This window comes from Armigeres subalbatus, chromosome 1 (genome assembly GCF_024139115.2).
Source record: "Armigeres subalbatus isolate Guangzhou_Male chromosome 1, GZ_Asu_2, whole genome shotgun sequence".
In the NCBI taxonomy this organism is placed as follows: domain Eukaryota; kingdom Metazoa; phylum Arthropoda; class Insecta; order Diptera; family Culicidae; genus Armigeres; species Armigeres subalbatus.
The window spans coordinates 259,667,747-259,924,948 of record NC_085139.1 but is presented as its reverse complement, the minus strand read 5'-3'; the positions used below and the strand labels follow the sequence as shown (position 1 = coordinate 259,924,948).

The window sequence follows — 257,202 nt, the reverse complement described above, 5'->3', positions numbered from 1 at the left end:
ACAGGTAAATGAGTAAGGACATTCATTAGGCGGGCGCTGAGACGTCACAATCCGCCTACCATTCTATAAATGCTCGATTCATGGTGTCCTGCAGAGGAGTTCAGTGTAGTGTAGATAACCGTTCACAATCACTATGTTTGACGAGATGTTTTTCTTGATAGTGGTGATAATGTTTTCCAGTCAATTCAGTATTTCCGAAGCTCGGTTGCACCACATCAATGATATTTGCGAAGATTTTCCGCTGGAAAAAGTGAATGGTGTAATCAAAGAGTTTTTCAAGGTAATTCATTCGGTGGATCAATGTGGATTCAAAGTAAAATCACTTCATAATCAAGTATCGAGCAATATGAATGAAACTAAATTTATAATGTGGAACCTATTGAACAGTGTATTGTCGCTTTCTCTGTTGCATGCTAGTCGATCAACATTTTTCTAGAATTCTCACACATTAAAGGAATTCAAACCCGCTGAATAATTTATCTTTGACCCATCTTGACAATAGAGATAAAAAACAATATGGCGCAACCAACGTGACCAAGCTTACTCGCAAACATTCGAGGAAACCTTGCTGAAGTAGTTTTTTTAAGAACACGCGAGGCCTAGAAGCCTTTATGAACGTCTAAAGATTTCATTCTTAGAAAAACCGTAAAACCGCTGAACCGAAAGCTTACTTGTTTGTACAACTACAGGAGAGAGAGTGGTGTAATAAAGCATCGATTGTTTCGGGTGGGTTTCGATTTCCATTCCGGGTGGTAGTTGTTAAGGCAGTTGTTTCATAAGTTGTGTAGACGAGCAATTTGTCATCAATTTGAAAAAGGGGACACACTACTAGTGTAACATTTGTAGCTAGCTATTTCGTGTAAAATTTAAGTTTGCATCTCTGCAAATCGAGAGCGCAAAGTCTTTGTCTACAAAGTCCTTAAACCACAAAGCGTAACTAATGTGTTCCCCAATGTTGGGTCAGTTGATAGCAAATGTAAGTTACAGTAAATCACATAAGCCATTACCGAACTAATCAGATGCAAAAAACCATCAAACCAAGCATCACGCGTCTCCATCGCACAGTGAACGGGGCACCAATGCATTGCAATGCAACCAAGCCAGAGTCCACCAATCGGGCAGCATGTTTATGCTTTTGGGAAAAGTGGTAGGTAAAAACGGTAATTGTCTAAAAGCATTTTCATTCAATCTCGGTGCGTTGAATAAATGTTTGAAAGCGAGATAGCAAAAATTAAATTTTCAAATTATCAAGGATGACCAAAATTCACCCGCGATCATACCTACTTTTAAATTATATCAAGTGATAAAAACTCGCCAGCGATTAAGACTACGTTCAGATTGTGAGCTATATCACTTGATATAGAGCATCTTGATATCAGTGTTTGTACATCTAGTTTTCACTGGAAATAATGCATATGGCATCTCATGTCAAGATTCGCTATATCAAGTGATATAGCTCATAATCTGAACGTACTATAAGAATCGTTTGAAAATCGTATCTTGATTTTAAACTCTTTTTTCTTACTACCATGAAACCATAATATACCAAATAGAAGATTTAACGGGACTGTTGACAATTAGCTGATATTAGTAAAGATTAATGTTTGAATGAAAATTCTGTGTTTATTATCTGTTCGAGTAGAAGTGCATACCATGCCACATTCAAACTCGACACGAATATTTCAACGCCACCTGTATGTGGTATTACAACTGACAGCATTTTGTTCATCGAGTGTGGCTTTCTGCAGTGAAAGTTTGGTTGGCACCTCACCTTCCGGACAACCCCATTGCTATTGAATCGATGAAGTATAAAAGCACGACGGACATGATTGATCTTCCCTTTTTTCTCGTCATCTACCCACCATCGCTGTTGGACACCATTAGCCGAGCATCGAACCAAGTGAAATTATTATACCCACTTCAATTTGAATTTAATGTTGAAATTTATTAATAAAGTGAAGTTAAGTTGAATTAAACTAAGTGAAATAAAGTGATTAAATAAAGTTTAAAGTTAAAAAAAGCAATAAAACTACTTACCTGTAATTGTGTGCCGCCATTGCTGAGTACCTGAAAGAGAAGAAATCGTGCCCATTCGAGTCCCCGTTGTGGTGTGTGAACGGAACAAATTGAGCACAGAATCACGTTTCACCTACGAACCTACTTTTTAATCCACTGAGTTAACATCTGGTCCTTCGAACCGGATTGGTCGTCGAACTCCGGCCATTCTGGAAAAAATCTCCATTGCTTCGGGTGGATCCACGTGGGTGCAGCCATACGGTGGGACTTATCAGGCTTCATTAAAGGCTCGCTATAGCCTTCAATAAGACCCTGTCCACGTTCACACATCACGGAATCCCTGGTGGACATTCCATCTCAACTGGACTTAAGATAGGGCTAGCTATAGCCGTTGGCAAGCTCGCCATTGTGCGTCACGAGAATTTAGACGACAACTGTCTGCAGAATAGACTTCGTACAAGGCTAGCTATAGCCTTAAATAAGGTAATTAGCGTTCCATAGTAAGTTCCGTTTCCTGTTTGAGCTACGCGGTCTTCTGCTTTGTAGACCCTGCATACTACAGTGCTTTTCAACGAATCGTGGAGTACGGTGACCTACCTGGTTCCAGTTTCCGTTAAGCATGTCACTCGAGCGACGTATCAAGGGACTAAAAACGAAGCAGAAAAGCATTCTTTCGTCGTTTGGCCTGATCAAAACGTATGTAGAAAAGTTCGATGAAGGAAAAGATGCCATTGAAATTCCAGCCCGATTGGAAAATCTCAACGCGCTTTGGAAGGACTACAAGGGGGTTCAAGAGGAGCTCGAATCTATCGATGAAACCATCGAAGAGCAGTTTAAGGAAAGGGCAGAATTTGAGACGGCTTACTACCGGGTCAAGGGATTTCTTCTCTCAGTGAGTAAAGCACATACAGCACCCATCGCGTCAACCTCCTCCAACTCAAGCGCGCAATTCAATGCTACATCGTCCCACGTGCGATTGCCTGACGTCAAGCTACCAGTGTTTACTGGAAGCTTAGACAACTGGTTAAATTTCCATGACTTATTTGTTTCACTGGTACATGCTTCGCTCGAATTATCCAACATTAAAAATTTTATTACTTGCGTTCGTCCTTGGCTGGAGACGCATTGAAACTTGTTCAAACTATACCTATCAGTGCGAACAACTACCCAGTGGCATGGAAGCTATTGGAAGATCACTTTCAAAATCCTGCACGGCTAAAGCAAACTTATTTGGATGCTCTTTTTGAGTTTGCAATACTAAAGCGAGAATCTGCCACTGAATTACACTCGCTAGTTGAAAAATTTGAAGCGAATGTGAAAGTTTTGGCCCAGCTCGGAGAGAGAACCGAGTTCTGGGACTTGATTCTAATTCGCATGTTAAGCTCCCGTCTCGATCCGACCACTCGTAGGGATTGGGAAGAGTATTCCTCTACGAAAAATGGTATTACCTTCAAGGAGCTCACTTCTTTCATACAGCGAAGGGTTACTGTGCTTCAAACGATCCAGGGAAGGGCTGTAGACACGCCAGCATCATCCTATCAGTCGAAGAAACCAGTATCACGTCCGGTATCCAGTCACGGGGCCAGCCAAATGATCATCAGTCGAAAGTGTTCATTATGTTCCAGCCATCATCCGTTGTACATGTGTCCAGTATTTTCAAAACTCGAGGTAGGGGAGAAAGAAAAGGAAATCCGGAGGCTGCAGCTCTGTCGGAATTGTCTTCGGTCAGGACATCACGCAAGAGACTGTACTTCCTCCACATCTTGTCGTAAATGTCGAGGCCGGCATCACACACAACTTTGTGCCGGGGAAAAGCAGTTGCTGTGAACTCCAGAACTGTAGAACCATCTTCTTCGACAACGTTAAAACTGAAATTCTACACGAACAACCCAAAACGTCCGCCTCCGCCACTATCAACGATCCGATTAGCTATGCAAGCTCTGAGCAAGCCTGTAGGTGCGTACTTCTAGCCACAGCTGTCGTCAAACTAGTTGATGACAATGGCACAGTTCATATCGCAAGAGCACTCCTTGACTCGGGGAGCGAATGCTGCTTCATGACGGAGTCGTTCTCACAACTCGTCAGAGCACACCGTAGAAAGATATCAGTTCCGATTTCGGGTATTGGTCAATCGTCCACGCAAGCTCGGTATAAGATCTCCGCTTCGGTATGCTCACGGGTCAGCGATTTCAGCACGTTTGCAGAATTCTTGGTACTTCCAAAGGTCACTATTGATCTGCCATCTGCAACAATTGAAACTTCTACTTGGGAAATTCCTTCCGGTATTTTGCTTGCCGATCCACAGTTTCACGAAGCGAATCCGATCGATATAATCATCGGCGCGGAAGTATTCTTCGATCTATTTAGAGTGCCCGGCCGAATTCAACTTGGAGAGTCGTTACCAACCCTGGTAAACTCCGTCCTCGGTTGGATCGTTTCGGGAAAAACTTCGTCCAGCACTCCGAAGACTCCAGTAATCTCCAACTTAGCCACGATCACAGATGTACATCAAATGCTAGAGAAGTTTTGGACTCTTGAGGAGGACCATGCCGCTCCAAACCATTCCGTAGATGAAGCTCATTGCGAGGAATATTTTCGAAGAATATTTCCGCCGAGGTGATTTTGACACAATGTGCGGTCTGCTATCGAATACTGATTGGATCGAAGTGACGCGAAGTACTGACGTGGACTCTGCTGTTTCTGCATTCAACACTATTTTGCGCAATTGCATTGCCCAGACTGTCCCACTCATCCGACCTCCTAAGAAACCAGCTTGGGACAACTCGCGGCTTCGTGCATTACGACGTCGTCGTTTCAAGATGCTGCAGCAGTACTGTCGTCAAAGATGTTATTTCTCGAAACAACAATTTGATGAAGCGAGTCGCATATATCGCGGATATAACCGTTTTCTGTACAAACAGTATGTGAGGCGGAAACAGGACGATCTTCGCAGAAATCCGAAAAAATTTGGTCTTTTGTCAATTCTAAACGACAGGAAAATGGTCTCCCTACATCGATGTATCTAGGTGACGGCTTGGCAAACAATATGGATGAAAAGTGCGCGCTATTCGCAGAGCAGTTCTCTAGCGTTTTTACGAATAATATTCTTACCGCCGAGGAAACGAACGCAGCAATCCATACAGTGCCACGTGATTTGATTGATCTAGACATTTTCCAAGTGACTCCACTGATGATCAAGTTGGCGCTTAAAAGCTTAAGTTGTCGTTTTGTCCAGGACCTGATGGTATCCCATCGTGCATATTCAAGAAATGTGGGCCCGTACTAGCGGAACCTCTACTGTACATTTTCAACCAATCTTTGCAACAGCAAAAGTTCCCGACTGTTTGGAAAACGTCTCATATGCGGCCAGTTTTCAAAAAAGGTGACAAGTCAAATGTTGCTAACTATCGTGGGATTACTTCACTCTCAGCTGGTTCAAAATGCTTGGAAACAATTGTGAATGATGTTATGTTTGGATCGTGTCGCACTTACATAAGTAAAGCACAACACGGCTTTTATCCTAGGCGATCTGTGGAAAGTAACCTTTGTGACTTTACATCAACCTGCATCAGTGCCATGGACAGTGGCGCACAAGTAGACGCAATATACACCGATATCAAGGCTGCATTTGACACAGTGCATCATGGAATCCTGTTGGCTAAACTACGTCGTCTCAGGTTTACGGAAAGAGTTTGCAATTGGCTACAGTCGTATCTTAAAGATAGATGTCTATGCGTAAAAATTGGTGCAACCGAATCACTTTCTTTTACGCCTGGCTCTGGAGTGCCACAAGGAAGCAATTTAGGACCTCTACTGTTTACGTTATTCTTTAACGATGTTAGTATTCTCCTGGCCGACGGTGGTTTACTAATTTACGCTGACGATTTGAAAATCTTCCTCATCGTACGAAGTGACGCAGATTGTGGGGAACTTCAAAAGCTTTTGGATATCTTCGCACGTTGGTGTCTCATGAACTACCTTCAAGTTTGCGTTTCCAAATGTTGCGTTATCTCATATCGTCGACGGAAGTCTCCGATATTATATGATTACAGCATAAATGGTCAACAAATTGAACGTGTGGATAAACTGAAGGATCTTGGAGTGTTGTTGGACTACCAACTAACATTTAAGCTGCATTACTCTTATGTAGTAGAAAAAGCCAATCGTCAACTAGGATTCATCCTCAAGATTGCTAAAGAGTTTAACGACCCAATATGCCTGCGCGCCCTATACTGTTCTTTGGTCAGATCCATTTTGGAATTTGCGTCGGTGGTGTGGTCTCCTTATGAAACATTATGGATCACGAGAATAGAAGCGGTACAAAGAAAATTTGTTCGACATGCATTGAGGAATCTGCCGTGGCGTGACCCGTTAAATTTGCCTCCTTATGAACACCGTTGTGCCTTACTAGGAATTGAACCACTACATGTACGTCGTAAAACTAACCGGGCAGTTTATGGCGCCAAATTAATACATAGTGATGTCGACTGCCCTGCTCTGCTGGAACGTGTTCGTTTTATGCCCCTGAACGTATCCTTCGATCGAGGCAACTGATACAACTATCAGCTAGGAACACTATTTATGGAGCTAATGACCCAATCAACTCTATTTGCAGAGCATTTCGAGAAGCATATTCTTTATTTGACTTTAATTTATCTACGGAAGCATTTCGACAACGTTTGCGTACATCACGTATATTCAATTAATTGTTTAGTATAATTTAATTAAGTATAATACATTAAGACCATGATGTCAGATGGATACAACAATAAATAAATAAATAAATAAATCAAGCACTGTTAAACGCAATTCGGAGGGACGATATATCGTTAGATTGCCTTTGAAAGAAAAGGTGATCAACCAACTCGGCGACAACCGCAATACTGCAATTCGCCGATTTCGAATGCTAGAAACTCGTCTCAGGCGCAACTGCACCATGGCAAACCAATATTGTACATCTATGGACTAGTATCTAAACTTGGGACACATGCGGTTTGTTCAAGATTACCAATCGCCACCACCACTTTGTTATCACATGCCCCACCATGCTGTAATCCGTGAGGACAGCGCCACGACAAAACTACGAGTAGTTTTTGATGCGTCGTGCAAATCGCTCAATGGACTTTCACTGAACGATGCATCAATGGTGGGCCCCACTGTCCAGCAGGAAATTCGATCGATAATCATGCGTTCGAGAATACACAAGGTGATGATCATTGCTGACATCGAACAGATGTATCGTCAAGTACTCGTGGACGAACGAGATACACCTCTGCAACGAATTGTGTGGAGATCATCACCGGAGCACCCTCTGGGTACCTACGAATTACTAACCGTAACCTACGGCACAGCAAGTGCGCAGTTTCTTGCCACTCGGGTTCTCCAACAGTTGGCTGATGACGAACAGCAACAACACCCAACAGCAGCTGCAACTCTACGTAAGGATTTTTACGTAGACGATCTTTACTCGGGAGCAAACAGCATCGACGAAGCAATTGAGCTCCGGCAGCAACTTGAAGCACTACTTCTCAAGGGTGGATTTCAGCTTCGAAAATGGGCATCGAATGAAGAAGCAGTGTTGGACGGTGTACCTTTGGAGAATCGCGCTCTTCAAACATCATTCGACCTTGACCGTGACCAATCCATAAAGTCACTGGGTCTTCTCTGGGAACCGGCCCTAGACCAACTTAAATACAAAATCAAGCTACCACAGGAATCGCCTGACGCTCCACTCACGAAACGCTCCGCTCTTTCACAAATCGCTCGACTTTTTGACCCCCTTGGTTTGTTGGGCCCAGTTGTGGTCACTGCAAAGTTATTCATGCAAGCACTATGGATGCTGAAGAACGATAACGGAAAGGTTTTCGATTGGGACCAAGAACTGCCTTCATCCATGCGAGACACTTGGCTCTCATATTGCACTCAACTACCACTGCTTAACAATCTTCGAATTGATCGGTTTGCCCTTGCGACGAGTGCTGCTTCCGTCCAATACCACTTTTTCTCTGACGCTTCAAAGCATGCGTATGGTGCGTGCTGCTACCTCCGATCAACTGACACATCTGGTGCAATTAAAGTTACCCTCCTGACTGCCAAATCAAGAGTTGCTCCATTAAAACAGCAGAGTATCCCTAGACTCGAGCTATGTGGAGCCCTTCTTGCATCCGAATTGTATCAAAAGGTAACAGCAGCTCTTGAAATAACTGGCGAGACATTTTTCTGGGTCGACTCGACGACGGTTATCAGCTGGCTTCAAGCTACTCCGTCATCGTGGGCCACCTTTGTTGCCAATCGGGTCTCTAAGATCCAACTTACCACGCAAAATTGTTCCTGGCAACATGTCGCCGGGCAGGAAAATCCAGCGGACTGTCTGTCTCGTGGAATTCCAGCAGAAACCATCCTCAACAACAAACTCTGGTGGCAAGGACCAAACTGGCTCCAACTTGATCAACAATCTTGGCCAAGCGAATCACCGAATCAAACTTCTGATGGCGAAATTCTCATGGAAGCAAGGAAACAAAGCTCAACGGCATGTCCGGTGTCTACGGAACCATCATTCGTCGATATTCTCGTGGGAAACTTTTCAAATTTGAACCGGCTTCTGAACGTAGTCGCCTACTGCCAGCGATTCATTCGGCATTGCCGACGGCAACCTAGTATCAACGCGGATCCATCCTACATCACCACTGAAGAACGACATACTGCTGAAATCACTATAATTCGACTAATTCAACAATCCTATCCTGAAGAATGGAAGCAGCTCAATCTAAAAAGATCCGTGTCACCTAGGTCCCGCCTAAGATGGTTCAATCCATTCATCTCACCTGAGCAGGTCATACGAATTGGTGGACGGTTGAATCAAGCACCTCAGCCTTTCGACAGCAAGCATCAGCTTCTCCTACCAGCGACACATCCTTTCTCGAAGCTCCTAGTCCGCTCGTGTCACGAAAAAAACTGCACGCGGCACCTCAGTTGCTCATCACAATCATCCGTCTGCGATACTGGATCACAGGGGCCAGGAGCCTGGCCAGATCCATCACACGTAATTGTGTCACCTGTGTACGAGCTCGTCCAAAACTGTTGGAACAGTTTATGGCCGACCTACCAGCATCCCGTGTCACTGCAACGCGACCGTTCACGGTAACCGGTATTGACTACTGGGGACCTATCACTCTGCAACCCATACACCGCCGTGCAGCCCCGAGAAAAGCCTATATGTCGCGGTCTTCGTATGCTTTTCCACTCGCGCCGTGCATCTGGAATTAGTGATCGACTTAAGTACGGCAAAATTCATCCAAGCACTAAGGCGCTTCGTCTCTCGCCGCGGCTTATGTAGCGACATCCACAGCGACAACGGTAGAAATTTCATTGGTGCGGCAAATGAACTCCGACAACTGATTCGCAGCAAGGAATACAAACAATCCATGGCAACGGAATGTAGTGAGAATGGGATCCGATGGCACTTCAACCCAACCCACCGAAAGCATCTAACTTCGGCGGCCTATGGGAGGCTGCGATTCGATCAGCCCAGAAGCATTTCAATCGCGTTTTGAGAAATCACACACTGCCGCACGACGAGATGGAAACATTACTGACGCAGATTGAGAGCTGCCTTAACTCTCGCCCTATAACACCCTTAAGCGACGATTCGACCGACTTCGAAGTCCTAACGCCCGGACACTTTCTTATTGGATCTCCACTTAAGGCTGTTCCACAAATAGACTCTACTGAAATTCCCTTTAATCGGCTCCGACTCTGGCAGCAGACCCAGAAGATGTTTCAGCTGATCTGGAAACGTTGGCACGCTGAATATCTTTCCACTTTGCAACCTCGCACGAAATGGTTCAAACCCCCGATCGAAATCAAAATAAACCAGCTGGTGCTTCTTCGGGATGATAATTCTGTTAGCCGTAGGAAGGGAACCCCCTCACAAAGAATAACAACTAGAGTTCCCTCTCTACACCACGGCAGGCTACTGACTGATACTTCTGCCAGTAGCTGCAGTTCTCTTTATTCAACAATAGGTATCTACAATACATCCATAACAATATTCCTTAATCTACCCAAGAGCAACTACAACCAACTGGCGCCTACCTCCTATCCATCTTCGATCTACAGCGAAGCGTCGCACACTACCTGATATTCCAACACTCCTCCTTAGTGTGCACGCCTCGCAACTCTCCTAGCTCCTTCCGCTCCACCGAGCCTCCCGTCCAGAGCTCCTCCTCGCCGAACAATTCCTCTCCTGGCCCAATCCGTTGCCCGTACAAATGGCCTCTATCCGACGTTTGCACAGCACCCTGTTGACCAGCTCCTGAATGTTCCGACGCTCCTCCTGGACGCTGACCAACCAGCATCCTACCGAACGTTCCAACCTCCTGATGAATGCCGTCCGCCGTTACCCAAGACTTACGTGGCTGATCCATGATCCCACTGCGCCACGCGACTTATGCGGCCGATCCATGATCCCACTGCGATAACGTCGACGGCCATAACATCCCACTAAGATGGAGAACGGGAATCGTTCCTGGGCCCATAACCTGTTGGCCATAGGAAGGGAACCCCCTCACAAAGAATAACAACTAGAGTTCCCTCTCTACACCACGGCAGGCTACTGACTGATACTTCTGCCAGTAGCTGCAGTTCTCTTTATTCAACAATAGGTATCTACAATACATCCATAACAATATTCCTTAATCTACCCAAGAGCAACTACAACCAACTGGCGCCTACCTCCTATCCATCTTCGATCTACAGCGAAGCGTCGCACACTACCTGATATTCCAACAAATTCTCCTCCAATGAACTGGCCAACCGCACGAATCATCGATCTGCATCCTGGGGCCGACGGGATTATCCGAGTTGTCACGGTGCAGTCGCCTACTGGTCGATTTATTCGTCCGGTGAATAAAATCTGCTTGCTGCCGATTCCTCCCACGCAAACCACCAACACGGAGAATGAAAGTGAGTAGCAGCAGCAAAGAATAACCGCAAAGTAGAAACCTCTCAGCAGAAAATCATGCCCAATCTGACGTCGTCATCTTTATGTCCAAAAATCCACAATCCTGGTCAACCTCGACAGTTCCAGTCCGGAGCACCTAAAAAGAAAGATTAAATGGTCCTTTGTTAGAAAGGACAAGGTAAGAACCTGTCCTATAAAATGAAATTTTCCCGTAACCCGCTACCGGGTCTTATTTTTCGTTCCATATGCTTTGCTGAGTTGTGCTGATTGTCAACATTGAGGCAGTGGTTGCTTTGACGTTCACGTCATCGTTTCATCGATTCCATCGAAAGGGAAAACTGTCAAATCCAGCGTATCATTCGAAAGGAGCCAAAATTGAATCAGCCGAACTCATGGTGTGAATACAAGCAAGAATCGTTTGCTGAAATGCTATTTCTGAGGGGCCAGCATGTTCGAGTAGAAGTGCATACCATGCCACATTCAAACTCGACACGAATATTTCAACGCCACCTGTATGTGGTATTACAACTGACAGCATTTTGTTCATCGAGTGTGGCTTTCTGCAGTGAAAGTTTGGTTGGCACCTCACCTTCCGGACAACCCCATTGCTATTGAATCGATGAAGTATAAAAGCACGACGGACATGATTGATCTTCCCTTTTTTCTCGTCATCTACCCACCATCGCTGTTGGACACCATTAGCCGAGCATCGAACCAAGTGAAATTATTATACCCACTTCAATTTGAATTTAATGTTGAAATTTATTAATAAAGTGAAGTTAAGTTGAATTAAACTAAGTGAAATAAAGTGATTAAATAAAGTTAAGAGTTAAAAAAGCAATAAAACTACTTACCTGTAATTGTGTGCCGCCATTGCTGAGTACCTGAAAGAGAAGAAATCGTGCCCATTCGAGTCCCCGTTGTGGTGTGTGAACGGAACAAATTGAGCACAGAATCACGTTTCACCTACGAACCTACTTTTTAATCCACTGAGTTAACATTATCGTTTGAGTACAAAATTTGAGAAGTTTTCGCCGACGACCACCCGCCTACTGGTTTTACGTGAAAAGTTTTCATAGAAAATGGCAATTATTATCGTTTGATAATGATTCAGCACAATACTGGTTTGAGACATTTTTCACATCGTCTTCCTTTGTACAACAAAGCTTTGCGCTTTGCCTTAGGTGGTTCATCACCAGTCCAATATCTGCTGCCGAATGCGAGCAGCTTCCGTTCGAATATTTCAAACCGGCTGACAGCGTTTCCTTAGTGCTTAGAGAAAAGAATCTAAAACCTATTTAAATCTCTAACAAAACTTGACCCACCCGCTATAGCGATACATATCAAGCTTACTTACGACCCTCCATCTTAAATTCAGAGGTTTTTTACCATGAATTCATTTCTAACAAATACCCTAAACAAAATTAACATGTGGCGGAACAGTTGGAATAGTCGGTGTTTCGCCCAGGGTGGGACGACCCTACGTGGTGATTAACTTTCTAGTCGACTCCGGACGGCGGGATATCTCTCTATCTCGATGTGTTCTGGTCATATTTTGTTCAGGTTACTCCTGACGGAATCCAATTTTCAACGTACTCGCGTTTTCAAAGGCACACCATTCGATACGGAAGCAACGCACAACTGTCATGTTTATTTTTTCACGCATGCTGCGACGCAGCAAAGCTGAAATAATAAAAATGACAGTGTGCGTTGCGTTCCGTATCGAATGGTGTGCACTTGAAAACGCGAGTACTTTGGAAATTGGATTCCGTCAGGAGTGACCTTCAGGACTTTCTTTCCCTATGTCGATTTATTCAAAATTCTAGGCTACTAGACCAAAAACACAACAAAAACAAGGATTGACATTTGTTTTGTTGTCTTTTTCCATTTCAGTTTTCCTCCCATTCCTCGATCTCTCCTTATCGCGGTGGTCCCTACAATATTGGGATGTGGAGAGGCTATGTGTATTTGTTTTTTTCCTTCCACCAACTTGCCCCGTTTTCTAGGCGGAGGCATATGACTTGATGATGTTCCCCAATGATTCTGCTAGAATCCGGGTAAAAATGAGTTCCTTTTTTCTGAGACATTCACACTCTGTTGGATCCCAGGTTATTCTGGCATCAAAGACAATTAGAAGACTGATCGCCTGGTCGGCCTTGACAGAGATGCTCCTCGGGAGGATGTATCCGTTCCATCTATAGATGTTGTTAGATAGAGCAAGGGGAGAACCCATGGTAGCTGGAACCTTTGCTGTTTCTCAACTAGAGATACTGCACTCCCATAAAGCCATCCACATCACTTTGGCCTGATATGTATTAACAACTCCAAATACCGTAAGAACCCTCTCCGAATTACGAATTGGTCACACCTTTTTCTTCTTCTTCTTCTTCTTCTTCTTATTGACATTACATCCCCCACTGGGATATTGCCGCCTCGCTGCTTAGTATTCATTCAGCACTTCCATAGTTATTAACCGCGAGGTTTCTAAGCCAAGTTACCATTTTTGCATTCGTATATCATGAGGCTAACACGACGATGCTCTTATGCCCAGAGAAGTCGAGACAATTTCCAAACCGAAAATTGTCTAGACTGGCACACTGCCCTTCTACGCATAGTTGTCCCATGTTAGTTTTTGTGGATTTTGACTTTTCACCACAGAGCAGTCTATTTTGATGTATACTTTTAGAAAACTCTAACAGATTTCGAACTTTGTTCGGAAAATAATTGAAAACAACATCAAGTCTATTTGTCCCATTGCTTAATTTCTACGCATAATTGTCTCGCGGTGATTAAATTCATCGTTATGGCGGATTCTGTTATTTTATGAAGCAACACGCATTGAAATAGCATTTTCTGTTTAGATCTTGCAATCTTAGCCTGTTGCACTGGTTTTTTTTTTTTTTTTTACAAGGGAGAATGCATTTACACACTAACCCAGTACACGTGCATTGTAGTTGCCAAACTACCACACGGAAGTGTACTGGAGTGTCGGACTCGACCATACCGGTAATACCGACTAAACTCCCTTGGGCTCCACCATCGTTTCCCCCAGGAACTACCTCGCAGTACTACTTCTGGGGGGACGGCACTACTAAGCGTACTCGCTCATTATCGCTCACACAGGCACTCGTCCCACGCGAGACTGACTTGGGTGCTCGCACACCATTCACTCCATTTGAGTTTTACTTGGATGCTCTCCCGGACGCTCCGCTGCCATGCTTCGAGGTGTCGATAGCGGTAACTGCCTGGGCCTACAGATATTGCGCTACGACACTCCTGCCTCAGCACGAGCAGATCAGTCACACCACTGCCGAAGCAGACCACGCGCTACCCTGCCGAAGCAGGTTTAATGAGGACAATTTGTACAATACTCATTCTAAGCGACATAATCACTTCAACCACGTGACAGGTTCACTTCCATAGATAAAGCATGTGGAGACGTAAGTCAATCGCAGTAGTCATTCACGAAATCATGCATTGAACGGGGCTGATATGCGTAGAAACCATAAAACAAGTGCTCTATTTCTCGGCATAACTGTCCTGCCAAACTATTTTCATGATCGTTGTCGCTAATTCTATTTGTGAGTGAAAAATAAGAATGATTACAATAAAATTAAGGCTTCTGAATGGTTCTGTGATGTAATAATCTTATATTGCATTATGGTTATACGCCAGCAATGAAAAATAGTGTTCAATTTAAAATGCCATTTTCTCATTTGTCGTTTTTTAAATTTGGTACAAGAATGCGTAGAACGGCAGCACAGGGAATCGAACTCAGTCAACCTCAACAACAAAAAAGATAACAATTGTAGAGCATTCGTACCCAAAAAGACCTTAGAATCTACCAGTTAAACGCACCGATTCTTAAATCTAGTCTTTATTCCTTCGGGGTACAATTAGGACTGAATTCATATTCATATTAGTTTCGTCTCACAGCTTCATCGATCTAATTTATATTGTATATGTATATGTTTATAGCACACTACAAAATAGGGTTCAAAATTCAATTCCAATATATCGTTTACACAATTTTGTTGCTAACTTTTCATCATTTTGCATTATCTCTACATAAAAATTCGGTTTTATGCTATCACAGCTTAGAAGCTGTAGAAATATTTGACAATCTAACTAATTTGTTATCATAACCAAAAAACGTCACAGTTAATAACTGTGGAAATGCTTAAGTGAACACTTAGGGACGATTCAAATATGACGTCCACTACTTTTTGAGATTTCTAGACCCCCCCTCCCCCCTCTGTCACGCTTTTTTGTATACCTAGTATATGCAGTGTCACAAAAGCTTAGACCCCCTCCCCCCCTAAAACCTGTGACATCATTGTTGAACGACCCCTTAGCTGCGAGGCGGCTCTGTCCCAGTGTGGGGATGTAATGCCAATAAGAAGAAGAAGGTCTTGTGGGGCACGGTATACAGACAACAACGTAGACTCGTAAGAAAAATTTCTCTTCAAGAGTGACGCATTTTTTATCGAAAATAATTTGATTTTTCGGGTTTGAAATTTAATTTACTTTTAGATTGGCAACATGAAAGTCTAATTATTTCGATTAAAAACATGTGTAGATATTAGAGTGGGGCGTCATGGTCATTTTTTCAAATCAATGGTTTTTCGAAACCATTCTGGGTCCAGAACAACTGTGCAGAATTTGGGACCGATTGGTTGCTTCCTCGCTTTCCGCATCGCGTTTGAAGTTTGTATGGAAATTAGTATGGCAGAACGTATATTTTTGTATTTCTACTACTAGAGGCTTCAGTTCATCGTAAACCAAGTGACATATAAGTATAACCTAAAGGATGCCGAAAAACTTTGCTGAAGAAGGCACGTTGCTGAAACGTCAACGAAAAAAGTTATAACGCTTCGAAGATTGAGTGCTCAAACCATATGCAAAAAATCATTTATTCTGCCAGCACTGCCGAACTACGTGGAGCAATAATTTAACTGAGTGTTATTTCAAAATTACTTATTTTATAGGACTTTGGAGCTAATGGGAAATGTTCGGAATGATTTCACAAAGTAAAAATTCCGACTAGAAAGAAAATGAGTTTTGCCCTCTGACAATTACAGGTTGTCCGCTAGTGCTGGCAGAAACATTGATTTCTTGCATATGGTTTAAACAATCAATTTTCAGAACGTAATAAATTTTTTTTTGTAGACCTTCCAGCTGCGTACCTTCCTCGGCAAATTCTTTAGGCATCTTCCAGGCGATATGCTAACGTATAGAGTCACGTGATTGATGATAAACTGAAGCCGCTAAGAGCAAAAATACTAACCTTTCCGTCCCCAACGTCTGCTTTTAAGGACTTTCAAAAATCTAAACTGCTGTATTTAGCTTTTCTTGACCGATTCTTTCGCAACAAGTTGCATTCCATCCGGATGGATCCCAATTTTTTATTTATACTAGTTTCGAGGCTATCCACAGTACGGTTCCAGAATTATTCCAGATTCCGTTGGGGTCAGTTACCCCCGGAATAAGTGGTCATTTACAATTTTAAGTCAAAACAGGTCGTGCGACACCTCAAACTTCATGATTTCACAAAGCAATGATGCGAATGATATTTTTGGGGTTCCTGGCCCACTCGGACTCAATCTGGCCACATCGGTCACAATCCGGGGACCAACGGAATGCCCATTTTCTAAATTGATTCAAAATAGGTCGTGCGACACCTCAAACTTCATGATTTTCCAAGCAATGATGGGAATGATATTTTTAGGGTTCCTGACCCACTTGGATTCAATCTGGTCACATCGGTCACAATCCGGGGACCTACGGGATGGCCATTTTCTAAATTAATTTAAAATAGGTCATGTGACACCTCAAAATTCATGGTTTTACAAAGCAATGATGGGAATGATACAAGGGCTTAGCCAGAGTGGGCAGGTTGGGGCAAAACAACTCGAAAAGTTTCGGGCGCAAGAATTCTCCTTGAAATCCTTCTAGAAGCTCCCCTGGGAACTTCTAAATTCCTCCGGAAAGTAATCCACAAGTTCCTCTGAAAATCGTTCGAAAATCTTTCTCATGTAATTGCAATTTCTTCTTATCTAGAAACCCCTCACTAAATTAGTATTTTAAAAATCATGAAGAAATTCCTTGAAGATTTATTTCGTTTTCCAATTTTTCCTTCTAGACATTTCTTTGGCTATTCTTCCAGAAAAATCTCCTGCATTTATATCCCAAGTAACATTTTAAGTTTTATAACGCTCTTTAAGACCATAATTTACTCTACAAGAGTGTTATAAAACCAATATAAAACCAAAATGTTACTAGGGATACATTCGGGAGTTCCTTCAAGAATACAAACGGAGTTTCCTTCCAAAATTCCACTAGAAGTTTCTATAGAAATTTATGACGGAAATCCTCCGGTTTCGCTCCACAATTTCACTTGTAAATCTATAAGAAATTCCTTCGGAAATTCTTCTAGGAACTTCTCCGGGCATTCATCCAGGATTATTATTATTTATTCAGACTAAGGCCGAAGTGGCCTGTGCGGTATATAAGAGTCTTCTCCATTCGGCTCGGTCCATGGCTACACGTCGCCAACCACGCAGTCTACGGAGGGTCCGCAAGTCATCTTCCACCTGATCGATCCACCTTGCCCGCTGCGCACCTCCCCTTCTTGTGCCCGTCGGATCGTTGTCGAGAACCATTTTCACCGGGTTATTGTCCGACATTCTGGCTACGTGCCCGGCCCACCGCAGTCGTCCGATTTTCGCGGTGTGAACGATGGATGGTTCTCCCAAAAGCTGATGCAACTCGTGGTTCATTCGCCTCCTCCACGTACCGTCCGCCATCTGCACCCCACCATAGATGGTACGCAGCACTTTCCTTTCGAAAACTCCGAGTGCGCGTTGGTCCTCCACGAACATCGTCCAGGTCTCGTGTCCGTAGAGGACTACCGGTCTAATGAGCGTTTTGTAGATTGTCAGTTTGGTACGGCGGCGAACTATATTCGATCGGAGCGTCTTGCGGAGTCCAAAGTATGTACGTTTTCCAGCCACTATGCGTCTCCGAATTTCTCTGCTGGTATCATTTTCGGCAGTCACCAGAGAGCCCAAATACACAAATTCTTCTACCACCTCTATTTCGTCACCACCGATGCAAACTCGCGGTGGGTGGCTCACATTGGCTTCTCTTGAACCTCTTCCTATCATGTACTTCGTCTTCCACGTGTTGATGACAAGTCCGATCCGCTTGGCTTCCCTCTTCAGTCTGATGTAGGCTTCCTCCATCTTCTCAAAGTTACGTGCCATAATATTTATGTCATATGCCAAATTGCTGGACGGACTGATTGAAAATTGTACCACTCGTGTTAATCCCTGTTCTTCGTATTACCCATTCCAAAGCGATGTTGAATAGCAGACACGAAAGACCATCACCTTGCCGTAACCCTGTGTGGAACCGTTGTATTCGCGGCATTTCTGCAGTACTTGGCGAATGTCGAACACCTGGTCCGTAGTGGAGCGTTCGCCCATAAAACCCGCCTAGTACTGCCCCACGAACTCCCTTACAATTGTTGCTAGTCGGCGGCATAAAATTTGGGAGAGTACCTTGTAGGCGGCGTTAAGCAATGTGATTGCGCAGTAGTTGCTAAAATCCAACTTAACGCCCTTTTTGTAGATGGAACACACGACACCTTCCATCCACTCCTGCGGCAAAACTTCATCCTCCAAAATCTTGGTAATGACCCAGTGCAGCGCTCTAGCCAGTGCCTCACCACCGTGTTTAAATAGCTCTCCTGGTAGTTGGTCAACCACAGGGGCTTTGTTGTTCTTCAGCGGTCCAATCGCCTCCTGGATTTCCTGGAGATAAAATTATGTACTGCGCGCGTTCTCCCAGGTCCGTCACCATACCGCCATCTTCGTTTGCCACATCGCCATTCAGGTGCTCTTCGTAGTGCTGCCGCCACCTTTAGATCACCTCAGGCTCGTTCGTAAGAAGGTTCCCGTTTATGTCCTTACACATATCAGGCTGTGACACGTGGCCCTTACTGTCGTGTCCTCAATTTCACGAGCGAACTTTCTTCCACGAAAATCGTTTACTGAATGACTCCTCTGCTTTGTGCACAACCTCATTTCCGCTATGGACTTTGCGTTTCCATGTTGCGTTCGAGTGTGCGTTTTTCATTGTTGTTTTCCCTTCAGAAACTTTTTATACACTCAGGTAACGAAGCTAACAGAATAACAAAGAGGCGCAATTTCAAAATTGAAACAGCGCGTTTGCTGTCAGATTGGTGGTTCCAATCGGGTACAAGGTTTTAAAAGATAGGAGTATTGCGCCACTTCTATATGCAGGCACTTTAAACGTAGGCTGATATTGCAGGCTCGTTCAAGTAGACTGATGCTACGTCGTACGCTCGTTACAATCCAGTCATTTTGTTTCCTAAACTTTGTTATTATTTATTCTAGTTATAAGTTCAGGTTTGCGGAGCAGATTACAATAATCATTCCCTTGATGTTTACTATCCAGGACAATTATTTTATATGTATACCGCCTCATTTACTACATTCTTTCCCATCTCCACTGTAAACCACAATGTCTAGATTTTATTTCCTATCTATATGACACAGTAAAGAGTCTCGCACAAGGGATACGTTTTATCGGATCAAACTATTTTTGTTTCCGTTTTGTTTTGGGAAAGAAAAGAAAAATCAACCTGCTGTTAATAACCGCCTGCATACTATAGATAGTGGAATATATAGATGAGCGAAGATAAATCCTCTGTCTCCAAACGAACTGTTAAACGTGTCTCAAAACGAGCATGACGTCACGATTTCAATGGAAATGTTAAGGGCTGTGACGTCATATGCGCCGACTCAGCCATGCTTTCGCTCATCTATAGATTCTACTATAGATAGTGGAATATATAGATGAGCGAAGATAAATCCACTGTCTCCAAACGAACTGTCAAACGTGTCTCCAAACGAGCATGACGTCACGATTTCAATGGAAACGTTAAGGGCTGTGACGTCATATGCGCGTGTGCACGGGCAAAAAAATCGACTCAGCCATGCTTTCGCTCATCTATAGATTCTACTATCTATAGATTCTACTATCTATACTGCATACCGTGCTTATTTAGGGTGTTTTAATAGAAGTTGGCAAAATAAAACTGAATAATAACCCGTTTTAGTACAACGTGTATGATGACATTTTATTTCACCCATTTCGCCGATGAAACTATCAATGCTTATTCTACACAGGTTCGGTTATGCTTGCCTTTTGTTCGTGTTAGTGCCCAAATACAATTACCGATTCCGACACTTAACGAACACGTTTATGCTTTATTGCCCGAACCTGTATAACATACAAACCGAGACAAACATTGACTGCTGGTGAATAAGCACATTCTTCAACTTATGACGTCAGAACTTTCATGTTTACAAGAGTGAAATAGCCAAGGGTTCTTTCACAAATTACGTATTATGAATTCTGACAACATGTTAAAGCTGAACAGAAACAATACAACCCGTCCGTCTTCTCATGCAGCAACCCAACGATAAAATCGCAGCGTTGAAACCACCTAGATTTGAAGGAGCCTTTATGATATTGCTTTTTGCATTGAAACTTTTCGTTTCGTCACTAAAATCATTTACACCTGTCTTCAGCGACTGCTTCCGCGATAGAGCATTTGCACATTTTATTCACTCATACATCTATATTACTGTCAAAATGTGCATTTGACAATTAAATTTTCAGCTAAAAGCTCTATTTTTTGACACCGGAGCACTCACACAACCAATCGACATCAGTTGTCAAAAAATCAGGAGTACCAACTTGACGACTATCTCCTTGTCGCCAAGTCTGGCGCTGAGTGCTCGGCGCGGAAACCCAAAGGTGGGAATAAAATTTTGGGGCTTATGCGCAATAATATAATAAAGTGTTTTATTATTATTAAATATTATTTATTCACTTTCACCAACACCTTTCTAAGGTTTTTTTTTATCCTTACCTAGTTAACAAATCATTGGTCACTTCTTTTATCCTTACCTAGTTAACAAATCATTGACACTTTAAACGTCAAACTATTCTTACTGTTTACTACTTTCTTTCGTGTTTTCCCCGTTGTCTCCATAGTTTCAATTTTTGGGTTTTCTCCGGTTTCAATTTACGATTTAGTGAAATAAGCGATATACAAAATTATCGTTGAATCTAGTAGGCCTTTTCATCAAGTTCTGTTACGAAGTGGTCGCGAATTGGCATCATAAAGTTCTTCATCGTGTGCTGGGCTTTCCGTTTCTTCCGCAGCTGGGGCCTCAGCAGAAGTTGTTTCCATTACCGGATCCTTTTTAACTTCCTGAATATTTCTAGCATATTGTACTCCTGTGCTGCTTATTACCACTACCTTTGGCCCTTCTCTAGCAATTACACGGAAGCGTTCCGACGAGAAAGTCGAATCGGTTTTACTTCGCTTTTGACGAGCCAGCAGAACCACATCCCCAACTTTGATGTTCGATTCTTTGGCACCCCGAACTGAATCAGCATATGTCTTACTGGACAGCTTTGTTGCAGCATCCCGGTCACGAACCTCATCTCGATCCAGCTCCTTGGTCAACGAACTGCTCCATAAACTGGGGAACGTTCCACGATGCTTCCAACCGACCATTAATTCGAACGGTGTCACTGCAAGCCTAGAGTGAGGAACCAGTGTGTTGTGCCGGTGAACAAACTCTTGGAGAGCGTGTCGCCAGTTCCTTCCATCCAGTTTTGATGCCGACAGTGCCTTAATTATCCCCTGGTTCTGTCTTTCGACTGCCCCATTGGACTGAGGACTTAAGGGGATCGACTTTCGTACATCAATCCCTTTGCTTTTCCAAAATTCGATAAATGCTGCGCTCTGGAATGGGGGACCATTATCACTCTGCAAGATGATAGGCAATCCCCAAGTCTGGAAAACCTCGCATAATGCAGCATTTGTACTCTCAGCATCCATGGCCTTCATCTCTACCACATGAAGGTACCGAGAATACACGTCGATCACAACCAAGAACTCTCCTGTACCAAAATGTGGAACCGACAAGAAGTCAATTTGAAGGCTCTCCCAAGGTCCTTCCGGGAGTTCTCTTGACACTAGCGGCACAGGCGGATTTCGTTTGGACAGTAACGCGCACGTTTCACAATTCTTGATGAAAAGCGAGACTTCCGCTGACATCTTTGGCCACCAAAAAAATTGGCGCATTATGCGTTTCATAGCCACCTCACCAATGTGTCCTCCATGGGCAGATTCCAAGGCTTTCCTGCGAAGAGTTCGAGGCAACACCGCACGTTCGTCCTTAAACACTAAAAATCCAAGGCAATGTAATGTTTTTTTATGGGCTTCGTAAGCTCGAATTTCAGGCGTCCATTTTCTTTTATTTAGCGCTTCCCGGACTGATTGCAATTCTTCGTCGCTTTCTGACATAGATTCAATTTCACTCCAAGTAAGTTCCATGGATCCTGAATCCAGTGCATACAGGAAATGTTTCTCGTTATCATCATCAAACGGTATGCACTCCTGCGTTTCTGGAATCAGTCTGGACAATGCATCGGCTACATTTTCATTTCCCGGTATGCGTTGAACGGTGAAGTCATAGGGTTGTAACCTCAAGGCCCAACTCTCAGCCCGTATCACTGCTCTTCTTCCCAAACGATGATTGGTATGGAAAATATACTGATTAGCCTCAGCATCAGTTCGAATCACGAAGGATGTTGTCAGCAGATAATAGTTAAACCGCTCAACGCCCCACACAAGAGCAAGCGCTTCTTTCTGCGTTTGCGGATAACGTTGCTCTGTTGGCGAAAGCACTTTAGACGCGCAGGCAATGATTCGTGGTTGCCCATCTTCATTGTACTGTGCTAACACTGCTCCGAGGCCGGTTGGTGATGCATCCACAAAGAGTTCGATGCGATCCGCTGGGTTGTAGTATCCAAGACGCTTTATTGTTTTCAGTGCTTCCTTTTTCAGGTATTCAAATTCTCGCTCCTCGTTTTCGGTCCAATAGTCGGAAACTGCCAATGCTCGTAAATGCTCCGTTTTAGTAGCACGGTGTACGATGAATTTATCCACAAACGTGATCAATCCGAGACAGCTGTTGACTTCTGAAGACCTAATTGGAGTCCTGAATTCCCTGATCGCTGAAATTTTTCCTTCCTCCACCATCCAACCTTGTGGCGTTAATGTAAAGCCTAAAACCCTACAATCTGGCTTCCAAAACGCACTTACTTTTGTTCAACATCACGTTGTGATTCGCCAAGCACGCGAGGACGGAGGCCAAATTCTCGTCGTGCTCTTCTTTCGTTGACCCGAAAACCAAAATGTCATCCTGGTAATTCCTGCATCCTTTGCATCCTCCCAGCACCTTCCGCTGCAATGTCTCCTGGAACACATCAGGCGCGTTACAGAGACCGAAAGGGAGTCGCACACACCGGTACATCCCGAACTCTGTGAAGAAGTTCGTCAGATGTCTTGATTCTTCATGCAGCTCGATGTGGAAGAATGCGTTAGTAATATCGATAGTGGAGAACCAAGCTGCACCATCTAGCTCTGCCAAAATCTGCTCCAACGTCGGCATGGCGAACGGAGTCCGATAAATGTATTTATTAGGTCCTCTTAAATCAATAACTAACCTGATATCTTCCTTCCCTTTAGGTACTACCAACATGGAAGAGCAGAAGGAAGCATCCATCCCATCTACTACTGGTTCTATGATGTCAGCTTTAATCAGTTCCTGTATCCTTTTTTCCACAAGAGGCTTCACAGCGAATGGAATATTAAAAAAGATATTCCGACAGGGCGGTCTCGACTTATCATAATGGATCTTCACCGGAGGAACGTTGAACTTGGGAAAAACATCGTCAGTAGTTACTACTGCAATTTCTCCAGCAAATGGAGATTCTTGCCAATCAAGTTCCTGGTTTCGTACGGGCACGTTGAGTCCGAGCATTAGAACGCTGTACCTCGACGCGGTTGTTCTACTCAAAAGAGCACGTACCTCGTTGACCACATAAAATTTCTCCAAAAGTACTGACCTGTCATCTGAGATGTATAAATATGCCAGAAATGTCGCTGTTACCTTGATAGATTCAGAGGACGCGTAGGCCTTCAACGGTCTATCCGAATCGTGGTTCACTTCAAACACCCCGGTTCTGTACTTGGGATCTGAAATCAACCTATGGAATAATTCCTCGGTGAATGTGTTGACCTGGGCCCCAGAGTCGATCAGAAATGGACACCGTAGTCCAGCCACCTTTGCGAATATGATTTCCTCGTTTGCCGACTTGTATATAGACTGATCAAGTGGTTTTGACAATGAACGGTCCCAGCTAGTGAAACAAAAGTATCAAACCATCAAATACCATTCCATAAAAAAATGTGTATTCGATACTTACAATATTAATGCTTTGAGCAAAAAAATCGTCCTTTTTTGGTTCAATTTCCAAAACTGTCCTCCGAGAGGATTCATATTTTGTTCCAGAAAATGGTTCATTGGAATCAGTGAGCTTGGTTGTTCGGACTGTTTTAACCGAGATAGGAGTACTCGGATAAAGTTGACGACATGGTTGTGTGTTATTTTCTATGTCGTTGCATACACGGGATACCTGTGCAATAATACAACCACAAAATATGTGTTAAACATTTTCTTAAGCTTGTTTATTCTGATAAAAATTGTATATAACAAAGAACACGAACGGTACAACAGATTCAAATTAAATTTCTCATTCAGTTCTTTTTTTTTTTAACTCAACGTTACTTTTACAAGTTCTTTCCAAACTATCTTTAATAATATCATTTATTGATTAAATATTTAATATTTCGTTTTAGGTAATTACACTCATCTTTACTCAAGCTTGTCTTCTTTCCCCGCACTTACCGTATCTATGCCAACATCATCACCCTCAAGTTTTTCCACGGCGGCGATTTTAGCGGAAACACCATCCAAACTTTCAGGAGCTGGACGTTTGAAGCTACTCGACTTACAAGCGCGTTGAATATGTCCCGCCACTCCGCATTTGTTGCATATTTTGTGACTCACTGGGCAGTTGTTTGCAGTATGGTAAACGCTATAGCAGCGCCAGCATCTTTCCCCGTTTTGAGAAGGAATGTAAGATTGGACCCGACTATTTGAATATGGCAGCCTACCTCTAGGAGCACGCCAGTTGGCTCGTCGCGCCGGATATCCACGACTGTTCATGCCTCCACGAGTAAAACGATTTGGGTCCCAATTGTACGTTGTTTGGACCGGTGCGATCAAAGCCGGCGATGCTTTTTCAGACTGCTTACCGCGTTTTTGTAGTACGTACTCCTCATTGAGCCGTATTGCTTCGAGTTCACGAACCTTGTCAACGAGATCGGTGAATTTTCCCTTGCGGCTCAGCAACTTTAAAGCCGTAGTCCGCACGTCCCTGCTAATAGCGTGCTCTGCAACTGTGGCCACTATTTCTTCGAACTCCTTATCATCGTCATATTCGCATAACCGAGCTGTTGAACCTACTCTCAAGATGAAGTTAAGATCAGACTCATCGTGCTTCTGTAGCATCAATGACAGCCGACGCCTCATCAACATCACATCGGATCCAGAACCAAAGTAGGTCTTTAGACGATGCAAAGCGTTAGAGAAGGGTTCGGCGTCAGGATCTGGTGCGTCGCAAGCACTCTTCGTATTGCGGAATATTTCAAGCAGTCGTGGTCCTGCCTTCACTTTAAACACTGTATACATGGTCACTTCATCCTCGATACCAGCCAGTTTCATCGAATCAATAAGCAAATCTTTCCATTCTTCAAATGTTTGTCGGTGTATCTGTTCGTCGGCCGCTGCCTTGCACTCCGGTACGTTGATCGACGCTACAGATAACTGGTTCATGGAACATAGGAATCTTGACTCTTCCAAACTGCGAGACGCATTGGGATTGAACGCCATGTGCCGAGTGCTGCTGAATCCAGTCTGTGCATCGAAGTTTGATTGCTGGCTATCCGGATTGCTACCTGTATCCCTTGTAAGGCCAGCTCGAAGCGCTTCAATTTCCTTACGAGATTTTTCGAGTTCGCCTGCCATCTTCTCTCTTATCGCTCTTTCTTCGGTCAGCTGTTTTGCTAACGCTGCCGATAGTTCGTCTTCCACTTCTTCCTCTATATACTTCGGTGCTCGCACATATTTTCCTAGAATCAAACAGAGAACAATTTTCTTACACTTACGAGCCACAACCTGGAGTCTTACGCGCTCCATCTTTATATTAATCGTTTTAATAAAGTGCCAGTTTTAATTGCATCTAGTATCCAATGAGAGAAATAAATAATCTAAAATTAAACGGATGAGTCTTAGGTTTCCTAATGTAACTTTTTTCGTTTGCAGTAAAGACTTACCGTTATAGATTTTTCACATCTAAGATTCGGGAATCAGAACCTCTGTTATTTATTTATTTTTTTTGTTTCAGAGTCCTGAGGCTGGCATCCCCTTTTTTTGCCTTAGGCCAACTAACTATACATATTTTTAGGACCCGAGACTTGCACGATCTGTTTTCCATTTTTTTTATTGCGGATATCGTTTGTTCTACATAATTGTTTGCCACAGAGACCTGAGACTTGCACGCTCTGTTTTTATTTTATTATTTCATTTTCTTTTTTTTTTTTTTTGCGTATGTGGTTTATTCTACAAATTGTTAGCTACTAGACCTGAGACTTGCACGCTCTGTTTTTTTCGGATATAGTTTGTTCTACATATTGTTAGCTACAGAGACCTGAGACTCGCACGCTCTGTTTTCATTTTTTTTTTCTTTCCATTGCGGGTACAGCTCTCGTTTTATATACACTGCCAAAAATATCTATATAAGATATAAGTGTCGCCGTTATAGATTTTTGCAATAGCTCCACCCTAATATAATCGATATAGAACCACACATAAATTAAATAATTGCTAATTCGAGACCACACATAAAGTTTATTTGGATATATATTTTATAAGTAGTTCGCTTGAAGAATGGTTATGTGTGCGCTGATATACATCATAAGTAAAATCTATGGATTTTTGCCAATAAATATGTGTGGATTTTTAGTAGTGTACTGTTAGCTACAGAGACCTGAGACTTGCACGCTCCGTTTATATTTTACTTATTATTTTTTTTTTTTTTTCAAATAACACTGATCTACATTATTCGCACTTTGTAGAATCCTGCTCACTACACAGTATTTCCTTCCATTACTCACCTGCCGATTGCGCCATGTCGTGTCCTCAATTTCACGAGCGAACTTTCTTCCACGAAAATCGTTTACTGAATGACTCCTCTGCTTTGTGCACAACCTCATTTCCGCTATGGACTTTGCGTTTCCATGTTGCGTTCGAGTGTGCGTTTTTCATTGTTGTTTTCCCTTCAGAAACTTTTTATACACTCAGGTAACGAAGCTAACAGAATAACAAAGAGGCGCAATTTCAAAATTGAAACAGCGCGTTTGCTGTCAGATTGGTGGTTCCAATCGGGTACAAGGTTTTAAAAGATAGGAGTATTGCGCCACTTCTATATGCAGGCACTTTAAACGTAGGCTGATATTGCAGGCTCGTTCAAGTAGACTGATGCTACGTCGTACGCTCGTTACAATCCAGTCATTTTGTTTCCTAAACTTTGTTATTATTTATTCTAGTTATAAGTTCAGGTTTGCGGAGCAGATTACAATAATCATTCCCTTGATGTTTACTATCCAGGACAATTATTTTATATGTATACCGCCTCATTTACTACACTTACGTGAACGGTTCAACTTCTCGTAGAACTTTTGTGTGTTATCAGCGCGGTATAGTTGCTCCGTCTCTTCACGGTCTCGATCTTCCTGCTGGCGCTTTTTCCTCCAAATAATCGAGTTTTGTCTGTTCCGCCCCCGTTTGTATCGTGCCTCGTTCGCTGTCGTGCTGTGTTGCAGCAAACTCGCCCAAATTGCATTCTTCTCCTCAACTAACTGCTCACATTCGCCGTCATACCAGTCGTTTCTCTGATCCGGGGCCACTGTGCGTAGTGTGGTGCTTCCAATGGCGGATCGAATATCTCTCCAGCAATCTTCAAAAGACACTGCGCCTAGCTGCTCTACCGCTGGGAGTGTCACTTCCAGCTGCTGCGCGTAGTCTTGGGCTAGTCTACCGTCTTGTAGCCGCCCAATATTAAGTTGCGGCGTCCGATTTCAACGCGTGTTGTATTGAAATTTGGTGTTGTCATTATAGTATGCCATGCAAAAAGACAGAGAAAAGTATGAAGTGACAGATGCGGTAGTTCATAAGTTGAACCAGAAAAAGGAAAGCTTTCTCTGGAATAGCAAAAAACCGTCGAGAGTTTTGAGCGCAGTCATACTGCAACGAGGTAGTGGTCAGATTCAATATTCGCACTGCGGTAATTGCGTACGTTCGTGATGTCGGAGAAGAATTTACCGTCGATTGGAACGTGGTCAATTTGGTTTTCCGTTTCTTGGTTAGGTGATCTCCATGTGGCTTTATGCTATGCATCGTAGGCCATTGTCGTTCGATGCGGTATGCAGACTATCCGGTCCGATGACCGGTTTATACATTTCCTCCCTTCCTACCTGAGCGTTCATGTCACCGATGACGATTTTGACGTCCCGCAGTGTCTGCTCCAGCTGTGCATAGAACGATTCTTTCTCGTCTCCGGGTCTCCCTTCACGTTGATGATTCTATAGTTGAAGAAACGGCCTTTTATCCTCAGTTTATACATCCTTGCGTTGATTGGCTGCCACGCTATCACACGTTGGCGCATCTTGTCCAGCACTGTGAAGCTGGTTCCCAGTTCGTTGGCGATGCCACAGCTTTGATAAAAGGTAGCCGCTTTCCACACTTTCTGTCCTGTCCAGCAAATCTCCTGCAGCGCCACGACGTCGAAGATCCGGGATTTAATTCATCGTAGATCATCCTGTAGCAACCTGCGAAGCCTAGCAACTTGCAGTTCCATGTTCCAAGCTTCCAATCGTGATACTCTATTCGTCGCCTAGGTATTTGCCGATTATATCGAGTCGTATTATCTCTTACATTGCTCGTAATTATTGATATTGGACCTGCGCAAACCTCCTGTCTTGTCGGAGGGCCGTCGTGTCAGGTCTGTTATGTGTCCCACCTAACACCAGGACTTGCGCTTGTGCGTTTTGTGCGGCACACCATCGTCGCTTTGGCGGAGCCTACTTGCGGATACATGTAGCTTTTTTTAAAGAAGTTTAACACTGTCTAACCCCACCACATCCTAGACAAGCCGCACAACTCGCAGATGGCCTGGAGAAGTATCGTCAAGTCCTTGGACATAGTCCCTGCTGCCCCCAATTTCGATGGTTTTGAAGCAATATTTGCTTTGTATAGTAAACAGCAAGTGCCGTTTCACTGCCGCACAGATTCACATTTTTCGCAACTAACTTTCATTTCTATTGATTTTAAGTAAATTCTCTCAAAAGAAGTATGACCCAGAACCCTTCCTCCAACTTCAATGTGTGTTGATATTAGCATTTCATCATTGATCAACCATTATTAATATTGTCTGCCTGAATAATAAATTTTTGCTACATTTTTAGAATGTTTCACAGGTTTCAATTTTCTCGATGTTCTCTGATTGGTCGTTCTGCATTGAACAAGCCGCAGTATTCGGCGAGTCCCTCTGTTACACTACTTACGATTACTTAGAAAACGGTGAGTGTAATCAAAATCAGTGAAATAGTCAAAATAGTTTAATATATTCGTTCTTTAATCAAGGCAGCTAAGGATAATCAAAGCATCCGCATTGACGGTCTTCTGATTACCGGGATTCGAGAGGCCAGGTCCTTAATCACGGATCTTTTAATCGATAGGCGAACCTTTGAAAAACTGTCTATGGTAATCGTGAACGGGGATCAAGAAGCAACAGCTCTGAAACGTGTTTCGAAGTTTTTTCATCGATCCATTTCGTTGGACATCAATCACAAAGGTGAACTGGTCTGCTGCATTTTAGACAACGAAAACAATTATAAATGTAATACTGTTACCGAATTGCAAAACTGTGACCTCCTGATGGATATACCCCAGAGTAACAAGAGAAAAGAGAAACAAGCGCTAAGGGTTAGTATGAAGAAATATTCGTATCAATCAGTTTACCTTACCCGTCGTCGAATTTTAGGTAACCAGATTTCGTCTGGATCCGGCGAAACGACCCGCTGGAAGTTACAACTTTGACAACGCCTTGGTTCGGCTGGTAGACAAACCACTGGTACAGAAAATGGCCAGCATGCTCAACCTGATCCCAAAGCCCGTCGGAGATTACGCCAGCTCTGGAAACCGGCTAGCCAATGGGACATTCACCGGTGCTCTCGGTGAAATCGAGTACGGTAGATCGGACCTTGCCAACTCCAGGATAATCTCTCACTTGAGGGGAGCCACCAATATTCGATTTCTGCACCCAATCACCATTACCTCTTTCAAGTTCATAGTGCCGAAAAATTATTACAAACACCCAAAAAGAGAAGTTCGTATAATTGCTCTACCTGTTGAGTTCGTTGTAGCTTACGTATGTTCCCTGTTATGGATCCCATTGGGATTCATCCTATTCGAATACTGGGGTGCCAAGGTGTTCCCCAATGAGCACAACTCAAGAACCTCGTGGATGACAGCCGTATTTGTTACCTATTCAGCGATGACAAACATCTCCATTGCTATTCGGAACATTTCCTCTCAGCGAATCTACTGGATGAGCTTCATTTGGTTCCAGTTGATCACCTACAGCGTCTTCCAGGGCAATATGATCAATGAAGTCAATCGAGCCGCCAACAATCGAGATATACAAACTGTTCAAGAGCTCCTGGAATCAACCCTCGACCTCCGTCTGCATTCCTCGATGGCAACATACTTCAGTTTCGACGAAAGAACAATAATCAAGTACAACCTCACGAAGCGCATCCAATGGGTCGACGATCAACCTGACAAGGAGTTGTCGGACCTTGTCGCCGAAAGGTCTTTCGCGGCACTGTATTTCGTCGATCTGATCGAAGATATCGTTCCGCAGTTCTACGACAAACGTACCGGCGAAGATCTGCTGTACGTCATTCCGGAAACGGTGTACGAGTTCTATTGTGCTATGACCGTTCCGGTTGGGTCGCCCTATGTGGAACCGTTCAACTACATTTCGATGCAGTTCGTCGAAAGCGGACTGATCGCGTACGCTTTGGTACAATTGAGCGTGGAGGCACGGCTGGCCTACGTACGACGGTACAGAAATCGAAATTTCGCTCCGCCGGCTTTAAGGCTCCCCCAGACCTAAGTGATTTTATCGCCGCGACGGCGACAACTAGTCGCCGCGATTCTATCGTTGGGTCGCTGCAGGCAATGTTCCAGGCGCGCTTCCATACCAACGGCGACAGAATCGCTGTCGCCAAGCGCTAGAATCGCGTCGCGACTGTCGCATCGCGTGTGTTTGGGGGAACCTTTACAGCAGAGAACCATCGATTTGGCGGCACTGAAGGATATTTTCATATCGGTGGCCGGATTGTTTGGTTTGTCGATTTTTGTGTTTTGTATAGAATTATGCATTAATCGACTACTGATTAAATTGAAACGCATGAAAACATGTATGTCCTCAGTTTTAAGACGGGGATAACACAGACAAACAGACATAACACTCGTCAAATTTCCATCGTTCACTGATTTACTGGTCAATTCAAATAATCATTAGTTTGCCAATCGATCACTCGTGGCGCGCGCATCGTTTTTGCTCTAGTTTGACGTTTCCTCACTACCGCCATCTGGTTCCTGATTTGCCCAACTAACTGAAATCAATAGATGTAGTTAGTGTTTGAACGACGATGAATTTGATGAGTAAATGTTCAATGTTTGTCTGTGGTGATAATATAATTGTACTAAAATCCAAAACAAGCGAACCAAAGTTTTGCAATCGTTCCCATAAATGAATTACCTGTATTACTTAAGATCGGACAATAATAATAAAAAAAAACATTAATAAGCATTTAGTAGCAATGCCTACCGAAATGACAATCATGTGAAAAATGGCGAACTAAGGATGGTTTGGATCAGATAACTAATTTTGTAGATAGAAAGGCAAACAATTGAACAACCAAGTTCAATTTTTAATCACATGAAAAAAGTGAAATAAAAGAATTTTTCGATGACAATTCAAGACTTACTGCATTCATATATCAAAATACACTGAGCATCTATAGTGGGAGAAAGGCAAAGCCACTCTTCACCCAACCAGCGACTGTTAAATTTTCTAACAATTCTGTATAAGAACCTACCAAATTGGATTGTATTAGACCTGTATATGTAGATTCTTATACAAAAAAAACTCAAAGGTGCAGCCCAATCGGGTTGTACGCAAAGGTGACGTAGGCTATACGAAATGGATGGTATTTGTCATCATATTTTGTGCAGGGGGGGAGTAAGCCTGTCATCCACGAACAAATCAAGCCTACCTAAGATGTATTATCCGGGCCTCGCCGCTTGGGAAAGGCGGGCCGCCCTGGGCCACCCCGCTTGGCAAGTGTAACATTTTTCGAACTGGAATCTTGTAGGATATTGGTTAACCTACACTACTGCTGACTAACGAAAAAAATGTGGGATTGTTTATTTACATTTGCTTCATACTACATGCAGAGGAGGCGCGATGCACCGCATATTACCCCCCTGATTTTGTGTCTCTTTATTAACATTGATATTTCACTCTTTCGAAAATCTCAGTATTAACTCTTTCTTACTCAGCCATGTGTTGTGACATTGCACTTTCTTCTTACACTTTCCACTTACACACTTCCTTCTTCTACACTTTCTCAAAATGTTCGCTTTTTTATCGAATGATAGGGACTCTATCCAACGCACTGAAACACTTCCTAGCACTGATTGGAATTTGAAGATAAAGTTTCCAATGATTATCAGGTGGTATAAGAAATTGATGTCTGTGCTAGGAAAGTGTATGGTGGGGTTAGTGCTTATTCATAGTTACTCGATTGCATACCCAGCACATAATGGACACAATACCAGCTGTCAGATGCAAATTTTATACCATTTTTGATCGATCAGTCATGGATGGAATCGTAAAGCCGAATAGCAGTTTCCAGTTAGATGGACTTTCAGTCTAAAACTAAGGAAAAGGATTAATACGACTCATCAGCCGCACCGCCGCTGAAGCTATAATCTGGCTTTCAGTGGAAGACATCGGAACCCCAGAAGTCACCATCATCAGAAATGTCAAAATAGAAAAATGAAAATAAGCCGAATCGGGAGCGGCGCGCAACCAAACGCAAATAATATATTTATTTGTAACGTTCGGTTTCCACCTGCGGAGGCATACGTGTATCGTTTTCTATGGTCCCGGTGGAAAAGTGATAGGAAGTTGAAGAATTGATTGCAAACAGTCCTTTTCAGGACCAAAACTATTTATCCAGGAAGAGGTATTGACCGTTGGGAAAAATCTTCACTCAGTCAAACAGGCTATTCGGCTTAAGTTTTCGAATTTTCTCCGTTGCCAGTAAATGTTCCTTATTTTCAATAATGCGCCTTTTCGAGCACTAACAGCAGCTAAACAAAATTTTCCACTAAAGTGGCGCCTTCAACGCAGGGTGGCCAGTGGATTTTTAATTTCAAATTCCCGGTTATTTCCCGGTTTTCTCCCGGTATTTTGGAAAATTTCCCGATACAAAAAATATATATAACTATTAGAAAAAAATCAAAATCCCACGAATTTATAAATATTAAAAATAGAAAAGAATTTCCACATAAACAATTAAGGCTCCCCCAGACCTAAGCGATTTCATCGTCGCGACGGCGACAGCTTAGGGCCGATGTCCACATAGCTTTTTTATTTTCATGCTGCGTGCACGCCGCGTCCACATAAGGTACCCAGCATCAAATGTAGTCGTGCACACGTTTACGTGTGCATTACTCCATTTGATGTACCTTGCGTGAACGCGGCGTGCACGCAGCGTAAAAAACCGCTACGTGGACATCGGCCCTTAGTCACCGCGATTCTATCGTTGGGTCGCTGCAGGCAATGTTCCATTTAGGCTTCCATACCAATGGCGACAGAATAGCAGTCGCCAAGCGATAGAATCGCGTTGCGATTGTCTCGTCGCGTGTATTTAGGGGATACTTTATGTACTGCAACTCCAAATTTAATGTAGAAGAGTGATTTTTGTTGGCTAAATAATACTATTTTTTTAGCTTTATTAGTTCGGTTGAATTTTTCATGCAAAATGTTATCATTTCAATCATTTGTCAGAAAAAAAAAATCTCAGCAAGACGGCTTTTAAGACTAACAAATAAGCACTTTATTTTTCACATATATAAGATTAACACATATGCTATGCATATGCTATGCATATGCTATGCATATGCGAAGCATTAAGCAACGAAGAACACAAATCATGCAAACGGTTGATTGAATCTACATAATTTGGTTTAAATCGTGCATGAGTTCTAAGTTTTAAGTTTTTTAAATTATCATGGTTGGAAATTTTATACATAATTGAATTATAGATAATGCAGTAACAAATTTTAAATACAATTATATTTAACAATTTTTGACGTAAACTACGTCTAAGGGGAAGGCTCTGATACAGGGTGTAAAATGAAAATTTCCAAATTGAGGACCGTCACGAAATCATGTAAGATTTGTAACGTAACATTAATAGGTCCTTCATCTTTCAATGGATTTTAAAGATTGATATATCAATCGATTCGCAAACTCTCCACCAATTTGCCACTAGTATTGAAACTTTTGATTATCAACGCTAAACTTTTGAAAATTTTAGTTCTTCCATGCATCATGCATCCCCTATACAGCGTGTTTCAATCCTTGGTAATTGCCTACTTTTAGGGTATTATCAATTATTGCAGAGCTTCCCAAACCTTTGAGTTTGCGACCCACCTATCAAAATTCTATATGTCTCGCGACCCACCTATGAAAAAATGCATTTTACCAAGTAGTATTAAGCATTAATTGAATCAGAATGTCATCTGTTTCGGCATCTTCCACATAAAAAATATTCACGTTACCTTACATGAACAAATGCAAAAAATGACGAACATGATATTGTTCGTCAAAAAGTTAGCGTTTGTATTTTACTTCATTAAGAGGACAGCTTTTAGGCATAAATGTATAAAATAGCGTGGTGATGGATATTTAAAATAAAATGCGGTTTGAAATAATGTTCCTTATAAAATGATCAAACGGTTCAGCATTCAAGCTGCAATTATAATTTGTTCTGCGCGACCCACCAACAATCTGCTCGTGACCCCCCTGGGGGTCGGGACCCACAGTTTGGGAAACCATGAATTATTGAACTGGGATGTATGAATGGGGTGGTCCAGCTGCTAGACAGTGGAGTCCCTACTCTCTCACAGAGGGGGAGGAGCTGCAAAAACTGGGTAGTAGTGTCGGTGGGACGGTTCCTTCTCTTCTATATAAAGCGGAATGATTTGTTAAGTTTACTGTATTTGGTTTTAACGTAGTTTACGTCGAGCGGTCGTGTCTTGTATACAACCCCAAGATTTTTTTTTTGAATTTTTAGTATTTTAAGTAGAATTATATAAACTTTTTCAAAAAGCAACAAAGCTTAGATATTGTTTGATTGCTTTGGGAAACTTGTCATGCATACTTCTAATAATTATTCAAATTTATATTTATTTGAGTCCATCAATACGCTATCAGAAACAGGGCCTTTCAAAACTGAATTTGCTATACAACTTGTGAACATATTTTAATCCAAAACTTATATCTCATTGTAAAATTTCTGGAAGGGATTGTAAACAAGAAAAAGGTGAGAAGGTGCAGAAAAAATACGGTTTTTACGACAAATTTTAAAGCATCTCCTCTGTATCGCATTTATTCAAACCATTCGACAATTTGGTAATAAACCTTATTTTCTAAGAACATGTGCACAATGTTCTATTAATCGATTAAATCCATATTAAATCTATTAAATCCATATTCTTGTTAACGTTTGAAAGTATAGTTCGTCCGTAAACAAGAATACGGATGAAATTTAAAAAAAACTTCTTTACCGAACCTAAACCTCATATGATGTAACAAATAAATATAATGTGTAACTGTGAATCAAATTTCCATCATCACAACTCTTTGGTGCATCTTGAGGATGGTGAAAGACAAATTTGATTTTTTTTTGTTTAACACAAGAGTATTGTTGAAAACGAAGGTGTTTTCTCAGCTTTTTAATAGCTTTGAAAATGTTTCAATATTTGAAATAAAAGAGGAGGAATACAAAATATATTTTTGCAATTCCTGATCATAACACCAGGTTTACAGTTGACGTTTGAGTGATAAAACGGCCTACTTTTCCATACCAATGACATGGATGCTTTAATGAACATTATGCCACTCAAATGGGTTGCATAAAATCCATCATAGCACTCATTTGGGTGCTATAATGGAAAACCAGCATTAAAACAAGAGTTACATGACCACATACAGCTATTGGCTTGGGTGAGTGATCAAATAGTGTATTCTTTGTGTCACGTAATAAATGAAATAATTTTATGGGCATGACAGCCAATAAAGCAGGTTTATCTATCGCTTTATCACAGACCGCATCGTGCTTTCGTGCTGTGCGGTTCTTTCTCTCTTTGCGGAAGGAAGTTTTTAATACTACCCGAAGCTATTTTAATTTCAACGATGCTTCTTAGCGCTATTTGTACCCACTGATCCCGTTACGATCTTTGCAAGGACCCGTGCCTTCGTTTTACGTTGGACCCGTTTGCGGAAGTAAAAATTCCGACAAGCGGTGGTAATCCTGCAGGGACACCGTTCTGGGAAAAACCTCTTAGAAGGTCACGTCTCCACGCTCAGCCATGAGCATTAATAAAAACAAGAGGAAGGAGTCTCTGAATTCTCCACTTCCTTCGAAGAAACAAGGTTTGAAGACCGTCCTGCCAAAACGCGGGAAAATAGAAGGAAGCTGGAGAATTCAGATATTCCTTCTAACTCTAATATCGGAAATAATTCTTCTCCAATCGAACTGAGCAATCAGTTCGATTTGATTAATGATGAAATTGAGCAAATCGAATATACCTCTAGCCCAGGTGATTCGATTCATGCGAAAAAGCAAAGGATTCCGCCAATTGTGGTATCTGTTGCCGAGTTTTCTGGCTTCCGGAATGAGATTTTGAGTAACCTTCAGGGGATCAAGGTTTCATTTCAGATTGCTAGGAAGGGTGACTGCCGCGTTTTGCCGGGATCCCTTGACGATCGCAAACGTCTTCTTCAGTATTTAACTGAGAAGCGCCATAAATTCTTCACATACGACGACAAAACTGAGCGATTGTTCAAAGTCGTCTTGAAAGGTCTCCCCAGTGATGACAAATCACTGGATGAGATTAAAATTGAAATTTCTCAATTACTTGGATTTTCACCAGTCCAAGTAATTATGATGAAAAAGAAATCCCGCTCTGGTACTTCCCAGAGGGGTGTTTCTCAAGAATTTTATTTGGATCACTTTAACAAAAGTGAACTAAATAATATGTAAAGTTTGGAAAAGGCCTGTATTATGTCCCATGTCCGTGTTACATGGGAACATTTCCGCAGGCCTGGGGGAAATTTCCAAAACCCCACCCAGTGCCGTAAGTGCCAAAAGTGGGGTCATGGAACCAAACATTGTCACATGGATGCTAAATGCATGATTTATGGTGGAACCTCTCACTCCAAGGACGCATGTCCTGTGAGAGAAGATTCTAATAAATTTAAATGTGCAAATTGTGGGGGCAATCATAAATCCAATTTCTGGGAATGCCCTTCACGCAAAAAAGTTTTGAATTCCCGTGCAAAATTGATGACGGGAAATTCCAATCGGATCCCAGATTCGAAGGGTAGAAATTTTTCAAACGCTCAAATTTCGAAACCAGTTACCGGTCGAGCAATTCATACCCACCACAATTCACAAACAAATTTTGCCGCTCGTCAACGGGTAGCAAGCACTTCAGTAAATTCCAATTTTTCGAATGTACCTACGTATGCAAACATCGCTGCTGGTAGACAAAATTTCTCTTCTCAAAATGAGGTTTATACCCATGTCCCAACGGAAAATAATGGTCATGTTGCCGATTCAGGTAACATGACTGCTTCCAATTTTGATTTTTTAACTGAACAATTGCATCACATGATTGATGCAATGTTCAAAGCAAATACCATACCAGAAGCTGTTCAGGTTGGTATAAAGTACACACAAAAAAATGTTATCGGACTCCGTTTTAGGATCTAAATAATTTTGTGAAAGTTCTAAATTGGAATGCCCGCTCTCTAAAGGGTAAGGAAGATGAATTATTCAACTTCCTAACAGTTCATAATGTGCATATTGCCATTATAACAGAAACTTATTTAAAGCCCGGACTCTCCATTAAAAGAGATCCAAATTATTTTATCTACAGAAATGATCGTCTTGACAGCGCCTGTGGTGGGGTCGCCATTGTTATTAATAGACGTATCAAACATAAATTATTTTCTTCGTTTGAAACCAAAGTTTATGAAACCTTGGGAGTTTCTGTTGAAACAAATTTTGGTCAATTTTCCTTCATTGCAGCCTATTTGCCTTTTCAATGCAATGGGCAGCAAAAGAATTTGTTGAAAGCTGATCTTCAAATTCTGACTCGCAACAAATCAAAATTCTTCGTAATTGGTGACTTCAATGCCAAACACCGTTCATGGAATAATGCTCAAAGCAATTCCAACGGCAAAATTTTATTTGAAGATTGTTCTGCGGGATATTATACTATTCAATATCCCAATGGCCCTACTTGTTTTTCTTCCAGTCGAAATCCTTCTACAATTGATTTAGTTTCAACGGATTCAAGTCAGCTGTGTGGCCAATTGGTAACTCATGCTGACTTTGACTCTGATCACCTTCCTGTGACATTTGAAATCTCACAAGAAGCCATTTATAATCCAATCAGCTCTACTTTTAATTATCATAGAGCTGATTGGGATTTATATAAAACATATATCGATAGGAATTTTGATGCTAATATTCCTTTGGATACCAAAAGTGATATTGACAATGCGCTCGTATCTTTGACAAATTTAATTGTCGAAGCCAGAGGCATTGCAATTCCTAAATGTGAAATTAAATTCAACTCCATTATTATTGACGACGATCTTCAGCTACTGATCCGTCTTAAACATGTGAGGCGAAGGCAATACCAAAGAACTCGCGATCCCGCGTTGAAAGTTATTTGGCGAGATTTGCAAAATGAAATTAAAAAACGTTTCGCTATTCTGAGAAATTCCAACTTTGAGAATAATGTCTCGAAGTTGGATCCCAGTTCGAAACCCTTTTGGAAATTAACGAAAATTCTTAAAAAACCTCAAAAGCCAATTCCAGCGCTTAAAGAGGGAAATAAAATGTTATTAGCAAATGTCGAAAAGGCTCAAAAACTTGCTCAGCAGTTCGAGAGTGCCCATAATTTTAGTCTAGGTCTCACTAGTCCAATTGAGGATCAGGTTACACGGAGCTTCGAAGACATTCTCAACCAAGATAATGTTTTTGACCCTTCGTTGGGAACTAATTTGGATGAAGTGAGATCTATTACTAGAAAATTTAAAAATATGAAAGCCCCGGGTGATGATGGTATTTTCTACATACTTACCAAAAACTTTCTGAGAGCTCTTTATCCTTTTTGGTTAATTTATTTAACAAATGTTTCCAATTGGCATATTTCCCAGATAAATGAAAAAAAAAAACGCCAAAGTTGTTCCAATTTTGAAGCCGGACAAAAATCCAGCTGAGGCTTCTAGTTATCGCCCAATCAGTTTGCTTTCTTCAATAAGCAAACTGTTTGAAAAGATTATTTTAAATAGAATGATGGTTCATATTAATGACAATTCTATTTTTGCTGATGAGCAATTTGGTTTTCGCCATGGGCATTCAACCACTCATCAGTTATTAAGAGTTACGAACTTAATTCGGCTCAACAAATCTGAAGGATATTCGACTGGAGTTGCTCTTCTTGATATAGAGAAAGCATTTGACAGTGTTTGGCATGAAGGTTTGATTGTAAAATTGATGAATTTTAATTTTCCTCTGTACATTATTAAGCTGATCCAAAATTATTTATCAGATCGCTCACTGCAGGTAAACTATCAGAATTCTAAATCTGATAGATTACCTGTAAGAGCTGGTGTTCCCCAAGGCAGCATACTGGGGCCCATTTTGTATAACATTTTTACTTCTGACTTACCTGATTTACCACCAGGGTGTCAAAAGATGACACAGGTCTCTCAGCCAAAGGGCGTAGCCTTCGTGTCATTTGTAGTAGATTGCAAAAAAGTTTGGATATTTTCTCCACTACTTGCAAAAACGGAAAATTTCTCCGAATGCTTCCAAAACTCAGCTTATAATTTTCCCACATAAGCCGAGAGCTTCTTATTTGAAACCTTCTAGCAGACATATTGTCACTATGAATGGGGTTCCAATTAATTGGTCTAGCGAAGCTAAATATTTAGGACTTCTGCTAGATCAAAAATTAACTTTTAAAAATCACATTGAAGGCCTTCAAGCCAAATGTAACAAATATATTAAGTGTCTATATCCACTTATAAACAGAAAATCAAAACTTTGTCTTAAGAACAAACTTTTGATTTACAAACAAATTTTTAGACCTGCCATGTTGTATGCTGTGCCAATATGGACTAGTTGCTGCAATACCAGAAAGAAGGCACTCCAGAGGATTCAAAATAAAATTTTGAAAATGATTCTGAAGTTGCCTCCGTGCTATAGTACCAATGAACTTCATAGAATTTCTAATATTGAGACATTGCAACAAATGTCCAACAAAATAATTTCCAATTTTAGACAAAAATCGTTGCAATCTTCGATTAACTCCTTGTACCTTTAGTATAAAATAGGTTAAGATTAGCTTAAGTTGTAAACATTGTAATTCCTACATGGTTCAATTCAACCAGAGGAATAATTCTAACTGCCAGAGGCAATTGAAATGTATTAATAATAACTAAAAATATGACATAGCAAATAAGGATGATAGTGTTAAGAAAACACGGAACACCTAGTCTAAGAGATGAATGCATGTATTAGATAATTAGCAAATAAAATTGCTTGTGCTTGTGCTTGATTGACTGCTCGTAGTTGCTACTCCATTATGACCAGATCAGCTGTTCTTGCACAGGGAACCAACAGATGTTTGCTTGGGACTAGCACACATCTTCAATGTACAAGTACTGGTGATCTCATTTGTTAGGTCATACTGGCGCCTGCCACGTCAGAATGCAAGTCAATGTAGGGAAGGGTGAGGAAATGATGATGCAATCACTCGCCCACTGCAAGCCGAATATACCTCTGCACTTGCCACGAGTTCATGCGGAATTTGTCGGAATTTTTGGGTTAGGTTCGAGAGGCAGAGGTCCGTCTTGGTTAACGAGCTGCCAATGTGATAGATAGGAGAAAGCAACTGATGGAATTTCTAATTGGATGTAGGAAACTAGCAGATTACTGTTAGAATACTCAAGTTGAAGTTATATGAATAGTAATGGAAACGGTATGGAATCCATTTCCAGTTCTAGCGATTGCTAGAACATGAGAAATATAGAGAAAGATACAAAGTAGGAGAATGGAACGGACATGGGATTGAACCCACGACCTCCTGCGTATGAGGCAGAAGCAGTAGCCATATGACTACCAAGCCCGCTTTATTAGATAATTAGCAAATAAAATTAGTTAAAAAAAAAAAAAAAAAATCTATCGTTTTATGGTCTGTTGAACAAACAATGGGGCAAGATAATATGGAATCTGTTTGTTTTCTGCAGCAACACGACTTTTTGGTAAGATTGGTCATGTTAAGTAAATAAAATTGTACCATTGTGGTACAGATTTACCATATTGGAGCCCATTTTTCGTCATTGCAAAAAAAAATAGCGTGTGCAACTCGTTGCAAAACTTGATTTTTTTTTCAGCACTCGTAGTATTTATCCAACTCGGCAAGCTTCGTTGGATAAACGTACAACTCGTGCTGAAAAAATCATCTTTTTTGCAACTAGTTGCACAAACTACTATATTGGAACAAATTGGAGAATCTAAAAGAAATCGATAATTAAAAATTAAGGAAAATTCATATCAGATTTAATTAAAAAAAATCGATGCAATCAAAGTTGATTAGGTTTAAGTAACCTGGAGTGGTAATTAATTACTATGTCTGAAACTCAAATTTGTTGGGGATTGATCCTTGATTGAATGGGGTATCTAGGATCTATAAATTTATAAATGCATGACCTACTTTAGAAATGTGTATGAGTTTACAGTTGTGAACTTTGGAATATAATGGAATGAGTCTACCAATTCTCTCATGATGTTTGAGATTACTGCACTATTTTTTACAAAGAGACAAATGCAGATTTGAACATTTTCCCGGTGGTTATTAAATTTCCCGCATATTTCCCCACATTTTCCCGGTGATTTTCAATTCCCTGTTTTTTCCCGGTTCTCTCGGTTTTCCCGGTTCGCTGGTCAGCCTGCTTCAACGACTTGGCTGTTTCGAGCTAGATTCTTTGGTTTTGTTACAGTTAAAGACTGGATTGATTTTTTTTCGGGTCACCATTTTAAGCAAAGGAGTTTGGTCCGAGATGAATTTTCTTCAAAATGCAAAACTTTATCGTTTGGCGATGACTGAAAGTTGCTCTTCGGTAGCAGAATCACAACCGAACAAGCATTTTAAGCTGAATAAGCAAGTTTTTTGGCTGAAGAAGCCGATTTTCAACGAAATAAGCGTTTTTTCAGCTCCCAATGTTTGTTCGGAAGCGCGTTTCGGAGGGAGATGATGCAATAAATTTGCTTGAATGGAGCCACATTTTTGTGCCTGACTCGAGAACGAATCAAGTAATTGGAAATTTTACTCTCTCTTTTGCTCACTTTTTCTCTCTCTCCCTCTCACTCTTTCTCTCTCTACCTCTCACTCTTTCTCTTTCTTCCTCGAACTCTGTCTCTCTCTCCCTCTCACTATTTCTCTCTCTCTCTCCCTCTCACTCATTCTCTATCACTTTCTCGCTCTTCTCTCTCACTCTCTTCCGCTCTTCTCTCTCACTCTCTTGCTTTTCTCTCACTCTTTCTCTCTCTCGCCCTTTCTCACTCTTTCTCTCTAATCTCTCACTCTTTCTCTCTCACTCTCTCACTCTTTCTCTCTCTCTCTCACTCTTTCTCTTTCTCACTCTTTCACTCTTTCTGTCTCTCACTCTATCTCTCTCTCACTCATTCTCTCGCTATCTCTCGTCCTCACCCATACTTTTCCCTACAACATTTGGTTGCACATTGCATAAAGGAGCAAATTCATTCATCGTCACATTTATTTTGTGCGACGCACATTGTTGAAAAAGGTTCTAACAGCTCAACACACGCACACTCACGGATTTTTCGAAACAAACTTCATTGGTGGTGGTTTCGAAGCTTTGAAAAAGATGTCTTCTCTACATAACGATCCGTACTGCACTGTTTGGTTTTATTACGGCCATGGCGTTCATGACTTGCTCAATATGGCTGCTTTGAAACCAATATAACATAAGACTGAAAACTAGGAACATCATATCAAATTCAATCGGTACCTCCATAACGTCAACAAAATGATTTCTTCTATTCCTCCTTGAGCATGTTTACGAAATCGGTCAATAACAATTGGTACGCATATTAGCGAACTGGTTTTATGTGTCTTTCGCAACTTCCCTTGTTTCACAACGAGTTTGTTTGTGGGAGGATCTTTAGAAGTGCGCAGTGGAGTATAATTTGATTATTTTCCTTTATCCGGTCGATGTACTGGTAGGTTTTATATAATAATAATTTTCAGCAGTATATATTTATTACTAAAATTTAGAAGATTCTGATTGCTTGAGATGAAATTCAAAACATTTGAAGCTGCCATCGATCATATCACCGTTGAAAAGGTTCAACGGGAGAAGATAGTTTCTTTGCCACCAGCTCTGGTGCTGCGACGAAAGTTCCGCCGATGATGAACTAGTATTGGATGGAGATATTCGTGCTCCTGACCCAGTTGAAATTTACTCATCGTGTGAAGACCTAAGTGGAGTATTATCGGATATTGATGCGAGCATAGTAGAAGGATGCAACGTTGTTTTCATATAGCCAACTAGTCAGGGTTTTGAGATACAGATTGATGTTTTATGCAGAAGAAGTTTGAATGCTCACTAGCGCCACCTCGTACAAAAATTAAGAATTATTTGCATTAGTTCTTGACCCGCCAAGGTACTCTGAACAACTTTGCTGAAGACTCCATGTAGCTAACTAATCAGGTTCTTGAGATACAGATTGATGTTTTATGCAGAAGAAATTTGGATGCTCACTAGCGCCACCTCATGCCAAAATTCAGTATCATTTGGATCAGTTGTTGAACCGCCAAGATACTCTGAACAACTTTGCTGAAGACTCCATATAGCTAACTAGTCAGGTTCTTGAGATACAGAGATACAGCTGTTTGGACGTTCACTACTCATTACTTGATTTTTGTATGAAAAAGTTCAGTTTTCTATGGATGCCTACGCCACCTAGTGAGTCAGTTCCGATTTAAATTGTTCCCCATATGAAAGATATTAGTTCATAAAACAATATTGACGAAGACATGTATAGCTTTTGAGCCAAAACTTGCTAACAGATATGAAAAATGTAACTGATCTATAAATAGATCACTGGGCGTTAATGGTTTAAGTTCAAACAAAGTTAATTGCCTATATTCCGCGGATTAAACCATCCGACATCTTCTGTAACATATTGAGAGGGCGAATTAGTAGTCCATATCTCTATAACCGGCTCAACTTCAACACTAGCCCGGTTACTGTTCGTCGTCGGAGGGTTTTCGATCCTCCATTCAGATCCAGGAACTACACGCAGCACGAGCCTACCAGCAAGTTCATGAATGGATTTAACAGACTACAAGATGTAATTTCTACAAACATGACAACAGAAGTAATTCGTGATAGATTAAGATTATTTTTAAGAGGACAATTGTATATGTGACAATAATTATGTGTATAATAATGTATAAGTAGGGTAACGGGCTTACAGCCTATAGTCCAATAAATGAAATAAATCAAATGAACACTAATTTACAATGTTGTGAAAACTCATATATGTACATAATGTGGATTTGACAAACGTATTGGAGGTAACCACTTTCCCTTCGATGGGACTCGAACCCACGGCCCTCAGTATATTATTAAACTTGACTTAGACTAGAAGTTTGGAGCCAAAACATTAAATAATTTTCCGTTGACGTTTTAGCAGTACCTCCTCTACTTTAGTAGGGTTACTGCTCCTTCACTTGTTTCTTATTGTTGTGATTTTTTTCAGCAGTAAGCACGTATGTTAGTAAAAAGAAGCATCGAAATTGGTGCTGTATTTATTTGTTTGAAAAAAGGGACAGTTTCCCATAGAATAGTACATTTGGCCCAAGTCTGAAAACTGTATTATTAATAAGAAAATTATTTTGAGCTTTTTAGTGGAATGTCTTCACTTGTCATAAGACAAGTTTATACAATCCCATTGAATTCACTTAATTGTGTCTTGACAGATACGTATTTCGACCTCAACAGTAAGGCCGTCTTCAGTGTCTCATACTTGACTCGACTTTTTTTCAAAACTTTAAATACTGTCGTCAATAAGAAATCTATGAATGCTTGCGGGCCCTCCTTAGCCGTGCGGTAAGACGCGCGGCTACAAAGCAAGACCATGCTGAGGGTGGCTGGGTTCGATTCCCGGTGCCGGTCTAGGCAATTTTCGGATTGGAAATTGTCTCGACTTCCTTGGGCATAAAAGTATCTTCACATTTAGCACTGAAAATGAATTTTTCATCCCTCCCTCTTCTCTTTCTTAAGAGGAAGGGTCGTTTGGCCGAAACCCATTCTGCCGAAAGCCATTTGGCCGAATGCCACTAGGCCGAACAAACAATTAGACCGAAAGTCATTTGGCCGAAAGGGTCATTTGGTCGAAAGAGTCATTTGGCCGGAAGGGTCGTTTGTCCGAAAAGGTCGTTTGGCCGAATGGGTAATTTAGCCGAATAGGGCATTAAGCCGAATAGTTCATTTTAAAAGTGAGCAATTCGGAATGAGAAGAGAGACGTCTCACTTCTCACTCTTTATTTTTCTCTTCTCACAGTAAAAAGTGAGAATCGCGAAATGAGTAGTGAGACGTCTCACTACTTACTTCGCACTACTAACTTTTCACAGTGAGACGCGAGAAATGAGGAGCGAAAAGTGAGACGTCTGAGAAGTTCTCGCTGTAAAAAGTGAGTAGTGAGACGTTTCACAACTCACTTCGCGCTTCTCACTTTTTACAGCGAGAAGTAAGAAATGAGGAGTGAAAAGTGAGACGTCTCACTTCACACTCTTCATTTTTCTCTTCTCACGGTGAAAAGTGAGTAGATAAAAGTGGGTAGTGAGATGTCTCTTTTTACAGTTAGAAGAGAAAAATGAAGAGTGAGAAGTGAGAAGTGGAACGTTTCTCTTCTCATTCCTAATTCCTCACTTTTCAAATGAACTACTCGGCTAAATGATCTATTCGGCCGAATGTCCCATTTGGCCAAATAACCCTTTCGGCCAAACGACCCTTTCGGCCTTATGACCCTTTTGGCCTAATGACCCTTTCGGTCAAATGACCCTCTCGGCTAAATGACCAAATAATCCATTCGGCTAAATGACTCATTCGGACAAACGACCCATACGGCCAAATGACTTTCGGCCTAATGGTCTGTTCGGCCAAATGGTATATTCGGTCAAACAACTTTGGGCAGAATGGAGTACGGCCAAATGGATATACTGCTTATGATCGCACATCAGTCCCATCTTTGCTGTATTTTCTATATGGGATAAATATGCGATTTTGAACTCGATGAGTACACAGTTCCTCAACTGCCGTAATCTGGAAAGTGACGTAATCGCCATTTTACAACATGCATGTTTTCCATTTTTCTGTTAAAGAGCTCGATGAGTAGCACTCGTTAACACCATTTTTGGAAAATGGCGTATACGTCACTTTTTCAGATTACAGCTGTCAATTTGTGCAGCTGAATATTTCTTACATCCATCGTGTTGACCTTAGGATCAACACTGATAGAAGATATTTAGGCTGGTATCCGATGTGTGTGTAAGTATCCGCAACTGTTGATGTTCGACATTTTGTGATGAATGCAAAATCATTTCGCGACAGGATCCACAAAAAATGCTATAAACTGTGAGAAGGTGACGAGCTATCCGAAAACACGACTATCGCGCACGAGAAACGGTTACCCTTTTGAGGCAAATTTGAGTATGTCCGCTACTGCCAACGCGCAATACTCCCTTACTCATCGGATCTAAAGCAAATACACATACGGTAAGTAAGATCATTAATAATCAGGTATTTTTGCCCTTCTCGTATACTAAGTATACGTAAAGGCTATATGTTCGCTCCAAAAATGAACTTTTTTTAGGAGGCCCGGAGACCCCTAGTGTTATATACCAATCAACTCAGCTCGACGAATTGAGGTGATGTCTGTGTGTGTGTGTGTGCTTGTGTGTGCGTGTGTGTGTGTGTTTTTTTTTTTTTTTACAAGGGTTAAAGGCCATCAAAAATCTGCGCGACAGACACCTCGAGCATCCACACTATGCTCGAAGGCGAACAGGGATGGGCTCCTCCCGACCTGCTAAAAATGTGCCTCCCGGATAAACCGGGTCCCTTATCTTCCTTGCCTCAATCCCCCCGGGACCACGGGATGCTGCGACTACTTCGGGGGGGGCTGTGCTCATGCACTTCTTCTAAAATTCCGGCCCCTAGCTTAGGCTAGTTCGCCGACTGGCTGGCTAATCCACTGCTCCACTGCAACGAAGTCTCGATCCCTCGACGGTCATGCACCGAACTTCCTGACTCGAATCCTCCTGGCTCCCCCCGGCGTCGAGGGTGGTCCACCAGTTCCGGTGAAGGAAACTTCCGCACTGGTGGTGCCCCGACTACCGGCGGCTATCGCAGGGGACGCTTTCACGCATTTTCTCGACATCGTCCTCGGGTGCCCTACGTATCCAAATCGCTTTCTTCTTCTTTCTTCTGCAGGTTGGCTGTTCGAGTGCCGAGGTCGGTCCGACGATTCCGGTTGGCAGAAAACTTCCGGTTCACCGGCGCCGCGACGACCCGAAGCCAAACACTGCTCACTGCGCTGAATACTCCCCAGAATTGGCACTTATTCGCTGATCTCGCCTCCATCTACGCTGCAGCTCCGACAGTATTTGCGTCACGACTCTGCTTACCGAATTCCACGTGTTTTCCTCGTGACACATTTGCTCTGCGATATTATCCGCCCTTGAGACAGGCATTTCTCTACGAATTTCCGCAAACCGCGGACAATAGAACACCACGTGCTCCGGCGTCTCTTCAACATTCTCACATTCTGGACATAGCGGGGAATTGGTGTGTCCGAACCGATGTAAATACTTTCGAAAGGAACCCCATACCGCAGTATCGATGACGAGACACTAACTAGCAGACGCCTCGTGCTGCTTCGTGGGCCGCCAACGTTTGGCATGATCCACGCATAGACTTTTTCCCTTGGTTCGTGTCGTACACCAGGACTCTGCTCTCAAAGTAGCTCTTCAGGATGCGGCAAAGATATTCAGGAACCCGCATTCTATGCAGCGCAGCGGCAATGGCTTCAAAGCTGGCACTGTTGAACGCGTTCTTTACGTCTATCGTAACCACTGCGCAGTATCGATCTCCTCTTCGCTTCTGTTTAGATGCTTTGTCAGCACTCTCGAGCACAGTGCGAATTGCATCCACTGTCGATACTCCTTTGCGGAATCCAAACTGCATGTTGGACAGTCCACGCTCACCCTCCATACACTTCGTCAGTCTGTTTAGGATGATCCTCTCCAGAAGTTTCCCAACTGTGTCTATCAGGCAAATAGGCCTGTACGAGGCCGTATGTCCCGGCGGCTTTCCTGGTTCAGCAATACCAGCTTCTGGGTCTTCCACATTTCTGGAAAGTTACCCTTGTCTAGGCACTTCTGGAGTACCGTTCTGAACATATCCGGATATGCCAAAATTGCAGCTTTCAGGGCCACGTTTGGTATTCCATCTGGACCGGGTGCTTTCTTCATTTTCAGGCGCTTCGCAGCATCTGCCAGCTCATCATTGGACACTTGCCGACCCTCGGAAATTGCTTCTTCTTCTCCGTACGGTATCGGTGGCCACGTAGTCGGATTATGTTTCGCAAAGAGCCCCGCCACGATTTCCTTCAGCATGTATGGGCACGTCTCAGCTGGCGTCGACGGGCCTTTAATCTTCGCCATCACAATCCGGTACGCGTCATCCCAGGGATTGGCATCTGCTTCTCGATGTAGCTCTTTGTACCAATCTCACTTGCCGTTTCAATGCGGTTCTAGCTTCCCGGAACGCCGCCTTGCGCTCCTCTCCCTTTGGTTCCGTTCTCGCTCTCTGTGCCCGCCTCCAGGATCTGAGACATGCAGCACATAGCACACTGAGCCCTCGTTCCACCAGTAAGCTGGACGCCGATTGCTCCTAGGCTCCAGTTTTCGCGGCATTGCGGCATCACAAGCCGTTACCATCCTTCTTACCAGTTCGGCCGCATCGTCGTTCTCGAAACTGTTGGCCGGTCGAAGTGCCTCTATAAAGAGGTCCTTGTCGAAGGCTTTCGTCTTCAACTTCTGCTCAGCGGTCACTCTTCTCTGTGTTGTCGCATGGTTTCGTTGCCCAATACAATAGCGAATCGCCTGGTGATCGCTATGGGTGTACTCTTCGCTAACTCTCCAGTTCATGTTCGCCATCAACGAAGGACTGCAGAACGTGACGTCGATAATAGACTCCCTCCCGTCTCTCCGAAATGTGCTTACGGAGCCTTCATTGCACAGTCGTACATCTAGCTTCGCCAGTGCTTCCAGGAGAATATACCCTCTCTTATTGGTGACTCTGCTGCCCCACTCCACAGCCCAGGCATTGAAATCACCCCCCATAATTACCGGCCTTCGTCCGATCAGGTTGTCGGTTAACCGCTCTAGCATCTGGCTAAACTGCTCCACTGTCCATCTTGGAGGCGCATAGCAACTGCATACGTAAACGCTGCTGATTTTGACGATCACGAATCCCTCACATGAACTCTCTACCACTTCTTGGATAGGAAATCTGCCCATAACTTGTATTGCAGCCATTCCCGTTCTATCAGCCACCCAGTTTCCGTTATCAGGAGGAACTCTATACGGCTCTGCAATTATCGCTACGTCACACATTGTTTCTGTTGTTGACTGTCATAACAGTTGCTGTGCGGTATCGCAGTGATTCAGATTAATCTGAATTATGTCCACTACTGATGACCTGCGATCGCCTTCTGATATACAGGGCATTTGTAGCCACCCGTTTGATGGTCATTTCCGTCCTCTATAGTGTGCAAAGCATGCGCTTGGGTCTTTGCGTGCAGTCTTTCGCAAAATGATCTGTTTCTCCGCATTTCCTACAATTATTGGATCTGTCCGGCCTTTATAAGCTCCTGTCGGTGTCTGAAGCCCAAACATGTGAAGCATCTCTCCGTTTGTTCATGCACTGGCGGGGCGGCTTTCAATGAGCATTTTGACCATCCAACAGTCAGTTTGCCTACCTCCTGAGCTTTGTTAGCAGCGGTTACCGGTAGACAAATCATCGCTGTTTGTGTGCCTCCGTATGCTTTCCTAATTCGGATTGTCATTTGCACCTCATCCAGATTACACTGTGACTTTAGTGCATCCTTGAGCTCCTCTTCCGACGTGATCTCATCTAGATCCCTGCACATTATTACCATCTCTGGAGTCAGGGATTTAACTTCCGCCTCTGCGCCCAGCGATTTTGCAATACGCTCTTGCATAACCGAGCTATCAACCGTAGGGTCCTTCTTTAGCTCGAAGAGCATCTCTCCGGTTTGAGTGCGCCTGGTCCTTACTACGTTCTCGCCTAAGTCCCTCAGCTCCGGATCTTCTCTAACCTTCTTCAGGAGCGCTGCATACGTCGTAGCGTCTTTGGCCTTGACGAGTACGGCTTGTCCCTTAGACGGTTTCTGACGCAACGGAGGCTTTCCTTTCTTGTACTGCTCCATTTTTCTCGCCTCTTTTCGCTTCAACTGTCTATTTCTTTTCTCCTTCTGGCCTACTACGGTACTCCACCCTTCTCCCTGTGAAGTAGCGTCTGTTCCTTCGACTGCGTCCTCCCGCGTTTGCCGCTTTAGTCCGCCTGGCCTCCCGTCTCCAGGCGAGGTTCTGGCCCTTTTGGGAGTCATGGAGGCTGATGTACTCCCCACTCCTGCCAGTTTCTCTTTCCCTTGCTTTTTGGAGTACAACGGAACTGTGCCGATATGGCCCTGTTCTGGCGGAGCTAAGACAGCAGGAGCCTTAGTCAGCGCTAATGCGCACTCCGCTTCGTCGGCCCTCAGCGCTGCTGCATCGAATTCAATCGCTGCCGATACTAGCGCCTTCCGGATCTTGTGAACCATGTCCTTAATCTCCTTATGGACGTTGTTCCTCCCATCCACGAAAGTGTGGAGCTCTTCTACCAATTTCTTCGCTGCCACTATTTTCGGCTTTTGTGAGGGCTTGTTTAACTCACTTTGCCCAGGCCGCTGCTGCTGTTGTTGCTGTAGCACTATTGTCGCTGGTGGCGGTGATCTCACCAACCCACTACTGGCGAACTGGTTCGCCGCTCCTGCATCTGCTTCTGTGTTGTATGTCGAATTACTCATTCTGTAGGGTCCCCCCTCCAAACCGTTATCTCCACCCGTCGTACGTAGTCGCTTATGATCCATGGATTGTCTTTGCGTGTGTGTGTGTGTGTGTGTGTGTGTGTGTGTGTGTGTGTGTGTGTGTGTGTGTTTTTTTTTTTTTTTATAGAGGGATGAAGGCAAATCTGCTTACAGACACCTGAAATTATCACTCAGGGAGTGGGGTTGGCGCGGTCAGCAGAAGGCCGGCCCGCCGAACCCACTAAACCCACCCAAGTAACAGAAGGTTACTTGAGTTACCCTCTCTTCACATGCCCTGTTCCCCCCGGGACTTACTGGATGTCAATACTTCGGAGGGGCTGTGCTCATGCACTTCACGTGTTCAGCCTCTAGCTAGCACAGCTAGTTCGCTACATTTTCTCATCGAAGCATTTTTATTCGGTTTGCGCGTCTCTTAATCTTTGACGCTCACTGTCTCTCTTCCTCATGCCATTCAGCACCACTGTATCTTTGAGCCATTTAGCTCTCGACGTGTTCGCAGTCTACTCAGATAGTCCCCGGCGGCGAATCTATCCTACTCCGACGGGAAGTCCCCGGCGGCGAGAGCTTCCCGAAAACCGACGACCCGTGGAAGTTTATTGCGTGTCCAACACTAATGTCTCACCTAGATAGTCCGAGGCACTTTCTCACTTCAACGGGAAACCGGTTGGGTGCCAAAGTCGGTCCAGAGATTCCGGGTGGAGCATAACGTCCGGTTCACTGGCGCTTCGACTACCCAAAACCGATTATTCGACGCGTCACGAACTACTCAGCATAGTCCCCGGCGGTGGATCTAGCCTACTCCGACTAGAAGCTTCCCGGTAGCGGAAACTCTCCCGAACGGAACTTTTGTTAACATTGAGCCGTTCGGCTCCCAGCATAGTTTCCTTGACTTTTTGCTGCACTTTTCGTTGAGCCATTTAGCTCCCAGCTAAATCGCGGGCTACTCGGATGATCCCCGGCGGCAGATCTATCCTACTCCGACAGGGAGTTCCCCGACGTTGGAATTTCCCTCGGAACCGACGACTCGCTTCTGTGTAAGACTTGTTTTTACCACTTTTAACATTTCTGGTGTTTTCCAGATCAGCGCAGGACGGGAGGCCTTTCTTACTTCAGCGAGTGACCGGTCCGAGTGCCGAAGTCGATCCAGAGATTCCGGGTGGAGCATAGCGTCCGGTTCAATGGTGCTCCGACGACCCGAAACCAGTTCTACCAACGCGTCACGTTCTACTCGGCCTAGTCCCCGACGATGGATCTAGCCTACTCCGACTAGAGGCTCCCCGGCGGCGGAAACTCTTCGATATTAATCTTCTGTATTCTTGAGCCATTAAGCTCCCAACTGGATCGCGATTTACTCAGATAGTCCCCGGCGGCGGATCTATCCTACACCGACAGGAAGTTCCCCGACGACGGAAGCTTCCCCGTGACCGACCGACCGATTATGATCGCTTCCAGACACCCTCTGGTCTTCACGCCATTTTCGCTGCAGCGATTTCATGATCTGCGTTACCACTCTTCCTATTTCGTTCCACGTATTCTCATTTTGCACATTTCTTGCGCGATGTTCTCGGGGTTTATATTACAAGCGCTGTCCGCTGAGATTACACTTCGCTCTGTCCTGAATCGAGGACAGTCGAAGAACATGTGTTCCAGTGTCTCCTCGCAGTTTGGACAGGTCGGGCAAAGGGGGACTCTGCGTGTCCGAATCTGTGCAGATACTTCCGAAAACATCCATGGCCCGACAAGAATTGTGTCAGGAAGAAGTTCACTTCCCCGTGTTTTCTGTCCACCCACAGCGACAGGTTCGGAATGAGCCGATATGTCCACCTTCCTTTCGAACTACTGTCCCAAGCCAGCTGCCACTTCCTCATCGAATCGGCTCTCGCAATCATGCGAGCACCAACCGTTCCTCGCAGTCTGTAGCACTCACAGTCCTCCTCCAATAACATGTTTAGGGGGTCATTCCTACCATGGCACAAACCGCAACCATCGATATGGTTCGGTATGCACTTGCCACTTTCATGGACATCAGCCTATAGGTGCTATTGAGCCAAGTAAGGTTCCTTCTCGTGATTTCACCAGCCGCCCAGACAGGAGCTCCGTATCTGAGAATTGACGTAGATACGCTGGCCAGGAGTCTTCTCTTACTGCTACTAATCGCGGAACTGTTTGACATGATTCTGGTCAAAGCTGTGATCGCTTTAGTTGCCTTCTCGCAAGCATAATCAACGTGGCTATTGAAATTGAGCCGGTCGTCGATCATTACCCCGAGGTGCTTTACCTCTCGTTTTGAGGCGATGGTGGCTTCTCCGGCCGTAATCGTACTATACTGTACTGCTTTTCGGTTGCTGATCATCATCACTTCGGTTTTGTGATGGGCCAATGCCAGCTTTTTCCCGCACATCCAGTTTTCGATTATTTCTATCGCCTGCCCTGCTCGTACTTCTACCTCTTCTATTGTTTCACCTAATACCATGAGAGCCACGTCGTCCGCAAACCCAACGATCTTCACACCTCTTGGTAGTGTTAGCTGCAACAGCCCATCGTACATCGCGTTCCACAACGTCGGCCCCAGAATGGAGCCTTGGGGAACACCCGCTGTTATGCCTATTCTCTTCAGGCCTTCGTGTGTTTCGTAGACCAACGTCCTATTCTCGAAGTAACTCTTCAGAATTCTGCACAGGTACCCTGGAACCCCCATTCTGTGTAGGGAGCTGGCTATTGCTTCCCAGCTGGCACTGTTGAACGCATTTTTCACGTCTAAGGTTACCACAGCGCAGTAACGGTTTCCTCTCCTCTTTGCTTCTTGGCTGCTTCAGCTGCTTCGACGACTATCCGGATGGCGTCAACTGTGGACCTGCTCTTCCGAAACCCGAACTGCATGCTTGATAATCCGTTTGCACCTTCTGTGTGGATCGCCAGTCTGTTAAGGATGACTCTCTCAAGGAGTTTTCCGACCGTGTCTAGCAGGCAAATAGGCCTGTAGGCCGATGGATCTCCGGGTGGCTTACCCGGCTTCGGCAACAGTACTAACTTTTGCCGCTTCCAGCACTCAGGAAAGTTTCCTTCGTCTATGCAATTCTGCAATGTGGTGCAGAAACATGTCCGGGTTGACCTGGATCGCCGTTTTCAAGACCAGATTGGGGATGCCATCTAGTCCCGGAGCCTTATTAGTTTTTAGGCTTTTTGCTGCCGTAACTAGTTCGAGGTTAGTGACACGGGCTTCATCTCTGCTGGTGTTGGCCTCACCATAAGGTGTGGGAGGCCAGACTGGTGCTTCGTGATACGGAAACAGTCCCTCAATAATTGCTTTGAGTTTTTCTGGGCTCCTCTCTAGCGGTATCGCTGGGCCTTTAATCTTAGCCATAGCGACCCTGTATGCATCCCCCCATGGGTTTGCATTCGCGTTGTGGCAGAGCTCTTTCATGCAAGCTGCCTTACTGAGCCTAATTTCCTTTTTAAGAGCGGCTTTGGCCGCCCTAAACACTGGTCTCCGGTCTTCTCTTTCTACATCGCTGCGGGCTCTCTGCATCCTCCTCCTTGCTCGAAAACAGCTACGACGGAGCTCTGCGATCGTTTCATTCCACCAATAGATTTGCCTACGTGCATACCGTGGCTGTACCTTTCTCGGCATGGTTGCATCGCAGGCTCAGGTCAATGCTGCAACCAGCTCGTCTGGACTCAGATTTAGAAGATTGCGCTCGAATCGCATTGCTTCCGCAAACACATCCTTGTCAAAGGATTCTGTCTTCCACTTTCGCTCCTTGATACTGCTCTCGCGTGGTTCCGAGTGTACCCTCCCTCCGACACAATACAGGACCGCTTGATGGTCGCTATGCGTATAGTCCTCGCAGACTCTCCAGTTCGTGTTCCTTGCTAAGGCAGGACTGCAGAAGGTAACATCAATGATGGACTCTCTGCCATCCCTTCGATATGTGCTCGTCGAACCTTCATTAATCAAGTCTACATTGAGCCTGGCAAATGCTTCTAGTAGACTCCAACCTCTAGGGTTAGTGCAACGACTGCCCCACTCTACTGCCCAGGCGTTGAAGTCCCCAGCAATGACGACTGGCCTCCTGTCGATAAGTTCCTCTGCTACCTTATCCAGCATCCGGTTGAACTGATCAATCGTCCAACGTGGCGGTGCGTAGCAGCTACATATTCCGTTAACTTTGGCGATCACGAAGCCTTCAGCTGCGCGATACACAATTTCTTGGTATGGGTATCTTCCTACCGTACATATAGCGGCGGTTCCTGCTTCATCCGCTACCCAATTACCGTTTCCTGGTGGGATCCGGTATGGATCAGAGATGATTGCAACGTCGCATTTCGAATCCCTCGCAGATTGCCACAGCAGGTGCTGTGCAGTATCACAGTGGTTGAGGTTAATTTGTATTACCTCCACTGTAATTTACTTGACATCGCCTGTTTGAACGCTGGACATTTTTGACCACCAGTAACATGGTCTCTGCGCTCATCGCTTCTACAGATCTGGCATTTCGGTGGCTTTTTGCAGCTTTGTGCCTTATGACCTTCTTCACCGCATCTTCTACAAAATTTTGACCTATCAGGGCCCTTGCAGTTCCGTGCCAGGTGGCCAAACTCTTGGCACCTGAAGCACACCTCTGGTTGCTGAGAGAGGCTCAACGAACACACCGACCAACCGACTTTTATTCTGCCGATTCGCAGTGCTTTGTCAGCAGCATCTGCCGGAAGTTTTATAGCAGCGATCTGCGTGCCCGATGGACCCTTCTTAGTCGGATTGTTATGTCAACATCGCCCAACTCAAGTTGCTCCTTCATTGCGGTAGTTACCTCGTCCGCCGTGGTAATTTCATCCAGGTCCACACATTGGAGGCACGCTTCAGGCGTCATCGCTCTCACCTGTGCCTTATCGCCAACCACCTTCTCCGTTAGCTCCTTATATGATGAGCTCTTATTCTTGGAGTCCTTTTTCAGCTCAAAGATCATGTCACCCGCCCGTGTGCGCCTGATTCTCTGTACATCTGCGCCAAAGTCCTTCAATTCCGGAGCTGTCCTTATTGTTCGCAGGACCTCCAAATACCCTTCCTCGCTAGTCTTCACCACCAGTGCTTCGCCCTTCTTCTTCACGCTTCTTTTGGTGATTTTTTGCCGCTCATCTATTTTGCTGCGGCTCTTTTTCGTCTTCTTTTGGACCACCTGCCAGGGGGTCCCTAAGTTGCCGTCACCGGCTTGGTCCGGCTGTGCGGCAACCATTTGTTTGCGTAGAGCCTCCCTTTGTTTTTTGGAGCCTCCTGGTCGCTCGTCTCCTGGCGAGGATCTGTTCCTCTTAGGCACAGAGACCGGTGTGTCTTCCGGCCGCCCCAGCTTCCTTTCTCCGTTATTGCCAAGTCCCCCAGGGACCAATCCAGGTGTTTCCTGTAATGGCACCGCTGATAAAAGGGCGTTTTTGGCTGTAGCCAGTTCGCTCTCGGCATTTTCTGCTCTCTGCGTCAGATTATTCCAATCTGTCATTGCTGACCTTTTCGGATCTTTAACACCAGCTCTTTGATATCCTTGTGCACGTTGTGTTTCTTATCGACGAACTCGTGGAGCTCTTCTGCCCATTTCTTTGCGATAAGAACCTTCGGCTGTTGTTGGGCTATGTTCCACCCATGGCTCGTGGGCAACTGCTGTTGCGATTTGTCGCGTTGTTGCTTCTGCTCCTTTATCTGCTGATGCTCGCTTTTATGATCTTGGCTGCTCACTCTAGTGGTTTTTCGCTGTAGTACCTCTCGATGCTGTTCTTCTTCTTCTTCTTCTTGGGTTTGCTGAGGCGGAGACCTCGTCAGCCCGCTTTTGGCGAACGGGTTCGCCCCACTTGCTCCTTCGTTGCTTTCTGGAATTTTATTCATGATAAAAGGGTCCCCCCTCCGGGCCGTTATCTCCACCTGCTGTAGGTAGTCGCCTGTTGTGATCCCATGGGTCCCTATGTAAACAGTGAGGTCCATGCAAGGGTTGACTCCGGTGCCTTATAGCACCGTGTTCAGAGCCGGATCGGCGTAAATCAGGAATGCTACATCTGAACCTACTACCCACCGATATTGGTGGCAGATTTTGAGCGTTACCGGAGGCCTGCCAGGTTGTTTATCGGGACGGAGGCAGTCGAACTATTAGCCTGCTTGCCATTTCAAAAAGATGTCACTCGTTTTTACTCAGGAAGCAGAATAGCTCGACCGTCAGCTCATAGACACCTAATCCTATCCATAAATCAAGATTCATCCGATGACGTTTGCCGTTGACCAGTATACCATAATCAGGATCTTACTGGTATCAATCCTGATGTGCCGGTTGGCACTCCTGCTGGGCTTGTGTGCTTTGAGCGGCGCACGGTCGCTTTGGTAGAGCCTGCTTACGGACTCATGCAGCTTTTTATAGAGGTTTAACAGAGCCCACTGTCAAACCCCACCACGTCCTAGGCAGGCTCCCTAACTCGCAGAGGCCGTGGGGAGGGGTCGTCAAGCCCTTGGACATAGTCCCTGCTGCCCGTGTGTGTGTGTGTGTGTGTGTGTGTGTGTGTGTGTGTGTGTGTGTGTGTGTGTGTGTGTGTGTGTGTGTGTGTGTGTGTGTGTGTGTGTGTGTGTGTGTGTGTGTGTGTGTGTGTGTGTGTGTGTGTGTGTGTGTGTGTGTGTGTGTGTGTGTGTGTTTGTGCGCACCAAAAGAGCAAAAAGTTTAGCTCACTTTTTTTGCACTTACCCTCAACCAATTTACTCGCAACAGGTTGCATTCGACGCAGAATCTTGTCTCATTATTTCCTATTGAAAATTGGCCCGATCAGACGATGGGCTCAGAAGTAATGCCCAAAATACTATTTTTCTTACCGCACGAGAATCATCACCGCTAGGTAGATAAATCTGGGTTTTTTATTTTCTGCTCCAAAAACCCGTCAGCTATTACCCAAGTATCCCAAAATAAAATATGTTTTCAGAGGATGTTGGAATGTAACTTTAGGAGAACGATAGAATACTTTCAATGCAGAATCAAGACACATATGGGCGCCGGCAGTGCGAAGCCGTACTCGCGGATGCACAACATGTTAGCTTTGGGGGAGTTGATAGTAACTATCAGCGCTCAACTGCGACTCGTGGGGGCGCCGGCAGTGCGAAGCCGTACTCGCGGATGCATAACATGCAGCGCCGTAGCGTGTGGTTGGCCAGGTTGGCCCCCGCCAAGGGCGCTGGGCCTTAGGGGGCGCCGAAATCCGGAATTGCACTATGAGAAATGATGGAAAATCTCATCAAGGTTTTTTTTACGCGGTTGGATACCACTTAAATTTTCATTGATTTTTTGTGAATTTTTTTGGTAGAGTTAATTAATTGTTTTATTGACGCTGAAGGTCTCATCAGCTAAAATAAAACCTTGTAAAAACCCTTGGTGTATCCTCAAACTCACCGCTTCAAAGTGTTTAGATTCAAGCTTTTTACAGACGATTCCCTCGGAAACTACATCCGTAATCGATCGTTTAACTGATTTTCGAAAGGTCCCTTTCCATCAATAACTGATACAGGAATCAGAACGTCGGCTTGGAGAGCCGCTTCCCTGACTTTTTTATTTATCCCTGATGGAAAAGGAAGTGAAAATTAAAAAGGAACAGGAAATACAAATGAAAAGAAAAGAGGAACGAGTTTCTGGCAAAAAGCCCTAGATTAGGACTTCAATACGCCAGAGGCGAAGCACAGAGTAGACTGTAAAAAAACGCGTATAATTTTGTTCGGGACTAAGCAATCTAAGCCATTTTCAAATAATAGATACTCGTTAGATTTTGAGATAAATTTTGTCATTTCATGCAGGCAAACTATTTAAGGTTTACAAACGGACCAAAACGATCGCATTTGATTCAGTGACATTTTCGATTCCTTTAAACCAGGCACACGTCTTCTTCTTCGTATTGGCATTACATCCCTACACTGGGACAGAGCCGCCTCGCAGCTTAGTGTTCATTAAGCACTTCCACAGTTATTCACTACGAGGTTTCTAAGCCAAGTTACCATTTTTGCATTCGTATATCATGAGGCTAACATGATGATACTTTTATGCCCAGGGAAGTCGAAGCAATTTCCAAATCGAAAATTGCCTAGACCGGCACCGGGAATCGAACCCAGCCACTCCTCAGCATGGTCTTGCTTTGTAGCCGCGCGTCTTACCGCACGGCTAAGGAGGACCCCTTTTTTATACGTCTTTGTCAAATCACTATCCCTACCTTCTACCAATTCTCTCCAAAGTTGAAATTCATTTAAAGTTCAGTAGTTCACCAAGTTCAGTAATCACCGACCAAGGTCTAAGGGCAATTCCGAAGACCAAAGCAGGATTTTTTTATGCGACTACGTTCAATAATGATCCAACCACTAACCGGCAAACTTGAGAGATGAATTTTATTGGCCTAGCTTGATCCACTAGTGCGTGAATTCACAATAAGGAAGTTTGGAGTTTTTGTCGATAACACACGCACTACTGGATCTAGTTTTTTGTTTATTTATTTATTTATTTAATCTTTCAAAAAATTGTAAAAATTTCTAGAAAAGGGATTTTTAGAAATGTTCTGACTTTTTTAATAATTTAATTAATTGGAACATATGCATGTTATGAGGCTTAACGAATTCATAAAGCAAACATTTATTAAATCCACCACGCAAAAAAGTTTGATTAAAAATATCCCAGCTCTTATCATGCTATTTGTTGTGAAATGCATGAAAGTAAGGGGCGCCCGATAACGGTTTCGCCAAGGGCGCTGGGAGTCCACGCTACGGCTCTGATAACATGTAAACCGATTGGTTTACTACTTTTTGTACACACAGTTGATAGTAACTATCATACTGAGACCCATACAGGCGAATCTGATTTTTAATGAGCTGAAATTGACCAACACAAATTTTTGCTTTAGGGGAAAGCTTCTTAGTTGTCGACTAAGCGTGACTAAACAGGACGGCAGGGCTGATTATGAATAATGATGGCTCATGCCTTGAGAATATTGTTCACAGCAGACAGAATTTCGGCACGGAAAATCAAAACTTCAAAACCGATCTGTTCCACATTTTAAACTTTTATAAAGGCGAGTTCCCATACTTCAGTTCGGCGTGAAATGAATCTGAAAAGTTGGATCCCAGCTTTTTCTCGCTCTCTGCCTCACATGCCGTTTGTTTTGAGAATAATTTCGTCTGTCATCATCAATACGACAGGCCAGTCGGCACTCTGCCGCAATCATTTTCATTGCCGCAAGCAAGCATTAGATAGGGATATTTTCTTTATCAATCAGTTGTTTGCAAACCAAATTATATTACTTTGTGTTATCAGTTTTAGGCGATAGGTAGGATAGATGGTGTCTAATTGTTTTGGTGTTTGACCTTTTGTGTTGAATATCGAAAGCGCATCGCAGCACGCCGAAGCCATCTGCGTTCGTTTCAGTTCCCATAACAGTTCGTATCAATTTGCATGTCTGACCCCGTCCGTTCTGACCGATTGTTTTGATGTCATTTTTGTTGAATCGATTACCGCACCGCTTATCACAAGGTCTGACGGCGGCTTACTTCACCGGTAAGTATGATTAATTTAGGAGCTCAGTGATGAAATTCATAATTATTTGAAAAATCACTCAAATAAAGTAATAGAAAATAGATTAATTTCCGAAGTTCGTGATTTGAGCATACATTGGTCAAGTAGTAGAATCTTGGATGGCAATCATATTTTGTGAAAAATCATGTACGTTCCCGATAGCACTCCGGCCTTTTTTCTCTCACTAATGAGTAAATTTGTTTTTACAATTAACGTATATTTTCCAATAATCGATACACAAATATCTTATATATAAAAATGAAATGGTCTGTGTTCGTATCCGCATAACTCGAAAACGGCTGGATGGATTTTTTTCATTTCTTCAGCAGAAAAATTCATTATAGTTTCCGACGGGTTTTTATGATACTTTCTAATGGGAACATTTCAAGTAAAGTTGAGCAAACAATGAATAACTAAAATTGTGATTCCTATGCGAACTTTACATGGGCAGTTCGGAATGCACATCTCGCCTACTATGCAGGCCAACGTCTGCCGGGTCAACTAGTTGGTTTATAAATCAATGTGAGTTCAAATTGTAAAATGCTCTACATGTAGTATGGACCTTTTGAATATTGTTGGAAAGATGTTTCAATTTGCTTGATAATGTACAAAGTTAGGTGTGCCATAGATCGACATTTTAGCTACCACTAGTGGTCGAGATACGAGACGAGTTTCTACTAAAACACTGGAAGCTCATAATTCGACCAGTTCCTTCTTTCATTTGAATACGTCACCGATCGCAATGTTGCTCATACACTACCCGAGCAAAGTCTGAAAACAATGAGAGCATATAGAAAACATTTTGTTTTTGACATCAAATTAAAATAATAATTAGTTTTCAAATATTATTTATCATGATTGATTACATATTTTGATCTCAATTAACTTGTTATCGGAAACTAATGTCAAAATTAGTTTTCTATTTGCTCTCATCTATAGCAGGAATAGTTTTCGATTTGATGTCACCGTAAGATTTTTTTTGCTATACGTTTTGTTATTTCAACCGTTAAAATGAGCAAAAAGATATCAAATGAGGTAATCATAATTGGCGATTTCACAACATCAAAACAAGTTATCAATTTGCTCTCAAGCTTTGCTCGGGTATACAGTTTCAGTATCAAACTGCATAGCGTTATGAATTTTATTACTGTTAAGATAAAATGAAATGTAAAACTTCGTTTATTTATTAAGTGAACAAGTTTTTTGGCTGTAGTTTCGGCTGCTATAACAATAAGTTCATTTGCCATCTGTACCAACATAAATAAATAAATTGAAAAAAATGTTTTATTCCAATTCTGAACCAAGTAAAAATTGAATCCATGAGTTTCAAAAAGTTGCTGGACAAATAAAGGAGATCTAAATTGTAATTGTTGAAATTGTATTTCAAACACTCGATTTAAAATACAACAACGTTGCGACAGACCTAATAGTGTTTTCAGTTGAGTTTTTGGTGTTTGGGTTGATAACATTCAGCAACTTTTTTAAAACCCCTTTTATCATATTTAAGAAACTGAATCTCATTCAACTTTCCACCAGTTAACAGTTGGAGCATTCGTCGTCGATCATCAGCGGTTCAAACCACCGACATGACGCGCTTGACGGTCAAGAAGATTCCCGCCCTGCAGGACAACTTCATGTACCTGGTGGTGTGCAACGAAACCAAGAAGGCCGCCATCGTAGATCCCGTCGAGCCGGATCGTGTGCTCAAGGTGGCCAAAGAAGTGGGCGTTTCGCTGAACAAAGTTCTCACCACCCATCACCACTGGGACCATGCCGGAGGGAACGCCGAACTGTACAAACGCTACCAGGAAGACAGCTCACTGGGTGAGTTGTTGATCTACGGAGGAAACGACGAACGTATCGACAACCTGACCAATCCGGTCGGGCAGGATGACACGCTGGAGATCGGGAACCTAAAGGTGCGCTGTATTTCCACACCGTGTCACACGACGTCGCACATTTGCTACTACATCGAGACGCCGGAAGAAAAGGTGGTCTTCACCGGGGACACTCTCTTCCTCGCCGGATGCGGAAGGTTCTTCGAGGGAACACCTCAGCAAATGTACGATGCACTGATTACGAAGCTGTCCGCCTTGCCGGATGATACAAAAGTGTTCTGTGGGCACGAGTACGCGTTGAACAATCTTCGATTTGGAAATACGGTCGAGCCGGACAACGTGGATACGCTACAACTGTTGAACATTGCCAAGGAGTCCGATTTGGAGGGGCGACGTGCGATGGTTCCCTCCACCATCGGACAGGAGAAGCGGACCAATGTGTTTATGAGGGTTAACGAGCCTAGTGTGCAGAAATTTGTCGGAAAAAGTACCCCGCTGGAAACGATGCAAGCTTTACGCGCGGCCAAGGATAAGTTTAAATAATTTGATGGGTAATATATGTTTAAAACAGGTTATGGGAAATTGGTTTCTGGCTATAAAATGTAGCAGGCTTGAACATATAAATTTATTTTACTTCTCATGCTATAATAACGCTTCACTTTAAGTGTCAAATTCTATTTTGAAATAAAAGAAATCAGCATTTCAATCACCTTGTTTCATTGAAAGTAACTTACTAAGCATTTGCGTAATGTTTTGATCTTAGCTTCAGTTAAAAACACATAATAGAGTTAAAAACAGCATTTCCCTAATGAGCAACACTACTAATTGATATATGCGTAAATGGCGTAATTAGTTCTACAAATGTTGAACAAGATCGCCCATATAATCTGCTCTCATCTAGATGTGACCACTCTTCGACTGTTGGAATTTGAGCTGGGGGCTTAGATCCGGAAACAAATGATTCGCATCTTTGATTTGAGTGGATGATTCGTAGCTTACTTTTTGAAAGATCCGGTTCACCAGATCAGCAAATTTAGTCACTTGTAAGGAAAAGACAAAATGAAAAGAATATTGTAAATTCTACATTCATATTAAGTATTAAGTATGCTCGATAAAAGTCATTTTCATTCTATTCACATTTTGTTCCAAACATTCGATCCGTATGAAAGAACCGGATCATCAAACTGAAAGATCCAGATATAATCCGTTCAACGACGTACGTACCAAGGTTTGGCAAGTTAATCCAATTCCTAAGAGACCATTACCTGGTGCTACATCCTATAGTGTCAATTAAATCGACTGATTTCGTTCAGAGACAAGAAATGGCAACAGTTATGTAGCGTACACACGATCAAACACGTTGACTCCGCTCCCAAAAAAAATACTTCGGTTGCTGCATTGTTTGAACGTGTGTGAAGCTGTTCGAACAACCATTTGACGGTTGGCGGCTCGGTCGCATCAACCCCCATATATTTTTTGATGGTTGGTGTTCAAGTTAGCGCTCCATTATGGAGCCTACACACGGTAGAGCAGTTTGACCAACATTGACTCCACCTCTCTTTTATTCAAACATCCATCAAGTTTTACCAACAGCGGCACGAACAATCAACTTATTCGACCAACAATATCACACACGAACGACCGAAGCGCCAACTTGAGCATCAACCATCAAACAATATATGGGGGTTTGGGCTACTTCACTTCTTCTTCTTCTTCGATGGCTCTACATTCCAACTGGAACTTGGCCTGCTTTTCAACTTAGTATTCCTACTAGCATTTCCTCAGTTATTAACCGAAAGCTTTTCTATGCCCGCCATTGCATGAGTATGTGTCTTGTGTGGCAAGTACAATAGATACACTATGCCCAGGGTATCGAGAATGATTCCAACCCGAAAACATCCTAGACCGGATCGAGAATAGAACTGGCCATCTCCGGATTGGCAATCCTACACCTTTGCTGGTCGCAAGGCTACTGGAAACCCGGGCTACTTCACTACAAATACTCAAACATGTTCGGCGAACCTTAACTCCCCCCCGACAACTCAAACCAAAATCAAACCGTTTTAATTTTTTTCAATTGAGCTGCCAACTGTCAAATAGTTGTTCGAACAACTTCACACACGTTCAAACAAGAAGCAACCAAAACGTTTTCTTGGGGCACAGTCAATGTTCGTCAAACTGCTTGACTTTTGTGTACGCTGCATTACGCATCAAAAGTCAGACATAAACATTTATTTAATCAACAAACACCACAAGCTCCAATCCTATCCAATCAAGCCCTCAGCTATCGACTATCAGATCCATATAGTGGAAGTGTTCCGCTCACCATCTCACTGAACATATATTCATCTCATCGCTAAACAAAGAGATACGGCAGCAATTTCGTCGCTTCTTTTTGTCAACATGCGTGCTCACTGCTGAAAAAAATCACAAAAATATTTTACCGCTGCTGTAACTTCACACTTTTTCTCGTCTATTTGACATGGCATTCTACGATGACAACGTAAATTACCAGGTTTTGTATCAGTGTATTGAAGATTTGCAGGCTGGCGGTAGACCTTTGACAACTGCAAAAGAACTTTGCGGAATCCGCAAAATAGAAAATTTTGAAAAGATCCGCAATACAGTAGACGTTCGATAACTGCAAGTCTTTTAACTGCAATGCTTTTTAACTGTAATTCGTTAGCTGCAACATTTTTGCAGTTATCGGACCGCTAAACTTCAAACTGATATCATACTCAATGACAGCTGCATTGCGTTGCACATTTAGATGCACTTTTATTGCATCTGACGTCGATTGACAACCGTTTGACGTTTAGAATGCGTTGCAGTTATCGAACGGCATTCGTTAACTGAAAAGTAAACATTTTGCAGTTATCGAACGGCTGCTGTACTAAACAAACCAAATTCCTTTCCATTGCTTTATTTTTAATGGGATGAACATCGGAGCCATGAGATGAAGTCCAGGAGCAGTTCCCTAAAACTTACTAAGTAAATGCTGTACATCCAAACAATCTTGTCCTTAACAAGTGCTAAAGTTCGAGTACAAGACCGATTCGATAATATTTCCCATGCACGTGCGGTCCTGAGCTTATGTTTGAAATTTTGCTCAGTAGATACTGGTAGTTTTCGTGACTCTCATGTGAAAACGAAAACAGTTACATTTACAAGAAACCAAATGAAAATGTAGCCGTCTCCCGGTCACCTGTCACATTACAAGCAGTCATGATGGGAATGTTGCTTTGTTTTGAAATCTAAATTTCTAAATAGTTTTAATAGATCTGTGCAAATAACGATGACTAGTTGATAAAACGATTGCATTGTTTGTAATTTTCGAGTTAGAAGCAACATTATTGAAGAAGAAAGCTTGATTACAATAGTTTGATGCGCTTTCATGAAACAAAAATCATTGAAAATTTGGCGGAATTCCTTCCATTGTTTATGTTTTCTATGAAAGGGGAAGAGAATAAAATGTAAATATCGAGTGACCTCTCTCAATTAAAATGAAAATCTCAGTACAGATTCTGCTACTTCATGACAAATTTCTCGAAGAAGTTTACCTGAAAGTACAAGGAATCGGGTGCGGTATCATCACAACATCAAGATCCGTGGAAGCAAGAATCTTACAATATGAACAATCAATTTTAAATGATGATGAATCCTGCAATATGAAACAACTCCGAGACCTAACTGTGTTAGGACCCACTGGGGATCCCTCGGGTATTCTCCAAAAAACCTTCGTGGAGAGTTGAGGCAAATACTAGACACGGATAAGGCAAATTTTTGAAAGGATTTGACAACAAATCCATCGCATGAGTTTAAGAAAAATCTTTGGATGTATTTGGGACAAATCCTTGAGAAGATATTGGATATTTACATGACAGAGTTTTGAACAAAACTTTTACAGGATTCGAGACAAACCCTAGTAGCACAATTTCGATCGATTTTGTTGCAGCAACTCCAATGTGACTGGATTTGGTCGCATATAAGTCACAGCGACTGGTATATGACAAGTGTGCTACTCGGGAATCATTAAGAGAGTTTGGGATGAACTTACTTACTTACTTATGGATCCTGTACACCTCCGTTGGTGCAAAGGGCCGACTTGAAAGATCTCCATCCTGAGCGTTGCCCGGCTATCGCTTTAACCTGTTGCCAGGTTAGATTTCGGTCGACTTCTTTTATTTTTTTATTGAGGCTTCGCCGCCATGATCCTCTGTGTCTGCCTCTGCTGCGATGTCCCGCTGGGTTCCAGTCTAATGCTTGTTTACAGATTTCGTTTCCGCCCCTACGTAGAGTGTGGCCGACCCAGCCCCACTTCCGATCCCGAATTTCTGTTGCTATCGGTCTCTGGTGACAACGACGATGGAGCTCGTTGTTTGAGATCCAGTTGTGAGGCCACCAGGCCCGAATTATATACCGCAGGCATCTGTTAATGAACACCTGCAGCCGTTGAGTGTTCTCTACTGATACATACCATGTTTCGCTAGCGTATAACAGCACAGATTTCACGTTAGAGTTGAAAATTTGTATTTTGGTGCGTTCACTTATCTGCCTGTTTTTCCAGATATTTCTTAAACTCGCAAAGGCAGCCCCTGCTTTCTTGATCCGGCGCCTATGTCGATCTTGGTACCGCCGTCTGACGCCATTTGGCTACCAAGATATTGGAAGCTTTCAACATTCTCCACTGGTTGCCCGGCTACTGTGAAACTGGAAGGGGTCATCGTGTTTACATCCAACGATTTGGTTTTGTTGACGTTGATGACTAAACCTGCCGAGGAGGAGCGCTCGGCAAGGTCGTTGAGGTTACTCTGCATATCAGAGCGCCGTTGCCCGAGGAGTGCAACGTCATCAGCCAATTCGAAGTCGTTTATGTAGGTGCTCCATGGTTATAGGCTGCCATAACAGCCCGCGGTTTGGTTCACGGTCATCTACCAGAATCTCAACGTTTACGATGAGGAACAGTAACGGTGATAGAATACATCCTTGCCTCACATCAGCTACGACCCGGATAGGGTCGGACAGGACCCCATTCTGCAGCACTCTAAACGAAAAGGCCTCGTACTGTTCTTCGATGAGGCCGATAACTTTCTCAGGAACCCCCTTGCGTCTCAGGGCGCCCCACATATTCTCGTGATTGAGACGGTCGAAAGCTTTTTCGTAGTCAATGAATACCAAGTAAAGGGATTCTTGGAATTCGTTAACCTGCTCCAGAATAATGCGGAGCGTGACAATATGGTCCACACAGGATCTTCCGGCACGGAATCCGGCTTGCTGCCGCCGGAAAGTCGCATCGATCTTCTCCTGAATCTGGGCTAGGATAATTTTGCACAGAACTTCGAGAACGGTACACAGCAACATAATACCTCGCCAGTTATCGCATACAGTCATGTCACCCTTTTTGGGTACCTTCACTAAGATACCTTGCATCCAGTCGACTGGGAAAGTTGCGGTGTCCCAGATATTACGAAATAATCGATGCGCTAGTTGAGCGGATGTCATGGGGTCAGTTTTGAGCATTTCGGCTGATATGCGATCGACCCCTGGGGCTTTATCCGATTTCATGCTTTGGATGGCTGTTTGAATCTCTAGCAGTGATGGAGCTTCGGTATTGACGCGTGTTATACATCGGATCCTAGGCAGATCATGCCGAGGTGGTGACGGCCTGGCTGGCACTTGAAAAAGTTGTTCGAAGTGCTCGAACCAGCGTTTCAGCTGGTCAGTTGGGTCGGTCAACTGATCATTCGCGTCTTTCACAGGAATCGTTGCATTCATCTTCGCTCCGCTTAAGCGTCGTGAGATATCGTAGAGGAGGCGAATGTCCCCGGTTGCGGCGGCTCTCTCTCTTTCATCGGCCAGAGAGTCTGCCCACGCTCGCTTGTCCCGTCAACATGAGCGTTTTACTTGCTTCTCAAGAGCCGCGTATCGTTGACGGGCTAAGACTTTGGCTCCTCTGGTTTTCGATCGCTTTAGCTTCTCTTCGCTCCTCTATCTTCCTCCAGGTCTCATCGGTGATCCATTGTTTTCTCTGGGTGCGCAGTTCGCCCAGATTGTTCACGCTTGTGGCGATGAAGGCATTCTTGATGGCGGTCCATTGGTCTTCCACGCTGCCACCTTCCGAAATATCTGTAGCACGCGTCTCCAGTTGTTCCACGAAGGACCGTTTCACCGGACATCTTCTAGTTGGCGTGTGTTGAACCGTCGTCCAACTCTCTCCTCCTAACGACAAATCCGCGCAATGCGCAGGCGTATTTCGCCGATGAGGAGGTGATGATTCAGACGCAATATCGGCACTACGTTTATTCCGTACATCAAGAAGGCTCCGTTTCCATTTTCGGCTGATGCAGATGTGGTCGATTTGATTTTCTGTAAAGCCGTCACGGGAGACCCACGTGACCTTGTGAACCGGTAGATGAGGGAAGAGCGATCCTCCAATCACCATGTCGTTATTCCCACAAAATTCTGCGAACAGCTCTCCGTTTTCGCTCATTTCTCCGAGACCATGGCGTCCCATAAAGTGCTCATGGTTCGAGTTGTCGGATCCGATCTTCGCATTGAAGTCGCCCAAACAGATCTTGATATCACCCTTCGGAATTCTATCTACGATGGCATTAAGTTGACTGTAGAAGTTCTCTCTGTTTTGCAGATCGGCAGCATCGGTTGGCGCATAACATTGGATTATAGTAAGGTTTCGGACCATGTTCTAAATCTGGCAACGATTATCCTTTCACTTATAGGTTCCCACTTAATAAGCGCAGAGTGTGCCTGAGCGCTTAGTAGGAAGCCAACTCCGCGATGCCGGGAGCGTGTTCACCTCGTAAATCAGAGTATAGCAGAACTTGTCCCGACGGCGTTCTGTGTTCTCCAAAGTTTGGCCAATGGACTTCACTCAGTCCCAGGTTCTCAAGCTACATGCGGCGTGCCTCATTGGCAAGTTGTGCCAATTTACCCTGCTGGGCTTGGGTTAAAACGTTCCATGTTCCTATTCGTGTCCGTTGTTTCGCGCTAAGAGTCGTCGCCGTAAAATCAGTCCGTATTCTTTCATTTTCGGATTCTCGAACAAATTGATGTTTCGGGAACAGTAGGTTGTTGGCCCAAGGTTCCCTATCCACCGGGATGGGGCTGCCATCTTAGGTATAGCTTCCGGGGAAAAGCATTTCATACTCAGCCGCTGGATGCCAGAACAGACGCTGCTGGAGCCGCACCTCCTTGGTGGACAGACGCTCGATCAGTCGGGTCAAATTTCTTTAAATTCCCACCCAACACTAGGCTAGTGCGCTTTGAGCGGCACACGGTCGCTTTGATAGGGCCTGCTTGGGGACACATGTAGCTTTTTATAGAAGTTCAACAGAGCCCACTGTCGAACCCCACCACATCCTAGGCAGACCCCACAGGACGCACCCTCTCACCCTAACTGATGTCAGAAGGATAACAGTGCCCAGGCTGCACTACCAGCTAAGTACGCAACCCTTAGCTGGCGGTCAATTGTCATCGGAAGACCCGTGGAAGCGTGAGTATTGGAACTTGTGAGGACCACAGCTATGTTATGCGCCCCTTCCCGGATGTCAACTCACCATTTCGCAGCCGATAACGATACCAGCAGAGAAATTCGAAGACGCATAGTGGCTGGAAATCGTACATACTTTGGACTCCGCAAGACGCTCCATCGAATAGAGTTCGCCGCCGTACCAAACTGACTATCTACAAAACGCTTATTAAACCGGTAGTTCTCTACGGACACGAGACCTGGACGATGCTCGTGGAGGACCAACACGCACTGGGAGTTTTTGAAAGGAAAGTGTTGCGTACCATCTATGGTGTTGTGCAGATGGCGGACGGTACGTGGAGGAGGCGAATGAACCACGAGTTGCATCAGCTGTTGGGAGAACCATCCATCGTTCACACCGCGAAAATCGGAAGACTGCGGTGGGCCGGGCACGTAGCCAGAATGTTGGACAGTAATCCGGTGAAAATGGTTCTCGACAACGATCCGACGGGAACAAGAAGGCGAGGTGCACAGTGGGCAAGGTGGATCGATCAGGTGGAGGACGATTTGCGGACCCTCCGCAGACTGCGTGGTTGGCGAAGTGACGCCATGGACCGAGCTGAATGGAGAAGACTTTTATGTGCAGCACAGGCCACTCCGGCCTTAGTCTGGTAATAAATAAATAAATAAGATATCTGTTCCCATATTAATAACAGCTTGTATATTAATCCCAACCGTCGATAAACCAAATAAAAAATCAATTTATTCACAACTTCTCACATCATATGTACACAATAATGGATGGAACACATTCTTGAATGTTTGGAATATTATTCAAAATTTTGTTTAAGTAATGTTTTAATTCGCAAGACTTAAATTATTTCAAATAAAATTATAAAACACATTTATTTTCATTTTCCTACCTCTGAGCTGTTGGTTTGATGCACTACTCGATTGTTACTAGCAGCACACACAAACAGACATAACACTCGTCAAATTTCCTTCGTTCACTGATTTACTGGTCAATTCAAATAATCATTAGTTGGCCAATCGGTCACTAGTGGCGCGCGCATCGGATTTGCTCGAGTTTGACATTTGCTCACTACCGCCATCTGGTTCGCAATTTGCCCATCTAACTGAAATCAACAGATGTCGTTAGTGTTTAAATGACGATGAATTTGATGAGTAAATGTTCAATGTGTTATGTCTGTTTGTCTGTGCTAGCAGATTCAACTGTTTTTACGACGTTGTTTTCCACTCGATTTGAAGTTAAAACAATTCTATCACCTCAAAATTCACTTCACAACACATAAAGCACATCACATTTTCACTATAAATATAGTAATACTAGCTTTATGTACCCGGCCTTGCTCGGAATTGCCAGTTTGGTTCGAAGTTTTTTTTTCACAATCGAAAAATGATAAAACCAATTGGTCAACAGGGTAATTGTGTTTACTTATTGATACTTCATCATTTGATTAAAAGAAGGCTTTTAGAAACACTGACTGAAAAAAGGGATCGTGGGTTTGAATAGCCATATTCCGAGCAAACGTCTATTTCTAAAGAAGGAAAAACCTCAACCGATGCATTATTCCGGGCAAACGCATATTTTTCAAGAAGGGATCACACCCACCATTGCCTTATTCCGGGCAAATGCCTACATTTAAAGAAGCAGTCACATCCACCATTCAGAAGGAAACACATCCTTCATTGCTTTTCACTGAGCAAACCATGATTCCGATGAAGGGTAACAATTACCATTGCTTTATACCCAAATGCATGCTTTCTATGAAAGATTTTACTGATGCTGTTCATAATTATCCCAAATGCCTTCATGTCGAATGACCTTAGGCCAAATAGTGTTATGTTAATGGCCAGCTTCATTCAGGGAAATGTCATATTCTTGGATATGTGTATCGGGAAGTATCGTTTTCGGGAAATATCATTTTCGTTAAAGTCATTTTTCGGAGAATGTTATTATCGGGAAAATGTTATTGTCAAGGTCTTGATATTTTTGAGGAATTCGGGCAATTTGTTTTCGGAACATTGTACAATGTCAAAGAACCTCGGGTGAACTAAATAAGACGGATTATAAATTAAGACGTTTTCTAAACAATAGCAACCCCAATAACCTCCCGCATTCCAAAAGTCCCTCCCAGCCTGTCTATAATAGTTTCCTTTGGGTAGAGAATACGTGTTTACAAAATGAAAATAAAATGACCTACCCCTATCCACTCAAATCGTTTCCTTGGGACAGACAATATTTGAAATAAATTCGGTTCAAATCGGTCTATCGTCGCCTCCTTAACATGAAGAATATGTGTTCCAAATTTGGCTGAAATCGGCCAAGGGGCTTAGAAGTTATACTGAGTTGATCGAAAACTAAGAAATACCCCTCCCCGCACACCCTCCCCCTTTTACAAATAGCATACTTAACCCCCCATTGTCGTCTCCTTGAGATAAAGAATGTGGAAATCGGTCAAGGGGTTCAGAAGTTATACTGAGTTGATCGATAACTAAGCAATACCCCTCCCCCTTTTTCCGAAGAGCATGCAATCGTCGTCTCCTTAAGATTAAGAATGTGTGCTTCAAATTTGGTTGAAATCGGCCAAGGGGTTCAGAAGATACACTGAGTTGATCGATAACTTAGCAATACCCCTCCCCCATTTTCAAAGAACATCCCCAACCCCCCTATCGTCGTCTCCTTAAGATCAAGAATGTGTGTTCCGAATTTGGTTGAAATCGGCCAAGGGGTTCGAAAGTTACCCTGAGTTGATCAATAACTAAGCAATACCCCGCCCCCCACCCCCTCCCCCTTTTCCAAAGAGCATCCCTAACCGTCGTCTCCTTAAGATAAAGAATGTGTGTTCCAAATTTGGTTGAAATCGGTCAAGGGGTTCAGAAGTTATACTGAGTTGATCGATAACTAAGCAATACCCCTCCCCGCACACCCTCCCCTTTTTCCGAAGAGCATGCAATCGTCGTCTCCTTAAGATTAAGAATGTGTGTTCCAAATTTGGTTGAATTCGGCCAAGGGGTTCAGAAGATACACTGAGTTGATCGATAACTTAGCAATACCCCTCCCCCTTTTTCAAAGAGCATCCCTAACCACACTATCGTCGTCTCCTTAACATAAAGAATGTGTTCCAAATTTGGTTGCAATCGGCCTAGGGGCTCAGAAGTTACACTGAGTTGATCGATAAATTAGCAATACCCCTCCTTCCACACCCTCCCCCTTTTCCAAAGAGCATGCTATCGTCGTCTCCAAAAGATAAAGAAAGTGTGTTCCAAATTTGGTTGAAATCGGCCAAGGGGTTTAAAAAGTACACTGAGTTGATCAATAACTAAGCAATACCCCTCCCCCCACACCCTCCCCCTTTTCCAAAGAGCATCCCTAACCCCCCTATCGTCGTCTCCTTAAGATAAAGAATGTGTGTTCCAAATTTGGTTGAAATCGGTCAATGGGTTCAGAAGTTATGCTGGAACATACATACAAACATTGAGTTTTATATATATAACTAGCTTTATGTACCCGGCCTTGCTCGGAATTGCCAGTTTGGTTTGCAGTTTTATTTTACAATCGGAAAATGATAAAACCAATTGATCGACAGGGTAATTGTGTTTACTTATTCATACTTTATCATTTGATTGGAAACATTGACTGATTTTGCCCTTCTTCAAAATCAGTCAATGGTTCCTTGGGTTTGAAAGGTCTTATTCCGGGAAAACGTCTATTTCTAAAGAAGGAAAAACATTCATCGATGCCATATTCGGGCAACGCATATTTTTAAAGAAGGGATCACACCCACCATTGCCTTATTCCGGGCAAATGCCTACTTTTGAAGAAGCAATCACATCCACCATTCAGAAGGAAACACATTAATCATTGCTTTTCACTGGTCATACAATTATTCCGATGAACAACAATATCCAATCCCAATAACCCCCCCCCCCCCCCCCACATCCCATTCCAAAAGTCCCTTCCAGCTTCTCTATAATAGTTTCCTTTGGGTAGGGATTACGTGTTTGGTTTGAATTGACCTATGCGATAAAAAGGTATACTAAACTGTTCGTTTAATGAATATACCCTCTTTTTCATTTAGCTATGGCACTCATACCCAGTCTGATATAGTCTTCCTTAGACAGATAATATGTGTTCCAAATTTGGTGGACATCGATAAATGGGTTCAGAAGTCATGTTGAATTGATCGATAACTAAACAATACCCCCTGTCCCACACCCTCCCCTTTTTTTAAATTACTTAACCACATCCACTAAAATCGCTTCCTTAGGATAGACAATATTTGATACAAATTTGGTTCAAATCGGTCATGAGGCTCAGGATTTACATTGAGTTGATCGATTGCTAAACAATACTCCTCCCCATACCCTCCCTCTTTGTAAAGAACACCCTCCTCCCACACCCTCCCTCTTTTCCAAAGAGCATGCCTAACCCCCTATCGTCCCCTTCTTAAGATAAAGAATTTGTGTTCCAAATTTGGTCGAAATCGGCCAAGGGGTTCAGAGTTTACACTGCGTTGATCGATAATTAAGTCATACCCCTCCCCCCATACCCTCCCCTTTTTCAAAGAGCATGCTTAGCCCCCTATCGTCTCCTTCTTAAGATAAGGTAATTGTGTTCCGAATTTGATCGAAATCGGCCAAGGGGTTCAGAATTTAAACTGCGTTGATCGATAACTAAGCAATACCCCTTCCCCCATACCCTCCCCCTTTCACAAAGAGCATGCTCAACCCCCCTATCGTCCCCTTTTTAAGATAAAGAATTTGTGTTCAAAATTTGGTTGAAATCGGCCAAGGGGTTCAGAATTTACACTGCGTTGATCGATAACTAAGCAATACCCCTCCCCCCACATCCTCCTGCTTTTCCAAAGAGCATGCTTAACCCCCTATCGTCCCCTTTTTAAGATAAGGAATTTGTGTTCCAAATTTGGTCGAATTCGGCCAAGGGGTTCAGAATTTAAACTGCGTAGATCGATAATTAAGCAATACCCCTCCCCCCCTACCCTCCCCCTTTTCCAAAATGCATGCTCGACCCGTCCCCTCCTTAAGATAAAGAATTTGTGTTCTAAATTTGGTTGAAATCGGCCAAGGGGTTCAGAATTTACACTCAGTTGACCGATAACTAAGCAATACCCCTCCCCCCACACCCTCCCCCTTTTCCAAAGAGCATGCCGAACCCCCCTATCGTCGTCTCCTCAAGATAAAGAATGTGTGTTCCAAGTTTGGCTAAAATCGGTAAATGGGTTCAGAAGTTATGCTGGAACATACATACAAACATACATACAAACATACAAACATTGAGTTTTATATATATATAGATAGATAGATAGATAGATATATATAATATATAAGAAGAAGAAGATAGAAGATAGAAGAAGAAGATTTTAAAAACCAACGCGATTTCCTATAGTTTGATATAGGTTTCTTTCGAACAACGTCTCAATTATCCTTGTCCGTATTCCAAACTGTTTACATGGCTTGCAGAATCTGCAAGGGTGGCCGACCTTAATTTTTATTTCAAAAATGCTTGAATGAACTTTCATTGTGAAATTCAACTCTTATGTTTGTAAAATAAGGTATATCGAAAAAATAAGCTATGACAAACAAAAAATTAAACTGATAAGTTGGAAAAATACAACAAAAACTGCAATTTTGTAATTATATTTCAACTCAAATACAAAACACTGAAGAATTCGGCATCACTGCAATCATATCGTTTCGTATACACACACAATAGTGTGCGTATTTTATGTTGGAAACAGTATTAAATATTGATATAGGTACAGGCATGTTTCTTGATTATTGGGTGAGAAATCAATGCATTTCATATGCGCATCGCCTTATTATTATTGATATAGGAGCAGATACCCTAGTACATATAGGATCCAAACATTTCATATTCATCTGCATGCTCTCAGAAGCGAAGTCTTCCCAGGGTTTCGGATATCTGGGTCGTCAGAGTAGCCGACATCCCGATGAAAATTGTTGCTGAAGAAAGTGGGAACCTAACTCTTTTCTGTGATTTTTCACAGCCAATCTAAAACACTTAGCATATATGACCCATGCGTTCTGAAAGGGTGAGATAGATTAAGAAATAAATGTTTGTACAACTTAATGATAATGAATGCATCTGAATTTGAAAAAAAAAGTATTCCTTCACACATTTCCATGGGGAAGCACCTTCACATTTTTATGTGAATCATCCTATACGTGTCGCCGACGTGCTTCAAGAGAGTATGAAAAGCGCTTGAAAGCTCTCACCGCGCCCCATCATATCATCGATACGCCTCACGCAGCGAGACGCAACAACGCAAGCATGGGCCACATGGCAAAGGTAGGTAACTGATGCACCACCGCACGCACGGGAGATGCACTCTCGCTCGCCGATCGATGAGGCGACGCGACGATGACGGGAGATTATGCGCCTCCACTATCATCGTCGTCGGCGGCGGCGACGGCGATGTACTTTTATTGCTCCAATCATCAGTCATCATCACCGCCAACCATCAGTGACTGGCACTGCTGGAGGAGCTCCCCACAAGAGCAAGAAAGAGAGAGAATGCGCATGGCTCCATACCGTCCGCGCCGCGCCCCAACCGAGTCAACAACCGACCGACCGAACGAACGAACTTCACTCGGTTCTACGGCGGAGACGGAACAGCAACAGCACCAGCAACAACAGCAACATCGCGGTGGACCGGTTCGTAGCAATTGGAAACAGTTCAGCTTCTTCAGTTATTTCTTTGTTTCGCACGAGTTAAGTGTACTTAAGTGGAGCTCCGGAAGCGCAACCGAAACCACCGAAGGCGTTGGAACTTTTTTAAGGTGCTCTGAGAAGTTGAGTGTGAAGTCCCGTGAGACAGACGACGGTACGCGTTTTTTTTTTGGTACCATCCCTCCGGACCGGAAGTTAGTGCGACTGATCCGACCAGACCAGTGTGGGTCCGTGTGTGCGTGTATGTATGTGCGTTATCGATTCGCGAACCAGACCAGTGCCGTAAAACCACCGCGTGGATTACCTTGACCGGGGCGGACGAACAAGAACGAAAGAAACGTACGGAGAACCGAAATCAGGGAATACCTGAAATCAGCAGCCGCGCAGCAACAGCAGGAAGCAACCAATTCAAAGACCATCCAACAAAATGTCCGAAGCGGTCGAAGTCGAGCAAATCATCGAAACCAAGCCAAGAAAGGTAACCAACCTTCCAGCAAGAGTAATGTGCATCGTCATACAGCTTCATTCCTCGAAAGAGGAAGATAAAAAAAAATGGGAAAAGCATTGAGCTCTTGAGCGAGTTCGGTGGATTGAAGTTTAGGCATGCATGGGGCACCATTCGATATGATTCGGATGCTGCCGGGTCTGCGTCTGGCTCTGCACTGTGGTAGATCCATAATTTATGGAGCATCTGAGTGGGGGTAGCCCACCGACCAGGGATGCCAGATGTGATGGCTTTTAAATTATCATTTTTAACTTTTTAAAACTAAAAACTGTGAAACTAAAGTAGGCCAATCGCCGTTATGAATATCAAACGATTTTTGATTGGCTTCAGTGACTCTGTATTTGAACCACGTGGTCATTTGTGGGTCAGTGGAGTGTCTGACCAGCCCTAACAATATGGCCACGTGGTTGATGATCGGGAATTTGTTAAGCAGACTTATAATTGTTTGCCAAACTCACAGTTACGTTTCGATTAATCAAGTGAAAACTCAATTGAGATGTCAAAAGTTGAACGTGTTTAGCTTTCATTTAACACATGTGAATGCTATACAGTTTTTCAGACGTTCAATACGTGTTCAAGTCATATGACTCAATCAACTCGATTTACCGAGGCTCAAAAATTAATTTTTTTTTTGAATGAAAGCTATCTTGTAGAGGGCTAACAAATGATTTTTTTTTTTTGACAAAATCAAAGTATTCATTTTTTTCTGGGAATATTGTAGAGTTGTAAAAAGATAAATTTGCAGAATTGAACTCGACCACCGCAATCCGGGGGAACTTCGATCGTCGAGGTAACATTGATCAGTATCAGTTTGATCATTTTCAAAAAATGGACAAATTATTATTGATAAGAAACATATTTTGAGCTTTTTGTGGAATGCCTTTACTTGTTATAAGACGAGTTCGTACTATCCCAATGAATTTCACCACTTGATAGTAACTTTAATAGAAATGTTTTTCGATCTCAACAGTAAGAGAGTAAGCGAATATTTTTTTGTTCTGGTAATATAGTTACTTAATGTGTGTTAGATATCGTAATCTAGACTAAATTTGCTCCTGAATGCTGAATCGCAAAAATTTAAATAATAAAAACAAAATTAATTTTTCAACTCACAGCAAGTTGCGAAAAAAGCACTCAGAACAAATCTAATTTTAAAAAAATTAGGCGTCGTAGCTATATTTGTGTAATGGGTTTATTTTCTTGGTTGATCCATATTATTTGCTTCGAAATTCAGTTTTTTTTATTTCTGAAAAAAAAAGTCATTTCTAACGAACGTCTGATTTTTGTGCTTATCAAACTCATTCAAGACAACTTTGGGCATCTCAGACAACACGACTTCAGTGTGAACTAACCATCATTGGTCAAAATCATCGTGCTAGTTCAATATTTACGTTGCATTCTATGTAGAATTTTGTAAAATAATTTATTGAAGTTGATAAAAAGTGGATTAAAGTGAATGAAATGTCTCGCAAGTATGTCCCACGCCAGGAGGCGTAGACCTTGAACTGTCTGCACCTTGAATAAGTTGACTCTATGCTCGAAGATATTCCAGCAATGCAAATCAATGCAATGTAATGTTACTACAGTTACCAAATTTCGTATTCATACACCAGAATGAATTCAAATGGTCGAAGTATTGATAAACCCCTTTTTGTGCTCCTCGCGATGCCATTGGTGGACCCTTCGTAGCGTTTCCGCTACTCGACCAACATGTCAATTGAACAAAATCCAATAAAAATCACGTGAATAAAGTTATAAAAACCCAACTTAATTCACCGAGTAGTGATACTGCCTTTCTCGTATTTAGTCAAGACACCAACCTTATATGGCGCTTATATAGTTCGGTTCGATGAACCTTTTTCTTTATAACTTTCAAACGTAACGGTCGATCTTTATCAAATTTAATAGTGATCAACTAGGCTTTGCCCAGTATCTTATAAAACTTGTTGCGAGAAAATCGGTTAAGTATTACTGTATGAAAAGTTGTCTAATGTTTTTCTTAGGTTTTGTGCACACGCATACACACACACACATACACACACACATGCACACACACATACACACGGACAGACAGACATGTGCTCAGTTCGTTGAGCTGAGTCGATTGGTATATAACAATATGAGTCTCCGGGCCTTCTATAAAAAAAATCGTTCTTGGAGTGAAATGATAGCCTTTCGGTACAACTTAGTTGTACGAGAAAGGCAAAAAACGAAACAAGCAGCACTCAGCAGTGTATTAAGTTAACGGTAAAATTTGACTTTTAACTAAGTCCAAACATGATGCTAAAAGTAAGCTTCTGAAAGAATTACTGGAGAAAATCCCGAAAAAATAATTGAAGAAATATTTTTGAATATTTTTGAATTTTTATATTAGGGGCCCTCTTTAGCCGTGCGGTAAGACGCACGGCTACAAAGCAAGACCATGCTGAGGGTGGCTGGGTTCGATTCCCGGTGCCGGTCTAGGCAATTTTCGGATTGGAAATTGTCTCGACTTCCCTGGGCATAAAAGTATCATCGTGTTAGCCTCATGATATACGAATGCAAAAATGGTAACTTGGCTTTGAAACCTCGCAGTTAATAACTGGAAGTGCTTAATGAACACTAAGCTGCGAGGCGGCTCTGTCCCAGCGTTGGGATGTAATGTCAATAAGAAGAAGAAGAAGATATTTTTGAAAACAGCTCTTACTTTGAATTCGTCAAAGCATCCATTTCTCGATAGTTTGGCTAGTGACCAATAAGTGAAATCCCCACAAAAGATGAAAATGATCGATTACGAGAAAGACTCATGCTCCATAACGATTTGCTATTTTGGTAAATAAAATCCTGAAGAAATTTGAGAATGATTTCCTAGCGAAATTCCCGAAGGAATTTCCAGAACAATTCCTGAATTTACTCGGGAAACCCATTAGGAGTTCTTTCCTAAATTCCTCCGAGAATTTCTTCAGGAATGTACGGTTTTACTGAAGGATTTTTCGAAATAAAGTAATTACTGAAGGAACTCACAAAGGAATTTCTGAGGTGGAGGATCACCAAAATGAAGAATTTCTGAGGAGAACCTGAAGTAATTTTCGAGAAAATAAACTTCTGTAGGAGCTGATGGATTTGTTAGAGGATTTTCCGAAAGAATTACTGAAGGAATTTCGAAAAAATTCTTTAAAAAAAAGGATCTACTTAAAAAAATCTTAAAAAAGCGCAAGCCTCTCGGAATCCAAAACTAAATATACTAACGTTTTCAAGGGCACACCAATCAATACGGAAGTAACGCACCTTTTTTTGCCTATACTAAGTATACGTAAAGGTCATATGATCGCTCTAAAAACAAACTTTTTATAGAAGGCCCGGAGACCCATAGTATGTGTGTGTGTGTCTGTGCGCACCCACGTACCCAAATGTAGCAAAAGTGTCACTTATTTTTCGGGCACTTATCCTCAACCGATTTGATCGCAATAAGTTGCATTCGACGCAGACTTCTATCCCATTGTTTCCTATTGAAAATTGGCCGGATCGGACTATGGGCTCGAAAGTTATGGACAAAATACATTTTTCATTTGCACTAGAAAGGCACCATCACCGCTAGGTGGATTAATCATGGTTTTATTGCTTCAGCTTTGCTGCGTCGCAGTATGCGCAAAATAATAAAAATGACAGTTGTGTGTTGCTTCCGTATTTTTTAAAGAATTCCAAACCATAGAAAATGGAAATTCTAAATAAATGAATTACTGACGTCTAAATATTTTTGGAACAATTGCTAAAAGAAATTCCCAAGAAATATTCGAAGGAATTTCCGAATTAATTAATGGAGGACTTTTTAATAAAAAACCTGGAGTTTTTTTTTTCAGGGGTTTTAAAATTCAAACAAATAAATTCCTGAAAAAAATCCAAATGAATTCCCAAAGAATTAAAAAAACCGATGGGATTCCTAAATAAATTTACGAGGAAATTTGTAAAGGAGTTTTCGTAGAATTTCAAAGGAATTCATGATGGATTTCCTTAATGAATTTCCGAAGATTTTTTCGAACGCATTTCCGAAGGAATTTCTAAAGGAATTTTCGAAGTAACTCATATAGGAATTTAATCATTAGTGGCTCGCCATACGCAATCGCCCCAACACGCTTTAATTTGAATTGAACGTCAGTAGGTCATTACTTACAACACGTTTGCAAAGCAATCAGTTTTTCCCCTGATAAGCTACGGAAGACACGACGTCCGTGGTGCTAGCATAAGCGCTCATTGCATATCCAAATCGCTAAAACATTTTGAGCGGGAGTGGAGCTAGCAAAAGTGCTCAATGCATATCCAAATTGCTAAAACTTTTTGAGCGCGAGTGATGCTCGTAAAAGAGCTCAGTGCGTATCCAAATCGCTAAAACATTTTGAGCGCGAGTGGTGATGGCAAAAGTGCTCAGTGCATATTAAAATCGCTAGAACATTTCGAGCGCGAGTGGAGCTCGCAAAAGTTCTCTGGGCGTGTGAAAAATCGCTAAAATATTTTGAGCGCGAGTGGTGCTCGCAAAAGTGCTCAGTGCATATATAAATTGATAAAACATTTTCAGCGCGAATGGTGCTCGCATAAGCGCTTTTTGCGAATCCAAATCGCTAACATTTTGAGCGTGAGTGGAGCTCGCATAAGTGCTCAGTGCGTATCCAAATCGCTAAGACATTTCGAGCGGGAGTGGAGCTAGCAAAAGAGCTCAGTGCGTATCCAAATCGCTAAAACATTTTGAGCGCGAGTGGTACTCACATAAGTGTTCAATGCGTGATAAAAAAAATGCTAAAATATTTTGAGCGGGAGTGGTGCTTGTAAAAGTGCTAAGTGCGTGATGAAAACGCTAAAACATTTTGGGCGCAAGTGGTGCTCACATAAGTGCTCGATGCGTATCTAAATCGCTAGAACATTTTGAGCGCGAGTGGAGCTCGCAAAAGTTCTCAGTGCATGTGAAAAATCGCTAAAATATTTTGAGCGCGATTGGTGCTCGCAAAAGCGCTCAGTGCATATCCAAATTGATAAAACTTTTTGAGCGCGAGTGGTGCTCGCATAAGTGCTCGGTGCGTATCCAAATCGCTAAACTGTTCTGAGAGCGAGTGGTGCTCGAAAAAATGCTCAGTGCATATCCAAATTGATAAAACTTTTTGAGCGCGAGTGGTGCTCACATAAGTGCTCGATGCGTATCTAAATCGCTAAAACAATTTGAGCACGCGTGGTGCTCGCAAAAGTGCTCAGTTCGTAATGAAATCTTGAGCGAGTGAGGTGCTCTGTACGTATTAGAATCGGTAATAAAAGTATAAACTTAAACAAAATGTAAACCCCTGGAAAATATGTTTGTGCAGTGTGCTTCATTGTACATCTATTTTCTGAGTAACGATTAATGAGAGTGCAGTCAATAATGAGACGAACTAAAGAAATACTCAACAAAAATGAGTTGTTCTCACTCACTCGGCACTAGAGGTAGTTTGGCCTGAGCCACGGGACAAGCGAGCATGGGCGGACTCTTGCGCCGATAAAGGATATACAATATCTCATGACGCTTAAACGGGGCGAAGGCGAATGAAACGATGCCTGTGAAAGACTCGAATGGTTAGCTACTGACTTTTTCAAGTGCCAGCTGAATCGATACCCCTCGGCATGATTTGCCTAGAATCCGACGTCTACCACGTATCAAAACTGAAGGGCATTAGGTTGCTGTACACCGTTCTCAAAGTTCATTGCAAAGTTATCCTAGCCTGAATGTCGAGATCGATGCCACTCTGCGGCGATCTTATCGATCTTATATTGCCTAATTTTCTCAAAAATTGCACACGGTGTACCCTTCAGGAAATGTACCGCAGCGCTTTCTGCGACCCGTGGTGTATCATTTTGCGCGGCCGTTCCTTTCGACAGTGAATCGCCGCGTGAAGTTTTGTGCATTTAGAAACATTACAAAAACCGAAGAAATTTTCAGAACAATTTCTTGTAAAGTCTTCTGTAGTTTCCGAATGAATTCTTTAAAAAAATCCACACTTCATGTCCGTAAAGTTTTCAAAGGAATTCTTTAATAAATTTTCGAGGAACTTTCTAAAGGAATTTTCGATGTTATTTCAGAAGAATTTTTGAAGGAATCCCTCTAAGAATTTTCGAAGACGATGGAATTTCTAAAGGAATTTCCGACGGAACTCCCAAGAAAATTCCCAAATGAATTTCTCAAGACAATTCCTATAATATTCCTAGAGGAGTTTCTAAAGAAATTCGTGAAAATAATTTCTAGAGAAATACCGAAAGGATTCTCTGAAAGAATTTGTGGAGAAATTTTAAAACAATTACTGAAAGCATTTCCAACAGAATTTCATAAGAACTTTACAAAGGTATACTCGAAGGAATTTTTCAAGTAATTTTCGAAGAAGCCTTTAGGGAATCTTCAAAGGAATTATCAAAAGATTTCATAAAGGAATTTCTATAAGTATTTCTCAAAAAAAAAATCCTAATGGAATTTCCAAATGCGCCTACAAAGGAATTCCTGAATGAAATTTCTAAGGAATTTCTGAAAAAAATCTGAAGAAATTCTTAGAATTCCTTCTTTGATGAAATTTCTGGATGTACATTCGAATTAATTTCTGAAGGATTTCTTAGAGGAATGTCCGATAGAATTGTTGGAGAAATTTGAGAATGTCGGAAATTTATCAAGGAATTCCTTCAGATATTAGAAATTCGTTCGGAAATTCCTAGAACTACGTACGACAATTTTTGATGGAATTCCTGGAAGAAATTTCAAAAGAATTACAGGATAGGAAGGAGTTCCCTTTAAAACTACTGGAGGAATTCCTGAAAGAGGGTTGTTGATGATTATGGGCATTACACTTGACATGTGCAGAGCTGAAGAAATTGCTACCGAAAGAGCATAGAAGTTTGGAGCAGTGAACAAAGTGACAACAATTAGAAGTTTATCATAACAGAAGCCACTACGTTGCTAGTTCTGCGGAGATACACAAGAGCCAAAGGCGTCTGTCCTGCCTTGGTGCAAACGGTGCCACCAATGCAAGCGTTAGTATCACTTTGAGGAGAATGACGAAGAAGTTTTTCGAAACATCAAGGGATCATAAAACGAGTGAATAGTTAAAGAAGTGAAGAAGACTACACTGACAGTGATTACGATAGTGACACGGTAAGTCATCGCCGGAAGAAGACGGTCTTGATTTCCGAACTTATTAAAATCCCAGGATATATGTTTTCGTTATTCCAGAATATTCCAGGATCACGGGATTTAAAAAAATAAATATTTCCTCCTCCTGGTTAGCTGGAGCATCGATACGCCTGTGCCTAGTGTATTGTAGAGCTCCATTATCGTCGGTCTTGGTTTACCCGAACGTTTATGAACCCCAGGTACTCCCGGAATTTGTCATAATATAAGTTAAAGCCATGGACAGAGGAAATCACGTTTAAGTTTTATATACGGATTTTAGTGAAGCGTTTGATAGAGTCAATATACCAATGAACGGGCTTGGTGGTCTTATGGCTACCACTTCTGCCTCATACGCAGGAGGTCGTGGGTTCAATCGTAGGCCCGTTCTATACTTCCTACTTTGTATCTTTTCATATATTTCTCATGTTCTAGCAATGGCTAGAACTGGAAATGGGCTTTTCATACCGTGGCCATCTGCTATCTTAAAAAAAAACAACAACAGCTTAACTAGTTGTAAAATTAACTATTAGAATTCGAAATGAGTGAAAAAGTTCGTTTCAATATCCAATAAGAATACACCACCCTTTCATTACTTTCACATTGGCAACCCGTTAACCAAGACGAACCACTGCCATAGATTGCCAGATTCCTATAAAATTCCATGTACTCGTGGTGAGTGCAGAGGTGTTCTTGGCTTGGCCTATCCCCGATAGACCGTGAGGACGTGGCCAGCGCCGTTATCGACCATTTAAAATACTAGAGCTCTCGGACTGTGCACATTGAGGTTGGAGAGCAAATCCCATGCTTCCATCCATTGGTTCCTTGTGCAATTACGGAGTAGCAACTACGGAATACACGGTCATCATGCTCATGCGTAGACCATTTGGCCGAAAAGGTCGTATGGCCGAATCGGACATTTGGCCTCATTATGAGAAATGAGAAGTGAAAAGTGAGTAGTAAAACGTCTCACTTTTCACACTTCATTTCTCACTTTTCAAATGACCTATCCGGCCAAATGTCCTGCACGGCAAAATGACATGTTCGATCAAATTACCTATTCAGCCAAATGGTCCTAAGAAAGACCTAAGTAACATTTTTTCATGAATTAATTTGAATACTGCAATCGATAGCTTTCATGTTGTTCTGTTGATTAGTCTACGTTAGGGGGACGGGGGGGTTTACTAAAAGTCTACGTAGACTTTTTTTCATTTTTTTTTTTTTTTTTAACAATTCATACAGCAGCTTTGTGCGAAGTTCACTTGTTTGATTTTTTTAGATTTTTCCATTGTTTGCAAGACTTTACCGAAATAATCTCTCGAATTTCTCCAGAAAAATCTTATGGATTTCACTGAAGTAATAGTCAGAACTACGGCTTAAAAATATCATGATTTCAACAGCAAACTCTTCTGTGTTGGGCAGGAAAATTCTCCAAAGTGTTCTATAAAAAATTTCTAAGAAATTTCAAATTTTCCACTTTAATTACATTGCAGATTCTACTAAAATATCTTCTGATTTTCAGCAGGAACTTCTATAGAAACAAGTGATTCTTTAGAAACTCCACGGGAAATTATGTCGCACTTCAACGGAAAATTTTTAGAATTTACAAAGGAATCATTTTGAATATCCAAGAAGAAGTCTTTGGAATTTCCAAAAGACATTCTTCAGAACTTGTAAGGGAATTCTCCGAAATTTGCTCATGATCCCGACTAGAAGGTCATATCAAAATTATATCATCCTATGTTATTATGTTATACTAAATTTTTATAACAAAATGTGTTAGAAACATGGTGCAGGATGTTGTTAAAATATCTAAATTTCTATCAAAAACTGCACGACTGGAAACAAAAAACTATCAAATTTTGTTACAATTTTATCATAAAAATAACATATTTTGTTAGAAATTTATAACAGAATAAGATACAAAATATATTGTTTCTGTGCAGTTGGAATTTTTACAGGTCGTGATAGGTCTACAGATTGCGATCAACAATTATAATATTTTTGTTTTTGTCTGAACAAGAATATTTTTCGAGAACATGAAATTAACAACATTACAAATAAGGCAACCTTCTCAAATTTTATCAGCGTTGTGATATCTATGCTGAGAGACTTTGCTACATCTATTTTAATTGCCTACTGTTGGGCAATTCGGTGTTAAGCATTTTTCAAATCATATTATGATATAATCCTGTTACAACATTTGAAAGATAATGGCTACTGAGAACTAAATTGTATCAAAATAAGTTATAAATATCACAATATGTTAAAATTTTGTTAATTTTTTGTTATGCTCTTCTAGTCGGGATACCCTTCAGAATTTCCACTAAAGATATTCTGGGGAGTCCCCGGGATTTTTTTCTTAATTTCTGAAGTTATTGAAATTTTTGCGAGGAATTCTTTGGACATACATATAAGCGAAATTCTTAGAAATTTTTACGGCAATTTCTTGGCAGTTCTTATGCAAATTCTTTGAAATTATCGATGGGGAAATAAATAAATTGTTGAAAACTTTAACGAGAAATTATTTGAATTTCTCACCAAAAACTGATTGAGTTTCCACAAAAAAGTTATTGCATTTCTTGTAACAAAGCATTTATAATTTTCATGAACATTTATTCGAAAATTTTTCGATAAATTCACCATAAATTCAACTAAAATTCTCCATAATTTCCTCGGATTTATTTGGAAAAATCTTTGGAATATCCACAGGATTTTTTTAAATTTCCTCAGGAAATCGCTCCTACTTTGCAAGAGAAATGTCAAAATATCGTAGGAAACCATGCTAAAATTCAACGGGAAATAATTCTAAATTTTCACGGAAAATTACTCGACATTTTAACGGGAAAACTTTTGGAATTTAAAAAAAAATCTTGGGATTTCAACAGATGATTATTCAGCGGGATATTGCATAAAATTTTGGAACATTGGAATTATCACGGAGAGTGCTTTGGAGTATTGCCAGTAAACTTAAAAGGTTATCAATCGGGAAATTCTACGGAATCTCCAAGAAAAAAAATATTGGAATGTAGACTTGATATTCTCAATATTTCAACTCGAAATTTTTCGAAGATCTGACAAATCTTGGGTTTTCTACAAATTTGAACCGACTTGAAGAATTATAATTCAGATGTGTGACAGATTTTAGGCAGTGGCGCGCCGATGCAAGTGCCGGTAGTGGTGGCGCACACCTCTTGGAGGAATCAAATTCAACAGAAATTTAATTAGGGGAACTGTTCCAAAGAACAAAGAAATACGGCACCAATTTCCTTCCTTCTTTTTGCTAACATGCATGCTCACTGCTGAAAAAAATCACAGAAATAATAAACAAATCAAATACCTTTTCGTTGCTTTGTTTTTCGTAGGACCAATATCGGAGCTATGAGATGAAGTCCAGGAGCAGTAACCCTAATTGGCTTCGAGATTTGGTTTCAGGAGCTATGAACAGAGGATTGAATTTAATTTCGTTTTGAATTTTTAATTGATATTGTGTTGGATTTTGTTCAGTTTGATTTTGTTATGTTTGAAATTTGAATTTTACTGTAATGTTCACAATGGATTTGGAAATGGATTTGTATAGCTGAATTGCTGAAAACGTGGTTGATTTCTATATTTTTTCCAATCACATATGATATTTTGTAAAATTTGAAAAAGTCTACGTAGACTTCAAGGGGGTGGGGGAGGGGTTTCACAAAAGTCTACGAAAGTCTACTAGGGAGGAGGGGGTTTGAAAATGTGAAATTTCGGTCTACGTGGTTTGTGGACAGCCCCTAATTCAGCACCAATCTAGTCGCTTTTTTTTGCTAACATGCGTGCTCACTGCTGAAAAAAATCACCAAAATAAAAAACAAATCAAATTCCCTTTCATTGCTTTGTTTTTGATGGGATGAAAATAGGAGCCATGATATGAAGTGTCGTGCCGTTCCCGTAGCCATCTATAGTCATGGATAAATTGATCAAAAACCACCGATAAAGTTGACTACATTAAAGTTTTTTTTTTCCAGTCGGTTAACCTAATCGATAATATATCATCATCATTAATCTTTAATCATAATCATTTAACTTTTGGTAGTTCGATCATACCAATTTGGTAGTTTGATCTATTGAGTATTGGTAAAGTTTAAAACATTAGAATTATTACTTGATGATTCAGCATATAAAGGCACAACTTGTTCATAAATCGAAAGCCTGTTAGCGAATCTCTTTCTTTTGACTTGGTCATTTTATCGGGTTAGTCACTCAAAATATGTTTAGCTTGAGTCACTCCCGTTAGTTGCTTTTTGTAAGAAAGTTCAACAAGAAATGGCTATGACGATTTGTTAAACCTTCCCAAATATCATATAGTTATGATCAAGAAAACCTCATATCATCAGTTCAGTTCAGATCGAATCTCATAAAACAAATTTATGAATATTTGAAATATTTGAGAAAAATAACTAGACAAATCAGCTTATGCCAATTTTCCATCCAGTATCCAAAGCCGGGCAAAATTCAAGGAATCTGCAACTTGTTTCTCGATTACCGATTTGAACATTTTCTTGTAGTATAGTAAACAAAAACTTGTTCTTTATTCAACCAATTTACTCACCATCATCTCAGACAAGGATCTAGCAAAGAAAGGTATGGATAAACTTCTGTCCATACTTACTAACTTATCTTTTACTTATGGGTCCTGAGCTGAGACACGTGACCCACCGAATTGAATATTTATCCTTGAATTAGATTATATAACGAAAAAATCCGCTTTTTGATAATCGTTGAAGATGCCTCCGAACGAATTTCTGGATATTTTACGAAATCATTCTTTACTTTAAACATTAATCCATACACATTTATCGATTAGTTAGCCCGGTGATCAATACATCATGAGTGGACTCTCACAAAAGATAAAAATGATCGATAACTTTGAATAAATGTATCAATCAAATCAATTGAAAACGTGTTGAACATTTGTGGATCGATTGAACTTTTGTTGTTCCGATTATTTGCAAAAAAAACGTTTTTCCATTTTCAAAGGAATTCCTGGAGAATTCCCGAAGCAATACCTAGAGAAATCTCTTTATTTATTCGGGAAATCTATTAGAAATTGTTTTGTAAATTCTTTTGAGAATTATCTAAAAATTTCTTCAGGAGTATTTTAAAAAATACTACATTACTAAGATTTTTCAAAGCAATTCCTGGAAGAACCTTGCAAAACAATGTCGGGGTCAATTTTAGAAGGAATTTCCACAAGATTTTCCACAGAAACTACTTTAGGAGTATTCCTGGCGGAATTTAAAAAAAAAATTCCGAAGGATTCTTTAAGGAATTCCTGGAGGAGAGTCTGCAGGGATTTAAAAATATCTAAAGGAATTTGTGAAGGGTTTTCGAAAGAGTTCTCGAAGGGATTCCGAATGGATTTTCCAAGAAGAATTTTAAAGGGAATTTCTAAAGATATTCCAAAGGAATTCCTAAAAGAATTTTAAAAGAATTTCTCAAAGGGATTCCAAAATGAATTTCCGAATTTATTTCTGAATGAGTTATTGAAAGAATTTTTTTAGGAATGCCCGAAAGAGTTTCTGAAAAATTACTGGAGGGATTTCCAAAGAAATCACTGGAACAATCTCCTTTAGGAAATAATTTCCGAAGAGATTTTTTTAATGAAATTTACTAAAATTTCCATTGAAATTTTTCCATAGGAATTTCCGAAGAAATCTCTACAGGATTTTTTAGGGATATCCGGAAGCATTCCTTAAGGTGTTTTTTAAAGTTTTCGTAAGGAAAAAATCCCAAGGAATTCCTGAAGCATTTTCCGATGGTATTTCCAATAGAAGCATAAGTACTACATCGCTAGAGATTGTAGCCATGAAAATCATTTAACCAAGCTTACCTTACCGTATGTTGTTCATTATGTTTTAGTACAAGTTTGGTTTCATCACCAACATCAGTTTGACCTTTAAGGTGAAACGGTCCAGAATCCAAATAAATTTTACCTCGCATTTTCAGAGACACTAATCTCAAAAAAGAAGCAACGAATAACTTTCATCTTTTTATTTTAGCTTTGCTGCGTCGCAGCTGACAGCTGATCGTTGCTCCAGTTTTAAAAGTTGTGCTCTTGAAAACGCGAGGTGGAACAAAATTGGATTCCAAAAAGTTCGTCTTTAAAGCATCGATACTTTGGCTGCTAGGTTTAAGCAAACTAAAAGTGGTTTTCAAAACGAGCCAGCCTTGGGCTGAAAGTCTCGTTAATAAAGACTAAAAAAAGACTTGGGTCACGTGGGAACGGGAACGAAATTAGCAATCTTATACTTTTACATCAACTGTTGTTGCTTGTGCAACAAAGAGGAAACGAATGTCCGTAATTTTAACTCGTGTATTTGCAGGAACGGTTAAAATTTCCCTAAAATAAGCGTTGTTATGTAATTATTATTTAAGAGTACAATGTAATCTTACGTTTTGTGAGGGTTTCCGTTTACAAATTTGATTTTCGGTCCGCAATGTACGTAGTAGTTCTGTATGCGTTTTGTTTAAGCTAATACAATTCATTTTTTACCTCAATTCTTGATTTCGACGGTTATTATCAAACCATTGAGAGCACCTTTTGTGCGGTTGCAGATGTGTAACCTACATTCAACGAATTGTCGTATCAAAGCTATTTTACTATCATTTAAGGAGGATTAGAAACTTACTAGGGTATGCTAAGTCACTAGTTTAGGATAGTTCGTAAGGTAGCATATAGAATTCACTGATTTAGATAAGTTAAACAACAATTTCAATAATTTCAAAACTTATTTCTATCCGCACGATGATATATCTTCAATTATGATAGTCATTCGTCCCCTGTCAAATAGTTCTCTCTATCTCCGTAAGCCATCGCTAGAATCGTTGACGCAAGATAGTCTTCCAGCAGGTACGCTGCTCATTGCGGTTGATCCGTAGGTGCGGGTTCGCGTAATGGGTGTACGCAACAACTGTATTTCCGAACGAGTTTCTAAAGAAATTATCGAAGGATTTCCTGAAGAAGTATCCAAAATAACTCCAAAAATAATTTCTGAAGGACCTCGTAAAGGAATGTTCAAATGATTTTCTGAAGGAATTTCTGTAAGAAATTCTGAAGGAATTCCTGAAGAAGTTTGCAATCTAATATCTGGAATTCTTAAATTAATTTCCAATGAAATTCCCAAACGAATTCTCGAAGATTTTTCAGTAGAATACCATAAGAAATCTCCAGAGTATATTAGGAAGATATTTCCGAGAGATTTTCTTGAGAAATTTTCAAAGGAGTCCCTAAAGGAATTTCTGAATGAAATCAAGGAGGTAGTGCTGAAGGCATTTTGAAGTCATTTCTGAATTCATTTTGGAGGATTTTTCAAAGGAATCCCTAGAACAATTTTGGAATGAAAACCAGGAAGAATTTTTGAAAGAATTACAGAAGGATTTTTTGACTGAATGGTTGAAGCAATTTCTAGATGTACTAGTTAAGGAAATCAGGGAGGTATTTCCTAAAGAATTTCTTAAGTAACTCACGAGAAAAAATGTGAGGCCTCCAAACAAATTTCTGATAAAGGTTTTTCGTAATATTAACTTGTTTGAATTGATTATTTTGCTGCAAAAATCTATATATGGCACGTTTGTTTTTACCTGGAAATCAATGTAAAGCACCTGGAATAAATCTTAAAAAATCAGGGAATTCTGTTTTTACATATGACTAGACACCCTGAAAGGTTACTTGATTATTGATCACAACGCATTTTTTTTTTCAATTTCATTATTCGTAATCATTAATCATTAATTATTTATCAATCGAAATCATTCATTCGTACACAAATTGGGAGAATTAAATATTCTTCGTTAAATATTCGTTAATCGTTAATCATACTTGAAACAATTTATTCATTAATAATAATCGTTATTCATTACCAGAAAGTAATTCGATCACTAATCATAATCATTAATCATTGGCCAAAATCAATTAATCATTAATCATAATCTTTAATCATAGAGTGGAATAATTTTATCATACCAAATTTAGTCATTCATTGGAAGCTTTATTCATTGACGCTCAGCCGAGATGCAGCGCAACATTTATTTGAACTAGTTCGTCGAATTTGAATATTTCGTCGATTTGGAGTCATAGACCCGGAGGATTTTAAATCACAGATACGGACATCAAAATCAATCCAGTATTCCACGAGCGGTAATGGCCGTAATCTTACCCGTGGGTGAGTGTCAGACTTAACATTTGTGGAGGTCAGCTGCACCAACTGTTCGGAGTATTCTGACCCATGAAGTAAATAAGAAGGTGTGGATGCTGTGAATCCTCACTTCCTTATTGACCACATTGGTCAAAATGCTCAACACACTAGGTGCAGCTGACCTCCACAAACGTCAAATCTAAAACAACCTACAGGCAAGCTGGTGGCTATTACCTACCGCTCGCGGAAAACTGGATAGCTGATGAATGATTGATGAATATTGAGGGCCCTCCTTAGCCGTGCGGTAAGACGCGCGGCTACAAAGCAACACCATGCTGAGGGTGGCTGGGTTCGATTCCCGGTGCCGGTCTAGGCAATTTTCGGATTGGAAATCGTCTCGACTTCCCTGGGCATAAAAGTATCATCGTGTTAGCCTCATGATATACTAATTCAGAAATGGTAACTTGGCTTAGAAACCTCGCAGTTAATAACTGTGGAAGTGCTTAATGAACACTAAGCTGCGAGGCGGCAATGTCCCACTGGGGGATGTAATGCCAATGAAGAAGAAGAAGAAGAAGAAGAATATTGATTTTGGATCCAAGGTAATCATTCTACCGAAAGATATTTAAAACCAAAAAATAGCCTAGCATCCCTGCTACAAAATGGGAACTGGGAGTGTGGCTTATCGCCACTTCCCGTACAAATATGGTAAAAGTGACCGACCCGGGCGCGATGGGCACAAAAGCGACGACAAAAGTGGTGCTCTACAATCCGAGGCCGTCTGCCCACACTAACTCGGATACATATTTTGTCTCGGAATCGGATTTTGCTTTTTTTGTTCGTTTTTCGTTGATTCAACGAGGCCACTCAATCCTGGTGGCACTTGACGGCGCGCGTTGGCGGTGTGTGCATCACGTGGCCGTTGCCGCCTAGCCGAGGGAAAGATATTTTATGTCTTCCCACACATTTTGGGAGCCGACTCTGTTTGTATTGTAGGTTTATTAATCCTCTGCATGTGCAGAACTTTGCCGCACCGAGTCGCATGTATCAAATGACTGAAGCCAGAGAGTCAAGTACGAGTGCGTTGGAAAGCTGTAATAGAATACTTCTACGAGTGGTCGGTCAGTGAGGTAGGGTTCTAGTTGGTTGATAACAGGTTGAATTTCTTTTGGTTAACAAATTATTAGGAAACTACTAGGAATGCAAACCGAAATCTGAAAATGAACGAGTAAACCACAACAGAAAAGATTAGAAAACCCGACAGCTTGAAGTTACATGCTCTAAGGTAATTCCTATTTTGTTCGAAACCGCCATCAATTACTTCGATTTTAGTCACAATGGCAAACATGTTTTTCCAAATTAGTTTGCTGATGTTGTCAAACAAAATATATTGACGGTTTACTTTTAGCTACTAGGTATTCATCCATATAAGTCAACGTCATGCTTGAAACCGGTCACTGTTCTCAATTCAATGAAGTCTTTTCGTCCTGATGAAAATATTTCAGCAAACCACGAGAGAAGCAAAAGTGTGAACCTTTCCCGAAAGTTCAAACCAAAATAGAGCCCGAATTGCGAAATGTTCGCTCCACTTGTTAGACAACATCCATACAGAACAAAGTACAACAGCAGCACAAGAACATTTAGGAACTACTCTGCCGACTCCAGCGCGCAGTTATTGGTGCCATTATCCAATTTCTGCTGCTTCCACTTGCCGCGCGGAGCAACACGGTGTAAAACAGATAGAACCGGCGTGGCGAGGCCACCAGCGACGGCGGGGCGGGTACCATTCCCGTCCGCAAGAAACGAAAACTAAAACAACGTGAGCGAGCGCACACATACCGCCTCGAAGAACCGCGACCAGATCACGACGACCGACCCGGCACGGAGAGCGACGACAACGGCGGATGCCCATAGCCCCAGCCGGCTAGAAGCGAAATGCGAGAAAATCGGGTTTTGATTGAGAGCGGGGGCGGCCAGAGTGGCGGATGAGGGTTCTGGCTGCAGGGCAAGCAGGCTGCTTCGCTGTGCAGAAGAACTCAATTCTTTTATTATTTTCTTCCTCGGGCGTATTCTCTTCACTTTCGTAACTACGCGAGCCGGCAGGGGATCCTGGGGTGGTATGCGGAATATGACATCTTTTTCTTCTGTTATCTCCAGTATTAGTAATCCAATAGCTGTGAAAAACATCCTCAAATGGCATCCCCAAACGATCAACAGACATACCGCTCAGTACCCCAACTTCCCCTACAGCAAATAATTGATAGCTCTACACATGTATGGAGCAACAGCTTTCTCAGTTCTTATGCAAAGCCTGAGCAGCTCGCTTGGAGCGAGCGGGGTGCATGACCTTCCGACAGCAGCAGCAGCAGTACCTACCCACATATCGCGCTTCGGATGACGAAGACGACGTCAATGAATGCAAACAATAATCGATGCATGGTCTGCGCGGCTCAGCTGCGGCGCATCCGAGGAAACAAGTAGGTCTGTGACGACGTGGTTTAGGCCGCCAGTTGTGTGTTGTGTATAGGCTTCAGCCAGCAGAGTAGCGGCACTGGTTCTAAGGCTGGAATCGTCAAACTTTTCACATGTCTACTCATATCGATCCGACTGATGGATGGATAAAATCACATCATAGAGCAACATGAAAAGTCGTAGCAGCCATCGACGGAAGTAGTAATTCGTGTTCTTAGTTGCCATGGAAAAATCTAGTCAAAAAGAGATTTTTTGGCAATGATTTTCGCTTTAACTGATTTGATTGAAACAATATGCAATCAACGGGCACTAGGTACAGTCTGACTTCTCTATACGAATATGTGAATCAGACAACGATTGCCAAATTCGATAAGATTGCTAATGTTGCTCCTGTTCGCGTGACGGAATTTCCCGTTGAATAGAACTTGCAGCAAATCGGTTGAAGTTAAGTGCCGAAAAATGAATGATTTTTTTGCACAGATTTTGCGTGTACAAAAAATATTTTAAGCGGTTAAGGTTAAGTGCATGAAAAATTAGTGAGTTTTTTTTTGCGCACACACATCCCTAGTAACATTTTGGTCTTATACTAGTTTTATCACACTCTTGTAGTGTAAATTATGGTCTTCAAGAGCGTTATAAAACTTAAAATGTTACTTGGGATACATACACACTAGGGTGGCTCAAACCAGAATGGGAAAAAGTTTTTTTCATTTTTTATGGGGTGCCCTTTTTTTGGTTCTATTTGATATCCCGATTCTTCAAATTCTAACTGCAAATCACAGTTTTTTTATGTTTCTGCATACATTTATCCAGATATTTATCTTTCTACGAGTTTAGTATGGTAGGTAGTATGGTATGCTTCGAAAACCGGACACTTGTGAGGCGGTGCTTCGAAATCCGGACATTTTTGCTTCGAATTCCGGACGCATCAGAATAATTTAATTTTGTTTTAAAATTTATTAGTTTTGTGATAGTATTAAGTTTATGCAGTTTCATTATTCTGACGTAAAACTGAAAAATATAGAAATTTTATAAACAATAAATGTTTTTGCTGATGAAAATCAGTAAATTTCAATTCTGCTTGAGCACTCTAGGGATTTTTATTCTCAAGATATTATTTAACACTTTATTAAAGTATTTTTTAAATTCTAGATTAAGTTCAACACTATATCCGCAAGATGGAATTTAACAAGTTGAATTTGTTTGAGGGAAATCGCCAATCATCATGGTATGAATCAGTGCACTGATATTGATTCAAACTTAATTTCAAATCGTTATATCGCATTTACGTACAACAATGAATAAAATCACCGTGTTTCTGCAATCAAAAAAAAACGTTCGAACAATATTTAGTATGAAATTCATTTTTCTTTTTTGAACAATAATGAGAATTTTATATTTCAAATTATAAAAGTGATGTATGATGCTAAAAAAATAATTAATTTCCTGTTCTTAGCACAATTTGTTTCCATCGGTTACCCAGGTAACCATTAGCACTTTATTTCGCCTTTTTGGCTATATAGGGCTATTATAGACCCAGTAGAAAGTTTGTTAGCCCTGTCATAGCGTTATAGTTGCACGTACTGCTTATTTTAATACTTACGGTTACTTGGGTATGTCCGTTGCATTTCCTTTTTCTACGGAACTTTCCTTCATACACCTTCTTGTTTCTTTTTTTTTGTCTTCAGATTTTTGTATTTTCAACTTCTTTTTGATTACACGTTTCTTTTTCAGATTTATTATCCTTTGTTGTTTGTCACGTTCTTTATCGAATTTCTTTACTGAGCGTCGTGGGTCCAAGTCCCACCGAAGGGAAAGTGGTTACATCCAATACATTTTTCAAATCATTATCTTCCACATAACGTACATATTCACATATGAGTTTAAACAACATTGTAAATTAATATCCAAGTCGGGTGGCTTAATCCCTGGAATATAAGCATTTCATTCATTTATTCATACAAAGGCCGAAGTGGCCTATGCGGTATATAAGAGTGTTCTCCGTTCGGCTCGGTCCATGGCTACACGTCGCCAAACACGCAGTCTACGGAGGGTCCGCAAGTCATCTTCCACCTGATCGATCCACCTTGCCCGCTGCGCACCTCGCCTTCTTGTGCCCGTCGGGTCGTTGTCGAGAATCATTTTCACCGGGTTACTGTCCGACATTCTGGCTCCGTGCCCGGCCCACCGCAGTCGTCCGATTTTCGCGGTGTGAACGATGGGTGGTTCTCCCAACAGCTGATGCAACTCGTGGTTCATTCGCCTCCTCCACGTACCGTCCGCCATCTGCACCCCACCATAGAAGGTACGCAGCACTTTCCTTTCTACTACCGGTCTAATGAGCATTTTGTAGATAGCCAGTTTGGTACGGCGGCGAACTCTATTCGATCGGAACGTCTTGCGGAGTGCAAAGTACGTACGATTTCCAGCCACTATGCGTCTCCGAATTTCTCTGCTGGTATCATTCTCGGCAGTCACCAGTGAGCCCAAGTTCACAAATTCTTCTATGTCGTCGGCGAAGCCAACTAGCTGGACGGACTTATTGAAAATTGTACCACTCGTGTTAATTCCTACTCTTCGTGTTACCCCTTCCAAAGCAATGTTGAATAGCAGACATGAAAGACTATCACCTTGCCGTAACCCTCTGCGGGTTTCGAAGGGGCTCGAGAAGGGCCCCTGAAACTCGAACTACGCACATCACCCGATCCATCGTCGCTTTGATCAACCGTGTCAGTTTATCCGGAAATCCGTGTTCGTGCATTAGCTACCATAGCTGGTCCCGATCGATTGTATCATATGCGGCTTTGAAGTCGTTGAATAGATGATGTGTGCGCACGTTGTATTCGCGGCATTTCTACAGTACCTGGCGAATGGCGAACACCTGGTCTGTGGTGGAGCGTTCGCCCATAAAACCCGCCTGGCACTGTCCCACGAACTCCCTTGCAATTGGTGCTAGTCGACGGCATAAAATTTGGGAGAGTACCTTGTAGACGGCGATCAGCAATGTGATTGCGCGGTAGTAAGAAGGTTCCCGTTTATGTCCTTACACATATCAGGCTGTGGCACGTGACCCTTACGTGAACGGTTCAACTTCTCATAGAACTTTCGTGTGTTATTAGCGCAGTACAGTTGCTCCGTCTCCTCACGGTCTCGATCTTCCTGCTGATACTTTTCCTCCGGAAAATCGAGTTTTGTCTGTTCCGCGCCTGTTTATATCGTGCCTCGTTCGCCCTCGTGCGGTGTTGCAGCAATCTTGCCCATGCTGCATTCTTCTCTTCTACTAACTGCTCACATTCGCCGTCATACCAGTCGTTTCTCTGATCCGGTGGCACCGTGCCAAGTGCAGCGGTTGCGGTGCTACAAATGGCCGATCGAATATCTCTCCAGCCATCTTCAAGAGAAGCTGCGCCTAGCTGCTCTTCCGTTGGGAGTGCCACTTCCAGCTGCTGCGCGTATTCTTGGGCTAGTCTACCGTCTGTTAAGCCGCGGCTTCCGATTTCGACGCGTGTTGTACACCGTCGAGAGTTTTGAGCGCAGGCATACTGTAACGAGGTAGTGGTCGGATTTAATATTCGCACTGCGGTAAGTGCGAACATTCGTGATGTCGGAGAAGAATTTACCGTCGATTAGAACGTGGTCGATTTGGTTTTCCGTTTCTTGGTAAGGTGATCTCCATGTGGCCTTGTGGATATTTTTGCGGGGAAAGAAGGTGCTTCGGATTACCATTTTGCGGGAGGCTGCGAAGTTTATGCATCGTTGGCCGTGTTTATTCGATACGGTGTGCAGACTGTCCGGTTCGATGACCGGTCTATACATTTCCTCCCTTCCTACGTGTGCGTTCATGTCACCGATGACAATTTTGACGTACCGCAGTGGGCATCCATCGTCTGCTCCAGCTGTGCGTAGAACGCTTCTCGTCGTCGGGTCTCCCTTCGTGTGGGCAGTGCACGTTGATGATGCTATAGTTGAAGAAACGGCCTTTAATCCTCAGCTTGCACATTCTTGCGTTGATTGGCTGCCACCCAATCACGCGTTGGCGCATCTTTCCCAGCACTATGAAGCCGGTTCCCAGCTCGTTGGTGGTGCCACAGCTTTGGTAGAAGGTAGCCGCTCGATGCCCGCTTTTCCACACTTTCTGTCCTGTCCAGCAAATCTCCTGCAGCACCACGACGTCGAAGTTGCGGGGATGTAATTCATCGTAGATCATCCTGTCGCAACCTGCGAAATCTAGCGACTTGCAGTTCCATGTTCCAAGCTTCCAATTGTGATCCTTTATTCGTCGCCTAGGTCTTTGTCGATTATATCGAGTCGCATTATCTCTTATATTGTTCGTAATTATTGGTTTTCCAGGCGGCTTATTGGGCCTGCGCAAACCTCCTGTCTTGCATACACGCTAAAGTGTAATTAATCGATTTCGCGTTACAATATACTTCATCTCTTCCTCCTTTAAGAGAGGCAATAGCCAATAGCCAATAGCCAAAAGAACAAAAATTCAATAACTTAAAAATATTCAAATTCACTTTCTATTCTAGGTTTCCTAGCTCTTTTTGATCGCCTAGGTGAGCCAGAAAGCTCTACCGGTTCTGACGGAAATTTTCTTTTCCTACTTCTACTTCCTATTATTTCACTTTCTTCTGATAGCGCTGGGGTCTGCCTCGCGCTCGGATCTGGTAACTGCCAGACATCGTTCTCTTCTAGGGGTAAGGGTGCCATCGCGGATTCAACGGTAGTCGAAAGCGGCCGACCAGAACCAGGAGTGTCGTCGTCAGTCGGTAGCGGCCAACCATCCTCGACAACACGCATTGCTCGCCTTGGCACGCCCGATGTGCCGCGTCCATCCTTAGTGACTATGATTTGAGTGGGATGGACGGTGGTTGTCGCTTCGTTTCCAACCATGATCTGTAATAAGTTTTCAGAAAAAACGTCTTGGAAACGATGCTTTTATCCAATTTTCACGTACATGAGGCATGTTATGCTTGTACCAGACGATGTCCCCAGGCATCAGTTCATCTAAAGGATCTGGTAGATGATCCTCCATCAGGGGAATGTGGTACAAGCATCTGCTTATAATGCTTTTTAGGGTTAACCAAATCGATTAACATCTTAGGTGTATTTATAAAGACTTTTTCAGAAGGAAAGTTTCCCTCCATTGTCATGTTACTTCTATAGTTAAATAAAAACAGATTTATTTGATCTTCCAAACTCAACTCTAGCATTCCTGGTTCCAACAAGAACTTCTTTACAACATCTTTCATAGCTCTCAGCCTCTCCGCCTGACCATTACTAGCCGGATTATATGGAGGACAGCTGTTTAGTACTTTTATCCTTTGTCTTTCAAGAAATACTTTGAAAGAATGCGAGCTGAAAGGAGGACCATTGTCAGACACTAGAACGTATGGCAATCCAAAGCTATCAAATTCAAACTTTGCCCAATTTACTAGCAGGTTGTGAATTTTCTTAAACCGCTTTACCTCCACCCTTTTAGAGACACTGTCCACTACCAAGATGTTTTTAGCCTCCCGTTTCCAAAACTTTAAAACAATATGTTGCTTTGGATTTATTGCTTCACTTACAAAGACGCCAAAAGCAGTAAGAAAATTCGTGTCTATTTCCAGCAAATTATTCACTTGATTTATTGATCTTTTTAACCTATAGACACCAACATGGTTGCCATACACAAGTTCTAAAAATTTTGGAATTGTATTGCATAAATCATCATTTGCTTTGTCATGGGACAAAGAACACTCGTCTCAAAATGTAATAAGTGATTGATTTACTAAATTTGTATTATATTTATCAGTTTTACCTAGCCTATCAGAATTTTCTTGCGGAAATGCATCATTATCTGCTTCTCTGGCAATGACCAAAGATTTAGCAGAAGAGCTTTTAATTCAATTATCACAAATTCATCACATTCTGTAGAAACTGACATATTGGACTGGAACCGCGATATCAAATCCGCAGAAATCACACTTAATGTCATTCTAAACTGGGTGCCAGAATCAATCAACAAATTTTTGAAATAATTCTCCCTTACAAAACAGGGAACGTCTAAATCCTCATTGAAAATAAGAAAATTGTTCTCTTAAGCCAAATCTGCTTCACAATTATTCACAGGCACACTCAAATTATTGACAATTACATCAGCAAACTTCAGCTTGATATTTGCGATTCGTGCAACATTTGATTTGTCCAATAAATTGTTCACTGGCATAGAATTACCAAAAAAAAATCTCCAGCTGTGAAAAAAATCATCCAACCATGTTCTTCCCAGCAATGGAATTCAACCAATACCTCAGCAATACTTCGCCAGCAATCTTTAACCTGGCACCATTAACCACTATCAAATGCTTCAAACTTTTTGATAAAGGAAGGTTGAACTTAGAATTGAACATATTTTTTCCCGTAACTGTTACCGAAGAGCCACTATCAATCTCCATCTGTATAGTAAGGTGATCAATAAATACATTTAATAAACATGGATTACTTATTTTGTTCATAGAGGAAACATGCAAACATTCTAAGTCACCTGAATCATTACCATCCGAGTCCCAATCCATGGACCTCAATCGTGTCAATCGCTCAGCCAAGCTGGATGCAGGTGCAAGGGTGTCGATGTGCTGCACAGTCCCTCTCTTTTCCTGCTTCAGCTTGTAGCACTTCCTCCGCACGTGACCTCTGCGCCCACTGTAGTCGCAAATACGCTGATCTACCCGTTGTTGGTTACCCGCTCTGTTTCGCTGATGGAACGGACCAGGTGACTGATCCCGGCGCTGTGCAGTATGCGATGGGAAGCGAGGCCACGGCGAATAGTGATGACGCTCCTCCGCAGGGCGAATTTCTGGTCGCACACCAAGTCGACTCTTCACCGGACGACGGAAACATTCGGCTAACTCCTTCATCCGCCTAACTACTGCGTCTCGTTCTTCAGTAAGAGGGTTACGATCATTCATGGAAGCTACCAATCCGATATCATCATTATTCGATAAGGCCTGGTGTGAGTTGCCGCCATTTCCCACGTAGCGATAATTTTTTCCGCTTGCTCAAACGTGAATTTAGAACTTTCCTCTGTGAGGAGGCGATGTTTAAGATTGTTTTCCGACAGACCAACCAGAATCCGCAACTCGCAATTCTCCGCTTGCAGCTTGAGCGTGAAAATAAAATCGCTCGCGGTTTCACCAGGCTGTTGTACCTTGGTACTAAAATTGTACCGCTGAATGAGGACCGAATCGGTTCTATCAAGTCTCTCCTTAAGCTTCTGGACTAGAGTCTCGTACTCCACCTCGTCCATTAAAGCTTCCGTGGGGTACAACTTCTCTGCGACACCGAACAAATAATCGCCACCGAGAATGAACATTTGGTCCTTTTTGTCCGCATCCTTGACCTTGTTCACCCGGAAATGGACCGCTAAACGCTTGATCCAAGTGGCAAAAGTTTGGCCCTTACGGTAAGGCTCAATGTTTGGGGCTACAACAAACGACATGTCTGCCAAAATCTAAGCAAAAAACGATACACAATGTTTGAAACCAATACACAACACAAATTGCAAATAAAACAATAAATCGGTTCAATAATTTAGATACATTCACTGACAATCAATCAAAATAATAATTACTTTCAATGCTTTCACTGACACACAATCAGGATTATTATTATATTGTTTTCCTATTGTGTTCTATTCCTTTTGTAAAATTAAATAAAGCCAAAAAGGCGCTTTAGACGCTTCAATCAATAAAGCAACAAACAGTAGTATAGCCAAATCTCGAAACAAGGCTAGGTACGTGCAGCTATAGCTATATAAAAACATATCCCTCATTTACACGTATGAAACATGCTACTAACTGATAACCCCTATTCCACTTCCGGTATTGATTCCTCATCCATATTGTTACATACTCACATCAATTCTCACGAAATCAATTTTCGCAATCGAATGCAGCCACACCTTTTTTTCCCCACATTTGCCCAAAACAAAAATGATTGATTTGTATCACGCGCATCGTGGAATACAACATCCCAGCCAGACTCATTTGTTATCAACGAACGACGATGGCGACGATTGGTTTTTGCTCGACGCGAACCGACGCGAATGAGCCACCGACATCCAACTAATACCTAACGGTGAAAGGATGGAGCTTGGAGCAGCCACCTGCTCCACTCGTGTGGAATGTGGTGGAAGGTGCATTTTCTACGACTGTACTTGTAAAGTAAATAGATGGGCCGATAAAAGTACCCGTGTTCCGCGTACGTACATCAATTAGCGTGTGCAAATTGATTGTGTGATTATCTCCCCCGTCTTTTTTTTTGTTTCATGCGGATTGCAGTCAGCTGATTCACTTGATTGGTTTTCTTGGAAGGGAAATTTGAGAGCACCTATTTTGGACAATATTTATTGGGAATTCTTCGCCAATTGCCAGACCCTGTATCTGGAAAAGTAAAGCGAAGGAGTATTTGGCGGATTAAAATTAAACTATTCGTTAATCCAACGCTCATGAGTTTATCATCCATCGTTCCATTCGATCAATCCTGTTATTTTTTTCATATGTGTGAGAACTCCAAAACCTTATAACGACAAAGAGTCTCCAGGATTAGTACTGCGATTAGATGATCGTAATAAAGACACCAGATTCTTCAAATAAAATCGGCTCTTAGCTTCTCTTTTGCAAGTAAAGAAATGTTTTCGCTTGTTGTTTATATGAACAGCCGTTACTATATCACGGTGCCTGGGCCCATAACGTAATGGAAAATATGTATAGCAAACTATCATGGCCAACACTCATCAAAAGCACACATCTGATATCATTTTTTTCTATTTTCTTTACAGGTATGTGAAAGTGTGAAGACTACCGAAATCAACCAGATAAGTAATAGATACAAAAGTTCAGAACAAGTTATAGAAAAACTTGTTTTTATTCATATTAAAGTGAATAACTCAATAACTGTACATTTAAACATCACAATTCACATATTTAAAGCATATAAAAAACTGATGAAACAGTATAGCTTTCCACTGAAGACATTTATATTTTCATCGAACAAAAAAACATTCAACATTCATTCAAAACATTAAGGACAAGGTTGTAAGAATGCCAAAAATTACTATATGCCAGGTTGCTTATCCTTTTCACTATTATTTAGCAATTTTAAACAAACATTGTTTTACTAAGCGGTGACTTGAAGAACTATTCAAGTCAGGTTTCTCGAATTTAAAACCACGAGAAGTGGTAGCACAAACCTATACAAATTATGAGTTCGTTGGACAAGCTAGCTATTCACAATATAAGAAATTCATGCAGACTAAAAATCATGGCAAAGATTAATTGCAAAAACATTTGATTTTATTACCAATATGTATGTGCCGTGGTCAGCGTTAACTTAAAAAGTAGTTGGATTTATAAATTTTGCTCGATTACAAAAAGAAATTCTAAAAAATGTTCGTCTAAATAATAGAAGCAAGCATACATAGAGCGAGGGCATCCAAGTTGCAGTCCAATCAATTTCTGCTGAGGTTTTACCAAATTAGCCCCGACAACATATGAGAGTGCTCTTATCTTTTGTGGCGCAATCGATAATCAAATTTGCTTTCCCATCGGCCGAGTCGGAAACAAATCGAACTGATTCTTCACGGCGGGTTACTGGCATGGAAATCCCCTTTGCCAAGGTGTGAACCAAACCAATCGAATCGCCCCTGGCGTTTCAAAATAGATTCGAACGATTGTTTTATTCATCACGAAAACTATCGAACGATATGAAAATGGTCCAATCTGAGTATAAAAGCTCATGTATTATATTGGATACCGTTTAATCGTCGAATTGAATCAAATAGTTTCTTTAAAAGGAAAACCAAAAATGAAGCAACTATCGGTAAAAGTTTCCCATTAAATATGGAACTCCGTTCCAATAGTATGCACTTTGTAGATAAATAAATTGATGCATGATAAAAATCAGCTGGCACATTTGATACAATTCACTCGCGAACAGTAAAAAACAGTTACAACGCCCGACAACTGCTTTATTGATCGCAGCATTAACCCAGAGAGCGACTTTTACCCGAATCGGTTACACTCTCTCAACCCTCGGAATTGTAGCAACATCGCTTCGCATTAACTGTGCGTCTATACATTGTTGTGCGCCGTGCGCTGGTTGTGTCAAGGTCCGCAGGTTTGTAGGCCATGTGGAGCAATTAGAAGAGACGCGCAGCGCAGCGTCGCGGAGAGATAGGGCAGCGGAAAACGCGAAGAAAGAAGCGAAAACATAAAACAAGTTGAAATATTGATGAGGTGCAATCCCCCTTTGCCGAAGGCTTCGCTCGAGGAACTTGATTTATGGGAGCACTTTCGGTTTGGTGGGTCCGATCAAAGCCGCGTGCACGCCGGATACCGAACTGTATTTATGGAGGGTCTGCGCGAGTTGGGGTCGTTTCGTTTTTCGGGGGTTTTGTTTCGGTGCACCGTTATCAGCAGCCATCCTTGGGGCGGTGAACTGTAATTACCGTGGATGCATTTTGTACGATGTAATCAACACTTATCTGAACTTTCGAAAGTTGCGAACCCGTTTCGGTGTTTGTTTTGGCAGATAAAATGCCATTATTATTCACGCGACCTTAGACTTTCGCAGTTAACTTCTCCCTTTTTGAAATGATAGTCCAGATTGTTAGAAGGTAAAAAGACTTGAGAAATTGTGGTTCTCAAATAGTCCGAAGATCTACCACACGAGTCACAGATCTGGCAACACTGGTTCCAATCCACGTATAGCGAACATAATCGGCTCTAGCTCTTTATGTACCAGTAAGTCAGTCAGTCAGTCAATGCGTGGTATTATTTTAGCAACAATTGCTCATGGGGTCCTTACATTCCGCATTCGTGGAACCGGTTCCCTGTTCGTACCGAGAAGACCTCTCGCGATCGTACCCATATTTTCTCCTCCACCCAGAGCAGCAGCGCTGAAAGAAGATGTGGCAAAACCGGGGTAAATCTGATGTCGCGCAGCCACAACGATTCTTGTGCCTATACATATCTGATGACGGTCTGATGGGTTCGGGACAGGGCAAGGACGGAGAAGAGGACGTGCTACACAATCTGGTCAAACCGGCTCCGTGCTGCAATGTTGAGCAGTAACGAGCGCAATTCGGCCCAATTCTTGTCGTTGTGTACTTTTACTTACGGTTCATGTATCGAGATAAGTAGTTGGGCGCTCCCAGGAGGAGCGGATGATCTACTTTGCCTTAACAGGGTTTCTATCAAGCGGTTCAACGCTTGTTTGTTAACTTAAATGTTCACATGACATCAATGTTAACTTGAATAACAATAACAGGATCTTCAGTAAGTAGCTGAGCAGCGAGCATTTCTAAAGATATCGTAGCACAGATTAAAGAAGATTTGACAGCTTGCTTTCACCCGACAGCAGTTCACAAAGAGCAAGTCGATATCCAAACCAAACTAAATGTTCAAATGTCGATCTAGGCAGGGACACCATTTTGTTTCCAAAAATCCATGCCTAAGAAGCTGATAGTCAGTCAGGTCACCTGATTCAGGTGTTTCAAATTTGTCAACATTGTTATTTCCACACATGATAGAAAAACAATTTTATGACCGGTTTTCAAAACGATTTATCTGATTTTGTAATCAAAGATTTTATCTAAAGAATCTGACAAATGGTACCAAACAAATACTATAGGATTTCCTGCCCACTGGATTATTAGAAACTGCCCGAATGATCGCAAGCGGGCGTTCCACAATGCAGAATAGCGACTATTCTGATCAACAATAAAACCAATGCTATTACGAAACTCTAATCTACTGCATTGCAGTACATACGGACGTCTTATCACGCAGAATTCTCACCTTTCTGATCCACAGTAACACAATTCGTCTTGTGGGCCTCCCACCAGATCAGAGGATTGAATTCCGACACTAAATTCAATTGCATTATATTATCTACACTAACAGCATTCTTTTTTCGTATGTCTCACCAGCACAAAGTAAAGCGTTCCTAAAGATATTAATAATAATTTATAAAGCGTTCCGACATTCAAATCTTTTGTGGACGTCCCACAACGCGGAAATGCGATCAGTTAGATCCTTAATAACACATTTTTTGCGAGCATCTTAACAATTCAGAAAAGGAAATTCTAACACTCAGTGCTACCTCAATGCAATCGAGCGTCCCAACACGCAGAGTCGCGGGCGTCCCACCAATGCAGTGGAAGATATTCCTAAACTCAATTCTATTTCAATGTAATCGAGCGTCCTACCAACGCAGAGGAAGAAATTCCTACACATAAATATGTAGCAATGCATCCGGGCGTCTCGCCAAACAGAAATACCCTATTCAGTCACATTTAAGTTGCTGCAACGAAATCTGTTCGGTATGTGCTGCTTGGGTATGACCATTCTGATCCGCAATAACGTTATTTTTCTTGTGGGCGTCCCATGCTACCCTTTCTTCTTACGGGTGTCCTACCACCGCAGAAAAAGCGAGCATCTCATCACATAGAATAGTAATCATCCTGGTCAACAACGCCCGCTGCCAATGCAGAGGATGAAATTCCGACACTTAATTCTATTTCAATGCAATTGAGCGTCCCACCACGCAGATTTGCGTGCGTGTCATCAACGCAGAGAAAAAATCCATACACTCAAATCTACTAAAGTGCATGCGGGTGTTCCACCATGAAGAATAATGATCATTCCGATCCACAATTGACCTTTCCCGTCAAAAATTATTATTCGCTCAATCGATTCTTTGGCTTATTTAAGATCAACTTTCCCAAAGAATCCATATTTTTTGACACTTCTAAGTATTTTTAAAATTTAAAACAAACATCGAAAAAGTGCTATTGTTTTAAGATTGGCCCGATTTTGAACGAACATGGGGTGGATTTTTCAGGCCGGTTCACACATGCAGTACTTTTTCGGTTTTTGTTTACGATTATAAAAATAGTTAGAGGCTTAAAAAAATTAGTTCTTTTGGAAAGTTGACATAAAATAAGCCAAAGAATCGACTGAGACAATAAAACGAGATACAATTTTTGACGGGAAAGGTCAATTACACCACTTTTGTTGCGCGCGTTGAGCCAATGCTGAGGAAGAAATTCCGACATTCAACTTCAACACCACGCAGAATAACGATCATTCTGATCCACAATAATACCGTTCTCCTTACGGCCGTTCCACCGCCACGCAAAATTATGATCATTCCGATTTACAATTACACAACTCGTCTTGCAGGCTTCCGACCCATGCAGAGGAAGATATTTCGATACTCATTTCCATTTTCGGAATCGAGCGTCCCACCACGCAGAATTATGATCATTCTGATGCACAATAACACCATTATACTTGCATCTGTCCCACCAACGCAAAGGAAGAAACTCCGAAACTGAAATCTTTTGCAGCACGGACACAAATTCCATCCATTTGATTCAAAAATATTAATGTTTATTCACAAACTGATAATATTGAATCAATCATATTTATTTTTAAAATAAAATTAAATGCCTGTTTGTTTTATGCGTGCACTAGTGGGTAGCCCCTCACACACTTTTGCAAAGATGAACAAAAACTTTAGGTCGGGTCAGGTCAGCTTGGAAGCCAACAAAGAAATGGAAGCAAGTTTTTTCTTGCTTCCTAATTTCTGATGAGACTGTTTTTAAGGTACAAAAACGTAAATAAATGTAGTATGAACATTAGCAATTGTGGAGTCTCATAGTCAAATGCTACCAGAATATGAATATTGCAAGAATTGATAGGAAAATAATTTAGCGGAATTATGATTATTTTGATCCACAATAACATCATTCTTGCGGGTGTAAAACCAACGCAGAGAAAGAAAATCCGATACTCACTTCTATTACAGTGCATACAGGCGTCCCACCACGCAGAATTTTGATCATTCTTATCCACGATAACACAATTTTCCAAACGGATTTCCAACCAGCGCAGGAGAATGCAATGCATACAGGCGTCTCATCTATTGTAAATATTTTGATCCACGATAACACCATTCTTGCGGCCGTCCTATCACGGCAAATGGAAAAATTCTGACACTGGAATCTATTGCAGTACGTTCCACCACGAAGAACACCATTCTTCTTGCGGCCGTTCCAGCATGCAGAATTATCATCATTAATAATTATTTGCGAGCGTCTTAGGGGAAAATGTTGCACGGTTCAAAAATCGGTTGTCTTCCTTTTTACTTCCACTAATTCGAATTAGTGGAAGTAAAAGGAAGACAACAGGTTTTTAAACTGTGCGAGAATTATCATCATTTAGATCCGCCAATAACGCCATTCGTGTGGGCATCCTAACAATGCATAAGAAGAAATTTCAACACCCAATTCTATATAAATGCAATTGGACCACGCATAATTGTGATCATTCTGATCCTCATTAAAACAATTCTTCTTGCGGAATCCAAACCAACGCAGAGGGAGAAATTCCGACACACAAATCTATTGCAGAGCATGCGGATGTCTCACCACGCAGAATTGTGATCATTTTTATCCACAATAACAGCGTGTTTTGCGGGCGTCCTACCAATGGAGGGGAAGAAATTGCGACACTCAATTTTATTTCAATGTAATCAAGCGTTCCATAACGCAGAATTGTAATCATTCTTATTTACAATAACACTATTCTTTATGTGGGCATACAACCAACGCAGAGGAAAATATTTCAACACTCCAATCTATTGCAGTGCATGAGGGCTGCATGCGATCATTCTGATCTACAATCACATCGTTTTTCTTGCGGCCGTCTCACCAACTCAGAGGAAGAAATTCTGACACTCAAATCTATTTGCATGCCACCACGCAGAGTTGTCATCATTTTGATACCAATTCATCTTGCAAACGTCCCACCAAAGCAGAGCGAGAAAATACGTCACTCAAATCTATTGCTGTGCATGCGGGCGTTCCACCACGCAGAATTCTGGTCGTTCCGATCCACAATAACATCATTCCTCTTGCGGACGGTTTCATAGTGCAACGGTTCTCAACCTGGGGTACATGTACACTAGGGTGCCAATGAAAATGACATTTTCGAATTTCAAAAAAAAAACGACATTGCTCACAAGTTTCATTACCCCAAAATATTTTTCTCACAAGGGAGAATTTTGTTTTTGTTTTTTGATGCAAAAGGACGCAAAATGCATGAAACTTTGAGAATTATTTTTGAAGAAAAAAAATCGACTGTTTTGAGACTTTGAAAAAAATTTTCATCGAATTTAAAAACCGTAACGCAACGGACGTAACGCAAACATTTTCTAAGCCCTAAAATATGCCTTTATGCAAAATTTGAGCTCCATCGGACATGATTTAGGGGTGCTCTTGCTGTCAAAATTTTGAATTTTTTGTAACTTGATCTTAGCACGTTGTGTTTTGAGTTCATGTGGTACCGCGTAAAAAATAAACCTCAGTGTAATAAACATTGCCTAGCAATCTGATTATTTTCTCCGTAAATCTGATCTCAAAAGTTTCCAAAGATACACAAAATTCAAAATTTTGATAGCAATATTTTGAGCACTCCTAAATCATGTCCGATGGAGCTCAAATTTAGCACAGGGGCATATTTTAGGGCTTAGGAAATGTTTGCGTTACGTCGATGAAAAATGATTTTCGCCATAAGAAATTTTTTCGATGTCTCAAAACATTCGATTTTGTTCACAAAATAAATTCTCAAAGTTTCATGCATCAAAAAACAAAAAAAGTTATTTCCCCCTTGTGAGAAAAAACAAGTTTTTTGATTAATTTTGAGCACCCCTAAATCATGTCCGATTTAGCTCAAATTTTGCATAGGAGGATATTTTTGGCTACGAAAACGTTTGCGTATCGTCCGGGGTTCGATGAAAAAAGTCCCAAAAATGTTCTAAGAGAAAAAAAAACGATTTAAAAAAATTAAGGGGCCCGGAAGCCTTCTTTTAAACTTTTTACTTTAAACTTTCTTTCTTTTTAATTTTCTCCTACTTTTAAAAGCCTCCCCTTTTAAAAAATACTCAGAAGCCTCCTTTCGAGTGGTTCGGAAGCCTCCTTTCAAAAGGTAGGAAGCCTCCCTTTAAGAGGCTCGAAATCATTCTTTCAAGAGGCTTGGAAGCGTCCATTCAAGATACTCCGAAGATACTTTTTTGAGCTTTTGAGCCTTCCGATACTCTTGGATGGTGGCATTTCGGCCACTTAGTCGCCATTCAAGAGGCTCGGAAGATTCAAAAGTGTCTATTCCAGATACTACAAAGCCTCTTTATAAGGGGCTCAAAAGCCGCCATTCAATTGGCTCGAAAGGCTCCTTTGAAGAGGCTTGGAAGTCTCCTTTCAACAGCTCGGAAACCTCCCATCAAGAGGCTCAGAAGCGTCCTTTCAAGATACTCAGAAGCCTCCTTTTAATTGGCTCGGAAGCCTTCCATAAAAAAGGCTCGGAAGGTTTTACAAGGGGCTCGGATGCCTCTCTTCAAAGGGCTCGGAATTCTTTGGCTTGGAAACATATTTTCAAGCGGCTCAGAGGCGTCCTTTCAAGATGCTCAGAAACCTCCTTTTAAGTACATTTATTTTCATTTACAGCAAAAAACATAGGGGGTACCTCAATTAATGCAAAATCTCGAAGGTGTACCTCTCAAGAAAAAGGTTGAGAGCAAGCGAGCGTCCCACCACATAGAATAGTGATCATTCTGGTCAACAATAACATTATTCTCGCGGACGCCCCACCAACGCAAAGGAAGAAATTCCGACACGCAATTTAATTTCAGTGCAATCGGGCGTCCCACTACGCTTAATTGTTATCCGCCTGATCCATTCCAAATCAAATCAGAGGGATTATTTTTGACACTCAAATCTATTGCAGAGCATGCGGGCGTCCCACCACGCAGAATTGTGATCATTTTGATCCACATTAAAACCACAGCTGCTTATTCTCGATGAAATTTTTTCGTTTGACGATAAATCGGACTACGTACAAGCTAGCTAAACACCCTATTAAAAATCCCGTATGAGGACTGAGAAGCTCCGGGTACATAGAAAAGTGGGTTGAGCCGGAAACTTACCAGGCGACTAGATACATCGAACTGTTCTAGTAAGAGCAGAACTCGTTATCTTTTAACTCACAATCTAATTTGTTTCTAGAAAGTCGACTTAGAATCGCTTACACCGATTTACGTCTAATTAGTCCTTCAAACGGTTTAAAAATTACATCATCCGAGCCGCCTAATTTTGACATTTTGTAAATTTGCGGTGCCTGGTTTTATTTATTTGAAGAGAAAACTGATTGAATAGGCTTAATAAACAGAGGCTTACACTGCAACCACAATCAATAGAAATGGCCATTGTTGGTATCATTTTTCAAGATTTTTATTTATTTCTATATCTGTCTACTCAGATCTCTATTTGATCATGTTCGAAAAATTAGTGAGTCTTTAGAACGCATTTTAGAGACAGGCTTGCCAAAAACTCCTCGCCGATTAGAAAATGAGCAAGAGCAAGGCGTTCCTCCAAGCCTAATTGCGATTATTTTGATCCACTATGATATCGTTCTGCATGCGGCTGTCCCATCGCAGAAGGCCAAACTCTGACACTGTATTCTATTGCAATGAATTCGGCGTTCCACAAAGCGGAGTTGCCATCATATTTATCCACAATAACACCATTCTTGTAGGCGTCCTACCAATGCAGAGGAACAAAATCCAACAATTTTATTCTATTTCAATGCAATCGGGTGTCCCACTACACAGAACTTTGGTTGTTCTGATCCACAACAACACCATACTTTTTGCGGATGCCAAACCTATATAGAGGAAGAAATTATTTAATTATTTATTACCAGACTAAGGCCGGAGTGGCCTGTGCTGCACATAAAAGTCTTCTCCATTCAGCTCGGTCCATGGCTGCACCAACCACGCAATCTGCGGAGGGTCCGCAAATCGTCCTCCACCTGATCGATCCATCTTGCCCGCTGTGCACCTCGCCTTTTTGTTCCCGTCGGATCGTTGTCGAGAACCATTTTCACCGGATTACTGTCCGAGAACTCGAGGAACTCGAGGGACTCGAGAATGCCCCTGAAACTCGAACTACGCACATCACCCGATCCATCGTCGCCTTGATCAACCGTATCAGTTTATCCGGAAATCCGTTTTCGTGCATTAGAGAGGAGCAGCAGGGACTATGTCCAAGGGCTTGACGATCCCTCCCCAGGCCATCTGCGAGTTGTGGCGCCTGCCTAGGATGTGGTTGGGTTTTGAAAATGACAGGGCCCATTTTCAAAACCCAACCACATCCTAGGCAACATCCTAAACCTCTACAAAAAGCTGCATGAATCCGCGCTCAAAGCGCACAAGCCCAAGTCCTGGTGTTAGGTGGGACGCTAAACAGCCCTGACACGACGGCCCTCCGACGAAACAGGAGGTTTGCGCAGGCCCAATAAGCCGTCTTTAAAAACAACCATTACGAACGGCATAGAGGAAGAAATTACGACAATTAAATCTATCGCAGAGCATGCGGTCGTCCCACTTCACAGAATTGTGATCATTTTGGTCTGGAGAGGAAGAAATTCCGATACTCAAATCTGTTTGCAATAAATCCGGACATCTCACCACGCAGAATTGTGATGATTTTGCTGCCAATTCTCCTTGCGGTCGTCCCACCACGCAGAGTATAGATCACTTCGATCCACAATAACCCCATTTTTTGCGGGCGTCCCATTCGTCTCATTCTTCTTGCGCTCATTCCACCAGCGCAGAGAAAGCCAGCGTCTCACCACATTGAATTGTGATCATTCTGGTCAACAATAACACCGTTCTTGCGGGCGTCCCACCAACTTACTTGATACTTGATGGGCTACAGCTCCTCGATGAACCTACGCTGAATGGAGTATCCTCCTTCACTGGACTCGATCCTGTGCCAAACGTTTCCAGTCGGCCTGATTGCTTAGCGCCCTCAGGTCCTCTTCTTCTGCAAAAAGCCATCGTGCACTCGGTCTTCCACGAAGTCTCGGCCTCTTCCGGGGTCTTTACTGAAAATTATCTTCCGTCATACGAACAACATATCCAGCCCATCGTAGTCTGCCGGGTTGTATAAGGTAAACAATATCCAGCCCTTCATAAACCTGGTTTAAGTCGTAATTTATGCGGTTTAGGGTCATTTGGCCGAATGCCGTTTGGCCGAATGTCGTTTGGCCGAATGCCATTTGGCCGAAAGGGTCATTTGGCCGAACGCCATTTGGCCGAGTAGTTGAAATACGCTTTCTTACGAAGTGAGAAGTAAGTAGTGAGAAGCAAGAAAGAAGAAGGAAGAAGAAAGAAGGAAAACGAAGAAATGAGAAAGAAGAAGGAAAAGCGAAGAAGGAAGAAGGAAGAAGCAAGAAAGACGAAAGAAGAAGGAAAAACGAAGAAATAAGAAGGAAAAAGGGAAAAACGAAGAAAGAAGAAAAGAAGGAGGAAGAAGGAAGAAGGAAGAAGAAAGAAGAAAGAAAAAAAAAGAAGAAAGAAAGAATAAGGAAAAGGAAGACGAAAGAAGAAAGAAGGAAGAAAGAAGAAAGAAGAAGGAGAGAGGAAGAAGGAAGGAGGATGAAGGGAGAAGAAAGAAGGAATAAGGAAGAAGAAAGAAGGAAGAAAGGAAAAGAAAGAAGGAAAAAAGAATAAGGAAGAAGGAACAAGGAACAAGGAAGAAGGAAGAAGGAAGAAGGAAGAAGGAAGAAAAAAGAAGGAAGAAAGGAAAAGAAAGAAGGAAAAAAGAATAAGGAAGAAGGAAGAAGGAAGAAGGAAGAAGGAAGAAGGAAGAAGGAAGAAGGAAGAAGGAAGAAGGAAGAAGGAAGAAGGAAGAAAGAAGAAGGAAGAAGGAAGAAGGAAGATGGAAGAAGGAAGAAGGAAGAAGGAAGAAGGAAGAAGGAAGAAGGAAGAAGGAAGAAGGAAGAAGGAAGAAGGAAGAAGGAAAAAGCAAGAAGGAAAAAGGAAGAAGGAAAAAGGAAGAAGGAAGATGGAAGAAGGAAGAAGGAAGAAGGAAGAAAAAAGAATGAAGAAGGAAGAAAGAAGAAGTAAGAAGGAAGAAGGAAGAAGGAAGAAGGAAGAAGGAAAAATGAAGAATGAAGGAAGAAGGAAGAAGGAAGAAGGAAGAAGGAAAAAGGAAAAATGAAGAATGAAGAAGGAAGAAGGAAGAACGAAAAAGGGAGAAGAGAGAAGGAGAAATAAAGAAGGAAAAACGAATAAAGAAGAAGGAAGAGGAAGGAAGAAAAACTAAGAAAGAAAGAAGCACGAAGAAAGCAGAAAAAAGGAAGAAGGAAGAAGGAAGAAGGAAGAATAAAGAAGGAAGAAGAAAGAAGGAAAAAGGAAGACGAAAGAAGGAAGAAGGAAGAAGGGAGAAGGAAGAAAGAAAAAGGAAAAACGAAGAAAGAAGAAGGAAGAGGAAGGAAGAAAAACTAAGGAAGAAAGAAGAGGAAAGAAGGACGAAGAAAGCAGGAAGAAGGAAGAAGGAAAAACGAAGAAAGAAGAAGAAAGAAGGAAGAAGGAAGGAGGAAGAAGGAAGAGGAAGGAAGAAAAACTAAGGAAGAAAGAAGAAGGAAGAAAGAAGAAGGAAGGAAGAAGGAAGAAGAAGGAAGAAAAACTAAGGAAGAAAGAAGAGCAACGAGGAAGGAATAAGAAGGAGAAAGAAGAGGAAGGAAGAAAAACTAAGGAAGAAAGAAGAGAAAAGAAGGACGAAGAAAGCAGAAAGAAGGAAGAAGGGAAATGTGTTGAACTTAATTTTAAAATTAAAAAAACACTTTAATAAAGAATTAAAAAAAAAAAGAAGGGAAAAGGAAGAAGGAAAAAGGAAAAAGGAAAAAGGAAGAAGGAAAAAGGAAGAAGAAAGAAGGAAGAAGAAAAAAAGGAAGAAGAAAGAAGGAAGAAGAAAAAATAAGACGAAAGCAGGAAGAAGGAAGAAAGAAAAACTAAGGAAGAAAGAAGAGGAAAGAAATGGGGATGGAATGGGGAAGAAGAAAGAAAGAAGAAGGAAGGAGGAAGAAGGACCACCCATAAACTGAGGTAAATTTTTTTAACTATTCGGCCAAACGGCATTCGGCCAAACGACCCGTTCGGCCAAACGGCATTCGGCCAAATGGCGTTCGGCCAAACGGCATTCGGCCAAACGGCATTCGGCCAAATGGCCTGACACCATTTATGCGACGCCGCCAGATGACGTTCTTCTATATGCCGCCGAATATTGTCCACAGCACCTTACGCTCGAATACTCCGGAAGCTCTCCGATCAGCCTCCTTCAACGTCCATGTTTCATGGCCGTATAAAGCCACCGGAAGAATCAGAATAGTATACAGCGCAAATTTCGTTTTCGTTCGCATACTACGCGACTTAAGCTGGTTTCAAAGTCCGTAATAAGTCCTATTCGCAGCTAAAATACGCTTTTTCACCACGTCACTTGAATTCCAACGTACACAAATTCTACAACTTCAATTTTCTTACCATCCAGCACCAGTCACTGCCACAACCCCTAATGAACCAACGTTGATTGCCAGCGATCATATACTTCATTTTGCTGGTATTGATCGTGGGTCCAATCCTCGGTGTCTCTCCCTAGAAAAGCACAAAAGCTTCTTCCACGGCACGACGATCAATCCCGACAATATCGATATCGTCCGAAAAGCCCAGGAGCATATGCAATCTTGTGATACTGGTAGCGCTGCTTTGCACACCAGCTCTCCTAACCGCTCCCCCGAGAATGCATCACCCTGCCTCAGTCCATCTAAGGATGCAAATGATATCAGATTTTATTTTCCAAAATCTGAAATTAAAATTAACATCCAGTTATTGAAAAATAAGTAACATTGAGCATCGATTAATGACTCGCAGATGGTAAAATTGGTGCGTATTCAGCTAGGGTGCCAATGAAAATCGATTTTCGAATTTCAAAAACGGTTAGTGCTCAAAAGTTTCATCTCCTCGAAAAAAGTCCCTGTGCAAAATTTCAGCTCAATCGGACTTCGTTAAGTCCGAAAGCATAAAAAAGAAAAATTTCGAAATCGAATTTTTATTTTTTATGCTTAATGTCTTAGAAATGCATGAAACGTCAAGATCTGGTGTTATCTCGGAAATATTTTTTTTTTTCAAAAAAAAATTACTTTTTGGGACTTGAAAATTGTGGAGACCTACAAAATTTTTAGAAATCGATGTTTTTTTATGACAAATGTCTGCTTTTGATGCATATTACGTCGAGATGTGGAGTTAAATCTTAAACAATTTTTTGGAAAGACATACGGCATAAAAAAATCAATCTCGAAAAAAACTACGTGCCAAAAATTTTCAAAGTCCTTAAAAGCAAAATAACCCTCAAAATTTTTTGTTTTCGGGATGACACCAGATCTCGACGTTTTAAGCATTTCTAAGACAATTGGCATAAAAAAAATCGATTTCTAAAGAAAACTCATAGTCCTAAAAAAAATTTTTTTTTTCAAAAAAAAAAGTTTTTTCGAGGTTACACCTGATCTTGACGTTTCATGCATTCCTAAGGCATGTGGCATCAAAACTAAAAATTCGACTTCGATTTTTTTTTTGCGAAATAAAATAAAAATTCGATTTTGAAAATCTAAATTTGCACAGCCGTGTCCCAGCAAACATGTTTTTTGCCGAGATTTCTGTCAAAGTTGCTAAAAAATCAGCAATTTATTTGCCTAAAATCAGCTATCAAACGTTATTTTTGCTGGGATATCAGTTTTTGTTTTCTGGCGCACGGCTGTGCGGATTTTTACCGAGCTGCACAAATAAAAACTAATGCTACGTTTTGACAGATTAAGTAAATTGAACAACTCAGTTGAATTTAATTGGCTTGCCAAAAGTTGAACATGTTCAACTTTCTTTTCATTCAAGTGAACTGAAATAAGGTGTTTACCACGTTCAGTTCGCGTTCGATTCAAGCGACTTGCTCAATTCACTTGCCTTACAAGTCTAAACGTAGCATAAGTATGTATGCCTGTGAATCAATTCAGAAGCACTTGTGGGTCAAACCACCTGAGCTCGCGGATAAAGTTGCATGTGAATCAAATTCCAAGGACTTGTGCATCAAATCGTAGGGACTTAATAATAATTTTCTATTGTCTGACTGTCAAGCCTATAGTCTACCATTCTAGCATATAACATTTTTCCTAATTCTAATAAATAATATATCGAGCCGTAATGATTATTGGAACAAGCTCTAAAACATTATAATCAAAACCAAACTGCTTGCGGATGAATGCTCCATCAAAGCTTCGCTAAGGCTTATAGATTGCATTAATTTTCTTATCAAATTTCTGTCAATTTTGACAGTTAAGGTGATTATACAATGAATCCATTTGTAAATTTCAAATTCACCATAAATTTTTATACTCCCATATCAGAAAACCCCAATCTGACGTAATATGCTTCGAACAGTTTCGAAATTACAGTCAATTGATCAATATAAGAAGGCAAATGATGCGTAGCTTCATTCGCGTTTGGATTCTTTCAACTCGTGCTCTTGAATAATTACTAGAAAAAAGCACGTGGTGTCCAAGATGATTGTATAATCACCTTAAAACTATTAAGTAACTTACAGTGAAATAAATAACTTAAACTTAACACTAAACCTGCAATATTGAGCTCTTATACAACTTGTCCACCAAATAATCATATCTCTGTCACTAATCCCCCATGATGGGAGTCTCGAAATTTCCATTCAACAGCGCACGTGACCGTGCAAAGCAAGCATCGGCTTGTGCTTGTTGCCTACCGGCTTCCGATAGCAGTTTCCTGTTTTGGTCAAATTTACGACCGGTCGGGCACGTTCGTGATCCGAATGCTGACTGACTGATGGCTGCGCCTGATGGCGTGAACTCGAAGATACTCGAAAGCTGCGATTCAGTTTTGTGAATTTCTCAATTCAAAAAGAGATTCGTACTAACCAGCCACCACGTTGCATTTGGTTTCGATTTTACCGGACAAACCGGTTTCCATTCGACCCAAAGGCCGGTTTGCAGTTATGTGTACGGACTACGGAGGAGGCAGAATATCCTTCAAAGTTCTTACACTCTACTGACTGCATCGCTCTCTCTGCATCGGCTGTAAGCACTCTCGCTTCGCACCATCTTAGGATACCCCGCCGAAAGGCATTCATTTGCCCATAAAAGGGCACACCAATCCGATCCATTCGTGGCGATGACGGGGTGCTAATGTGCCATACGCCTCAATGGCAGCGGTCGTCTGCGTAGTCGTCGTCGAGTGTCACTCTCCGATGGTCCCCGCCGAAGTGAAACATTGATTGCACCGAGGGTGTTTACATTTTAATAAAATTGATTACTATTTTCATTGCGGACCTGACCTCCACCATTCATCAGTCAAGGGCCTTACCGGCCGCCATCGCCGCCAGCCAGACTTGGCTGGCTATAGAAGCAGTGTTGGCGGCGCGCGGCGGCAGCAGTTCGCTCAGTGACAATCGATGCTCGCTCGCTGCATTGCATTGACGAATGCGAAAAAGGGACACAGTCTGCTTGCGTGTGTGTCATTCGCCGCCGCGATAAGCCCGATGACGATGCGTCATCGAAGCGTGCTCGGTCTCGGTGCGACACATCGTAGCAGGCGTTCTATTCGAACGCGATCGAAACTGGAGCAAGACCGAATCATCATTGCGCGGATTCATGAATCAAGAATCAAGGAAAAAGTGCATGTCTGAAACTTTTTTTCCGTTCGATAGACGGAAATAGAAATTCCGCAATGACGTGTCATTTCTGGAAACGGAGCAAACGCGTGATTCAAATCAACGGGTTTGGTAATTAATTTGGCACCGCGACAGCTGAGCTCGGTAATTTATATTCATGTAAGACCATATCTCAGAAAGTCTTGACATTTCATTACCGAAATGTCGATTCCTACTATGTGAATGACAAAGGAACTGCAGTTGACGTCATCGATTACAACGAGTCTAATCTAAATGTTGCAGAAAAAAGTTCTTCACATTATTCCGCAAGTAGAATGACATTTCGTCCGCAATTGAAGCAAATCTTTCTCTTCTTGTGAATAATGGAAACGCCAGAAAGTAAATATTGCAGGTGTTATTAATGTCACAAAATTTACTTTGATTGCCCGCTATCTAATGTTCGAGGAATACATACGGTGGAATTATTCCTTGACCATTACTTGTCCGATCTATTTGCACAGCACTTTAAACCCCCATGCCACCCATAAATTGGAACAACTCAAGTGCGATCCCTCAATTAAACCATAAAATGCCATTGACTTTAGTGCGCTTCATAAACTCTTTCACTCCTATCCAATGCGTAAAGTTGTTTAAAACCCTCTTCGTCTACGCGCGCTGATTCATCAAAATTCCCGCTCTTCGAATTATGACCCCCACCAAAGGGAGACCATAAAACGCTTCTCTTCATTCGTTCGTTAGCAGCATTATTTTATGTTGAGCACTGCATATCGGAAATCTAAACTTCTTCAACGTGCACGTGTTTGTTTTGGTTTAGAAGCTCTTTCGCCGAGAAAATGAAAAGTGAAACTGGTTCGATAAATTGTTCAGAGCACGGCGCAATCCCCCATATGACTAGATTCAGACACGGTTGTGATTTTTATTGTTCGTATTAATTACCGTCGAAAATATTGGTTTGCTTAATCGGTTCCTTCATTTATTTAGGATCAGCTTTCACAAAGAAACCATATTTTTTACCGCACAAATTCGTATTTATTATAAGCGAAAAGTAACCAATCTTGCTTGGCTATTTTGTGATTCAAATGTCACGTTCACGTACGATAGATAGATTGCTTGACTATAGAGTCAACGGTACTATTATTTATATGGTTATACATTGTTTTAACCGATTCAATACGGATTTTTTTTACCGTATTTCAACGTAAATTTTGGACATACAACTGCTTCAAAAACGGATGCAAAACATTTTTTTTCATTTTTTCAATTTCTGAAATATGGAGGAAATTTTCTAAGAGCTTCTAGGGCTTCCAAACCCTCCTTGAGTTCAGATCTTGATGATCTACATAAAAAACAAAGCTTTTTACGGAGCCTCAATCCTAATTGAAGTTGACAATGCTACTTAAGACATAAGGAAACTATTTTTATCAAATCGCAGTGTTACCAGAACATCAACGGTACTACAAACTATTCTTGTGTTCAGATCTTGAAGATCTACAAGATCAACAGAGTGATTCAAAGGTTCCCTATCTTGTGTGTTAGTTGGAGAGCCTCATGGGACATCATTACACCAGTATATACAACATACAACATTCCTAAAATATCTACGATACTCCAATTCATTCTTGAGTTCAGATATTGGAGGTCTACAAGACCAATAGAGTGATTCATAGGTTCATTTGCTTGTGTTTTAGTTCGAGAAGCCCCATGAGACATCATATACAAATCACAACATTCCAAGAATGAGGATGACCAGTAAGTCAATGGGAAATGCGGGAAAGTCCATGCGAGAAATGTGGAAAATCGGGAAAAAAAAGTCACCAATTGTTCATTTGTACAATTCATGTATAATTATTCTAGTATGAAACATGAAAAAAACATCATTTCTCGGTAGTGATGATGGAAAGCTACATGACACATACGCTTCGGAAGGTTTCTGAAACCCATGAAATCTCCAAGAGTTCTAAATAAAGCTAATTACCATTTCGTTGCAGCTTGTGGATTCCTGAAGAAGATACTTGTTCGATATTTTCTTGAAAGCGACTCGAGTATTTGTCTGAAGACCGTAGTCGTGTATATCCGATTATGTTCGATTCCAGGCACACATCTCAACAATATCTGGTTATTCGTTGTTAACATTTCGATTTTATAACATGATAGTGCTGGAGGGATGCTTTAGATCAATGAACAGTATTTGGTCGTAAACCAGCAAAAAGATGAAGGAAAGACTGGTATAAACAATAAAGTGATGCCATAATAACATCAGGATGTGTAGCAATAGTAGAAATAATCAAATCTATAATAGTTCTCTAGTCAAGGTAAAATAAGCCTCAAGAACTGAAAATAGATCAAGAAAAAATTAGAGATATCCCAAAGCAGCACACTTGTCATGAACGACTTGCTGTCGCTTATGTATGACTAAATCCAGTCGTGTATGAGTTGTTGCAATCAAACAGGTCTAAATTGAGCTACTCGGATTTGCAGCCCTGGGCTGACTTATCTCTGAAACATGAAGATGTTGGAGAAGAATGGATGCCAAAATATTGGCAGATGCAAAAATGTTTATTCAGTCAACGGATTCTTCATTTTTTTGTGCTTAACTCCAGCACAATATTTGAAAAGGGTGTAACAAAATTTTATTTTTTCCGGTTCCTCGTCTATATACATAGACAAAGAATTGACCATCAAATTATTTTATTCGCTCAATCGATTCTTTGGCTTATTTAAGGTCAACTTTCCCAAAGAACCCATATTTTTTGAAGCCTCTAACTATTTTTAAAATTGAAAACAAAAACCGAAAAAGTGCTCTCATTTAAGTGTTTACGGGTTGAAATGTTTAAAACTTGCGATGTAGGTCCCTAAATTATTCGAAATACATGCGAAAGTGCAATGGCTGTAACGTCAATTATAAAATAATGGGCAATGAAGTCCTGTGGAGCTATTCCAACTCATTTAAAAAGTGGGGACATCGACGATGTGCATGTTGATGGATTTGAATATTAAGATATTAAGATCTGTACTTAAGAACAGTTTGGAGTGTCGTAGGTATTGGAACAGATCTGTTTACTACTTGACAGGCGCAGGGTTTTATCATAACGCATTAACGATTCAGCAGACATTAGAGTGCTCTGGTAGACCGATGCACCTTTCAGGCGATGTAGTTTATGTGTTTTCGAAATGTTTTCATTTTGTTAAACACCTAGGTAGTAGGCTTCGTCGCCGCACGTAGACTTTAAGCTGCGAGAAAGGTATCCAGCGACACGCTTCCTAGTGAATATTACGGACTGGGCTTTAAGGAAAGGCCTCTCGGAATCCAACACAAAAAGCACTTCCGTTTTTGTCTTCAATTTTGTCTTCTGCGTACCCACGACACGGCTCCTCCATAATAATGCTCAATCGTCATCAGAATAGAATATCATTAGTACCGAAGCTCAATTTCCAGTCCTTCGTAGTCTTCAGGAAGCAAACTATTCTTTTAGCAGCCACTCAATCTGTCTCCGTTGGTTCACTCACCTTCCGACCAAGTATCGCCACACATACTGGCTACATTTGTTATGCCATACACTGCTATGTTTAGAAGTGCACCGATCAGACTTATGTAGATCGTCGTATCCTATGGCAAATGGCTCTTGGCACCTTTCGCATCTTGGCACCAAACTTTTCCACTAATTTCACGATTCGAAACAGTTTTACTATTTACTGTCCGTTCTCATGTTCAATTTCGAGCCCCAGAGAATAGTTCACTTTTCCGTGATCGAAAATCACAAATTGTTTCTTCAGCTCATTCTACATTTTTGCGTACACAGTTGGCCGCTTCATGAACAACTCCTCATCCAATTTGCCAGTCATTTTCCATAATTGCCATTTCATCTTTCCACGGATAAGGGGTTAACGATAGCTTCTGGGTTCATACTCCTCAAAAGCATTCTCACCCATAAAGATCTCCTCAATCAACCTGTGTAATGGATTGCCTATAATACATCGAATAAAACGACGAGTTGTTTCATCCAAAGGATAACCATGGAAAGAGTCGCTGCCTTCAGAAGCACTACCAAACGGAGAATTGGTAACTTCATCAATATCTAACTCTGCTCCGCACTCTGGATCATGAAGCTTCAGCCGTCTTCAGAGTGTACTACCAAAGGAATATAACCACTAATCGTCGCGCAATCCTTCTGCAGATTCAGAAATCAATATGCCTTTGGACTTTCTTGTACTCGATGAACACCAGCTTTTCAGCTTTCACATCAAACTGACGCCGCTTCTCTTTCGGAACGCAGACATAAACCTCTGAACTCAACATCCTAAAATGCACATGCCGTGCCTTTTGTCCACTCCACTGGTCGTATGGGATTCGATCAATCAAATACGTTGGTAAATGATTTTGTATAAATATAAATCTATATATATATAACTCAATGTTTGTATGTTTGTATGTATGTTTGTATGTATGTTCCAGCATAACTTCTGAACCCAACCCAACCAAATTTGGAACACACATTCTTTATCTATAGGAGATGACGATAGGGGGGTTAGGTATTCTCTTTGGAAAAGGGGGAGGGGTATTGCTTAGTTATTGATCAACTCAGTGTACCCTTCGAACCCCTTGGCCGATTTCAACCGAATTTGGAACATGCATTCTTCATATTAAGGAGACGACGATAGTGCGGTTAGGGATGCTCTTTGAAAAAGAGAGGGTATGGAGGGAGGTATATTGTCCAGCAATCGATCAACTCAATGTCCCAGCAAACACAAGATCATAGCGAATAAGTATACAAAGTGGAGTCCATATACGTGCATTTTGCACGCAGTCAAATGGAGGAATGCGCCTATATCGCCTCCACCTTGTACACTTATTCGCTAGCATATGTGTTGAAGTAAAGTTTCAACAGGATGTTTTCGATCTTATGATTCTCGGCCGGAAGCGAAATGAAACACGTATAATCCGGTGATAGCGAGAATATAATTTCCTGTCACATAAACATAACATATTCAGTTAAATTCAAATAGGTTTCATAAAGTAATTCTGGCAATCGTATAGATTTAAGTTGCCTTGATTCTGAATAATTATTATTTCGTGAACATATACATGTATAGAGCATCGTTCTCGATTAATTTGAATGCCTAAATGTACATATAGTTTATAAAACTTACGTTTAGTTCCTTTGTACAATTCCACGTAGTTCAACACAGTTCAAGTAAATAAACGGTAGTCGTAAGTCCTATTAGGTTGATTTTAAGTTAGTTTGGTTTGGAATTCATTTTACTTTAGCTTTACTCTTACCGATTACTTCACCTCACCTAGTTCATAGAGTAGCATGTATGGCGAGTGGACAATAGGTTGCGGAATAAGTTTAGGTTACCTAGTGTAAGAATAGTTTCTAAGTACTTTTAAGTGATATTTAAGTAAATTAGGCTTACCGGTTGCGAAACAATGTTGTACACAAGCAACTAATTATACCCACTAGCAACTAATAAAACTAGAATTAAGCTAGATTTATCTATTTAGTCTAAGCAAATACAAAGCTCAGAGTGCAACGTTTTGTCTACCTTTCTATTTGTTCGTCGTTTTCTATCTGTTTTCTGTCTACTCACCCAATACCAGGTCATTTCATTTCACGTCATACGTAATGTCTTCTCGATCGCAGGGTTGCGAACGATGTAGATACTATTATGATAGATGCGCGCGCTGGCTTAGGCCAACAATATGCGATATTGTGTTCGCTGGGGTTAATCTTGAACCCAATGAACGATTTGAACCGTATCAAATATTCAAACCAACGATCCCTTCTTCAAGTTCAGTCAATGTTTCCAAAAGCCTTCTTTTAATCAAATCTTGAAGTATCAATAAGTTAACACAATTACCCTGTTGATCAATTGGTTTTATCCTTTTCTGATTGTGAAAAAGAAAACTGAAAACCAAACTGGCAATTCCGAGCAAGGCCGGGTACATAGAGCTAGTGGTTTGCTGTGCAAAATTCTACAGGCCTTGAACCGATTTCCGATGTTCGCTTCTGAAAGCGTACAACGCAACACCACCATACCGTTTTTTGGACAAGTATGGTGCCGTTTGACTTGAAGAACTTCATCAACGGAGCACCAGCAACATGTCTGCATTTCGTTCAACGAACAACGCGCAATATTCACGGATTTCCGACGAAGTTACGGCTGTAGTCATCTACCAGGGCAGTGTAGAACAATTGGGTTGTTTAAAGGTATCGATATCTACATATTGTAGATCTGCAGAAAAAACTGAACCGAACTCCAATTTTTCAGAATTTTTAAAGCCACGGAACTATTTTTAATTTGTATGGGACTAAAAATTTGTTCTGATGCTGCATGCACATGTGCACATGTGAATTAGCTTACCGACAGTATCCGGTAGACTGGCCCAGGAAACAAAATCTTTGTCTAATTCCACGGGGCACGCCTCAGAATTGTGTCTTTGGGTGAGAAAATCAATCTCTCAAAATTTCAGCTCAATCGCTAGTTGCATAAGCTGGCGCATTTGATTTGAAGTTTGTATGGGGATTTCATCCAAAATGTATAGGAAAATATACACCTCCATCACTCATTCGATTTGGAAATTGGTTCAGATTGCTCGATTGACCTCAGAATTGCAAAAACGGCAGTTGGTACGCTTCAGAACAATTTCACAGAACATTGTATGATGATTCGATGAACTTTTATATAGTTTTCGGCTGATACGATTCGATAAATAAATCCAAAAATACACAATTTAGCTCCTAATAAATTTCTCTCCCCATACTAAGCTGGGCCAGTCTAGTGTCCGGCTTCCGGTTTGATCGCAAACGCCTTAGGAAAAGAATGACTAATCACCTACTCCTCACAGCAAGAGCCACACAGCAGGTGCTCATCACACTATTTTCAAAAATGCCTGCGGATCCCTGGGACCGAAACGAAGATGCGACAAATGCTGACTAGCAACCCTTTAAACAGAGACTGGCGGAGTGAAAAATTGTCTAAATGGCAACATATTAAAATGCATGGAAACGTGAAAATAATACTGGCTGCACTTGAACTTTTTGCTTGCTTCTTATGGATGCCAAATGTAAGCAAGTCGAATTGGAACCGCTTTTGACAGTTCGATCGGAAACAAGACGGCGTCTTCGCCGATCGCTTATTCTAGTATTTCTAATGCTGACATAATGCATTATGTTTTGGATCCACCAAAAACGTTTGCTCTCAAAGCTTTGGATGGCATAGGCCAGGCCACCTTTCCATTGAATCACTAACACAGCTTCTACTCCTTCCAGCTAGGGTGACCATATGGTATCCTAAACCCGGGCAGAAGCTATGAACAGAATAACAAAACATGCTATGGATTTGATTGATATAAGAGATAAAAGAACAAGCAACAATATCAAAAATTTGCACCGAAATATCATTTAAATATCAATATATGATATGGATAAGAACAAACTAATGGCACATGATATTCATCATTTCTTACAAATAGCATAACTTGATCTTCCCATGACATTTTAATGTAAAATTTTGATATTATTGTCTGATCTTTTATCTCTTACATCAATCATGTCCATATCTCATTTTGCTATCTTATCAACATTTGATATTATTGAGCTATTTTCGCCTGCTCGGGAAGGAGGACATGTCCTCCTTTTTCATTAAAAACCAGTTGTCCTCCTTTTGCGCTAAAATGTCCTCCTTTTTGGAAATTTTGGAAAAACAATTGCATGAAGAAATTCTAGTTTAACATACAATAATACAACAGAAGTCCATTCTGTAACAAAACATTGGATACGTTTGCGTTTCTGGTTTTAATTCTGAAATATTTTCTTTTGAGTTTTAGAATAAAATTAATGTAAAGAAAGTGAAATCCGTGAGCTACAGTTATACAGGTGTCAAAAATATCAGAAGCATCGCAATATTGTGAGAAAAGGATTAGGAAAAAAATTCCAAAGTAAACTCAAAATTTTCTTCGAGTAAACACCCATCAAATTGCATTTTAAACGCTTCGCACGGTATGCTTCTTGAATATGTGAGCATGGGCGTAGCCAAGGGGGGGCAGGGGGGGGCCGTCGCCCCCCCCCCCTAAATTGTGGAAAGGTACTGAAATGAATTCCCTCAAACATGTGCACTTTACGATCCAATCATATACAGAAATAGGTGGTTGAAATTCAAAAAATTTCCAAAACTTATTAGGGCATCCAGGATCCATACTACACCCAGGTTTTTTTTACACGGTTTGGTTTTAGTCGTTTAAGACCTTCAGCGTCAATGAAACAATGAGTTAACCCCATGAAAAAATTCACAAAAACTCAATGAAAAATCAGGTGGTATTTAAAAAGCTCTAAAAGATCGAGTTAACCGAGAAATTAATGAACTCCAACCGCGTAAAAAAAACCTGGGTGTATATGAAAGTTCAAAACAACTAGAAACATTTCTTCTCTCCAAGATTTACTTCTAGATATTTCATCGGCTATTCTCTCTTCAGGAAGAATCCGGCATTTTCTTCATGCATGCATTCGATAGTTCCGTCAAGAATACATACGGAATTTCTTCCCAAAATTCTACCAGAAGTTTCTTCAACAATTTTTAACGGAAATAGTCCGATTTAGCTCCATTATTTCACTTGTAAATCTATAAGAAATTCCTTCGGAAATTCTTCTAGGAACTTCTCCGGGCATTCCTCTCGGAACTCTTCCTTTAATACCTCCGGGATTACTTCCAGGAATTCCTCCAAACATTCAATAGCGAAATCATCTAGCATTCCAATCTGGAATTCTTTTCGCAATTACTACAGAATATCCTTCAAGAAATCCTCTAGAAATATCTTCATGAATTTCTCCTGGAATTCGTCCAAGTATTTCCCCAGAAATTCTTACAGGTATTTTTTCGGGAGTTTTTTCAGGTACTTCTCCAGGAATTCCTTCAGGAATTTCTCCGGGAGATTTTCCGCGGAAGTGTACTAGAATTCCTTCCGGACTTCACTCGGAATTTGCTCGGATATCTGCCAAGAGTTCTTCCACAAATTTCTTCGGAACAATCCGCAGAGATTTTCTTCAGCAATTCATCTGGGAATACTTTCAGGATTTCATCTGGGAATTTCTGCATTAATTCCTCCTGGTATTTTTTGGGGATTTCCTTCAGATATTTTTTTTTGGGAAATTCCTTTAGGAACTTCTCTAAGAATTATTTCAGGACTTCCATGTGGGAATTCCTCCGGAAGTGCTTGTGGGAGTTCCTCCGGGAGCTCTTCCAGGAGTTTTTCCAAGAAATTCTCCGGTAATACCTCCAGGAACTTAACAAGGAATTCCTGGACGATACTTGGCAGGAATTTCACGGGAGATGGGATTTCGGAAGTTCTTTCAGAAATATTTTTTCTCTTCCTCTAGGCTATTCCACCGGATGTTCCTCTGAAGTTCCACCAGTAGTTCCTTCGGGAATTCAATCAGGCTTTCTTCCAGGAATTCATTTAGCATTTCTTTAGACATTTATCTACAAATTCCTCCAGAAGTTCCTCGGAGAATTTCTCTGGGAGTTCTTACGGGAATTCCTCCGGGAGGTTCTTTTAAAAATTCTTCGAGGAGTTCCTCCTGGAATTCTTACGGAAGTTCCTTTGGGAGTTCATCCTAGAATTCTTACGGGAGTTCCTCCAGGATTTACTCTGGAAATTCTTCCTGTAGTTCTTCAATAAATTCCTCCAAAAGTTGCACCGGCAGTTCCTCCGAGAATTCCTCTGATAATTTCTCCGGAAATTCCTAAAAAAAAATCCCCCGGGAGCTCCTCCGGAAATTACTCTGGGAGTTCCTCCGGGGGTTCCTTTTCAGAAAAACACCCGGAGAAACTGCAGGTGAATCTCCCGGAGGGATTCTCGTAGAAACTACTGGTGGATCTCCCGGAGGAATTCCCGAAGGAACTGCCGGAGGATTTCCCGTAAGATCTCCCTTAAGAACTCCCGGAGGAATTTCAGGAGGAACTCCTAGAAGAATTCCTAGAGGACCTCCCGGATGAGATCCCAGAGAAACTATCGGAAGAACTTCGGGAAGAATTTCCAGCTTAATTTCTGAAGAAAACCTAAATGATTTCCTGAAAAAATCCTGAATAATTTCCTGGAATAGCTTCTGGTGGAACTCCCGGAGGAATTTCCGGAGAAACTCCCGGATGAATTGCTGGTGGAATTCCCGGAGGAACTCTCGAAGGAATTTTCTGGAAGAATTTCTGAAGAAACTCCCGGGAGAATTTTCAAAGTAACCCCGGGGAAACTACCAGAAGCATTCTCGGAAACAAGAGAATTTATCTTATAGACAAATCTCGTCTATATGAAACCTTTGTTTGGGGTTTGTAGCTGGACCATCATCATCATCAGAGGACCTCCCGGAGAATTCCCTGAGGAGCTCGCAGAGAAATTCTCGGAGGAGCTTTTGGTGGAAAATCTATATAAATTCCTGAAGAAGCCTATGTAAATTCCAATTCTGCCGAAATTCCCGGAAGAATTTTCAGAGGAACTGCCGATAGAACTACCGGAATAATTCTCGAAGGAAATCCTAGAGAAATTCTTGGTGGAATGCCGGTGGAACTCCTGGAAGAATTCCTGGAGGAATTTTCGGAGAAACTCCTGGAGGATCTCCCAGTGGAAATCTTGAAGTTTCCACCGGAATTCTTTCAGGATTTCATTGCGAATTAATCTAGGAATTCCTCTAGGAATTACTGGCAATTCTGCGGAATTTCCACGGAATATTCTTATTCTTTAAAATTATGGGAAACGAAATTATTTGAATTATTGCAGGGAATTCTACAGAACTTATAAAGAAGTTCGTGAAGATTTTCTTGGAGTAAATAATTTGTGGAATTTTCGGATCAATTCCCGGCAAAATTTATGGTGGAATTCCTGAAGACACTGCCGAAGAAGTTGCTGGAGGCATTCCTAAAGACTCCCTGATAGAATTTCGGATAGAATGCCAGGAGCAATTGTCGAAGGAATTCCTGGAGAAAGCTTGCATATTTATTTTTCTGTTTCTGTTTTTTGTTTAGAAATTCAGATGTATGGTTCTAGTTTTCTTAAACTTAAGGAAGAATATTTTTTATAATAATTGTTATAGCCGATTTTATATTCTTTCTGAATACTTAGTTCGTTATATTTTTCTGACTTTATTTAAAAATATCTGATGAGCAATAAATCACGCATTTTTAAATCCATTATTGTTTTAATCATTAATGGTTTGATTTGGTTTGGATTTGGTTTCATGTGTTAATATTCATGTGTTTTTATAAAACTACTATAAAACTACGATTTAGAAGACCAAAAAAGTTGGCCCCCCCCTTCTCGAAATCCTGGCTACGCCCATGTATGTGAGGCAAAAAGCATCTGCCTTACCATGCCTAGAATGGAATAGGAATAGCTAAAACTGATCTGAACAGTTTTCAGTTTCTTTAGTCTAAATCTAAAAAGTTTAGAATTTGTTCAATTGAGTACTTTGTGGTTCTAATGGTTTCAATTGTGATTCTCAATGGCATTCAAGAAAAAAATGCTGGACAATTAAGCATCTTTTATTCGGTCCTTATAGAACCTAATGTTCCGTCAGTTATTTATTTTTGCAATAAAGTATTCAGAATTGTAAACAATGATTTATGTTAGAATTCTATGGAATAACGCTGCCAGCGTAAATGCCAGCATAATAATATTCAACATTTGTTAACTACTGAGTACTGATTTTAAAATTAGTTAAAGGTAAAATCTTCCCATTAAAAAGATGTTGCTGGTAGTTTATAATTAGAAAGCGCTTTATGTAGACTATAATGAGAGTCTGAAAGGTCCATCTGGAGTTAATAAAGTAATCTGTTATCAGAAAAAATATTTGATCTCTTTTAGTGGAATGTCTTCAACTGTCTAAGACGAGTTTAGTACTTCCCATTTAATTCTACTACGTAGTTAATCTGTTATGTTTAGAAGAAGATGTTGTATTTGCTTCTTCCAGTAGAGTTTAGAGTGCATAAACCTTACAAATATAAGATTCTTAATCATATTAATAAATAAAAATCGTTGGATGGTTTTGGCGTCCTCCTTTTTCGCCAAATTCGGTTGAATTGTCCTCCTTTGGAAAAATTTCATATGGTCACCCTACTTCCAGCACTTTGCACTCGGACTTGCCAAATAGCCCGTGAAGCCCCAAATCGGCTATTTTGACAACGAAACACCTTCTCCAGCTTCACATCCATCCGAGCACCTTTTCCATTCACTAACAGTAAACGGTTTGATGAACTTTCCATCGGCCAAACAGACAGACACCCGGGCAGAAGCTATGAACAAAATAACAAAACATGTTGTGGACTTGATTGACATAAGAGATAAAAGAACAGGCAACAATATCAACCAATTTGCATCAAAACATTGTCGAATATTTTCAGCTAGCAGAACGTTTGGGAGATACAATTTTAGACTCATAAATTGGGATTAGCTTGCCTAATCAGTCGAAAGATTTTAGTTTGAGTATTTCAATTAGAATAATGCAAAAACTAACTGTTTCAAGACGAACACAAACTATCGAATTGCGGGTTTTTTAATAAATTTGTCAATTTCAATTGAACCTACATAACTTGTTCTTGAGACTATTTGAAGAAGCTCGAGCTGCGGGTTCAAGTTAAGAAGGCCCTTTTTCCAAACCATGATCTCCAGCAACTATTGTGAGGGAGAATTATAGTTCTCCGTTAGGGTTAGTGAGGAAAAAGGATAGTTCTCCTCGAGGGTACAAGGAAGGTAATCTGTAAACGAGTTATTATTATCGTTGGGGAGGGCGTCGTAGATGCTGCCGATCTGATGGGTAGCTCTTGGTTGAAGGTAGATCGGGTAGATCAATTGTGCCCTCAACGTTTCGTCGAACGTTCAAGTCACCGGTCAAATTATAAAAGATCCTGGTGTGGCCAGTACGAAGTGTCCAATGTAATATCACGTTAATAAAGATTTAAAAAAAAAATCACCGCTGTAATCGCTCCTCCCAGGGGTTCGCGATATTAGGCATAAGTACGTCAGGAATAATGGACGTTAGGCATAATTTTGCCTAATATCAACTGCTTAAAAAATCACAAAACTAAATAACAAATTAAATACCTTTTCATTGCTTTGTTTTTGATGGGATGGAAATGGGAGCTGTGAGATGAAGTGCCAAACCGATCCCCTAGTTATCTGTTCGAGCCAAGATTTAGCATCGGTGCCCAGTACGTTCCGAGCGAGGGGGGCTTGAGTGACTAATTCAACAAAGCTATCAGTGGCATCGTTGCCAGGGAGGACGGAGTGGCCCGGTATCCACAAAGAGGTAAAACATGCTTTTAGATTGTCCGTCATGACTTGGATGGCCTAGACACATGGATATCGATTGGTGGCGAAGTTCAGTGCTGAAATCACGCTGTCATAATCTGTTAAGATTAGGCAGTGGTTGCCGGTTTGCATTAATGCTTTTTTCGGCTTTTGATGCATCTAAGAATCGAATGTCACAGGAACTTTGAACTCTAGCAACCGGGGTGAATCCTAGGACCTCACTAGAACCTTCACTGTGATTGCCGCTCTCTGTTTCCTGTAGTTGACGATAACGAAAACAATGATGTAGATAGAGATGCAACCCACTCAACACAAGATCGTATATGATGCCATATAAGATGCAAAAGTGGAGGCGATATAGATACTTCTCCATACAACATGTGCGCATATAGCCTCATATTTAGCATCTTATGTTGCATCACGATTTTGTGTTGACTGGGAGGTCGTGTTAATTTTTTTTCGGTTTTTCGGTTTCGGGGTAGGAAAGGAGAAGGCCGCTTTTCTACCGACAGTTACTTATTGGGACGACCAGAGCTTGTTTCCTGATAAATGGCATTGTTACTGTCATCCATTCGGCATTAATAGCAAGACGGTCTTCCCGATTGGGTCCAAATGACCGAACATACGGTAGCCGATATCATCTGGCCCGGATGAGTGTCTTTTGGCTTTTGGCAGTGAAACATCCAATTCGTCGAGTGATAAAACTTTATTGAACGTTTGGTCAACATCCAGAGAGATGGCAAATGAAGTAGCGGAAGATTCTGGATTGGGATAAGTTTTAAGAAACTCCGCGCTATATTTTTCATACACTGAAAACCAAAACTACTCAAAAGTGGGTTGTTTGAACTCAAAACCGTGGTTTGGGCCAATAACCCAAATTTGAGTAAAATGAGTTTTTTGGCACTTTGCAGTTTGCCTTTAATCCCATGTAAACAATTTACTCAAAGCTGAGTTTAATTTATCCAAAGCGGCCTTGATCAACCCAAAATAGAGAATATTGAATTTACTCAAATTTGGGTTATTGGGCTGAGCAACCTCGGTGAGGTGTTTGCATCTTGCTCTAGTTTTGATAGCAATCATGGGAAAGAAAGGGAAAACTACCCAAATTTGGGTAAATTTTTTCTGCTAGTGCTAGTTTTTTTTGCTTTTCCAATAGTGCGTATATTGAACTCAAAGTTTGGGTTGATTTATCTGTCCGTGTAGAAGGCTAGTCGCACCTTCCCGATCCCGCTCAGTTTGTTTTTTTTTTTGACCAAATTGTCAATCCTTTATTTGACTGCAGCGTAGCACTTTAGATCGACTTCAGTTCAAGTTTGATTGCCTTTCTAGTAGAAGCCGTAGATGCATACTTTTGAATCAACTGGCTTTCTTCAGAACTCATGCAAACGTTTTATTTTGAGAATTTTTCAACTTTCCTGTTGAATTTTTACGTCTTTTCATTTAACACAGCTGACCTCAAGACGATTCAATAAGTGAGAAAATCTTGAAAATTGGTCCATCCGTTCGTGAGTTATATTGCCTCAAAGGAAATGTAAACTCATTTGTATGTATATCGTTGGGGTCTCTAGATGTCTAGATGTGCTTCGGTTGATGAGCAATGCTAAGCCCTTGCTGAGTTTTTGACATGCATGGCACTAATTTTTTTTAACCTGCTAGACGAAGCGACTTCTCGAATAAAAGCTTTCCCAAAACTAGCCTCAATGAAGAAATAATCAATATTTTTCCAACAAATGTACACTGTTGCAAAGCCTATGAATAAAAAGATCTGTTAGTGGTTTAATTCAATAAATATAACTGAATTGCTAGAAAAACAACTCGGTGGTGCTCTCCTAGGCATGTTCAAGATGCAATATCAATCATCCCACGCAATTCGAATCACTTCTGATTTTCCGAAGTTGTAATAAAACGATATTGAATAATCTACAAATTTGAACCGGCTCGAGAAATTATCGTCGATTGCGCACCGCACACCAGTAGTTCTGGTTATAACGCCAACGAGGACGACGATATTCAGAATCGAGGCTAACGGTAGCGATGATCTGGATGGGATCCATTTTGCCATTGGGAAGACCTGGCAAGCTATCTGTTGACAGCGGAAACATGGATTCAAGTGCCGAAAATCCAACTGTAGGAAATCCGAGTCTTGAGGAACTGTCTGGAGCCTCCTCAGATAGGACGGTGGTGATTCAAATCTCCAAAAACATATGTTTTATCGTTCTTGGAAGCGATGCCCTCTGAAAATGCTCAGCATGAAAGGGAGAAGTTATTGAGCTTCAGACAACTTTTAAAATACCAGATCCAACTGTTGTTGCCAATCCAACTGGCAATGTTGTTCAGAAGTTGTAAACAAATGCAGTGCCGATACAAACATATGGACCTGTAGTTTCCACCGCGTTATCATCTGGCCACCAATGCTAAAAAGCAACTGAAGTGCCATTAGCTTTGACGAAAAACGAGTCTTGTTTTTTTACTAATAAAGTTATTATATTCAAATGGAAATAAATAAAAACGTCATTTAAGAACTTTTGTTAAGTTCATTGGAAAATAACAGTTAGGCAGAACTAGGTTGAAATACGTAACTGTAAACCTGCAATCAATAGTGATGATATTGAATGGGATAGTATCGAAATGCAGTTCGATAAATAAATCACCACTAATTATTGTTCATTTAGGAATACACCTGTGATGTGATCTGAAAACAACGACCCATAATTGCCTCAAGTTAAGCCTTTCCTTTTGACCGATTCTTCCATTCTCACACATGACCATTTAACGGTGGACCCATGTGGGTCTCTTTCACTTCGTCTCTCATTGTTGACGCCCATCACGACGACGCCCATCGGCCTGTTATGCTGCCGGTCGGTCAGGTTGGATGCATATAAATAAATTTTGGTTGTTTTTTATTACGTCGTCGGATTAACCTTTACCGTCCTCGCCTTCACGGGGCAGAAAGGTGGTGTGGTGCGCGAGCGCGCATCACCTCTTCCGATTGGGATCGGGAAGAAAGTTGACCGCAAAGGGAATTCAGACGGAACGCGCGCATCCGCCCGTCGAAATTGGGCACAACAACGTACAACAGGTCTTTGCCACCCATATATGAGTTGCATTCATTGTCCATATTTTTTCTAACTTATATTTTGTCTATGTGAAACAATCGAAACAGAAGAAAGCCCGCTGACAAATCTTAACGGGTTTAGACCGAATTTCGATGGGGGAAAAAATGCGCTTTTAGCGCCTAATTCAAAGTCGTGCACTCGGACTTTACGATATTGGAAACCAAGATAATTGGACAGCAGAGTACCTACACAACACGCATGGCTAATCTGGTGGTGAAAAAAGAAACAAGATCTGTTTGAAAAATGGTACCCAACTGAACTGACTTTTATTGCTCACGCTTACGGAGAAGTGGAAGTGTGAAGGCACATTAGTAAAGATTAATGCTGTTTGGCTCGTAAACGTGCGTTGGCTTGCACAAAAAGTTGTTATTAAACGCTTAAAATCGGAGATAACGCGGTTTTCCTTTCACGTAATAACTGTTTGCCCAGCAGCTTACGCGGATGCGAAGTCATGTGCAAATGTGCAATATTTCACATTGAGGCAATTATTTTTTTTCCTGATTCAGTTTTTGGACAATAAACGCCGATAAACAGCCACAGGGCGCGGCTCGAATGTATTTTTTTGCTTTCCTTTTCAATTGCAAGAAGCTATTTTTGCCACATATCTTTAAAAAGTAACCAATATCCTCTGTTCAAAAATTCATCACATTTTTATGTACTGGTTGTCATTAAACGGTCGTTTTTTAATCACGCACGTATTCCCCTCGTCTGTTATGATGATGATTCACAACCAGCTGTTGCTACGCGATAGCAAAACGTGCAACTAATGTTTCAGAATTACTTTCCTTCAGCCGACGAACGGCCATGTGAGTCAGAATCGTTTTGGTCTGGGAAGTGAGACAATTATCGTGCCATAAAATGTATCACATCGCCCATCTTCGGGAAGCACGATGACGTGTTACGGTAACGGAGGGGCGTGAATCCAGGATCAGTTCTACTGGAGCGAGCACTTCAAGAATTATATTTTACAATAAGTGATGTAAATTTTTGAGGTGATTTTTTTTAACGAGTCATTTTATGTATGAACACTTTCTTTTGGAGATTAGAGTTTCGATTGGGATCGGGTAGAAAGTTAACACCAAATCCTGGCTAGGGATTCCACCGAATACCAGATGGAAATTCTTCCGAATCCCTCTTAGGGACAAACTTTTCCATGTTCAGCATGATTTTATCTTACGTTTTTGTTGTCTAATTTACAGCCAGAATCGGAATGTGTGTTTTAATTTATAGTATAGTGAATGTCTTTATTAGGTTAGATACATAGGGTAAGGGAGGTATTTTGGACCACCAGTTCGACGGCTCATATTTTGGACCACTGAGTACAAATTCTTCTTGGTGGTCCAAAATAAGAACCCCCGCAAAGGTGGTCCAAAGTACATCCTTTACACTATCAGTACAATCCCATTTTATTGGCCGTATTCAATTTCGCACAGGGTCGAAATACGTATTTGAAAAATACAATCAAGTGATAGAATTAAATGTCTTATGACAAGGGCACACATTCCACACAAGGGCACACAAAAGCTCAACGTAATTTTTTAATAAAACTTATTCGTTCCAAAATACTACTTGGGTTATTAGACAAATCTAAAAGAACTTCAAAAGTGTAAAAATTGAAAATTCTTGAACCCCTTGAACAACTTTTGAATGTCCTATGACAAGATCTTTCGATTTTCAAAGGTCATAAGATAAACCACGTCAAAATATCGTGAATGAGAAATTTTCAAAACTCGGTCGGTTGCGTGTCAATTTCCGTGAAAGTAAAACCACAGACAATCAGATGTGACACTAGAGAAAACACCATCGACCATGACTTCAACGGTCAATTTAAATTTGATTGATTTCACGTTTCACAACTAGAGACGCTAGCGTCGTAATTCTTCGAGTTTGACATTTTACTCCAGCGCCTCATAAGTGACAATGTCATACGAAACATTATTTCGGTCCATACTCGGTACAAGATGGTGGTAGATTCAGAGAAATGTACAAGCTGCTACATCTGTTTGTCTGTGTTAAAATGATCGTCGGAATATCCTCAAATGAGTTTCGAATCAAGATCGAACAAGTTAGATCTGCTGATGAAGTAGGCGGAGTTTTATCGAAAGCAGCACCTTCTGGAGGAGAGAAGCACTGCGAGGGAATGGACGTGAAACTTCTGTGCAACAGTGCTTCTGTAAATCTGGTTGAGAGTGTTGAAAATAACTTTTGCTACCGTCGTTGGGGGTGACAATGGGTCAAATGGGGGTGAGAATGGGTCACTGTTTCAACTACTTAGAATGCTTGTAGAATAGATTAAATGTATCTGAAAGCAAGAAGACTAAAATATAAGAAACCTTTTTGAACGATTTTGACCCATTTGACCCATTCTCATTGTCACCCCCGATGGCGGTAGCGATGATTTGATATACGTGTGAAGATGCTCTGAAGCGATTGACAGATGTCAGAGTGCAAGTCTGAATAGAACAGCTATCGTGCTTCTTTCTGCAGTTCGAATTTGAGCCCAATGACTATTTCAACGTTGCGGAAGGAAGAGATCGCCCGATTCATATACTTGAAGGCCGATAAACGTAAAGCATCAGGAATCAGGAGGCAAAAAACTTCACGATACCGCCGATCGTCCGAATCAAGCTCGAAGGGCAAAAAAATACATTTTTGAAAATACTGGTAAAGAGATCTCGGTTCCATCAGATAGTGCATCTTCTGGACAAGGACTTTCAGAAGAACTTGGAGAAAATGAAAATCCAAATCCCATTTAGTGATTCCTCCGCATCCCGGTAAGGGATGCTTCCAAATCCCGGTCAGGAATTCTTCCGAATCTCGGTAAGGGATTCCTCCGAATCCCGGTCAGTGATTCGTCTGGATCCCATTAAGGAATTCTTCCGAGTCCCGGTTAGGGAGTCTTCCGAATCCCGGCTAGGGATTCTTCCGAATCCCGGCTAGGGATTCTTCCGAATCCCGGCGAGGGCATCTTCCGAATCCCGGCTAGGGATTCTTCCGAATCCCGGCTAGAGATTCTTCCGAATCCCGCCTAGGGATTCTTCCGAATCCCGCCTAGGGATTCTTCCGAATCCCGCCTAGGGATTCTTCCGAATCCCGCCTAGGGATTCTTCCGAATCCCGCCTAGGGATTCTTCCGAATCCCGCCTAGGGATTCTTCCGAATCCCGCCTAGGGATTCTTCCGAATCCCGCCTAGGGATTCTTCCGAATCCCGCCTAGGGATTCTTCCGAATCCCGCCTAGGGATTCTTCCGAATCCCGCCTAGGGATTCTTCCGAATCCCGCCTAGGGATTCTTCCGAATCCCGCCAAGGGATTCTTCCGAATCCCGCCAAGGGATTCTTCCGAATCCCGCCCTAGTTCTTCCGAATCCGCCTAGGGATTCTTCCGAATCCGCCTAGGGATTCTTCCGAATCCCGCCTGGGATTCTTCCGAATCCCGCCTGGGATTCTTTCCGAATCCGCCTGAGTTCTTCCGAATCCGCCTGGGATTCTTCCGAATCCGCCTGAGTTCTTCCGAATCCGCCTCTAGGGATTCTTCCGAATCCCGCCTAGGGATTCTTCCGAATCCCGCCTAGGGATTCTTCCGAATCCCGCCTAGGGATTCTTCCGAATCCCGCCTAGGGATTCTTCCGAATCCCGCCTAGGGATTCTTCCGAATCCCGCCTAGGGATTCTTCCGAATCCCGCCTAGGGATTCCTCCGAATCCCGCCTAGGGATTCTTCCGAATCCCGCCTAGGGATTCTTCCGAATCCCGCCTAGGGATTCTTCCGAATCCCGCCTAGGGATTCTTCCGAATCCCGCCTAGGGATTCTTCCGAATCCCGCCTAGGGATTCTTCCGAATCCCGCCTAGGAATTCTTCCGAATCCCGCCTGAGAATTCTTCCGAATCCGCCTAGGATTCTTCCGAATCCGCCTGGGATTCTTCCGAACCCCGCCTAGGGATTCTTCCGAATCCCGCCTAGGGATTCTTCCGAATCCCGCCTAGGGATTCTTCCGAATCCCGCCTAGGGATTCTTCCGAATCCCGCCTAGGGATTCTTCCGAATCCCGCGTACGGATTCGGCCGAATCACGTCAAGGAATTCCTCCGAATCCCGTCAAGGGATTCCTCCGAATCCCGTCAAGGGATTCCTCCGAATCCCGTCAAGGGATTCCTCCGAATCCCGTCAAGGGATTCCTCCGAATCCGTCAAGGGATTCCTCCGAATCCGTCAAGGGATTCCTCCGAATCCGTCAAGGGATTCCTCCGAATCCGTCAGGGATTCCTCCGAATCCGTCAAGGATTCCTCCGAATCCGTCAAGGGATTCCTCCGAATCCCGTCAAGGATTCCTCCGAATCCGTCAAGGATTCCTCCGAATCCCGTCAAGGATTCCTCCAAATCCGTCAAGGGATTCCTCCGAATCCCGTCAAGGGATTCCTCCGAATCCCGTCAAGGGATTCCTCCGAATCCCGTCAAGGGATTCCTCCGAATCCCGTCAAGGGATTCCTCCGAATCCCGTCAAGGGATTCCTCCGAATCCCGTCAAGGGATTCCTCTGAATCCCGTCTAGCGATTCCTCCGAATCTCGTCTAGGGATTCCTCCGAATCTCGTTTAGGGATTCCTCCGAATCCCGTCTAGGGATTCCTCCGAATCCCGTCAAGGGATTCCTCCAAATCCCGTCAAGGGATTCCCCCGAATCCCGTCAAGGGATTCTTCCGAATCCCGCCTAGGGATTCTTCCGAATCCCGCGTACGGATTCGGCCAAATCACGTCAAGGAATTCCTCCGAATCCCGTTAAGGGATTCCTCCGAATCCCGTCAAGGGATTCCTCCGAATCCCGTCAAGGGATTCCTCCAAATCCCGTCAAGGATTCCTCCGAATCCGTCAAGGGATTCCTCCGAATCCGTCAAGGGATTCCTCCGAATCCGTCAAGGAATTCCTCCGAATCCCGTCAGGGATTCCTCCGAATCCGTCAAGGGATTCCTCCGAATCCGTCAAGGGATTCCTCCGAATCCGTCAAGGATTCCTCCGAATCCGTCAAGGGATTCCTCCGAATCCGTCAAGGATTCCTCCGAATCCGTCAAGGGATTCCTCCGAATCCGTCAAGGGATTCCTCCGAATCCGTCAAGGGATTCCTCCGAATCCGTCAAGGGATTCCTCCGAATCCGTCAAGGATTCCTCCGAATCCGTCAAGGGATTCCTCCGAATCCCGTCAAGGGATTCCTCCGAATCCCGTCAAGGGATTCCTCCGAATCCCGTCAAGGGATTCCTCCGAATCCCGGTTAGGGATTCCTCCGAATCCCGGTTAGGGATTCCTCCGAATCCCGGTTAGGGATTCCTCCGAATCCCGGTTAGGGATTCCTCCGAATCCCGGTTAGGGATTCCTCCGAATCCCGGCTAGGGATTCCTCCGAATCCCGTCTAGGGATTCCTCCGAATCCCGTCAAGGGATTCCTCCGAATCCCGTCAAGGGATTCCTCCGAATCCCGTCAAGGGATTCCCCAGAATCCCGTCAAGGGATTCCCCCGAATCCCGTCAAGGGATTCCCCCGAATCCCGTCAAGGGATTCCCCCGAATCCCGCCTAGGGATTCTTCCGAATCCCGCGTACGGATTCGGCCAAATCCCGTCAAGGAATTCCTCCGAATCCCGTCAAGGGATTCCTCCGAATCCCGTCAAGGGATTCCTCCGAATCCCGTCAAGGGATTCCTCCGAATCCCGTCAAGGGATTCCTCCAAATCCCGTCAAGGGATTCCTCCGAATCCCGTCAAGGGATTCCTCTGAATCCCGTCAAGGGATTCCTCCGAATCCCGTCAAGGGATTCCTCCGAATCCCGTCAAGGGATTCCTCCGAATCCCGTCAAGGGATTCCTCCGAATCCCGTCAAGGGATTCCTCCGAATCCCGTCAAGGGATTCCTCCGAATCCCGTCAAGGGATTCCTCCGAATCCCGTCAAGGGATTCCTCCGAATCCCGTCAAGGGATTCCTCCGAATCCCGTCAAGGGATTCCTCCGAATCCGTCAAGGGATTCCTCCGAATCCGTCAAGGGATTCCTCCGAATCCGTCAAGGATTCCTCCGAATCCGTCAAGGGATTCCTCCGAATCCGTCAAGGGATTCCTCCGAATCCGTCAAGGATTCCTCCGAATCCGTCAAGGGATTCCTCCGAATCCGTCAAGGGATTCCTCCGAATCCGTCAAGGGATTCCTCCGAATCCGTCAAGGGATTCCTCCGAATCCGTCAAGGATTCCTCCGTCGGAATCCGTCAAGGATTCCTCCGTCGGAATCCGTCAAGGGATTCCTCCGAATCCGTCAAGGGATTCCTCCGAATCCGTCAAGGGATTCCTCCGAATCCCGTCAAGGGATTCCTCCGAATCCCGTCAAGGGATTCCTCCGAATCCCGTCAAGGGATTCCTCCGAATCCCGTCAAGGGATTCCTCCGAATCCCGGTTAGGGATTCCTCCGAATCCCGGTTAGGGATTCCTCCGAATCCAGTTAGGGATTCCTCCGAATCGGTTAGGGATTCCTCCGAATCGGTTAGGATTCCTCTGAATCCGATTAGGGATTCCTCCGAATCGGTTAGGGATTCCTCCGAATCCCGGTTAGGATTCCTCCGAATCCGGTTAGGGATTCCTTCGAATCCGGTTAGGATTCCTCCGAATCCAGTTAGGGATTCCTCCGAATCTGCCAGGGATTCCTCCGAATCTGATTAGGATCCTCCGAATCTCGGTTAGGATTCCTCCGAATCGGTTAGGGATTCCTCCGAATCCAGTTGAGGATTCCTCCGAATCCGTCAAGGGATTCCTCCGAATCGGTTGAGTTCCTCCGAATCCGGTTAGGGATTCCTCCGAATCAGTTAGGGATTCCTCCGAATCGGTTAGGATTCCTCCGAATCGGTTAGGGATTCCTCCGCATCCAGTTAGGGATTCCTCCGAATCCCGGTTAGGGATTCCTCCGAATCCCGGTTAGGAATTCCTCCGAATCCCGGTTAGGGATTCCTCCGAATCCCGGTTAGGGATTCCTCCGAATCCCGGTTAGGGATTCCTCCGAATCCCGGTCAGGGATTCCTCCGAATCCCGGTCAGGGATTCCTCCGAATCCCGGTCAGGGATTCCTCCGAATCCCGGTCAGGGATTCCTCCGAATCCCGGTCAGGGATTCCTCCGAATCCCGGTCAGGGATTCCTCCGAATCCCGGTCAGGGATTCCTCCCGTCTAGGGATTCTTCTGAATCCCGTCTAGGGATTCTTCTGAATCCCGTCTAGGGATTCCTCCGAATCCCGTCTAGGGATTCCTCCGAATCCCGTCTAAGGATTCCTCCGGATCCCGTCTAGGGATTCCTCCGAATCCCGTCTAAGGATTCCTTCGAATCCCGTCTAGGGTTCCTCCGAATCCCGTCTAAGGATTCTTCCGAATCCCGTCTAGGGATTCCTCCGAATCCCGTCAAGGGATTCCTCCGAATCCCGGGTAGGGATTCTTCCGAATCCCGGTTAGGGATTCTTCCGAATCCCGTCTAGGGATTCCTCCGAATCCCGTCTAGGGATTCCTCCGAATCCCGTCTAGGGATTCCTCCGAATCCCGTCTAGGGATTCCTCCGAATCCCGTCTAGGGATTCCTCCGAATCCCGTCTAGGGATTCCTCCGAATCCCGTCTAGGGATTCCTCCGAATCCCGTCTAGGGATTCCTCCGAATCCCGTCTAGGGATTCCTCCGAATCCCGTCTAGGGATTCCTCCGAATCCCGTCTAGGGATTCCTCCGAATCCCGGCTAGGATTCCTCCGAATCCCGGCTTGGGATTCCTCCGAATCCCGTGGGGGATTCCTCCGAATCCCGTGGGGGATTCCTCCGAATCCCGTGGGGGATTCCTCCGAATCCCGTGGGGGATTCCTCCGAATCCCGTGGGGGATTCCTCCGAATCCCGTGGGGGATTCCTCCGAATCCCGTGGGGGATTTCTCCGAATCCCGTGGGGGATTCCTCCGAATCCGTCTAGGGATTCCTCTGAATCCGTCTAGGATTCCTCTGAATCCCGTCTAGGATTCCTCCGAATCCGTCTGGGGATTCCTCCGAATCCGTCTAGGGATTCCTCCGAATCCCATCTAGGATTCCTCCGAATCCGTCTGGGGATTCCTCCGTCTAGGATTCCTCCGAATCCGTCTGGGGATTCCTCCGATCCCGTCTAGGATTCCTCCGAATCCCGTCTGGGGATTCCTCCTGAATCCGTCTAGGGATTCCTCCGAATCCCGTGGGGAATTCCTTCGAATCCCGTGGGGGATTCCTCCGAATCCCGTGGGGGATTCCTCCGAATCCCGTGGGGGATTCCTCCGAATCCCGTCTAGGGATTCCTCCGAATCCCGTCTAGGGATTCCTCCGAATCCCGTCTAGGGATTCCTCCGAATCCCGTCTAGGGATTCCTCCGAATCCCGTCTAGGGATTCCTCCGAATCCCGTCTAGGGATTCCTCCGAATCCCGTCTAGGGATTCCTCCGAATCCCGTCTAGGGATTCCTCCGAATCCCGTCTAGGGATTCCTCCGAATCCCGTCTAGGGATTCCTCCGAATCCCGCCTAGGGATTCCTCCGAATCCCGCCTAGGGATTCCTCCGAATCCCGCCTAGGGATTCCTCCGAATCCCGCCTAGGGATTCCTCCGAATCCCGGCTAGGGATTCCTCCGAATCCCGGCTAGGGATTCCTCCGAATCCCGGCTAGGGATTCCTCCGAATCCCGGCTAGGGATTCCTCCGAATCCCGGCTAGGGATTCCTCCGAATCCCGGCTAGGGATTCCTCCGAATCCCGGCTAGGGATTCCTCCGAATCCCGTCTAGGGATTCCTCCGAATCCCGTCTAGGGATTCCTCCGAATCCGTCTGGGGATCCTCCGAATCCGTCTAGGGATTCCTCCGAATCCGTCTAGGGATTCCTCCGAATCCGTCTGGGGATTCCTCCGAAATCCGTCTAGGATTCCTCCGAATCCCGTCTAGGGATTCCTCCGAATCCCGTCTAGGGATTCCTCCGAATCCCATCTAGCGATTCCTCCGAATCCCGTCTAGGATTCCTCCGAATCCGTCTGAGGATTCCTCCGAATCCCGTCTAGGGATTCCTCTGAATCCCGTCTAGGGATTCCTCTGAATCCCGTCTAGGGATTCCTCTGAATCCCGTCTAGGGATTCCTCCGAATCCCGTCTAGGGATTCCTCCGAATCCCGTCTAGGGATTCCTCCGAATCCCGTCTAGGGATTCCTCCGAATCCCGTCTAGGGATTCCTCCGAATCCCGTCTAGGGATTCCTCCGAATCCCGTCTAGGGATTCCTCCGAATCCCGTCTAGGGATTCCTCCGAATCCCCTCTAGGGATTCCTCCGAATCCGTCTAGGATTCCTCCGAATCCGTCTAGGATTCCTCCGAATCCGTCTGGGATTCCTCCGAATCCGTCTAGGATTCCTCCGAATCCTGTCTAGGATTCCTCCGAATCCGTCTAGAGATTCCTCCGAATCCGTCAAGGGATTCCTCGAATCTGGCCAGGGATTCCTCCAAATCTCGTCTAGGGATTCCTCCAAATCTCGTCTAGGATTCCTCCAAATCTCGTCTAGGGATTCCTCCGAATCCCGGCTAGGGATTCCTCCGAATCCCGGCTAGGGATTCCTCCGAATCCCGGCTAGGGATTCCTCCGAATCCCGGCTAGGGATTCCTCCGAATCCCGGCTAGGGATTCCTCCGAATCCCGGCTAGGGATTCCTCCGAATCCCGGCTAGGGATTCCTCCGAATCCCGGCTAGGGATTCCTCCGAATCCCGGCTAGGGATTCCTCCGAATCCCGGCTAGGGATTCCTCCGAATCCCGGCTAGGGATTCCTCCGAATCCCGGCTAGGGATTCCTCCGAATCCCGGCTAGGGATTCCTCCAAATCTCGTCTAGGGATTCCTCCAAATCTCGTCTAGGGATTCCTCCGAATCCCGTCTAGGGATTCCTCCGAATCCCGTCTAGGGATTCCTCCGAATCCCGTCTAGGGATTCCTCCGAATCCCGTCTAGGGATTCCTCCGAATCCCGTCTAGGGATTCCTCCGAATCCCGTCTAGGGATTCCTCCGAATCCCGTCTAGGGATTCCTCCGAATCCCGTCTAGGGATTCCTCCGAATCCCGTCTAGGGATTCCTCCGAATCCCGTCTAGGGATTCCTCCGAATCCCGTCTAGGGATTCCTCCGAATCCCGTCTAGGGATTCCTCCGAATCCCGTCTAGGGATTCCTCCGAATCCCGTCTAGGGATTCCTCCGAATCCCGTCTCGGGATTCCTCCGCAACCCGTCTAGAGATTCCACCGAATCCCGTCTACGGATTCCTCCGAATTCTTCCAAATCCCGCCTAGGGATTCTTCCGAATCCCGCCTAGGGTTTCTTCCGAATCCCGCCTAGGGATTCTTCCGAATCCCGCCTAGGGTTTTTTCCGAATCCCGGCTAAAGATTCCTCCGAATCCCGTCTAGGGATTCCTCCGAATCCCGTCTAGGGATTCCTCCGAATCCCGTCTAGGGATTCTTCCGAATCCCGTCTAGGGATTCTTCCGAATCCCGTCTAGAGATTCCTACGAATCCCGGTTAAGGATTCCTCCGAATCCCGTCTAAGGATTCCTCCGAATCCCGTCTAGGGATTCCTCCGAATCCCGTCTAGGGATTCCTCCGAATCCCGTCTAGGGATTCCTCCGAATCCCGTCTAGGGATTCCTCCGAATCCGTCTAGGATTCCTCCGAATCCGTCTAGGGATTCCTCCGAATCCGTCTAGGGATTCCTCCGAATCCGTCTAGGGATTCCTCCGAATCCGTCTAGGGATTCCTCCGAATCCGTCTAGGGATTCCTCCGAATCCGTCTAGGGATTCCTCCGAATCGCGTCTAGGGATTTCTCCGAATCCCGTCTAGGGATTCCTCCGAATCCCATCTAGAAATTCTTCCGAATCCCGCCTAGGGATTCTTCTTAATCCCGCCCAGGGATTCTTCAGAATCCCGCCTAGGGATTCTTCCGAATCCCGGCTAGGGCATCTTCCGAATCCCGACTAAGGATTCTTCCGAATCCCGGTTAGGGATTCTTCCGAATCCCGGTTAGGGATTCTTCCGAATCCCGGTTAGGGATTCTTCCGAATCCCGGTTAGGGATTCTTCCGAATCCCGGTTAGGGATTCTTCCGAATCCCGGTTAGGGATTCTTCCGAATCCCGGTTAGGGATTCTTCCGAATCCCGGTTAGGGATTCTTCCGAATCCCGGCTAGGGATTCCTCCGAATCCCGGCTAAGGATTCCTCCGAATCCCGGCTAGGGATTCCTCCGAACTCCGTCTAGGGATTCCTCCGAATCCCGGCTAGGGATTCCTCAAAATCCCGGCTAGGGATTCTTCCGAAACCCGTCTAGGGATTCCTCCGAATCCCGTTTAGGGATTCCTCCGAATCCCGGCTAGGGATTCCTCCGAATCCCGGCTAGGGATTCCTCCGAATCCCGGCTAGGGATTCCTCCGAATCCCGGCTAGGGATTCCTCCGAATCCCGGCTAGGGAATCCTCCAAATCCCGGTTAGGGATTCCTCCGAATCCTGGTTAGGGATTCCTCCGAATTCCGTTCAGGGATTCCTACGAATCCCGATCAAGGTTTGCTACGAATTCTGGTCGGGGATTTTTCCGAATCCCGATCAGGGATGCCTCCAAATACTGGTCAAAGATTCCTTCGAATCTCGGCCAGAAATTCCCTCGTATATCGGTCAAGGTTTTCTCCGAATCGCAGTCAGTAATTCCTCCGAATCCTGGTCAGAGATTCTTCGGATTCCGTTCAGACATTCCTCCAAATAATGGTTAGGAATTCCACATAACCCCAATTGAAGGATTCCACCGAATCCCGTTCAAAGATTTCACCGAGTCCCGGTTGAAAATTTCAATGAATCCAAATTGGGGATACCGCACTGCCGCTTTAGAGTTAAATTGTTTTAAGAATTGTTTCGCCAATAATGCAATTTGTTCGAGATTCGAGTTGGCTACTCAGAATTTTAAAATTGTGTTTATCACAGAGAACTATTTTGACCATTCATAAATCGAACCTGAGATCTCCTCGGAGAAAGTGTGGCAGTAATACTTTTTTATCAAGAGCGTCATCTGTTTTGCCGATGATACAAGCTTGTGTTTGTTTTATCTATTCATTGCTTGCAAATGAAATCAATCCAAATTCACTTCGCAAAAAAAAACGAACTTTCGGCGCATCAACGACATAAAGAAATCAAACTTTCGTCTCGCTCGGGGGCCAAGACCAGCCATCGCTAATCAAGCGAAAAATAAACCGTCCTGAGGCTGCACGTGATCTGCGTGCTTAACTGGAATTCTTCACCGATGCGGCACGGCCCGGAGCTTGCCGCACTAACAAAAAATCAACAACAACAAAACAACGGAAAAAACCGGAGTAAGATCCGGAGAAAATTCCAACTCGGCAAACTGCATCACATTTGCGCGACTTTGCGATCAGTAGGACCGGTCCAATCACCGCACCGAGCACTCTTCTCGGTACAAATCGAAAGAAAGTTTAAACAAAACCCGATGCGTGTAAAATAGACATCACGGAGCAGGAGAGATTGATGAATTTAGTCAGTCGGCTAGAGTTGGTTTAAGGTGCGCAGCACAACGCAAATTCATCACGATGATCATCACCGACGTCGCACCCCACCAGCATTGCCACCGCCGCGCCATGATGGGTGATAAACAACAAAAACAACGACGATCACCACGCGTTCCGTTCGCTTCTTTCTCCGGGGGCAGCCCCAGGGTTAACCGGCTGGAAATGGCCAATAAAAGAAAGGTGGCGAACGAATTCGAACTCTTAGCGTTAATTGGTGCTGATATTTATGTGACAATTATTGCGCAGCCAGAAGAAAACTCGGACCTTGACCGAGGAAAAACGAGACAACGAAACCGACCAACCAACCGCCTAATGAGGGGAAGCGAACAAAGGAGGGGTCATCAATCAAGGCAAGCATTCGGATGGGATGACGATCGCGATCGTGACGCGTGACAGTCTTTTCCGAACCATCAATTATTTGACTTTCTCCAGCACTGACTGACTGCGCTGCGATTACGAATGAGAGGAATGGTTGTTGTTTTTTTTTGCGAACCGTTTGTTTGGACTTCTTTTCAGTTGCGATCGGTGGTGCGTTTTCCAGCTCTACGTTGTTAAATTCGTTATCTGATGAGTGCTCTACAATGTTGTTCGCTTTCTGTCGAAGTGTTTTAGGTTCATCAAGATTGAGGTGACGAGATGGGAGAAAAATGTAGTTTGTTTTGGCGATTTAAATCTGTTTATATGCAGCATTTCGCGGCACTAATGACCGGCGTCATAACAAGCTTAGTTTTTGGTACAGTGATTTGGCGTTTAAGTTGTCGTCTGCATATATTCAAATGATGAGTATTTAACATTTCGTCAAAAAAGGCACACTGGCAATTGACATGGTTTGAGATCTCATTAACAAATAACCGTTTTGTCTCATTTGAAGACACGCATGATGGTTTTGCCTTTCTCAAACATAACGCTCCAAAAACGATTTTTTGGCCGCAGGGCAGAGTCTTTTGAAACGATTAATTTACAACCAGTTATGTTTGACGTGAAGTGTCAAACATTTTCAGGCCCCGTCATTGATTTTCGGAGTAAGGTCCAAAAACCCATCGATTAGCCAGTTTGTCAAATTTTTCCAATGAAAATTTTTGCATGAGTCAAAAAGAGAGCACTGCATGCCTCAGCGATTGTGTAACGTGATTGAAATTATCCAACAGGAAATTGAGGCTCCATATAATGGTAGTCACCGGCCGGAGTGTTGCTGTGGCACTCTGTTTGTCGACTAATCGTGCGATGAGGATGATAATGATAAGACTCTGTGAGTGCACTTTGATAACCATTGTGCAGCGAGCGACTAATGTCCCACGTCAGGTCTGCGATAGTGATATTTGCAGAAGCGTTAGCTACGTACTTGAAAACAAGATTGGCTTTGAAGTTCCTGGACAAGGGATTGCACTAACTAATTCTTGATGCAATCGTGCATTATTAGAACAAGATATTCGAGTTAATTGTGGATCGATGAACTTTCTGTCAACTGGCCGTAGAAGATGGGATAAACTGCTGTTCTGCCTCGATGATTCATTTCATTTATTCAGTTAACATCTAAACAGATAACACTGAATCAACAATTTGACGCCACAATGCACGGTTCGAGGCCGCATCTCTCCATCCTCGGATACGCCCCACGCTCGCCAAGTCGTTCTGCACCTGGTCTGCCCATCTCGCTCGCTGCGCTCCACGCCGTCTCGTACCTGCCGGATCGGAAGCGAACACCATCTTTGCAGGGTTGCTGTCCGGCATTCTTGCAACATGTCCTGCCCATCGTACCCTTCCGGCTTTAGCTACCTTCTGGATACTGGGTTCGCCGTAGAGTTGGGCGAGCTCATGGTTCATTCTTCGCCGCCACACACCGTCTTCTTGCACACCGCCAAAAATGGTCCTAAGCAACCGTCTCTCGAATACTCCGAGTGCTTGCAAGTCCTCCTCGAGCATTGTACATGTTTCATGTCCGTAGAGGACAACCGGTCTTATAAGCGTCTTGTACATGACACATTTGGTGCGGTGGCGAATCTTTTTCGACCGCAGTTTCTTCTGGAGCCCGTAGTAGGCCCGACTTCCACAGATGATGCGCCTTCGTATTTCACGATTAACGTTGTTGTCAGCCGTTAGCAAGGATCCGAGGTAGACGAATTCCTCAACCACCTCGCAGGTATCCCCGTCTATCGTAACACTGCTTCCCAGGCGGGCCCTGTCGCGCTCGGTTCCGCCCACAAGCATGTACTTTGTCTTTGACGCATTCACCACCAGTCCAACTTTTGTTGCTTCACGTTTCAGGCGGGTGTACAGTTCTACCATCTTTGCAAATGTTCAGCCGACAATGTCCATGTCATCCGCGAAGCAAATAAATTGACTGGATCTGTTGAAAATCGTACCCCGGCTGTTACACCCGGCTCTCCGCATGACACCTTCTAGCGCAATGTTGAACAACAGGCACGAAAGTCCATCACCTTGTCTTAGTCCCCGGCGCGATTCGAACGAACTGGAGTGTTCGCCCGAAATCTTCTCACAGTTTTGCACACCATCCACCGTTGCTTTGATCAGTCTGGTAAGCTTCCCAGGGAAGCTGTTCTCGTCCATAATTTTCCATAGCTCTAAGCGGTCTATACTGTCGTATGCCGCCTTGAAATCAACGAACAGATGGTGCGTTGGGACCTGGTATTCACGGCATTTTTTGCCGTACAGTCAACGAAGCCGGCTTGATAACTTCCCACGAACTCGTTCACTAATGGTGACAGACGACGGAAGATGATCTAGGATATCACTTTGTACGCGGCATTAAGGATGGTGATCGCTCGAAAGTTCTCACACTCCAGTTTGTCGCCTTTCTTGTAGATGGGGCATATAACCCCTTCCTTCCACTCCTCCGGTAGCTGTTCGGTTTCCCAGATTCTGACTAGCAGTTTGTGCATGCAAGTGGCCAGCTTTTCCGGGCCCATCTTGATGAGCTCAGCTCCGATACCATCCTTACCAGCTGCTTTATTGGTCTTTAGCTGTTGAATGGCATCCTTAACTTCCCTCAAGGTGGGGGCTGGTTGGCTTCCATCGTCCGCTGAACTGACGTAGTCATCTCCTCCGCTGCCTTGACTTTCACTGCCTGTACTCTCAGTGCCATTCAGATGTTCCTCGTAGTGCTGCTTCCACCTTTCGATCACCACACGTTCGTCCGTCAAGATGCTCCCATCCTTATCCCGGCACATTTCGGCTCGCGGCACGAAGCCTTTGCGGGATGCGTTGAACTTCTGATAGAACTTGCGTGTATCTTGAGAACGGCACAGCTGTTCCATCTCCTCGCACTCCACTTCTTCCAGGCGGCGTTTCTTCTCCTGAAAAAGGCGGGTCTGCTGTCTCCGCTTCCGTTTATAACGTTCCACGTTCTGCCGGGTACCTTGCTGCAGCGCGACCTCTCGCGCTGCGTCCTTCTCCTCCAGAATCTGTCTGCACTCTTCGTCGAACCAATCGTTCCGTCGACTTCGACCCATATACCCGACGTTATTCTCCGCTGCGTCGTTAATGGCTGCTTTGACTGTATTCCAGCAGTCCTCAAGAGGGGCCCCATTGAGCTCACCCTCTTCCGGCAACACTGCTGGAGAGATGCCGCGCGTAAGCAGTGGCGACATCAGGTTGCTTCAGTCGCTCTAGGTCGTACCGCGGCGGTCGTCGGTACCGAACATTGTTGATGACGGATAGTTTTGGGCGCAGTTTAACCATCACCAGATAGTGGTCAGAGTCGATGTTAGCGCCACGATATGTCCTGACGTCGATAATGTCGGAGAAGTGCCGTCCATCAATCAGAACGTGGTCGATTTGTGATTATGTCTGCAGTGGTGATCTCCAAGTGTACCGATATGGGAGGCTGTGTTGGAAGTAGGTGCTGCAAATGGCCATATTCTTGGAGGCGGCGAAATCAATTAGTCGTAGGCCGTTTTCGTTCGTCAGCCGGTGAGCGCTGAACTTTCCAATAGTTGGTCTAAACTCCTCCTCTTGGCCAACCTGAGCGTTCAAATCTCCTATGATGATTTTGACGTCGTGGCTTGGGCAGCTATCGTACTCGCGTTCCAGCTGCGCGTAGAATGCGTCCTTATCATCATCAGTGCTTCCGGAGTGTGGGCTATGGACGTTGATTATGCTGAAGTTGAAGAAACGGCCTTTGATCCTCAACCTGCACATTCTTTCATTGATCGGCCACCACCCGATCACGCGCCTTTGCATATCGCCCATCACTATGAAAGCTGTTCCTAGCTCGTGTGTGTTGCCGCAGCTCTGGTAGATGGTATGATTACCTCTAAACGTTCGCACCATTGATCCCTTCCAACAAACCTCCTGCAGCGCTACGATGCCGAATCCATGGTCCTTGAGCACATCGGCGAGTATGCGTGTGCTCCAGATGAAGTTGAGAGATTTGCAGTTCCACGAACCGAGTTTCCTATCGCTAGTCCCTTTTTGTCGCAATGGTCTTCGCTGATGGTTCCGATCCATACTCTCTTGTTGATTGTTCGTTGCTTATGATTTTTTAAAGGCTGGCTTGCAGGGCCTGACACCAAACCCCCTAAATTTCCGGAGGACCATTCCTCCTTATTTCCGGTGGACCATGGTGCACAGTTTCACTTAGAGTCCCTCGCTGGCACTCGGACGATGATCAGCCGCCCCTAACATGGAGAACAGACGCTGTTGTGAGCCGATCTTGACATGGAGAACAGACTCAATAAGATTTGCACCTCCGGAGAGGAGCAAACCCCCCCTTCCCTGTCAGCATACGACCATAGTTCCCACCGGGGTTGGTTACCCGATCTTCCCTAAGGTTGCTCGTATCCCGGCCAGCACCGCGGGGAGGTAGGGATAGGAGTTGCTGGGTAAGAGGCTAAGGACCGCGAGATGGGGTCTATTTTATTCCTTCAGGTACGCGAAGTACCAATGGTACGCTTTACCCAGCATTTGCCGTGCCATCATGCCATTTGATGCAATCGGTGAAATAGCGAAGCACATCGTCGGCATCTTAAGCCTGGGAGATCTCCTGAAAACATGTTGGCCAGATTTTATATGACAGAGCTGTTTTCCTAGCTGTTTTTCCTAGCTAGCACGATGTCGGTGGTAGATCCTGCGCTGGATGTCCTCGGCCAGCATCGACCCATTCCTATTAGTCCGAAAGTAAACTTGTGCTGTGCCGGATAGATTTTTATGAGCTGCAGTTCAGTGACCAGTTGTTGGCTATTGATTGCGATAAGCCATCCGATAGTGAAGGTAGTTGCGATAGGCATCTCTGTGGAAAAGCCGGAACGTTGTCTAAAACACCTGAGGGCGGACCAGTGTTGATTTGATTCTAAGTCAATTAAACTTCTTTGGAAGTGGTCAACAACGGGAAGAAGTCAAGGTCGATGATCTTTTGCTGCTTCTTCAAATGGTGGTTACGCAGCTAGCAGAACTGCATAAATTTAGCTCGCTCTGGGTAAGATCGGCTTTTTGACGAGTGATCCTGACTGCAGCTCTTGAATTACGACGTGGTATACAATACGAGCGGGCCTGCATGCGCATTCCAGGACTTCACGCGTGCGGAACAGTAAAGGAAGTTTTTCCCGTGCACATTGTACTGCTTGATCCTGAAGACCTTCCTTCAACTCTTGCTCCAGCTTGTTAATAGCTATAATGCACCATATTGTCATGACCACTCAGGGTCATTTTGGAATACTTTCCAGGTTCCATATCATGAGTGAGAAATTCCACTAACGTGGGCTTCAGGACAGCCTACTCAGCACAATGGTGTAAAATAATGGAAACGGTGTTTTTGTGTCCATTCTTGCACCGACGCTCTCTATACCACTACCTCCATTACATTGGACAACCGTGTTCTTTAATGAGAGCATGTCTTTCTACTCCATTTAAACTTTAAAGGTTGCTTCAAGTTGTTTTAAATTCAGATATTCCTTTATGGCAACGGTTCTCAACCTGAGGTACATGTATCGTACTCAACCTGGAGGTACCTTCGGTTGCTCCTGGGGGAACCTCGGACAAAAATGCGTAATCTTATATATAAAAATGAAATGGTCTGTGTTCGTATCCGCATAACTCGAAAACGGCTGGATAGATTTTCTCCATTCCTTCAGCAAATATGCCCGTTATCGTTTCCGACGGGTTTATATGATATTTTCTCATGTGCAAATCACGAGTAAGGGTGGAGAAATTATGAAAAACTAAAATTAAGATATTTCGCATGGGCAGCTCAGAACGCGCATTTTCGCCTACTATGCAGGACAACGTCTGCCGGGTCGACTAGTCTTCTTATATATAAAAATGAAATGGTCTGTGTTCGTATCCGCATAACTCGAAAACGGCTCGATGGATTTTTTTCATTTCTTCAGCAGAAACATTCGTTATCGTTTCCGACGGGTTTATAAGATATTTCCTTATGCGAAAATCACGGGTAAGATGGAGTAAATCGTGAAAAACTAAAATTAAGAATCGTATGGAAATTTCGCATGGCCAGTTCACAACGCGCATTTTCGCCTACTATGCAGGACAACGTCTGCCGGGTCGACTAGTTATTAATAAAAACATTTGGCTTGTAAATAATATGCATAGTGATCAGCAAATTAAAACCAATGAATCACATACAGTGGCTTGTTTCCTACCCGCCGCTGCCATCTTCAGGTGCTAACGTATATGTGATAATAGCCAGTATGAGTTAACCACCTGAAGTTTGTATGGCGAAAGACATCTAACGCGGGTTTTCTCAACAGTAAAAACTTTTCATGAAAAACTATTTGGTACCAGTTATGTAGGAAGGTGTCTGCTACTACGCTTACCAAATATAGTTTTGATTAAGGTGCTCATTTTCGAGATATTAAAGATGCCCTTTAGATGCCTTTCGCCATACTGATTTCCGAAAGATGACTACTAGTCTTCTTCTTCTTATTAGCATTACATCCCCACACTGGGACAGAGCCGCCTCGCAGCTTGTTCATTAAGCACTTCCACAGTTATTAACTGCGAGGTTTCTAAGCCAGGTTACAATTTTTGCATTCGTATATCATGAGGCTAGCACGATGATACTTTTATGCCCAGGGAAGTCTAGACAATTTCCAATCCGAAAATTGCGTAGACCGGCACCGGGAATCGAACCCAGCCACCCTCAGCATGGTTTTGCTTTGTAGCTGCGCATCTTACCGCACGGCTAAGGAGAGCCCCAGACTCCCAGAGAGTTGACTCCTAGTGTGCCCCTGTAAACACGCTCGAGGTAGACGATTCATTGAATACTGCTCTTCACACCCAGCACAGTGTATAAGGGACTGCGGGACAAAAGATAAAAAGGATAAACTGCGAATGATTTAAAAAATCTTCTATCTGATCGAAACAAAATGTAGAATAATATATTAAGATTATGCTTCTAAACTAAAATCTAGAGTCTAATGACTCGGAAACCTACATTAGAGAAGCATGAAGGCTTTTTTAAATGGTTAGTTGCTTTGTTACAAGAGGCTTTCTTTCGAGTGGCTCGTAACTCTCGTTTTCGGAAGCCTCCTTTCAAGAAGCACGGACGCCTCCTTTCAAAAGGTTTAGAAGCCTCCTTTCAAGAGTCCTGGAAGCATCTATTCAAGAGTCGCGGAAATCTCATTTCAAGAAGCTTGGAAGTTTCCTTTCAAGGGGCTCAAAAGCCTCCTTCCAAGAGGCCCAGAAGCCTTCTTTCAATAGGCTTGGAAGCCTTTTTCTGAGGCTCGAAAGCATTCTTTCAAGGGGCTGGGAAGCCTCCTTTCAAGAGGCCTGGAGGCTTTCTTTCAAGAAGCCCGGAATCCTCCTTTCAAGAGGCTTATAAGCCTCTTTCAAAGATGCCCGAAAGCCTCCTTTCGAGAGGCATGGGAGCCTCTTTTCAAGAAACCCAGAAGCCTCTTTTAAATACGCCCGAAAGCTTCTTTCCAAGAATCTTGGAAGCGTCTTTTCAAGAGTTCCGGAAGCCTCCTTTTAAGAGGCTCGGAACCCTCATTTCAAGAGACCCGGAAGCCTGCTTTCTAGAGTCTCGGGAGCCTTTTTTCAAAACGCTCTGAAGCCTCCTTCCGAGTGGTTCGGAAGTCTTCTTTCAAGAGGCTCGCAAGCCTCTATCAAGAGGCCTGGAAGAGGCCTGGTCATCCTTGCAAGATGCCTGGAAGGCTCCTTCCAAAAACTCGGGAGCCTCTTTACATTATGTGCGAAATTTCAGTCAACTTTATGGAGAGCCATATATCCCGTTAGTTTTCAAGTCCATTTTTCATTTTTCTTGCTGCCGCTAACCGCAAGTCGAGCACATCTGTATATGACGTCCATAGATGTGCTCGACTTGCGGTTAGCGGCAGCTTATGAGTTACGCTAATTTCATTCACTGCAAAAAAAGATTGCGAACCGCTGCTGAATCTGAGGAATCTGAGTAGCATTTGATGTTAGTTCCTGTAGGTATATGGGTTTTAGAAAAGTTTTATTATTTTTGCGATCTCAATTCTTGTTTCTACAAAGGTGAATTAGAATTAAAAAATTAGTTCTACTAAATACGAGTAACGTGGAGCGCAGCGAGCGAGATGGGCAGACCAGGTGCAGAACGACTTGGCGAGCGTGGAGCGTATTCGAGGATGGAGAGATGCGGCCTCGAACCGTGTATTGTGGCGTCAAATTGTTGATTCAGTGTTATCTGTATAGATGTAGACTAAATAAATGAAATGAATGAACGAGTAAATTAAGAAGAAGAAGAAATGAATTAACATAATCTTCAATTAAAGGGATCAATTCCCCCCGATATGGGGATCAAGTCTCCCGCAAGTTTAAAAAATATTAAATTTTCTATCTTTTACAAAAATCGATTTTTTGATAACTTTCATGAAAAAAATATTTCTTCCAATGTCGTTTTTGAATACCTAACTAAATAAATTGTTCATCATGTCCTTCTTAAATCGTATACTTTAAGCATTTTACATCGAGAAACATCCGAAACAAAAAGTGGCGATCATGTGTGTCCAATTTCTTTTTCCTCGGAGTGGTTTCTTACTCCTGAAATAAAGTACTCTAAAAATGAATAGTTTTGGCCTAGTTTTTTACATCTCTCGCTCTTTGCAAAAATTAGCCATTTCTATCCAACACCCAACTCCAAACCCCCCCCCCCCCTTAATTACACTACACAAATTTTCTCCAGTTGGTTGTGCTTTGGTTTATTTGTCGAGCTCATGAGCGAATTGCTCCGCAGCGCCCTGGCACGACAGTCACTGTATGTTCAGCCGCCTGGTTCTCTCACGCTTAGACCCGGTTATACTGGCCGGCCTTCGCGAAGCTTACATGCCAGATAGTGATCCTGTATATAATGATTGTACACTCCGTGTTGTCCGGAGCAAACCCGAATGTAATCTCTTATGCCGGGTTGCTCTTCGCAACGGCTGCATGCACATCTTCCTCGATTACACACAGCCAGCGAGTGCAGGATCTACCCCGGAGCTGACGTCCTCTTTCAAGTTCCCTGCTGAACATAAATTTTGCCATTCCTCGGCATGGTGGCGTCGCACAGTGACTTCCAGGTCCAGGGCCGCGGTGAAAACTTTGCTGTCGAAGTGATTGGTCATCCACCCACAGACCTGATGGGGATCCCCGGACCTCGGATGTTGCACGCCATAGTTGATCTTAAAGCGAATTGCTAGATGATCACTATGGGTGCCAGACCAGGACTGACAAAGGTTACGTCAATCCATGACTCGACCCCGTTCCTTCTGAACGTGCTAGCGGAACCATCATTGACTAGCACTGCGTCGAGCTTCGGTAGCGCTTCTAGTAAGGCTTGACCTCTTCGATTGATCCAGCGGCTGCCATTTCTGACAACCATTTCGTAATATGAAAAAAAAATGTAGAAACTGATCAACATAAATCATCCTGTCTACAAGAAGTAAGCATGGAGCAGAGGTAATGTGGATGACTCTTACTCCCCTTGTAGCTAGTTTGATTCTGCTTCTGTCACATTTTCCTATTTTGTTGATGTCATCGTAGTGTCGATAAAGTAGTTTCGTAGCATTTTCGAAAGTGAAAACAACCATAAATATTGTTGTTTTCTGATGTAATATTTGACAGTGACATCTGAAAAGCATGGTTGAAACAAATATAAATATAAAACTATCGCATATGGTTGATTCAACCCTATTTGTTGTTGTATCAACCAAAAATATTGTTATTCATAAATTAATGCAAAAATATTGTTGATTTGAAGTAGTATCAGGTCCACATTCATCCACATTTTTTCTCCGTGTAAGGACTTCAGCGTACTTTTCCTTAGCAGTTTTCACTAACAAGGCCTCGCCTCTGTCCTTAGCTTTCTTTGAGGGTCGACTTCCGCTTCGTCCTACTGGCCAGCTGCCAGGGATTTTCGGTCCTTTGTACCGATGGCCGGCCTTTTTGGCTCGCCTTTTTGGGCCGAGAAGTCACCTTCTCGGGTCAACGTCCTTCGGGCTCCTCTGCACTCCGATCTGCCCGTCCAGACGACGTTTGGCCTTTATGGTCGCACGTCGTTTGGCTTTGCTCTGAACGCCTTCGCCGGATTGCTGCCTGAGCCGTTTCGGGTTAGGCGCAGTCTTTTCTTCCTTGGCCGTCAGGGCGAAATCAATCGCCTCTTGGGCCATGGTCGCTCCTCCAAGGAAGGAGAAGGCATCGGTTTGGGCACCTTTGTCGGCCTTCTCTCTTCCCACCATCCGCGTGATAAACGCATTCTGTTCTTGTCTTGCGACTCGAACAGCCTGGCGGAGCATCCGAAGGTTCTGTTTCAGTTCCTTACTGATGATGTTCTAGCTTGCGCTCGCGAACTTGATGATATCATCGAGTTGTTCGACGACCACCTGCAACCTCCGTCACTCCGCTCTCCGCCTCCCTGGGAGGAGACCTCGCCAAACCCAACTGGGCAAAGAAGTTTACCGCATCCATGCCTAACGCATCGTCCCCATTGTGGCTGCCGCTGAATCCAATGGAGTAGTCGCCTTTAATGCTCCCGTGGTTATCTTTACATGCCTTACGGTATGCAGGGAGGCCATGCAAGGGTTGACGCTTACGTGTTCAGACTGTTCAGAGCCAGATCAGCGCAAGTCAGGAAAGAGCATCTGAGCCTACTCCCACCCAGTAGGCGTAGCTTGGTGGCAGGATTAGACAGCGTGCTACAAGGCCTGCCACGGTTTTAGGGGACGGAAGACAGCCCAGTCGTTTCGAGGCAGTGTCCCCCGGCTGTATTAAGAGAGTAGAATATCAGACTGCCAGCCCTCGCGTTCACAATATTACGATACAAGCGATACACGCGGCCATAATGCCATAATCAGGATCCCACTGATATTGATCCTGATATGCCAATTGGCACTCAATGGGCTGCTGTGCGCTTTTAACGGCACACGGTTGCTTTGATAGAGCCTGCTTACGGACACATTCAGCTTTTTGTAGTGGTTTAACAGAGCCAACTGCCAAGCCCCACCTACGGCCCCTAACTCGCAGAGGCCGTGGGGAGGAGTCGTAAAGCCCTTGGACATAGTACCTGCTACCCCCGTGTTAGCCTCATGATATACAAATGCAAATATGGTAACTTGGCTTAGGAACCTCGCGGTTGATAACTGTGAAAGAGCTTAATGAACTCTAAGCTGCGTACGGCAATGGCCCAGAGGAGGATGTAATGCCAATGTAGACGATGAAGAAGAAAAGTAAATATCATACAATTTACCATGTTTTTGGAGCGGAGCTTTTGAATAAATTCTACTGAACATCCATCGAGAAGCTCAAGGAAAAAAACAATGGAAAAAGCTATTGGAAATCCTTTGTGATTGTTTTTTTTATGTTTCAGGAAGAATTCTGAAGTAATTTCGAAAACTTTGTGAAGGGAATAATTATCTTAAAAAAAAAGTCCTAAAGCATTTTTCACTGAAATTATTTTTGGACAAAATTCTCGAACATCAACCACAATATTTCCTGATAAAACTGTTTTATTTATAAACATCAAAAGCAGCGAACGTAAAACTGAAACATTGACATTGACAACAACATTATTCTCCTCCCGCGTCCAAGTATGGTTATGGAGTATCGAGTAGGTAACGTTTAATTGAGACCATCGCCTGCCGAATCTTATTTGGAGATGATGCCGATGCTATGGGGAGTGCCGTCAAAGGTTCGCGAAGATAATATTGGTTGTAGGTTGAATATTTTTGATGATTGTTTGTTGAACGGTTCCGAACCATGGCCCATTTCAGCCATTTGATTCAGTTTTGGACTGCTTTCACTAGATAATTTTCGAAATTTTGAGCAAAAAATTTTCAACCAAGAGGAATGTGATATTTTAGGGTTTTCATTAGAGTTGATTACTTGCAACATAGTCAGCAATTTATATTTATCAAGATATATCGCATTTCATAAGCACACCAATATAATTTTATTATTGTGTCGCCACCAGCACTAAATTGAACTTCGGAAGTCGGGACTTCCGACTTCCGACCTGTCTTCCGAACTTTTTGTGTCACTTGTTTGGCGGATAACTTTTTGTTTATTGATTTGTAAACAGAGTTACAAACTTTATTGGGTCACTTTTTGTTCCACTTTTTGTAAATTATTGTGCTGTTTATGTAACGAGCAGTTATGAGCAATAACGAATGCTGTAGAAAGTTTGCTCTCAACAACAAAGAGGTTCAGCAATATCCAGGATTACTGTCAGTCTGGATCCTAGACGAGGCAAGGATCCACTGTTATGTTAATATTATACGATATCAGTAAAGTGTCTTTCGGCGTTGCAGTCTCGAAGAAATTAAAAACTATTTAGTTTCAATGTCCGACGTTTCGATGTATTTAACATCTTTATCAAGGATTAGAAACAATAGCTGTTTCTAATCCTTGATAAAGATGTTAAATACATCGAAACGTCGGACATTGAAACTAAATAGTTTTTAATTTCTTCGAGACTGCAACGCCGAAAGACACTTTACTACAAGTTTTCTCAGTCGAAAGATTCTCTCATTATACGATATCTTCGATCTATTGGGATAATCCCTATCTTTCTGCCACCATATTGTCCATTCTTTAACCCAATTGAGATAATTTTTGGATTGATCAAACGAAATTTGAAAAATAGCACATCTTGAAGGAGCTCCTATTCTGGCAGATATTTGTGATGCTATGAATCGATTCAAAGTCTATTCATATACAAAGATCTTTGAGCATTGTAGTTACTTTTCCGGTGGTACATTTCTGCCAGAGAAAGGTCTTCAGCAAGATGCTAAGAACATTGGTTTGAATATTACAACCCGATAATAAACGATGGGTTCTCTTACAAGCAATATAAAATAATAAGAATAAATCAAATACATGAAGTCGCATTTTATTTCACATTCTTTAATTCGAAAGAACGACTTTCAAAAACAAAATTATAAACATTCGTTATGAAGATTTTGTGATTTTAAACCACGGAATGTAGATTGAATTTACTGGTGATCAAGGTCTTCGCAGTCAGCTACACTGCCCGCTAGATGTTGGCTCAGTTCCATTTCATCTGGACGAACAGCCTGCTCCATGGAAGTGAACAGTTCGGTGCCAACTAACCCTCGATGCTCCAAGTTCTCAACCATCGATTTGGCTCCATCCAGCGCTTTCCTGCACTCGATCAATGTTCGTTTCACATTTCCCATTTCTCGCAACCATCCACTGTTATTATGTTGTGCAACAATTAATCCCTTATGAACTGCCACCAACCTACTCGGCTCGGATGTGGGAACCCATCGGAAGTACTTCGATAGCTGCATTGAGGGCGTGGATGAGTGTTTCATCTCGTCCGGCTTGTGCGCCGGTGACGAATGATTGAAATTTGCCCATGAGCTGTAATGGCCCTCAAGGTGTATGTGTTTGCCTTTTAGTTCGTCCGCTAAAGCTGCATCATCTCTGACGGAGTGTACACCAGCACGATCACATATATTCTCATTGGTTAATCCTTCCAACCCCTCAAAATTCTGGCAGTAATGGCATCAGTTGTTGAGTAAATCTTTTTTTGGTGGTGTCTTGCAGTGTATTAAAATCGTTGACATCGTTCACCGTAGGATGAGCGTTATCCAAACATCTGGGGGTTTCGTCGTCGAATAGCACCTGTCGTTCAATTTTTGCCAAAGCTATGTCCCACATACAGTCGATGATCTCAGTGGCGGTGTCCCCATGCACAACCATCCTAGTCCCTTCCTTAGGACGCAGTTGGCTCTTGTAGAACCGTTGAAAAAAGATTCCCGTAAAAGAAAATACGTCGTCGCTTGCTGCACCGCTGACTTCTTGTAGCGGATCGGCTTCCTCGACGTTATCAGCTTCACCCTCTTCGACGGTGTCGGGGTTGATGAGTTCTTCATAATCAGTGTATGAAAATTCATCTTGATTCTCGTCTTGAACCCTGAAATAAATTCAACTTTAAGTTTAACCCCACTTTGCAAGAAAAACCACTATACTTACTGCATAGTTTTTGATTTTTATGCAAAAATAAACTTTGGGTACGATCACTTGTTGTTGTTTTTTAAAATGAAACTTGTTTGTTTTGATCAGTACAGTGTTGCGAGAATGAATTATGTTACTGGAAATTTGTATCGGAAGTCAACAAGGTTGCCAGTGTGCCAGCGACCCGTTGCCAATTTTTATTTAAATCCACTAAGCATATGCGGTATTTCGAAAAATTTCGTTTCAGGTGGTTCGAAACGAAATTCCGCGGAATTTCGCGGAATTTGAGCATGGCGAAATCTGATTTCTTGATTTCGTTTCGTTTCGTAAAATTACAAAAATTTCGCTAGAAAAAACTAGCTTCTAACGAAATTTAACGGAATTCCGCGGAATTTCGAAACAAATTTAAACTAATCCATACTTTATATTATAAAAAAATTTTGGCTGCGCCGCTGAACAAAATCGTTAAGTTGTTTTCAAAACTTCAGGTTATACAAATTTTTCTATTAACGCTTACTAACCCCATTCTTAGTCGACAAATACGTAAGTAGTTTTCTTCTATAAAACGTCTTCAGTGTTTCCATGATTAAAATTTTGTGATATTTTTTTACTATTTGCACAATATGAATGCGGAATCGATCGTGTTGCTGCTGGTCATGGGACGGCAGCTAGTCCGGGAGAACGCGAAGTGATAAAAATCTACCTCGCGTAGCAGAAATTTGTTTAACCAGTGTGCAATCGATCGTGTTGATGCTGATCACGCCAGCTAGTGTGGGAGAACGCGAAGTGATAAAACTAATGTCCAGCGTTTGTAATGCTCACTCAATCTCAGGAGCACAGAATGCTCCCTCACGAAAAATTTCGGGGAGAAATCACTTTTTGGGAAAGAAAAACAGTCTGGAGAGTGATAACCATTTTTCGCTCACTTTGATTGCCGTCGGAAATTGGTTTACTCGTTTTCTTTCATATCCGATCATTTTCGGTGCCAGCAAAGCAAACGGTAGTAGCCTTTGTAGAACAAATAACCTGGTACCTACATGCAGATAGCTTGGTGGTGTGGCTAGAGTGAGCGCATCTCTATGGCTGTTATTGTTGACATGCTGGGTTCGAGTCCCACCGTGGCCATACAATTTTTATAATTGTTCTGCGATAATTCTCACGAAAACGAACGCTTTTTTAACAAAAAACGCTTGCTTTGGTCTCAACGAAAAGAAAGGTCGGAACCCTGTTAATGCCTGCATCAAAGAGCACAATATTATTTAGTGCGAAATCGATCGTGTTGTAGAAGATTATTAAACGAAGCACATTGATCTTGCATTGGATTTATTTGAAACACAGTTTTCATCTTCTTGTTTTCAAAATAACTTCGTTTACAAAAAATATTTTGTCGCTTACCAAAGGGTTTCACATGAATTACCTTCTCAACTAACCAACGATTCCTTTTCCGTAGCGCTCACGGAGATGCAAAGCATACCTCGGTCTCTTAAAACAATGAGTGTTACACTAATTTTCCTCTCCTAATACTAAATTGACTATAAGCACCGTTATTGACTTTTTTGTATCCCAAGAATATTATTTAATTGGTGAGCTATGCATTTTGCTGTTTCTCGGCCAATCATGATTAGCAACTGCGACGTGTACAGTTAAGAAACGTTATTAAGCTCTTCTTCGACTATTTGCACAATATGTGAGGAACATTGCAGATTTGTGGGCATTTCTAGATCTACGCATGGAATTTGCAAAAAAAAATCCAGAACGGGTTGAAAGATCATTAAAATTGCTGAAAATTCTTTACTTATGATTGCTTTCAGCACATATTGACCATAACAGCTGTTCTCATCTACCAAGGACACACACACAATAGCTCAGTTCTTCGAGCTGATTGTATATAAGACTATCGGTCTGTGAAATTCAATACATATCTTTGTGCATTTTAGAAAGGTGCACATGATTCTTCTAGTGAGCAAATGTATGCTATATATGTAGACGAGGAATAAGAAGGAATAAATTTTGGCAGACACACCCTTTTCAAATGTTGATCTAGTAATATCAATTCTATATCTGCGTATACGCCTGGCAGATGTGGATACATAGTTGAGTATCCCACTAAATAAAAAAATAAATCTATGCATTCGTTTTCAAATTTTGACTAAGTCAATACACTGGATTTTGTTTTTACACGATTTACACTTTCTTCATTTTTCACTCATCCGAAATGCTTAACGCATATTAATTACCATGCGATTTTTTTAGGAATTATTTAGGATTTTTTGAAACATGTTGCAAAGATTTTGGTGGTAAATTGAAGTCACACGAATAAAAATACGAGTGAAAAAAAATCGTGTAGAAACAAAATCCTGTGTACTGTAAAACCACGCTGATAAGACAATATGAAGTATGCTCAGCATAATTACATAATTCATAAGTAAACTAAGTTTTTGAACGAAATTTGAATCCGTATATGAAAAATCCCACAAATTCTTTATTTTTATATACTTACTTATATAAAACTAATATAAAATTGATCAGATTCAGAAGCACACGTTCCACGATGAAAGTGGCACAAATGCTGGGGTATTGCCTTATCGCCAATGGCATATGCGGCGAGAATGTGGCGATTTATCACAGATTGCCTCTTCAGTTATTATAACTCTTTTGGTCGCAAAACAGTTATTCGACTTTGAAAAAGTGAAATCAGAATTGCGTTATGTAAAACCAATTCAATAAAAATTCCGCGGAAAAAAAATCCAAATTTCGTTTCGTTTCGAAAAATTTCGAATTAAATGAACCTTGATTTCGTATCGTTTCGAAGTCTCGAAAGAAATCTATATTTCGTTTCGTTTCGATCCGAATCAACATAGACATTTTAAATTTCGTTTCGTTTCGTTTCGTTAGGAAAAAGTGTGTTATCGCATACCCTTAAAATCCACAATACATTACTTTTACGCTACTGATAAGAAAACTGCAGCAAAAACGACTCCGACTCAAAACCACTCAAACTAAATAATCTAAAATATAAAAACTATTTGGATCTGGCCATTTGACCATGTGAGCAACGTGGCTTTGTAACCTCTGTTACTGATCTAAAATAGAGGTTAACAGACACGAGCTCCATCACCATGGGCAACATGGAATAGGCTAATTTGAGTAAAGCTCATCGATTATTTCGACATCTGGTGGTCGTCACAAGAACCACGAAAAAAGTATCGTTGTCCAAAAAAGTGTATTGGCAGCATACGGAGGGAGTACGATTTTCACGTTTTCTGGTTAATCCAACCATTTATGAAAGCTGGAATAGTCGCAAATTGGAAGAAAATTTTGTTTTCTTTGGGATTCGTCTTCAACAGCTGCTTAAGGTGATTATAGAATGAAGCCAGAAACCGGCCATTTTGTAAACCACGTGCTTTTCCAATATTTTTTTTCAAGAGCACGAGATGAAAGAACCATAACGCGTATGGGGCTGAAATAATGGTAGATCGTTTGCTTAGTTACGGTGAACAATCATAATTTGAGTTTCGGCACTGTACGAAAACTATTACGCCTGATTTGGGATTTTGGAAATGAATGTAAATAAACGTGTGGTGAATTTGAAATTCACCACGGGCTTCTTTCTATAATCACCTTAAAGACTGTGAGAAGCCATTGCCAGTGGAAAACATGTGACAATATACCAAAAAGTGAAGTAAATTTTATGGAGAAAAGTTGATTTTGAATGTAAACAATCGCTTCTGACGACTTTTCTCCCAAACTCTCGCAGCGCACTCTACCACTGGATCCTTCTTGAATTCGCCTATAGGCCCAGAGAAGACTTTTAGTCTAGAAACCAGGGTTATAAATATTCGACAGCACTGGATGAAGGTGATGTTTTTTATATCATTTTTTTTTTTATTTTCTTCCTGCTTTGAAATCAACCTCACATTCCCGGAGAGACAGAAAAGTAAACAACAGAACTCACATCACCCACTGCGCCGCGAAGATGAAATTTACCACAGCAAAATGTACAAATTCACCACGCGTTTAAATGGTTTAAATGGGCCACTCACACACAGTCATACGGTAAGGCGCGAACTGAGCAGCCTGTCAGAGCGACTTGATAGGGGCTGAATGCGAAATTGAATGGTCGGTGTTGGAAATGATTTTTCGGCTGCACCCAGTCGCACTCACCACGGCGGCGATGAAGGCGACTGCAGATTATACTGAGATCCATGTTTTTCACTGCATTGACTGTGAAATATTTCTACCCTGAGAAAGACTGTCAACGGTCATACAAAAAATAAGCTATATTGCTTGAATAAAAAAAACACTTAACATTTTCAATATTGGGTTGTGTGGTTTTTTTCCCTGACCTCAATCAAAATTCCTTGACTTTCCATGACATTCCAGGTCCAAATTGAAAATCCTTGAGTTCCTCTGTCTTTCTAGGTTTTTCCAGGTAGTCGACACATTCATAGAAACGATCCAGTGCGACAGTTTAATGGTGCAATTTACCGTGTTATCAATTCACGCCACAATTTTGATTGTATTTGCTGATGTAGATCAAAATTTAAACACCACACCTAATGGCTAGCCTACATATTTTAGCGTGAAAGTCTATTTACTGTGTGAATCATCACACGTATTGAGTTATCTCGAGATAATATCGTTGATTATACAATCTTAATTTCATTCCTCTGATTACGTAATCAGATCAAGACAGTGTAGATGTGCAAATGGACGTCGATCGTAACACGTGACCATGCTCATCAAACGTAAAAGTCACGTTCACTTTCCGCTGAGATGAGAACAGCGTCGAGCACTCTTCAACCATTGAATTGCATTCTTATTTAAACATTAAATATTGCCATCAAAGGCTGCACCTGGATAAGTCGTGGCTGTAGTACTAGAATAGCAGGGCATGGTATTGAACTTTCACGTGCTTTGTTTCTGACCGAAAAATAAAACATTAGCTGTCAAAACCATATGGGTGTGAAAATCAAGTCTTCACATTTTTCACTTTCCGATCATGGAAACAAACATTACTTTTCCTACACATGCAACACACCCCCCATTAATCATACTGCTAATCGTTGCTGTGCCGGCGCTACTATATTTACGCTATCCGCAAATTCCCACACCATTCTCCAATAAATTTTCAGCCCGCTCCCAGTCTCATTAGCGCAGCTCAGGGAACCTCATTGAAGAAAAAAAACTAGCGAAAGGGAAAGGGCGAGAATTGCAAATCGCTTTCGGATGGGATGCGTCATGCATGCATTTACACTCATTGGATTGCATGCAGGCACGCTCAAACTATTTAGGTTTCCATTCCGCCGTGCATGTAACAAAGAATTCCACACCGCGCGCCAGACCGACAGACATCCGTTCCAATCACAAAGCGGTCCATAAACAAAAACAATCATCATTGGCGCATAAGCATCGCATCACAAGCCAAGGCGGCGACGATGATGGTGCGAATGACGCCTAACTGCTGGTTATTGCAGCGGCAGACCCATAAACTTCGAATATATGGACACGTTCTTCGCATGTTCCGCTTCTTGTTCTCCTTTGGCAAATATGCAAATTCGTTTTGTTATATGCGATTGAGACTCATATGGTCTCGACGCATGCTGTATTGCGCGCACACAGCGTGAAGCATTAAACGCCCCTACGCGTGCACGCGTGAATGACGTAAACGGCCAAACAGTGAGAGCCTGCTCACATCCCTTGTAGCCGTTTGTAGGGGCGATCTACTACCACTCAAGAGGTACTAATTACGCCTCAACCAGCCATGGCCGCGCAATGATCGGCGCCGAGCAACAAGAAGGGTGAGGTTCAGGGTCGCGCGACGCGAAAACTTCATAACACAGGCGAGAAACAGGCGAAGAAAGAATTTCAAGTTCATCGACGGTAATGTACTTGCATTTCCGCTATGCCTATAGGGAATTCATTGTTTTTTGTTTCGATGGGGAGGAAGAAATAAAGAAATCGCTTACCGCTCTGTATTGCCGTTATTGAAGCCTGAAAAAAATAAGAAGAATAGCGACAATACAAACCGTAAATGGACGTCAATCTGATTGTGAAACAGGTGAATGGTTGTCATAATTAGCGCCATTAAGCCTCGTCACCGTGAGCCAAATCAGAACAATCAAGCGTGCCATGGGTTTGGTTATCACGTGGACGTCTGAACAATCTAGTACTACCCGGTTTGGAACATGTTTTGATGCAGTTGGTGAGGTTTTTGACCTATCAGCGAATCGGACAAACGAATTGCTTCGATAAAGCTGTACCGTTTTCGTCAGAACAGATGGCGCTCCTCAAGTGCCGGTGTCAGACGGGAGACCTACGGAAAGCCTTCAAATTCGTTATCACGTTGCTTTCTTTCTGCGTTTCTCTTTTGATGTGAGGTTACGCTGCTCAAACACGCATATCATGCAAAACAATCAACACTGTTCGTTTTTGTATCTCTTCGAATCATTTACTGGTGAGGTTGGTAATGATGATGCTGTGTTCAACTAACGTAACTGTTTATGACGGCTGAAAATCTTCGCCAATTTCTGCTCCGATTTTTGCCTTCTTTTCACAGCTCCGTAAACGTTTATCGATCCCTAATCGTTCCAGCAGATCACCTCACTGGGGGTAAGAAATCCATTTTTCCAGACCTCTCGTCACATTCAATCAAAATTCGATGAAGCGGGACGGGACAACCGCAAGCACGTGACCGCACACTGCGCGCCGCCGCCATATTTGTTTAATGAAACTGTCAAATTGGTCGTGCCCCATTGCCGCAACCGCAGCCGCACGTTCCGCCCAATCCGGCACAAACCGAAACCAACTGCGTGCGGGAAAATATCGTTTTGTTATTTCGCTAATAACCGCGTACTTATCCGATCAATGGAGTGTGGAAATTGCGGTTTTAATCGATGCGAGGGGGAGGTTTGGGTGTCGCCGCGCGGTAGTAAACAAAAGGAAAGTTGAATCGCCGCGATTTTCACTTTCGTAACCGCCGCAACACGGAAGAACTTTCCACGAATGACCACCCCAGCCAAGGCAGACACAGTCAGTCGCTAGCCACAGTAGACGACGAGTGCCCGAAGGGTCCGCGGTTGAAGAATCGCGTGCCACCGATGTACAGTTGGATGATTCTGGCCACGGAACTCCACAAGCCGGCGTTGATCACGATTGTGCAATATTGTGGGGCGTTGGGGAACGATAATTTTGCGCTTCTCTATTATTATCACATAAAGATATGCAACTAAAGGAGAACTTTTGCTTTCGATGGGCATCACTCAATTGTGACCGCTATGCCCAAGTTGTTCCACACTGACCCACATTAGAGCACTGCTGCGGAGGATGCATTTCCTGATTATTGTGATGATTCAGTATGGAGAATGTTTTCAAATTCTACCAATTTCACGTTTAAAAATGAATATATTTTTGAATAACTATTAACAAAATCCTTTCTCCACCTTCTCTTCCAGATGGCCCTCCCCACCTCCCTGGACAAGGACGCGATCCGCGAGGCGTACGAGGACGTCCGGTCGAACCTGACGGACAACGAGTGGGCGGTGTTCAAATTCGACGGCCTCAAGATCGTCTGCTCCGATAAGGGCATCGGTTTCGACGAGTTCTGCGCCCAGTTCCACGACAACGAGCGAGCCTTCGGCTACATCCGGATACAGATGGGCGACGAGATGTCCAAGCGGAGCAAGTTCATGTTCGTCACCTGGATCGGGCCCGAAGTCGGCGTGATGCAGCGAGCCAAAATGTCCACCGACAAGTCCATCATCAAGGATGTGATCAATGTAAGTTTGATGCCCGAAGTGCCGGGGACACTGAGAATGGATAAAATAATCTACTTCTTTTATTAAATTTTTTTACAGAACTTTGCAGTCGAACTGCAAGTGGAATCGAGCAACGAGCTAGACCTCATGATGTTCAAAGAGCACCTGAACAAAGCCGGTGGAGCGAACTACGGAACCGGCGTTCGCGAGCTGTAGAAAACAACGCTTTAGGATTATCGCCCCTCGCCTAACCTGTTTCCTCTTTGTGACAATCTGCAACACAAATAATCACACAGACACACCCACTAAAACCTAGTAGTTAAGAACGGTTGCAGAGGAACGGTCTTCCCTTCTCCTATCCTAAAACAAAGCTTCCTATTTATATATTTTATTAATTTAATCAAAATTGTGATTTTGAACGTATTCGACGAAAGGAAAATTATCTTTTGGATGTTGTTTACCGAATCCTATCACTCTCCGACCCTTGTTATAATCCCTTCATGAGAGAGACCCTTACCCTCGTTCATGGTCACACCATAATCAATGAGTATAAGCATCAAATGAATATTGGAACAAAATTGCAATATTATCATACTAATTGATCTAGTTGTTAAGTGTACACGCAAGAAGTAAACGAAAACTCTTATTGGATTCGCATGTTCGCTTCCATTATTCCATCAATTAAACTGTGACTGACGCAAGCGAGAGAGAAAATGTGACCCTGTTAAGTTAAATCATTAAATAATAATTGTGCGCATAATAAGTCGGAACAATGGCAAGCGAAATCAAAACATATATTTGTTTCTCTTCAGTACTCAGAATGGCGACGTCAACATCATATCTGCAGATTTCTTCCTTCGAAACCAACCCTATTGTGTATTTGCAAGTGTATAGAAAACAACGAGAGACATGCGTCCGTACATGTTGTGTAGGTGCCTAGTGATGGAAGCAGTTTGTTTCTTCTTTTTTTTTTAAATAATAGAACAACAACGAGTGTGTAATGTAATGTAACCGACCCCAAGGGCACAGACATAGCGAGACCCCATTTTGGGCGTCGTGATTTTGAGACGGAATAATTATAGCAGGAAAATTTTCCAAAAAATAAAACTGTAATTCAAAAGTATTCTTAGTAATTCTGAAATGTTCCGAAAATCTTACATTATACGGTTCAAATTTGACGCGAGTTCAGTTGTGAACAGATTTTATGACTAGATCAAGGAATTAGAAGAGTGTTTGTTCTGGGTTCTCCATCTGGAATCGTCCGATGAGCTTCCGAATGTACACCACTTGCTACATCGTTTTTTGGCTCTTCTCCACCTCGTGCCAAGAAAATGATGAATATCTCTGATATTTGATGGCTTGATGTGTTGGGGGTGGACCAAGGGGTGGGTCGCTGAGCACAATTCAATTTGAATTCATTTTATTTTTTGTGACATTTTGTGCCACAGTGTGCCACAAATTGTGCCTAAACTGAGTGTGACAATTTGTCATTTTGACAATCAGAAAATTCTGGCAACACTTTCAAATGTCATCATCAAGTACCTTTTGGCGCGTTGAAAAAAATCATAAACACGCGCGCATGCATTGGTCGATTTGACTCGACGATTTAATAAATGCATTCGTTTAACTTATCGGATCGAAAATCATGTACAGGTAGGTTTAATAAATGGATTCGAAAGTTGCGATGCGAAGTGTTTTGGGGCTGGATGATGCCGTATCGGAATTCAGGCCAGATCAGAGGTTTGATACTGGTGGTTCGGGAAAAGCTAAATAGAGAACAACTATGAATATTTCAGCGATAATGGGTTAGTATCAGATGGTGTCAAGGACAACACAAAAAATATAATTCTTTCAACATTTGTTTTGTTCTTTAGATCCGGAACTAGCGTGTTATCGCGATAACAAACCAATTTAGGAATATGTTGCAGCGGTTCATAACAAGATTTTCCCATCCGGAAGTTCCGATCCGGTGGCGAGAAAAGTAATCAAACAATGAGATAGATAACTAAAGGTGATAAAAAAGAGAAATGTTAACAAAACTGGTGACGTAGATTATTGCACGGCATCTAATAACCTCTAATAACAGCTTTTTCGAATGTAGTAGTCACAGTACTAGTGGTAGTTCATACGAACTATACACGGTTAAAAAAAGAACATAATTTTAGTTACTTTTTTTTCTTGCATCTCCCTCTCTCTTCTTTTTGTTGTCATGAAATGCTTTGTTGTCATGAAATGAAAAAAAACTACTCAAAATGGCAGATAAGCGAGAAAACGTTAAGTAATCGCATTTTGATTCGTGTAATGTCATATTCCCCAGGTACACGTTCAAAAAACGAACCCAACCATGCTTTAGCTCATCTATATAGATTCCACTATCTATAATTCGAACAAGCTGCCATTAGATATCATGCAACTATCTACGTTACGACTTTTTGTTTATATTTTCCACCCACTAATACGCTTGCAGTTGGGCTGTTTTCTCACCTTAGTATCTAGCTCATTGTCTCTAAGCTGTCGTGATTTTGGCCCTTAATTCACCGGATGCCGTCACGAACCGTATTCATGCGTCTTGAAAAACAGGGAGCTTCTTGATTTGCCACGGTCACCAAGCTTCCACCCTTCACTTATTTTTTCAGGCCGTTTTAGTGGAAGGAGAAAGATCCATTCTTCTGGTATTTCTTGAATAATTTCTCGCATATTGATGCTCTTGATAAATCTGCGAGCTTGATTTTCTTCATAAGATGCGTTCGCCATCCGTTGTAAGAATGACTTCTTGCCCGTTGACACCCGCCTTTTATACTGTTTGGCGTTGGCAACGACGATGTGTTATTTGTTATAATTAACCACGCCTACCAAGATGCAGCGAGCCAAACTTTGTTTTGTTGATCACACCTCTTGTGATGCAAACACCGAAAATATCATAGAGTGGCGAATTAACATATTTTTTATTGTAGGACGAAATTATGTAACAATTTGAATAATGCTGTTTTTATTGATCAAGTCTTATTCTCTACAATACTCTCATCCTCTACTCTTGATTAAAAGGTCTGCGGAAAATTGGAATTCATTTTTACTTTATATTGTTTGTATTATAAACATATATATCGTAGTACAGTCAAACCTCCATGAGTCGATATTGAAGGGACCATCGACTCATGGAAATATCGAGATGTGGAATAGGAAATCCTTGGAAAGCTCTTTGGAGGGACCATCACAGTAACCCAGAAAATATTTTTTGATATGGAATAATTTGCTTCCATGAGTCGATATCGAGTCATAGAACATCGACTCATGGAGGTTTGACTGTATATTGTAAACTTAGTGCATGTGAATGAGATATTCCATTTTGAATATTGCAAACAGCATAGAGCTGAGTTTAATATACTGTGGCTCAAAGCCATTGAAGTTTTGGCCGAATGTTCTGATTTATAAGTGCTAATCTTTTAGCTAAGCGAGGAATTAGAGATGGGCGGAACGGATCACTTCGATGAACTGATCAGATTTAGGTCATCCATTCGAATGATCCAAATCTTTCAACCGGAACAAATCACAAAAAAAGTAAAATGTTGAAACGGTTGTCATTTAGACTCACACTTCTATCCATTCATACAATAACTTTACCCTCTCTTGTACACAAGCGAATGAAGCACCCATAATGAACTTTCCTTTTTGACATGTCCTAACAAATGGTCAAATAATTTGCTGATTAGGTGAACCGGATGTTTAAAAATAATGAGCCACGAATCATTCACTCACATCAAAGATCCGGATCATTTTAACGGTTCCGGATCTGAACGCCTGTTTCTACCAGGAATAGTCAAATAAGTATTATCAACTGAAAATCGATCATATAAGGTCCAATTATGGTGTGATAACAATATTTGTGGGGGTATAACAACATAACCTTTCTCCGCCATTTCATTATCCTGCTACTGTCGTATTTATGTTTTTTTTTATTGCTCGGTAGGATGAATGTCAAAAGGAAATGTCATTGTCATTTCTGTTCAAAAGTTTATAGTAGAATGTTGAAAACTCAGCACTTACTATCCAAATTCTATCTGATCACTATTGTTGAGGGATAATTAAATATAACGCTGAATCCTGTTAGCAACAGCTACAAGCTGAAATGCAATTATTTATTACTATGCAGGGATCATGTAACAGAGAAAAGTTCACTTACAATTTCAGTGCGTAGATCTAATTCAACAATTATTCCTAACAATCAAAATTCATCTTTGCTGACGCAGAGTTTTATGGGCTATGAAAGAATAATCAAATTAGCAATCTCAACTAAGAATATAAGATCAGTTTGTACGATTCTTACTTAGTGCATTATATTGTGTAGCCATATAACCCACAGAATAGATTAGACAATACAGGACCTCGTGTGAAATACCTAAGGCCTGAAACATAACAAAACTCGTTTGTACTTGCACTGACTCATCTCAATTTTATCGTACTGAATGTACCTGCGGTTTTCCTACTGAAAACCTAGATTCTACACTATTCTGATAGCAAGTTATATAATATAAACCATATTTCTACCATGCACTGGAATCACCTCGTTGTCGCATCGAAACAATTTTGTTCCTTTTTGTTCATGTCTACACCTGACGTTTCTCGCATCGTTCAACCAATATGTCATGGTTTCGCTCGCTTCGCTTTCGCCCTGTTGAGGTTGCCAGTTTCGCAACATTCTCCCCCCTGGTGGAACCCTACATGTTCTCGGTTCCAGCATTCTTTGATACCGCCAACACCGCCAATTTTGAAATAGGTTTCCTAGCCGGAGCGCCTCCGGCAGCCTGTACAATAGCTTGGCGTATTCTTCCATCTGCAGCTGGTAATACCTCGAGCACGCGCCCACGTTTCCATCCGTTGCGCTTAGTGTCATCAATGATCATTACTAGGTCTCCGGGTTGAACAGGTTCAGCTTCGCCGAACCACTTTGTGCGTTTCGTTAATGTTGGGAGATATTCCCTAGTCCAACGTTTCCAAAAGGTGTCCAGATATCTCTGGATAGCTGTCCACGAACCTTTCAGAAGAGATACTTCGTCGGTTGTCTGTACGACCGGCAAACGAACCCCCGAAGAACTTCCCAATAAAAAATGATTCGGTGTTAAAGCTTCCTGCTCAATCGAGTCTAAAGGCAAATATGTAAGCGGCCGGCAGTTGACAATACCTTCAGCTTCTGCTAAGAAAGTTAGTAAAGCCTCATCGTCTAACTTCTGCCCACCGTCCTGGATTGCGGTTAAAGCAACTTTTACCGATCTCACTAGTCTCTCCCAAGCACCGCCCATGTGTGGGGTGCCCGGGGGAATAAACTTCCACGTTGTTTGTGTACTGGTGAATTCTGCGGCTAGCCCCTTGTTGATTTGCTCTCGAAGTAGCCGGTCAGCACCTTGGAAACAAGTAGCGTTATCGCTGTAGATTTCAGCAGGACTACCTCGACGGCAGACGAATCGACGTACTCCTTTTATGCAGGATTCAGTTGTGAGTGAGTGGATAACTTCCACATGAATCGCACGTATTGTCAGACATGTATATATGGCCACCCAGCGCTTGACATGACTGCGGTTCACCTTCACCAATAGGGGGCCAAAGTAATCTAGACCGCAGTAAGTGAAGGGTCGTACATAAGACGACAACCTAGCCCTGGGCAGGGGAGCCATTCGCGGCACAGCTGGTTGCGCTCTACGTATCTTGCAGAATTGGCATTGCATAGATACGTGTCGAACTTGGGTTCGTAATTGTGCTATGTAGTAGCGCTGCCGTGCTTCGTTGACGACAGTTTCGTTGTTGGCGTGCAGTAACATTCGATGGAGATCATTTAGAACAAGCATCGTCAGACGGTGTCGCTTTGGAAGAATGATTGGAAATTTCATGTCGACCGATACGTGTTGAGCTGCGCCAATCCTACCGTCCACCCGCAAAACTCCTGCTGTGTCCAACATCGGTGAAATCTTGTAGAGAAGGCTCGACTTTTCCAGTGGTTGACGCTTCTGTACTGGGAGTAGTAGATTACTGGTCAAAGTTGCTATCTCGTCGGCGTATGACTCCCATTGCACCGCACGAAACAGACATTCCTCTGCTTTCTTGAACTCGGGCTGCGTCAGATGACCGTTTCTCCGTTCTTGGCCCATGACTGACGTTCTACAGTTGTCCACGAACCGACAAACATATGCCATCACGCGTAGCATCTTTTTCCAAGAGGAAAACCTTTCGACGTCCAGCAATTGCACCGGAGTTTGTAGTTCATGATGAGAATAGCAGGCCCGTATTTCATCCGTCACCACCTCACAGGTTTTTTCCGGTGGCCACTGGGGTGCAGGGTAACGAAGAAATTCTACAGGTCCACTATACCAAATGCTGTCCTTGTTAAAGAACGGTCCTGATCCCCACTTAGTTGCCTCGTCGGCTGGGTTTTGCTTGGACGATATCCAGCGCCATTCTTTACGGTTTGATTTTTCCAAAATCTCTCCCACTCGAAAAGCAACAAATGGCCGATACTTTCGGGGATCTGCATTTATCCAGCTCATTGCAACCTCAGAATCGCTCCAAAAAAAGTGTTGTTGAACGGCTAGTGAATGCCCATCGACTACATATTTGGCCAGCCGTACTCCCAGCACACACGCCATGAGCTCTAAACGAGGAATGGTTGTTGGTTTTAGGGGAGCTACCTTGGTCTTCGCTGCTACAAATGCCACCGCTGCTGAACCGTAGGGATTCGCAATTCGGAAGTAAGAGACGCAGGAATATGCCGTCTCGCTTGCGTCTACAAACGTATGCATTTCCAAAGTTGAAAGATCGCCATTGGAAAAGTAACACCTTGGAATCTTCACATGGTTGATACTGTCCAACATATTTATCCATTCCTTCCATCGCTGGAACGTTCCGTCGCAGATCTGTTGATCCCAGCCAGTTCCTTCGCGCCAAGTGTCCTGCAACAGTACTTTTCCTAATACCAAGTATGGTGCCAAAAATCCTTGAGGGTCAAAAAACGACATAGCACATCGCGCCAGTTGACGCTTCGTTGGCTTGGTATCATTCGCTCGTAGATGGGTAATATCTTTCGGCAATGACGTGCTGAATCGAAATTCATCCGCTTCAGTGTCCCAAAGAATGCCGAGAACCCGTTCTGACTGTTTGTCTTTGCCGGAATTCAGATCGATGATTGTTTGTTCCTTATTTTCTCCAATTTGATCTAGGACGACCCGATGGTTACTGCACCAATTCCTAATTTCAAATCCACCGTGTTTATGGATTGCTTTGACTTGTGACGCAATTTGCGCTGCTTCTTCTACTGTGGCAAAGCTGTCAAGGTAATCATCTACATAGTGATTGTGGATGATTCCTTGTACCGCTCTAGGATATTCATGGACGAACTGGTTGGCATTCGTATTTTTTACAAATTGCGCCGTGGCAGGGGAGCAAGTTGACCCAAAGGTAGCCACATTCATCAGATACGTTTCCGGGGGCGATGTAGGGTCAGTTCGGTACACAAACCGCTGCGAGTGTCGATCTTCTGGCCGAATGCGTACCTGATGGAACATCTCTTTTATGTCAGCGCTCACGGCGACTGGTTGTTGCCGGAAGCGAAAGAGAACCGCAGGGAGTTGTGTCATCTGGTCCGGCCCTTTCAATAGCATGCTGTTCAAAGAGACACCGTCCACTTTCGCTGAGGCGTCCCAGATGAGCCGTACCTTTTCTGGCTTTCTCGGGTTGATCACGGCTCCCAGCGGCAAATACCACACTCGACGAAGATCCCCACTATTCAATTCCGCAGGCGACGCACGGTGTGCATATCCCTTTTGCTCATACTCGTAGATCTGCTTCTGAACATTCTCGTTGAGCGTTGGATCTTTGGCCAACCTGCGCTCCAGACATTGGAGCCGTTTCAAAGCCATAGGATAGCTGTCAGGAAACTCAAAATCGTCGTATTTCCACAACAGACCTGATTCATAGCGTTGATCGACCCATTTAGTTGTTTGCTCAAGGATCCGTAAAGCACGCTCATCATCCGCGGTTATTCCGACGCCAGCTGGTTGAATTCCCACTTCTTCCAATGAAAAATATGCCTTCAGGGTTCCGTCCATGGACTCCTCTTCGGAGCACTCGCAGACATGGTAGCTGACGGACAGTTGTCGGGCATCCTGGTGACCTCCGTACACGCACCACCCAAGCCTTGTTTTCACGGCTATCGGACCGCCTTCACTGCCTTCTTTCACCTTGAGTGGCACAGCCAGCTTCAGATTGTCAACCCCAATCAACAACTGGGGTGTAACGTCGTGGTATTCCTGAATAGATAGACCACGCAGATGTTTAAATCTTCCAGCTAGCTTCTTGACTGACAAACTTTGCTTGGGCAAGTCAAGTGAATCCACGGTTCTTACATCGGACATAATGTACTTCGGTGCTCGTTGATCAGTGCCAGAAATCTCTACTATTATCCGATGTGATTCACTTTCTTCCCTCGTCACGTTGCCAGTCCATTTAAGACACAACGGATGCCGGTAGCCAGTTACTCCAAGCGTTGATGCTAACTGTCGTTCGATCATCGAGATATTGGACCCCTCGTCAAGAAACGCGTACGTAGCTACCTTGTTAGATCCACTGTATAAAACGACGGGAATTATACGAAACAACAGCGATGGAAGATCTTCATTGTGGAAATGGTGGTCCATTGGTGCCGCCGCATATGAAATCATTGTATCTTTTGCATTTGAGTGAAGAAGGGGGTGGTGACGAGTTAGACAGCCATTTACTCCACATCTATTCGTGATTCGACAGGATCGGCGACCGTGATTGTACAAACAAGTTCGGCACAATCCAAGACCTTGAACTTTCTTCCAACGGTCATCGATGGACAGTGTCTTGAATATCGTACAGTCCTTTACACGATGTCCAACCTTTCTGCAGATCAAACATGCAAAATTATTACCCAAATCTGTTGACCGATTCGTGCTATTCCTCGCTACCATGTTGTTACTCCCCCCACTGTCGGAGTGCAGAAGAGTTCGGTCGTATACCTTGCCTTTCTCGCGCTTCGTAGAACGAAACGCTACATGCATCAGCTACGACTTCTTCCATATACTCGCCGAACGTTTGGAGATTCACCAGTGGTTGATTCTTTCGATAAGACGCCCATCGCATTTTATACTCCGCTGGCAGCTTCTCTACTAAATCCTTCATTAAGGTAGGGTTACCGAGATGATCTAAGAGATTTGCAGCTATGATATGATCACACAAGGTTTGAATTTTCGTTCCATACTCGATGATGGTGTCCAGTTTATCTGCTTTGGGACACGGTGTGTTCCTAACTCTCTCGATCAACGATTCAATCAGAAGCTCTGATCTCCCATATCTCATACGAAGTGCCTCAATAACATGGGGTACAGATGCAGGCAGAATAAGGCGACTTCGCGTAGCCTCCCAGGCAGCACCCTTAAGACATCGCTGCAAGCGAATCATATTTTCGCCATCACTATAGCCGCATGCCTCCGTGGTATAAGCATACTGGCTTATAAATACCGGCCAATCTGCTGGGTTTCCGGCAAAGCTTGGCAAATCTCTTGGTAAAATTTGTCGTGCGGCGAGTTGTTGTGGTGTGGGACCGAGTGGTACCGAGAGGTTATGAAGTTCTGGCTGCATTCCGACTCCAGCTGAATGTTGAACCGTGTCGACAGGTGCCGCTCTGGCATGCCCTGTATCGTTTCGACTCCTCGCCGTTTGGAATCCAGTGGTGCCCGCTGCGCTATTGAGAAATGGAATGTTGCGTCTTGGAAACATTTCTTGTTGTAACCCAAACTTGCTGCTCGTTGCTTGTTCAGGGGCAATCTGAACGTCTTCTGTCCATCTCTCGGTTGCTGAGTACGATGACAACTTGTGATGCTTGTTGGGTTGATTCTGCTTTTCTTCTGTTTGCTTCGGAGTTGATGATGGAGGGCGACTATCCGAACGCTCTGAAGCTTTCATCTTCGGGATAGCTCCCTTGCTTCCACTGAGAAAAGGTACCGATGGCTCCCGCTGGTTTTTCTCTTTTTCTGCGATATACAACATCTTATACTGTTCAAGCATTCGACGTAGATCCTCTATTTCTTCGGATATTGGCGTTGGACCTAGCTGATCCGTTCCTGGCTGTTCTTTGTTCGTCGGCTTCTTAACGTACACTGGCTTGGTTGCTGCTGGAGGTGGAGGGTTGACACTCACTCGATCCTTTTTGGGCCCTGTTTTCCCAATTTGGCCACCGACCGCGCCTTGTAGCTCTTCGTGTACGTCTGTAGCAACTTGATTGCCATCTTTGCTTCTAACGCTCACCGGATCGTCCACTATGGAGGCCTCCAGGGCCTCATACTTTTTCTTGGTGAATTCCGCTTCAATTTCAAGGGCTGCTCTTTTCTTTAGAATCGCTTGCTCCTCTTCGAGCCGCCGTAATTGCATTTGCAGCCTGGCTCGACGACTAGCAGAGGTCGAAGCAGACCCTAAGCTTTCTACGTGACTTGGAGTTTCATCATCGTCGCCGTGGGTTGACTGATGACCTGACCGACTCATGATGAAATTCTTGTAGAATTTGTTGAGGAATAATTAAATATAACGCTGAATCCTGTTAGCAACAGCTACAAGCTGAAATGCAATTATTTATTACTATGCAGGGATCATGTAACAGAGAAAAGTTCACTTACAATTTCAGTGCGTAGATCTAATTCAACAATTATTCCTAACAATCAAAATTCATCTTTGCTGACGCAGAGTTTTATGGGCTATGAAAGAATAATCAAATTAGCAATCTCAACTAAGAATATAAGATCAGTTTGTACGATTCTTACTTAGTGCATTATATTGTGTAGCCATATAACCCACAGAATAGATTAGACAATACAGGACCTCGTGTGAAATACCTAAGGCCTGAAACATAACAAAAACCGTTTGTACTTGCACTGACTCATCTCAATTTTATCGTACTGAATGTACCTGCGGTTTTCCTACTGAAAACCTAGATTCTACACTATTCTGATAGCAAGTTATATAATATAAACCATATTTCTACCATGCACTGGAATCACCTCGTTGTCGCATCGAAACAATTTTGTTCCTTTTTGTTCATGTCTACACCTGACGTTTCTCGCATCGTTCAACCAATATGTCATGGTTTCGCTCGCTTCGCTTTCGCCCTGTTGAGGTTGCCAGTTTCGCAACAACTATAAAAAATACCAATTTCATTATTTATTTCATTCATGTTTAACGCAATTCAATTAATTTAATCCAATCTATTCTAATCGAAATTATTCCAAATGCAATCTAAATTTATTCCGTTTTTTTAATCAAAATTGTATTCCATATTCAATTCTAAGTCTAATATAATGGAAATCCAATACTAAACCAATTCAAATCTATAACAATTAAAATCTTCAATCATTCCAAACTTAGTTCATGTTCCATCCAAATCCAATGGAATCATACCAAATCTGAATGTTATGTACAATCTAATATAATTCTCTCAAATTTAAATTTAATTTTATTTCAATCCATTTGCATAAAACTTAACGCATTTTCTCAAATATACGGAAAAAAGCTATTCGAAACCCATTTTTTTATATGAAGTCCAATTGGATTGCAATTATAATGTCTCATGCAAAGATGGCGATGAATCAGTATTAGGTAATTCAAAATTACTATAAAAGCCCTAATTGCCTCAAAGTGCAGGAAAACATCTATTCACATTATATCTGATTCCTTATCCATACTCCTTTAAAATACCTCTGTTTTCCATAAATTTGCGTGATCTCTTGTTTTTCCATATCTACAACTTATCAATTGGGTGTTTACGCCTTGTCTCAATTTGGCTCAATAAGCGATAGCGCAGCAGTCAAAATACATGAACCAATCCTTTTGAAACTTTTTAAATAATCTAAGTCCGAAAAAAATATAAATTTGTTTTTGATACGTTTTAGAAAATAACTTATGTTTAGTCCAAAAGCTTTCCGAATTCATTCTAAATAAAGTTCAACGTCAAACTATTTTTTTTTTCAATGCTATCCAACATAAATCTGATCCAATTCATTTTCAAACCAATTAAAAAATTAAATCAGATCTAAATCAAATTTTTATAAAATTCGATTGATTTTAGATGAAATTTAATTGAATTATAATACTAAACCAACACGAATCAATTCAATTTCTAATATGATTTAATCTAATTTAACTCACATTCAATTCTTTATTACAAATCCAGTCTAAATTAAATCATTTATATGAGAATAAAATCGTAAATGAACCCAAGTATAATATCAATTCAAATCTTATTCTAAACCAAATCTAAATAAAATAGAATTCAGATTTGAAAAACAATTGATCAACCAACAAAACCGTTCAGTATTAAGTCAGATTCAATATAAATATCTCTGAGGTTCATTTCAATTTAATCCAAATAAATTCAATTCAATCCAAAAATAATTTAGTTCAATGCAAATATATCGCGTTATAAATCGAACTTTAACTACTTAAGGATATACTTTGTAGAATCCAAAATGTTCGCTTGTTATTTCTACCTCACCTTTCTGAGTGTGCCACAGTAAATAGTGTAGTTTATAATTACCTTCATTGTCAAAGATTTTTTTTTATATAAAGCACACTGCCTCGACTGCAGTTTAAATTTGCCTTTTTTTAAAACTCTGCTTTTTTTATCAGAATTTTCTAATCATCGGAGGCTGCCTCGACTACAGCTCTGCCTTATTTATTTACTTTTTGGAACTTCTGATGCTCTGCCTTAACAATCAGAGATCAGTACTTGACGCTGAATACTGCCTCGTCTACAGTCCAGCATATTTTTTATTCTGCTTCAGATATTTCTGATCCGACTAATTGGGAGATGTAGTTCTGCTACCGTCCACGCCATTGTCGTGATTTTGGCCCTTAATTCACCGGATGCCGTCACGAACCGTATTCATGCGTCTTGAAAAACAGGGAGCTTCTTGATTTGCCACGGTCACCAAGCTTCCACCCTTCACTTATTTTTTCAGGCCGTTTTAGTGGAAGGGAAAGATCCATTCTTCTGGTATTTCTTGAATAATTTCTCGCATATTGATGCTCTTGATAAATCTGCGAGCTTGATTTTCTTCATAAGATGCGTTCGTCACGCCATCCGTTGTAAGAATGACTTCTTGCCAGTAGTAGTAGTAAAATTCTTCTTTATTGTTTCATTTTCTGTTCTACAATTATTTTTTACATGTACAGTGCTCGGCCGGCTTGGCCCTCCAACTTCAATTTTAAATTTTTATGTTTACATTGTTATTTAAGTGTTAATATGATATATCATGACGGCCTTTAGGAGGCGCTGGTGTGTTTTTTAAATTTGATAACCTAACTACTATGTACACTAATATTTACAATAAGAAATTTGATAACCTAGATTGGAACTAGCGCCCTAATTGGAGCCTGATCCGAATGCAAGCAACGGACCCTAAACTTTTCTTTACACTCACCAAAGCGTTCATGTAAGGTTTTTATTCCGGCCAGACGGTGGACCTCGGATGTTCTTGTCCTGGGAGGGGTGTTGAGGATCATCCTCAGGAATTTGTTTTGGACCCGTTGAAGTTTGAGGTGGTGGGTTTTAGCGCAGCTCTCCCAGACCGGCATGCCATATTCGATCACAGGGAGGATGATTTGCTTGTAGACAGCAAGCTTATTTTTCAGGGACAATGACGACCGGCGGTTGATCAAAGGATACAGTAGTTTCAACAAGACGTTACACTTTGTCACCGTTTTGTCAACCTGTTGCCTGAAAATAAGCTTGCTGTCGAGGGTCAAGCCAAGGTAGCCGGCCTCATTGGCCCATTCCACGGTCGTGCCATTGAGGATGATTTTACAGTCCCCAGGCGGAACAAGTTTAGGGGATTTGGAGTGGGGGAAAATGATGACCTGGGTCTTCGCCGCGTTGATACAGATCTTCCAGCTGGTGAGGTACTCTGTCAGGGCATCCAGGCCTCGTTGGAGTTTTGCCACTAGCGCTCTGATCACTCTACCGTTGTAGACGATGGATGTGTCATCTGCGAACAGAGACAGAATGCCGCCTTCTGGAGGTTCTGGCATGTCGGAGGTGAACAGATTGAAAAGCAGGGGCCCGAGGATACTGCCCTGGGGAACGCCTGCGACGATGTTGTGCGCATTGGAACTCGCTCCGCTGATTGAGACCCGGAATGTCCTTGCCGACAGGTAATTGTTGATGATTTTCACCAGGTAGCTGGGAAGATTGTAGCGTTGTAGTTTGTACACCAGGCCATCATGCCATACATTGTCAAATGCCTTCTCGACATCGAGTAAGGCCATGGCGGATGTTTTCGAGACAAACTTGTTCCGTCTGAGGACGTTGGTAACTCGGGTCAGTTGGTGTACAGTTGAGCGACCGCGTCGGAAACCAAACTGTTCCTCGAGCAAGATGTTGAGATTTTCGGCAGACCCAAGTAACCGATGATGAATAGCTTTTTCGAATAGCTTGGATAACCCTGAGAGAAGGCTGATGGGTCGATAACTTTGGGGAGGAAGGATCCTTCCCAGGCTTCCGGATGGGGATGACTTTCGCTGACTTCCAGGACGATGGGAAGTAGCTAAGCCGGAGACACTGATTAAAGATCAGCGAGAGGTGCTTAAAGAACGGAGCACTCATGTGTTTGAGCTCGAGATTCAGGATGCTGTCGAAGCCTGGGGCCTTCATGTTCTTCGACGATTTGATATAGGCCGTCAATTCGTCAGCTGAGATCTCCAACTCCTCCGAGAAGTCGTTGGGAATCAAATGGATGTTGTTAGCATGCTCGTTGACGGCTGCTTCGTGTGGACTGACGATGTTCTGCCCAAGATTGTGTGAGCTGACGAAGTGACGACCTATTTCAGCGACCTTCTCTGCAGGAGTTATCAAGCGATCCTTAGAGCCATTATTGTCTAGTGGGATCAAAGGTGGAATGGGCCGAGGCTTGGATTTTAGAATTTTGGTCATTTTCCAGAACGGCTTAGCATAATCTGGGAGAGTGCGGATCTTATTCGAGAAGTCGTTATTTTTGAGGTCCACCATTCTGGCCTTGATAATTTTGTGATTCGATTGCAGCGTGTTTAAGCTCAGGCAGTCCAGTACGCTGAAACTGCCTGCGAGTGACATTCCGCAATCGAATCAAATCTTTGGTGAGTGTATCGATGTTTAAGGAGTTGCTTACCTGCCGAGCCGTCGGTACGTGTTGCTCTCGGGCCGCCGTGATCGCCTCCTCGATAGCGCACAGCTGGCGGTCGATACTTTCTGGCGTCTCCGGACGCACCTCGTAGTCGACGGTGTTATCGACGCACTGCTGGAAACGCTGCCAGTTCACTCGGTGGTAGTTCCGCCGTAACTGCTGGTGCCGATTGACCGAGGAGCCCAGTTCCACCACCACCGGATAGTGATCCGAACTGAGCTCCTGGTATACAACCGGCTGCGAGACGTGGTCACTCAGGTTTGTTACGTAGAGGTCGAGCGTTGCGTGTGCACCGGACCGACTCAGCCGAGTGGGGGAATCCGGGCTCAGGATCGTGTAGTGGCCTTCCTCCATGTCGTTGCTCCAGATGGAGCCGTTTCGATTGCCGCGACTGTTGCCCCAGGCTTGATGTTTGGCATTCAAGTCGCCGGCAATGATATACTGGCCTTGCCTCCGCGTCAGCTTGACGATGTCCCTCCGAAGGGCAGCCGATGATCCATCGCCGGCTTTGGCTTGCGTTGGACAGTACGCCGCGATGAGCGCGATTGTGCCGACCGAAGTGGTGATTTCGACACCGATGGCCTCGATGAGACTGAGCTGGAAGCTTGGAAGCAGACGACAGTTGATGTTGTAGCGAAGAGCGATGGTCACACCACCTCCCTGGTCGGCCGGTCGAGTCGCACGATGCGGAAGTCCGGGATGTTGATGTTCACCTCCGGTTTTAGGTGCGTTTCGGTGATGAACGCCACGTCTATTTCCTTCTCCTCAAGGAAATCCTTCAGCTCGATTGTTTTGCTCTTTAGCGAGCAAGCGTTCCAGTTGACCAGGCCCACCCTAGCAGCCATTTTCAATGATGAACATGCCAAGTGTGAAGACCTGGTCGAATCGGGTTTTGCAGCCGCGCAGTCGAGTGGTGAGCTGCGCGAAGATCGGCATCAGTTGCTCCGGAGTGTACAGCGGGGCAGATTCTTCCGGTGGGACGGCTTCGTTCTCCGACTGCCGACGGAACCCAGGAGGAGGAAGCGGGGGCCATTCGCTGGTGGATGGTGCCGACGATGCTGGAGCTTGGACCGATGCAGCTGCCGCTGCCAGTCGCTTGTGCGGCTGTAGCGGTGGGAGTATTGGAATCACACGACAAGGAGCCGTTATAGCTGGAAAGTTCACCTCGTTGATTACAGGAACACGGTTCTTCTTCGGAATGGTCCTGGTGGAAGCCTTCTTCCGGATTTCCAGGAACTCGGCTCGCTTTGGGCAGCCCTTTGTGGTGGCCCGATGTTTGTCGCCACAGTTGGCGCACTTGGGATCGGCCACCTCCATTTTGTCGCACTCGTCAGTCGGATGGGGTTCGCCACACTTGTTGCAGCGCGGCTTCATGCGGCAGTTCCTGGTGCCGTGCCCGAAATTGAAGCAGTTGGTGCATTGCGTGACATCGCGGTGCACTGGCCGATATCGCTCCCAGTCAACGACGGTGTAATTTATAACGCCAACCAGCTTCAGGTCCTTCCAGGTAGTGGAACCGTGCTCCAGATGGATCAGGTAAAGCTGGTCGCGATATTTCCTCGCCTTGTCGTGACGAGCGATCTTGTGGACGGCTACTGGCTTCAGTCCGCAACTTTCAAGCTCTGCTTGGAGCTCTTCCTCCTTCATGTCGTGAAGTCCTCGCAGCAAAGCCTTGAGCGGCTTCGTGCCGGGGTGGTCATGAGTGTAGTACTCATACTTGTGGACCTCGAGGAACTCCACGACGGATTGATGATGGTCCCTGTTGGCCGGCATCACTTTCACGCCCTCGCTGCAGAGCCGAAAAGTACATTTCAGCCCCTTAGCGATCAGCTGGCGAATTTTTGGGCGTAAATCCGGCGGATCGCCCTTCACAAACACGGGCGGGCACTTCTCCTTCCGCTCCGGTTGCACCTGCGGCAGCTGCGATTGCTGCTTCTTCCTCTTTTTCGGCGGATTGCCGGCGTCATCAAGCGGCAACGGCGAGAACACGTTGCTCTGCAAAAGCTGCTTGGAGGGGTTACCCGCGCCTCCAAGAGCAGTGCGCTTAGGCACTTTTCCAGCGACCGAATCGGCCACCGAGTCTCCCATGACGGGTCCGGGAGAAAATAACGCCAACGCGACAAGCGAAAACGTAAACAGCGAAAGAACGAGAAAAAACACTTCGAAAAATGCGCGAGCAAAAAACACGTCCGTACGTGTTGCTGTCTCGAACTGGAATGATGCGGCGTGCTGTGCTCCTGTTCCAGATGATGACTTCTTGCCCGTTGACACCCGCCTTTTATACTGTTTGGCGTTGGCAACGACGATGTGTTATTTGTTATAATTAACCACGCCTACCAAGATGCAGCGAGCCAAACTTTGTTTTGTTGATCACACCTCTTGTGATGCAAACACCGAAAATATCATAGAGTGGCGAATTAACATATTTTTTATTGTAGGACGAAATTATGTAACAATTTGAATAATGCTGTTTTTATTGATCAAGTCTTATTCTCTACATAAGCCAAAACAAGCTTTCACGCAAAAAAAATATTGCAGTCGAAACTACCATTCCGAGGGTTATTTTAAGAATATGCACCGACGATTTTCAGCAGATAACAAACCCGTTTGATTCTAACATGCGCGCAGTAAAAATCAACTGTGGCCCATGCGGAATGTTGTCACATGAACTGAAACAGTGGTGAATTTCTCTGAAACCATGGTAAAATTTACTGAAATTCCATAGTAGTTTTAAAAACAGAGCGTAGTCTACAAAATAGTAGTTTTTGCCACGGAATTTGTTTCTGTGTTGGCAAGGTTGCGGTATTTTATGGCGCTGATCATTCAAATGTCAAAAGTGTGCCGAGTGTGCCGCACTGAGTGCCACACTTTTGAATCAAAAACTGCAAATGAGTGCTCGGCACATTGTGCTCAGCGTCCCGCCCCTTGCTTGCGTTCTTATTTTACATTCCCGTTTAGATACCTCCGGTGTAAAAGTGGGTCCCTATAAAGGTCCCGGAAATAGCGATAGGGCCTGATGGGGACTCCCGTGGAGGTGCTCTAAAAAATCATTATACGTCGTTCGCTTGAACAGTCCGGTCGTTTCATTCCACACGTGGAACATTATTATCGGAAACGTCTCGATAATTCGGCTCTTGCAAGGCTACAGTATTTCAGAAGTGGGATAAATCCGCGAGTGATTACGATAACATGTCCGACGGAGAAGAGTTTCATGGATTCGAAGACGAAGAGACCGAGCAGCAAGCCCAAACTCGGCGGACGCCATATTGCGATGGCGCGGCAGGCGGCGGCAACGCACGTGATGAACAGGAGATTATTAATTTGATGAGAAGATTACTGCTGGTCCGTAACGTGGGAGTATTACAAGAGGAGCGACGGGAAAGGCACCTTCATCCGGACGAAGTCGGAAAACTAATTCCGATGCTTTCCAGCGGAAGAGACGTTAAAAGATGGTGTGCAAACGTGAACCATTTTAAAGCACTTTATTGTTGGACGGATCAGACAACTTTGCTTTACGCTTCCTGTCGCTTGGAAGGGGCAGCCAAGGAATGGTATCGCAGCGCTCAGACCGGGATCGCAAATTGGATTCAGTTCCAGCAGAAGATACAGACCGTTTTTCCAGACAATGAAAACGAGGCCGAGATCCATCTAGCGTTGTCCAACCTCGTCAAATCGAAGGAGGAAAGCTACGAGCACTTTGTTTTTCGAGTAGAAGCTATGGCAGCGAACGTACAGATGAGTGAAATAGCCAGGGTGACGTACATTGTTAGAGGATTATCGTTGGACCCGATATATGATCAAATTTGCACCAATCGTTTCGAGAACAGTCTCGAGCTGCTCAACCACATCCGTCTTTGTGAAGCCAACAACAGCATTAGACGCAAACGTCAAGCATTGGTGGTCAACAGAGTCATCCAGAAGGTGTCGGATTCGGCGGTGCAGATGGACAGAGTAGACACACAGACCAAACGTAAATGCTTCAACTGTAATCGGATTGGCCATCTATCCGTGGATTGCTCTCAACCACAACGAATGGTGCGTTGCACTAGATGCCAGCGGACGGGACACGAAGATGGTCAATGCAACATGTCATCGAATCAGATACGCATTCCTCGAACACATATTCAACAAGACCCGCAACAACGTCATCCTCAATTCCGACAACGAGACGTGCATTTGGCGGAAACATTACAGCAGGAACCATCGTCTACATTTGAGATGGACGAAGACGGTAGATTCCAGGCGAGTGTAGGAAATCAGTGTAAGGTAGAGCTTCTTCTTGACACCGGCAGTGAGGTGAGTCTCTTAAAGAAAAAATTTCTTCCCAACGGTACAATTTTGCAACAGTTGAGCAATGATAATTCAATGGTAGTAGGACTAAATAATGTACCTGTTTTTGCGGAAGGTGTGTTTAAAACCACCATTATGTGTAAATCAATTAACTATGAGGTGGATTTCTTGGTAGTGCCGAACGGCACAATGAAGATAAACGGATTGGTGGGTCGAAAATTCTTGAAAGATAACAAGATAGGTATGATTGTTTTATGTGGGAAAGTTATAGCAAACAAACCTGATGGCTACGATCATCAATTGATGTCAAGTGTTTATGAACATCTAGTTACCGATTGCGATCTTGTTTTTCATACCACTGACGGCCAACATATTGACATAGGTGATGATAGCTTGACGCTCTCCATGACGAATACCATAACTGAAACATTTCAAGCAGCGTACGTTTCAAGACCACGTCCAACTGTTCCTGTTGTTCGTTATTCATACGGGGTAAAGCTGAAGGAAGATAAAGCTTTTCATGCTACGCCACAGCGGTTGTCAGTCTTCGAACGAAAGGCGCTAGATGAGATGATTCGTGAGCTTCTAGATTCAGGTGTGATTAGGGAAAGTAATTCTCCTTATTCGAGTAAAGTAGTATTGACCAAAAAGAAAAATGGGTCGTATCGTCTCTGTGTTAATTTTCGTGCGTTGAATAAGCTGGTCGAACGTGATCATTACCCAATTCCTATTATTGAGGACCAAATAATAAAATTGGAGAATAAGCGGTACTTTACATCTCTAGATTTGAAAAACGGATTTCATCACGTCGAAATCGAAGAATCATCGCGAAAATATTTTTCATTTGTTGTCGACAGTGGGCAATACGAATACACTCGTATGCCTTTTGGGTATTGTAATGCCCCTGAAATATTCGGCAGGTATATCAACAAAATGCTTGCCGAGTTGATCAAATCAGGAGATGTGATAGTTTTCTATGACGACATACTACTGGCTACAGAAACCATTGAGAGGCATATCTTCGTTCTTAAAAGATTGCTTGAGATTCTATCGGATAATCACGTTCAGTTGAATTTGTCTAAATGTCATTTCCTAAAAACTAAGGTAGAATATCTCGGCTACGATGTGATGCATAACAGTATTCAACCCTCAGACAAGCATGTAGAAGCGATCAAGCAGTTTGCACAGCCGGATTCTGTGCGAGCCGTACAACGTTTCATGGGGATGGTGAGTTATTTTAGGAAGTTTATTCCTAATTTCAATAAAATTGCTTGCCCCTTGTATGATTTGCTCAAAACGAATGAGCCTTTTGTGTTTGGTCCTGCTCAGAAACAGTCTTTCGATACTCTTTGTAATGTACTCGCGTCCAAACCTGTTCTTGGAATATATTCACCAATGGCGGAGACTCAATTACACACAGATGCATCATCTTTCGGGTTTGGTGGAATCCTCATGCAACGAATCAAAGGCGACAAATACTTCCACCCGGTGATGTACTTCAGCAAAAGATCATCAGAGGCAGAAAGAAAGCTACATTCTTTTGAACTAGAAACTCTCGCTATAGTATACAGTCTTAAACGCTTCAGAATGTATTTGTTTGGTCTTCACTTCGAAATTGTAACTGATTGCAGTGCTTTACAGATGACGTTAAATAAGAAAGATTTGAACCCTAAAATTTCAAGGTGGGCCTTGTTTATTGAGCAATTCGATTATGCTGTTGTGCATCGGGCTGGGAACAAAATGCAGCATGTTGATGCATTATCGCGAGTACATGTTCATGCAATAGAAAGTAATCAAGGTGGATTTGGGATAGAGGAAAGTGCTCTGTATGTGAATCAGTTACAAGATAATAATATCCAGAAGATTAAGCAGGCCATTCAGAAGGGAGAAAACAACGGATACAAGTTAATCGATCAGATTGTTTACAAGGTCAAGGGTTCTAAAAATCTTCTCTACGTTCCTCAGGTAATGGAGACTTCTGTAATGTACAAATTTCATAACGAACTAGGACATTTTGGAGTTGATAAGGTGGCCGACATGATAACTCGTAATTTGTATATCCCGAACCTGACAGAGAAACTGAAAAAACATATCAGTGAGTGTAAACGGGCCATAAGAAGCTGTCGATATAATAAACATCATTATACCTACGTCGTTCGCTTGAACAGTCCGGTCGTTTCATTCCACACGTGGAACATTATTATCGGAAACCTCTCGATAATTCGGCTCTTGCAAGGCTACAGTACCCCATGATAAATTTCTTTTAGAAAGCTCCAAATGCGCTTAAAGTCATTCACACAATTTTGTGTTTCGTTCACAAAAAACGGGCCTAACCTGGAACAACACATATGTATTATGAGTAACTGCCATGTTACTCATTTTAGTGTAATTGACGATTAACGATTTCCGATGAGTTCATTTCACACAGTGAGAGAGCGGTCGGAAAACGGACCTAACCTCAATTATATTTTTTCATTTAAATTGAAAATTATCCCAACATGTTTATACTGTTTCAGAGGAGTCGTTGCGATGCGTGCCGGACGCAACCGCCATCATGGCGATTAAAATGGACTTGACAGTTCGAAGCAAAGTTTCTTACACATATTAAAAGAATAAAAGGCATTACACAGCGACTGTGCATGTCTTACACATAATTTTCACACAGATTGCTATTCTCTCGTGTCATGGTCGTCATGTGTGAAAATTATTCATGCGATGTGTAATTTACTTTAAACGTGTAATCGACGGTATAAAGTTTGGGAAAGTACCTTGTACTCTCCCAAATATAGGCTGACCAGATCATTTCGGTGCAAAAACGGGACAAACGCACTTGCAAAACGGGACATGTAAAAAAACATGTGACAAAATTCAAAAGTTGTAGAAATTGGAAAATTTATGGGCTTAATTTCCATTTTCCGTGTAAAATTTGAGAAAATTTTTAGAGTGAATCATTCACCACTATAACCTTCTATTGTATTAAGTTAGTTGTAGAAAAATACTATACAAATATTTCACTCTTAAAAGAGGTTCGGGCAAAAAAACGGAAGAACAAAAAATTACGCATTTCTTTCATTTAAAAAAATGGAATTTTGAAATTTTATTTCAATCCACTCTTAAACATGCATTAAGGATTTTATTACTGACCAGTATCAAAAACTTTTACAATTCTGAACAATTGAAACTAACATACAATAGTCAAAGTACCCTGCCTAAAGCCGGTCTGGGCATTAGAGAGATAAGAAAAAATAATTTTAAAAAAATGTCAAGGGCAAAGCGAAAAGAGCAATAGTGATTATTGATTTCCTGTACCAAAACCGTTTTCCATGAATATAAGTGAGGTTCAATATGCGGATAAGAATAAAAAGAATAGAAATAAGGAAAGAACATTGTAATTTTGAGTATTTCCATGAATATTGTTGGCGCATGTAAAAAAATGTCAAATCTTATCAATTCCTTTTTAATCGAAATAGATTTAAATGTCGCTAAAAGTAGCCTCACACCTCGGGAATCTTGCCCATTGATTTTGATCCCATGTGCCTTTAAAAAGGCGGGACTCATGCAATTTCGTCGCAAAAAGTAAAGCAAATCCTTGATAATTTTTAGGCTGGTTTACAGCTCGAACTCTCGGAGATTTCGCCCGTATTATATTTTAAATCGGGCCAAAATTCTAATTTTCTACAATGGGGTCCCATAAATCCCGCCCACATATATGGAAGCGAAATTTGTAGCCAAGCTCCTGATCTGTTTCACAAATTACGTAACGCTTTTTGGGGGAGGGGAGAGGTCCAGCTTGCGTTATACTTTGTTACACTAAAAGGTGGGGGAGGGGGTGGGTACTACTAAATGTTACGCATAACGCGAATAAAAATTTATTTGCATGTCTTTTTTTTAATCACTGATTGAAGTAACTGCTGTTTATCGTTATCGTATATTAGTCATTATCGAAATCAAGCATTCTGACATAGCGGGACTGATATGCGTAAAATACCAAGCGAAAATTGTATTTCTCGACACCACAGTTCCGCAAAACTGTGTAAATGGTTATGATATCAAATTCAAAAAGTTATGATTCTATTTTTGTTTCTACTAGCTGCATTCTTGATATCCTTGATTTTTGATCATGTGCCGTCCCTATTCTAAAGGTGTTTAAAAAATACCAAAACCCAAATGCTTTAGAGAAGGAAAAAAATCTGGCTTTAAAATTTTCACAGTTACGCGTTACATGGGGGAGGGAGGGGGTACCAAAAATGTTACTTTTTGTTACAAGGGGGAGGGAGGGGGTCAAAAACCCGGATTTTTGCGTTACGTAATTTGTGAACAGACCCAAACTAGCATTAAAATACGTGAGGACCGAAATCCGACAAAATTTCCCCTCACATTTTTTTTTAGTTTTGTCGTTTTTTTACAGTGGATGATTTTGAGATATTCAGAATTATGCAGAAAGACTTTGAATGATTTTTAATGATTCGAAAAGAATCAAACGATTGAAAAATATGTGGTAAAGCAGATTTGAGAAACACCTACTTCGCAAAATTAAAAAAATCGAAAATGAACTTAATCTGGAAATTAGAATGTTGGTTCCTGATTTTCAGAATATACTTGCCTATCAAGTTACCGGTTCCGTTCAATCCACTGATGAAATTGGCCAAATTTTAATGCCTTCGGAATAAGTAGAAAAAAGTAAGGGAGACTGGGTAGACTTGATCCCCTTTTCTGATTTCCGATGTATCACAGCCAAAAATAAATAAACATACGCGATTTCCACACAGACTCTCTAAGAAATATAGTATTTAACTTTACTGATGTATGACAGTCCTAAAATTATTGTTGTTATTGATACACAATCGATTTTTTAGAGTGCTGTCAAAACTCTACTATTAAAATATTCGGGGGAAATTGATCCCTCTCCAAGAACTTGCTTTGATAAAATTAGAAAGGTGGCCTCAGATTTTTTAAATATTTTTCCTTCAAAATACGTGGAATTTTTGAATTGCTGTGCGTATACATGAACGATTTTTGTTATTGAATTCGACAGCACATGCAATTTTAAAATTTGGGGAGACTTGATCCCCTTTCTATGATATCTACGCAATAAATATTTTTTCCTGCCAACACTTCATCAAATCTGTCAAATCTACAAAAAATTAGAACTGAGAACAGATTTATATTTTTTTGAATTTTTTCGCCAAATTTTTGTATGGGTGCCTAATGGGGGATCAAATGTCCCCATATTGAGACAATAACTTCAAATCCAAATATCTTAAAACTTCAATGGAATGTTGACATTTTCATCAGTACAAATCATTAAGCACATTTATGGCTTTGTGCTGTGAAAAACGAAAGCATTTGGTCATTGTTATGAAAAGTTATTCAAATTTTGCGTGGCTAATAAAAAAATCTTTAGGAAGGTCAAAACATACAAATCGCTCTGCGGAATAAATAAAGTTGTCAATCCAAAAAATAACTCACCACATAAAGTTCATTTGTCTAAAGGATCTATACCAAAAAATACGCTAGAACAAAACTACTTCAGTTCTCAATAAAACAGGGGGTGATCAAGTCTCCCCGGAGATCAAGTCTACCCACCTTCCCCTAATTGAAATAAAACTGTATGAAAAAAAAATTCCAGGGAAACACCTGTTGTCATTAAGTGGTAAAAACCTTAAGAAAAGTCGATCCATGTAATATACATAACCGCATAGATAGAATTCTTTTAAAAAGCCGCAAAAATAACATAACATATAACACTTTTTATGGATTTCGGCCACTTCCTTTGTATTTGGTTTTAGATTCCTGCCTAAAATATTGAATTTGTTTGAATAATAGTTTGGAGCTCTTTGGAAGAATCAATGAAAAAGCGGGACAAATTAAGGATTCTTTAAATTACGACGGGACAGCACAATAAGGTCTAAAATACGGGACTGTCCCGTTAAATACGGTACGTATGGTCAGCCTACCCAAATAGTGCACATCTTAAATTTTCTTGAGAAATGTCTCGCGTCATGTTTTAATATTTTACGGCGGGCTAGACACGTTGCTTGTGAAAATTTTGTTGCTTGTTGTGTTTTGTTGCTTGTAAAAAGACAGAACTTTCATCTAACTCTTACAGTATTCTTTCCCTTCCATTCCTAAGAAATATCGTAGAACTTTCTATACAAAAGACCATTTATTCCTACTTCCTAATAATACCGTTCATCGCCACCTACCTTAAGTCTCCACAATCACTTGATCCCGTGCGATCTGAAACGCCGCAATCAGCGATGCCATCTGAGGCTTCTCCACGCACCCGGCGGCCAACCGTTCCTCAATCGCTGCCATCTTGATCAACAGCTGGCACATCACCCGCGGTGGCAGTTCCATCCGGTGCACATACAGATGTATCTCCGTCAGAATATCCTCCAACGCAAGACCCTTGTTGGTTTTGAGTTCTTGAATTTCTGAAAACATTCTAAAATCAATTACGAAGTTCTTCCGAGCAGCACCATCAGCGGAGGACTTACTCTCAAAAGTTTCTTTGAAGCTTTCTACGTTCAGCAACCAGTTGACGATGTTCGTGATGTCGATCTTCAGCGGATGGCCCACGCACGTATAAACATTGTCCTCCGTCACATCTTTGTACGCCATCCAGGTGCTCTGCAGCACATTGAGCACCTTCCGCATGTCCCCGCCGGCCAGCGTCATTAGCGCCTTCTTTCCGTCGTCGGAAACTTTGATGTCTTCCGCTTCAATCACGTGCTCCAGCCGCGGCAGAATCTGATCCGGCGACAGTGGCGCAAAGCGGAACCGCGTACAACGAGACTGCAGCGCCGGAATAATTTTGCTCAGATAGTTGCAGATGATGCAGAACCGCACATTGTCCGTGTACTTCTCGATGATACGCCTCAGCGCGTTCTGGGCATCGTTGGTCATGGCGTCCGCTTCATCCAGGATGATCAGCTTGTAGCCACCGCTGAAAATCGTCCGGGTTGAGGCGAAGTTCAGGATCTGGTTGCGCACGATGTTGATACCGCGGTCATCCGACGCGTTCAACTCCAGCACCATCTGGTTGAAGGACTGCGGTTTGTAGAGCTGACGGGCGCAGGCCAAGATTGTGCTGGTTTTGCCCGTTCCCGGTGGGCCGTAGAACAGCAGATGCGGAAGCTGTTCCTCCTGGATGAATTTGCTGACTGACAGGATAAGCGGGAGTGGAACCGATTAGGATTTTAGAATCGGCGAAATGCTTAAGGAGCATGGGACTTACTTGTGGAGATAATTTCTTCGTGGGAAATCAAGTCACCGAGCGTGGCCGGCCGGTACTTTTCTACCCAAGGTAGATTCGATTTTGCATCCTTTAGCATTTTTACGAGAGTTTTTTTTAGCACAAACACTGGCAATTCGTATAAAAATAAAATAATATTAATAAATTAAGCGAGACGCAGCTGCAGAAGGCGAACAACTCGAAGTTTTGTTTTTGTTTCCGGATTTAGTGTTTTGCGCCAAACGACGTGTCAATTGACAAACAAATGAATTTTTCACATTACATAGGGCTGTTCAAATATTACGTAACGCGATAGGTCTTTTCACGAGACGTTTAAAATCAGCTGATTTTTACCGTCAATAGGCCTTTTCATGTGACACTGCCGAGACTGCACTTGTTTACAACCGCTGAACAGGCCTGCAAGTCCGAAACTGTCACTTTCATAGAAGAACTGTCAATTGACGATAAAATCAGCTGTTTTTAAACGTCTCGTGAAAAGGCCCATTGGTACCTTCTCTGAAAATTACAGCTTCGGGTTTGCGGGCCTGTTCAGCGTGTTGAGCAGTAAATAAGAAAGGAAATTAAAGAACGCAGTTAGCAGTTAGTACAAGCGTCTTTATTACTAATAGCCTATTCAGATTGGGCTATTTATGACTTTGTTAAGTGAGAGGGTATCCAATTATTACGAGGTGTTCAGACTGCAGCAAGATAATATATCTTGACGTTTCCATGTTTCCTCATTTGCACGCTAATACAGGGTTGAATTCAAGGAGAGTTTTAAAATTTAATTTGCGAAATCAAGCATTTGTGTGGCGACAATCGAACATTTTTTTCTGAACAAAGTTTCTACGAAAAAAAAATATGAAAAGGGATTTTCGAAGAATATTTGAAGCTCTCATTAAGGATAATGAGCGAAGCTACATTCATTAGTTGGGTGCGCCGTTCTTCGGGGAATCAGACTATTCCTCAATTTATTTTTAAGTTTAAAAAGTATTTTGATTCTGTACTATGATCGAACGGAGCTTTCATAGAAAAATTTAGATACTTTTGGGAATTCTCACAAATAAATAAAAAAAGGACCAATTTTCAAGAAATATTATCGAACTATAATGTATTTCCACCAGTATCTCCATGTATGAAGGGCAACTCAGCAATTTATTTTTTTTTCAAAAATGGAAACTGAACCATTGCGTTCTACTCGACAATAAATGATACAGCTTCTAACAAAATCGAATCGTGTGAATGTGATATAATTTAAACTGGATTTTGGATGAATTAATGCATTACCAATCCATGTTTTATTTAAGGTTATTCTACTTTATATACATCCCATTCAAATCGTACAGTTATCCCACGTGAAAAATGTTGAAATCCAAAGTATATTAAGCCATTCAAGGAGCAGAATTGAAACAATTTATGAAATCATGTTTAATAACATAACATTAATAACATTGTTTATTCATCAAATATATTCATTTTACAACCATTCCTACGTTTTAAATTGTCTTCCGCATTGGCCCTTCAACTTTGAAAATTTATTCGATTTGTTCTATTAAATCTAGGTTTAAGTTAAGTCCTTCATGTTAATTCTAGAGAGCATCTGTTTTTTAAACAATTCATGTTGAATAAGTGGAGAATTAATAATTATCATCATTATTTTTCATCATATAAAATGCTTTCCACAAAACCATCACAATCCGAGTTATTCTTCAGCGCTCAGAAGATTTCCATCTAACATGCATTCGACCCTGCTGCGACAGAAAGAGCATGACTGTCAACTACGAAACGAAATGAAAACAGAGAGAATTTTCTCTCTGGCAAAGAGAGCGTGACGCTTGTCAGTTTTGTTTTGTTGAATTTCTCCCTGCATCCCAGTTAGAACGAAAGCTCTCTCGTAATAGACGAATCCAAGTAAAAATAAGAAGAAGACACACGACGGTGTTAACTTTGACAGATCCTACAGCACAGCATAGGAAGATCATTTTAAAATGCTTATAATAAATTCTAGACAAAATGTAATTAAAATCTGATTGAAGTATGATACGGAAAAAGTTCCGAACTGTATGATAGATACATTTTCGGAAAATATTCAAAAAATTGAGATAAGCTTCCGAATATGTAATTCAGGACTTTTTCCGTATCCTACATCAATCAGTTTTTAATTAAAATTTGTCTAGAATTTATTATAAGCATTTTAAAATGATCTTCCTATGCTGTGCTGTAGGATCTGTCAAAGTTAACACCGTCGTGTGTCTTCTTCTTATTTTTACTTGGATTCGTCTATAATTGTTCGTAATAAATTCTTCATGACTCTTTTTAGCGGGTATCTTTTGACAGCGCAAAATGTATGGAATATTACGTAAATAATGACATCATAAAGCGTATTTACCCTGAAACGCCAATTATTATGTCATTAATGGCGTAATCTGAATAGGCTATAAAAGGTATTATACTGAACTGAGTGAAAAAATAACAATCGCTGATATGTTTACAACCGCTGCCCGAATAAAAAATACATTAGAATAACAGAACAATTTATTGTAACACTACTATTAATAACATTGAATTGGCGATAGATTATATTGTAAATGGAACCATAGAAATACATTTGAATGCATTGTTATGAACCATTTATTCAAATGTAAATGAAGTTTTCGCAATAGAATGTACGGGTTGTTAAGTATCGTAACTATACAAAATCTGAGTTTTTTCCATACATTTTTTTTCGTCACACAATAGAGTGTATGGTTAATATATTGTTGAAATATCCGAACAAATCTGTTCAAAATACAATGGATTGTATTGTATTTGTATAGTAAAACAATATATTTTTTTTTTTTAACTAATTTTATTTGCTAATTATCTAATACATGCATTCATCTCTTAGACTAGGTGTTCCGTGTTTTCTTAACACTATCATCCTTATTTGCTATGTTACGCTTTTAGTTATTATTAATACATTTCAATTGCCTCTGGCAGTTAGAATTTTTTCCTCTGGTTGAATTGAACCATGTAGGAATTACAATGTTTTCAACTTAAACTAAACTTAACCTATTTTATACTAAGGGTACAAGGAGTTAATCGTTGCAATAGAAGATTGCAACGATTTTTGTCTAAAATTGGAAATAATTTTGTTGGACATTTGTTGCAATGTCTCAATATTAGAAATTCTATGAAGTTCATTGGTACTATACCACGGAGGCAACTTCAGAATCATTTTCAGAATTTTATTTTGAATCCTCTGAAGTGCCTTCTTTCTGGTATTGCAGCAACTAGTCCATATTGGCACAGCATACAACATGGCAGGTCTAAAAATTTGTTTGTAAATCAAAAGTTTGTTCTTAAGACAAAGTTTTGATTTTCTGTTTATAAGTGGATATAGGCACTTAATATATTTGTTACATTTGGCTTGAAGGCCTTCAATGTGATTTTTAAAAGTTAATTTTTGATCTAGCAGAAGTCCTAAATATTTAGCTTCGCTAGACCAATTAATTGGAACCCCATTCATAGTGACAATATGTCTGCTAGAAGGTTTCAAATAAGAAGCTCTCGGCTTATATGGGAAAATTATAAGCTGAGTTTGGGAAGCATTTGGGGAAATTTTCCATTTTTGCAAGTAAGTGGAGAAAATATCCAAACTTTTTTGCAATCTACTACAAATGACACGAAGGCTTCGCCCTTTGGCTGAAAGGCCCGTGTCATCTGCAAACAAAGATTTTTGACACCCTGGTGGTAAATCAGGTAAGTCAGAAGTAAAAATGTTATACAATATGGGCCCCAGTATGCTGCCTTGGGGAACACCAGCTCTAACAGGTAATCTATCAGATTTAGAATTCTGATAGTTTACCTGCAGTGAGCGATCTGATAAATAATTTTGGATCAGTTTAATAGTTGATTGGTTGTTTAATTGGTTGGTTGTTTGCTCATTGTTTGTTGGCTGTTTAATTGTTTGTTGGTTGATTGATTGGTTAATAGGTTGATTGGTAGCTTGAATGGTTGGTTGTTTGATTAGTTAGTTGATTGATTCGTTGGTTATTTGTTTAGTTGGTTGCTGCTTGATTTGTTAGTTGGAATAATGGTTGATTGGTTGGTTTCTTTTTTGTTTATTGATTACTTGATTGGTTGGTAATTTGGTTGATTGGTTGTTTGACTGGTTGATTGATTGGTTGGTCGGCTGGTTAGTTGATTAGTTGTTTTGTTGGTTGCTTGAATGGCTGATTGTTTGGTTGCTTGATTGGTTGCTGGAATGGTTGATTAGTTAATTATTCAGTTGATTGATTGCTTGATTGGTTGGTTGATTGCTTGATTAGTTGGTTGGTTGATTGTTGGTCGGTTGCTTGATGGGTTGATTAGTTGATTTGTTGATTGCTTGATAGGTAGATTAGTTGATTGCTTGATTTGTTAGTTGGTAGAATGATTGATTGATTGGTTGGTTGCTGCTTGATTTGTTAGTTGGTAGAACTGTTGATTGGTTAATAGTTGATTGGTTGCTTGTCGGCTGGTTAGTTGATTAGTTGTTTTGTTATTTGGTTGATTGGTTGGTTATTTGATTGATAGGTTGCTTGACTGGTTCGTTAATTGGTTACTTGATTAGTTGGTCGGCTGGTTAGTTGATTAGTTGTTTTGTTGGTTGCTTGGATGGCTAATTGGTTGGTTGCTTGATTGATCGATTAGTTGGTAGGTTGGTTGATTGGTAGCATGCTTGAATGGATAGTCGTTTGATTGATTAGTAATTTGGTTTATGGGTTGCTGCTTGATTTGTTAGTTTGTAGAATGGTAATTGTTGGTTGGTTGCTTAACTGGTTGATTGGTTGGTTGCTTGATTGTTTAGTCAGCTGGTTAGTTGATTAATTGTTTTGTTGGTTGCTTGGCTGATTGGTTAATAAGTTGATTGGTAGCTTGCTTGAATGGTTGGTTGTTTGATTAGTTAGTTGATTGATTCGTTGGTTATTTGTTTAGTTGGTTGTTGCTTGATTTGTTAGTTGGAATAATGGTTGATTGGTTGGTTTCTTTTTGTTTATTGATTACTTGATTGGTTGGTAATTTGGTTGATTGGTTGCTTGAATGGTTGATTAGTTGGTTGGTTGAATGATTGCTTGGTTGATTGGTAGCTTGCTTGAATGGTGGGTTGCTTGATTGCTTGGTTGATTGGTAGTTTGCTTGAATGGTTGGTTATTTGATTGATTGCTGCTTGATTTGTTAGATGATAGAATAATTGATTGGTTGGTTGCTTGCTTGCTTGATTGGTTGGTCGGCTGGTTAGTTGACATGTTGTTTTGTTGGTTGCTTGGTTGGTTGATTAGTTGATTCGTTGCTTGATTGATTGGTTGCTTACTTAAACGGCTGATTGTTGGATTAGTTGGTTGGTTATTTGCTTGATGGGTTGCTTTACCGTTTGATTGAATGATTGGTCGGCTGGTTGGTTGATTAGTTGTTTTGTTGGTTTCTTGATTGGTTGATTAGTTGATTGATTGATTGATTAGTTAATTGGTTGGTTGTTGCTTGATTTGTTAGTAGGTAGAATTGTTGATTAGTTAGTTCCTTGATAGTTGGTTGGTTGCTTCATTGTTTGTTGGTTGATTGATTGGTTATTTAGTTCATTGGTTGCATGATTGGTTGGTTGGTTGATTGTTGGTTGGTAGAATGATTAATTGGTTGGTTGCTGCTTGGTTTGTTAGTTGGTAGAACTGTTGAATGGTTGGTTGCTTCATAGTTGGTTGGTTGCTTGATTGGTTGGTTATTTGGTTGATTGGTTGTTTGACTGGTTGATTGGTTGGTTGGTCGGCTGGTTAGTTGATTAGTTGTTTTGTTGGTTGCTTGAATGGCTGATTAGTTGATTGCTTGATTGGTTGGTTGCTGGAATCGTTGACTAGTTAATTATTCAGTTGATTGGTTGCCTGATTGGTTGATTGATTAGTTGATTGGTTGATTAGTTGGTTGGTTGATTGTTGGTCGGTTGCTTGATGGGTTGATTAGTTGTTTTGTTGATTACTTGATTGGTAGATTAGTTGGTTGGTTGCCTGATTATTGGTTGGTTGCTTGATTTGTTAGTTGGTAGAATGATTGATTGGTTGGTTGCTGCTTGATTTGTTAGTTGGTAGAACTGTTGAATGGTTTATAGTTGGTTGGTTGCTTAATTGGTTGCTTCATTGCTGGTTGGTTGCTTAACTGGTTGATTGATTGTTGGTCGGCTGGTTAGTTGATTAGTTGTTTTGTTGGTTTCTTGGTTGATTGGTTAATATGTTGATTGCTAGGTTTCTTGATTGGTTAGTTGTTTGGTTGATGGGTTGGTTGATTGCTGCTTGATTTGTTAGTTGGTAGAATGGTTGATTGGATGGTTGCTTCATTGTTCGTTGATTGATTTATTGGTTGGTAATTTGGTTGATTGGTTGTTTGACTGGTTGATTGTTTGGTTGCTTGATTGGCTGGTCGGCTGGTTAGTTGATTAGTTGATTTGTTCGTTGCTTCAATGGTTGCTTGGTTGGTTGATTAGTTGATTCGATGCTTGATTGATTGGTAGCTTGCTTGAATGGCTGATTGCTGGATTAGCCAATCAAGCAACCAATCAATTAAATAACCAACCAAGCAACCAATAAACAATGAAGCAACCAACCAACCAATTAAGCAACCAGCCAACTATCAAGGAATCAACTAATCAACAGTTCTACCAACTAACTAATCAAGCATAACAAACCAATCAATCGACTAATCAACCAATCAAGAAACCAACAAAACAACTAATCAACCAACCATTCAATCAAACGGTAAAGCAACCCATCAACCAAATAACCAACCAACTAATCCAGCAATCAGCCATTCAAGTAAGCCACCAATCAATCAAGCAACGAATCAACTAATCAACCAACCAAGCAACCAACAAAACAACATGTCAACTAACCAGCCGACCAACCAATCAAGCAAGCAATCAACCAACCAATCAATTATTCTACTATCTAACAAATCAAGCAGCAATCAATCAAATAACCAACCATTCAAGCAAACTACCAATCAATCAAGCAACCCACCATTCAAGCAAGCTACCAATCAACCAAGCAATCATTCAACCAACCAACTAATCAACCATTCAAGCAACCAATCAACCAAATTATGAACCAATCAAGTAATCAATAAACAAAAAAGAAACCAATCAATCAACCATTATTCCAACTAACAAATCAAGCAGCAACCAACCAATCAATCAATCAATCAACTAATCAACCAATCAAGAAACCAAAAAAACCAACTAATCAACCAATCAGCCGACCAACAATTCAATCAAACGGTAAAGCAACCAGAGCTATAAATATTCGATTATTTTTTATGAAGCCCATCGGCCTTCTTTGTCACTTCACTTCTAAACATATTCATGTTCGGCTCTGCACCGTCAATTTTCATGATGAATATGGGTCAGTGAGTATTTATTTGAATATCACAAATTATTAAATAATCGTAAAACTGAACACATTTTTGATGATTTAAATATTTAACTACACGCATAGATCTAATCCCGACGTTCAATTGAGGGGCATTTTTAGCGTCAAATGTCAATATAATCAAGGCTAATTTTGTTTTTTTCGCGCGCAATTACCATACTCAGTGGTAATCAATTGAATGAATTTATGAAGAAGTAAACTGAGTAAGTCATTCTATGTTTTGAATAATAAAAACACGAATGTCAAAAGTCGGAGTGAATGTGCTTCATGAAAGTGAATATTTTATGCTCTGAAAGCAACCCATCAACCAAATAACCAACCAATTAAGCTACCAACCAACCAAATAACCAACGAATCAAGCAACCAACCATTCAAGCAAGCTACCAATCAACTTATTAACTAATCAACCAAGCAACCAACAAAACAAATAATCAACTAACCAGCCGACTAACCAATCAATTAACCTGTCAAGCAGCCAACCAATCAATCATACCATACTACCAACTAACAAATCAAGCAGCAGCCAACCAAATAATCAACCAACCAATCAAGTAACCAACCAGTCAAACAAGCTACCAATCTACCAAGCAATCAAGCAACCAACCAACTAATCAACCAATCAAGCAACCAACCAACTAATTAACCAAGCAAAACAACTTATCAACTACCTAACCAGCCGACCAACTAATCAACCAATCAACTAAATAACCACAACCAATCAATCAACCAGTAAACCAACCAGTCAACCACTCAAGCAACCAACCATTCAACCATTAATTTGTTTGTTTTTGATGAGATGAACATCGGAGCCATGAGTTAAATCCAGGTGCAGTTCCCCTATTTATTACATCATATCAGTCAGTATCGCATTTATCTTTATATCTATCTTGCAGACTAGTGAACAACTATAACGATTTATTATATATTTAGACGGAATTAACTGGTCATTAATTTTATATTCATCCCTAAATCCGCACCGCTGTTACCCTATAAAATATATTTTTCATTGTGCAAGCCGGTGTTGGAGATGGTCACACTTTCAATACAATTTTGTCTCGTTTTAACTTTTTCCAACTGTGTGTGAATGTTCTCTATCCGCTCATCCATCGGCTTGTCCGACAGGATTTCATTCAACACTGAGAGTAGCTTTACAGTTAAAATTACTATATTGTAGGGTTAAATTGAAAACACGCCACTAAATTTGTGCAGACTACAAACCGTGTTTATAACGAACACAAAATGCGTTAATTTTACTATGGCTTCAAAGACAAACTTGGCAGTAAAAATTACTATGCTTTCTAGTTATCTGAATAACAATTCAGTATTTAGTTGTACAATTCGACGCATTTAAAATAAAAATGAGGTTTTTGTTATTTTAATTCATTTGGGATAATATCAAAGTCAAATGAAAAATTACTTTAACTTCACACAAATAAAAAATCGTTGGTGAAATTGAAAGAAACGTTGGTAAAATTAAGAAAATCAGTTAGTGATTTTCAGTAGAAAGTATAAGATTGTTGAATTTACAATTCTAAATATGTCACTTCAAAATGAACTTTGACAAGAGCCGACTTTTCAAAATAACGATTTCCTCTAAAAACTAAATGTGTATTTACCCTTTCAAAATAACATTTTACTCTCAGAACTAAATGTGTACTATATTTCTCAAAATGATGGTTTTCTTTCATATTTAAATGTGTGTTAAATGCATTACATATTCGAACCAAGTGAAGTACGCTATACTAAACTGTCATGTTTATTATTAATTAAATATTATTCTGGGTAATAATCTTCTACTGACGATATCCTATATTCCAGGTCAATAATTGCTGGTGATGACGAGGCTTCAACGCTGGCGTTTGCCCTAAAGACAGCATTGCCAGCGGACGTTAATGTAGCTGCTCCATAGCATTAATCGCATCTCTTGATCTCCAACCGGGTTCTCGAGTGCTGCGATTCCTGATTGGGCTTGAATTACGGTGATAGTCGTCCTTGTTGGTAGTATCTTGGATCGGACCCGATGATCTTGAGAAGCTTGACCAGATCACGCAGCAGATTTCGGATTCGATTCGCGGTTACTCAACTGGGATTACTGATCCACATCTACGTCAACTAGCTGGATTGGCAGGTTATGAGTGAGTGCAACATCCTGAGTGCAACAACTTTTCGGTAGTGACTTTGTTTTTGGTTCCGTGTTGAGGCACAAGAAAGTTCAAGTTCCGGAGGAAATGGGCCACGTGCAACTCATGTGGATAAGGAACGTGCGCGCCTGGAGACCGCCTGTCCAGCTGTTTTCACGTACGGCCACAATTCCTTCCTTGACCTGAAAACAGTTTTTATTAATAATAAACCAATAAATCATTAATTTCAAATTATTTACCATTTTCTTATTTTCTGAGTTAATGGCGTTTTGATTCCCTCTGGCTTTAATTGTGAATCATCCTTCTGTTTATTTGGCAAGGAGTGCTCATATTGTTATCGGTTTTGTTCACCAGAACGTATCGCTTGTTTTCTTTTATTTTTCAGGACGCGGTTGTTTGCTTGCTTCTCGAATGGGGTCTTCCGTTTCCACTGTGACCATACCGATCAAATGCTTCCAAACTCCACCTTTATTAATAACAATTGTGCTCTGACTGCTGAGGGTACTTGTGCAAACCCAATTCATCCGCCTCCGTAATCAACATGCAAGTCGGCAGGCACCGGATGTTTATTGTGCAAATTTTGCTTTAACTCGTGATTCATAGTCTCTTCGTCACCGTCGTCCACGTTGAACATCATCAGATGTCCGTCGTCCAATCCACCTGCCAGCTCAGTGTCAGAGATCCAGCATAAACAAATCAGCTTGCTTAGGCATTTGACTGTCCGAGATGAATAAGTTTTTCCAAGGAAATTACATCAACTATGCGATCGTCCATCAAGACGAAGCTGTTGACCTGTTGACCTGGAAAATAGTTTTCATTAATAATGAATAAATAATTAATTAAATTCAAATTCAAGCATAATTTTTCATAAGGACGTATGTAATAAAAGTAAACAAAACGAGGTTTTTAATACAACATGATATTCACATGGTCGCTCTTAGTTCCCATATGTTAAAGCGACGTATGTAACAGTGAGACTTCAAAAATAGAAAATTCTACATACGTCGATTCGTAAAAGATTGTATTAAAAAATTTTAAGATCTAAAATCAGTAAAATCGATGAGTATTATATAAAGTCGCGTGTGATTGTCATGTTGTATTCAAAATCTCGTTTTGTTTACTTTTGTTACATACGTCCTTATGAAAAATTATGCCTGATATGTTTAAAAACATTACATTCATATTGAATACATAAATTACTATGGCCTGCCCCCTAAATAACGAACCAAATCCCATTTTTTGAAATAGGAATTACCGAAATATAATTCTCATTTTTATATAAATTTCTTTCAAGAGGACTTTTTCGTACTTTGTATTGTTTTTTAAGGCTTTGGTCCGATTCGCGAATTAAAATCAAATTAAACTTAAAAGTGACAGTTCGAAAATTAAAAAATCCCCGCTCATAAGAATGGCTGGTGCTACCCAGTAAGACCGTCAAAACATCTATCAAAAACGATTCAACATCGGTCAAAGTAATCTTGCTCTGCGAGTAGGGTTATTTGAAAATTATAAAAATTATAGAAAATCATATATAACTGTCATTTTTAAGTTTAATTTGATTTTAATTCGCGAATCGGACCAAAGCCTATGTGTTCAAAAGTAAAATCAATATGACATAATCAATCGAAACAACATTCACTTGTTTCTGGAGCTTTTGAAAAAACTATACATAATTGTAAAAGAAATGTCAATGGCTTACCGTAAATTAATATTAAAATTTCTTCTTGTTTCGTGGTACAGACGAAAGCGACTGATCCACGTTTCGGTTTTGGAGAAGCTTTCAAAAACATTGAGAAATTTGTTTCGTTCATTTTCCTTGAAAAAATAAAATGTCTTACCGGCGTTGACGGAATTTCTTCTTCCGCTGTGTCCCATTATTAGATCTAGCTGGTGCTGGTGCTGTTGCTGCTACTGGTGCAGTACTCGGCTGTGCCGGTACTTGTGCCGCTCGACAGCCCGGGGCACACGTATACGCCGTTCAGCTTCACATGGTCGAAGATTTTGTGCACCAGACATCCCATCCGGAAGGCATACGCTGATCTTTGCATTCACCGCATTGGTAAACACGATCCCCAGTGTGTCCATTGAGGTGATCTTGTGAAGTGTATTTTACCGATGTGTCGGTCCACGCCCAGGGTCTTAATATCCGAAAATATTCTGTTACAATATTCACATGCCATATCTTTGATCTGCTCTTCAATCCGTCGTGCGTCCACAATGTGGTCCTTGAGGTCCGACAACTCAAGCAGATTAAACAAACATCTGACTCCAGCGGTTCAACATTATAGTACTCTTGGTCATCCTTCAGCAGCTGCTCTTACCCCTCCGGCGCGTCGTCCGTGTAGGTCCCATCAAAGTCTAACGACACAATCGCAGGCATCCTCCTCCTCCTCCGTTAATCCAATTGCTTCCGAACTATCGTCGCCTACTTTTTGAGTATGTATAGTAAACATCCTGACCATCCACAATTACCGACGAAATGTATTGAACCGGCGGATCCGGGTCGGGAATCGCTCGAGGATGAATTTTCTTGGTGGGTACCACTTTAGCGCCATTGCTGGTACGTTTCACTCCCCGACCTCGAGTGTACCGCTGTTGTGTTTCTTGTTTTGGCTTCAGAACATTGGTTTCCACCGTGATTAAACAAACTCGTCTCGATTCATTGATTTTTGAATCAGAAACAGGAGGTAAACAAAAATGGAAATGACAACTGTTGTCAAACTGACGTGATTTGGATTGAGGGGCTTCTCAATGGTCGAGTGATTGTAATAATTGTAATCCGTCACTCCCCAGGGGTATATAGTGGTGCCCGAAAAAATGGCCACCACTCCGTCTATGTATTCGTCAATGGCATAACCTTGGGCTACCACTCGCGCCTTATATTTAATAATGTCTCCTTTTTCATTTTGTTTAACCTTGAAGACCCAGCGACTGCCAATTATCCTCCGATTCGATGGTGCCTCCACAAGTTCCCACGTTCCGATTATTTCGTGAGACTTCATTTCATCCTCCATAGCACGCTGCCAAAATGTCCTTTCCGGTGACTCCATGGCTTCACGAAAAGTTGTTGGTTCTTCTACAGCATACATCGCAACTCCCACTACATAGTCGGACAATTTGGAGGGTAAAGTACCTCGCGTGTTCCTGTCCGGTAACTGCTTCAATTTTTCTTCGGGGCGTCGCTCCTCCTGAATCGAAATTTCACCGTCCGATATTCCATAATCCTCATTCTCACAAGCATCGGTCCACACTTCAGCTGATGCTCCGTTATCTTCCATCCGCCGCTGATTTCGATTGACCTTTTTGTAACTCTGTAGTTCCACTTGTGTCATCCCGTAGTCCCATTCAATGAAGGTAGCATCTCTACTCAGCGTTATGGTATCAGTGGCACGGTCCAAGAATCGATAGCCCTTCCGGTCCTCGGCATATCCGACGAATGTCAGCTTCCTTGAACGAGGATCCAGCTTGCTTCGCTTAACTTCAGGTATATGGACGTACGCATCGCTCCCAAATACACGCAAATGGTTCAATTCCGGCTTTCGACCATACCACCGTTCATACGGTGTACCGTCGACTACTCTCGATGGTAGTCGGTTTTGTAAATATGCTGCAGTTCGGATGGCTTCGCCCCAGTACCGTTTATCCATGCCGGCGTCCAGGAGCATGCAAGAAGCCATCTCCTGGAGGGAACGATTCTTTCGCTCCGCTACTCCATTGGATTGGGGGGAATATGCCGTAGTACACTGGGCTACAATGCCCTCTTTCGAATAAAAACGTTTTAGATCATTGTTAATGTACTCACCGCCGCCATCTGATCGGATGATCTTAGGCTTCCTTCCGAAGTAGTTCTGGCAGAACGACACGTACTCCATCACCTTATCTTTGGCTTCCGACTTTTCCCTCAGCACGTAGACGCTTGGCGTGATATTGTTGAACGGTCCACACAAATCTGTGTGAACTAGTTCCAGAATATTTTTTGACTTCTTCTCTACAACACTGGGGAAAGGCTTCCGAGTAAGCTTTCCTTCAAGACAGGTTTCACAAACTTCTTCTTTTACGCATTTCGTCACCTTCATACCACTCCCGAGGTTCTCTTTGTTTATTTTGTCAACAGCGTCTACATCCCGGTGGCCAAATCTTCGGTACCACAGATGACGACACTTCTCACTGTGGCAGTCCCCGACTGACTGCATCGCGCGTTCGGCTACACTTAGCTTGTATAAATTTCCGAAACGTTCGCCAACTGCAACAACACTTCCCGAACCGTTGACTATTTCGCATCCGGTATTCGTGAAACGCACTTCCAAACCTTTACTCGCCATTTTTCCAATCGAAAGCAAATTGCCATCCAAACCCGGTACAAATAGCACTTCGGTTATGCGAATGTCAACAACTTTTCCGTCACCATCAATTCCGCGAATGACACCTTCGCCCGAACCAGCCGTTTTGGTTTTGTTACCGTCTGCTAAGACAACATCGGCACCGATATGATTAGACAGACACGTGAAAAAGCTTCTATCGCTGGTCATATGACATGATGCACCACTGTCCAGAATCCAGGCATTCTTCACTGTATGTCCGGCAATGAAGCACAACGGTTCACTCGATTTCTGAACTTGTTTGGCTTTCGGAGGTGCCGATCTGCCATTCTGCTTCGAATCACTTTTCTGTAGTGCCAGAAATTTCCGGCAATTGTATTGGGATTCCTCCAGGCACAAACCGATTGTCGCCAGCGCACGCTGGTCATCACGCACCCAATCTTCGTCATCATCTTCCGGCTTTTGTTCGGTAATCACATGCCAAAGTTCTTCTCGAATGAGCAACATGCGCATTCGAAAATTCCACGACTGCCAGTTACTGTTACCCAGCCGTATGAAAGAGAGCTTCGAAATGTCAGCCATTTTGAATAGACTACCACTTGATCCGAATGATCGCACTGCCCGAGCGTATCAATTCCGTCACCGAAACCGTAAAACTTCGAAAACCAGATCACTTCCGCGTTTCCGATCATCCACTGGGCCCAAAACCTGTTGGTTGGGAGACAAACAGTGGGATAACACTTCCTTCGGTACGAATAAAAAAGCACGATTGAAAATACAACGGTATATAAACCTTTAATGAAACGCTCTTTACTTGGCAACGGTATAACAAAGATTAAAAATTACACTGATATCGGCGTGTCTGCAGTGGCATAGAAAATAGGGTTGCCTGATACTATAAAGCCTTTTTCGCCCACTCGCTGTTGCACAAGGTGTATCAACACAAGGTGACGATTGTCTTGATTCCTACAAAGTTTTCCGTTTCCGTCGCCGTTCCGTTGTATTGCGGTTGGGGCTTTATGTGGATTCTCTTATAGCGTGTGGCTATTAACGCACACATAAAATTTATTTGTATTTTTTTAGATTTTCGCCAATAAAAATGTATAAATTTTTATTTTTGCTTTTTGCATTGAAACGTTTCGTTTCGTCGTTGAAAACATTGACACTTGTTTTCAGCGACTGCTTCCCCGATAGAACATTTGTACATGTTATTCACTCATACATAAATAATACTGTCAACACTTGCATTTAAGAATAAAAAAAATCAGCTAAAAGTTCTATTTTCTGACATCGGTGCACTCACACAACCAATCGACATTAATTGTCAAAAATCAGGGTTACCAACTTGATAACTCTTCCCTTGTCGCCGAGTCTGGCGCTGAGTGCTCGGCGCGGAAACCTAAAGGTGGGAATAAAATTTTGGGATTTATGCGCAATATTGTCTATCTGGAACAAAGCACCAACTAGAATTCGGAAGTTGGGACTTCCGAATCGAAATTTCTTCCGAAGTTAAATATATCTGTTTGATGCGTTGTTTAGCGCATCTTTAGGCAAATCCAGCGCACTACTTCCGAAGTTGGGAAAATTGCCTGTATCTTGGGAAAAATCCAACTTCGGTATAAAAAGCGTTCTGACTTTGCCGGGTATTCCGGATAGACAGTAGAGCTTCTTCTTCTTCTTCTTCTTATTGGCATTACATCCCACACTGGGACAGAGCCGCCTCGCAACTTAGTGTTCATTAAGCACTTCCACAGTTATTAACTGCGAGGTTTCTAAGCTAAGTTACCATTTTTGCATTCGTATATCATGAGGCTAACACGATGATACTTTTATGCCCAGGGAAGTCGAGACAATTTCCAATCCGAGAACTGCCTAGACCGGCACCGGGAATCGAAACCAGCCACCCTCAGCATGGTCTTGCTTTGTAGCCGCGCGTCTTACCGCACGGCTAAGGAGGGCCCCAACAGTAGACAGTAGAGCTTGCTGGCGTCAAATCATATTTCTCCTTCAAGCGCATATAAAGGATAGGATTTGTTTTCATCGGGAAACGTTTCGTTTTAATTATATGCGCTTCAAAGAGAAAGATGATTTGACGTCAGCAAGATGATGATGGTTTGTTTTTGAGGGATATTAACTCAGGCGGTCATTCATCCCTAAGGACGTCAGCAAGCTCTATAAAATGGCTTATATAGCCTTGCATGCATAGCCTTCTGGGTCTGTTCAAATATTACGTAACGCAATAGGGGGTGGGGGGTTGTTTGATTTTTGTTACGCTTTGTTACGCAAAATATAGGGGGTGGGGGTCCTTCGAAATATTGTTACGCGTAACAAGTTATTTCCAAAGGGAAAAATATTTTTAAAAATTCAAAAAATATTCGTTATCTTTGAAAAGCATGAAATATACAAAAGATAATATTTAAAGCACCGTGCTTCGTATTCTACTAAAATAAGAATTTTTCTAACAAAAACGTATTTGTTACACACTTATTCACGGCTTGCTTGTTCGGTATTTTTTTTTACTGACTCGAACTGCAAAACACAAAAAATACCGAAAAAAAATGTATTTTTTCAAATTATTTACTGAAGTTCAGTTATAAATTTATTGAATTACCGAAAACTGTAAATGTTATTACCGAGTTTTTCATATTTGATTGCTTTCACTGAATTGAATTATAAAAGTCGGTATAAATGAATACGGACAATTCAGTATTTTTCAATTATTACCGACTTTTTCTTCAAAAGAAAATGTCAAATACAATTATCAAATACCTTGTGGGATTGACCTGTCAGAAATTTTCATGTTCCTCCCAACTTCACCAAGCCGAGCACCGAAATGAAAAAAGTGTGTTTGTAATGGTAGGCCGTTCCGAAGGATTCAACGCTCCCAAAAAACAATTCGACAAAGAACCGGTATCAGGAAACCGAAGAGGATTGTACTGCAGGAAGTTGTGCAATTGCGCATTCTGGAATATAAAGCTAGGCGATCCACAATCCTCTTGTTCGCGCAACGAATCAAGCCATCGCGATCCATCGCAACGTGGTTTTGCTAAGTCGGCTGCTGCCTTTTCTCTACCTGTGGTGCAGAAACTGAACCTGGCGATAATGTGAAAACTATCAGGCTTGAGATTACTGCCCGGAAGATTTTTCACACAGCGTTGAATTCATCGAAGCAGTCATACCAAGTCAAATACCAATCCAAAGGATGTTTGGATTTTTGCCCAAGTTATAAAATAAAACGCGGGAAAGGAGGCAATTTCAAATAGCATATTCACAAATATTTATAACATCTTTCTGGATAATCTACAATGTTTTTTCCCCAATGTTTTGAAATATAATTTAACTGAAAATTTCGGTAAATCAAAGTAAACAAAAAGATTACTGAAAAGTCGGTATTAAAGTTTACTGACTAATACGGTAATTTTTGACATTTGAAATATTTATAACTTTACCGACTTTTCACACTGACAAAAATCCAATCATATCCATTATGTGTGGGACATATAAATTTTGACTATAGCATTTCCCACATAACGGCTATGTGAATTCGCATAGCATATATGTGGAAACACACATAACCGTTATTAACTAATAACCTTTATGTGGATTCTCCTATAGCGGGTGGTTATTAACGCACACATAAAATTTATTTGGAAATTTCTTTAGATTTTTGCCAATAAAAATGTGTGGATTTTTATTAGTGCAGTTGCATTGAAAATTACCGAGTTAAGTAAGCTGTTCAAAAAGTCAGTAAAATTTTACCGACTTCGGTAATTGAAACTGACTGTGTACACGTTACGCATAGGGGTGGGGGTGGTTCTGATAATTGTTACGGATTGTTACCAGGGGGTGGGGGGTTCTTAAAAACAACATTTTTCGCGTTACGTAATATTTGAACAGGCCCTCTCTTCAGTCCCCTTAAATATGAGATGGACCTTAAAATTCATTTTATTGTCAATTGACATTTTGATGCATCCTTATCGTTAGCGTTAGCGAATGAACTCTTTCAATTTAACGTTAGCGCAGAACAACACGGACGCGAAAAGTCACGAAACCATCAACAAAAGAAACTTCGTAATTTATGTAAAATTGTTCACGGTCTGGTTTTCTGTTTTTGTACTTAATTTTATGCAATCTTCCCCACCAAAATCATGAAAAGTGTTAGGAAAATGTTCAGTGTTTGAAATCAGGTTGCGTTCCATTCAAAGACGCCCGAAATGAATGAGTCCACGAGTGCCAACGACGAATCGGCGGGCACGTCCCGCGGATTTCTCAACGCGACCAGCTACTCGCTGAACGAGAGCGAACTGCTGGGCGATGAAAGCGTCCTGCAGCTGATGGACGCACGCTTTTCGCAGCTGGTGGACGGCATGCAGCTGCGGAAGAACGATCGCTACGCTGGGTTCGACAACAACGCCGGAGACAACTGGATCTATCCGACGAACTACCCGGTCCGGAAGTACCAGTTCTCGATCGTGCAGGCAGCTCTGTTCAAAAATACGCTGGTAGTGCTGCCGACCGGGCTGGGCAAGACGTTTATCGCGGCGGTGGTGATGTACAACATTTACCGGTGGTATCCGACGGGGAAGGTGATTTTTATGGCCCCGACCAGACCGCTGGTCAACCAGCAGATCGAAGCGTGCTACAAGATTATGGGAATTCCGAAGGAGGACACGGCGGAGATGACGGGCAGACAGCAGAAAAAGAATCGGACCGGGCTGTGGCAGAGCAAGCGGGTTTTCTACGTCACGCCCCAGGTGGTTCTGGCGGATATCAATTCGCCGGAGCAGAACTTCCCGGTGGACGGGGTAAAGCTGGTGGTGGTGGATGAGGCACACAAGGCGAAAGGTCGGTATGCTTATACGGAAGTGATAAAGGCGATAGCAACTACGAATAGGAATTTTCGGGTTTTGGCCCTGTCGGCGACGCCGGGTCGAACACTGGAGGACGTGGCGGAGGTCATAAAAAATCTTCTGATTTCGCACATCGAAGTACGGTGGGAGAATTCGATCGACGTGTCGCCGTACACGTTCAAGAAGAACATTCGCACGGTGGTGATTCCGCTGGGGCCCAAGTTGACGCGGATAAAGGAGGAGTACATTCAGATCGTGGATCCGTACGTGAGGAGGTTGATGGATGCGAACGTGCTTTCGGGACGGCTCGGTTCGCTCAGCCGAGGGTCGTTGATAATGCAGCAAAAGCAGTTCCGGGAGAACAATATGATCCAGCGGCATCCGAACTACTCGGCCATCAATTCGGACTTTATCACGTGCGTCAGCATGTACCACGCGTTGGAACTGCTGGTCCAGCATGGGGTGCGATCGTTTTTGAACTTTTTCGAAGACGAACACAACCGGACCGAGGAGAAGTACTTCGTGGCGAAGGATGCCCGGTTGAAGGCTTTCCTGGACGAACTGCGGGAAGAATACGGGAGGAATCCGTTGGCGATATTTTTCACAGCGCTCACAGAGGGTGGTGCTGTGGCTAAAAAAGAAGAGACGAACGATGTGATCGATTTTGGGCATCCGAAGTTTGCCATTCTGGAGCGCAACCTGAAGGAGCATTTTCAGGTGAGTTAATGCGACATTTTGTAGATCGTTGTCTCACTATTAATGTTTCTTTTCCGTACTTGTAGAACAACCCGGACTCGAAAGTGATAATTTTTAGCGAGTATCGCGATTCGGTGGCCATGATCCATCGGCTGTTGCTGCAGAACCGGCCGCTTATCAAGCCGAAGTGTATCGTTGGTCAGGGTGGAACCAGCGGAGGGTTGCGTGCTGTCACGCAGAAAGAGCAAATTGCCGCCATGAAGGACTTCCGGACGGGTGCGTGCAACACCTTGATCGCGACTTGCGTCGCCGAGGAAGGCATCGACGTGGGCGAAGTTGATCTAATTGTGTGCTTCGACATCACCAAGAATCCGACGCGGTTTGTGCAGCGCATCGGACGGACCGGGCGACAACGGGTCGGAAAGGTGCTGATGTTGGTCACGGAGGGGAAAGAGCATACCACCCTGAAGGATGTTCTGGCTTCGAAGGATAAAACGAACCAGAAGCTGTCGCGAAGTAAAGAGATTCATGCGATTTTGTATCGACATTCGCCTCGGCTTGTTCCGACGGAGTTCGATCCGAAATGTGTGGAGACGTTTATTAAGATACCGGAGGAAGCTGAGGAAGTGAAAAATGTCAAGCCCAAGAGAGGGCAGAAAAGAAAATCCGACGATAATCGGAACGATAATGAAGCAGGTGAAGCTTCAGCACAGCGTGAAACTCGAAAAAAGCGGAAGAAAAACGACGCTCCAAGTGGAACTCAAGATGTGCGGAACTTTTTCCGAAAAGTCGACACGGATCTTGACGCGACAGAGCGGGAAGTTTTTTCAAGTTCGCCGAGGAAGGAAGACGTCTCGGTTAATTCTTTGGATACGTCTCGAGGAAGCTTTCGGGCCCCGCAGGATGCGTCACTAAGGTTGGGAAAAACCGAACAAGAACAGGAACTGGAAAAGCTCATCAAGCCACTCCTTCGACACAAAGCAAGGCTTGGCAGGGAGCGGTACTTGAACGATCGAAAGGAAATAGAAGATCACGGCGAGCCAATTAGCAAATCCATTGTTTGTCCAAATCCTTTGAAGAAGTTTTTTATGGAGACAGACATTGAATATCTGAAGGACGTGATGAAGAAAAGTGAAATTCTAAACGCCGTTGGTGGAGACAGCGAACAGGATGATCTCGTGATATTAGACGATCGAGGAGATTGTTTGAAGTCGGAAATGAAATTCATAGAAAATTTGTTTGACGGTCGAACATCACTGAAAGATCGAGTTTCAGAAATTGAAGAATATCGCTCCGCTGTTGATCGACTACGGCCTCCTCAAAGTGGCGCAAACGCTGACCAAGTGGAAGTCACCGACGACCAAGTAACGCGATTTAACGACATCTTCGCTAGATTTTCAACACACAACATCAAAACGAACGTTTCCAATTACCTTCCCAGTCACGAGCCCTCCAACTCTCCATCCATTCCAGAAGCTCTCTACGACCCCACAACTTCAAATCTGTTCGATTCACAAAACTTTCTTCCACCTTTCGTGGAAGCGGAAGAATCGCGCTACCGACCAAACCCCGTGGATCCTCCCGAACCACCACCCCCTCCGGACATAGAAACTCCAATCAATCACAACAAAGCCAAATCCAGAACCGCCAAAACAATCAAAAGCGAAAAGCAGCGCACTCCCGCCGACTACAACAACAGCCCCCTGTTAAGAGCGTTCAATCGTTCGATACAGAAAGCGAAGAATTCGGACTACGCTTCGCCGCTGACCAGCCGGCCCAAGGAGCTTGGTTTCCGTATGGTGTTGGAATACTTCGGACTCGGCAGCCTGGATCAGTTGTTCGATGAACCAGCGGAGAAGCCGCCCTCGAAGGTTGGAAAGAAATTCCTTGACCGCTTGCAGACGGTCGCGGAAGTCGAAGAATCGATTCCGAATGACGGTCGAAAACCAGTTGAGGATCGAGTATCCAAAATGCCCGAAAAGGAGCTGTCAACTGACGCGTTGGACAGAGCGGAACCGACAGTGCTAGAGACGTCTGTAACGCAGCAAATCGCGGAATTGAGCAAAAACCTGTTCAATCCAAAAGAGCTGGAGATGAAAATGCAGCAGGACGACAATCCTCAGACGGTTAAGACGAGTGGAGAAAAAGAACTGGACCTATTCGATGAGGACTTCTTGGGAGCCGACTTTTCGGCCATGGCTCGCGCTGACAAACCAGAGAAAAGTCAGATTCCTATCGAAGACTTCCTACGAGACAACTTTCCTGAGGACGAAACTCAAGCGATTCCGTGTTCCACGTCATCCGTCCGTAGTTTACCGAGTAGCGAGTTGTTCCCATTGAGCGCAGGCGCTCGTCGGAATAAGGAACTAGATCTGGACATCGGCGGTTGCTTGGAGGATCTCAAGGAAGATTCCGAAAGCGAAGAAGTCGTGCCGAATTCTCAGACACCACCCAATTCGAAAAGCCAACCTAAGCCATCCCAGTTCAAAAACCTAGACGTTGGAAACCTGGAAGACCTATTGGCAGACAGTGATGACGACCTGTTTGGTACCAGTTATGCCTTGAAAAAATCCAACGATAACTCGAATAAAACCGAAGAATACGATCTGGAGGACGCTCTCGCCAGTGTGACCTCCCAGAAGGAAAACATTCCGTTGCCAACGACGCCCACCTCACACAAGAAATCCACCCCCACGAAACCCCAGGAATCACCCCAATTCGTGGAACGATCACCGTCTCTCCTGCGCAAGAAGCTGAATTTCACCCGGCTGCGTCTCAGTCGGACCAACGACATCGGCAAACTGGAGGTGAACTCCGCTCCGGTGATGCAAACCCACTCCGCAACGTCCAATCGCCAGTCACCGTTCTTTGCCGCCTCCTGCCGGCCAGGAGGGGCAGAAGAACATAAACCGCAAGGCCAGGCAGCGACCAGCAGTTTTCGTCAGGAATTGGAGCGCAAATTTGCATTCAAGCAGCCGCACGACGATCGCATTGGAGCGTCCCAGCAGGAGATGTCGATGATCGTACCCCGGACCAAACGGAAGGCGATAGTCAGTAGTGAATCGGAAGAGGAGCCGGCTGTCGAACCTGGGCGATCAAGTGACGACGAGGATGACGTGTTTCAGACTGCACGATCGGTGAGTATCATTACCTAGTCGCGAGTGGTACCAATCCTACAATTTGTTTTTTTTTATCGCAGAATGTGAAATCTTCATCGGAGCTGATGGGACCACCACCTGCGGTTCTTCGAGATGCACCTCCAAAGTGGCAGAGACCGCCGTCCAAGCGACGGAAACGGAAGCAACGTTGTGACTTCTTCATGACCCAAGCTTCGGTGTCCGATGATGATGGCGATGAGGACGATGAAGACGAATCGGAAGATCCGCACCTCGTGGACGATTCCATTATTCATCACGGTCCCGTGGAGGACGACGAAGATCCGGAGGACATGCGGGCGAAGTACTTGCAGTCGATCAGGTGGGTCATCAAAATTAAAACGAATATTCAAATTTGAGTCCTGCAGCGCAAAAGGCTTTAGCCGAAGTTGTGATACAGCTCGCTCGCCAAATAGCATTATAGGTATAATAGCGTTGTCGTAAAGCCATAATTCACAAGTCGCATTCTCGATGGATGAAGATGAAGACTAGCAACATTAACTGAGCTGGCAGCAGGTTTTTTGTTTTCAACCGCCACCAGTTGATATTCCTGAATATTATCCACTGTAAGACGCCACCTCATATGTGGCTGTAGGACGTAGGGTAGCGACAAACATATTTTTTCACGCCATTACTTACATGATTCGGATAGGCGGCCCCCATCGAGGGACTATTGGAAGGCGCACCCTTTTTCTCACGGGCTCTACCCTTCTTAGCAGTGACCTGCTCCGCTCCTTGTGTCGCACTCCTTGCGACCTGCTGACGACTCCGTTTCGCCTTTTTTGGGTTCACGACCTCCGTCCACGGCAGGTCCTCCTCCCGGCGATCCTCTGGTATTAGAGATGTGCGCCGGTCCGCGTTTGTCAAAATTTTGGTCGGCGGCGGAGTGAATCGGCATGGAGATTAAAAAAAAGAAGGAAGATTCTTTTGAATTTCGACGGAAAATCTGATAAACTTCTCCCGAAAATTCTCTGAGCTTCTCCAAAATATTCATTTGAAAATTGTTTTCAAATTTTCCATAACTACTATGAAGTTATGAGAATTATTTGGAAATTTCAAAGAAGTACTTAAGAATTTCTAAGGAAAATTGTTTCAAGTTTCTACAAGAAAATGTTTGGAAAATCCACGGAAAGTATCTGTTGAGTATTATTTGAAATTTACACAGAAAATTCTTCAACGGTGATTTCTTGCGAAATTTTAACCAAAATTATTCAGAACTTTAAGAGATTTTTTAAAATTACGGGAAACCGTTCGGTAATTCAACAAAAAAATCAGTTTTTAGGATTTTTTTTGTATTTCTACGGGGAATTCTTTTAATCCATAAAAAAAAATCTTAGGAAAATCAATGGGAAATTATTTAAAAAGCGGAAGGGTAGTTTGTCCGAAAATCATTAGGCAAAAGCCGTTTGGCCGAATAATACGTTAAGTTGAAAATTGTCAAACCGAATTGTATTTTACCGAAATGAAAGTTGGGCAAAACGGTTATACAATGGAAAACAGTTTGGTCAAAAATCGCATTTGGCCAAAGCGACATAAGGCCGAATTGGTAGTTTTGCCGAAAAAGCATTTTTCTCTAACACGTCGTTTGTAGGGGAGTCCCGTAGCGTAGTTGGCTACACGTTCGCCTTATAAGCGAATGGTCATGGGTTCGATTCCCAGCCCCTCCACCTAACCCTCGTCAGTCGCCGAATCCGCAGCCCATACGGTGGTGTTTGGGGTACGCGCCTTGCCGTCACGGCTGCCTGATGACGACTGACAACTTGTTCTTCTCGGAGGCATTCCTCCAACGTTACCCGGATTAAATGGCATCCGAACAAAGCAACGATCATTGGATATACGACATGGACACACGGACACAATGGACGCACGACAAAGATGAACTGGCAACGACAACAATAACGAGTAAATGGATATCTAAAAATAGATTCTGTGTGGATTCTGTACAGCAGAATACCACAGTAGATCACGGCACAGTAGCGGTTAAGAACACAGAGTGCCTGCCAAATAAATATATGAGTAAAAAAAACACGTCGTTTGGTTGAAATGATCGTTTGGCTTGGCCGAAAATGTCGTTCGACCGTAATGGTTGTTTGACAGAAAGGGCCATTTGGTCGAAAATGTCATTTGATCCAACGGCCAAATGTTGATTACTGGACGGCTAATATGGTCAAAAATACCCACTCGTTTGGCCAAATAACATTTTCGGCCAAATGGCCTCTCTGAGAAACGACCATTGCGGCCAAACATCTTTTTGATCAAACGACTTTTGTGGCCAAATGGACATTTCAGCAAAATTAAATTGTCGATCAGATGGGGTTTGGCCTAAGGGCCCATTCACAAATTACATAACGCTTTTGGGGGTGGGAGGGTGTCTGTCCGAGCGTTACGGCCCATACAAATTTTAGAACCATTCCATACAAAAAAACGTTACGAGGGGGTGGGTGGGGGTTAAAAATGGTCAATTTTAGCGTTATGTAATTTGTGAATGAACCCTAATGGTTTGTTCGGCCAAATACCTTACAGCCTTTTGTTTATCTGCCAAATGACCCTACCTGTCGTTTGGCCGAAGTTCAAGAATAACAGGTAAGCCCAAAAGTCATCTAGCCAAATTCCATTAGGCCGAATTAAACGTTTGTCCGAAACGGTATTAGGTGAAAATGGTTTGACCGAAAATAACATTTGACGGATAGCGACAAACAGCCAAAAGGCTCATTAGACCGAATTGGTAATTTAACTGAAAAAGTTGTTTGCCTAACAGCTTATTTAGCTGAAAATGTCATTTGGCCTAAATGGTCGTTTGACCAAAAAAGTCATTTGATCGACTAGATCACTTGGCCGAAAATGCCGTTTGGTAGAAATTGTCGTTTGGAAGAAAGAGTCATTTGGACCGAAAATGCCCCTTCTGCAAAACAAATAATTTGAGAAAAACGGATTTCATATCAAATTACCTATGCAGCTAAACGACTTTTTTTTTAGCAAAATGATCAATTCAACCGAACGACACTTGGCAAATGAACAAATTGCCAAATGGCAATGGGGAGTTTAGCCCTTCCTAGAAAAAAAAGCCCCCTAGGATTTGAAAAGTTGGTTAGCAGTGATATAAATTTTCAACATATAGCATAATGAATTAATGAAAAAGTTTGAAGACAAAAGAGTTATCTCCCATATTGAGCCTGTAATGAAATGAGTGGAAGGGAAATGAGCTTTTCTTCCATTTCTGAGAAAGACTCCTGTGTGGTAGTGAAATTACGCCTGTGGTTAATTATGAAAAGGCAATATCTAATTGATTTTAAAACAGTCAAAGACATGTGGTCAACCATCACGGAGTGGAGTGACAGTCTTCCATCAGACTTCCGCTTGCCTCGCAGCATGATAATCCTCACAGATCCCATCAGCATCTGAGAAGAATTCTCATTGGAATCTCTAAACAATTCCTTTCAGATTAATCGAAATATTCCAACCGGAATCCAGAAGAATTCACACTGGATCCTTTCGGTATCGTTAAGGAATACCCTTGGGAATCTGTGGGGGATATCCTTCATAATCCATGGAGCATTTGCTTCAAAATCTCTCGTTAATTTGCTTTGGAATTCCTCTGGAGTCGTTCAAAGATTTGTTTCGAAATCGTTCGGAGATTCGCTTCGGAATTCCTTGACGAATTGTATCAGAATACTTCGACGATTTTCTTAAGAATCCCTTGAATGTTTATTTCGAAGTCTCTCGACGTTTTGCCTCGGAACCCCTGAATGATTTGCTTCGGAATCTCTCGATGAATTGCTTCGGAATACATCGACGGTTAGCTTCGAAATTTCTAGAAGATTAATTTCGGGCTCCCTCGACGATTTACTTTGGAATCCCTCCATGAATTGCTTTGGATTCATTCGTCGATTTGCTTCGTAATTATTCAACGATTGGCCTAAATATACCTTTGGAATCGCTGGAGAATTCTTTACGGAATCTCTGGAGGAATGATACGGAGTCCCTCGACGGTTTGCTTCGGTATCCTTTGACGATTTGCTTTCACATCAAAATTGCCTACGAAATCCCTGAACATTCACGTTGGAATTCCTGGAGGATTTCTGACGGAATCTCTGGAGCATTCCCGTTGGAACTCCAGGAATATTCTCGTCGGGATTCCTGGAGGATTCCATTCGGAATCTCTAAACGATTCTAATTAGAATCCCTGAAACATTTCCTTTAGATTCACTGGAACATTCCCGTTCAAATTCCTAGAATATTCCAGGAAGTCGAAATTCCTAAAGGATGGAGGATATTCATAAGATTCTCATTGGAATCCGTGGACCATTCCTGTCGGAATCCGTCGTGGATTACCTTCAGAATCTCTGGAGGATCCCTTCGATAAGCTTGGAACATTCCCGTCGGAATCCCTGGAGGTGTGTTGCATTTTTTTTTTCATTTGGGATAGATAGAATATTTATGAAATCTGTAAACATTTTCACTGTCTACCGGTGGGAACCTGACGGCGATTCATCACATATTATCCTTTCAGTGTGCGAGACAAAGTCGAGCGCTACTACACTTAGACGCATAGCCATACGCCATCAATTTGAGTCGTTGTAGCAATCATTCATCGGCTAATAAACAAACATACTTCGATACTATGGACTACAGCAAAAAGCACATGCTTGAGAAAAAAGAATATGGATGAGTGTTATTGATCCGCAATTGCCTTAGGTGATTGGATCGTCTTTATCACATTACCACTAAGGTAGCTTAATTAGGTGGTAAAATGTTCGACAAGTTTTGAAAAGAAACACAAACTAGAGAAATAGATAAAGGGGCTAAAGCCCCCCCTGGGCATCGGGGCTACTTACGCCAATTCGGAAAAATCTACGTAAATTTCAATAAATTATCGAAATTTCCACGGAATATCCTGCAGACTTGTTTAATTTTGAATCGGCGTGGAAAATTATAGACCACCGGCGTGACAAATTTGAAACAGCGGCGCGTCGATGCAAAACTGCCGGCGGCGGCGGTGTGCCAAAACTGTCGGCGGCGACGCACACCTCTACACCGCTCCACCGTCATTTTTTTTTGTTTGCTTGAAGATATCATTGCTATTGGGTCCCCCTTGCGGCTGCTGTCGAATGCTGCTGGTTCAGTCGCCTTATTGATCCCATGGTTATCTATTCTTACCTTGCGGCATGCAGGGAGGCCTCGCATTCACAATATTTCAATACCCAGAGACAAAGTTCAATAACATACAACCAGTATACCATAATCAGGATCTTATTGGGGTCAACCCTGATGTGCCAATGGCACCAATTGAACGAGCCCACTGCTAAATCCCACCACATCCTAGGCAGTTCTCCCTGACTTGCAGACAGCTGGGGAGGGGTCGTCAAACCGTTGGACATAGTCCCTGCGGCCCCCTGTCCCGTGCAAGTATGGCCAAACTAAAGTTGCGAAGTGGGTGGCGGCTGGACGGAAGGCCTCCTATTTCCTCGAGAGAGCTGCGTCAACGGATGTTGCGCTTCTTGGGTTGATACCCCCCCCCCCTGGACAAGAACCAACGTACGTCCGCACGGCTTCGCTTTTTACGGCTATGGCCGCCCGTGATGAAATGAACTCTTGCCTTCGGTTCCAATCCGCCACTGTGGTACGCAATTGGCGACGTATTACACGCGTCGAGCTCTCTGAACTTTTCGACGAAACTTCACAACACTCCGTTTCGCTACACCGAAGGGCGGGCCTTGACGAGCGCACGGACTCCACAAAAAACTCCTCCAAACGATAAAACGGCGGAAATGCCACAAATCCTTTTCGTCGACTCCGAAAATTTCAGCCCGTACAAAAAAAAGCGCCACGCGCTGGAAGTCCAACGCGAAACATTAATTAACATTAAACAGATAACGAGTAGTTCGACAAAAAATTGCGGGAGTCGGCTACACCGACAACAGAATTAAATCTAAAGAACGAACGAAAAAATCTAATTACAATCACGTACAAAATCACTCCAATCACTTTAATTATCTCGACAAACTGAACTTTACTGAAACTCTTTAATAGAAATGCCTAGAACCCGCAAATGGAAGCGAAATGAACGAGTTTGAGTTTGTTCTTGAACAAAAAACTTTCTACAACAATTAACCGATTATTTAGCAATTGCACCAATTTAAATTTCAAATGGCGACATAGAGTTCGCGCCTTTGGAAACATCGAGCTAACTTTACTACATAGAACAATACAAAGTATCGTTGCCATATTGAATATGGCTGTCGTCATAGTACTCAAACATCACAACATTTAGTCGAGACACAAACCATGTCGACGAATTGCTTTCTCGTTGACTCGTACCGAATGCAATTTGAATTTGAACATTATTTTACTTAACAAGAAAACCCAGATTATTCCACCTAGCGTTGGTGGTGCCTTTCTCGCATTTAGTTAAGACACCAACCTTATATGGGGTTTATATGGTCCGATGTACCATTTTCTTCATAACTTTTGGACGCAATGACCGATCGTTATAAAATTCAATAGTGATCAACAAGGCTTTGTCCCCTGTCGAATGAAACTTGTTGCGAGAAAATCGGTTAAGGATTACGAAACGAAAAGTTGTCTAATATTTTTTATAGCTTTTGTGCACACACATACACACATACATACACACGGACAGACAGACATGTGCTCAGCTCGTCGAGCTGAGTCGATTGGTATATAATACTATGGGTCTCAGAGTCTTCTATAAAAAGTTCGTTTTCGGAGTGAAATGATAGCCTTTCGGTTCAACTTAGTTGTACGAGAAAGGCAAAAACGTCAAAAGCTACAATAACAATAATCAAAATTAATTTCAAAAAACTTATTTTCACCTGATTTTGCTTAAAAGGATAAAAACGTCTGAAGCTACGAAAATTTACGTAAATTTCATACGGTAAAAAACGTAAAACGTTACAAGCCATTGTTGATTCAGTAGACCATTTGATTCAAACGCCAGGACAATTTGGAGATCATACAACATACTACTATGTCCAAGGGCTTGACGATCCCTCCCCAGGCCATCTGCGAGTTGTGGGGCTTGCCTTGGATGTGGGCCCTGTTAAACCTCTATAAAAAGCTGCATGTATCCGCAAGTAGGCTCCGCCAAAGCGACCGTGTGCCGCTCAAAGCGCACAAGCCCAAGTCCTGGTGTTAGGTGGGACGCTAAACAGCCCTGACACGACGGCCCTCCGACGAGACAGGAGGTTTGCGCAGGCCCAATAAGCCGCCTTTAAAAACAACTATTACGAACGACATAGAAGATAATACGACTGGATACAATCGGCAACGACCTAGGCGACGAATAAAGGATCACAATTGGAAGCTTGGAACATGGAACTGCAAGTCGCTAGGCTTCGCAGGCTGCGACAGGATAATCTACGATGAATTACATCCCCGCAACTTCGATGTCGTAGCGCTGCAGGAAATCTGCTGGACAGGACAGAAAGTGTGGAAAAGCGGGCATCGAGCGGCTACCTTCTACCAAAGCTGTGGCACCACCAACGAGCTGGGAACCGGCTTCATAGTGCTGGGTAAGATGCGCCAATGCGTGATTGGGTGGCAGCCAATCAACGCAAGGATGTGCAAGCTGAGGATTAAAGGCCGTTTCTTCAACTATAGCATCATCAACGTGCACTGCCCACACGAAGGGAGACCCGACGACGAGAAAGAAGCGTTCTACGCACAGCTGGAGCAGACATACGATGGATGCCCACTGCGGGACGTTAAAATCGTCATCGGTGACATGAACGCACAGGTAGGAAGGAGGAATGTATAGACCGGTCATCGGACCGGATAGTCTGCACACCGTATCGAATGACAACGGCCAACGATGCATAAACTTCGCAGCCTCCCGCGGAATGGTAGTCCGAAGCACCTTCTTTCCCCGCAAAAATATCCACAAGGCCACATGGAGATCACCTAACCAAGAAACGGAAAACCAAATCGACCACGTTCTAATCGACGGTAAATTCTTCTCCGACATCACGAACGTCCGCACTTACCGCAGTGCGAATATTGAATCCGACCACTACCTCGTTGCAGTATGCCTGCACTAAAAACTCTCGACGGTGTACAACACGCGTCGAAGTCGGACGCCGCGGCTTAATATTGGGCGGCTACAAGACGGTAGACTAGCCCAAGAATACGCGCAGCAGCTGGAAGTGGCACTCCCAACGGAAGAGCAGCTAGGCGCAGCATCTCTTGAAGATGGCTGGAAAGATATTTGATCCGCCATTGGAAGCACCGCAACCGCTGCATTAGGCACGGTGGCTCCGGATCAGAGGAACGACTGGTATGACGGCAAATGTGAGCAGTTAGTTCAGGAGAAGAATGCAGCATGGGAGAGATTGCTGCAACACCACACGAGGGCGAACGAGGCACGATACAAACGGGCGCAGAACAGACAAAACTCGATTTTCCGAAGGAAAAAGGGTCAGCAGGAAGATCGATGCCGTGAAGAGACGGAGCAACTGTACCGCGCTAATAACACACGAAAGTTCTATGAGAAGTTGAACCGTTCACGTAAGGGCCACGTGCCACAGCCTGATATGTGTAAGGACATAAACGGGAACCTTCTTACGAACGAGCGTGAGGTGATCCAAAGGTGGCGGCAGCACTACGAAGAGCACCTGAATGGCGATGTAGCAGACGAAGATGGCGGTATGGTGATGGACCTGGGAGAACGCGCGCAGGACATAATTCTACCGGCTCCGGATCTCCAGGAAATCCAGGATGAGATTGGCCGGCTGAAGAACAACAAAGCCCCTGGGGTTGACCAACTACCAGGAGAGCTATTTAAACACGGTGGTGAGGCACTGGCTAGAGCGCTGCACTGGGTCATTACCAAGATTTGGGAGGAGGAAGTTTTGCCGCAGGAGTGGATGGAAGGTGTGTCCCATCTACAAAAAAGGCGATAAGCTGGATTGTAGCAACTACCGCGCAATCACATTGCTGAACGCCGCCTACAAGGTACTCTCCCAAATTTTATGCCGTCGACTAACACCAATTGCAAGAGAGTTCGTGGGGCAGTACCAGGCGGGATTTATGGGTTAACGCTCTACCACAGACCAGGTGTTCGCCATACGTCAGATATTGCAGACATGCCGCGAATACAACGTGCCCACACATCATCTATTTATCGACTTCAAAGCCGCATATGATACAATCGATCGGGACCAGCTATGGCAGCCAATGCACGAAAACGGATTTCCGGATAAACTGATACGGTTGATCAAGGCGACGATGGATCGGTTGATGTGCGTAGTTCGAGTTTCAGGGGCATTCTCGAGTCCTTTCGAAACGCGTAGAGGGTTACGGCAAGGTGATGGTCTTTCGTGTCTGCTATTCAACATCGCTTTGGAGGGAGTAATACGAAGGGCAGGGATTGACACGAGTGGTACGATTTTCACGAAGTCCGTCCAGTTATTTGGTTTCGCCGACGACATTGATATCATGGCACGTAACTTTGAGAGGATGGAGGTAGCCTACATCAGACTGAAGAGGGAAGCTAAGCGGATCGGACTAGTCATCAACACGTCGAAGACGAAGTACATGATAGGCAGAGGTTCAAGAGAAGACAATGTGAGCCACCCACCGCGAGTTTGCATCGGTGGTGACGAAATCGAGGTGGTAGAAGAATTTGTGTACTTGGGCTCACTGGTGACTGCCGAAAATGACACCAGCAGAGAAATTCGGAGACGCATAGTGGCTGGAAATCGTACGTACTTTGGACTCCGCAAGACGCTCCGATCGAATAGAGTTCGCCGCCGTACCAAACTGACAATCTACAAAACGCTAATTAGACCGGTAGTCCTCTACGGACACGAGACCTGGATGATGCTCGTGGAGGACCAACGCGCACTTGGAGTTTTCGAAAGGAAAGTGCTGCGTACCATCTATGGTGGGGTGCAAATGGCGGACGGTACGTGGAGGAGGCGAATGAACCACGAATTGCATCAGCTGTTGGGAGAACCATCCATCGTTCACACCGCGAAAATCGGACGACTGCGATGGGCCGGGCACGTAGCCAGAATGTCGGACAGTAACCCGGTGAAAATGGTTCTCGACAACGATCCGACGGGCACAAGAAGGCGAGGTGCGCAGCGGGCAAGGTGGATCGATCAGGTGGAAGATGACTTGCGGACCCTCCGTAGACTGCGTGGTTGGCGACGTGTAGCCATGGACCGAGCCGAATGGAGAAGACTCTTATATACCGCACAGGCCACTTCGGCCTTAGTCTGAATAAATAAATAATAATAACACAAATATACGTGAATTACATTTAATTGATGTTCATTGAACATATATTAGGGAATGTTTAAGGATTACGTAACTGTTCAAGTGGAAGGGGGTCCTAGAAATGTGCATTTTCATACGAAAAACCTTGTTTTTTTATACACAAAAAACTAAAAAAAGAGGTAAAAATATATCAGGTTTCGCGTGGTGTAAACAAAGGAACTTTCCTTAAAGAAAGTTCACCAATCACGTAACGTAAAATTTGGCTATTTCATCACCCCTCCCTCCTATCTTACACTTTTTGTGTGAATTTACTAAAAATTATATGGATCGTCATACATCTCGCAACCCCTTCCAGCTAAGCGTTGCGTGTTTTATAGATGTTTCTTTTGATTAATTGAAATTATCATTGAGATGAAATTGTGTTTTCGTACTATGTTTAGGTGTACAGCAAGTCGTAATACAATTTCATTATTTCGCTTCAATGCTTTGTTCGCTAAGTCCTTTTTAACACCGAATTACTTCAACTTATCCTCAAAACTTGTGATAATTTTCGATTTTGTCCCTTTTTTTGAGTTGTGGATATTTACGCTTTGGAAGTAGTCTTAATTCGGCCGGAGATACGGGTTTGACATCAGAACTTGAAGATTCACATGCGTACTCTTGCCCAACCCGTTCCTGCGTACTTTTACCCCACAGTCCCAAAATTTATTCAAGTAATGGTTCTGACTTCTTTGAAAACCAACCGGATTGGTGTTCTGCACCATAAAGTACTCTATACAGTAGGTTATCGAAATGGTATAATGTTCACCTGATTGAACGTATATATGGTAATGAAATACTAGTTGCGAAAACACAATTATTTTTAGCAAAATGACCAAAAAATTATCTAACTCCATATCTTCCTTGTTGTTTATTCAAATCGTTCACAATTACACATGATAATAGTTGGCCAGAATACCTGTCAAACTGATGCAGTGCTGCTAGTTTATCTTTTTTTGTTACTTAATAAAATCGAAAACGTACTCTTACCCCACGCGCACTCTTGCCCCACTCTACTCTAAGCACATAGACATTCGTCATCATTTCGTACGCGAGAAGATCGACGAAAATGTGATCGGTTTGCAGCACGTTGGAAGTCAACAGCAAGCTGCGGACATACTGACAATGGCGATTCCGGCTCCCAGATTCGAAACTGAAAGACGAACAATTGGCATTGGACGGATTCTCGGTTAAGGGAGGATGTTGGCGCAGTAACCATCGAATTGTTTGTATCATAGTATGCCACTAACATATATGACATTAAATATATCAGTTTTGCCTCTACATATCGAACCAAACAGACGTGTTATGATTTAATTGTCCATTAGATAATAGTTCTTTTTCTACGCCTCTCGCCAAGTTGAATGATGCGCACGAATGATTGAGTGAAATTGCGCTGCAGGGTCAACATTTGCGCCTTCACTTGGTTGATTTTTGACAAAATCGCAAAAAGCATCCGTAGATTTACAAGTAAGTGAGTAGATTTCCAACGGAAAAATGATTTTATCTTCGGTTTGGGATACGACAACCATCATTGCATCCAAGCAGGAAAGTTTCGCTGCTGACGAGTCCAGTACTGCCATCGAATTTGAAATTCCTGGAAATTCTCTGCAGTCAACAGATGTGCGTAACGTACGTATAGCCAGGCATGTTCGGACACACTTTTTCCCATACGTCTAGGAGCTGCAGTTGTTGTACGATAGCAAGATATCAAGGTGTGCGAGGCTGGGATAGGGCACTGCACGGCCTGCTTTGTCTCTTTCTCACTGCAAAGAAATTAGAAAACAACAAGGCCGGTAAATGTCAAATTTCATGAAGAACGTCAAATGTTAAATTTCATGAAATACGGGAAGCCAATTTTGGGTTTATTGCCTGAACTCAAAATTGAGTGAATTAAACCTCCAGTTGGGTAAATAAATTTTTCGTTGGGTACTTTTTCAACATGGGAGTAAAGGCAAACTACTTCGACCCCATTTACTTTACTGGCTTCCCGTACGGATGTTCGAGGTTGGATGAATTGAACTCACTGTTGGGTAGTTTATTTCTTCCGTGTGTGGGATGACGTAAATAGTAGGCTAGCGTGTTGTTGTAAAACCGCTCTCTTTCGGATGGCGCCGTGCCGGATGGCGCATGTTTGTTGCACGGTGTTATGTTTTGTACTCTGAGTGCGATTAGTCGCCCATCGAGACTCCTCTCCACGTTCGAGTACGCAATGTGCTCCTTCAGCGCTATAGCCGTTCCCCTTCTGGCGTGATCCACTTTGCAGACGACGTTATAGCCAGGGAGTACGAGTTGCTTGTTGTCTACTTCCTGTAGAAAGGCAATATCAATCTCCAACGTACGAAGGAAAGTTCGGAGGGCGTTTAGTTTGGTCGGATTCCTGATCGTGTTAATGTTAATTGAGGCAATGTTGTAGCTGCTGAGAGCCATTAAAGCAGAGCATCCATTTCCTCGCTCGCGTCGTCTCCGTAGTTTTGTCGAAGCTTCTTGCCAGGTGGACGACCACCTCGCCTTTTGCTGCTTGTCGAGGTCGAAGATATATCGGTTTCGTTCCCATCGCTTGCTTGTCGTGTGGACATTCGGCTCACGGTGTGTTCAGCTACGATTTTCTGCGCTAGCTCAAGGTCGTCGACCTTTACGAATGCGCACCCAAGCGCTCTACTTGTTTGAAGGCCAACAACTTGTTCGCGTTGCAGTGCAGGCCTAAAGTTGACCCACCGAAGTCGTGAAGCTCTTCGAAAGACGGCTTCTTCGGCACGTTCGCATAATATCGATGCGATACGTGTTTTCGCGTCGAACACTCATCGAGACAAAGAAACAACCGCGAAACGAAAATTACGGAAGGAAAGAATTTGAAAAAATAATCAAAAGCCCGCGTACGGCCAACTGCACTGCTTGGAAGTTGAGCGCTAGCTATCCGTCCGCCGTACACACGAATCATGTAGCAATACTAGACAGAAACACTTTTACTACAAAGAAACAGACGTCTCACTCAACATATGTTCCATCGTTCACCTTTTCAACGGAAGATTCAATTTTTTGTAGGTGGTCGATCGGCAACCGATGGCGTTTTCATCGATTTTGCTTGTGTCTGACGTTTGCACACTACCGCCACCTGGTTTCCGATTGTCCAATCACAGTGCATTTAGCACTGGGAGATTATGTTTCCGTGACGATGATTTTGATTGCATTTTGTTCTAAGTGAGACGTCTGTTTCTCTGTGCTTTTACATTATGAATGTTTATTCTTTTCATCCGTTATCGTCTCTGAAATGTCTGCTCAATATGATGGTGGAGTGCTCTGCATATTTCAGCAAGTATTATCAGCAATATCCTAAAACATTAGTGCTGTCCAATGAGAGCTTGAAGCAGCTCGAAGTTTCTCGCGGTCCTGCTCATGCCTATTTGTTGACAAAAAAGAACGAGCAGGACGGAAACAACTTCGAGCTACTTCGAGCTGCTCATTGGACAGCATTATTGCAATCCTGATTACCGCCCATTTTCTTGATGGGGGCCCCGACACCTTCCATCCACTCCTGCGGCAGAGCCTGATCCACCTAATGGTAATAACCCAGTGCAGCGCTCTCGCCAGTGCCTCACCGCCGTACTTAAACGTATGTCAACACGTGGGCTTCGTTGTTTCTTAGTCGGCCAATTCTTTTCTGCATATCATTGCCCTACATTGAAGTCAAAGCTGCGGGGATGCAATTCATCGCAAATTATCCTGTCGCAACATGCAAAACCTAGACAGTTGCAGTTGTATGTTCCACGCCTCCAATCGTTAACATATAAATTGTACTAACTGTTACATCTGTTTGTACTACCGCAATGTTCCTCTTATGGAAGCTAGGCACCTAATTTTGGTTTCCCGAAAGCAAACAATTTTGTCTTACCATCATTATCTTCCTCTTCCCATTCCAGGAGTCCCGTCCGACGCCACGGTGCTTTCAAAATGCCAGCCGCCCCACCTCGGTTCAACAACACGTTGGACATCTACTCGCAGCCTGTTGATCGCCTGCGCAATCAACAGTCCATGTATGAAATGGATTCGTTCATCGTCCCGGAAGGTGCCCATTCCGCAGACGAAGACGATGACTACGAAGAGGACGATCAATTCCGAAGTCAATCGTCACAGACCACTTCCGAGCTGGACGAACTGGAACAGGCGGAGGCAATACTGCGGGAACGACGTCGCGCTCGGCGGGCCCAGAAGCAAATGCCGAAGGCCAAGCGGCGGAGGAAAATCGAGCAGGATAGCAGCTCCGACGAGGGGGAAGAACTGAAAGCATTCCGAAGGGCGATCCACTCCCTGCAGTCCGATTAGTGAGTGGATGGGGGTGAAAAATAATCTGTGAAATTGTGCCATGTCTTGTATTGTGCAACGGATAAAGCCATTTGTTGATCGTTGAATGACCCAGTGGAGACACTAAATTTGGATGACATCGTTGAATTCGAAAGGATTTTCTTTGCTTCTACTCCCACGAGAAAAATCTTCTTTTCGCCAACTATTTTTATCTCATCGCAATAAGGTTTCTGTCATTTCTAATATATATTATATCGCATCATTCCACGGTACAGTTTCTTTGATTTCGTTTTCGTATTTCTTGTCTCTCCTAATATATAATCCTACGCGCGTTCTTTTTTATTTATTTTTTTTTATTTCTTTTCATTATTTTAGGACAAATCTACATATTATGCGATTTTTGTTGCGGGGTTGGAATTAAATTTCAGTTATAATATCTCGCGAGAAGGAAGAATAGGGGAGGGGAGTAAAATCAAGAAGTAAACACGTATCTTCTCCACTGGCCCTGTCTCCGCTTCTGATCATTTCCGTTTTGTGTTTTGTATTCACGTCTTTTCACAGGTCACTTGTCGATTTTGTTTCAAGGGGGATTGTATCACTTCTGCCTTCTATTGTTCGTTTTCTTTGTAATGTTGTCGTTGGTTGTTTGCTGCGCAGCTGTTTTTAACACTGATTGATTTTTTTTTGGTTATTTAGTAGTTTGAGAAAATGGGGAATTGGTTATAATGACTATTTGTTTTGGTAGTTGTAGTAGTAGAAGAACTCTCATGTCTGCTTCTAAGTAGTAGTAATATGCTAACTTGTTACCTGTTGCTTCTACTTACTTTCGCTAATCAGCTACTTTGTGTTTTTGGAGTTAGTATCTATTTTATTATTCTTTCCGTAGAGTAGTTTGTGTGATTGGTTGCTGCAACTGCGTATGAGTGTGTGAGTGAGATAAATATGCCTTGTGAGTGTGTTTGTGTGGGTTCTCATTAAAACAGGTTTCGGAGAAATGGCGCTGTCTATTGTGTGTCCACTACATTCCACTATGTAGCTGGATTCATCTGCGGTCCCAGAAGAATTTCCGGAATCGATTTTATTATCCACGAAAAAGCTCTCGCTATCGGGATCGGTGTGGTCATGTGCTGCTGCAAAATTATGCCAACAACAAACAGAAAGAAACATCGAGCGGTCAATTCAACGACGGTGTCCGCGAGTCGTTCCAGTTGACCTCAATGTTGGGCCACTTGGTCTGCAGGCAGGTCAGCATGGGATCCGACGGGTTGCACATCCGCACGTCGCTCTCCAGCTGGATAGCATGACCCTTGTTATAGCGAACCCGGTTATCGCAGTTCGAGTTCGGGATGCCGTTGTAATGCAGCAGATCGAACGTGTCCGGAACGGATTTTTTCTCCGTCGGGAAGAACTCGTTCATAAAATCGTTCAACAGGATGATGCCGAGACTTTCCGGGTCGAGCTTTCTGCGCATCAGATCAACGCTAAAAACAGATTCATTTTTATTCGAACGAAAGTTTATCGTCAAATGGTACTTACTATTCCGGTTCACTGACCAGATCTAGTGCGCACAACACATCCTGCAACAACGGGCTTGGTATAAAGTTGCTTCCTTCGGTGTCGAATTGTCGAAAAACCCGCCGGGCCAATTCGCTGGGCGTTTCCGGCGACACTAGCCTTCGCTCGTTGCTAAACAACACCGTCAGATGCGTTTCCGAACCCATCACCCAGACGGGATTCTTCGGATTCTTGTAAAAGAACCCAACCGTGCAGTATTGCATCTGTTCCATCAACGTGATGAACCCAATGTCGGACTGTTGCGTGATGCCTTTCAGTTCTGAAATCGAGAATTAGCGTGTTCCTGATATCTGGTCGCAATTCAACCAAATCTAAGAATCTTACTCAAGCCACCAACGTCCTGCTCGTTATCCCAAACGTAGGGAACGGCCCTCCCGGTCAACATGAGATTGATGAGTGCTTGACTACCGTAGCCATAGGTGCCGTGTATCAGCGGCTCGGACGTATCCGACACTTCTCCTAGCACGCTTTCGAGACCCTAAAACGAGCACATCATTACAAGCCTGTCATTACCTCATTACAAATAAGGTGACCTACCTTCGTCAACAAAACCGTATACAACAATAGCAACACTCCGCACTCCTCGGCCAGCACGTGGAAATTTCCGGCATAATACTTCTCGACATCATCGATCTGTTCCAGCTCGTTAACGCTTAGCCTCTCGTGGAACGTCTCCGGATTCCAAGGATCGCCGCCTCCGCAGCTAGCCTCCTGCACTTCGGAACCCTCACTCGCCGAACCTTCCGCCATGATGTTCTGATTGGCCAAATCGGCCGAGGCAGCAGCGGCGTCCACCCCGAGCTCCACCGGCTCGTTCGGTGGGAGGTTCTCCAGGGCGTCCACCATCTCGGCGTCGCCGTCCGTCTCTTCGACGGGCCTGCTGGAAGAGGAACATCCCGGTCCGGTGCCGGATGCCTGCCGGGCCTGGAGGCTTACGATCCGATACTTGGAGGATTTACATTTCATCAGAATCTGGCAGATCGCTTGGATGAGCAGGGTTTTGCACTTGTCTGTGGTTAGCTGCAAAAAAAATGTAAAATTATTCGATTGCATTCTATTTGAAAACATTTTATCATAAAACATAGTTGTTCAGTAGTCAGTAGTGTTTCCCTAAAGAGGAACAGATGAAAATTGTTGAGAAAGTTAAAAAGTTAGGTATTAATGATTGGAAGGATTGAACGATCTTTTTGGAGGCAGAATTAATTTCGGTTCTGAAAGTTCAATAACGATCCTGCTTAACTGCAGGGTTATTACGACTACCCGTTTTTGCGATTTTCGAGGATTTGGCGCGGATTTACATAACTATTTTAGGGTTACGCGCGGATTTGGCACGGATTCAGTTTCAGGTGAAAATTTAATAAATAAAATACTAGATCTAAGAACGTTTATTTAAAAATTTGTTTTATATTCATCTTTATTTTTATTAGCAAATTTTTTTTTATATCTTTATTATCGTAAATTTATTAGCAAATGTTGTTAAGGGAACGTCCACAAATTACGCAACGCGTAGAGGGTGGAGGGGAGGGGTTTAGCAAAGTGTGCCGATCCATACAAAATGTGCACATGTTTCATACAAAAAGTACGTTACGTAATTAATGGATTTTCCCTAAGAACAAAATTTACGTTTGCAGGTTATTCACATTACACTGGAGTCGGTTTTACGCGGGGGATACGTTCCGCGTAAATAAAAACTGCGTAAATCCCAAAAACCGCGTAAAAAATTACTTCACTAAAAATAGATTTTTTTTGTGGTTTTCACGTGTTTCCTAACCTTTTTTGAAAAACCGCGAAGATCCCAAAATCCGCGTAAAAAACGATTTTTAATTTGAAAAAAATCGGTTTTTGGCTATTTTTACGCGTAACCAAAGGTCGATCGACCTGTTTCAAATATGGTGCATGCACATTGTGCTACATAGAGTAGAATCCAAGAAATTCCTGAAGTAAAGCCTTTTGATCTACACGCGTAACCAAAGGACTGTCGACCTATTTCAAATGTGGTGCATGCTGTTTGTGCTACCGTGCTGTGTCCCAATTCCGTTCACCTAAGACAATGCGCTATGTCTAAAAGCTCTAAAAAATAGCCGTTTAGTATTTTGAAGCTGCAATTTTGCTACATAGTTCATTTTCTATATACAATTGAAAATAAAATATGTTGGGATGCATTCATAGACTTAGGCTCCACTAGTGAAAACAAAATTGACCAATTATGTGGTCCTAATTCCAATCATCTGAAATGGCATTGTTCCTAATTCCGTTCATTCGTGTTCCTAATTCCAATCACCCGAAAAACATTGATTTCTTGGAGATGCTAATACCAGGCATCATTTTTCTCACAAATCCATCTTTTCATTTATTATAATATTGCAAATAAAAAGCATAACATGTAATTTCCTTCCAAATTTAAAATACAATGAATGATATTTCCTTAGTATAGCCAAGTTGACTGTTTTTTCGTTTGTTTCACTTACCATTCGAGATATATTCAACATGGACATTGATGCTAGCTGCCCAATTGCATTAGGTACAACAGAAAAGGACAGATACGATTCCTTATCGGAGTTTTACACCTTATCCTCAACGTAATTTTGACTAGAGCCTGGATACTAGGTCTTTAATTCTGACCTGAACCTTCCAAAACAATGTCTCTGTTTGTTTGGAATTGTTCGTACCACTGTTTCGTTCAAATTGAATATTCTTCAAAGTTCCGGTTCTTTAAAGTAGGTACCGGATAACCCTACTTCTACGAAGTATTCACGGATTTTGGTAAAACAGAACCTTTTTTACAGCACAGAGAGGGCAGTGTTTTTTTTATAGAAATTCGGATAAATAAGAACGACGCAGTTATGAATTGTGCTGTTTAAAACTGTCCGTATTCACCGGAAATCCAGCATTCACTTTATAAATCATCATTAAATCATTAACTGAAAAACTGTATTTTCCCGGCACGAGTTGAAAAAGGTCCCATAACCTTTTCGAGTAGAGTCGTTAACGGAATTCCTTTCGGTCTGCCTGCTTGCGGGATAGAATTTTAAATGTTCACCATTCATATGGCTTTATGTACGATGTACCTTTTCTTGCTCATAGATTATATTCTCAAACACGGAATTTTCGGAATCCATCCACCAAACCTCGCTCCAAACCCAATGAACGGAATAAGGAACGAGTAGATTTAGATGTACCCTTATTCCGGTCAAGATATTTTTCACTTTTCAGCATTTTCTATCGGGAAAATACAGGCAACAATTTGGTAATACGCTATAATGTTACCTGTTTTGTCTTATTATGCTGCTGTGTTTGAAATCCAGGGCAAATTTCCACTTAAAAATGCTTAAATATTATGACAAACGTTCTTCGTATAGGGTAAAGTGCCCAATAGTGGACCCTCCAGCCATTTTTGCATTATTATAGCACAATGTAAACATTTTGCTATGAAATTCCATCGGGAGAACCTACCTTACACTCCTATGATTTGACTACATGCATTAGAAATGCTATGGAAAGTAAAATTAGATGATTTTTTTACAATTCTATAAAAAATAAACACGAGAGTGTCCATTATAGGAATATTTTGGGGAGTCTATAATAGGAAAGAAGAACGTCTCGAAACGGAACATAAAAATCAAATGAAGTGTCGACTATAGGGAAGCAATTTCCTATTATGGACCCCCAGGGGGTCTACTATAGGGCGAATTCAGTCAGAATTTAAAATGTTAATTTAAACGAATAACGTCGAGTATTTGAGTGTTTTATGTATGTATCGTAAAGAGGATATGCAGAGCTTGATATTAGATATCACGCAAAACTAATATTTTGAAAATTTCCACTCCTTATGCCAGGAAGAGCAAAATTTCGCTACTAGGAGGTCCACTATTGGGCATTTTACCCTAGATAGTAGAATCTAATATTCCACTATCTATAGTTCTTAGCAAGTGGGTTAATGAAAACAATCAATATGGCGCTCGTAGTGACGACCAACAAATTTTGGTTAAATTTTCGCTGTTAATCGCCAAAAATGACGCTGGTTTTCATTTCATTTCAAGACAAAATTTTCAAAACGACTTATCTGCTTTTGTAAACAAAGGTTCAAACGACGATTTGACGAATCTGATAGCTCACCCACGCAAACCAACACCATGTCCATCAATAGGTAGGGGAAGGATTCCGCTACCTGTTGATGGTGTTGGTTTGCGTGGGAGAGCTATCAGATTCGTCAAATCGTCGTTTGAATCTTTGTTTACAAAAGCAGATAAGTCGTTTTGAAAATTTTGTCTTGATTTCATGCATACATAACCATAGAAAAGTACAAGGATATTTTTCTGTTGTTTTTATACGAAAACTCTTTATTATTTATCATTTTGTCTTGCGTGAACGGAATTAGGCGCTGATTGGAATAAGGGCACAGCACGGTACATAGAATAGAATTGGTACGAAGCATAACTTTTAGACCGTCCAAGAAAATCCTTGAGTAAGGCTTTTAGATCTACACGCGTAACCAAAGGTCTGTCGACCTGTTTCAATTCCTGCAGCAAGGCCTTTCGATCTACACGCGTAAGCAAAGGTCTGTCGACCTGTTTCAAATATATTGCATGCTCCTTGTGGTACATGGAATAAATTCCGAGATGCGCATGAAAATAGTCACGTAAATAACGACCCGAGTCAGGGACGGTCCTCGACTCCGAGACCGACTGCCACAGCAGCATGGCTTCTTCTTGTTTTCCTTTCAGATGGGACACGGAGGTTCACCCATAACGTGATTACATGCTTGCCAAATGGCCATTATGCCAAACGGCCTTCAATTTGACACCGCATCCAAATTATGCCAAAAGGCCATTGGACCAAACGGCCCTTATGACAAACGGCGTTCTCCCAACGGCATTATGCCAAACGGGGTACCGTCGATTGATGCACAATGCAAAATCTGTATTTAATTCTACAAGAACTGAATGAGTATCATGGTTCTTGATCGTAAATTGTGCAGTCCAACTGCAAATCACTGTTTTTGGATGTTTATGCATACATTTTTCCATATACAGTAATATCCCGATTTTATCACCCCCCCTGGTGAATTTTGGGGTGATAAAACAGGGTATGTGACAAAATTGGAAAAAAAAATATTTTCATTTATTTTAATTCATTCCACAAATATGAATCATTTTATGCCTTGGAAAGGCCAAATGCGTGAACGGTACCCGTTATTTCTTGTCGAAATTGCTTACAGAATATTTCCCAGGTACTCAGAAGTCGTTCGTAATAAACTACAGGCGGTGAAAGTTATTTCATGAAAATCAATGTTATTTTTAGTATTACACCCAGGTCTTTTTTTACACGTTTTTTTTTGCGAGGTTTTTTTTACACGGATTTTCGAATTAACGCGGTACCCAGATCAAAATTTTCTAAGTCTTTTTGAATGGAAAACACTTAGAATAATTTTATGGATATGGGAACGTATTAAACTGCATACAATATAAGTATTGCCGGAATGGATTCGATGAGTAGAAGCCGGAAATCGATGATTGACGCCATTTTGAAATTCAAGATGGCCGACTTCCGGTTTGATAAAAGGACCGGAAACCCATGCAATATGGGTATTGCCGAAATGAGCTCCTATCCGGGTCGTAGCTAGTGTGAGACAAGGGTGTATTCCATCACCGTTACTGTTCCTTATTGTAATCGACGTTAATCTGGTAGGGGCCAAACCTATGGCAGCCTTTAACCATGGAGAATCTAAACGACATCGAATAGGCTGAAGACGTGAACTTCTCGCTCAACGGTGCTCTGATATGCAGAATAAGCTCAACGACTCGTCTTCCGCAGGTTTAGTCATCAACGTCAACAAAACCAAATCGTAGGACGTAAACACGGCAACCTCTTCCAGTTACAGTAGTTGGACAATCAGTGGAGTGGAGCCATGTGGCGTCAGACGGCGGTACCAAGATCAGCATAGGCGCACGGATCAAGAAAGCAAGGATTGCCTTTGCGAGTTTAAGTAATATCTGGAAGAACAGGCAGATATAACGCATCAAAATCCGAATTTTCAACTCTAACGTGAAATCTGTACTGTTATACGGTTGTTCATCAACAGATGCCTACGGTCAGTGTTGTCCTACACTCAAGGCAAAAAATTCTGCTCTTCGATTTTACTCCATCTAAACGATTTTATAATCTCAACTAAGTAAGTTCAACTAATAGAAGGATATTTGAATTTTCTAAATGTCATGGCAAACTGTCAAAAAATGCACCCCAGAGCCACAGGAGCGCGCGCGCTGAAAATACACTCCAATGAAAACACTCCAGTGTATTTTCCGTGCGCACGCTCCTGTGGCTCTGGAGTGCATTTTTTTGACAGTTTGCCATGACATTTAGAAAATTCAAATATCCTTCTATTAGTTGAACTTACTTAGTTGAGACTATAAAATCGTTAAGATGGAGTAAAATCAAAGAGCAGAATTTTTTGCCCTGAGTGTAGGACAACACTGCCTACGGTACATAATTTGTGCCTGGTGGCCTCACAACTGGATCTCAAACAATGAGCTCCATTGTCCGATAGTAAGGCCGAGGCCGATAGTAATGGAAACTCGGGATCGGAAGTGGGGCTGGATCGGCCACACTTCACGAAGGAGCGGAAACGAAATATGCAAACTAGCATTAGACTGGAACGCAGCGGGACATCGCAGCAGAGGCAAACCCAGAGGCTCATGACGGCTCATAGAAGAAGTCGGCCTTAATCTAACCTGGCTACAGGTAAAAGCGATAGCTGGTCGTCGCTCAGAATGGAGATCTTTCAAGTCGATCCTTTGCTCCACCGGAGGCGTACAGGATTCATAAGATAGTAATTAAATAATCTTCATGCTGCTAGATAAAACTGAACTTAACAGTAAAAATCCTCTTCAAAATTGTACAACACCCATCAACCTACTTCTTTAACAGTTCTCCAATATCCATCGATATGATAGAAAATATTCGGCGGCGTGGTAAATTCACATACAGCGGCACGCCGACGCGGCGACGGCATAAGAAAATCACAGGTCTAGCTGGAAATTTCAAAATAACGCCATACACCAATTTCCGGCTTTCGCTCATCGAACCCGTTCCGGCAATACCCAGTTTCTAAGTTTTTGTCAATCAAATAGACTGATAAACTTTTCACTTATCAATGAAAAGGACTTAGAAAATTTTTCGATGGTATTTTTTTACACGGATTTTCGAATTAGCACGGTTTTTTTTACACGGTTTTTTTTTTTGCGAGGTACGTATCCCCCTCGTAAAAAAAAACCTGGGTGTATTTACGAAAATAAAAAGAATGACAAAATTTTTTGGGGTGACAAAATCGGGTCGAAAACGTGACAAAATCGGGACGTGATAAAATCGGGTCGAAAACGTGATAAAATCGGGGGTAGACAAAATCGGGGAGTGACAAAATCGGGTCAACACTGTAAACTTCCAACGAGTTTAGCACCGCCCAAGCGTTGACCGATTTGGCTGAAATTTTGTCCAGAGCATCAGGGCGTCAAATAGAACCGAATAAGAGGGCGCCCTATCAAAAAATTTGAAAAAGTGTTTTTTGAGCCACCTTAGCACAGACATCACCTCCATTCGTCGAGCTGAGTTGATCGGTATATAACACTATGGATCTCCGGGCCTTCTATAAAAAGTTTGTTATTTTACCAACATTCCCAATACGATGCTGAATTCGGTTTCCCTGGTTTCGGCAGCATTACTAGTTTCTGGATCTTTCACCTATCCGAAAAGTTACCATCTGCTAGGCAATTCTGCAGCACCATCCTGAACAAATCTGGAAACGAAAATATAGCAGTTTTTAGAACAGTTTGGAATTCCATCCGGACCCGGAGCTTTCTTTATCTTCAGACCTTTCGCCAGTGATGACAGCTCGTCGTTGGAGACTTGCATACCAGCAAAGGTTACTCCGTCCTCATCTGCGTACAGTGTAGGCGGCCACATCGTAGAATCATGCTGCGGCAAGAGATCGTCAACGATGATCTTCAGCTTGCCCGGACACATTTCCGCTGGCGTCGCTTTTCCTTGGCTCCAGTCTCCATGGCATCGTCGCATCGCATGCCCTCGCAAGAGTTTATGTCAGCTCATCCGCATCGAGATTTGAAGCGCCAACGACTCCAGCAAACTATAACCTCTGGGGTTAGTCAGTCTGCTTCCCCACTCCACTGCCCAAGCGTTGAAGTCGCCTCCAATAATTACCGGTTTTCGGCCGATCAGCTTCTCCGTGAGTGAGTCCAGCATCCGGTTATACTACTCCAAAGTCCATCTTGGGGGTGCGTAGCACACACGAAGATCCCGTTGATTTTATAGATAATGAAACCTTCGCTTGAGCTGTCTACCACTTCTTGAATAGAGAATTTGCCCATCACTCGACCACTGCTTCCTGCGTTAGAGCGTTACCGTCACTGCCCAATTAATTGGCAATGAGCTCCCGGAAGGCCGAGCTCTTGATCGTAGAATCCTCCTTCAGCTCGAACAGCAACTCCCTCTTCTGGGTACGCCTAGCTCTTATTACTTTTTCAACCGTCTTTTAGCTCCGGGTCCTCTCTAACCTTCTTCAGGATCGCTGCGTACGACGTTTTATCGCTCGCTTCTACGATCAAGGCGTCACCTTTAACTCTCTCCCGAGGAGAACGACGTTTTTCTTTTTTCTTCTGTTCCTACCACGAAGTCATAAAGCTAGTTGACTCGTTTTTGCACCTCCATCAGGTTGGACCTCCCGAGTTGTAGGTCCTGCTGAGTAGCACTATTTTCCGATTTTTGGGTGGACACCCTATTCTCGGATCCTAGCTCTTGTTGGCCTGCCTGGTACTCAGCAATCTTGGCCGTACTACTGGTACTCCCTACTGCTGACTGCGACATTACTGGAGATCGCTGCAGCTCCCCTTTCTTCCCACTCAGAGAGTAGGGTTGACGGAACGCCGGACCCACTAAACCTACCCATGCAACAGAAGGTTACTTGAGTTACCCTCTCTTCTAATGCCCTGGTCCTTCCGGGACTTATATTATTATTTATTCAGATTAAGGCCGAAGTGGCCTGTGCGGTATATAAGAGTCTTCTCCATTCGGCTCGGTCCATGGCTACACGTCGCCAACCACGCAGTCTACGGAGGGTCCGCAAGTCATCTTCCACCTGATCGATCCACCTTGCCCGCTGCCCACCTCGCCTTCTTGTGCCCGTTGGATCGTTGTCGAGAACCATTTTCACCGGGTTACTGTCCGACATTCTGGCTACGTGCCCGGCCCACCGCAGTCGTCCGATTTTCGCGGTGTGAACGATGGATGGTTCTCCCAACAGCTCATGCAACTCGTGGTTCATTCGCCTCCTCCACGTACCGTCCGTCATCTGCACCCCACCATAGATGGCACGCAGCACTTTCCTTTCGAAAACTCCAAGTGCGCGTTGGTCTCCACGAGCATCGTCCAAGTCTCGTGTCCGTAGAGGACTACCGGTCTAATAAGCGTTTTGTAGATTGTCAGTTTGGTACGGATGCGAACTCTATTCGATCGGAGCGTCTTGCGGAGTCCAAAGTACGTACGATTTCCAGCCACTATGCGTCTCCGAATTTCTCTGCTGGTGTCATTTTCGGCAGTCACCAGTGAACCCCAAGTACACAAGTTCTTCTACCACTTCGATTTCGTCACCACCGATGCAAATTCGCGGTGGGTGGCTCACATTGTCTTCTCTTGAACCTCTTCCTATCATGTACTTCGTCTTCGACGTGTTGATGATTAGTCCGATTCGCTTAGCTTCCCTCTTCAGTTTGATGTAGGCTTCCTACATCTTCTCAAAGTTACGTGCCATAATATCTATGTCGTCGGCGAAGCCAAATAGCTGGACGGACTTATTGAAAATTGTACCACTCGTGTTAATCCCTGCTCTTCGTATTACCCCTTCCAAAGCGATGTTGAATAGCAGACACGAAAGACCTTGCCGTAACCCTCTGCGGGTTTCGAAGGGACTCGAGAATGCCCCTGAAACTCGAACTACGCACATCACCCGATCCATCGTCGCTTTGATCAACCGTGTCAGTTTATCCGGAAATCCGTGTTCGTGCATTAGCTGCCATAGCTGGTCCCGATCGATTGTATCATATGCGGCCTTGAAGTCGATGAATAGATGATGTGTGGGCACGTTGTATTCGCGGCATTTCTGCAGAACTTGGCGAATGGCGAACACCTGGTCCGTGGTGGAGCGTTCGCCCATAAAACCCGCCTGGTACTGCCCCACGAACTCCCTTGCAGTTGGTGCTAGTCGACGGCATAAAATTTGGGAGAGTACCTTGTAGGCGGCGTTCAGCAATGTGATTGTGCGGTAGTTGCTACAATCCAGCTTATCGCCCTTTTTGTAGATGGGAAACACGACACCTTCCATCCACTCCTGCGGCAAAACTTCCTCCTCCCAAATCTTGGTAATGACCCAGTGCAGCGCTCTAGCCAGTGCCTCACCGTGTTTAAATAGCTCTCCTGGTAGTTGGTCAACCCAAGTTGGGGCTTTGTTGTTCTTCAGCCGGCCAATCTCCTCCTGGATTTCCTGGAGATCCGGAGCTGGTAAAATTATGTCCTGCGCGCGTTCTCCCAGGTCCATCACCATACCGCCATTTTCGTCTGCTAAATCGCCATTCAGGTGTTCTTCGTAGTGCTGCCGCCACCTTTGGATCACCTCACGATCGTTCGTAAGAAGGTTTCCGTTTATGTCCTTACACATATCAGGCTGTGGCACGTGGCCCTTACGTGAACGGTTCAACTTCTCGTAGAACTTTCGTGTGTTATTAGCGCAGTAAAGTTGCTCCGTCTCTTCACAGTCTCGATCTTCCTGCTGGCGCTTTTTCCTCCGAAAAATCGAGTTTTGTCTGTTCCGCACCCATTTATATCGTGCCTCGTTCGCCCTCGTGCGGTGTTGCAGAAATCTCGTCCATGCTGCATTCTTCTCCTCAACTCCTCACATTCGCCGTCATACCAGTTGTTTCTCTGATCCGGAGCCACCGTGCCAAGTGCAGCGGTTGCGGTGCTACCAATGGCGAATCGAATCTCTCCAGCCATCTTCAAGAGACGCTGCGCCTAGCTGCTCTTCCGTTGGGAGTGCCACTTCCAGCTACTGCGTCTACCATCTACCGTCTTGTAGCCGCCCAATGTTAAGCCGCGGCGTCCGACTTCGACGCGTGTTGTACACCGTCGAGAGTTTTGAGCGCAGGCATACTGCAACGAGGTAGTGGTCGGATTCAATATTCGCACTGCGGTAAGTGCGGACGTTCGTGATGTCGGAGAAGAATTTACCGTAGATTAGAACGTGGTCGATTTGGTTTCCCGGTTCTTGGTTAGGTGATCTCCATGTGGCCTTGTGGATATTTTTGCGGGGAAAGAAGGTGCTTCGGACTACCATTCCGCGGGAGGCTGCGAAGTTTATGCATCGTTGGCCGTTGTCGTTCGATACGGTATGCAGACTATCCGGTCCGATGACCGGTCTATAGATTTCCTCCCTTCCTACCTGAGCGTTCATGTCACCGATGACGATTTTGACGTCCCGCAGTGGGCATCCATCACATGTCTGCTCAAGCTGTGCGTAGAACGCTTCTTTCTCGTCGTCGGGTCTCCCTTCGTGTGGGCAGTGCACGTTGATGATGCTATAGTTGAAGAAACGGCCTTTAATCCTCAGCTTGCACAACCTTGTGTTGATTGGCTGCCACCCAATCACACGATGGCGCATCTTACCCAGCACTATGAAGCCGATTCCCAGCTCGTTGGTGGTGCCACAGCTTTGGTAGAAGGTAGCCGCTCGATGCCCGCTTTTCCACACTTTCTGTCCTGTCCAGCAAATCCCCTGCAGCGCCACGACGTCGAAGTTGCGGGGATGTAATTCATCGTAGATCATCCTGTCGCAACTTGCGGAACCTAGCGACTTGCAGTTCCATGTTCCAAGCTGCCAATCGTGATCCTTTATTCGTCGCCTAGGTCTTTGCCGATTATATCGAGTCACATTATCTTTTATATTGTTCGTAATGATTGGTTTTCCAGGCGGCTTATTGGGCCTGCGCATTTCTCCTGTCTCGTGTCAGGTCTGTTTTATGTCCCACCTAACACCAGGACTTGGACTTGTGCGCTTTGAGCGGAACACGGTCGCTTTGGTGGGGCCTACTTGCGGATACATGCAGCTTTTTATAGAGGTTTAACAGTTCCCACTGTCAGGGCCCAGGGCCCACGTAGTCCCTGCTGCCCAGATGTTTCCGGATACTATGGTCAATAATGTATATCTTTCCAATCACGTATATATTATCCGGTACCATATTAATATTGGCATCAAACTTCAAGATTTTTCATGGAGATGCTTCAGGAAGCTTATTCAGGAGTATCAGACTTCAAGATTTTCAAATGCTGATACTTTTAAAGCATTTTAGAACTATAAGCTGCCATGACCGCTCTGTAGTAGGTTCCAGGTGTCCCAAAGACAGTGGCAATTTTCAAAATGTTCGAAACCATATCAAAATGAGTATCAAAGTTCAAGGCTTTTCATGGAGATGCTTTTGGACTCTCCTGTCGAACAGAGTCCGCCGTCGCACGAGGTTGACCATCTACAAAACGCTCATTAGACCAGTCGGGCTCTATGACCAGGAAAGTTAGACCTTGCTGGCGAAGGTCCAACGCGCCCTTGGAGTTTTCGAATGGAAAGTGTTACGGACCATCTATGGCGGGGTGCAGATGGAAGACGATACGTGGTGGAGGCCAATGAACCACGAGTTGCAACTGTTAGGAGAAATGATGCTTCGATAATGATCCGACCGGACCGACCGGACCAAGTGGAACACGGCCTGCGGATTCTTCGCAGACTTTGAGGCCATGGATATACCTTCCTATCGATAAACGTTTAATATAAATTCCAATCATCTCTTTGATAATTAAAAGTGGAGCTGATTTGAATGTTAATGGCTTCTTGTGAGATTTCAAACGTCACAGGAAGGTGATCAGAGTCAAAGTCAGCATGAATTACCAATTGGCCACACAGCTGACGTGAATCCGTTAAAACTAAATCAATTGTAGAAGGATTTCGAGTGGAAGAAAAACAAGTTGGTCCATTGGGATATTGAATAGTATAATATCACGCAGAACAATCTTCACATAAAATTTTACCATTGGAATTGCTTTGAGCATTATTCCATGAACGGTGTTTGGCATTGATGTCACCAATTATGAAAAATTTGGATTTGCTGCGAATTAGAATTTGAAGATCAGCTCTCAGCAGGTTCCTTTGCTGCGCATTGCTTGTGCAAAGGCAAGTAGGCAGCAATAAAAACGAATTGTCCAAAATTTGTTTCAACAGAAACTTCCAAGGTTTCAAAAACTTTGGTTTCGAACGAAGAATATAATTTAGAAGAAGAAGAAGAAGACCCTTTAAAAAACGGGCATTGCAATTAAAAAAGTTTCAAAAAAATATTTGGATCCATTACAACAAAGTCCAATAAATTTTTTTGAGTAAATTTGAACAGCTTCAGGCTTGCGAAAGTGTTTCCATGTTACACGGGACATAATACAGGCATTTTCCAAACTTTTCATATTATTTAGTTCACTTTCGTTGTAGTGAACTAATTAAAATTCTTGAGAAATACCCCTCTGGGAAGTACCAGAGCGAGATTTCTTTTTCATCTTAATTACTTGGACTGGGAAAAATTCAAGTAATTGGGAAATTTCAATTTTAATCTCATCCAGTGATTTATCATCAATGGAAAGACCTTTCAACAATCGCTCAGTTTTGTCGTCGTACGTGAAGAATGTACCGTCAAACGGGGTGACTTGCAACACTTGGGTTTTCCTCAAGTTTAAGTTTTTTTACAATAAAAATATACCCAAACATCGACCTATGTCATCACGCATCCCTAGTTTACATTGTATTTGTTGTGCCTAGTTGGTATTTAGGTGTAAATATAACTCACTGTTGTTTTTTTGTATTATTTTGTGAAACTGTTTCGTTAATTGCAAGTCGAACGTCGAAAATCGTAAGTTCGTGTAGCAAATTGAAAATAATTTCACCAAAATCGATCCTCTCTCCAGTTACAGTACCTAATTAGGTATGTAATTTCGCAAAAACTATAAAATAATAAAATTGTTTGTTTTTGGAATATCAACTTTTTTCAAATTTGTCCCCCTGCGGGGTGACTTGCAACAGCTGGTACACGATAGTTTATTTTTCAAAAACTGCTGATTCAGTTTTTAAACATTTTTTTTTCAAACTAGCATTGATTTTATGTTACAGAATTCCTTTATCATGCCGCGAAACTACAAGAAACCTACAGGAAGTCGCATGTATTCTAATTTTTCAAAGAAAACTCTGATGAAGGCAGCGGTAGAAGTTAAAAAACAAAGGGTTTATACGGGAAGCCGCTTGGCGGTACGATTTGTCCCTAACAACAATTTTACGTTATCCTAATACAGAAAACAGTAAAACTAAGAATTACGGTGGTCAAACAGTGTTGAACCTCCAAGAAGATCCAACACATGTGTGTTTTACTGCTTGCTGCCGGAAATGCCTTTTCAAAATAATGATCTTAACATAATCGTGGTAATTTGGATGGCGGGGAAAGAAAGGAAAACTGTTTTAAAAACAACTATCCAGGGAATGATGATGGTGCACACCATTCCATTCTTAATTCGACATAAAGCACTTTCAACCCGATGACTTAAAAATATCAATCTATCCGTTGAAATCGTAAAAAAATCAGAAGGGTTATGTACAAGACACAACCGCCCAACGTAAACTACGTAAGGCAGTTTGTTCATTGAGGATTGTAGTGCCATCATGTATGAATATTTTTAGAAAATTCATTTGATTACTTATGTCACTGGTTTTGAACAGAACTAGCGTATCTTAAGATATGAAAATTGTTGGATACGACAATTGTTTAAAAAATTTACTATGAAAACCCAAATTTATTCGTCAGTGGTAATGATGCCTTTCTTGGATCCGAATTGCCTACATTTGGGTTTTGAAGCATTTGATAAAATATTTCAATAGAAATATTTTCCGTTTGCAACTTTTTTTATTCAGAATTATTCCAATCATAGGCATATCTTGTTTTTCGTGCATCACTAGAAATCATAAAATGTCAATCATGTACCAAAACCCAATTAATTTGATTATGATGCGCGCGAGTAGTAAACGTTGCGGACGGGAAAAGAGTGTGTGTGTTATTACAATCTAACTCCCACTGTCTGGCAGTGTCACCAGTGTTGGTAAAATCTCAAAATCTCAAATCTCATCGGCGATTCAGAAACTCAAGTGCGATGCTCCCCCTACAGAATCGCAGGCGATGAGTTAGCTCGTGCATGAAACCTCGATGATTCAGATTTGAGTATGATTCTACCAACACTGAGTGTCACTATGGATACAATATTCGTGCAACCATTTTATTAATATCATTGCAAGACTTTTGAATCAGGGATCAAGAAGATGATAACTCTATTGTAACTCATATAGCCCGTTTCAAGAACGTATGCGTTCCGAAGCTTTTATCGTGTACAATAAGTACCGCATGATTCATTCCTGCATTCACACTTTCTGAATCAAAGTTAAATCCTTCTGATTCAGGCGCGCATTTAATTTAACAAAATATTATTAGGCCGATATAAATATCTTTTAAAATAAGTCTGTTTTTTGTGTTTTGCTCAAAAATAACAATTTGAGGGGCAACAAAAAAAATTTCCGGTAAATTTTGAGAATTTTCAAAACATGCTTTAACAAATGACGATTTAACTCGCGAACGGCTTGATCGATTTGCATGATTTTTTCCCTAATCGATTCGTTTTGGGATCCGCAAGGTTTGTATATACAAAAAGTTGGTGAATTTAACGGGGAAATGTAAAAAAATATTAGAATACTATTTTGGGTCAGCTTTTGAGGAAAACAAAACCAAACGGACGAAAAATGATCAAGAGTGCGGTGCTGCAAATAGTTCATTGTGATATTTTCAACATCCGGTAAAAGCTGGATTTGTTTCACTAGTTTTTAATAAATATGTGTAACGGCCTTATTAGTTTTCAGTTTGCAAAAAAATGCTCAACATTTTTCCAAAGTCGTTTTTAAATATAAACATGTTTATGCAATTACATTGCGATGATTGCATTACTAGCAAGGGAATTAGCAATGATAACAATTGATCGTCTCATGCCTGCACAAACATGCCCCTATCTGCATCACTTTTTATACACCATGCACTACATTACGCATTTTCGTTTCGACCGCGGTCACTGGTCCGGCTCCATTGTTCTACTTATTGTGCGAAACACCGCACAAAAAGCAAAGTCCAAAAGCCAACCGCACTGAACGGCGACGACCGAAACGTGACTCTTGCGGGCAAGAAAAGAGGGTGCTGCCAAAATGATCCAATACCCTATTTTAACGTCATAACCCAAAGTTTCAATATAATTGACAAATTCGACACAGTTGTTTCATAAGGGCCAATGTCGCAATGAGCTCGAATGGAGAAAAGTGGGTTCCAATGTTCCATGACATGTTTTCAATTGTAGTTCAAAATTTAGATGTTATTTTAAATGTTAATAGTTTGCATGAAATACATCCACATCTAATCATTGAAGGCCCATATAAATAAAATTTACTTTGGATTGAATTCGATTTGAAAATATGATTAAAGAACTAGTCGTCCTTTTTTTCTAACAGTGTACACTTGCGCCCTTCAGAAATGCGCCATAATGTTTTTGACAACATCCTTTTCGCCCAAATTTCACGCCTGGCTGTCAACCTATTTGTCAATATCGCCTGTTTGCATCGCCCCGTTGTGTTTTCAAAGTACCGTTTAGCCCTTTTGCTCACATGTGTTTTTGGTGCAAGAGCGAAGTGTCATAATGCAAAAATGAAGCGCAGTTTAGCCCCTTTGCTGCCATGGAGAGAACGGGGCGCAATCGCACCAAGAAAAAAATTCCAACGGAAATGCAATATCGCCTTTTTGTATTTTTCTGTTTTTACAGCAAAAAAACAACATTTTGTACTATTTTTAATATGCTACATATAGTACATTTACAGGAGGTTCGATCTATGTCATAAACTCGATTTGTTTACATTTGCTACTTCGGCCCTTATGAAACAACTATGTCGAATTGGTAGAGAATTTCCGCGTCGATTGATATATAAATCTCAAAAATCCATCGGAAGATAAAGACGCTATTAAAGTTCAAAATCTTACATGATTTCGTGACGGTCTCGAATTTGGAAATTTTCATTTGTCACCCTGTATCCGAGTCTTCCCCTTAGACGTAGTTTACGTCAAAAAATCGGAATGAAGGGAGGGGGATCCATCAAGTAAGCATCCCTGCATTGACAGTGGTGAAGAATGACCCAGGATGAAAAATCACTATAATTAAGTTGTTCTAAAACATGTTATGATTGAATTCGATGAAGTGTTGCAAGTCACCCCGCAGTAGGGGTGGCTTGCAAAACCCATCATTTTGATATTATTTTCATATTTTATTATTGTTCTATATCTGATTATATGTCTAATCACTAATATTAGGACACATTAAAAGTATCATGTACTAGTAGAATGAATAAATCCTTTTAATTCAGAATTATTGAGAGAAACTTGAAAAGTGTTGCAAGTCACCCCGTTTGACGGTATGCCGCTTCTCAGTTAAATACTGAAGAAGACGTTTGCGATCGTCAAAGGATCCCGGCAAAACGCGGCAGTCACCCTTCCTGGCAATCTAAAATCAATCAAAATCTAATTCCTAAAGCCAGAAAACTCGGCGACAGATAGCACAATTAGCGGAACCCTTTGCTTTTTCGCATGGATCGAATCACCTGGGCTAGAAGTAGATTCGATTTGCTCAATTTCGTCAGAAATCAAATCGAACTGATTGATCAGTTTAATAGGAGATGAAATATTTTTAATGTTAGAGTTGGAAAGAATATCTGAAGTCTCCAGCTTCTTTCTATTTTTTCCACGCTTTGGGATTTCTGAGCGTGACCTTTAAAGAGGTTTTTTTCAGAACGGTGTCTTTGCAGGATTACCACCGCTTGTCGGAATTTTACTTCCGCAAACGGGTCCAACGTAAAACAAAGGCACGGGTCCAAGCAAAGATCGTAACAAGATCAGTAGGTACAAATAGCGCTGAGAAACACTGCGGAAATTTAAATAGCATTGGGTTGTATTAAAAATTTCCTTCAGCAAAGGGGACAACCGCACAGTACAATGCAATCTAATGCAGGATAGAAATATTTCAGTCAATACACAATGGAAATCGCCTATTGTGAAGTCGGTTAATTGTAATCGTTTTTCTATAATACGGAATAATTCCACGCAATATCCATTGCTTTTTTCAAATTGTGAATATTCCAACAAAATAAAAAACAAAACAGTTTCATTCGTCAGCTATGACATAGCAGAACAGTCTGTTTGGATCATTTCACCAAAAAATCCCACTGAAATACGAAAAACAAACATCATCATACCGGACAAGGACTATTGCACCACCCATTAGCTATGCTAATAACAAATTGCAACATTTTTACATAAAGATGATTCAAGAATTCCCTTCAAGAATTTACACGATTTACAGTTGCAGCAAAATACGAAATAATTAAACCCCACCCCTTCCTACTTACATCACTAAAGCTGTGTCCGGGTGTTTCCATGAGCAGAATCTTCAGCAGATAGGCCTGCACCGGGGCGATTACACAACACGGTCCACCATCGTGCTGGACCAGCGCCGACGGTTCGCACTGGCTAAAGTCGAACCCCTGGGACCACCGACGGAACACTTCCGGTCGAATAGCAGGACCCCACAACAGCTGTCGGATGTCACGCAATTCGCCTTGCAGTTGCTGCCGAGCGGATCCCGACGTTCCAGCTGTAGCTCCCTCCTCGCCCTGCTGTTGCGGTGGCTGGTCACCATCCGCCGTTTGTCCCTGCGGCTGCTGCAACGAATGTTCACCCATCGTCGTTCCGCTTGTTTCCCCCGTCGCAATGGCAGTGGCCTTCGGCAATATCCAATCCCTTAAAAAGCCAAATGTCACAGCAGCGCAGCTCACGCAGAGGAGGAAAAATCCCACACACAAAATCGACAACACTTTTACGGGTTCAACACTTTGATGCACTTTCCAGTTTCTGTCCAGGGGAAGAAAACGCACGTTTTCCGCGTTTTCGGTGAACCGAATGGCAAACTAATAAATGGGACGAAAAGTTCGATTTTTCCGCTGTCAAAATTTCCTTTTGCACTTGGTGCCACTGCGTTTTTTTGCCACTCTACACCGCACTCCCAGCTTTCCGCCACGCTTTCTTCAGCAGCCACCGCCACCAGCTGAATCACCGCACTGAATCAAGCTCCTGACCTCGACGCTTCCTTTTATGATTGTCACAAAATTATCACTTTCGCAAAAGTGCGATCCAAAACTCGACACCGCAAATATGCAGAAGAAAATGTTAACTTCCCGTTGGCGGCACGCCGTACGAAATCCGTAAAAAATAGTAAAAACCGCGATGCTGGACTTTTTTTTGGTTCTTCTTGCTGCTGACCGACGACTCAACAAAACTCGCGAGAAAGAATGCATGCACCTCGCACAAAAAAAAAAATGCACAACCAACAACAATGCACCAACACAACGATGCAGCGCAAGGATCATCGGTCGGAAGGTACGACATCGAGGAAAACATCAGACCATCGAGGCAAACAGTCGAAAAGAACTCAAGTTGTTTTCTTCTTCAGAGATTGTGGTCGAAGCCGAGGTCGAAGCAAAATTCTTTACACATACAAAATATTGCTAAAAAAACATTTTGGTTTTCATAAATCTTTCCTTATGCGAAACGCAATTAATGAATTCATTATATTTAAATTTCATAGCGTACCAATGAAAACCATAAGTCTGCCTTATGAAATTCATATAGCTGTTATGCTGAGTGATGCTCAAGAAACTTGCTAAGACTAGCTGTGAACTATAGATAGTAGAATCTATAGATGAGCGAAAGCATGGCTGAGTCGCTTTTTTTGACCAGGCACACGTGCATATGACGTCACAGCCCTTAACATTTCCATTGAAATCGTGACGTCATGCTCGTTTGGAGACACGTTTGACAGTTCGTTTGGAGACAGAGGATTTATCTTCGCCCATCTATATATTCCACTATCTATACAGTGATCGTTCGCTAATTGGGGCACGACCTCACCCCAACTAGCGAATTCCGTTCGCTAATTGGGGCGTTTTGACAAGCGTCAATGTTGTTTACTTTTTGCATTGAACAAAGGAAAATTTTACGCGCCAGAAA

At 42.5% G+C, this 257,202-nt stretch overlaps 10 protein-coding genes across 12 annotated transcripts; 5 read left to right on the top strand and 5 right to left on the bottom strand.

Moving 5' to 3' along the window:
- The first annotated feature begins 7,051 nt into the window (after window positions 1-7,051).
- Window positions 7,052-9,160, top strand: LOC134207260 (uncharacterized). Its single transcript, XM_062682981.1, has one exon. The coding sequence runs from the start codon at window positions 7,052-7,054 to the stop codon at window positions 9,158-9,160; it is 2,109 nt and encodes a 702-aa protein (XP_062538965.1).
- A 20,376-nt stretch (window positions 9,161-29,536) lies between these two features.
- Window positions 29,537-31,234, top strand: LOC134207259 (uncharacterized). The gene is made up of 3 exons (XM_062682980.1): window positions 29,537-29,634; window positions 29,702-30,039; window positions 30,098-31,234. The coding sequence occupies exons 1-3, from the start codon at window positions 29,547-29,549 to the stop codon at window positions 31,232-31,234; spliced, it is 1,563 nt and encodes a 520-aa protein (XP_062538964.1). The 5' UTR covers window positions 29,537-29,546.
- Window positions 31,235-60,888: 29,654 nt separating this feature from the next.
- Window positions 60,889-63,818, top strand: LOC134207040 (hydroxyacylglutathione hydrolase, mitochondrial). Of its 2 annotated transcripts, XM_062682774.1 has the most exons (3): window positions 60,940-61,029; window positions 61,233-61,256; window positions 62,811-63,818. In XM_062682774.1, the coding sequence occupies exon 3, from the start codon at window positions 62,861-62,863 to the stop codon at window positions 63,653-63,655; it is 795 nt and encodes a 264-aa protein (XP_062538758.1). In that variant the 5' UTR covers window positions 60,940-61,029; window positions 61,233-61,256; window positions 62,811-62,860; the 3' UTR covers window positions 63,656-63,818. The 2 variants fall into 2 exon arrangements, with proteins under 2 accessions (XP_062538757.1, XP_062538758.1); XM_062682773.1 differs by having other exon boundaries at window positions 60,889-61,256.
- Window positions 63,819-77,365: 13,547 nt separating this feature from the next.
- LOC134213256 (coactosin-like protein) lies at window positions 77,366-172,552 on the top strand. The gene is made up of 3 exons (XM_062692096.1): window positions 77,366-77,812; window positions 171,130-171,453; window positions 171,532-172,552. The coding sequence occupies exons 1-3, from the start codon at window positions 77,762-77,764 to the stop codon at window positions 171,646-171,648; spliced, it is 492 nt and encodes a 163-aa protein (XP_062548080.1). The 5' UTR covers window positions 77,366-77,761; the 3' UTR covers window positions 171,649-172,552.
- LOC134213251 (uncharacterized) lies at window positions 163,050-163,742 on the bottom strand. Its single transcript, XM_062692081.1, has 2 exons — window positions 163,694-163,742; window positions 163,050-163,634 (listed from the first exon to the last, which is right to left on the bottom strand). Exons 1-2 carry the CDS (start codon window positions 163,696-163,698, stop codon window positions 163,202-163,204), a joined length of 438 nt encoding a protein of 145 aa, XP_062548065.1. The 5' UTR covers window positions 163,699-163,742; the 3' UTR covers window positions 163,050-163,201.
- Window positions 172,553-175,462: 2,910 nt separating the features above from the next.
- On the bottom strand, window positions 175,463-177,582 carry LOC134213248 (uncharacterized). Of its 2 annotated transcripts, XM_062692067.1 has the most exons (4): window positions 175,902-177,582; window positions 175,757-175,835; window positions 175,613-175,690; window positions 175,463-175,553 (listed from the first exon to the last, which is right to left on the bottom strand). In XM_062692067.1, exon 1 carries the CDS (start codon window positions 177,570-177,572, stop codon window positions 176,148-176,150), a length of 1,425 nt encoding a protein of 474 aa, XP_062548051.1. In that variant the 5' UTR covers window positions 177,573-177,582; the 3' UTR covers window positions 175,463-175,553; window positions 175,613-175,690; window positions 175,757-175,835; window positions 175,902-176,147. The 2 variants fall into 2 exon arrangements, with proteins under 2 accessions (XP_062548051.1, XP_062548041.1); XM_062692057.1 differs by having other exon boundaries at window positions 175,546-175,690.
- Window positions 177,583-177,718: 136 nt separating this feature from the next.
- On the bottom strand, window positions 177,719-180,137 carry LOC134207258 (uncharacterized). Its single transcript, XM_062682979.1, has 2 exons — window positions 177,793-180,137; window positions 177,719-177,749 (listed from the first exon to the last, which is right to left on the bottom strand). The coding sequence occupies exons 1-2, from the start codon at window positions 180,135-180,137 to the stop codon at window positions 177,719-177,721; spliced, it is 2,376 nt and encodes a 791-aa protein (XP_062538963.1).
- Window positions 180,138-197,084: 16,947 nt separating this feature from the next.
- Window positions 197,085-198,410, bottom strand: LOC134213241 (replication factor C subunit 5). The gene is made up of 3 exons (XM_062692029.1): window positions 198,178-198,410; window positions 197,438-198,103; window positions 197,085-197,374 (listed from the first exon to the last, which is right to left on the bottom strand). The coding sequence occupies exons 1-3, from the start codon at window positions 198,272-198,274 to the stop codon at window positions 197,145-197,147; spliced, it is 993 nt and encodes a 330-aa protein (XP_062548013.1). The 5' UTR covers window positions 198,275-198,410; the 3' UTR covers window positions 197,085-197,144.
- A 17,692-nt stretch (window positions 198,411-216,102) lies between these two features.
- On the top strand, window positions 216,103-235,771 carry LOC134207027 (uncharacterized). Its single transcript, XM_062682767.1, has 4 exons — window positions 216,103-217,634; window positions 217,700-220,750; window positions 220,813-221,090; window positions 234,967-235,771. Exons 1-4 carry the CDS (start codon window positions 216,282-216,284, stop codon window positions 235,367-235,369), a joined length of 5,085 nt encoding a protein of 1,694 aa, XP_062538751.1. The 5' UTR covers window positions 216,103-216,281; the 3' UTR covers window positions 235,370-235,771.
- On the bottom strand, window positions 235,538-256,501 carry LOC134207028 (ubiquitin carboxyl-terminal hydrolase MINDY-3 homolog). Its single transcript, XM_062682768.1, has 5 exons — window positions 255,546-256,501; window positions 237,461-237,943; window positions 237,248-237,401; window positions 236,885-237,182; window positions 235,538-236,829 (listed from the first exon to the last, which is right to left on the bottom strand). Exons 1-5 carry the CDS (start codon window positions 255,876-255,878, stop codon window positions 236,523-236,525), a joined length of 1,575 nt encoding a protein of 524 aa, XP_062538752.1. The 5' UTR covers window positions 255,879-256,501; the 3' UTR covers window positions 235,538-236,522.
- Window positions 256,502-257,202: the final 701 nt, after the last annotated feature.

Excerpts from the sequence above, each read along its gene's own strand:
- LOC134207258 (XM_062682979.1), bottom strand. The coding sequence starts at position 180,137 with ATGATTTCATATGCGGCGGCACCAATGGACCACCATTTCCACAATGAA. Across the intron at positions 177,750-177,792 it reads TTTAACAAGGACAGCATTTG|TGGCCACCGGAAAAAACCTG; the intron begins GTATAGTGGACC and ends CCTGCACCCCAG.
- LOC134207260 (XM_062682981.1), top strand. The coding sequence starts at position 7,052 with ATGCCCCACCATGCTGTAATCCGTGAGGACAGCGCCACGACAAAACTA.
- LOC134213248 (XM_062692067.1), bottom strand. The coding sequence starts at position 177,572 with ATGGGCCAAGAACGGAGAAACGGTCATCTGACGCAGCCCGAGTTCAAG.
- LOC134207259 (XM_062682980.1), top strand. The coding sequence starts at position 29,547 with ATGTTCTCTGATTGGTCGTTCTGCATTGAACAAGCCGCAGTATTCGGC. Across the intron at positions 29,635-29,701 it reads TTACGATTACTTAGAAAACG|CTAAGGATAATCAAAGCATC; the intron begins GTGAGTGTAATC and ends TAATCAAGGCAG. Across the intron at positions 30,040-30,097 it reads AAGAGAAACAAGCGCTAAGG|GTAACCAGATTTCGTCTGGA; the intron begins GTTAGTATGAAG and ends GTCGAATTTTAG.
- LOC134207027 (XM_062682767.1), top strand. The coding sequence starts at position 216,282 with ATGAATGAGTCCACGAGTGCCAACGACGAATCGGCGGGCACGTCCCGC. Across the intron at positions 220,751-220,812 it reads TGTTTCAGACTGCACGATCG|AATGTGAAATCTTCATCGGA; the intron begins GTGAGTATCATT and ends TTTTTATCGCAG. Across the intron at positions 221,091-234,966 it reads AAGTACTTGCAGTCGATCAG|GAGTCCCGTCCGACGCCACG; the intron begins GTGGGTCATCAA and ends TTCCCATTCCAG.
- LOC134207028 (XM_062682768.1), bottom strand. The coding sequence starts at position 255,878 with ATGGGTGAACATTCGTTGCAGCAGCCGCAGGGACAAACGGCGGATGGT. Across the intron at positions 237,944-255,545 it reads CCGGACACAGCTTTAGTGAT|CTAACCACAGACAAGTGCAA; the intron begins GTAAGTAGGAAG and ends TTTTTTTTGCAG. Across the intron at positions 237,402-237,460 it reads ATACGGTTTTGTTGACGAAG|GGTCTCGAAAGCGTGCTAGG; the intron begins GTAGGTCACCTT and ends TGCTCGTTTTAG.
- LOC134207040 (XM_062682773.1), top strand. The coding sequence starts at position 61,190 with ATGTCATTTTTGTTGAATCGATTACCGCACCGCTTATCACAAGGTCTG. Across the intron at positions 61,257-62,810 it reads GACGGCGGCTTACTTCACCG|TTAACAGTTGGAGCATTCGT; the intron begins GTAAGTATGATT and ends ACTTTCCACCAG.
- LOC134213256 (XM_062692096.1), top strand. The coding sequence starts at position 77,762 with ATGTCCGAAGCGGTCGAAGTCGAGCAAATCATCGAAACCAAGCCAAGA. Across the intron at positions 77,813-171,129 it reads TCGAAACCAAGCCAAGAAAG|ATGGCCCTCCCCACCTCCCT; the intron begins GTAACCAACCTT and ends CTTCTCTTCCAG. Across the intron at positions 171,454-171,531 it reads TCATCAAGGATGTGATCAAT|AACTTTGCAGTCGAACTGCA; the intron begins GTAAGTTTGATG and ends ATTTTTTTACAG.
- LOC134213241 (XM_062692029.1), bottom strand. The coding sequence starts at position 198,274 with ATGCTAAAGGATGCAAAATCGAATCTACCTTGGGTAGAAAAGTACCGG. Across the intron at positions 198,104-198,177 it reads CGAAGAAATTATCTCCACAA|TCAGCAAATTCATCCAGGAG; the intron begins GTAAGTCCCATG and ends TTATCCTGTCAG. Across the intron at positions 197,375-197,437 it reads CTTCAAAGAAACTTTTGAGA|AAATTCAAGAACTCAAAACC; the intron begins GTAAGTCCTCCG and ends GAATGTTTTCAG.